At 42.6% G+C, this 288358-nt stretch overlaps 4 protein-coding genes and 1 pseudogene across 13 annotated transcripts; 2 read left to right on the top strand and 3 right to left on the bottom strand.

Moving 5' to 3' along the window:
• Positions 1-4474: 4474 nt before the first annotated feature.
• On the bottom strand, positions 4475-16248 carry LOC139226696 (histone-arginine methyltransferase METTL23-like). Of its 4 annotated transcripts, XM_070857645.1 has the most exons (6): positions 16153-16229; positions 15980-16063; positions 9091-9195; positions 8139-8376; positions 6925-7009; positions 4475-4819 (listed from the first exon to the last, which is right to left on the bottom strand). In XM_070857645.1, the coding sequence occupies exons 3-6, from the start codon at positions 9172-9174 to the stop codon at positions 4645-4647; spliced, it is 582 nt and encodes a 193-aa protein (XP_070713746.1). In that variant the 5' UTR covers positions 9175-9195; positions 15980-16063; positions 16153-16229; the 3' UTR covers positions 4475-4644. The 4 variants fall into 4 exon arrangements, with proteins under 4 accessions (XP_070713746.1, XP_070713744.1, XP_070713745.1 ...); XM_070857643.1 differs by lacking the exon at positions 15980-16063 and having other exon boundaries at positions 16153-16248; XM_070857644.1 differs by lacking the exon at positions 16153-16229 and having other exon boundaries at positions 15980-16140.
• Positions 16249-16530: 282 nt separating this feature from the next.
• On the top strand, positions 16531-47044 carry jmjd6 (jumonji domain containing 6, arginine demethylase and lysine hydroxylase). Of its 2 annotated transcripts, XM_070858198.1 has the most exons (7): positions 16531-16861; positions 26741-27129; positions 32311-32597; positions 33734-33869; positions 37279-37417; positions 39842-39925; positions 46393-47044. In XM_070858198.1, the coding sequence occupies exons 1-7, from the start codon at positions 16733-16735 to the stop codon at positions 46522-46524; spliced, it is 1296 nt and encodes a 431-aa protein (XP_070714299.1). In that variant the 5' UTR covers positions 16531-16732; the 3' UTR covers positions 46525-47044. The 2 variants fall into 2 exon arrangements, with proteins under 2 accessions (XP_070714299.1, XP_070714300.1); XM_070858199.1 differs by lacking the exon at positions 39842-39925 and having other exon boundaries at positions 16532-16861; positions 46393-47041.
• On the bottom strand, positions 19188-19306 carry LOC139227302 (5S ribosomal RNA; annotated as a pseudogene).
• Positions 47045-64553: 17509 nt separating the features above from the next.
• LOC139226697 (matrix-remodeling-associated protein 7-like) lies at positions 64554-202178 on the top strand. 6 transcript variants are annotated; one of them, XM_070857650.1, is made up of 5 exons: positions 64554-65094; positions 136862-136919; positions 170231-170318; positions 183502-183573; positions 197937-198454. In XM_070857650.1, exons 1-4 carry the CDS (start codon positions 64684-64686, stop codon positions 183533-183535), a joined length of 591 nt encoding a protein of 196 aa, XP_070713751.1. In that variant the 5' UTR covers positions 64554-64683; the 3' UTR covers positions 183536-183573; positions 197937-198454. The 6 variants fall into 6 exon arrangements, with proteins under 6 accessions (XP_070713751.1, XP_070713753.1, XP_070713749.1 ...); XM_070857648.1 differs by lacking the exon at positions 197937-198454 and adding an exon at positions 201804-201890 and having other exon boundaries at positions 64556-65094; positions 170228-170318; XM_070857649.1 differs by lacking the exon at positions 197937-198454 and adding an exon at positions 185454-185472 and having other exon boundaries at positions 64556-65094; positions 170228-170318.
• A 9357-nt stretch (positions 202179-211535) lies between these two features.
• LOC139226216 (ectonucleotide pyrophosphatase/phosphodiesterase family member 7-like) lies at positions 211536-241023 on the bottom strand. Its single transcript, XM_070856841.1, is given in 6 exon segments — positions 211536-211631; positions 213046-213245; positions 214241-214475; positions 235392-236021; positions 237304-237449; positions 240780-241023. Coding segments are annotated over 6 exon segments (1551 nt in total).
• Positions 241024-288358: the final 47335 nt, after the last annotated feature.

The following is a 288358-nucleotide window of genomic DNA, read 5'->3' on the forward strand; positions in this document are numbered from 1 at the left end:
ATCTTAACATTGTAAAAGCTGAAACTAAAATCTTCTGGCTCTGCATCTTAACTGAATAGAAAAAAATGTTTGTTCCACCTCAACTTCCTATTATGGTTATTAACGCACAAGTCCTGATTTTAATTGGGGGGGGGGGGGGGCTGCTGGCGAGGCGGCACCAAACCCGAGGTCTGGGGAATTTTATCTCCAGTCTCATCTGCATGATGCCGGTGAACTGCCTGTTAACACATGTATGTTGTGGTGAGTGGGTTTCAGGAGGGAATGGGGAGCCTTGAGCAGGGAAAGCTTGTGAGGCCCAGAGAACACTGTTGGTCCACAAGGAAAATACAAAAAAACCACATCTGTTTGGCCCTCTTCTGGCTCCGGGTATTTTGGCTTCCTTGTGCAGGCCAGTTAAAATTGTAGTTCGGGCCCGATGATATCGGGCGTTTTTAAAGGCGGGCCTCAGAAGAGCAGGTTAAAATAGAAGATGGCAGGATCAGTGCAGGATGGTGGCGGTAAGTCAACGAGTCAATTTTAACTGCCCACCCATCCGCTTTCCATCAGACAGGCAGAGTTAAAATTGTGTCTTAAGATTCTAGGCTGGAAGAACAATTGAAGCATGAGGCACTGCATATGTTATCAATTAGCCTGAGCCTCCCATTTGATTCAACCCTGCAACATTACAGCTGAACTTAACTTCAAATGTCATGCTAACAATACGCAATTCAATACGGGTTTGCATTGGGGATAGGGCATGAAAGTGGAGATGAGATCGAAGGTCAGTCATGATCTTATGGAATGGTAGAGCAGTCTTGAGGGGGCTGTATGTCCTGCTATTTGTTGCACATCTTAAAAGAGGAAGGTAAATACTTGGAACAGTAGCCATTTGTCTTTGGCCTTGAGTACAGTTAAATCCAATGTGTTGTACATGTAACTTATGTTGGGTGACTTGCTAGTATGCAGTAGCAGTCAGCAGATTTGCAGGACTTAAAACCTGCATGGGGTTACACATTTTGGTCTAGACTTTGTGCCAAGTTTATTGTGTAATTGATGAAGAAGAGCTCCATAGAGCAGAGGCATCTTAGTGAATTCACACAGGGTCCACACTTTACACAGCTAGAGGATTATCTCCATAAATTGTTGTGCAAACCACTTAAACCTGGCAGGAGAACAATGTTCCAGCCAAATTATTGCTCAGCAGACTGAAACTGCATCTTAACTATACTCTAGAAATTCCTTTTTAGCTGATGTCACTGAATCACAACCTCAATGAATTGAGTGTCTTTTAGTCTGTGTGGAGGAATCAACTGAAATATCCATTCTATTGAGAAGTATAAACTTTCTGCATGGAATATTGAAACTAGTTTGCATTCAAAACACTTAACGTGTACAGTTGCTATGCCTTTTCAATATTGTGAAACAAATTGTGTTAACACTTCAGGTTAGATTCAGTACTATAGAGAAGGGGGAAAAATCACTTGCTCCAGGTTGTATATGCCTTTTTCTGGGGTTATAAATATTGTGTAACTGGTCAATCTGTACCAGCAGTTTTGTGGAAGTGCAAAATCAATGTATTGATGCAAAGTTAATGTGAGATTCGGTTACTGTGAAATGAACAATTAGAAATTACCATTTAAGTGTACTGTGAATATTTCCATTTTGCTCAGGGAATGACAGTTGAGTTAATTATTAGATATTGGGTTACTAAGTCACTTATATGTGCATCACAGGTTTTAGGTATTGTACACTAGTCTATTAATGAAATTAACATTTGTAAAAGTTTGCTTTTTTATAGTCACAATATTAGACCATATACATTTGAGCTAAGTGTATGTTTGAGTTAATTTAAACATAGTTTGTGAAATGGGGAGTAGTTTGCCTTGTCAGCAAGAAGCCCTTTTTAATTATTGCTCAGCATGCAAAAATTCAAGCAGTAAGTTTTATACTGGTTTTACTTCATGCATTATAAAAGTTTGCAGGTATTTCCAAAGTACAGACTATTCAAATAGAACTGAATAACTGGAAAGCTTTAATTGAAATTACAACTTGGAATACTTACTGAATATCAAACTAGGCATTGTACTTTAATATAAAAAAAAATAGCTGCTGCAACAATTAATGACTTGCAGTTGGTCTCTGGTGATCTGTTGCAGAAGGCCTTAATTTTTAGTCTGGCGATAATATAAATTGGCTTGTACTATCAAATAGTACTATAAAATGCTGAAAGTGCTATAAAAAGTTCTAGGTGTGGTATAAATTTGGATCAGAGAAGGTTAACAAAAAACATAAGTTTAAAAAAGGTGCAGAAAAGATTTGAGTGTGATTCGATTCTGGGGATGAGGGATTTCAGTTACATGGATAGATTAGAGAAGCTGGAGTTGTCTGCCTTAGAACAGAGAAGGTAGAGAAGAGATTTGATAGAGGTATTCAAAATCATGCTGACAGGATCGAGAACGAGAGGACACCGATTTAAGGTGACTGGCAAAAGAACCAAAGACGACGTGAGAAACTTTTGCAGCAAGCATACATTTGAGCTAAGAGTGTGTTTTTGAGGTAACTTCAGCATAGTTTGTGGAGGCAGACTCAATCGTGGCTTTCAAAAGGAAATTGGATGAGTAAAAAGACTTGCATTTATGTAGCCTTTTACGACTACCAGACATCTCAGTACTGTACAGTCAATTAAGTACTTAGTCACTGCTGTAATGTGGGATACGCGGCAGCCAATTTGCACATTAAGCTCCCATAAACAGCAATGTGATAAGATCATTTGTTTTTGTTATGTTGATTGAGGGATAGATATTGGCCAGGACACGGGCCAACTCCCCTGCTCTTTGGAATAGTGCCATGGGATCTTTTACATCCACCTGAGAGAGCATACGGGACACACTCTTAGCTCAAATGTATATGGTCACTGCAGAAAAGTTTAACATCTCATCTGAAAAACAGCATCTCAGACAGTGCAGCACTCCCTCGGTACTGGGAGTGTTAGTCTAGATTTTTTGTTCCCAACTCCCTCGAGTGGAACTTGAACCGACAACCTTCTGACTGAGGCGAATGTGCTACCCACTGAGCCACAGCTGTACCTGAAGGAAAACAATTGCTGGGCTACCAGGAAAGGGCAGAGGAGTGGGACTAGTTCAAGTGCTCTTAGAGAGCTGGTATAGGCCAAATGGCCTCCTGTGCTGTAACCATTCTATGAAAACAATTTGCTAGGTTTTCTAAATTTACACAAGATTTTTTAAAATTACAATCAAATGCAGGATCAGACCACTTGAGCTTCTCCCAATGTGGGGTTTGTTAAATGTCTGAACTTTAATATAATGCAGATCTAGCTACTTCAAATGAAAACAAAATACAATGTTCGAATACATTGTATGTATTTTTACCTGGCGACCTGTACCGCAGGGGTTAGCACTACCTGCGTGCTGTGGAATTTTAACTGAGGTGTGCGTATGATGTCACTGACATTCCCTGCCCAGAAGTCAGCCTCGCAGGGGAGGAATGCTGGACAAGAGGCTGCAAGCCCTGACCATTGGCCAGAAATGTAAAATTATGGTGAAGGGTTACATACGTATTAACCCAATGTGCATAATATGTTTGTCTCGGTGTTACCTGCTCGACTGATTCCTGGACATTTAGCTTGAGAATGGCATTTAGAACTGTCAAATCCCACAAGTTGGTCCCAACTTGCTCAGGACTGTTTAGAATGGAGCAAATTGCAACTAAACCAAAATGTGAGGACCTGCTTGGATAGTTTCAACATTTAGGGAAGCAAGTTGAATGTATTGATTTAGACATGGAGTTGGATGACATTTTACTATTTAGCACCCTGCGTGTTTTTTTTTTCCTCAAGCTGCAGGATGGGTGGGAAATATTGTTTGTTTGAAGATAACAAACATAGTGCAAGTAGAAACCTTCATTATTTCTCATTTGCAACTGCAATAAAGTGCCTTACAAATGAAATGCATATTAAGTAGGCATACTTTTAAATCAATCTAAAACAATCCCTTGGAAAAGGAGACCTTTTCTTACAGCTGAACATTAGCATTACTAGTTTGCCCTCCAGCTATTCGCTAGAACAAGATCCTTTGCTTTATGGAAAAAGAACACTTGAATCTACACGAAGTGAGAGGGGAGATAGAAGCCACTGCTGGGCGTTATAAAGACATTTGGGATACTCTATTTCAAACACGAAGAAAAAGGGATTATTGGTTTTTAAGCTTAATGTACGAATCAAAGGATTTTAAGCCCACAATTCCACACTTTTATTCCTATGACAGACAAATTCTTTTAACATAACATTTCATTGAAGCGTATAGTTCTAGTCATAAATAAGTGAAAAATGTACATCTGTCACACACTGAAATATTTAAAACATAACTATAAATAAAATAAAACCCAGCATCATCCTCTGCTTAAAAAATGTAGTTAGCAATATCTAAATTTTGATTTGAAGCTAGCTTGGTAGATAATAAGCACAAGAAATTTGAAATACACCCTATCAAGTTTTTATTTTGATAAATACAGAACCAAAGTCTTACTTAAAAAAATGACCCCATGAAAGTAAGTGATTTTGGATGGAAAACATGATGGTAGTGGCAGTCTTTCTAAAATGCAGTTCACTGCAAAGAAAGCATAGCTATCTTTGCCACTAGACCAGCTTTAGGTTACTGAGGTAATGTTAGTCCTTAAGGTGATAATCATCATGTGAACAGTGTGACTTCCAGGCAGACTTGATCCAGCAAGCTGTTCTTCATCTGCATTAAATGTTTCCAGTTGTATGTGAACACACTTCAAATTCCACTTGTATAGTAATGCTTCAATTGACCAATCCGCACTGGAAGAGATAATAAATTATTCAGCAACTACAGTAAAAGAATATTCTTACAGTGAGACTAAACAGATTTCTTACCTTATCCAAACCTGGGTGGGTCACTCCATCTCATTTGTTTGAATAAATATATAGTGATAATAGGCATAATAAGGATGTAAACGTAATGTCATGCGGGGTAAAATTTGCCGGCATAGTAAGGCTGTAATTGTAATGTCATGCTGGGTAGAATTTGGCACCAGAATAATGAAGATCAGGCCTCAATGTACTAAAGTGTGTTCGGACAGGAATAGTGGAAATTGATCCTGTTAAAGAAGTAGGGTATGGTCCTTGGAAGATAAACAAAAATTGAGGCAACTAGACAAGATGAAAACTGGCAAGAGGCAGTAGAGATGTAACAAGAAGTGAATGACAGTTTAAAATTATAATAGTCCAGTTCAAATGATTTGAGTTGCTCAGAAAATTTCCACTTTGGGCGCAATCAGGAAAATACACTTGAAATTGCTCTGGTTAGGTTCGGCTACAAGTTTGGGTTAAAATAAATTTGCATAATCACAAATCTTTCATCAACCTGGGCAATTGGGCAGCGTATTTGAAAGTAATCATTTTTTTATTTCCATTAAAACTTATCCCTTGATGTATTTAAGAGTGGTAACATGGTGCAGTTTTATTAATACAGCTGAAAATTGTTTTCAGCAAAAATAAGCATCTTTAATAAGGATGTCCATTTTTCCCACTTGTAATTGATTTACAATCACTGAAAATTGCTGAAAACAAAACTATACTGAACCACTGAACAGTTTCATTGGTATACACTAGTCAGTTTTAGAGAAATACAATATTTTAAAATAAAAAACTTAATGTGCCTACTGGGGGATTCACCCTATCCCTGCATTTTAACCCTGCTTAAGCTGAATACTGTACCTTGTCTTGACTGCCAATGTGAAGCACCATGGGAGATCAACTCATGTTAAAATAGAAAGACAATTGACTTCATATACTGGGTCTCTTACAACATTTATGGTATCATGCAGCAGATGATTAATCTGCATTTCACACAAATAGACCTATCACTGAGGTTCACGTGGAGAAATATTTTTTTTTAATTATGAATGGGACTAAAGGGGAATTATATCACAATTACCATCATCATCATTGGCAGTTCCTCGAAATCGAGGAAGACTTGTTTCCACTCTAGAAGTGAGTTCTTAAGTGACTGAACAATCCAATACGGGAATTACAGTCTCTGTCATAGGTGGGACAGACAGTAATTGAAGGAAAGGGTGGGTGGGACTGGTTTGCCGCCCGCTCCTTGCGCTTGTTTTCTGCATGCTCCCGGCGACGAGACTCAGTGCTCAGCGCCCTCCCGGATGCATTTCCTCCACTTAAGGCGGTCTTTGGCTAGGGACTCCCAGGTGTCAGTGGAGATGTTGCATTTTAGCAAGGAGGCTTTGAGGGTGTCCTTAAAATGTTTCCTCTGCCCACCTTAGGCTCACTTGCCATGTCGGAGTTCAGAGTAGAGCCCTTGCTTTGGGAGTCTTGTATCAGGCATGTGAATAATGTGACCCGCCCAACGGAACAATTACAGTATTGTTTAAGTACGGTCACTGATCTGTACTAAAAACACTTTGTACAAATTAGCTATCGTGTTTGCCTACCTTATAAAAGCAAGTTTAGGACACTTCAAAAGTACTTGATTGGTTAAATGTTTTGGGGTGAGGACATGGAAAACGCTCTATAAATGTAAGTTCTTACTTCTTGGGTGATAGATCTCCAACATACAGTTGATGAATTTCAGCTATAGTGGGGTAGAAAGCCAATTCCTCCCTTCTCCCCTCTTTTCATCTAACATGACCTGATAATGAGTGACGGAAATATCACAATAAGGGAAGAATGAATGCAAATGCCAGCCGAGACTAGCAAGCATGAATTTCATAAATCTGAAATGGCTTTACTACTATAATTAAGTGACTATTCCAGCCTATCAGTTAAAAATTCTCATTAGATATAGAAATAATTGTGTTTTAGTCAAACATATGCAAATAGTATAATTAAAAATATCACAAATAAAATACTGTTCAGACACAATCAAACAGTTATGAAAAGCTCACCAACGTTCCTGATAAGTGGTCCAGAACAGCGCATGTGGATTTTTTTGCATGAGGTAGAAAATAGTTGTTAATATATCCTCAAAGTCTAGAAAAATCAATTAGAGAAAATTTTAAATGTTGCATGTATTTTCCAATTTATTCACATTCAGCAATAAGAATTATAAACAAAGTATAAAACCTTAACAATGAGATTTAGCACAAAAATTGGGTGTTAGTCATCTTAAAAGTTCCAACTGCAGACAATGTTTCTTATGTTATAACAAGGTGCTACACATTGGATTTTGTGGTAAGTTTAAGCAGCACATTTCAGTAAGAATAAGATGCAAGCAAAAGCAAAAATATTACAGGTGATAAAATGCCTAACATCACTCAAATCTACTCCAATCATTCAGCTTGTTGACGCAGGTAGCTGTGCCATAGAGGCCAAGAATATCCCAGGTTCAATCCCCAGTTTATGCTGAGTGAGCTGATCCCAAGCCCCATATCTATGAGACAAAAAATTGATACTGTACGTATTTTGTTTCAAGGTTTATTACTACACTAGCAACAGCATCAAGATGTCACACAATTACCAGCATTGCTGAAGCAAAACTTATCACTATTACACTATTTTGTGGCAGCTATTCTTTGGTGAGGGATAAGGAGTCATCGTCTAGAAGGCATGTTTCACTCATGGCTAGGATGTCAATAGATTCATCATGATGAGGTCGTGGAAGGGGAAGGTGTTGTTCTTGAGGGCAATGCAGAGCTTGGCAAATGGTTCCTCATTGCCAGACTCAGGAACAATGGAAGAGACAAGGGATGAGATGGAGGTTAGAAAAGCTAACTCCTCTTCAAAATCCCATTATCTTCAAATCACTTTAGCCTATTTCTTCGGGACCTTCTTCAAATACATCACTTTCAGTCACCTCTCCCACCATAGTTTGGCATCAGTTCCTTTTCAGTTTCCCCTTTGGAAAGTACCAGGGAATGTTGAAGTCAATGCAGTTAACTACGAAGCAGCTTAACTTCCTACTAAAATTAACACTCAACCATGTTATGAAAACACACAAGTTATGTTATAGGCAGTGGAATTCTGTTTGATTTCCTCTCAGGACAAATATATCATTAGTTGCAAAAAAAAAAGGCAGTCGAGAATAAAAGAAACAATACAATATTCCTTTCTATCCTAGCACAGCAGCATAGAATAGGTTTTGTAAACTTTAAATCTTTACCTTCAGGCTCATAAAACACATCAGATCCCAGAATGACGTCTATCTGTGGCAACAGCAGTAGGTCAGGAGATATTTTCCCCCAGGTTAGACCAATGACAGGCACATCTTCAAGGTTATTAATCTGGCAACTTCGACGACAGTTATCCAAGCAATTCTGAAGCTCTGCATCATCCGATAAAATTACTTTGGCACCACATTTTGCCGCCACTATACCAGGTAAGCTTGCACCAGCTCCAATCTGATTGAAAATGCAAACAATTAATACCTGCACCATTGCCTAATGATATAAAATAATTTATGTTTATTGATACAATAAAGAATATCCAATTTACTGTGATTTAAAAGTATTACTGCTTTTTATTTGCAAATTGAATCATAAATCTTTTAGAAATGTCAATTAACTTAGCAGGCTGAGCAACAGGTAACAAAAAATGCCGGAGTAATAATCTTTTTTGGGGGGGAAAACACTTGCATTAGAAAAGCACTAATCTACACCCATTATTTTTTTTTACATAAACATTCAACACTTTAATAATAAAAAGTTAAAATGTACTTTCAATTTTAAGAATTCCAGTGCAATCTTCCTTGAGCATTGGACAAAGAAATGACAAATTAATGCAACTGGTTTACTTTTAAAAAAATATCAACTGGCCATACTTAGTTTGATTTTTTTTGAGAGAATTTGCCAGTTTTGCTGACGTTTTAGTCGAAACTTAGTAAATAAATTTCTCATTCGTAACTATTTGTATTCTGTAGCATTAGTCTTTAAGACACTTCGGTCTTGACCAGCAGAGGGCACTTTCTTTTCACAACTATTATGTAGCAAAACGCAAAAGGAATAGTCCAACAAATGAGCCTGATAGGTTAATGGGCATTATCTCAGAAGTTTCCACCTATTCCACCTGTGCATGAAATACTATTGTATAATCAAAATAAAGTTAATTTATTTTACCTCTAAAATGGTCTTTCCTCTTACTGAACTTCTGTAAAACCACGTGTATTGTGCCAGAACCACAGCACTTGGCCATATGTACATACCATATTGGGGATCCAGTACCTGAAGAAGCAACAATAATTTGCAGTTATATAGCACCTTTAACGTGGTAAAACATCCCAAGACACTTCACAGGAGCGTAATCAGGCAGAAATTGACAACGAGTCAAAGAGGGAGACCAAACACTTGGTCAAAGAGATAGGTTTTAAGCAGCCTCTTAGAGGAGAGGTGGTGAGACAAAGTGGTTTGTGGAGGGAATTCCAGAGTTTAGGGACTAGATGGCTGTAGGGAACGGCTGCCAATGATGGGGAGAAGAAGTGGGGGATGCACAAGAGGCCAGATGTGGAGGAACACGAGGGTTCTTGTTAGATTGGAGGGTTGGAGGAGGTTACAGAGATAGGGATGGAATCAGTGGCTAGGGAAGAGCCAGAAGACTGCAGAGATAACTGCGAGGGTGGAAAGAGAAGCGATTGCAGGAGATTCTCTAGCTACGACTGGATAGGCAAGAGTGGAATGAGGCGAGAGCAATTGCACTTTCCTGGACAGTAGAGGGAGGCGTTGAAGGAGGATGGTGTAGTCAACCGTGTCAAAAGTTGCAGGCAGGTTGAGAAGGATGAGCAGGAATATACACAAGTCACAGAGAATGTCATTTGAGACTTTGATTAGCGGTGTTTCAGCGCTATGGCAGGCCCAGAAACTAGATTGGAGAGGTTCGAACATGGCATTGCGGGAAAGATAGGTGACAACACGTTCAACCTCCCCATCCTCGCCAAAGTCCTTGAAGATGGGGCGGTAGTTTGCAAGGACAGAAGGATCATTGTTCTCACTGCTGTTTATGAGATCTTATGTGCAAACTGTCTTTTTGTGATTACACTTCAAAACAAATGAATTGGCTCGGTCAGCCTTGGTTCAGTGTTAGCACTCTCACCTACGAGTCAGAAAGTCATTGGATTGAAGCCCACGCGAGACACTCGAGAATATTGACACTTTGGTGCAGTACTGAGGATGTGCTGCACTGTCAGAAACGCCATCTTTCAGATGAAACGTTGAACCGAGGCCCCATCTGCCCTCTCAGGTAGATGTAAAAGATCCCAGAGCACTCTTTAAAGAAGTGCGGTGGAGAGGCTAGAATATTAGGTCCAATCAAACACGATTGCTTCAGAAAACCACATTGCTGTATCCTTTACTTGTGTTTCTTCATTGAGCCATCTTTCACAAGTAGCAACAAGTTTTACAGTACATCCATCAATGAATGGCACAACTCAATTATTCCAAATGATTTACTCCCTAGTTCTGGCTTATATAATCAGATTGTTTAACGTTTGTATAATATGGAATTGTTCAAACACAGCTTTACAATCACAAATAAACAAGTGTAGTTGATGTCTAGTTAGCATTGTATTACCTTTTTGAATATATATGTAGCCGTCTAAATTAAGAACTAACCACACCAAGTATTAATAAAGGGAATGCTGAATGCTTCATTAGGTAATACAGTACAATTCTTTTTTCATTTGTGAAGCTGACTAGAACTTACTTGAAATAAAAATCAGATTACACCGCAAGGCATTTGGTTTCCTCCATGTTTTGCTGAAAGGAAATGCCGTGAGAATTGCCTTATGATTTGGTTTGTCGCAGGAATATGTTATTCAGTAATGTTAGAACATTCAATCTTTCAAGAAATAGATGTTTCAGGAATTTACTAGCTGTTGGTAAAATTAAATTATTTTATTTACCCTACTTGCCAACAATGTTCTTTCTCAATCGCCAATTTTGATGTTGCATTCCACATAAGTCAATAAACTAAATGAACAGCATTCACTCAGAAAAAAAATGATGTACAATGATTCTAAAATAGAAAAGCAATGTAACGGAGGCTCCTCCGATGGATCAGTGGGCAAGGGCATCCTATAGTATGATCCAAAACCAGCACTCATACCATCAACACAAGTAACAACATGAGGAGGGGAGAAAATTGAGGAAATTGATCATCAGAGAGATTTGTGCAAGGTAGGTCATGTCTGACAAGCCCAAATAGATTTTTTGAAGAGGTGACGAAAGTAGTGGACAGGGGAATGCCTATGGATGTAATTTATATGGACTTCCAGAAGGCATTTGATACAAGTCTCACATAAGAAACTAATAACTAAGCTAGAAACCCAGAGTTGAGGGCAAATTATTGACCTGGTTAGGAAATTGGCTGAGCGGCAGGAGACAGAGAGTAGGGATAATGGGCAGGTACTCAAGTTGGCAGGATGTGGCTTGTGGTGTCCCCCAGGGATCTGTGTTGGGGCCTCAACTATTTACAGTATTTATTAACGACTTAGATGATGGCATAGAAAATCATATTCAAATTTGCAGATAACACAAGGTTAAGCAACATCGTAGATGAAAGCATAAAATTACATCGGGATATTGATACATTAAGTGAATGGGCAAAAGTATGGCAAATGGATTTCTTGTAAGCAAATGTGAGGTCATCAACTTTGGACCTAAAAAGCATAGAATAGGGTACTTTCTAAATGGTGAAAAGCTAAAAACAGTGGCGGGCCAGAGAGACTTGGGGGTTCAGGTACGTAGATCATTAAAATGTCACGAACAGGTACAGAAAATAATCAAAAAAGCTAATGGAATGCTGGCCTTTATATCTAGAGGACTTGAGTACAAGGGGGTCGCGGTTATTCTGCAGCAATACAAAACCCTGGTTAGACACACTTGGAGTCCTGTGAGCAGATCTGGGCACCACATCTTTGGAAGGATATAGTGGCCTTGGAGGGTGTGCAGCGTAGGTTTACCAGAATGATACCCAGACTTCAACGGTTAAGTTACAAGGCGAAACTACACAAATTAGAATTGTATTCCCTAGAATTTAGAAGGTGATCTGATCAAAGTTTTCAGGATGCTAGATCAATTGTTGGAGATGGATAACTTTTTGTTAACCAAAGGTATTAAGGGATATGGGCCAAAAGGCAGATATATGAAGTTAGATCATAGATCAGCAATGATTGAATGGGAGAACAGGCTCGAGGGGCTGAATGGCCTCCTCTTGATCTTATGTTCCTAAATGGTTTTCAATTCAAAAAGTCACCATAAAATCATCCCTCAGGAATTTCCTCTCTCCTCCCCAGCACATAATGTCCAGAACATAGTGGATTTCTTTGGCTTTTTTTTCTGTAGCAAACCACAAACCAGTTCTTGCACAAGAAAGTGAACATGTCCAGTTCCCAAACAACCAATCATTTGCTACAACCTCCCTCACTGTGGAAAAACTGAGAACAAAATTAGCAAAATAAATCATGGGCACAAACCCACATCCAGTTACTTTATGCCACAGCGTGTTTGAGCATCATCTTGTCAACTCTCAAAGGTAGGACTGCCACCTTTTGCAAACTCCAAAACTGGAGAATCCCCAATTGCACCAGTTTCAATGATATACTTCATTCAGGAGCCAGATGAGAATACGTTGAAATGCAGAAAGCCAACAAATTACAGTTCTGTGATGGCCAGTCACATGTTTCATCAGAATTCAGCTCTAATATTTTGAAGATGTTGGCACCGGGGACACAGATGCTTTAATTCCACTAAATATAATTGACTTAAAAAGAAAAAAAATGAAAAAACTTCAATCAAACACAAATGCTTTAAGTGTTAGCACAGAAAAAGGTGGTATATGAATCTTATTTTTTTTAAAGAGACAGCATTAAACTGATAGATATGGGTAGGAAAAGTTATTGACTAAGGTAAAATGCTCTAAATTCCTACATACTGGTATGGTGTTGAAGCTGCCTCAGTGTAAGCCTTATGTGACACTTCAAATCAACAATGCTTGATAGGGATCGAAATCAGGGCAGTCAGGGCCACTGGAAATTACAAATGATGGCAAAAAGCGATTTTTTTCTAATTTCTTAGAGAAATTGCAGATCATTGAGAATATGTATTAGTAATCTTCAATGCTAAAATTGATTGTTTTAAATTGTTAACAATCCATCTCTTGCCAATTCACACTCGCATTCTTCTCCTTCAACCTCCTTAGCTAACACGGACACCTTTTTTCTCTCCCCTTCCCCTACAGTTCTTGGCAATCTTCAACCACCTTCCACCACTTTTCCCCCCTCCCCCACCACCTCAAGTTCACATATCCAGTCTTCCTCAATTTGTCCGTCACAGCAACTAGCCAGTGCTGCTCTGTTGCCAAACTACTGAGATAAAGATTTCCCACTCACAGCATAGCTAGGGCGATAGCTGTCTCATGGCAGCAAGTGCATGGGAACACAGTCACCTCCAAGTTCCCATCCAAGTCACACACAATCCCAATTTAGACATATATCATGGTTCCTTCATCACGCTGGGCCAAAATCCTGGCACTCCCTACCTAATACCATTGTGGGAGCACTTCCACCACAGACTACAGCGTTCAAGGTGGTGGCTCACCTTCTCTAGAGCAATTAGGTATGGGCAGTACATGCCAGCCTTGTCAGATCCAAAGAATTAATAAAAAGAAAATAGTAGCAGCCAGAAGCAGCAGCAATGGACAAGTCCAAAAGCAGAGGACAACTTTCAGATCTCGCAATAAGAACTCAATCGCATTTTTTCCGCAGCTCTGCATATTTGTTATAGGTATAAATTTTAAAATAATTTGAAATAAGCTTTAATTTATAAGAAAGAAAAAAAACTTGCATTTATATAGCACCTTCACAACTTCAGGATGTCCCAAAGTGCTTCACAGCCAAAGAAGTACTTGTGAAGTGTAATCACTGTTACAACGTAGAATAACATGGTAGCCAACATTCACGCAGCAGGTCCCACAAACAGCAATGAAATAAATGGCCAGATGATCTATTTCACTGAGTTGGTTAATGAATAAACATTGGCCAGAACACCAGAAGAGCTCCCTAGCTCTTCAAATAGTGCCATGGGACCTTTTACGTCCACCTTAGGGGGCAAATAAGCCCTCGATTTATCATCTCATACCAAAAATCGCACCTCCGACAATGCAGCCTTCCCTCAATACTGAAATGCAGCCTAGATTATGTGCTCAAGTCTGGATTGGGACTTGAATCCATTCCGACTCAAGAGGGAAAAGTATTACCACTGAGCTATGATCAATACATAGAAACATAGAAAATAGGTGCAGGAGTAAACCATTCAATATGATCATGGCTGATCATGCAACTTCAGTACCCTATTCCTGCTTTTTCTCTATACTCCTTGATCCCTTTAACCGTAAGGGCCACATCTAACTCTCTTTTGAATATATCTAACAAACTAGCCTCAACAATTTTCTGTGGTAGAGAATTCCACAGGTTCACAATTCTCTGAGTGAAGAAGTTTCTCCTCATCTCAATTTAGATACCTGGTCACATCTAAAAATATTGTAACATTTAACACAACAAATGACTTGTATGGCAGTGACTATTAAAGAGAGGAGAAAAAAATCCACTTTTATATAGGATCTTTAACAGGAAATTCCAAAGTATTTCACATCCAACAAATTACTTTTTTTGAAGAAGAATCACGGTTGTTTTTGTCGGCAAATGTCGCCGCCAAATTGCAGAGCAAAGCCGCATAAACAGCATATGAGATAAATGACCAATTGAACAGTTTTTGGGGTGTTCTGCGAAGGAGGAACATAAACGAGGAGACCACGTAATTTCCTGCCCGTCTTCAAGATTATGATTGGGTCATTTTACACCCACTAGAACAGGAGGGTGCAGCCTTGATTTAATTTCTCATCTAAAAAATACTTTCAAGAATGCAGCACTTCCCCGGGACTACACACTCAAGAGTCGGCCTAGTGACTTCTTTGCAGCCCGCAGAGAAAAGAAATTCATCCCCTCATCCTGGGCTGGATCTGCATTGTGAAAGTACATGGTCTAACCCACTACACCGCTCTAGTCTTTGCTCAACACTCTAACTGCCAAATAAAAGTTACTTAGAACATTTCCCAGTTCAACAGCAAGTCGAGTGCGATGCCCAGTTCCACTGGCGGGGGTAGAGTGGCACATTTACAGTGGCTGCTTGAAATGGCGTTCACTCCGTCTTTCAGATGAGATGTTAAACCGAGGCCCCATCTGCTCTCAGGTGGACGTAAAGAGCCCACTGCACTATTTCGAAGAGCAGGGGAGTTATCCTGGTGTCCTGGCCAATATTTAGCTCTCAATCAACATCACTAAAAAAAAGATTCTCTGGTGAAAACAAAACCAAAACACTGCAGATGCTGGAAATCTGAAATAAAAACAGAAACTGCTGGATATACTCAGCCAGTCAGGCAACATCTGTGGAAAGAGAAACTGAGTTAACGTTTCAGGTCGATGACCTTTCGTCAGAACTCCAGAGATTATCTGATCATTATCACATTGCTGTTTGTGACAGCCTGCTGCCGTATTTCCTCTTCTTCTTCTTAGGCGGTCCCTCGTGTCGAGGATGACTTGCTTCCATGCCAAAAAGGGATGAGTTCACAGGTGTTTCAGTGAATTCCAGGTCCCGAGCTACATGTTGAAGGGTGGTAGATGCCTGTGCGTGGATTTTTTTTTAAGGTGTGGTAGCTGTTGCACATCAGCCACCACACGGACTTGACAGAGCTAGGTCTTGGTCCAATGGCAAGGATTAACCAAGACAACTGGAGACCAGCTCTGCTGCACGGACCAAGTGCACACACATACCGCAGTGTGGGCTGGCCCGTGCTGGCCCTGGGCCCTCGCCCCTTTCTTGGGCCCCGATCACATCCCTCTACGAACGTTTCCTACATTACAAGTGACTACACTTCAAAAAAAAGTACTTCATTGTCTGTAAAAAGCTTTGGGACGTCCATTGGTCGTGAAAGGCGCTGTGAAAATGCAAGTCTTACTTTTCACTGCAAGCGGGAGACTTCCATTGGTTTATTCTTCAGAGGCTGGGCCGCGGCCTCCAATGAGGGAGAAGGCGCTAAGATCTATGGAGGAAAATGCGATTTGAACTCATCTTTTCCCCATCTAAAGAACCAACAGCAGCTTTATATATATATTAAAAACAGCCATCCACCTCGGGCACGGACACCTCCAGCCGCTCCGGGCCAACACTCGGCGGCTCCGCCACAAACACGAACCGCTTGGCGCTGGAAGGCGGCCGGGCGGTCATGACGTCACGGACTTCAACTCTGACCTCGCAGGCATCGACGTGATCGGGGGGGGGGGGGGGAGGTTCTCTTTACGTCACAAGAGTGGCACACGCGCACCCGACCACCTCACGTTGCGGACCGGCCAATTAGACGCGCCCAACGTCGCGGACCGGCCAATTAGACGCGCCCAACGTCGCGGACCGGCCAATTAGACGCGCCCAACGTCGCGGACCGGCCAATCAGCGCTGGGCCTGTGGGCCGGACTTCCTTTGCGGGCTCTGATTGACAGGCCACTGCGGGCGGGCGAGCGAGCGCGGCGTGAAAATTCTGGAAAGCGGCTCTTTTGCTGCTCGAGTCTCGTGCCCGCTGAGCGTGTGGGCCAAGCCGGCGGTGTGAGCCGGCAGCCGCGTGTGTGTGTGTGTGTCTTTTTCCTCCTTCCTTTCTTTCACCCCGCCCCCCCTCTTCCCCTGCTCCACAGGGCCCGCGGCTTTAAAAGATTAGGAAATGAATCATAAAACTAAAAAACGAATAAAAGAAGCCAAGCGCAGTGCTCGGCCCGAGTTAAGGGACTCTTACGACTGGACAAAGCACAACTACCATGAAACTTTCTCTCTGTCCTTTAGCACGGTCAAGGTAAGGAGACAGGCGGGGGGAGCCGCCTTCACAGCCCGGGGTTGGGGGGAGGGGTGCCCGGGTCTGTTGCTGAGGAGAAAGAGCGAGCAACAGGCCCGGTAACTAGGCAGCACGTCCCGCACGTACACACACTCCCTCCCGGCCAACAATGCGCCTCCCAGTGGGTGCCCGTCCTGTGCTACGGTGCCACCGGGGGAGCTCAGGCGGCACAAGGTGGCCGTGCTTTGGATAGGATGGGATGAGGGAAACAGCTTCCCCACCGATCACCCGGGCCACGGATCGCCACTCCTCTGAGGGAAAGCGGGAGGAAGGCAGTCCAAATTAAAAAAAAAACATGACTTTTTTTTGGCTTCTACTGGAGAAGTGGCCAGGCTGGGGTTGGAGGAGGAGGCGTCGTAATGGTTTCCTTTGCGCAGTCTCGAAGGGTCACTGCAGCAACGGCACAAGATGAAATGGGGCAGCACGACGGCCTGTCCCGACCCACCAGCAGCTCCACGCTGTGGTCACCAAGGAGGTGGCGGCACTGCCTGCCGCAGGGAGTGGTTCTCATTGCAGCCACCTCCGGCCAAGAGTGTTGAGATGCAGGGAAGGGGCCAGTGATTTTTTTTTTGGGGGGCGGGCGGGGGAACGTGAAGGAAAAGCTGGGTTTGCTGTTCGCCGGGAAATAGTGTGTTATACAGAAGGAAGTTTTAAAGGAACTAGGGTTGGGGGTGGGTTGTGGCCTCACCATCTGGGGGTGGGTTGTGGCCTCACCATCGAATCTCGAGTTGCAAACTTCAGTGTTCAATTACAACCCGATTGCTTTTGCAAGTGCGATTGTGATACAGTACCATTTACATAACTTTACCGAACACTTGGGGTAACCCTCCCTTTTCAAGGTCAGTGGTTTCTCTATCGCATTCTACCTTTATAATTTGCTACATAGATGTGGGTATTTACTGTGAAGAGTACTGTTTGGACTTGGGTTTGTACTGCAAATCAAGTCAACACACCAATATCCTCAGTGTGTGTAATGTGACAGTGACAATAACCTGAGGTGCACGAGTCTATTTTGATGCTTATTTCAATCCATCCAGATAAAGCTGACTTCATTGGCCAGTGTCATTTTACATCAAAGTGTCCTTTCAGCCATGCTTAAAAATAGTTATGACTTACGCAAGATCCTTGGCTGCATGGAATTGAATCAGTACCACATAACCATGCTTACTCAATTGTAAGCTTATCCAGTTGTACATTAAATCTTTGAGCTGGTGAGTGAATTTGGCAATTACTGTAAAATAAAGCTCTACAATCTGTTCAGTTCAAATTTCATTATAAGACTCGGAAGTCCATTAAATTCGATCTTGCGCTGGTGCTGAATGTTGCCATCCACCTTCGTGCCCTGCTCATCCTTCTCACCGCTGATCACTTCGACTCTGCCAATCATCACCTCTCCAAACAAGGCCCTTATCAGCCATGACCCTATTGTGCATAATGGCCATGATGGAAATTTGGCTCTTGGGTGACCTTGTCCCTCACTGAAATCTTTCTAGTTGGCTATGCCTTCCACCACCACCTTCCCTGCACAAACTGCTAGGGTGGCATTGTGGCCCTTATCACCAAATCCCTCCTTGGTGTGTCCCATTACTCCTCTGGTCTCCTTTGAGCACCTCGCCATGCTCCATCCATCTTGTCGGTCCTTTAAAATTCTCATTCTCTACCACCCATCTAAGCCCCATCCTGTGTTTCACTCCAAGCTAGCTTCACTCCTTTCCTCACTGATCCTCTGCACTGAGCAACTCCTCAACCTCAGTGATTTCAATGCGCCTTGCCCTCTCTTCGCTCATATTAATGCCACCCTGTCCTCCCTTAACCACTCCCTCCATATAAACTATCCTATCCATATTGATGGCTACCCCCTCATACTTGTCATCTTGCAGAGCCACTCTTATTTCCATCGTCTCAGTTCCCATCTCTGAACTCTTCCTTGTATCCTGCACCACTCACAACCCCCTTGCAAACCCACTTTCTAATGCATTTGTCCCTGGTAAGATCGCTTCCTCCTAGTCATTCGCAACAGAACTTTCAAACTCCCAGCTCTTTGGTCCCTCCATTTGCCACAACTCTTTTGGGGAGTACAAAATTAACATTAGATCGAGTGCCCCCCGATCTGGGGGACACTCCAGACACTTATAACTGCCCTCTTGGTTTTTTTTGTGTTTTTTTTTCATTTTGTGATTTTTTTTTGGGGGGGCATTAAAATCATATAATTTACAAGTGCCCCCTATAAAAGGGGAGGGGGACACTAAAGCCTGGCAATTAAAACAAATTAAACTTTAAAACATAAAGTCGACTGCACCTGGTATTCCCAGGCGGTCTCCCATCCAAGTACTAACCAGGCCTGATTCTGCTTAGTTTCCAAGATCAGATGAGAACTGGCGTTTTCAGACGAGTGTCGCTGTTGGCCCTCCATTTGCCACAATAATTCTGCAGCTGTTGGTGTGCACAATCACACTCTCACCTCTGCCTTTGATGCCCTTTTCTTCAGTAGAAACCCTTACTCTCTCCCACCCTGGTCGTTCCAACTGGTACATCTCCCATCTTTGCTCCAAGAGGCGAAGACTTGAACGTATGTAGTGCACAACAGGTTTACCCATTTATTGCCAGACCTGGTTGGACCACATCAAGCACCATCAAGCCCTGCTTTTGTCAGATACCAAGAGCTCAATACTGCAAAAAGCCTAGGGAAGTATGGAAAGTGCAGGGGTGAAATTAAGAAAGCAAAGATACAGCAAGGAAAACAAAAATATGTTTTATAAACACATAAAGAGCAAGAAGATAACTAAAGAAAGAGTAAGGGCCTATTAGAGACCAAAAATGTAACCTGTGTGTGGTGGCGGAAGACACAGGTATGGTTCTTAATTAATATTCTGCGTCTTGTCTTCACAGAAGGGAGGGACAATACAGACATTGTAGTTGAGGACTGTGAAATATTAGATGAGATAAACATAGTGTGTGAGGAAATATTAAGGAGTTTAGCATCTGTGAAAGTAGATAAGTTGCCAGGCCCGGATCAAATGTATCCCAGCTGTTAAGAGAAGCAAGGGAGAACCATTATTTTCCAATCATCTCTGGCGACAGATGTGGTGCTAATGTTGCACCTTTGCCTGAAAGGGTGGTAGATGCAGAAACTTTCATCACATTTTAAAAGTACTTGGATAGGCACTTGATGTGGTGTAACCTACAAGGCTACAGACCAAGACCTGGAAAGTGGGATTAGGCTGGATAGCTATTTTTTGGCCGGGTCGGACATGATGGGCCGAATGGCCGCCTTCTGTGCAGTATACGTTTATGATTCTATGCTCTCCTTTGCCAAAATTGCTCTTCACTGCAGGATCATCGTAGAATGCAACGGTAACCCCTGATCAACCATCTCCTTAAACCACTTGCATCTACGTGCACTTTCCGTTGTGTCTACATTTATAATGGAACCTGCCTATGTAAACTTGCCACATTGTAATAACATGCTATCCATCCTATTGGAAGTGCTGCAGCACCACTACTACCAAGAGGGTGTAATTAAGCCCTGAACTCTGAACTTTCTCGAGTTTCTGTCCCATCTCCCTTCAGGTGCTCTGCGAGCTCCACTAGCCAGTCAACCCAACTCCTGCTCTCTTGACCCTATTTCCACTAACTGCTGACCATCCAACTTCCCTTCCTGACCCCTGTGCTAGCTGATACTGTAAATGGTTCCCTTTCCTATGGTACTGTTCGTTTCCTATTCAAAGCTTCCGTCATCAAACTCCCACCTTCATGTCGTTTTCCAAATCTGTGCCTATCTCTCACAAATCCTCGTTTGAACCATGCCACCCGACTACAATGCCTCTCCTCTGTTGTCCAGATAATTGGGACTTCCCTCGCCTGATTCTGCACTTAAACGATCAATTCGCAGCCAGAGAATCTCCTGCAATGGCTTCTCTTCCCACACCGTTACTTCTGGAGTCTCCCAGGGATCTATTCTTGGCCCCCTCCTATTTCTCCTCCACATACTTCCCCTCAAGGACAACATCCAAAGACTAAACGTCCAGCTCCACATGTATGCCGACGACACCCAGCTCGACCTCACCGACACCCAGCTCGACCTCACCACCACCCCACTCGACCCGTCCACTGCCTCTGTGTTGCCAGCTTACTTGTCTGACATCCAGTCCTGGAAGAGGCAAAATTTCATATCACAATCTATGTTCATTCGTCATTGATTCCATTCCCTTCCACAGTCACTCTCTTAGGTTGAACCAGACTGTTCACAACCTTGATGTTCTATTTGTCCCTAAGCTGAGCTTTCAGACCCATATATTCTGCATCACAAGGACTGTCTCCTTCCACCTCTGCAATGTTGCCTGTCTCCACCCGCCTCAGCCCATCTGCTGCTGAAAACCTCATCCATGCTTTTGTCACCTCCAGACTTCATTATTCCAGTGCTCTCCTGACCGGCCTCCCATCTTCCACCCTCCAAAACTCTGCTGGCTGTATCCTAACCAGCACCAAATCCCAGGCACCCATTACCCCTGTGCTTGCTGACCCACATGGTTTCCGCTCCACCAACACCTCCAATTTAAAATGATCATCCTCGTGTTCATATCCTTCCATGACCTCACCCTCCCTCTCTCTAACCTCGTCCAACACTCCGAGAACTGTGCATTCCTCCAACTCTGTTCTATTATGCATCCCCCCCTGCTTTCGCTCCACCATTGGGAGCCTTCAGCTGTCTTGGCCCTAAACTCTGAAATTCCTCTGTAAACATCTCTCTCCTTTAAGATCCTCCTTAAACCGATCTCTTTGTCCAAGCCTATAATCACCGTTCCTAATATCTCCAATTTTGCTGTGTCGATTTTGACTCCTTTGAAGCACCTTGGGGCATTTTCCTACATTAAAGCCACTTATATACATGCAAGTTGTTGTTCAGTGTGGGTGATGGATGAAATGAGTTCTTGCGGCTGCAGTCTGGTTTGGACAAACTAACATTTTATGTCTTGCCCCACCCTGTCATCCCTCCCCTTTCTTGGTTCAGTGGCATGAGTTGATAAGCTTGCTCGAACAGTGAATTCCCGTGAGAATCTGGTATATTTGTAGCTGTCTGGGAGATGCATCTTCAGTTTCCTCTGTTGCGGTGATCTGTAAAATCGGGCCACTGGGTGTGTTCAACTGCTGTCTGTTTTTGAAGTTTATAAATTTAAAATTTTATAAATTTTCTTAGTGGTAGAATCATTATATAACAATTATACTACCAGCGTTGCCATTCTATAGTTATCATTTTTAGGCATCTCTTGTATTAGAAAATATCTAAATAGTTGTATTTATCGATTTCATTCCATTCTTTCCATTCCTGAAGGGTTTCACTACTTACTAGGGTACAGCTTGCTGAGTATTAATTGCCCGATAACATTTTACAGCACAGAAACAGGCCATTTGGCCGAACAGGTCTATGCCGGTGTTTATGCTGCATACAAGTCTCTCAGGATGCTAAGGCTTATTGTCGCGCCCCTGCCCCAGCGAAGAATGGCTAACCCAGCAGACTGGGCTTGATCTTCCTAATCTGTGTAGCTCGTTGACTCACTGCCTTAACAAGCTGAGCCATTTTGATGCCTATTTTAATCCATCCAGATAAATGAGGTGACTTATTGACCAGTGTCATTTTCTACCAGTGTGGCTTTATCGACAATACTTAAAAATAGATATGACTTACACAAGATACTCAGGATTCATGGAATTGGTTCTTTTTGATGCTGCATAACACTAACGGTCTTGGTCTCCACAAGGACTGTGCGGCGATCACTTCTCCAAAGCTGACATGGAATAGATAGATTGGTACGGGAGAGGTCAAGTAGGATATTCCCCCATATTGGTTCTCTCACCACGTGTCACATACCGAGTCTGGAAGTTATGACTTCAGGACTTAGTCAGCCCGGTCAGTGATGATATTATGGAGCCGCTCTTGTTGATAGACATTGAATTCCACCACCAAGAGTATAATCTGTGCTCTTGCCAACTCCTGTGTTCAACATGGAGGAGTCCTGATTCATCAGCTGAGGAAGGGCGGAGCTGGTAATTTCACAAGTGTTTTTTTTTACCCATGTTTGACCTGAAGCTATGATGGCCAGAGACAATGTTGAGGACTCCCAGGGTCACTCCCCCTGACTGCATATCACTGTGCCACCATTTCCTGTGGGTCTGTCCTACAGGGGGGCGGGGGGGGTGGGGAATGACATATTTCTAGATTTTGTTATCTGAATTAAAATTCTCAAACTTCTATGATGTGATTTGAACTCTCAATCTCTGGATTATTCGTCCAGGCCCCTGGATTACTAGTTCAGTAACATAACCACTGCACTAAGGTACCCAACTGATTAAACAGTTTTCAAAAATTAACTGGCAATTTTTCAAAAAGGCCATCTGTTTGATGTGTAAAAGATTAAGTGCAGTAAACCAAAGTATAGTAATTTTTATTCTCTGCCTTCATTTTCTAGTAACTCAGCAGACCAGGGAATAAACCTGGATCTTCCTGGACTGTGTGACTCACCACACCTGCTGGTGTACTTACCTGCCAGGCCATTGAAGAAGACAAATTTTAATGTTCTTTTTACATTACCTATTGTGCGCAGTGTCATGAAATATGAGAACAATTAGCACAAACTAAAGAAATCAACTTGTATTCTATGGCTGAGGGTGGGTTTCATCGATTGGGAGGCCAGACTTGTACATTAATAAAGGGAATTCTTAGAAATAAGTAATTTTAATATATTGGCAACAATCTGTACTGGTGATTATTGTAAACAATATTTCTGTGTAGTATCTATACTTTTCATTAAACGCTATAGCTTTCACACAATTTGAAAATTAAATTAATAAACTAGTCTTCTTTCGTATGGTAGCAGCAAAGCAAATCCGATGTCAGTACCTGTATCTAAGTTGGATATCCAGGCCAAAGCTCCCGGTGTAACAGCGTGAATATCTTGTAGGCTGCCGACAAATTTCCTCTGAGGGCAGTGCAAACTAATGATTTATAATGTGGCCATTTAAGAACATAACATAAGAATTAGGAACAGGAGTAGGCCATCTAGCCCCTCGAGCCTGCTCCGCCATTCAACAAGATCATGGCTGATCTGGCCGTGGACTCAGCGCCACTTACCCGCCCGCTCCCCGTAACCCTTAATTCCCTTATTGGTTAAAAATCTATCTATATCTGTGATTTGAATACATTCAATGAGCTAGCCTCAACTGCTTCCTTGGGCAGAGAATTCCACAGATTCACAACCCTCTGGGAGAAGAAATTCCTTCTCAACTCGGTTTTAAATTGGCTCCCTCGTATTTTGAGGCTGATCCCCCTAGTTCTAGTCTCCCCGACCGGTGGAAACAACCTCTCTGCCTCTATCTTGTCTATCCCTTTCATTATTTTAAATGTTTCTATAAGATCACCCCTCATCCTTCTGAACTCCCAACGAATAAAGACCCGGTCTACTCAATCTGTCATCATAAGGTAACCCCCTCATCTCCAGAATCAGCCGAGTGAATCGTCTCTGCACCCCCTCCAAAGCTAGTATATCCTTCCTTAAGTAAGGTGACCAAAACTGCACGCAGTACTCCAGGTGCGGCCTCATCAATACCCTGTACAGTTGCAGCAGGACCTCCCTGCTTTTGTACTCCATCCCTCTCGCAATGAAGGCCAACATTCCATTCGCCTTCCTGATTACCTGCAAACTAACCCTTTGGGATTCATGCCCAAGGATCCCCAGGTCCCTCTGCACCGCAGCATGTTGTAATTTCTCCCCATTCAAATAATATTCCCTTTTACTGTTTTTTTTTCCCAAGGTGGATGACCTCACATTTTCCGACATTGTCTTTCATCTGCCAAACCTTAGCCCATTCGCTTAACCTATCTAAATCTCGTTGCAGCCTCTCTGTGTCCGCTACACAACCCGCTTCCCCACTAATCTTTGTGTCATCTGCAAATTTTGTTACACTACACTCCGTCCCCTCTTCCAGGTCATCCATGTATATTGTAAACAGTTGTGGTCCCAGCACCGATCCCTGTGGCACACTACTAGCCACCGATTTCCAACCCGAAAAGGACCCATTTATCCCGACTCTGCTTTCTGTTAGCCAGCCAATTCTCTATCCATGCTAATACATTTCCTCTGACTCCGCGTACCTTTATCTTCTGCAGTAACCTTTTGTGTGGCACCTTATCGAATGCCTTTTGGAAATCTAAATACACCACATCCATCGGTACACCTCTATCCACCATGCTCATTATATCCTCAAAGAATTCCAGTAAATTAGTTGCACATGATTTCCCCTTCATGAATCCATGTTGCGTCTGCTTGATTGTACTATTCCTATCTAGATGTCCCGCTATTTCTTCCTTAATGATAGCTTCAAGCATTTTCCCCACTATAGATGTTAAACTAACCGACCTATAGTTACCTGCCTTTTGTCTGCCCCCTTTTTTAAACAGGGGCGTTACATTAGCTGCTTTCCAATCCGCTGGTACCTCCCCAGAGTCCAGAGAATTTTGGTAGATTATGACGAATGCATCTGCTATAACTTCCGCCATCTCTTTTAATACCCTGGGATGCATTTCATCAGGACCAGGGGACTTGTCTACCTTGAGTCCCATTAGCCTGTCCAGTACTACCCCCCTAGTGATAGTGATTATCTCAAGGTCCTCCCTTCCTACATTCCCGTGACCAGCAATTTTTGGCATGGTTTTTGTGTCTTCCACTGTGAAGACTGAAGCAAAATAATTGTTTAAGGTCTCAGCCATTTCCACATTTCCCATTATTAAATCCCCCTTCTCATCTTCTAAGGGACCAACATTTACTTTAGTCACTCTTTTCCGTTTTATATATCGGTAAAAGCTTTTACTATCTGTTTTTATGTTTTGCGCAAGTTTACTTTCGTAATCTATCTTTCCTTTCTTTATTGCTTTCTGAGTCATTCTTTGCTGTCGTTTAAAATTTTCCCAATCTTCTAGTTTCCTACTAACCTCGGCCACCTTATACGCATTGGTTTTTAATTTGATACTCTCCTTTATTTCCTTGGTTATCCACGGCTTGTTATTCCTTCTCTTACCGCCCTTCTTTTTCACTGGAATATATTTTTGTTGAGCACTATGAAAGAGCTCCTTAAAAGTCCTCCACTGTTCCTCAATTGTGCCACCGTTTAGTCTGTGTTCCCAGTCATCATGCAGAAGGGATTTTAAAAATTAATAAAACAGTTGGTTTGAAAGAGGACACTGCAATTGTGTGTTTCTGTGTAATTGCACACACTTTATGTAGAAAAAGGTTGACAGAGGCTGTGGCGATGTGCTCAGTAATTCGCCAGGAGTCTGTGGTTCCTGGTCCGAGAAGATATCAAATGGCAAAATTATGTATCTTAAAAAAATAAGCTGAGTTGCAAGGTAATTTGGTAACAATAGCCAAAATGCATATTAGACCTGTGAGCTGCAATGAACTGAGCACAAACACTGCAATCCAATGTGACGAGCTGAATGAAATAATAAATTGCAGCAGTCAGGAGGAAAAATATATGCATTTAAAAATTGCATAGCATTGCTGGAAACAATATAACAAAAAATGTTTTTTCTTATCCTTGGAGGATGAATGATAACTTCAAAGGTCCCTGTTATTTTTATTGGGAGCTGCTGATATCTATTAAAAGCAAAAGAAATCCATTATTTCTAACCAGAAGTTAATTGATCAGTATTGCGTTTTTAACCAGTACACCTGTTGCCTGAGTTACAGCTACCTAACTGCAGTGGCGCAATCTGCATTTCCTAATTGCTGAAGTTGCAAAAGTCAACCCGTTTTATGTTTGATATATTTTTTCCTTTTGTTGCAGGACAATGTAGAACGGGCAGATGCCCTCCAGACGTCTGTTGAAGAATTCATTGAGAAGTATGAGAAGCCATACAAGCCTGTGGTGCTGATCAATGCTGAGCATGGGTGGGCAGCACACGAAAAGTGGACACTAGAGCGCTTAAAGCGCAAGTACAGAAATCAGAAATTTAAATGCGGGGAGGACAACGATGGCTACTCTGTTAAAATGAAGATGAAGTATTATGCTGACTACATGGAAACTACGAAAGATGATAGTCCTCTTTACATTTTTGATAGCAGCTATGGGGAGCACCCAAAAAGGAGGAAACTGTTAGAGGATTATGAAGTGCCAAAGTATTTCACAGATGATTTATTCCAGTTTGCAGGGGAAAAGCGGAGACCTCCTTACAGGTAGCACTGAAACAACTAACCTTCGTGATTAATTGTTGGAAAGCAGTAATGTAGGTCAGTGTGTACAGAGTACCTCCTCCTGTATTCCACAGCTTTCATGTTGGATTTCTAGTGTGACCATTAGAGAGCTCTTTTCAAGCCCTAGAGACCGGCATTCCATTGAAATGATGAGCTCTGTTCATGTAAGGCAGAAGATGCTTGTGTAGCACGTCAGCCGCCCAACTGAGCAGTTAGAAAATGTTAGTCTCTTTTATCAGACAAATCAGAAAACTGTCTTTGTCTTGTTAATCCTTCGTGAGTTCTGAAACATGCACAGGAAAATTTGTGGATTGTGTCTGAAATTTTCTTAAAGTTGGTAACAATGACAGAACTATTCAACATGATACCCTTCCAATGTCTTGCTGATCAATGTAGTGAATAAATATGACACATTTAGAAAACATAGAAATGATCAAATTTATTTTAAGAAATTTAAGATTTTAAGGAGCTAGGAGCTAAATTAAAAAGTAGGACCTCAAAAGTAGTAATCTCGGGATTGCTACCAGTGCCACGTGCTAGTCAGAGTAGGAATCGCAGGATAGCACAGATGAATACATGGCTTGAGCAGTGGTGCAGCAGGGAGGGATTCAAATTCCTGGGGCATTGGAACCGGTTCTGGGGGAGGTGGGACCAGTACAAACCGGACGGTCTGCACCTGGGCAGGACCGGAACCAATGTCCTAGGGGGAATGTTTGCTAGTGCTGTTGGGGAGGAGTTAAACTAATATGGCAGGGGGATGGGAATCAATGCAGGGAGACAGAGGGAAACAAAAAGGGGACAAAATCAAAAGTCAGAAAGGAGATGAGGAAAAGTGGAGGGCAGAGAAACCCAAGACAAAAAACAAAAAGGGCCACTGTACAGCAAAATTCTAAAGGAAAAAGGGTGTTGAAAAAATAAGCCTGAAGGCTTTGTGTCTTAATGCAAAAACGTTAGTGGGAGTTGTGTACAGACCTCCAAACAGTAGTAGGGATGGTGGGGAGGGCATCAAACAGGAAATTAGGGATGCGTGCAATAAAGGTGCAGCAGTTATAATGGGTGACTTTAATATGCACATAGATTGGGCTAACCAAACTGGAAGCAACACGGTGGAGGAGGATTTCCTGGAGTGCATAAGGGATGGTTTTTTAGACCAATATGTCGAGGAACCAACTAGGGGGGAGGCCATCTTAGACTGGATGTTATGTAATGAGAGAGGATTAATTAGCAATCTCGTTGTGCGAGGCCCCTTGGGGAAGAGTGACCATAATATGGTGGAATTCTGCATTGGGATGGGGAATGAAACAGTTAATTCAGAGACCATGGTCCAGAACTTAAAGAAGGCTAACTTTGAAGGTATGAGGCGTGAATTGGCTGGGATGGATTGGCGAATGATACTTAAGGGGTTGACTGTGGATGGGCAATGGCAGACATTTAGAAACCGCATGGATGAACTACAACAATTGTACATTCCTGTCTGGCATAAAAATAAAAAAGGGAAGGTGGCTCAACCGTGGCTATCAAGGGAAATCAGGGATAGTATTAAAGCCAAGGAAGTGGTATACAAATTGGCCAGAAATAGCAGCAAACCCGGGGACTGGGAGAAATTTAGAACTCAGCAGAGGAGGACAAAGGGTTTGATTAGGGCAGGGAAAATGGAGTATGAGAAGAAGCTTGCAGGGAACATTAAGACGGATTGCAAAAGTTTCTATAGATATGTAAAGAGAAAAAGGTTAGTAAAGACAAACTTGGGTCCCCTGCAGTCAGAATCAGGGGAAGTCATAACGGGGAACAAGGAAATGGCGGACCAATTGAACAAGTACTTTGGTTCGGTATTCACGAAGGAGGACACAAACAACCTTCCGGTTATAAAAGGGGTCGGGGGGTCTAGTAAGGAGGAGGAACTGAGGGAAATCCTTATTAGCCGGGAAATTGTGTTGGGGAAATTGATGGGATTGAAGGCCGATAAATCCCCAGGGCCTGATGGACTGCATCCCAGAGTACTTAAGGAGGTGGCCTTGGAAATAGCGGATGCATTGACAGTCATTTTCCAACATTCCATTGACTCTGGATCAGTTCCTATGGAGTGGAGGGTAGCCAATGTAACCCCACTTTTTAAAAAAGATGGGAGAGAGAAAACAGGGAATTATAGACCGGTCAGCCTGACATCGGTCGTGGGTAAAATGATGGAATCAATTATTGAGGATGTCATAGCAGTGCATTTGGAAAGAGGTGACATGATAGGTCCAAGTCAGCATGGATTTGTGAAAGGGAAATCATGCTTGACAAATCTTCTGGAATTTTTTGAGGATGTTTCCAGTCGAGTGGACAAGGGAGAACCAGTTGATGTGGTATATTTGGACTTTCAGAAGGCGTTCGACAAGGTCCCACACAAGAGATTAATGTGCAAAGTTAAAGCACATGGGATTGGGGGTAGTGTGCTGACGTGAATTGAGAACTGGTTGTCAGACAGGAAGCAAAGAGTAGGAGTAAATGGGGACTTTTCAGAATGGCAGGCAGTGACTAGTGGGGTACCGCAAGGTTCTGTGCTGGGGCCCCAGCTGTTTACATTGTACATTAATGATTTAGACGAGGGGATTAAATGTAGTATCTCCAAATTTGCGGATGACACTAAGTTGGGTGGCAGTGTGAGCTGCGAGGAGGATGCTATGAAGCTGCAGAGTGACTTGGATAGGTTAGGTGAGTGGGCAAATGCATGGCAGATGAAGTATAATGTGGATAAATGTGAGGTTATCCACTTTGGTGGTAAAAACAGAGAGACAGACTATTATCTGAATGGTGACAGATTAGGAAAAGGGGAGGTGCAACGAGACCTGGGTGTTCATGGTACATCAGTCATTGAAGGTTGGCATGCAGGTACAGCAGGCGGTTAAGAAAGCAAATGGCATGTTGGCCTTCATAGCAAGGGGATTTGAGTACAGGGGCAGGGAGGTGTTGCTACAGTTGTACAGGGCATTGGTGAGGCCACACCTGGAGTATTGTGTACAGTTTTGGTCTCCTAACCTGAGGAAGGACATTCTTGCTATTGAGGGAGTGCAGCGAAGGTTCACCAGACTGATTCCCGGGATGGCGGGACTGACCTATCAAGAAAGACTGGATCGACTGGGCTTGTATTCATTGGAGTTCAGAAGAATGAGAGGGAACCTCACAGAAACGTTTAAAATTCTGATGGGTTTAGACAGGTTAGATGCAGGAAGAATGTTCACAATGTTGGGGAAGTCCAGAACCAGGGGTCACAGTCTAAGGATAAGGGATAAGCCATTTAGGACCGAGATGAGGAGGAACTTCTTCACCCAGAGAGTGGTGAACCTGTGGAATTCTCTACCACAGAAAGTTGTTGAGGCCAATTCACTAAATATATTCAAAAAAGAGTTCGATGTAGTCCTTACTACTAAGGGGATCAAGGGGTATGGTGAGAAAGCAGGAATGGGATACTGAAGTTGCATGTTCAGCCATGAACTCATTGAATGGCGGTGCAGGCTAGAAGGGCCGAATGGCCTACTTCTGCACCTATTTTCTATGTTTCTATGAAAAGGGCCAAGTATATGTAGATTATAGACAAGTAGTGTTTTCATGTGTGTGGGATTAAAGCACGAATGGAAATGAGTGCACTGTCCTGCAAATCTATTTTTTTTCCAAGTGTCACATTATATTTCTGTTGACCCTGATTATGACCATTCACAAACACTAGAAAACTTTATTCAGGGAAAGCTTTCCTACATGCTGGAATAGAATTAAGAACCTCAAGCCCGTTAAAGCACCCCACTCAAATCAGTTCAGCTGTCCTGATACTATATAAAACACATTGGATTGTTTATTGTGATCATATAAACTAGTTTGTCTGAACAAAAGCCTTCTTGCTGGAGTTACTATATTTTTGTACATTTTGTGCTCATCGAGCTGAGAGATGCTGGAGAAAGGAATGCTTCAATTTCGTACATACAGCATCAGCATCAAGAATTCCGAGGTCAGGTATAGTGCGGTTAAATGCAGAAGAAACCTTCCTCTGCACTGTCCCAAAAATATACTTGAAATCTCAACCTCAGAAGGTCATGTCTAACTGCAGCTGTGTGGTAACTTCTTTTCTCACACCAGCTATTCTGTTGAACTTTGACCTCATGCCTTGGGATTAGATCAAGAGAATGACCCAACCCATTTCACACAGGACCCTTACAGAAATTAATAAGTCTAGCCTCTATCTGAACCCAGGTTGCAGCAGTGTAAGGTTAGCGTCTAACCCACTGTGCCAGCCAGTCCCAGATAACTCATAAGTGTACGCGATTGCACTGTAAATACTTTATAACGCATTATATGTGTACGCGATTGCACTGTAAATACTTTATGGGACAGTTCAGAATTATATTCATCAGAACAGAAAACAACTTGGGTTTATAGAGCCCCGTTAATGTAATGAGAAATCTCGGGGTGTTTCATTTAAGAGTGCTAGCAATGAACACGAGGAGATGAGTTAAGAGAGATTTGAATGAATGGTTAAGAAGATAAGTGTTGAGGAAGCTTTTAAAGAAAGAGGAAACAGGTTTAAAGAGTGAGTTCCAGAGAGGACAATGGTGAAGGTTGAAGGCTCTGGCACTGAAAGCAGAATGGCAGGAGGATGTGGAGGGAATGAGTCGGACCATTGTAGGACAAGGGAGTGGAGGAAGGTGCAGAGGTAGCAAAGGCCAGTGAGAGATTTGTTAGCAGGACATGGAATTTGAGCTTAATGCATCGGGACAGGGAGTAAGTGGAAGTCGATAGGGGTGATGGGCAAGTGGGACCTAGTACAGGATGGGTTGGAAGCAGTGAAGGTTCAAATCGTTAGATACTCTGGGTAAGATGAGTTAATGTTCTATGTACATTTTTATATGATTTTCTAATTATCAGCGATTTTCTAATTATCAGCAATTTTCACAGTATGCATGCATTTATGACTGGGTGCAGAGAGTAAGAGGATTGAAAAGTTACTTTCTAAATCGTTTAATTTTTTTTTAAAGGAAAAAAGAAGGATATTGTGCCTTACAGGAAGAATATTTCTAGCAACGGTTCTGTATACAGCACATCAATATCAGGATCAGCATTGACAAAAGCTTTGTGTTACAGTGTAGAAAGATAAGTGTGAAAAATAATCCCTATGTTTTATCTTTTTAGATGGTTTGTCATGGGCCCTCCTAGGTCTGGAACTGGTGTCCATATTGATCCTTTAGGAACAAGTGCTTGGAATGCTCTAGTTCACGGTCACAAGCGTTGGTGTTTGTTCCCGACAAATACACCGCGTGAACTTATCAAGATGACCAGGGAAGAAGGTGGAAATCAACAGGATGAGGCTATCACGTGGTTCTTCATTGTCTACCCTCGAACACAGCATCCGACCTGGCCGCAGGAGTTTAAACCCTTGGAAATCCTTCAGAAGCCCGGGGAGACTGTCTTCGTTCCAGGTGACTTTTTTTAAACCGAAAAGTTTACTTACACAGGGCTTTGTTGAAGGGGATCATTGCGGTTGGAAAGTCATTGAGATTGGTGCTCAACATATGACACAATGGCATTGTTTCTGTTTGAAAACTGATTTTGTTGCTTGTGGGTGACATAAAATGACAAAACACTTGTCCAATCCAACCAACAGTGCCAATTTCCTTACTATTAAAACATTTTCAGAGTTTTACATTGATTAAATCATTTTGGTCATGTGTTTCTAGCTGTATATGCTGGTACTCCAAATTTGCATGGCACTCCCTATTGAAGGATTTAGGACAACTTGTTTGTAGTGGGTCTGGGGAGGACAGTCAAGAACCTCTAATATTGCCCAGTGATGGGTTGTCAGTGGTCATCTGCTGCCCGTTAATAGGGGACACAGGAACCCTTCATTTTTCTTTTCGTAAAGGCCTCAACACTCATTCATCACATTTTTTTCCTTGCATTCTCTCCATTCCATAGGGCCCAGTTGCCTTCTGGTACCCCGCTCAAATGATTATTGATTAAGTGTGAGCTTCGACAGTGAGCGCTGGAGCAGACACGTCTCATCCAATCTGTGCCTGATATCCAAATACAGCCAATTTTTCTCAAGTATTCTGGGGCATTGGTATCCCTATCCTGGTTGAGGGCTGTTGTCTCTGCACTGACAATAGATTGAACCTATGTTTTTCCTGTTCTGTGTAGCTCATCTGTGGTAACTTTACCATTGAGCCATTGTGATGTGCGCATTCACACTAGTTTTCACCGGCATATATATATATATATATATATATCTCACGTTTGTTGCCGTCAGTCATGAGAATTATGCTATCCTGCCATGGAGACTTCTCTTCTATGGGTAGAACTGATGTGCTACTAAAATAGGTTATTCATGGCTGAATGACCTGTCTGTGCTGTAACATTTTTTGATTCTGTGAATCGTAGAAAGGATGAAATTATTTTCGCCTAGTTTCACTTGCATTTGGGGGCATGGGTCAGAATGCGTTCTGGACTTCGCCAATTCAATTCTCAGTCTGTCAGTAATTAAACTTGTTTAAATGCATGTTCTATTGTTTGAGATTTAGAGATGGGGTCCTTACATCGAACTTTTCTTGTCTTTCAGGTGGATGGTGGCATGTTGTACTCAATATGGATCACACTATTGCTGTTACTCAGAACTTTGCCAGTGCAACCAATTTTCCTGTGGTATGGCATAAAACAGTTAGGGGACGTCCTAAACTATCCAGGAAGTGGTACAGGTAATCTCAGCTAGAGATTATTATCTGGATTGAAGAAGGCTATTGGTATTCAGGAGATGTTGTTTATGGTGGGTCAGTAATGGTGCATAATGTAAATGAGTTAAGAAATGGTATTGAAGGGAAAAAGAGCCTTTTCTTAGTTTGTACTTCTTCGTCTATGTGAAGCACATTGCCTGAAGCCTATTAAAACAGTAAATAGTTGAGCCATACAGGACAGGAAATTCCAGTTTTGATTCAGCGCTGAGTTACTTGACTTCAGCAAGGGCGTTAGTTAGTCTCACTACCTTTGATTCAGGGGTTACTGTCCATTGCCCCATGCAGAAACCATGCATGCACGGACACTGGGTGAGGACAGGATAAGACGTGGTTCTGATCCCCCATGGCGATATTCTCTGTCAATCCTTACATAAGATGAATGACCACTTGGGCGAAGTACCAGAAGAATTATTCTCCAGGAAAGAAACAGGGGAGAGAGGCAGCAGAGAGAATGAGCAAAAAAAGAGGGGGAAATGAGAATTTTTAGGGACAGGAAATCATCCTTGTACCAACAAGCTCAATCCTTATTCAGACCAATACCACCTGTCCACTTTCTTATATCTCTTCTCTCAAGAAACTTATCTAATTGTCTCTTCCACCCACTTGACCTGTCTACTTCAATGGCCTTTCATGGTACCTTATTCCACAATTCTGTTACCCTTTCGTTGCAAAATTCTGCCAAACTTCCCTTCTTACTCCTAACTTTCCCTCCCTCCTGAAATGCTACACCTACAGTGTACTTTTAAGGCACATTGTAAGGGCAATTTGGGGAAGCTTTGCAATCCTTTTGGCATGTGTCATATCTCATGGAAGTGCTTTTGACACTGGCACTAAGTGCAGAGTGAAAACATGATTCCTCAGTCAGTTTATGGGAAGTTTACAAGGTTAGTATTTATGCTGCGTTGTACCTCTCCTTGCTGGATACAGTTTCAAGTGTGCACTATGCTCTGCCATACTTTGCTGAAGCGGCCATCCAACCAACATGTGTGAACCTAGACAGTGAGTAGTGGCAGACTGCTCCAGCATAGGGGTAGGGGGAGAATTATGTTCAGTGATTTTCTCACACACACACACAGTTCTAGCAGAGCTTACTGGAAAATGATCGGAGTCCTGGCCAATTTTACCCTTCCCAATCTTGGGACTCCGAGATTTAATAGTGCTTTTGCTGTTGCCAAGCTAAAATTGTCTTAACTCAATCCAGACTGGGATTTAACCTGCAATGTTTCTGTTCTGTATGGCTCAGTTACTCACTGCCTTAATATGCTGAGCCATTGGAAGAGCCTAATTGTTAATGTGTCCCCTGATATTTGAACCCCTTCACCATGGTAAACAATTTGCACGGATCAATTTGTCAATTCTTCTCATAAACTAGAAACTTTAATTGAATATCTTGAAGTTTTTTCAAAAAGTAAACTAGTCCAACTTCATTAACCTTTCCTCTTAAGTTCAATTCCAGCTATGTAGAATTAGTATTTTTTTGCTTATCCCTACCTTCTCAAGAGCAACACTATTCTTCCGACATACACAGATGGGTCTGGCAAACCCCTTACACAATAACAATGTAATATCTTTTGATTTGTACTCTGTACCTCTGATAATGCAACCAAATACCTTAATTGCCTTTTTTTATTGCAGCTGAGCCTGAGATATCTTCCTTGATCATCGCAGTTGAGTCACTATCATTTGGTGCATACACCCGATTTTAGTTCTTTGTTCTCACACTAATTATTTTATTTGCCCACATTGATTTGAATCTACCACTCTTTGGCCCTGTTATCTAAAAGATCTTGATCCTTTGGAATCTGGTTACATTTTTCCTCCTTTTTCTATCATCTGCAATCTTGCTTAATAAATCATTAAGATATATTTTTTTAAAGTAAAGCCCTTAAGCAGACCTCTGATGTAACCCACTTCAAATATTTTCAGTCTCAAAACTTCCTTTTTATAGCGACACTCTGTTGTCTGCTTTCAGGACTTTTTTAGAACCAGCACTACACTTTATCTCCATGATCATAAATGTGGAACTTTTATCAATACTTTTCTGAAATTATAATTTATTTTCTCCCTCTTGGACCAAGAAACAGAAATAAGATAGTTATACAGCAGTGCTGCATGAGGCCTGCGATCAAACTGTTTACCTATCATCTCAGTTGGGGAACCCACGTAGTTCATGCTATTGTTACCCTTTGCATGACGCGTAGTCGTGACTTGGCTCGAGTACATTGTGTAATCTTTTTGCTGAATTTTGTGGCCAGACCCTCCAAATTGAAGACCACCAAGAGTCAATGGCTCTAAGTCATAGCATGCATTGTGGCTTTGTTCATGGTATATCAGACGCAAATTGCTTCTCTTCTTAATACTTCATCAGCTTATACAAGTGTAATGTACTTGCACATGGGATAATTTTGATATTCAACATTTGAATAATCTGCTTGCAGAGCAAAGAAAAGGCCATTTTTTAAATAAAGATTTTTATACAGTATATGAAATTCTAAGGAGTACTGATATGGAAATTGAAATGTACCTTAATGTCCCTTGGTACTTTGCATGTGGTTTCCTGTACACTCAGAGAGCTTGTCTAGTTCAGATAATTTAGAAATTGATAAATATAGTTCTCAATCTGCTATATTTTAAAATAATAACTTCTACATTGTTCCATTTAAAGATCTTTACTGGTGCTGTTGTTAAACCTCCTGCTTTAAAATATAAGAGCGGTCCTGGGGTGCCTCATACCTCCAATATTTTGTCCCTTTGGTACTTTTTTTTTCCTGATAGTATAGCTGACATTTGGGATATTGTAGTGAGAACCATTTCAGTGAACCCCAAACATTAAGTTTTAAGGAGTAATGTAATTCAACAGATAAATACCACCTCTGGTAAGTACTTACCTTAGAGTTTGAACCGGAGCTGTGCTTTTATAAAAAAAGCTTTTGGTTTTTAATCACAGAGTGCCTCTCCACTGATTCCTGCAGTAGGGAGCCATATGGAATAAATATGCTGCAGATAATATTAGTCACGGACACAGAGAAGTAGTCCATGACCATGTCCTCAGATTCTGCGAATGAGTACCTTAATTTATCGCACCTTCTATAGTGACTCTTGGTTGAACTGGAGTGTGGGCTGAATTCACATCAGAATTAATCTTCAGTTTAAATGGTGATAAATGAGACTAAACCACAAACAAGTACACTGCAGTAATGCTAAATTAGTTTGAGCTGTGAAGTACAGCGTATGCAGTTTTAAATAAAAAATAATTGTGTAAGTGAAGGTGTATGTTACTTGCATATAATTTTTATATTGTGTTGAGTTTTGGCAAGTTTACTTATGCATCATCGAGAAGAATCTAACATTTTCTGCTTCTGCATTCTGGCAGGATTTTAAAGCAAGAACGGCCAGAACTTGCTGTAGCAGCAGATTTGGTTGACCTGCAGGAGTCCACGGGTATTGCATCAGACAGCTCAAGCGATTCCTCCAGTTCATCTAGTTCTAGTTCCTCAGACTCTGACTCAGAGGTGAGAACTTGTTTTCCTTTCCTCCAAATAATGGGATTAAATGTCACTTGTTTATTTTCATTTATGGTGTGATCAGTAGAAATTGGTAAAAGCTGCAATATATGTTCAGTAAATCTATCTGAAATCATGAATTCCCATTCCTACAGTTGGAAATGGAAAAGCCAAAAGCAAAAGTTATGAGATAAAGAAATGTTTGGTTTTGATAACTTAAAGAATTACAACATTATGTAAGGATGTAATACAGTGTATGATCCTGTATATATCACTTGACAATTTAATCATATATCCTTGTTCCAATCCTATGATTGAAGATTGTACTTGCCTACATTAATAAGTAGTAATATGCACCTGTTCATCAAAATAATCATTCTTCAGTGGAGTGAAGCTGATATTTTCAAGCAATTGAGTACTTTTTAAATGATTTCTTTTTCAAATGCAGAGTGCGTTTTTCTACTGTAATCCAAACTAAACAGTAATATCGCCATGAACTGTGCTTGGTCTTGGTCTCGCCTGGGGAATGATCCCTGAAGTGAAAACAAATTGTCTCTATCTAGAGGTGTGGGGAATTCTAGAAAAGTAGTGCACCCAAGAGTAGAGAAAGGGAAAGAAATGCTGACAAAGCAAACTGAAATGGTTAAGAATGGCAAGATAGATTAAACTAAATTTACAGAGCAAGTCAGAAAGCAAAGCCTTTTGAATAATGGTAAAATTCATACAAGGGAGTTTGGAGGTTATAGAACAAAGTTATGTTATTAAAGCTGCAGGAAGTGAAGGCCTACCTGATGGAGCAAGGATAAAGTAGAAACCTAACTGGCCTCAATTAGAGTTTTATCAACAGTATTTTGGTCTTTGATATTACAGGATAGCTCAGAAATGAGACTGCTGCTTTTTTTTTGTTTTAAAATGTTGGAGTAGGACAGGAATATAGCCTTTTTATTCATTCATGGGATGTGGGCATCATGGGCAAGACCAACATTTATTCCCCATTCTTAATTGCCTTCGAGGTAGTCGTGAACCATCTTCTTGAATATGTGGATTGCTAGGCCATTTCAGAGGGCAATTCAGAGTCAACCACATTGCTGTGGGTCTGGAGTCACATGTAGGCCAGACCAGGTAAGGATAGAAGATTTCTTTCCCTAAAAGACATTAGTGAATCAGATGGGTTTTAACATTAGTTTCACATTGAAGGGCCTAGTGATTTTTTAAAATTCAAGACGAGGAAAAAACTGTTTACAGCCGCTAGAGAGTAAGGTTGTTTTGGCTGACATGATTGCTGCAGCTTCATAGTGTTAAGTATGGCTTAAACAGGCTAAACAAATGGGAGGATTTGAATGAAACAAAAACTGTGGGAGATTATACATTATGCTTTACCAACAATCTCGGATCCCTGCACAAACATTTGGGAGACCTGCTACTGGCACTGAAATATGTCCAAAAATTCTTATAATAAATTAGCCATATACAGGCAGAGTTGTGGGAAGTAGATTAAGGAACCTTCCCAAAATGGCAGTAATTAAGAGTAAGAAAGGAATGGAAGACTAAAAAATAAAATATTATGAACAGACTAGGAAAACCAACATCTTAGAGGAGCTTGAACTGGAGATGGTGGAGAATGATTGCAGACAGATTTGGAAAATCTACAATAATGCAAAAAAAAAAATCACTCACTAATATTTCAGTGTTTATGGATTTTAACACATTGAATCTAGTGGGAGTGGGTCACACAATAGATTAGGAAAAAACTTTATTTTCTTTCATTACTTTCCTCTGGCCTAAGGGCTAATTTAGCCCTAATTATTGGAATGGCTGAGAGTCATGTCTCAACCAGAATTTGGTACTATTGCCTTCCCACTCAGGCTTTAGGGTGGCTGGTGTGAGAAATAGCAGTCACAGTGAAGCTGCAGTGATCCTCTTTTGATGAAGGCCTTTATTTTGCATCTGGTAGACACTATACCTGCTCTTGAAGTGCTTGACACTGAGCACAAACCGTTGACATCCTTTACCTTGATCGACTCTAAAGGTCACCTTCCCCAAAAGATATTAACAATTACCACTTGGCGCACTGGAAATGGTTACCCAGTTCTTGTATTGTGCAGTGACAGATGGGAAATAGATAGCCTTGTTTGCAATTATATTTATGTAAGGGAAGGTGATAAATGAATGTGGGAAGTCAGTTTTATTTTGCATAACGAGATGAAAGCAAAATAATAAGGCAACAGTATAAAAGCAAGGACTCCAATCTGGAATAGGACCTAGGAAGGCAAATCATATTATTGCCTATGGTGAGCAAGTGATTTCAGTTCATTCAAATTGCAGTTAGTCATTGCAATCAGAAGGGCATTTCTCTTGTGTTTTATTCTGATTTAGACTTTTCCACTTTTTTTTCTTTTACTTCCTTTTCTTCAATTTCATTGTGGACGACAGAGAAAGGGAGAGAAGAGAACAGAAACAATGGACAAAGACATGGAGAGATTTCTGGAAAGAATAGGACTAAGCACAGAGGAAAATGTAAATGAAGCAAAAGTATATTCTGGGGCGGGAGCAGGGAAGGTGACAAAAATGGCTACAGCAAATGCAAACTCATCTACAAGGCAAACAGCTTGAGATCATAAGACACACTTTAAGACTGATAAATAGTTGCTTGCTATCTTGTTTATTTCACATCTAAGAAAAACAGCCGCGGCTAATTTTGAAGCAATAAAGCTTCACATAAAATAGCAGCTGAAATGCCACAAAAAGAAGTCTTTTTTTGAAAGCTGCAGTTTAGCAACAGTGGTTATATATAATTTCTTTGGATATAAACATTTTTAAATAGACCTGTAACTGCATCTCTCAGAAACCACCTCAATTTGTTTTCTGCCTTAAGTATGTGCACAAGCAAAAGTGAGAGAAAATAAAACCTCATTGGTTTTGGCAGCCTTCAGTACCATTTACTAACTTGTGGTTTCGAAAACAAATTATTGATTTGATTGGTTCATACCATCAACCTCTAATTCCAGTGAAACAAATGATTTTTGTTTTCTGAAATGCTAATAGGCTGCCACATGGGTTGGAATGCTGACTGTGAGCTTAACGCATGACAGTTGTATAGGGCCTTGGTGAGGCCACACCTGGAGTATTGTGTACAGTTTTGGTCTCCTAACCTGAGGAAGGACATTGTTGCTATTGAGGGAGTGCAGCGAAGGTTCACCAGACTGATTCCCGGGATGGCGGGACTGACCTATCAAGAAAGACTGGATCAACTGAGCTTGTATTCACTGGAGTTCAGAAGAATGAGAGGGGACCTCATAGAAACGTTTAAAATTCTGACGGGGTTAGACAGGTTAGATGCAGGAAGAATGTTCCCAATGTTGGGGAAGTCCAGAACCAGGGGACACAGTCTAAGGATAAGGGGTAAGCCACTTGGGACCGAGATGAGGAGAAACTTCTTCACCCAGAGAGTGGTGAACCTGTGGAATTCTCTACCACAGAAAGTTGTTGAGGCCAATTCACTAAATATATTCACAAAGGAGTTAGATGAAGTCCTTACTACCAGGGGGATCAAGGGGTATGGCGAGAAAGCAGGAATGGGGTACTGAAGTTGCATGTTCAGCCATGAACTCATTGAATGGCGGTGCAGGCTAAAAGGGCCGAATGGCCTACTCCACCTATTTTCTATGTTTCTATGAGCAGTTGCCGTGAATGTGTCTTCAACTTCAATTCATTCTTTCCCAGAACCTCTCAATTGTGGGGCTCTTTATCTCTCTCTTATAGGGCTAGAGGAGGTTACAGAGCTAGGGAAGAGTAAGGCCACAAAGGGCTTTAAACACAAGGATGAGAATTTTAAATTGAAAGCGTAGGACTGGGAACAATTATAGGAGTGATGGGTGATAGCAACTTGGTGCGGAATAGGGATAAATGGCAGCAGAGTTTTGGAGGGTGTGAAGCTGGCTGGGGGAGAGAGGCTGTCTAGGAGAGCCGTGGAATTGTAAAGTCCAGAGGTGAGAAAGACATGGTTGAGGGTTTCAATGGCAGATGAGCTGAGGCGGAGGCGAGCAATTTTTACCGAGTTAGAAGTGGGAGATCTTTATACTGGAGAGTATGTGGGGTCAAAAGCTGAGCTTGCGGATGAATAGGATGCAGAGATTGCAAACTGTCTGGTTCAGCCTGAGACAATGGCTGTGAGGGTACGGAGTTTATGGCTGGGGCAGAAGACGTTCACTAGAGGAAATTGCTCCTCATCCAAGACTGGAAATCGGACGAGGAGTCTTACAACACTGAGGCAGTGGAAGGGGAAAGTGAGAAATGCAGGCGATTTAGAGCTGAGTAACTGACTTATCTCATCTTCCCTCCTACCCTTTCCAATCTTGGTGATGTTCTGCACTATGCTCCTTGGCCCATCAGCAATTTTATCATCTGTTAAGAAAAAACTATTGTGAATAATAAACTGCTATGTTCAAGGTACTAATCCACAGGACACAAGATCCTCATAAAATTGTTTTGTTTCCTGCGCTTTGGCTTTTATTAAATATTGCTCTCAGCTAAGTGCTTTCAAATTAAATAAATGCCAACTTTTTAATGTTGCCACAATTAAGAATTTATAAAGAAAGAGCAAGCAGCATATTTGCAAAAACCCACCCAAATGACATGGAAAAGAGATGACGAGGCATCAATTGTGTATTGTTCCCAGTCCTCTTCAGAAAAATATGGGGTGGTTATTTTAATGCATAGGACCTGAGTCCTGGTGGTAAAAGTTATGATGGCTGTTGTAGAAAGGAGATTTAACTAGTGAGGGAAGGGTTCATGTACATAGAAACATTCACTCCACCATCTTAGTCTTAATGTATAAATACTTTATATTGTCTCAATCCAAAAATTGATAAACTGGTCAATACTACAGCTCCACAATTAACAATGACAAATTCACTGAAGTATATGTACTTCACAGTTTTAGACCTGATAGATTTATGACAAAATCTGCACCACTTTCCATTCAAAACACACACAAATCCAACTGTGGGATACATTTATTCTTCAAACCCACATTCCACATAAAAAATGTTACACTCTAAAAATGGATCTATATTTCTATCAAACCGTGCCACAGTCACTCTTGAGTGCATACACCACCTTACACAGATATTAAAAAATTGGGGGCGAAACAGCTTGCTCTTACGAAGCCTAAATTTCTTCCATTTTTCTGGATGTATCTGACCCCATTCTGAGACGCCAGTATATCCTTTAAGGTTTCATTAATTCTGTGTGGTAAAGTACCAAGGCAGTTTGCTTGGGGTGAAAATGGAAGCAAACGTCAGTTGAAATAGCAAAGTGAAAAATCTCAAGCTTCAGCAGCAGCATAAAACCACACACAATCAGACTGTTCATAAAGATTAAATGATTCAATTAAAATGTATGGGGATTAAAAGAATTGTTATACCCCAACGTTAGTTAGTTTGAGGGCACGTATTTTAATATCGTCATCATCATAGGCGGTTCCTCGTGTCAAGGATGACTTGCTTCCACACCAAAAAGGGATGAGCGGCAGGTGTTTCAAAGAAGGTCCTGAATTACAAGTTGAAGGGTGGAAGATGTCTGCGTGGATTTTTTTAACGTGTGGTGGCCGTTGCGCACCAGCCACCACACGGGCTACCCAAGACGACTGGAGACCAGCTCTGCTGCACAGACCTAGTGCGTACACATATTGCAGTGTGGGCTGGCCCATACTGCCCCTGGGCCCTCGCCTCTCCTGGGCCCCGATCACGTCGCTCTATAATCTCTCGCCGCTCCTTCGCCCCGACCTCGCACCAATCAGCAATCTGGACCTTGGTGATGTCCAATCCGGTCGCCCCCCTGAACCAACTCACGCTGTACCTTGAAGTGGTATGCTCCACGCTGCTCCTTTGAAGGCTCCGATGTACATGTCCGGCACAGCGGCCCCGACTTGCAGGTGGTCCTTGCAGGTCGGGGCCACCGCGCCAGACCTGTACGTCGGGGCCTTCAGAGGAGCAGCGTGGAGCCCGACCCGGCATCGGCACAGCAGCCCCAATTTTGAGATACCCTTCATTTGTCGTACTGAGGTATATTGCTTTCCATTTCTGAACATTAAATAACATTTGCATCTAATCTGCCCATTTGTTAGATCTCTGCAGATTTCTCTGAATTTCATTTTTTGCTGCAAGCATCCTGCTTGGTTATCTAATCGGATTGGCTGATATTTCCCCTTTCTAACCCAGAGATCCTGAGGCCAGTTGTAATGTCCTGCTGCAACTCCAGCTGAGATTAGGAGTTGAACCTCTGGAACCTTTCAGCCTGTATGGCCTGGTACATAAGTTTCCAAACAGGGGTCCATTAGTTAACCTGGGAGTCTCTGAGATCATCTGATCTTTGTCTCTCAGGAGATTTCTGTATTTGTCTGTTTTGTTGAATTTCTAGCATTGTACTATTGCTGTATATTGCTGCATACGAGAAAGTTTCCTTCTGTGTCGGCACTGTTTTTGCTTTGGGTTGCTAACGCCGTCTTTTGAAAATTAGGACTGGAAGTCGCTGGGAGTGTGTAAACATTTACAGCAAAAAAATGAAAAATCATGGTTTGTTGCTATTGGTGCTGCCTCGACCCACAGACCATGGAGGAGCCAATCCAAAATGTTTCTACAAATATTGTAAACAGCTTAAATCTTCAGGCTGATCTCTGTGTATCAGCTGTCGAGCTGGAGCTACAATCTATTACAGACTAATCAGTGCATTACTGTTTTGTCTATTTAACAATTGCCATTGTGTTCAAATGGAGAGATTGGGGCGCTCAGCTGTGGAGTCCGGGGGCCAAAAGCCAAGGAGAGTAATAGTCATATATTGAGAATATTGATGCGTATTTTGTTGCCATTTTTTCACAAAATAACATTACTTTTTCAGTGCATTGGATTCAGGCAGACACGGTTTATCTCCATGATTGCCTATTTGCAACAACAGCTTATATTTATATAGTTAAATCAGATCGTCCATGAGTGCAATGGAGCCCAGTCTATTATCCTCTCTTGTGTAGACCATTTATAATTCAAATGACCACATTCTGCTTTATCTCATGAACATTCAATTTAGCCGCAGATCTTATTAGGCATCTCAACAAGTGACTTCTGAAATTCTGAAATAATACTCATTTAACAATTGTTTTGCATATTTACAGTGTTCTGCTACATTTGTTTTATAAACTTTCATAAACCCATATTGCATGTAAATTACTGCCTTTATTTTGGGAAGTGTTTTCCAAGAACACTGCCTATTTTTAAACCTAATTTCCTTAAATACTTGGATGAATCCTGGACCTGTTGCCTTTTGAATAATTATGTGTGCCAGCTTTTGTTTCCATTTTACAACTTTTACAAAATGTTATGAATTTGGATGCATCGCTTACTCCTGGAAAAATGATACAAAATATGCTAACAGATATAGTGAGAAAATATTGCCCATATTTTCTTTCCAATATCTCATTTCTCATTTGGAAACCCACTTTTATCTCCATTCCATGCCTATTGTGAAACTATCTTCAAAACAGTCCTTACAATATTCCTTGCCAGTTCCTCTTTCCAATTTTCTTTTTTAGCAATTTGCATATTTTTAAAATCTCCCTTCTTTCTAGAATTCTTAATTTTTTTTAAACATCTGTTTATTTTTATACTATTACCATTCCTACTTCATCACTTCAGACTGAATTTAATATTAACCATCTACTTTATATGGCGTAATTTCTAGTATGCCCTTAAGCTTTACATTTTTTCTCCCAGTTTTTCCTCTCCATTTCAATCTTCCTGAATTTAAATTCGTTTCCTGAAGTTTTTTTTACGGGTTACTGTCTTCTGGCAATACTCTAGGAATGCATTTCAGATTTTAGAGCAGTCCTTAAAACAGCACTCCCTCCCTCCCCCCCCCCTCCTCCCCTCCCCCCTCCCCTCCCCTCCCCTCCCCTCCTCCCCCTCCCTCCCCCCCCTCCCTCCCCCCCCTTCCTCCCCCCCCCCTCCTCCCTCCCCCCCCTCCTCCCTTCCCCCCCTCCTCCCTCTCCCTCCTCCCTCCCCTCCCCCTCCTCCCTCCCCTCCCTCCCCTCCCCCAAGATTGACTTGACATGACTGCAAGGCTTTGTTTAACAGGCCTAAAGTACCACTGCACTAGCCCACCTGTTAATTATAATAATAGACGTAGTTATGTTACTTATGCACATATACATTTATCCAATGCAGCTGCATTAATATTTGAATTATAGGAGCCCAGCTTATAACACTGAGAGCTCCTACTAATTCTTACATACAAATAAGTTACATTGGCCCAGAATCTGCTGGAGCGGGGCATTTTGCAGCATGTCCCGATTGTTAGATATTTTTTTTTCCTCGCCCTTCAGCTCGAAAAACGTTTGCGCTACAAATTGTTGGAAGTGCGAGTTGATAACGGTCAACAGGGCATTGCTGGGTTTTTTACACACTAATAATGGTGTTATTTTAACTCACTGTTATTTTCCCAGCAAATTCTGGGCTATTGTAACCTAACATCAAATAAAAAAAGTGCCTGCATAAAAACATTTATTTTCAAATGCCTAAGAAGCTTGTGCAACATTGTTGTATAACTAAATTGCAACTCACTCCTATTATAGAAGATGTCTAAAAATGTTTCCAGAAATAAGTGGAAATATATTGAAATAGAATTAAGATTTATTCAACAAATCTGACAGCAGGTATTCTGTCCACTTTGACAACATTCAGTAATGGATAATATGACGAATTGGAAAGAGCTCAAATAAGATAGTTTATGCATTTTGCAAATTTCATGGATATTGCCATCAGTTCCTATCAGTATATCATGTTGACAAGAAATGTGCGTGTAGGATATATAAATATATATATAATATATAAATGTAATTGCAAATGTTGTTTCATAGGAAATATTTGTTCATTTCCCTTTTATGATGCCTTTATTTAATTTACTTAAATTCACTTTGCTTGTTTGAACACTAGTGTGACTCTGGTGCTGAAGGGGATGGAATGACCCACCGAAGGAAGAAAAGAAGAACCTGCAGTATGATGGAAGATGGCAGTTCTCAGTCTCGTGATGACTGTGTGAGCAAAGAACGCAGCTCCTCCAGGTGACAAGAAGCACTGGAAGATACCAACTTTGCATTCTAAAATAAATTAAGAATAAAACTGCAGTGAAAGATAGAAAATAATTGCCAGTTTAAGACTTGATTTTAAATTCTGAAATATTTCATTTTTCTGTTGCCAGCAGATAACTTTTATTTACCTCCTTTGTGGTAATTATAAATCCAGACAGAAATCTGTCTCGGATAGCCATTTAAGAAATACAATGTTAAATAAATGATTTTTTTTAGTTAAAATTATCTGGTGGTGCAAAGATATTTTTGTAAACTCTTCCCTAAATTAACAGTAATACTGAGCTAAACACAGTTATTATTCAGTATTGATGGCCCAGATTTCTTAGATACTCTTTATTACCGTTGATTAACATTTCTGTTCAAGTTCTGCTTGAACTAAATAAAGTTAAACACTGAATAAATGTTTTTATCTTGAAACTCTCAATTTAGAAAACAGCATTGCTACATTTTGCACATGACTTGATTCAAAGGCAGATTTACATAAAATTGCTATCTTTATTACAACTGCTCTAAATTCCAGATTAAAACTTAGTTTGTTTTGGTCCATGTTTATTCTTTCAACTAATATTATTCCAATTATATGTATTCTAGTATTTTTTGTAGATATTGTTTTGTAACCAGAAGATAGAGATATGTATGTTATATACAGAGGACGTGATTTGTTGCCACGGAGAACTTAGTTATCTTTTTCTATCTCCTTACAGTTTTCGATGACATTGTCTTTTAGCACTTTAAAAAAAGAATAACTCATATGAATGGAAATGTGCCATATCAAGTTCAGTTAGCAATTATATTTAAATGCTACCATTTTTGGAACAGTGTAGGAGGCAAGAGTGGGGCAGAGAATTAAAATGACAGGCGAACGGAAGCTTGGGGTCACGCTTGCGGACTGAACGGAGGTGTTCTGCAAAGCGGTCACCCAATCTGCGTTTGGTCTCCCTAATGTAGAGGAAACAGAATCACGAGCAGCGAATACAATGTACTAAATTGAAAGTAGTATAAGTAAATCGACCGGAAACGTTAACTGTTTCTCCACAGAGGCTGCCTGACATGAGTATTTCCAGCATTTTCTGTTTTTATGTCAGATTTCCAGCATCCACAGTATTTTGCTTTAGTCTTGATGAGCTGCTCTTGTTTCTCTTTGGAGGTGATTAGCTGGTACTTGAAAGTTCCAAAGCAAAAAAATTAAGCGTTAAATTTACATCACTCTAGATTTCCCAATGTGCACTTGAAACAGTACTGCTCAGTATAGAATGAGATTGGTTATAACACAGAAGGAGGCCTGTCAAGCCTGTGCTGGCTCTCTGCAAGAACACTTTAGCTAGTCCCACTCCCCTGCCCTTTCCACATTGCCCTGCCAATTTTTTTCCTTCTGGGAATTATCCAGTTCCCTTTTGAAAGCCACAATTGAATCTGTCTCCACCATCCTATCAGGCAGTGAATTCCAGATCCTAACCACTCGCTGCATTTAAAAAAAAAGTTTTTCCTCATGTCGCCTTTGGTTCTTTTGCCAATCACCTTAAATCTGTGTCCTCTGGTCCTCGGCCATTCTGCCAATAGGAACAGTTTCTCACTGTCTGGACCCCTCATGATTTTGAACTCTTATCAAATCTCCTCTCAACCTTCTCTGTTTTAAGGAGAACAATCCCAGCTTATCCAGTCTATCCATGTAGCTGAAGTCCCTCATCCCTGGACCCATTCTTGTAAATCTTTTCTGCACCCTCTCTAAGGCCTTCCCATCCTTCCTAAAGTGTGGTGCCCAGTATTGGACATAATACTCAGTTGAGGCCGAACCAGTGTTTTATAAAGGTGGTTCATAACTTCTTTGCTTTTGTACTCGATGCCTCGATTTATGAAGCCCAGGATCCTGCATATGTTTTAACTGCTTTCTCAACCTGCCCTGCCACTTTAAACGATTTGTGCACATATACCCCCAGGTCACTGTGTTCTTGCACCCCCTTTAGAATTGTACCCTTTAGTTTACATTGCCTCTCCTCGTTCTTCCTACCAAAATGTATCACTTTGCGCTTTTTTGCATGAAATTTCATCTGCCATGTGTCCACCCATTCCACCAGCCTGTCTGTCTTCTTGAAGTTATCACTATCCTCCTCACTGTTCACTATACTTCCAAGTTTTGTGTCATCTATAGCATTAAGGCATGCAGACCAGAAGGCCTCAGGTTTGATCGTTAGCCTGTGTTATTACCTACTCAGCTGGGGCAGCAATCAGGGCTATTCTTTGACCTCTGCTGAAAGAAAAGTGTGTGCTATCAGGCTTGGCCACGTTCCCCTCCATATCGGGACAGATTGCCAACACTTGACATCACGACTTGCACACAAAGAGTGGTTATTTGGGTGAGATACAAGAGGGCTGCTGATAGCAGCATGAGTTCAGCACCTTTAAGAGAAATGAAGGGGAATTTAACTCTTAATCCCAACTAACAACTACATTTTGCAGTGAATCACAAAACTAGTATCAATTCGTGCTCAGTGAACACTATGCACCAAAACTGAAAATGCATGTTCAGTGGTGAACTGTGTTTAATAGCCAGAAATTCACATTTAAATTGCAAGATTTGTTTCTCTGCAGAAGCTATACTAAATTTGAACATGTATTTAATATTTTTCTCTAGCTTTAAGACGGCTCCAGGAAAGGAGGTGAAGAGTTTGGACTTTAATTGTGGGGACTAGTAGGGAAGTAATTCCATTATATATATTTGAATAATTATTGAGGCAATATGAAAAATATGTCCACAATTCTTTGGTCTACACATATGGTACTTTAAAGCTTTAATAAATGAGGATGCGCTTTGGTAATGAACCTATTGTCATGATGTGCACCAACTACTAGTTAAGGTGATTATGCAACTTGTGACCTTTGTCCCAAATTTCTTGGCTGAGCATTCTCTAGTTTCCTGATCTCTGCTCATACCAGAAGTAGTGATTAGTATTGCATTGCAGCCTTTTCCCCAATTTATTCGTTTTTATACTTTACCGAAACAGAATTTCACTTCATATACAGACAAACCAAAACCTGTGGAAAAGTACTACAACTAATATTTTCTTGTGCATTTTAAACATCCAGAATACAATCTACTAATATTGAAAGTGATTTTTGCATTGAAACAATTTGAATTATCGAACCATTTCATTTAAGCAGAAAAATAGGAACTTAGTGCTCAAATATTTTAATTATCAGATAATTTGAATTAAATAACTTTGAATTAAGAATAGTCTAGTTCATTTTCCACAACTTTATTACATGCATTATTCTCTAAGAAGATCAACCAATGCTGGCCCTCTGATAGAGCTAACTTATTAGCATTTCCAATACCCTTTCCTTATGCCATTTTAAATGTATTTTTCAATTATTTATCCTCTTCCCTTTCAAAAGGTATGTATTATGCTTCCACCTCTGTTTCTGGTATATTGTCCAAACAAATGTTTGTATGAAAATATTTCTTCTAACCTCTTCATTCTTTTGGTGATAATTTTAAATTATGTCCTCTAGTTCCTGAGTCACTGACCACTGGAAATAATTTTTTCCTAATTACTTATCAAAATACATCATAATTTTGAACACTTATATTAGTGTTCCTCTTAACCATTGTTCGAAGGAAGAGTCCTATTTATTTCTGTTCCTCATAATTAAATGTTGAAGTCTCTGCTTTCATTTTAGTGAAGCTCTTCTGTCTTAGAAAGAAAGACTTGCATTTAATAGTGCTTTTCGGACGCCCCAAAGTGTTTTACAGCCAATTAGGTACTTCTGAAGTGTGGTCACTGTTGTAATGTAGGAAACACGGCAGCCAATTTGCCCACAAACAGCAATGTGTTAATGACCAGCTGATCTGTTTTAGTGATGTTGATTGAGGAATAAATATTGGGCAGGACACCGGGGATAACTCCCGCGCTCTTCTTTGACGTCGTGTCATGGGATCTGTGACGTCTACCTGAGAAAGCAGACGGGTTTAACGACTCATCCGAAAGTCTTAGTAAGAAAGGCGAAGGAAGCATTGGAGTATTTTGTAGCACACATAACCTCAATCTCTAGCTGTAGGCCTTTCTTTAGCAATTGCTCTGGTATCAGAGCTTAAGTCACCTACGTATGTAAAACTTGACCTTGTCAAAGCTTCCTACCTCAGGAATGTCAAATGATGCTACACTGAGATCAACCTTGATGATTGTGCTATCTTCGACTGATGCTACAGCAGGCACCAGACAATGTGTAGCCATCAGCTATACATGATGCTGAATATTTGATTTTCATGTCTCTCTCCTTGAGGCTAGAACTGTTTAACATTCATACAATCGTTATTCCTGTAAATCTTGGCAACAGAGCCAGCCTACTAAAAACATAAGAAATAGGAGCAAGAATAGGCCATTCAGCCCCTCGAGCCTGCGTCACCATTCAATAAGATCATGGCTGATCTGATCTTGGCCTCAACTCCCCTTTCCTGCATGTTCCCCATAACCCTTGACTCCCCTGTGGTTCAAAATCTGTCTTTCTACACCTTGAATATATTCTCTCTGCGGTAGAGAATTTCAAAGTTTCACGACCCTCAGAGAAGCAATTCCTCCTCATCTCCATTTAAAATGGGTGACCCTTTATTCTAAAACTATGCCCCTTAGTTCTAGATACCCCCACGAGGGGATTATAGATAGGTTAAGTGAGTGGGCAAAAATTTGCAGAGCCCCCTCAAAATCTTACGTTTCAATAAGATCACCTCTCATTTTTCGAAACTCCTTTAAGTATAGGTCTAACCTGCTCAACCTTTCCTCATAAGACAACCCCTTCATCTCAGGAATCAATCGAGTGAACCTTCTCAACTGCCTCCAATACAAGTATATCCCTCTTAAATAAGGAGACCAAAACTGTACGCAGTATTCTAGGTGTGGTCTCGCCAATGCCCTGTACCGATGTAGCAAGACTTCCCTACTTTTATACTCTATCCCCCTTGCAATAAAGGCCAACATTCCATTTGCCTTCCTAATTACTTGCTCTACCTGCATGCTAACCTTTTGTGTTTCATGTACGAGGACCCCCAGATCCATCCCTCTCTACCGCAGCATTCTGTAGTCTCTTCATTTAAATAATTTGCTTTTTGATTCTTCCTACCAAAGTGGATAACCTCACATTTTCCCACATCATCATCCATCTGCCAAATTTTTGCCCACTCACTTAACCTATCTATAATCCCGTTGCCAACTCTTTGTATCCTTCTCACAACTCCCTTTCGCACCTATCTTTGTATCGTCAGGTAATTTGGCTACAGCACACTCGGTCCCTTCATCCAAATGACTAATATAGATTGTAAATAGTTGAGGCCCCAGCACTGATCCCTGTGGCACCCCACTAGTTACAGTTTGTGAACCTGAAAATGACCCATTTATCCTGACTCTGTTTTCTGTTAGTTAGCTAATCCTCGATCCATGCTAATATTTTACCCCCAACACTATGAGCTCTTGTGCAATAACCTTTTTATGTGTCACCTTATCGAATGCCTTTTGGAAATCCAAATGCACTACATCTACTGGTTCCCCTTGATCCACCTGCTCATTACATCCACTAAAAAGAACTCAAATAAATTTATCAAACATGATTTCCTTTTCATAAAACCATGTTGACTCTGCTCTATTGAATTATGATTTTCTAAATGTCCTGCTACTACTCCCTCAATAATGGACTCCAGCATTTTCCCAATTACATGTTAGGCTAACAGGCCTATAGTTTCTTGCTTTCTGTCTCCCTACATTCTTGAATAGGGGCATTACATTTGCGGTTTTCCAATCCGCTGGGACCTTTACAGAATCTAGGGAATTTTGGTAGATTGCAACCAATGTATCCACTATCTCTGCAGCCACTTCCTTTAAGACCCTAGGATGCAGGCCATCAAGTCCAGGGGACTTATCAGCCTTGAGTCCCATTAATTTGTTGTTTGCAGTTCCTCCTTTTTGCCTCTTGATTATCTACTAGTTAGATGCTTCCAGTGTCTGCTACCATGAAGACAGATATAAAAATTTGTTGAAAGTCTATGCCATGTCCTTGTTTCCCATTATTAATTCCCCAGTCTCACCCTCGAAGGGACCAATGTTTACTTTAGTTACTCTCTTCCTTTTTATATACTTGTAGAAGCTCTTACTGTCTTTTTATATTTCTTGCTAATTTACTCTCAATCTATTTTCTCCTTTTTTTTAAGTCATCCTTTGCTAGTTTCTAAAAATGTTCCCAATCTTCTGGCCTACCACCAATCTTCACAACATTGTATGCCTTCTCTTTCAATTTGATAACATCCTGAACTTCCTTAGCTAGCCACGGATGGTTCATCCTTCTCGTAGAGTCTTACTCACTGGAATATATCTTTGTTGAGTGTGATGAAATATCTGCTTATCTACCATCTTACCTTTTAATCTATTTTCCCAGTCCACTTTAGCCAACTCTCTCTTCATACCTTTGTAATAGCCTTTAAGTAAGTTTAAGATACTAGTTTCAGAGCCAAGTTTCTTACCCTCAAACTGAATGTGAAATTCTATCATGTTATGATCACTCTTCCCTCGAGGATCCTTTACTATGAGATATTTAATTAATCCTGTCTCATTACGCATTACCAGATCTAAAATAGATCCCTGGTTGGTTCCACAACGTATTGTTCTAAAACTGAGAATAAACTTTGATTCCATCTTTACAGCCATGTAAGAGCTCACCTCACATGTTGCAGATCTGTTTTGGGACTCTGTAGTAGCTAGAGGGACACATCCACTCCATTGTGCCTCCTCAATTTAGGCAATAGAGCAGCTTTATCGAGCGAGCCCATGCATTTGAGAGTTGGTTGAATTGGATGGCTATTGTGAATCTAAAGTAATTGATGAATACCAAGAATTTTCAGGAGGTAAATGAGAAAGGTGAAGGTCACAATCATGATTAATAATACCTGCATTGCTTGTTATCTAGGCTTTTATCTTTCAGAGAACTATCAAGTGGTCTTGTCACATTGGTGTATGAATAGCTGTTCTTCTGAGACTGGTGTGAAGTTTGACTGTTGGAGCAAGTGAAAATGTTCCCCTTTCCCTAGCACCAAAATACCCCATTGAAGAATATTAAAATGGAATTTTACAAATATGGTTTGAATTCTGTTGAATCTCTCTAGCAATGGAGGTAGTCCTCTATTCCACCTACAAAGTATGGTAAATCACTTATTATAGATCTGACATATGAAGTGCACAAAAAATTGTTCGATGAGTAATCAGCTGCAATACTGTCTGGTGATGAACAGAATGCTAGAATACATGATGAAAGCTGAAGCAATAATTGCTCAAAAAACTTTAATTTGTCTGAGCTAGTGATTAGTTGTAATTATCTATGAGCCATTGAAAACATTATCATGTTTCAAGAAGGATTATCGGTACCTAATACATGTGTTTTCAAACTGTAAGTCTCCCAGTTAACATCGTAAATAGAATGCAATTTATTAGTACTTAGAATATACTTAAATTTTAAAAATTACCCTTTTCTTTTTTTGCTTTTGAGATGTTTTTTTTAAAAGAACCTTAGAAATGCATGATGTACATTTTGTTGTAAATAATCCCATAATCACAGTTTATAAGAATTAGGAGCTGGAGTAGGCCATATGGCCCCGCCAGCCTGCTCTACCATTCAATATTGTCACTGACAGTTACGTCTGAATACATTTGCAGTCATGCACATTAGTTTTAAGGTTTTTTTTTGTATGTGTGAGAATACCAAATGAAATGTATATAATCATTAGCATGTATCTGGTGAAGTAGCTATGAATGCTGAACATAATCGGTCAGCTCCACAATTCAGGAAACTAGCCACATTTGTGATATCAGCTAGCTTTGTTTCCATTAAGGGAGCTATATAATTCTTGAAATAAAATTGCAGACAACTTTGCATAATAAAAATTGATACATATATCAGTTATTTAAAAGAAACACAATTAAATGACTGGTATGGCCTTGAGTGTCGTCTTGGTTCCAATTCTAATAGTGTGAGGTCTGAAACACAAAATTGTTCATCATGGTCATTTTAGTCAGCACTGCCACAAAGGTGGGCTTGTGTGGGTTGTGAAAAATGTCTCACTCGGTGCGGCACATCTCGAAACAGTAAATTTAATTCCTGAATCGTGTGAAAATGTTACCCATTCACGAGCACTGACACCTTTCACCTTGAAGAATACTAAAATGAATAACCCTGAAATGGCACCACATAATAGTAGTGTACAAATGCTTTGTTTTCATCTGAAATTCCTTTTTCCAACATTATAGTGAATGCATTAAACCATTTCAAATAAATGAAGATAACACTCCCACTAATGTAGTGGAGGGAGAAATTTCAGATGAACACATGAAATCTTTTATATGTTAGGAGCACGTGATGCAGTTTCATTACCAATCATTTTTAATGCGCCCATGGACAAGATGATCTCTCGAGCATTCAGAGGCAACCAACTTGATTGCTGTTTGTGAAACTCTATAAATTGCTTTAAAAAAAATTCTTGCTTTACCATAAATATTGAAGGATACTAAACGGAAGTAATGCCGAATTTGCATTACATTAAATACATCTATCTTTAGTTCTTTGTTCCTTTAAAACATGACGCAGAATTTCTACATTTATCATACCATTGTACTTAAAGGTTGCCACTGATCATTTAATCGAAGAATGGTCTGAGCCACTGTCTTCTCTATACTGTTCTATGATTGTCCAGTCGGAGTTTTCTCTCTCTCCCTAAAGAAATTGAGTACTCCACTACCTGAAGATTCATACGCACTCATCTGCCTGAAAGACAGGTTGCAAAGTGTGTATTAGAATATACGCTCTATTCTTTTGGTTGGAAGAGCAATGGTGTACCAGTGCTCATGGGCTGTCTCACGCTGTGATTTATTTAAAGTGTTGGTTATTGTATTTCACTGGTTGACTGACTGCATTAAGTCACATACATTTTGCTTTCTGGCCACACAAGATTCAAACTACTGTAAAATATTTTAACCTATTTTCTACTTGTATTGGAATTCCCAGTTCTTGAGCCGTTACTCCGCAGAATGTATCTATTGAACTTAAAATGATTTTTGTACTTTAGTGATTTGTACAGGAACATCCTGTATAACACCGGCTAAATATAAAACAAAAAAATAAACCGCATAAAAATGTCACAACGTGTTTGTTTCCACCATTTTATCAGTTGACTCCGACAAAATTATTTTACCTATTACTGTAAAAGATAGTTGTTTTGTCTTGGCATCTTGCCTTAAGCAATGTAATAAACAATATAATATAATCTTGTTCATATTTAGGCAAATACAATATAATTCCATCTGTTGCATCAAAGTTTTTTTCCTCAATTTTGGGATATCCCATATTTATCACTCGGTGCACTGCCGGTAAAACTGACAATGTGCCGTTGTATAATGGTTTTGAATACAGTGCAGTAACTCAGCATTGGCACCTGGTCATCACGTTAAATGGCAACTAGTCAAAGGCAGCGCTGTCACCCTTAAATAGTATTTAACATGTTCTTTCCTAGATTTTCAAAATCCAGCCTAACAGTTGCAAATCAAGCGATCTGTCAAACATAGAAGCCTATTTCTCTAGTGATTTGGATTTGTGAGATTTCCATGTATGAATTATTTATTGGTGTAAAAATCCAGTGTATAGATGTCTGGCACAAAGATTGCATCCATATTGCTAAATATTGCACATATTTTGAAGAACACATTCCCTATGTCACAACAGTAATTGCACTTTAAGGTAGTTCATTGTATGTGGAGTGCTTTACAATGTTTGAAAGATGTGATCAGGTGTATAAATGTAAGCTTTTTTTTTAAAACATGAGAAATGTTTCATTTTGAAAGCAGCTAATATTTACCCTATTCGTCTAGATTTTCCACCTATGAATGAGTGAAAATTCTAGCCCTGATAATCATCTTCGGAATGAGAGAAATGCAATTGTCAATTCAACAAAGTATACATCTAACTTTAGAATGCTCCTGAAACTTAAGATTCAGCGGACTGTTCATGTTTGTGTGTTCTTAATTACTTTGCCAGCAGCAGCAGTAACACCAATTAAGCTGAAAAAGGAGTGTTTTTTCCAAGTTGTTTTGGTTAACTGCACGTCACACATAGTAAAAAAACAACAAAGAATGGAGAAAATACTTCAAAAATCTCAGGTAAATATGAGAAGAAAAGTTTTAACTGTGTGAGCTGTAAACGTTCTATTCCAGAAATGGACAGTAAAACCCAATGCCCAATTGTCAACATCTGTAACAGTGAAGGAAATGCATATGTTATATATTACAAAAAAGAACCAGAAACTTGGAAACAAATACTATAAAAAGATGGCGATGTCAGTGTCTATAGCTAGCATTCTGCCATTCGTAAAAGGACCCAAGGATTCTTTAGGAATTTTGTTTGTAGTCAATACTGATGTCCTTAAACCTGTCGTAAGTAAATTCACTCCATTGCTGTAATTATGGAAAAGAACACTCATTGTATTCCTTATTCAAAACGTGTTCACAGTGAAGAAAAATAATTTAAAGTTAACCTTCCAAATAAAATCAAGTTGATAACAGTGAAGTTCTAGGCCATGGAAGGTGACACAGAAGCCACAAGTCATATCAGTGCTAGCTGAAACCAAAATGAAGCATTTATATCGATAATTGATGGTGGTATTGACTTATTCCTTTCTTTCACAGTACATGAGGTTAAAAGTCAGGTTCATTCACAGAAAATAATCCAGCTTGGGTGCCCAGGTACCTGAAGAAGAGGCCAAGTCATTCATTCAAATACAAGCTTCTTTGTTTGATATTGAATTGAGACTATTTATATTTTCTTTGTCATAATCATCGATTGAAAAACATCTCTTAGCCGGTCTTGTCAAAATGGGCTAATATTTACAAGCAATCAGAGAAAGAGACAATTAAGTCAGAGAGACTCAATAATCTGCCACATAAAAGGTGAACGTTCGGGGACCTCGTATCCATTGCAGTTTAGCACAGCAGATTCCTAACCTATTTTCCGGGGGGTGGGGTATATAAACCTGCTGCTGTTGTAAATCTAGTGCATCACATTCACTGTGGCCTGGTGCAAGAATTGAGATATTTTTCAACGCCTAATATATCGTCCGGCTGTCTTCCCAGTTGTGCTGTAGACCCTCTTAAAGACCAACAGTTGTTAGCCATGTGACCTATTTACTCATACTTAAACCATCTAATCCCCATGGAACTGCTCCTCTGTGTTTTGTTCAGTTAGATTGACCCTGCATAGACTGATTTGGAGGCAGCTCACCACATAGATGTTGTGAGGCTTTTGACTTCTCACTTGTGTGACCATTTCCTGCGCGATTGAGGCTAATTGCGTGTACTCTGGTTTCACACCAATCTCGTCAAAACATCTGGAACCACTTCCAGAAACCAATTCCTTAATATTAATTGACTTGCCCCTTATCAACTCTCATACTCTTCCTATCGAGCTATAATTTCCAAATTACATTAAGCTTTCGGATTAGTTATATTTACATCCCATATGAGGTGTGCCGTAACTTAAACATTTGCATCTATACTTCAAGTGCGAAATCATATTAGCACGCTTCACAGAGTCCTAGTCTGCACTGTCAATTCGATTCACGTGAAAATAGTGAGCGTTTTATCACGGAATGCTGATGTGAGCAATTTGGCTCGAAGTTTCTCGTTCCACTTAAGAAGAGCATTAAAAATAAATAGTAGGTTTACAATTATGGAGAGCTTTACTCTTACCCATGGAATATCGAAAACGACATTCAACATAAAACTGCCTGTTTTAATTTGGTCGCATTTGCCTGTTCTCTGCCATATCGCTGCTGACATAAACGTTGAGGAGCTCCATTGCCAGTGGCAGTACTATCCCCTTGGTCTCCTGCAGCAGATGGCACGGCTCGCTAACTGCTTCCCTGCTGAACCGCTGCCAGGTCGCTATGCCCGAGTCTGGAGGGACGATTGCGAGAACAAGGGCAGATGCAGTCGTCTGCCTCTTGTGCCATCTGATGTTCCTGGCATAGCTTTGTTCTTCATCTTCTTGAAATCCTGTGATGGAGGAGCATTCGAAGCAATCCCCGTAGCTTTCAAAGGACAGCTACAGAATAGCACTCTACCTTTAAGGGAACATTTTACTGAAAATCTGAAACAGAAACACAAAAAGTTGGAAACATACAGCAGACAATATAATAAAGAAAAAAATGCATTTATATATCGCCTCTCACGACAACCGGACGTCCCAAAGCGCTTTACAGCCAATGCCGTACTTTTGAAGTGTAGTCACTGTTTTGTAGGAAACACAAGCAATTTGAGCACAGCAAGCACCCACAAACAGCAATGTGCTAATGGCCAGATAATCTGTTTTATTGATATTGATGGAGGGATAAATATTGGCCAGGACACCGTGGATAACTCCTCTGCCCCTCCTCGAAAAAGTGCCTCGATATTGTACGATCCGCCTGAGAGGGCAGTCTGGGCCTCGGTTTAACATCGCATCTGAAAGACAGCACCTCTGACAGTGTAGCACTCCCTCAGCACTGCACTGGAGTGTCAGACTAGATTTTTGTGCTCAAGTGGGACCTGAACCCACAACCTTCTTGTCATGTATCTCACATTATTGTATATAACTGTATCTTACCATGCTATACATGACTGTAACCGGATATGACCTGTAACAATAAGCATACCTTACCACCAGGGGTGCACTTGCAGGAGACACTCCATACCTGTCCCACTGAGGTATATAAAGGGAGGTCTCAGGCAAGTGCAGCACTGGAGAGCTGGAATTAAAGGTGCAGGTCCTGAGTGACCTTGACTTGAGAATGAGTTTCGTGTAAGTCAGTACATTAAAGTCAGGACTTAATAGTGGCAACGAGTTACGGGATCACAGAATCCACAGAATGGCTACCAACAGCTCAGATGAGAAATACAATGCTGGAGACAATTGGGATGACTTTATAGAGAGGCTCCAGCAAAGCTTTGTGACCAAAGACTGGCTGGGCGATGATAAGGCAGACAAGAGAAGAGCCCATCTCTTGACCAGCTGTGGCTCGAAAACATACGCTTTAATGAAAGACCTGCTGGCACCCGAGAAACCAGCAAGCAAGTCATTTGAGGGGTTGAGCACACTGGTGAGAGACCACCTGAAGCCAGCAAGCAGCTTACACATGGCCAGACACAGTTCTACAATGATAGACGCTGTGTGGGTCAAAGCATACCCGACTTCGTGGCGGAACTTTGGAGGCTGGCTAGCTCATGTGAGTTCCCCAATGAACTAAGGACAGAAGTACTGAGAGACGTTTTTATTGAAGGAATAGGCCACGCAGGCATATTCCGAAAGCTTATAGGGGCTAAGAACTTGACTCTAGAGGCAGCAGCACTGGTCGCACAGATGTTCTTGGCAGGCGAAGAAGAAACGAGGCTGATCTATACTTCGGGTATGACAACCAACGAGGCACCGGAACAATGGGTTCACATTGTGAAACAAACCGCTACCCCCACACACAGACAAAGGCAGGAGAGAAGGCCTTCAACAGCAGACAGTGGCGCCAGAAGCAATCAAAATCAAGGGCCACATGAACAGCCGATCACACCTCATCAACCCACAATGCGAGCAATCAAAAACAGATTGAGAGAAGCTCAAGGGAGATCAGCCAGATGCAACTCATCCTTCGGAAACAATGGAAACGGTCTGTGTTAGAGATGTGGGGGAAGGCACTCAACCAGGGTGTGTCGATTTCAGCATGCTGTTTGCAGAAACTGCAACGACACAGGGCATCTGGCTCGCATGTGCAGAAAAACAGCAGCTCAGCTGGTATACGAATCGGAAGGGTCGGAAAGCGGACCAGAAGACAGTTGGAACAGTGCACAGGACGCCGACGTACAGCGGGTTAACATGATCAATATCCACTGTTCTTACACCAAGACGCCTCCAATTATGATGAGGGTTCTACTCAACAGGATACCCGTCAACATGGAACTGGACACGGGGGCCAGTCAATCCCTCATGAGCGTTCAACAATTTGAACAGCTGTGGCCGCACAAAAGCAACAGACCAAAACTCACAAAGATCGACATCAAACTAAGGACCTATACTAAAGAAATCGTCACAGTCCTTGGCAGCGCCATGCTCTCAGTCACACACAAAGGGACGGTGCACCGACTTTCCCTATGGATTGTCCTCGGGGATCTCCCAGCCCTGTTGGAGAGAAGTTGGCTAGCAGAACTTAATTGGAAATGGGATGATGTTCACACCATGTCGTCAGAGGAATGGACCTCCTGCTCAACAGTTCTAAGCCGTTTTGAACATCTCTTTCAGCCAGGTGTGGGCACCTTCAAAAGGGGCTAAAGTTAGAATCTACATCACACAGAAAGCCAGTCCGGTCCATCACAAGGCTAGAGCTGTGCCTTATGTGATGAGGGAAAAGATTGAAAACGAACTGGACCGGCTTCTGCGGGAAGGCATAATTTCTCCCATGGAATTCAGCGACTGGGCAAGCCCCATCATCCCCGTCATGAAGCCTGATGGATCCGTGCGAATCTGTGGGGATTACAAGTCTACCATAAACAGAGTCTCCCTACAGGACCAATACCCGCTGCCCAGAGCGGAGGACCGATTTGCCACGTTGGCTGGAGGAAAACTTTTCTTGAAACTTGACCTCACATCTGCGTATATGACGCAAGAACTGACGGAAGAGTCTAAGCTACTCACCACCATCAACACACATCAAGGCCTTTTTGTGTACAATCGATGCCCATTTGTACACAGCTGCTATATTCCAGCGCAACATGGAGCGTCTGCTCAAGTCCATCCCGGGGATGATTGTGTTTCAAGATGACATACTCATCACGGGCAGGGACACTGACTCTCATCTCCGCAATCTTGAGGAAGTACTAAGTCGATTGGATCAGGTAGGCCGAAGAGTTAAGAAATCCAAGTGTCTGTTTCTCACGCCTGAGGTTGAATTTTTGGGCAGATGGATTGCCGCTGATGGAATCCGCCCAACCGAATCCAAAATCGAAGCGATTCACCTGGCACCCAGGCCCCGGAATGTCTCGGAACTGCGCGCCTTTCTCGGGCTACTCAATTACTTTGGGAACTTTATGCAGAACTTGAGCACGCTGCTGGAGCCTCTCCACGTGCTACTCAGAAAGGGGTGTGATTGGTTTTGGGGGGATGCCCAAGAACGCGCCTTCAATAAGGCATGCAACCTTCTATGTTCCAAGAGTGTTTTAGCCTTTTTTGACCCAAGTAAAAAGTTAGTCCTTACGTGTGATGCGTCAGCGTACGGGGTCGGGTGCATTTTACAGCACATCAATGATGCGGGTAAATTGCAGCCCGTTGCTTATGCCTCCAGGTCACTTTCGCGGGCGGAGCGCGGGTACGGTATGGTTGAGAAGGAGGCGCTCGCTTGCGTGTACAGTGTCAAAAAGATGCACCAATACCTTTTCGGAGCCAAGTTTGCGTTAGAAACCGACCACAAAACCCTCATGTCCCTGCTATCCGAGTGCAAGGCAATCAACGCCAACGCCTCGGCGCGCATTCAGCAGTGGGCACTCATGCTGGCGGCTTACGACTACACGATAAGGCACAGACCAGGCACTGACAACTGTGCAGACGCGCTTAGCAGGCTACCCCTGGCGACCACAGAAGGGTCCGACGAACAGGACTGTGAGATGGTCATGGCAATCAATGCCTTTGAATCCACAGGTTCGTCCATGACAGCTCGCCAAATCAGAGCCTGGACGACCAGCGACCCCACGTTATCTCCAGTTAAAAGATACGTTTTAACCGGTGACTGGGCAGAGGCTCGCGATGCCTGCCCCGAGGAGGTCAAACCCTTCCATAGGCGCATGCATGAACTCTCACTACAGGCAGACTGCCTGATGTGGGGCAGCCGAGTAGTTATGCCCTTATGAGGCAGGGAGGCGTTTGTCTGGGAGCTCCATCGCGAGCACCCGGGGATCGTCCTTATGAAGGCCATAGCCAGATCTCATGTCTGGTGGCCTGGCATTGACGCGGATTTTAAGCTCTGCGTCCATCGGTGCATCATTTGTGCCCAACTCAGTAATGCCTCCAGGCAGGCCCCCCTAAGCCCCTGGCCTTGGCCCACCAAACCGTAGTCGTGGGTGCATGTAGACTATGCGGGCCCATTCATGGGCAAAATGTTTCTTGTAGTCACTGATGCATTTTCAAAATGGATCGAGTGCACCATTTTAAACTCGAGCACCACCTCCACCACTGTGGAAAGCCTGAGAACCACATTTGCAATGCACGGCATTCCTGACATATTGGTCAGTGAAAATGGTCCGTGCTTCACCAGCGCAGAATGTCACGATTTTATAGTTGACCACGGTATGAATCACGTTAAGACGGCACCTTTCAAGCCGGCCTCCAATGGCCAGGCGGAGCGAGCAGTGCAGATCATTAAACAAGGCATGCTCAGAATCCAAGGTCCCATGCTGCAGAGCCGCCTGTCGCGACTGCTGCTGGCATACAGATCTCGTCCACATTCGTTGACTGGGGTTCTCCCCACGCAACTATTGATGAAACGAACCTTAAAGACCAGGCTCTCATTAATCCTCCCAGACATGCATGAAATTGTTGAGGCTAAGCATCAAAAGCTAACTGAGTACCATGACCGAAATTCGAGGCGGAGGTGGAATGAGATCGGGGACAAAGTGTTTGTGCTAAACTATGCCCGCGGTCCCAAATGGCTTGCAGGGACAGTAACAGACAAAGAGGGAAACAGGCTACTGGTTGTACAAATGGATAATGGCCAAACCTGCCGGAGGCATGGAGGCCAAGTAAAAACTAGATTCACTGATAACACTGAAGAACCAGAGGCAGACTACAATGTGGAACTCACACCACACCTGGTGGACAGACAGGTGGAACAACCTGAGGAAAGGGCAGTCTCAGCAGACAGCTTAGGCGAGATACCAGCAATCACACCGAATGAAACAGACCCAGGCAAGATACCAGCAATCACACCGAATGAAAAACAGGCACCAAGGCAAACAACTGAACCACAACTAAGACGCTGCACGCGCGAGCGCAGACCACCTGAGAGACTGAATCTATAAAGGCAATAAGACCTTGGGGGAGGGTGATGTCATGTGTCTCACATTACTGTATATAACTATCTTACTATGCTATACATGACTGTAAGTGGATATGACCTGTAACAATAAGCATACCTTACCACCAGGGGTGCACTTGCAGGAGACACTCCATACCTGTCCCACTGAGGTATATAAAGGGAGGTCTCAGGCAAGTGCAGCACTGCAGAGCTGGAATTAAAGGTGCAGGTCCTGAGTGACCGTCAGCATGTGTCTCGTGTAAGTCAGTACATTCGAGTCAGGACTTAACACTTCTAACTCTGAGACCAGGGTGCTACCATCTGAGCCACAGTTGACACACTTTCTTCATAACTGAACAAGCACATTAATAAAAGAGGAAAGGAGGAGAAAACATTCGTGGAAACATCGTTAACAGATCATTTCCATCAAGTAATAGAAAGAAGCATTAAAACATTAAATAAAAGTGCACTGTCTGGCCTACTTAATATGATGTCCAGTTTGACTGAACCAGCTGCCAAGATTCAATCGCACCGACAATGCCTCCCTATCAACCAAAAACAAAGTAGCAAACAAGCTTGTTAATTGAGATTAATGTTTGTCCATCTCTTCCTGCTCCATGAAGGTGCCAGAAACCGTTAGGGAGTTATAGTCCGAGCAGACCATTCTCTGTAACGGAACATAGGATACCATGTTTTGGATGTAAAATGTGCAAATGTTGAAAAATCAGGAAAGACCTTAATTGTATCCATGAAGGAACCCCAGACAAAGACACACTTTCGGCGTGAGAACAATGGAGTCAACGAGAGGGGCGGGCAGGCGGATGGCCAATGATGTTTGAGGCAGCGGTGCATTTAAATACCAGTGTGGAGGGCGGGCTGAAGGAAATGACGATCAGTTTCCAAATCCGATTCATCTTGACATGTCATCTGTGATTTAGACCAGCAGCTTTAGCCGTCGGCAGAGCTACTTAAACGCAGTTGCGGGCGAAATACGTTCACTTTGGTGCTCAGCTATTTCAGAAAAAAAAGATGGAGGTGGCTGTGGATGCTTACTTGGTCGTGCCGCTGCTCTTCACTGTGCTGGCTGTTCTTATCGCCTCTCTGTATTTGAAATTCCGACCTTCCGACGCCAGCGCTAAGGACGAGGCGCCCAGTTGTAAAGTTGCCGAGAGCAGTGCGGCAGAGGAGCCGGCCGGCGATGCCGGGGAAGAAGCCAAGCATCCCGAGGATGGGAGCGAGGAGAGGGCGGAGAAGAGCGTCGACGAGCCGGGGAAAGCTAAAGGCAAGGTGACGGTGGAGGAGCTGGGGGCTGAAGAGAGCAAACTCCAGAGCGAAGACCCCAACCAGAAGTCCGAGAAGGAGCTCGCATCGCCAGAGAAGAGCCCCCAAACTAGCGAGGCGAAGCAGGAGCCCAGTCACCCCGAGGAGAAGCTTAAAAAGGTAAAAGAATCCGATCACTTGTGTTGCAAATGGTCTTCGGGCTGCAGCACGGAATATTACGGACTGTGTGTCTGTGTCATTCTGCAGTTATTTAGCAAGGTGACGTGGAGCAGGAATCCAGATGTGGCCAAGTCTCCAGTACCGGTTCAAGATTTTGTTTAATAAATGTAACGCTGCGGTTTCAGGCAGGCTGAGCAACAACTGGTGTTGGGAAGGTGCGGGCTGGGTGTCACTGGGGCGGAGAGGCTGGGCTGCGCCACTGCTGCATTGGAGACCTGCCTGGCACCACATCCAACTCCCGATCAATAGATCTTCTGCCGCACTCTCCCACGCCTCGGCACATTCCCCACTACACGCCCTCCGCCACTTTCTAAGCTCTCAAGAACTGTTTCTCTTTCTTCCCCCCGCCGCCGCCGCAGAGAGATGGTCAATATTCAACCTGCGAGCATTGTCTCAATCACTGATATTTACATTTTTAATCGACAGCACTTTAATATATAAAACTTCTGCAGGAGACTTGACTGCAAGCGATTACTTTTTTTTGGGGGGATGGGGGAGTTAACTACACCAGTCTGTATTCTGGCTGCAAATGCCTCGTTTGCCAAATTGCACCGAGACAAAAATGGTCCGAGCGGTGGAGTGGCTGTGAGCTCGCAGTCTGGTCTGCCACACCCGGCTGCTCCGAATCTCAGTGCTGTCCTGGCCATGCAGCAGGTGGAACGGGACCAAGATCCTCTTTCCCCCTCCCCCCATCTCCGGGAACTGGGGACAGTTCACTTACTGGTTCCGCACGTCTCGGAGCGTTGGTGCAAATCGTGATTGTTGGTTTCTGGTTATCATTAACCCGATCTAAACGAAACCCGTAAGTTTGCTTATCCAGCTGCAGAACAAGAACTGGCCCTTTGTTTATACCGCAACTCGTAATTCTTAATTTTGTTTGATGTGACGCGTGAGATCCCCAAGGAGGTGACTAGTTCAACATCACATGGAGTAGAACTCTGCTGTAGTATAATGTGTGGTTTCAAAGGTGCTCGAGGGCCCAGTTGACCTTGTAAGAACATAAGAAATAGGAGGCCATTTGGCCCCTCGAGCCTGCTCTACCATTCAATAAGGTCATGGCAGATCTGATCATGGACTCTGCTCCACTTCCCTGCCTGCTCCCCATAATGCTTTACACCCTTATTGCTCAAAAATCTGTATCTCCATCTTAAATATATTCAATGATTTGGCTTCCACAGCTTGGGCAGAGAATTCCATAGATTTACAACCCTCTGAAAAGAAATTCCCCATGGTTTTAAATGGGTGGCTCCTTATGCTGAGACTATGTCCTGTAGTTTTGGTTTCCCCCTAGGAGTGTAAATATTCTCTCTGCATCCACCTTGTCAAGCCCCCTCATTATCTTATGTTTCAATAAGATCACTGCTCATTCTTCTGAATGCCAATGAGTAGAGGCTCAACCTATCTTCATGTCAACCTAGTGAACTCTCTCTGAACAGCCTCCAATGCAAGTATAATCCTTCCTTGTGAGCCCTTGTTCTAAATGTTTAGGAGTCTCGACACTCCTGCCTGTGCTTTCCACATTTACATTAACAGTTGCAACAGAGCTTTGTGCATCCAGGTCTTCATCTGAAGAGCTCTCTCCTGGGCAGAAGGATTCTGGTTGGAGCCACACACAGCAAACTAGATAGGCAGCTCCTGTACATTTGTACCCGAAGTCTTGGGCCAATATTCACACAAGTGGTGTGCATCTTATCCAGGCTATAGATCAGTATTCAAAAGAACCTCCTGCTTTTGGATACAAATAGTTTGAATCCATTTATTTACACTTTTTTTTAAACACCTATATTGTGAAAATAGTGGCATTCCTTTCAGCATATTGAACATAATCACCCTAATGTTCTATTTGAATCAACTGAGTTGGAGAGTGGAAGTGATGGCTTTTTGCACAGGAATACTTGGGGCGGGTTCATCTATCTGGTTTATTTAATCTTGTGACATTGTATATTTTTTTTTGAAGGAAATTCAAGTTCAAGAAAGGAACTGGCTTGGTTTTTCTTGTGGTGGGGCAGGGCATTCATTTGCTGTATTCTTTTGCTGGTGTGGTCTACTAATTTATGCAGTTTACTTCACAATTTGCAAATTAATTCCAGAAGTGCATTTCAATTTGCAGTGCTTTGAGAAAAGTGAATAGGGGAGAAAAGATTATGGTTAATCAACCCCTGCAAGGATTCTAGTTGTCTGGTATTAAAACATATATTGGTGTACTGTCACTGAGTAAAACTTTGCCTCTACAATTGGTGCATCTGGCTATCTTTCTAGTGATTTTACATGTGCTGGTTCTGCTTCTAAATTAAGTGGATAGGATGGACTCAACAACATTTTGGAAATGGATGCTCCCAAGATGATACACTGTTATCTAGTGAAGAACTGAACAGATCAAGATGGTCTCTTGCATGATCCATGATTTGTGCTGAGTTAGTTCTCAACCAGGAGAACAGTAAAGCTTTACACATTTGACTGCTGCTGTGCCAATTAAGGGGAACTTGACTAGAGTTTCTAATCACCATCCATTGATCACAGCTGAGTGTGCATGTTAGAATTTTGGCTGAGGACAGGATTTGGTTTTTGGATGAAAGGATTAGGTATGAATGCCCTGCCCCCTTTTATGGTGAACACCAGAAATGTGAGCAGGCCATTTAGTCCCTCTAGCATGCTCTGCCATTCAACAATAAGATAATGGTTGATCTGATCTTAGCCTCAACTCTTCTTTCCTGCTCATTCCCATAACCCTTGACTCCATTATCATTCTAAAATCTATCTCCATCTTTTTAATATATTAAATGACCCAGCTTTCTGGGGTTGAGAATTCCAAAGACTCACAACCCTCAGAGGAAATTCCTCCTCCCCCTCCATTTTTAAATGAGTTGCCCTTATTCTGAAACTATGCCCCTGAGTTCTTGAATCACTCGAGGGGAACCATCCTCTCTGCATCTACCCTGTCAAGCCCCCTCAGAATTTTGTTTCAATAAGGTCTCCATTCTTCTGAACTCAAATGAGCATAGGTCCAACCTGCTCAACCGCTTCATCTCTGGAATCAACCTAGTGAACCTCTTCCAATGCAAGTATACCCCTTTTTTTTAAATGACCAAAACTGTACGCAGTACTCCAGGTGTGGTCTCACAAATGCCATGTACAGTTGTTGCAAGACTTTCCTGCTTTTATACTCTAGCCCCCTTGGAATAAAGGTCAACATTCTATTTGCCTTCTGAATTACTTGCTGTGCCTGCATGCTAACTTTGTTTCATGTACAAGAACCCCCAGATTCTTCTGTACCCTTCATTTATTTAAAAAAAATTGCCTTTTCTTTGTACCAAGTAGGTAAACTCACATTTTCCCACATTATACTCCATCTGCCAAATATTTGTCCATTCAACCTATTTACAATTCTTTGCAGATTCTTTGTCCTCCACTTGCTTTCCCACCTATCTTTATCAGCAAATTTGGCTACAGTACACTCAGTCCCTTCATCCAAGTCATTACTAAAGATTGTAAATAATTGAGACCCCAGCATTGATTCCTGTGGCACCCCATTAGTTAGAAATAGCTGATTGTCATGTAAATTGTGTAGTGGGCATGAGTGAGATACTGCAGGACACCAGAGACCAATGGAGATATACCCAAAGAAGGAGTTGATGCCATGAGCAAAAGAGGGAAGGAAATTGGCACTTGGAAGTGAAGAATTATGTCTTTGTTAGATGCTTGATCTATTGGAGTGAATATGAAGTATTTTTGGCTCCACTCCTGAGGAAAGTCAATGAATATGGCAAATTCTAGAGTTGGAATGAATAAAACATTTGCAAACCAATGCTATTGGTGAGAATCTAGGGGTTTAAAGCTACACAATTAAAGTGTTTGATATTTGAAGATGTAGCTGTCCACCCATATGCTGACTACAAATATGCCATGCATTGACATACAAGGAGTTAATCGAGTGGTGCAGTTTTTGATCGATTTTTTTTTTTTGTCCTGGATTTGTCTCCATTGATTTTCATAAGATTATAGGTCAGCTAAATGTTGAACTATAACATACTAAGACCTAATTAGATTTCCTATATGCTGGTTTGGTAACTGTCTCTCAGGAACTTAAACTTACTGAATTCAGTTCAGGAATGTCTAGTATATTTTAAATGAGGTTATACATATAACTGCCAGTTGCCACTTAATGGAAAATCCAAATAGGATAGTTCAACTGGAAAACACCATGTAAATCATTGTTGAATCTCTGTTCTAAGCTTTGTTTGAAACATTTTATAAATCTTGCAAGTTGGCACAATTTCTACAAATCTTGCCTGTGACATGAAGAGAAAAACACAATTGAGAATTTTTGAATTTGTATAAGGAAGACACGCTCGTGATTTTTAGTTCAAATGAAGCTGAATGAAAATACAATGCAATGTTTTAAAGATCACTTACAAAAGTGAAACTTAATTTTTTTTAATGAAATAATAAAACATCTGGCTTAAATTCCAAAGCCCAAGTGTAGGATGTCCCCAAAATATTGGAAGAGTTTAGGATGATTTACTGCAGCACATTTGCCATGTCTTGCTGTCATTTTCTTGCTTGCATTTATTGCTGCTGTTTTTTTAGCTTGCATTTATTGCTGCAGGAGGAGTTGCCAGTAATATTACAGCACTGAAGAGAATGAAGCAAGAAAGTTTTTAAATCAATTACTTGCAACTTTAGGTGTCTTCAATTTTGTAAAGCAAGGGTTTGTCATTGCACTGATTCCATTCAGCTCCTGTACCACTAAACAGTACATCCCCAACCCCCATTATTTCAGCTTTTACTCATGTAACCTTCCATTCCTGCTATCATGCCAGTGACTTTAATATATCCCTTTCCCTGGCTGTAATAGGGTGCCCAGAACTGCAGCCTGACTAGCTACACATCAATATTTATATTCAGTGTCCCTGTTTCACATGACCTACCATTTACAAATCTTTGCTGACTTTCTGATTGATTTTTGTCCTTGCTATTCAATTGTTCACTAATTTTAAACTGAATTGTAGATTCCAAGGCAAATTTCAGTTGTGTGCTTTTGGTGTGGAGTCTTGCCTGCTGGGAGCGCACATTGTGAACTCTGCACAGCCCATGATGTGCATTTATCAAAATCTGCCGTAAACATTTACCCACACTTGGGATGACTAAATTGTGAAAATGCTTAATTTTAGTACTGTAATCTTAATGAACATGGTCACTCAGTAAAATTTGATGTAACAGTTGATATGCACTACGCTGTCATTCTTTGATTGAATGTGATTTGCTATTTTACTTACCCAAAATAAGAGAACTTGCATTTATATAGTGCCTTTCATGACCTCTGAACATCCCAAAGCACTTTACAGCCAATGAACTACTTTTTGAAGTGTAGTCACTGTTGTAATGTAGGAAATGCAGCAGCCAATTTGTGCACTGCAAGATTCTACAGACAGCGATGTGTTTAGGTATTGGTTGAGGGATAGATATTGACTAGAACTCTGCTGCTTGAGGATTGCCTGCCCCCCCCGCCCCCCCAAAGCCAATGTCCAATGGACTTGGTGAAAGTATTTAACCAGGACAGCAGCACTGAAGAGGTCTTCAGTGATGGAAAGCTTTTGAAACATTGTCACCAATTATATTTATTTTGGGTCATTTTGGCAGGAAGCTATCTTTTTGTGGGAATGTCTTGTCTGTACTTGGCCCATTCCAAACCATAGACAACTATTTTTGTAGAAAGTAATAAATAGATCAAGTACCCAAACCATTTGCAGACCTGTAAAGCCTTGATCATGTGAAGCTAATTGCTTGTTTTTATTTTTAAAAATCGAAAGTAATGTGGGGTATGTCACTCTCTGGGGGGAAAAACATTGCTTGAAATATTGATTAGGATTTGGAATTTGTCCCTTTTTTAAAAAAAAAACAGAAAAAAAAAATTAAAAATCTAACCAATCTCTCTCTCTCTCTCTCAGCATTTCTCCAGTGCTGATGGCTCTACAGTGAGGGACAGCTAGGGTTGCTGGATCTGGATGTATTCCTGGAGGTTTCATCTCACCACCCCTACCCCATGCCATTTTAAAATGTCACTGATATTTCTGCTAGGTTACTTGGAGCAGAGTCCTGGCAGTTAATCTTGAATTCCTGGGGCTCGGTCAGCAAACCTATAGACTACTAGGAATCTCAAACCTCAAAATACAGTTGAGGTTTGTTTTGTTTCCAAGATAATCTGTGTGGAGAAGATCTAATAGTCATTCAAAAGGCTTGATGCTGTTTCAGATTGAAAAGCCAAGTAACTGATTGATTCTTGCTCATTGTGCACCTTAGCTTGTTTTAGCTTTATTTGGTATCTAATGACACAATCCAGCCGGATGGTGAGAAACAATATTGGTGCTTGCACAATGAGGAATATTCATTTACATGAAGTGCATTTTAAGTGATGAGTTATAAATCTTCAAGTAAAAGTCATGGTTTGTGCAGCAATGTTTTGAAATTATAAATGTGCAGGTGTAAAAGTTTTAGAACTGTCATGTATTCAATGGCAAGCTCCCTTTTTCAAGTGTCCTACATTAGCCATTGAAACATCATAAACCCTAAATAATTCTCCTCTGGCCCAGGTAACAATTCCCTTATCCAGTCCATTAATCTTAATTTTTTTTTTTTTTTGCAGGTCCAAATACTATTCCTATTGGTTTTTCTGTTTCTTTTGGAAACCACAACATTTTTGCAAATTTTTCTCAAGTTTTTAAACAGTCCAGTTAGTATAACATTATGCTTGAAGACATGTGGATATCATGCTGGCCATTGATAGCTTTTGCATGCTTGAATGGCATGAAATAGTCCAGGTTTTTCCTAACCATTACCTATTGATTCCAGTCGTGTTGCACTGGCATGAGGTGCCATGTTTACAAACTCCAAAATACTGAGCACTTTGTCTTAAAGACACACAATTTCTGCCTGTTATGCTGTAAAGCAGGGCTCCACTGAATCACAATCCTGCTGCTCTCTGGTTCCAGTTTGAGCCAAGAGAAGTTTGATTTCTCTGATTAACTTTGTTTATTTTTAAAGTGAACTGATGACTCGGTGTGAATAATCTTCTATTTTGATTCTGTTGGTCACCGTGAATGTGTTCAGTGTCCACTTCACACTCCCATGTCACCACTTGTCAATCTCTCAAAACTGAAGGGAACTTTTAATGTGCTGTTTAAAAATAAAAAGGTTGTAACCTCACTGGCATTGAATTCGATGAAGGGGTCTGCCATTTTGAGAAGGGAGAAAATTGAGTTTTTTTGTAACTTGAAATTACAAGTCCGCATGTCATGTGTTTATAAACTGTAGGAGGAAGCTTACCCATAATTTTTTTTCTTCCCTCCCCTATGAACTTTGGTGGTTTGGAGATCTGGAATAGTTAACATACAACAAATGTCAGCTCGTTGTCAGAATGTTGCCTGTTATCACATGACAGCCATATTTGTCTTGGGCCCAATTGAAAGCCAGTGGTAGTTGTGTGTTTACACACGTAAGTCTCTGGCTGGACATCCTACATTTTAAATGAGGCTGGGCAGTATGAACCCAATTCATACTGGGAATGTGTTCAGTACAAAGCTGCACTTATTAATATTCTCAGTGCAAAAAAAATAGAGTTGCAAGTGCAGGAAAATATGCTGCTCCACTTGGGGTTTGGGTACATTGGGTTGAACAGAAGGGACTTTATTTTCTATCTGCCCAGGCTATAACAGATGAGAGTATTTGCCAAGTATCTAAAATTGCAGTGTTCCATTCCCCAGCATTGACCATTCTTGCCTCAAGCAGTGTAATAGTTAGTCACGGCAGAGTATTGCTGGATATATGGTTTTATTGGGTGGGGGAGGGTCAAAAAATCTGGATTTGGAGCCACATCTGATCCTATTAGGCAGTTTTGTGAGATTTCTTTGGCTATACTCCAATTCAAGGCAGCCCCCCTTCAGGAATCAATATATAGTTAACCACTGAAGGTTTGGAGTTCCACCTCTTGCTTTCCCTCTCTTGCTTTCCACCGTACCTTTCTTCCCCCCCCCCCCCCCCCCCGCCCCCGCCCCCCGACTCTACTACCAGGAATGTGATTTTTATTACCTGATTGAAAGGGGGAGGAACAACTTCTGTTACTGTGCTCATGTGGCAGCTGCTGATCCACCTTTTTATCATGAAACACTGAGATGGTAGGTGCCTGAGTTGGACAGCCTGTTTTGTTTATGCAACATAGTTTTTTTTTATTAAATGGACTATCTTAATGGGGCAATTAATGTGTCCAAGTTAACTTGATGTCCCAATTTAGACTCTGCCTTTGCATCACTTATTAGCATGGAAATCCAAAGATCAGAATAGAGTTTGGTAATCCAAAGCAAATGCAGTAATAGAGCAATTGCTCTAAGTGGACTCTTTGTTGCCATTTGTGGATATTTGCTCATTTTGTGGGGCAAGTTTATTAATGATGGCTATCTTGATTGAACCTCTCCCCAGTCTCCACCCTCTCCTCCAAGAAGTGTGAGGAGCTCATGGACTTTGTCTCTAAGATTGAGACCATCCATTTGGGTGCCTCTGCCTCTCCCCTTCCTTCCCCAGTCCACCAGGCCAAACTTCCTCTAGGGAAGCCCCCTGCCCCAGCCTTTACCTCGCACACCAGTTTCTCTCCAATCTCCCCTCATGACCTTTTACAAACTCATCCTGTCCGAGACCCATTTCCTGTTCCCTTGACCCGATTCCCACCAAACTATTCACCACCCAATGTCCTTTTCTGGTTCCCATGTTAGCTGACATTGTTAATGTTTCTCTTTCCTTGGGTACTGTCCTGTCTCCCTCACATCTGCCATCACTCCTCAAAAAAAAATCCTTGACCCCTCCCTCCTTGCAAACTACTGCCACATCTCTAACCTCTCCTCCAGTTCTTGAATGTGTTTCCTCCCAAATCCATGCCCATATTTCCCATAATTCCATGTTTGAATCCCTCCAATTTTGTTTCCATACCTGCCACAGTACTGAAATGGCTTTCATAAGTCACATGACCTCCTTTGTGACTGACACAGGCAAACTATCCCTCATCATTCTTGACCTTGTTTGCAGCCTTTGACACAGTTGACCACTCTATCCTTCTCCAACACCTCTCCACCATTGTCCAGCTGGATGAGACTGCACTTGATTGGTTCCATTCTTGTCTATCTAATAGCCAGAGAATCACATGGAATGGCCTCATTACCTCTGGTATCCCACAAGGATCTATCCTAAGTCCTCTTCTACATGTTGCCCCTTGGCAACATAATCTGAAAATGCAGTGTCTATTTCCACATGTATGCTGATGACACCAGCTCTATCTCACTACCACTTCTCGCGATCCCCCTCCACCGTTTCTAAATTCAGACCGCTTGTCTGACATCCAGTTCTAGATGAGCAGAAATTTTCTCCAATTGAAGGTTGGAAAGACCGAAGGTATTGTTTTCGGTCCTGGCCACAAACTCTTCCCTAGCCACTGACTCCATCCCTTGCCCTAACTTCTGTCTGAGGCTGAACCACACTGTTCACAACCTTCATGTCATATTTGACCGAGTTGAACTTTTGACCACATCTGCAGCATAACTAAGACCACCTATTTCCACCTCCATAACATCGCCCATCTCTGCCCTTGCCTCAGCTCATCCGCTGCTGAAACCCTCCTCCATGCCTTTGTTACCTCTAGACTATGCCAACGCACTCTTGGCTGTCCTCCCACATTCTACCCTAAATACCAAAACTCAGCAGCCCATGTCTAACTCATAACCAGTCCTGCTTGCCCATCACCCCTGTGCTTGCTGATCTACATTGGCTTCTGGTTAAGCAATGCCTCAATTTCAAAATTCTCATGTTTTCAAGTCCTTCCATGCCCTCACCCCTCATCTCTAAACTTCCCTCCTTCTGCTGCCCCCCCCCCCCCTCTCCACCGAGATGTCTGTGCTCCTCTAATTCTGCCCTCTAGCATTCTTGATTGATTTATAATCATTCAAGCCTTCGTTGCCTTGGCCCCAAGCTCTGGAATTCCCTGCCTCAACCTTTCTTCCCTCAAGATGCTCCTTCCTTGTGTGGCTTGGTGTCAATTTTTTATCTTGTAATACTCCTGTGAAGTGCCTTTGGATGCTTCACTATGTTAAAAGTGCTATAATAAATACAAGTTGTTGAACCTAGATAATTCTTGACTTTGGAGGATGATATTAAATGGGACAAATTTAATGTTTGCTGTTTGTAATCATTGAAATGGTATCAAGAGTTTATCTGTGGCAGAAATTTCATTTCATGACATTAAGCTGGGTGGCAGTGTGAGCTGTGAGAAGGATGCTAAGAGGCTGCAGGGTGACATGGGCAAATGTATGGCATATGCAGTATAATGTAGATAAATGTGAAGTTATCCACTTTGGTGGCAAAAACAGGAAGGCAAAATATTATCTGAATGGTGACATTAGGAAAAGGGGAGGTGCAATGACACCTGGGTGTCATGGTACATCAGTCATTGAAAGTTGGCATGCAGGTGGTGAAGGCAAATGGCATGTTGACCTTCATAGCGAGAAGATTTGATCTTGGGAGCAGGGAGGTCTTACTGCAGTTGTACAGGGCCTTTGTGAGGCCACACCTTGAATATTGTGTACAGTTTTGGTCTCCAAATCTGAGGAAGGATATTCTTGCTGTTGAGAAAGCAGTGAAGGTTCACCAGACTGATTCCTGGGATGGCAGGACTGACATATGGAGAGACTGGATCAACTAGGCTTGTATTCACTGGAATTTAGAAGAATGAGGGGATCTCATAGAAACATATAACATTCTGATAGGATTGGACAGGTTAGATGCAGGAAGAATGTTCTTGATGTTGGTAGTCCAGAACCAGGGGACACCGTCTAAGGCTAAGGGGTAAACCATTTAGGACCAAGATGAGGAGAAACTTCTTCACTGAGTTGTGAACCTGTGGAATTCTCTGCCGCAGAGAGTTGTTGATTCCAGTTCGTTGGATATATTCAAAAGGGAGTTAGATGTTACCCTTCCGGCTAAAGGATCAAGCGGTATGGAGAGAAAACAGGAATGGGGTACTGAAGTTGCATGATCAGCCATGATCATATTGAATGGTGGTGCAAGCTTGAAGGACCGAATGGCCTGCTCCTGCACCTATACTATATTTATGTTTCCAATTATTGACTAAATCCATCGTGGGGATTGAAGACTATTGTACAGTTATAACGATGGTAAAAATCCTCCACATTTGAACTAATGTTAAAAGCTAATGTTTTTTGAAAATTAGCCTTTCCTAAACTACTTTGTTCATATTGCATGTCAATGTAATTGTTTTGAGATGACCTGTACAGCACTAACTGATTAGGAAATGCATTGGAATGACTAATGTCTGACTTGATGCAGAAGGGTCAGTCACATGCTAATGACTTCATAGTCTTCAGATATGATTATTTGGATATGACTGAATAGGAGTTACTCGGCATTTTGTTTCCTTTCTGGAGATTTTCACTAAGTTTACTTTAATTCATACAAGCTTGCCACCTGAAAGAGGATAATGCTTCATGACCTGATTTGTTACACATTATATTTTTCCCTCTTGGTTGGCTGCCAGCCCCAACATATTTTGAATTGTTTGCATTTCAAATTTTGATTTGAGAAAAGCCAAACTGTTCTGGTCACTAATAATGGAAGAAAATTCTATATACAACATTCAAAGTTGGAGAGAATGTGGGCTGCAGAATTCTGGATTAGCTGAAGCTGTGGAGGTAATGAAACCAGTGAGGAAAGTATTGGGCGGGTCAATCCCTTGGTGATAGTGTGGGAGAGAATAGCGATGTGCATGGGAGAGATCATCATAGGCGGTCCCTCGATCGAGGAAGGCTTGCTTCCACAGAGTTCTTGGGTGACTGAACAGTCCAATATGGGAATTAGTCTGTCACAGGTGGGACAGACAGTTGTTTAAGAAGTGGGGAGTTTGCTTTGCCGCATACTCCTTCCGCTGCCTGCGCTTGCTTTCTGCATGCTCTTGGTGATGTGACTTGGTGCTCAGTGCCCTCCTGGATGCTCTTCCTCCACTTGGTTGTCTTTGGCCAGGGACACTTGGGTGTCAGTGGGCATGTTGCATTTTATCAAGGAGGCTTTGAGGGTGTCCTTGAAACATTTCCCCTGCCCATCTGGGGCTCGCTTGCTGTGTCGGTGTTGAGTGGAGCGCTTATTTTGGGAGTCTTGTGTTTGGCATGTGGACAATGTGACCCACCCAATGGAGCTGGTCAAGTGTCAGTGCTTCGATGTTGGCCTGGTCAAGGATGCTAATGTTGGTGCATCTGTCCTCCCAGGGGATTTGCAGGATCTTGTGGAGACAGCGTTGGTGGTATTTCTCCAGTGATTTAAGGTCTACTGTGTCGTCCACGTCTGAGCCATACAGAAGGGTGGTGGGTATCACTGCAGCCCTGTAGACCATGAGCTTGGTGCCAGATTTGAGACCCTGATCTTAAAAACTCCCTCAGGCAGCCAAAGGCTGTGCTGGCACACGAGGTGGTGTTGAACCTTGTCTGTCAGCCCTTGCTGATAGGCTTCCAAGGTATGGAAAGTGATCCATGTTTTCCAGGGCTGTGCTTGGGAGGGGGTGGGGGGTGCCAGGGATGTTGGTGGAGGACCTTTTGTCTTAGACGTTTAGTGTAGGGCTTATGGTTTTGTCCGCCTCTGAAGATGTTGACTGACTGACTTAGAATTCAGTCTCTGTGCGCAGACGCATGTGTCGTCCGCGTACTGTAACTCGACGACAGAGGATGGGATGGTCTTGCATCTGGCCTGGAGATGACTAAGTTTGAACAGGTTCCCATTGGTTCTATAGTTTAGTTCCACTCAAGCGAGGAGCTTGTTGAGGTGGAGCATTGCAGTGAGGAAGATAGAGAAGAGGGTTGGCGAAATGACACCGCCCTGCTTGACCCCGGTCTGGATGTGGATTGGGTCTGGTGGATCTGTTGGTCAGGATCATGACTTGCATGTTGTCGTGGAGGATGGTGACAAACATTTGGGCAGCCAAAACTGAGCAATGCTCCATAGTCCCTTGCAGTTAAGTGTCTAAGGCCTTTGTAAGGTCAAAGGCAGCCATGTGCATGGGAGAGAATAGGGATGTACATGGGTAATGTTCCAGCAATGGAAGATTGCTGTCCTGGTGAGCGACTAGATATGTGAGGAGCTCAGTATCTGGGCACTGTTGAATTTAGCTTGAGGGGGCAGTTTGGAAGGTAGCTTTGAATCTAGGCCGGAGGCATATAGGAGACTTTCATTTCAGACTCGTCCATGACTTGACCGTTGAGTTTAAAAAGAGCAGCAGTATAGTTGTGTGTAATTGGCAGATTTGTGGAAACCTACCCCTGAAATGAGATGGCAGCTCATCATATAATGGACCTTTTTGTTAACACGTTTCCTGTTAAGTTTTAAAATAAACAGGCACAATGATTGGAATGAAAGTTTTAAGTCAGTAAATATTTTAATACATTTTTTTAAGACACAAATGTACCAAGCCAAATAAATTTGGAAATGAGCAACTGGCTGAAAACTCAATTCTTCAAAGATATATTCATTGAAGTAACTGCCACAGAGGCTCAAAGATTTGAATTGTAACCCAAGCAACTGACCAGCAGATGATTTTAAAAATTGGGCGATGAATTGTATCACCTATCTTGATACAAAATTTCCAACTTCTGGTATTTCTGCAGGATAGATAATCGTGAACATTTCTGCTTGAAATGTGAGGTTGGTTGGGTCTCTAGTAAATTTGAACAACTGAAATATTGGAATGAAGTGTTTCTAAATCGTGTTCTCCAGAATGTGATCAGAGCTAGTAGTAAGTTCAGCACACTGGGCTAGTGTAGGAGAGTGGCTGACCATCTGTGGGAGCTGGAGAGGGAGACCAGAGTCATGGGTGTAGAGAACGACTGAGTTGCTGGAACTGTAGAGTATAGTTGAGTGCCAGATCTCGGTCGTTGGTGTGGAGCAGGTACTGATCTGGTGGGTAGAGGTGAAAGGAGTGGCATTATAGTGGCGAGATTCTATAATTGGGGAATGAATCTTTTTTTGTTGCAGTTGTGATATTCTCAATGGCATTGTTTCCCTGGTGACAGTGAATGACATTACAGAACCAGGGACAAACTTTTGGGAAGACAGCAGCCAAAGTTCATGGGAGTGTAGAGTTGCCCCTTTAGGCACAGTTGGTAATCCAGGTATAAATTGCACAAGCATTCTGAACTTTATTGATCAGTTTTGTCATGTATTCAACTATCCTTGTAACCCATGTATAAGCTGACCAAAGTTGCACACCTTGAACATTGACCACAAGGGGGTGAACTTGTGGGAGACACTCCTCACCTGGACTTTCGGGTATAAAAGGGGAAGCTCCACCCACCTTCATCACTTGAGGTCTTGGTAATAAAGGTAACTGGTCACAGAGTGACCTTCTCTCCAGTATGGGCCTTGTGTGCATTTATACTGTATGGTAAGGACATATCATTGATGAGAAACTGGGATTTAAACCATGTGAGCATGGCCACTAGCAGCAGAGGTACTGTGTTGATTGGGACAACTTTATTGAGACTACAGCAAAGTTTTGTCACTAAGGAATGGTTGGGACAGGATTCGGCTGACAAATGCAGGGCTCATCTCCTGACTGTGGATCCAGAACTTACTCCCTGATGAAGGACCTTTTAGCGCCAGAGAAGCCGGCAGACAAGACATTTGAAGAACTCAGTAAGTTGATAGCGGAACACATTAAACCGGCAAGCAGCATGCACATGGCGAGACACCGGTTTTACACAACGGTGGCGAGGGGCAAAGCGTTCCTGACTTCATGGCAGATCTCTGGTGACTGGCAAACTTATGTAAGTTCCCAGATGCATGCAGAGCTGCGATGCTGCGAGACTTTTTTGTTGAGGGCATCGGGCACGCTGGGGTTTTCAGGAAACTGATACCAAAGACTTGACGCTGGAAAAGGCGGCTTTGATGGCCCAGACATTTATCTCAGGAGGAAGAGACCAGAATGATGTATGACAAAACTCTTGGCTCAAATGTGGCAAACAACAGGGAGTCAACATTGTTAACACAGCACACAGTTCTCTAGGCAGACAGACAATCGGACATGCCCCAGCATGTAGTCGAAACCAAAGGGGAATTCAATAGACAATGGCTAGCTGAACGGCGATTCATGCCATCGCAATGGACAATGCGGCCAGTAATGGTGCCATCAACATCTATTAATGGTGAGCTTAAGGACAGTTAGACAGTCAGACGATCGACTGGTAATGGACCTTTTTTGTTTCCAACAACGGGGCCTCAGAACAGGTTTCCACTCTGGATTGTCCCGGGGCACAGTCCTGCACTAGGAAGGACTTGGCTTGCTGTCATGAACTGGAAATGGGGCGATGTCAAAGCAATTTCTTCTGTGGAGCGAGTATGATGCTCACAGGTCCTAGATAAATTTGATTCATTATTTCAACTGGGCATCGGCACTTGGGGGCCAAGGTAGTGATTCTCTCAAACCCGAACGCCAGGCCAGTACACCACAAGGCCAGAGCAGTGCCGTACGTGATGCAGGAAAAGAGAATTGTGAACTGGACCACCTGCTGAAGGAAGGTAGCATCTTGCCAGTCGAATTCAGTGACTGGGCGAGCCCAATCGGTGCTCAATGCAGATGGGTCGGTCAGGATATGTGGCGATTACAAGGCCACCATCAATCGGGTGTCACTCCAAGACCAGTACCTGCTACAGAGTGGAGGACCTCTTTGTGACGCTATCCAGTGGCGAACTTTTTTCAAAATTGGACCTGACCTCAGCTTACATGACCCAGGAGCTGGCAAGTGAGTCGAAGCTGACCACCATCACAACACAAGGGGTTGAGTATAACAGATGTCCGTTCGGGATTTGTTCAGCCACCGCAATCTTTCAGCGAAATATGGAAAGCCTCCTCGTAGATTCCAAGGACGGTGGATTTTCAAGACATCCTCATCTGGTCACGATACTGAACACCTCCACAACCTGGAGGAGGTGCTATGCAGACTGGACCAGCTAGGGCTGCGACTGAAAAAGGCGAAGTGCGGCATCTTGGCTCCAGAGGTAGAATTCCTGGGGAGGAGGGTAGCAGCAGACTGGATCAGACCCACTGCGTCCAAAACCGAAGCGATCCAGAGAGCACCCAGACCTGTAACACACAATGGAGCTGAATTCGTTCCTGGGGCTCCTGAACTATTTTGGTAACTTTCTTCCCAAATTGAGCATGCTGTTAGAGCCGCTACACGTGCTCCTACGCAAAGGTCACGATTGGGTCTGCGGGGACAGCCAGGGAAGGGCTTTTGATAGAACACGCAACTTGTTATGCTCCAACAAACAAGTTTCTTACACAGATCATATAACATTAACGTGCGATGTGTCGTCCTATGGGGTTGGGTGTGTTGCAGCATGTGAATGCCAATGGTCAGTTACAGCCAGTAGCTTATGCCTCCAGAAGTCTGTCCCAGGCAGAAAGAGGCTACGGGATGGTAGAAAAGGAAGTGCTGGTATGTGTATATGCAGTATAAAAAAAAAAAAAATGCATCAGTACCTGTTTGGCAGGAAATTTGAGATGGAGACAGATCACACAACCCTAACGTCCCTTTTGGCCAACCAAGGCCACAAATGCGAATGCATCGGCCCGCATAGAGGTGGGCACTTACATTAGCTGCCTATGACTACACAATTTGGCACAGACTGGGCACTGAAAACTGCCGATGCACTCAGCAGGCTTCCACTAGCTGCCACTGAGGGGGCAACTGAGCATGATGCTGAGATGGTCATGGCTGTTGAAGCTTTTGAAAGTGAAGGCTCCCCTGTGACAGCCCGTCAGATTAAAGTCTGGACAAAAAGACCTGCTACTGTCTTAAGTTAAGAAATATGTCAATGGGGACTGGGCAGCCCGCACAGGGCATGCCCTGAGGAATTTAAACCGTTTCATCGGCACAAGGATGAACTCTCAATTCGGGCCAATTGCCTACTGGGGGGAAACGGGTCATGCCCCAGATGGGCAGAAGTGTTTATCAGAGAACTTCACAATGAGCCAGGGATGGATGCAGACCTGGAACTTTGTGTTCGCAGGTGCAACACTTGCTCAGCTGGGCAACGCACCCAGGGAAGCCCCCCACTTAGCTCCTGGCCCGCCAAGCCATGGTCACACATCCATGTGGACCATGCAGGTCGTTTCATGGGAAAAATGTTTTTGGTTATGGTAAACGCCTACTCCAGATGGATTGAGTGCCATTTTAAATTCAAGCACATCCTCTGCCACGGTAGAAAGTCGACAGGCAATGTTTGCCACCCATGGTCTACCGGACGTCTTGGTCAGCGACAATGGCCCGTGCTTCACAAGCATTGAATTCCAGGACTTCATGGCCACCAATGGAATCAACCATGTCAGAATGACACCGTTCAAGCTGGCCTCAAGTGGCCAGGTGGAACGAGCAGTGCAGATAATCAAATGGGATGCTCAGAATCCAAGGGGTTCCCTACAAAGCCGCTTATCATGCCTCCTGTTGGCCAATAGATACTGACCACACTCGCTCACAGGTTCCACCTGCAGAGCTGCTAATGAAAAGAATGCTCAACCAGGTTATCCCTTACACACCCTATGAAAGAAATTGTTGAGAGCAGGCGTCCGTCACAATGTGACTACCATGACAGGAATGCGAGGGCGCGATGTATTGATGTCAATGACCCTGTTTTTGTCCTTAATTACACTGCAGGGCCCAAATGGCTTGCAGGCACTGTGATTACCAAAGAGGGGAATGGGGTTTTGGTAGTTAAACTTACCAATGGACAAATCTGCTGCAAACACGTGGATCAAACTAAAAGGAGGTTCAGCAACCCCGTAGAAGAAGCTGAGGAAGAACACAACGTAGAGTTCACTCCTCCACAGGTGACCCAACACCGGAACCAAGTGGAGGAGAGCCCAGTCACTGGGCAGTCCGGACAGGCCTGAGGCACCGCAGACACGCAGGCCAGCGCCCAACAACCGGAGCCCCAACTTGGGTGCTCTTCAAGGGAGCGTAAACCACCAGAGACTTAACCTGTAATCCCAATAAGACTTTGCGGGGGGAGGTGATGTCATGTATTCAACTATCATTGTAACCCATGTATCAGCTGACCTAAGTTGTACACCTTGAGAACATTGACCACAAGGGGTGAACTTGTGGGAGAGACTCCTAACCTGGACTTTCCAGTATAAAACTGGAAGCTCCACCTACCTTCATCACTTGAGGTCTTGGTAATAAAGGTAACTGGTCAGTGACCTCTCGAGTATGGACCTCGTGTGCATTTATACTGGTATATTAAAGACATAACAAGTTTTGCTTGTCATTTGCATATCACTGAACACAATCTTGCATGAACCAGCAAAATTTGGCAGCATTTTACAAAATTGTTTATCTTGCATTAAAAATATACTTTAATAGGAGTGGTAACCCGATGCAGCTTTGTTAATACAACAGAAATGTCCAGTCCACCTGGGAGTAACCTGACTTTAAATAACTGAAATGACTTTACTGTACACTTCTGCACTTTTTTTAGTCAGCTTTAGTAAATTCAATAATTTCAATAAAAGGTAGCTTGGTACCCTTGCACCAAAAAGAAATCAGCCTAATTTTAAGGGCATGTGGGTGCAATTAGTGAATTTGCCATGGTTTTGTGGGTGGGACCAGCTTGTGGCGCAAGTTTTTAAAAAAAACTAGCGCAAAAGATCACAAACTCAATTTGCATTTGAAATTTATATCTTGTGTGGCTGATTTTGGACAAATTAGATTTGGAAAAACCAGCACAATCTAGTGGATCTTTACCCACTGGGTCTTTTTGTTTTGAGCCAATTAACCTGAAGCATACTTAAACTTGCTATACAAACCTAGAAGTTAATAATTGAAATACAAAACCTCTACGGTAATCTCCAGATTGCTTCCAATACCATGCATTGGACAGATTGGGAGGGAGATTTTGGCAGGTCAGTTTGTGACTGCAATGCTGGTGCACAAGGGAACAAATCACTTTCTTGGTGCATTGCAGCAAGTTCTGAAATGAGTGAAGATGAGTGAATGAGCATGACATCACCAAATTGGCACTAATCATTTCAGAGAAGATAGTGTGACAGGGGTAGGGAAAGTTTAGTGAGCAGGATTAATAGAACTTGTCGAATAGAGACAAAACCATATCGGCAAGGAAGAAGTAGAAAGGGCAAGGGGCAATAAATTCAAAAGAAAACTAGGAAAGTATTAAAGGTCAAAATGCAGAAAATTGGAATCTGGGTTGAATGATACAGGAATATACATAAATTTGCAGCATTAATAATGGAGGAATATGATCTAGTTGCTGTACTGGAAATGTGGGTTATTGGACATAACTAAGAACTTGATATTCCTGGTATTTTCAGGAGCGATGGTGACAACTGTTACATTATAAGATTGTTCTAGGGGTTGTGTAAGACACAATCCATATGCATGGAGGAAGGGAAATTATACAATTCTAGATGTGCAATAGAGACTATCCCAAGATTAACCACATGCATTGTTTATTCTGGTCTATGTGGAGAATGCTTTTTGAAGTGTGTTCCAGGCAACTTCCCATTTGCTAAGCAAGGATAACCAGTAGGGCTTTTCTAAAGCCAACTTGTATTAAATTTTAGTCTTGTGATTTATAAATCCATGGGCATGCATTGATGTCATACATATGGATATTCAGAGGTGTCACAGGGCATATTGCAAACTTTCAGATACGGTCTAAGGAAATGTAGCTAAATTGTCAAGAAACAACAGGTGAAAATAGCTACTTCTCAGACTGCAAAATGTTTGGTATTGATGTCTACAGGGATCTGTGCTTGATCCAATTTTGTCCTGCATTGTTATGCATTTCGAGTCTGCCTTGAATATTCTCTTAGTGATCCAAGTCACTGAGTGGTCGGATGGTCTTGCATTCAGAAGTGTGCTTACACTGCCTATAACCCAGACCACCGAGTTCCCCTTGTGATTGGAACTGGATATCCTGTCTTTCACAAATGTGGTCATGTGTAATTGCATTTCTGAAGGTGGACTGCAATATTAGAGATGAGGCCAGATACAAATCTCTAAACTGCTTTATTTGATGGAGAGCAAATGAACAGACAATAAGAGATGTAACCAAATCTCACCTTGTTTGAAATAGCCACACAACCTTTCAATGATTAGATGCCACTTTGTCCCTGTTGGCAGGCTTGTGTAACTTTTCCTGGTCCGCCTTTGATTCTAACAATCTAGGCTGGAGATGGGCAAGCATCCCATTGCCGGGCAAGCATCCCATTGCCAGGCAGGGCTTCCTCCCCAGACCTAGTTGGTTGGCTGTGTCTTTGTCTTTGTTTTCCTTGTGTACCTAGCCAATGGAGGACTGTCATCTTTTCTTTGCTGCCTATTGGGAATAATCTCCTTTTCTCCTTCCTTCCCCACCCCACCCAAGTTAGCTTGGATACAGATTGAAAGAAAACATTGTGCTATTCTACATGAGGACAAGACATCCTGTAACTGGCTTGGGTTGAGACTATTTATTTATATGAAGCCTTTCACAACCTCAGGATGTCCCAAAGTGCTTTATTTATCCTCCTTGTATCTGAGATGACATTTCACAAACTGGATTGCCGAGCTGTAGTACATATTTTTAATGCCTATGGCTTTTGTTTTTTTTTAAAATATCTTTTTTTTTAAAAACCCAGCACTTCAACTTATCAATATGCCTTTTCTTGAAGACAATATCTTGGTGTGACAAGCACAATATCCTACTTTGCTGCTAACTCAGGACTGCAGAAGACTTTAGGGGGTTAGTGAAATAGTAGACATGTGACCTATGCAACTTTAATGAGAAGTGAGCATGCATTTTGAAGCTTGGTTAGACCACATAGTACTGTGTACACTTCTGGTCGCTTTTTTTAAAAAAAGGACACGCAAGCACTGGAGTGCAGAGGGTTTACAAGGATGATTCCAGAAATGCAAGGGTATACATAACAGGAAAAGATGAGGCTTTTTCTCGCAGGCTGAGGGGTGACTTAAGAGGTCTTTAAAATGATGGGTTTTGATAGAGGGGATAGAGAATGTTTCCACTTGTGGGCAAGAGCATAACTAGAGGCTGTCAATATAAAATGGTCACCAACAAATCCAATAGGGAATTCAGAAGAAACTTCTTTACCCAAAGAGCGGTGAGAATGTGGAACTTGCTACCATGGTGTGGTTGAAGTGAATAGTAGATGCATTTAAGGGGAGGCTAGACAAGCATATGAGGGAGAAGGGAACAGAAGGTTATGTTGATCGTTGGATGAGGAAAGACTGGCAGCGGCTCGAGTGGAGCATAAACACCCGCATGGCTGGTTGAGCCCAATGGCCTGTTTCTGTGCCTATGTAAAACTTTGTTTATCTTGCCCAGAAAAAAATACCGATCTGACTCCCAACTACTTCAGGTACCTCTTAAAATATGTTGGCTGTCAAAACAAAAGGTGAAATTGACATCTGTGCAACAGGATGACTATCTGACTCCCTAAATGAAATCAAAGGCAACATAAGGGTGATATTTCCTCCAACCCTTCTAATCCTAGATGCCTGCATCTACTTGAGCTTCTGCCCTAGGTTCTAAAGTGTGGATCACTTGGGAACCATTGAGTAGTTAAGGTTTGCACTGACTGGATGAACTGTTCTACAGTTGAAGATTAATCTTCCTGTGCCCTATTTTAAAATGTTGACAGACTGGAGGTGGATCCCCTTTCTCTCCTCCTTTGTCTGCAGCCTCAAAATACTAATTTTGAGGTAGTGGGGATTCCTGTAAAACAAATTTACAATATGCCCCCCTGATATGAATCTAAAATCTTCTGTTTAATTTTTTATCTCTCTCTAACTTGTTACATGGAGCCTGCCAATCTCTCTAACAAGTTTGAGATGACTCTGATTTGGGCCAATTAGCATAGTTGCCTGAAATCTTCAATTACTCCCAGCATAAAATAATGTATTATCAGGGAAGTAATAAGAAATCTTGGCTTTTTTTAGAAAGAAATCCTGTTTCTATGCCTGCCTTATTCCCCTCCTACTTCTCTAAGACTTTCTCGTGCAGTCCTTGTCTGATTGTTTCCTTATAAGTTGAAGTGTTTCTAAGGTGAATCATTCATTTTTTTCATAAATTAATGACTTGCTCTCATAATGAAGCATGCTTAAAGTATTCAGAATAGTTGCATTCCAAATCCATTAGCATGAAACCAAATGTTCTGTTTTATAACATTTCAGCATGTGGATGGATATGCCATTTTTAATGGCACAATTCAAAGGTATGCGCAAGCTCAATGATTTTCCCAGTAAAGTCAGGAAAAAAGCATTGTTTCAAATCAACAGCCACTGTCTCCAGGCCACATGTTTAGTTACTCTGTTCCTGCACTCTGCTGTTTTTTTTAATAACCTTAATTCTTTTGACTTCTTTCCCCATGCTATTGCAAATTGCTTGCCATTGTTAATGCAGATATATTTCAGATTTATATTTTTACAGCTGAGATTGCTAAATGTAGTTTACTTAATAATGTACTCTTGTAGATAGCTTTTTTAATGCTGGCATAAAAATACATTAATAAGATTCTTTAAAAGCAGAGAACATTGTCAGGAAAAATAGTGTTAAATGATATTCAGTTTTTTTAAATGTTTACCATACGGGTATTACAAATACGGGTAAGTTCCAATGTTAGGCTTCAGTAGAAGTTTATTAAGTTTGGTGGCTATCTGTGCCAAGAATGAAAGCAAAGTTGATGGTAAAATATTCAAACTGTTTGCACTGCAGTGTTTTAAAGCTTGTAGGCAGTGAGGATTTTCACCCAGTAACATACTGTGTGTTGCCTTTCAAAATCTCAAACCAATATAAACCTATCCTTGCATTGATTATGCAACTGATTTTTGAAATGCCACCTAATGGGCCCAAGTTTCCACATGATTCGCACCTGATTTTTAGGAGCAACTGGTGAACTGACTATTTTAGAAATTGCAATTCTCCTCTTTTCTACAGTTCTAGTTTAGAACAGAATTTTTTCTTCAAAACGGGGCGTGTCCAGCCACTGATGCCTGATTTGAAAGTTTCCACAGTGAAAATGTACTCCAAACTAAAGTAGAATGGAGCCAGTGAAGATTGTTGTAGAACTGAAAAAACCTGTTCTACACAAAAAAAAATCAGGCGCAGGTTACAAATTAGGGGGGGGGGGGTGGGGAGAGAGCGTCGGGTTGGGGAACAGGAGCGCGGGTCGGGTCAGGGGAAGCGGGTGTCAGGAAGAAGAGAGCGGGTCTCGAGGGGGAGGAGGAGGAGAAGAGAGCGGGTCTCGGGGCGGTGCGGCGGGGGGGGGGGTGGGGAGCGGGTCTCTGGTCTGGTCAGGCGGGGAGCAGGAGCTGGCCGTGGGAGGAGCCCCATTGGGCCAGGGCTAGGGACTGCGTGCTTCGGGCCCCTCCCACACAGTTCGGCGCCTGGAGCTACTGCACTTGCGTGCCGGCTGTAGCGCGCATGTGCAGAGGTCCCGGCACTGTTTTCAGCGCCAGGACCTGGCTCCGCCCCCCCCCCCACAGCTCGTGCTGACTGCGGCAAGGGCTAGAGGACCTGTAAGTAGGTGCAGACTACCGAGGATTTTTTAGGCGTGAAAAACAGGCGCCCAGCTCGGAGGGGCGCCCGTTTTTTTTCTTGTGGAAACTTGGGCCCTATAGTTCCACACTTAACTTTTTTTTTTAAATTACCTTGTTTTGTCCCAGCCTTGAGTCTCCTGATACTCCTCACTGACCAGAGATTGGCACACCTTCCTCTCCTGGGCCTCTGCAGCTCTTGAACTGGCTGCTGGAAAATGCAATAAATTTAATATTTTTTCTTGGTGGGGAGGGAGATATGGTTCCAACAAAGTGGAAATTACAGGTTCCATATCCTGGTCAGTCCACCATTCTGTCTTGTAGCACACTTTATACATCACCAACCTGTTAATTTCTAAAAGGGCCGCTTACTTATTGAAGCAAAATGCCATACAGGTTTTATGGAGAAGTTGCCCTATGGTTCATTGTCACTACCATGTTGTGGTGCATCCTGGGCATGATATATGTCGGTGGCTTGTGTTTGGTTGCTATGCCTGAAATGATTGGTTTTTGGTTCTTTAATGGATTTTTTTGGTTTCTGTTTTTCCCTAAACTTGCCAAGCCATGTGGTTTTCTGAAATTGTACTTGGGTTCTCCGTGTCCCTTCCAAAACTACATAACCTACCCTGTCCAATCTTTTTTTCACCCACACACTGCTAACCAGTTCACAAACCAAAAAGTAAAACACTGTTTTTATCAAGTTTTAAAAAATTTTCACCAAATTCTACCCCCCCCCCCCCCCCCCCCCAGCCCCAACTGAGTTTAATTTAGAAATGAAAACTGAGCACACAAAATTGGGATTTGGCATATCATTAACATTGAATAAAGTGTTTGTGGACCACTAAAAATCAAAGATAGTGGTAGAAAAAGGCATTTAACTAAATTTTTAGTTTACTGCTTGACTGCATATGTCAATTTTCTGGCTTTTATTTAAAGCTGATGTTTTAACGGTGGAGATGGTCAGCGTGTTTGACTGTATTAGCAATGTGGCTGGGACCCTAGCTGAGTAAGAATGGAACACGGAGTTCCAGGCACAGCATCACACTTGGAAAGTACAGCACTCTAATCACGACCTGACAGTGAGCAGGAGTCAAACTGCAGCTGAGAAATCAAATTCACCATATTGCTAAGCTTTTCTTGCTAGTTTTCCCCCCTGCAAAATTTTTTTTTACTCCAGTAAATATCTTCCTCTTTCTCCACACCCACCACCACCAAACTATCATAAGTTACTTGCATTGAGTTTATACAGTAACTGTCGTGATTTGATGAGGTATATCAGATTAAGAATTGTCTCTCGGAGGTGGTCCTTTTTCTGACTATGGTGATCAATGTCCATAAATGGCTCCATGAAGTCAGTCTGTCTTTCATTGCCTTCTGAACAAAGGGACTGAAACAGTCAAGGTTGAAACTGCTTATTTATAACACTGATCTATGTGCATTTGACAGACAAGTGTATGGTGGTGGTCTCCTTGAACGTCAAGCCGTTAAGACTGATCCATGGAGGATGTGAACATCTAAATGTTAGCACTTGCCTTGCTCTAGTTTGTTTATTTCTGGTAGGAGTTCCAAATCTCATGGGTGAATTAAGATTTGCATCATCAATGTACAATGTTTCTGGAAGATGTAGTAGCAGACAAGCCTGACTCTTCATCCAAAAGTCTTGTGCTTATTGGACTTCCCTTTTGAAATATGTTCTAAAAGGAGCATTAACCTTTTAATGTCATGTTTTTAAAAAAAAAAAGTCTTTCAGTTAAATGTCCTGATATCCTTTTGGTTTCTGTGTATTAATTAGCCTGTCAGTAAATCACCAAGTAGTTTAGCCTTTTGGCTTGGTATGTTTCTCTTTTCAGAAGAGACAGGGAATATGGTAAACATCTCGTGATCGCCAGTGAACAATGTTTGAGGGTTAATTGTTAAATCTGGGCCCTTGGACTCGACATATGGACATCACATTTTTGGCCTGAATATACTGGCTGAGCAAATTCTCCTTGGCACAATTCTACAGAATTTTATTTGTAACTCCCCTAAATATATTATTCAGTACACTTTTTAGATTGATTGGGTCAGATTTTCATGTTGCCTGCAGTAGACCATACACGAGATTCAAACAAGGTTTGACAAATGTCATTTTTCTGTAGTAAAACCAATCTGGATACTACCAACAACTTGCATTTATATCGCACCTTTAATGTAGTTAAATCATTATATATAAATAATTTGTATATTAGCACAGGGATATCAGAAGGTTGTAGGAGATTAGCAGGGTGAGGTCATGGAGGGATTTGAAGACTAGTGAGACTTTTAAAATTGAATCATTTCCTGAGCAGGAGCCAATGTAGGTCAGCAAGCAAAGGGATGATTGGTAAATGGGATGTGGTGCAAGTTAGGATATGGGCAGCAGTTTTGGATGAACCAGTTTATGGAGGGTGAAAGATTGGAGGCCAGCCAGGAGAGTGTTGGAATGACCAAGTCTAGAGGTATAAAGACATGGATGAGGGTTTCCTTTTTTAATAGTGATTCAAAACCCAGTGAGACACTGCCTTTTTAATACATTGTTCCATCCCCTTTTTTTTCAAATCGGATTTTATTTTAACTGTTTAATCTTTCTGCCATTAACTGTCGCTTAGTCTAGCTTATGTGGATAGTATCTGAAAGGGGGCCCTCACTCCCACAGCTCTGTTCTCTCAACTTATAATTTGAGATTGGAATTTATTAATGCCAATCACTATTGAAGCAGCTTTAGGTAATCGTACATAGAATGGATTGATGTACACAGTCTTCTCTGGTTTTGATGGCTCTTGGAGAAACTACATTTGTAGCAAAAACAAGCCAGTAGGAAGGTATGAAATGACCTTCAGCTGAACTCCAGTCTTTTTTACTGGGGGCCTGTGCTGTGCAACTAATGTGCAGTCCATCCACAGTTTATCTAAGTTGGTTTCTGAACCACATTCTCGGGTAGAGTTTCTGCTTTGGGCACGCATTATGCTAGTTTTCCAAAGTGAATTTGTTTTGGTTTTCTGTTCAAATTCATTTGCATATTGGCAAACCTAAAGGCTTCCATGCAGCGCATTTGTGCAGTGTTTCCAGAACATTTTTTTTCCCTTTTGCACCAGGTATATCAATATAGTTGAAAATGCTTCCTTTTTTTAAAAAAAAAACACCCAGCTCAACCTAGTTGGAACTCCTCTTTAGAGACTCAAAATAGATTAAATAGACTGTTGGCTTTAGCTCAATGGATAGCACACTCACCTGAGTCAGAAGGCTGTGGGTTCAAGTCCCACTCCAGGAATTTAAGCACATTATCTAGGTTGACAATTGTGCAGTACTGAGGGAGCACTGCACTGTACTATCGGAGGTGCTGTCTTTCAGATAGATGTAAAACCAAGGCCCCATTTTCCCTCTGGTGGATATAAGATTCCATGGCATTAAGTATCCATGGTGTCCTGGCCAATATTAATCCTTCAATCAACATAACACACAGATTATATCTGGTCATTATCACATTGCTGTTTGTGGGAACTTGCTGTGTACAAATTGGCTACCGTGATGCCCACATTACAACAGTGACTACACTCCCAAAAGTACTTCATTGACTAAAGTGCCTTGACCCATCCAGTAGTCATGAAAGGCACTACAGAACTGCAAGTATGTATTTTTTTTAAAATATGTTGCGGGTGGGAGAAGCAAAGGGAGAAGGAGGAGGGACAATGTTAAAATCTGTTTTGTGCCAACATCAATTTAACTTTCTGTTCATTACCTTGACATGAATCAGGAAGGGTATACTTGCCATTTCTTTGGGGGCTTGGGCAGCATGTAGTTGAAGGTGAACTTGGGTACAATGAGAACCCACTTGGTTTTTGTAGGTGTTAAGTGTGCATGAGAATTGCACTGTTTCTGTTTAGTTCTGTGTATAAAAGCATGACGCTGCTTAACATGTGCCAGCAGCAATCAATAAAGCTCATAGAATGAGGAGTTATGTTAAATCTGTGCTCGATTCAGACTGCAACTTGAGCTGTTGAGCTTAGTCACTGACACAGGAAATATTCAGGCCTTGGAGGCAGTGCAGAGAAGAGCCATGTGTCTGATCACCACTGGCAGAGGATTTTAAAATTTTGACATGGTATTAAATGATATAGAAAAGATCACTTATGGAGGGCCACTTCAAGGTCTGGCATGATGGGACAAATTCAAATGGGTGAATAATTTTAGGTTCTTTGGTGGTTTAATATTTGGAATGAGCATCTAGGCAAAGAAGCAGCATACAAAGTCTTAGTCATTTGGTGGTTATAATTGGATAAACTGTAGATTAAATGGATGAACTAAGATGATCCAAGTGGCCTTTGTCATCTGTATTTGGCCAGGAAGTGGTTTGTGCGCACAATCTGAAATTACTATGATTCAGCAAAATCCTGATGATGGGAGATGTTCTTGAGGTCTCATCAATATCCACTTAAAAGGGCACAGTGATCACATCCAACACCACTAAACTGATTTATCTGATCATTTTATCTCATTGCTGTTTGTGGCTATTGGCTGTCATGTTTTCTCATATTACAAAAGTAATTAAACTTCAAGTACTGCATTGGCTGTGAAGCAGTTTAGAAGGTGTGAAAATGTGCATCTCCTTTTCTGTCCCTCACTAGAGTTGAGATGTATTTGTGTGCATTCCAGTATATTTTCTGCCCTCTGCATTACATTAAACCAAATCCATATTTTCTTCCCACAAGTTTGAGCGTATGCCCTCTTGTACAAGTATTCATGATCATAAACATTGACTTTCTTCTTTTTAACAGTTAGACGCTAAGATTACAACAAGCTTTTGTTTCTCCAATATAAATGTTCCAGCTCTTTTTTTTTAAATTAACAATGTGGGTGGCATTGGCAAGACTGCATTTAGCACCTGTCCTGAAGGTTGTGGTGAGTTGATTCTTTGAACCAACTTCATGTGGTGGTGATGATGATATCTGAGAAAATTATACATTTTTGATGCAGTTGTATATGTGCAAGTCCTGATGTGGAACTTAGAGGGAATCTTCAAGGTGATGGTCCCTTTATTGCTGCTCTTGTTCTTCACTGTGGCAGAGGTCATGGAGCTGGGAATTGCTGGCTAAACAAGTTTGATGAATTGTCTTGTCGTCTTGTAGATAGTATAGACTGCAGCCACAGTGCACTGATGGTGGCGGGGTGGTTACTGAGTTCAATAATGTGGATTGGTTTGTCTTGGATGGTTGGTCGTCTTGTGTTGCAGTTACATCCACTCAGGCAAGTGAGTATTCCATCACTCTCCTGACTTGAGCTTCCCTGCTTAACTTTGGTGCCTAATTCCTGTTTGCACCTTCTCCAATGCCTTGCTTGCAATAATTGTGCATTGTACTCTAGGTAATGTTGATCCAGTTCCCTGTACAAACATTGCCTGAGATTTGTGCTCAATTCCTGTGGATATACAGCCCAGTTTCTAATTGATTTTATTTAGTACTGCAGTAATCATTGCTTATGCTTCTGTATTCTCCTGTTGTCTGTCATTTTTCACAATCTGCATAGATGTGAATTGCCCCACTTTGAATTGTGGAGCTATTTAGAAGTGTATCCATGACAGTATTTTTCTCTAAACTGACGAAATCTGAAAAATACCATTGTACAAGGATCACTAATTTTAAAAGCCTCCAACTCAAACAATGGACTTGTGTGTGAGCCTATTATCTGATCCATGATGAGAATACATCTCATTTTCTGCACAATCACCATTCTAAAAATAAGTATCTCAAATCCTCTGCCATTACAGCCTACAAGCATTTTGATTCAATAGCAACTTCCTCACATCCCAGTAGATTTAGTCTTCTGCAAATTGACGGTGAAATGTTGAGTTGAAGGCTGTTTACTTCAGTGGGTTTGCGAGATAAATCTGATGGTTGCAGAAAGTGGTAAAGGTTCTGTCAAGTTACATAGGATTATCAAGCATCTGAGTTAACCAAGTTTAGTTATATTAGAATCAGGGAAAATGTACAATGCAGTATGATTGTAACAGCATACAACTGTTCAAAGTTGAACCGTTCCAAGTCTGAAGAAAGCCAGACGAGCCTATTACGATGCCTTTTAAAACTGACCTGATTCTTGTTCAGTGCTGCTTCTGATTTCTCCATTGCTGTATTAGAGCAGGATCAATTGCAGCCAGGTATTTTTAGGCAAACGAGGGTTGATTGCTGCAACATTCAGCGGACTGGCTGATTCCTCTCTCTCGAGGAATGCTGGTTATGTTGGCAATGTGACCACTGCCCAATCCCAGTTATGAGTGAAAGATAATTTTGTCTGGGGATGTTGGAAGCAACAGACTAACTGGGATGTCTGAAATTTGATTGTTGTTTGTAGTTTGATGTTTCAAGAGATGAAATGTTAAATGAATCCAAAGATAGCATCCTTCAGATCAGTGTTTCGTGGGTCCATGCTGAGATTTGGATTCAATACAGGAAAATCACTGTTCATTTTGGGTAGGTATTGACTCTTAAGATTAGAAGACATGCAAGTGGTCAATACTACTATTCAGCAGTATGTAACTTTTTTTTTGTGGGCGTGGGGGAATATTGAAGGGCTTAGCCAGGAATTGGAATTCTATATCTTAAATCTGAGTTTTGAGTACTGTTGGTGCCTTAGGCTGAGGAACAGGTTTTGTTCTGCAACAATTTAAGTTTCTTGATCAGCCTGTCTAATTGACCATACAAACCATGGTCGTGTTGGCAGATACATGGAACTGATTGGGTTAAGAGAACTGGGAGTAGTTTATGATGAATGTGGATTAATGTTGTCAGACTGTCTGCCAGACAGCTCACTGGGTCTGTGACAACCCACCCCCCACCTCTTATAAATAGTTCATTCTGAGCCTCCTAGCAAATGGTTTTTCTCTTGCCATGAATAATGTTAGTCAAAATTATACTTTTGCCATGCAGCAAGAAACTTGGGATTGTACTCTTCCTGTGAGTCCCCAGACATGTGCAATGTTGCTGACCCAGCTGCTGTCAGTGTTCTAGATCGCTTACTCTATTGCAGGCTGTTCCAAACATTAATTATCAAAGCTGTCAATAGATGACTCCTTCCTTTCTAATCTGACACTATTTAAAATGTTGTAGAAATTTAAGTGAAATGCTTTTCTTGTGTTGCACACTTAGTTTTATCCAAGCTCCAATACATGCCACCCTAATGGATCTTTTGGGGTGGGGGGGGGGGGGGGGGGTGGTGGTGTGAGGAGCAAGTGTAGCACGTGATTGAGTGAACAATGTAAATAAAATTCGATCTTATTTCACTGACTGACTGGGAAAGGAGACATACATATTTTTTTAGACCTGAATTACATTGAGGCTGAATGTTTGAAGTCCAGGGATTGGAAGTCACACTTGGTTAATGAAATAGTTGAAAACTGTGCATTGAATGACTTCTATAAAAGCTGCAAATAATAAATGAGCTCGACTCTGGCCCAGTAGCCTTTAAGTACATTAAAGCTTCTCACAGATGCGGTTTCCATGAATTGGCTGTTTTGAGCCAGTTTATTTTTTTCTATCAAACATCTGGTGTGCATTGTGTAATGTCAAACATATATATTTGTCCTCCGGTATAATACAATTAGATCAAAACTTATGAAACAAATATATTTGGGGTAAACATTAAGCTGCTTTCTGTAGATGTCTGGCTTGGGCAAAGTGCTTTTTAAAGTAAGTAAATCTGTTTTGGAAGGTGTGAAGGTTGTATTATAAAAGTGGCTGTTTCAGCAATTTGCTTTGAATCTTTATACCTTGGGCAAAACAGTAGATGGCTAGAAACCAGATGTTCATTGTGAACTATTTCAACAATCGTTTCTATTTTGCTAGTTGCACCACATGGTTTTGATCAAACCTTTCTTCCAACCGGTTGTGGAAAATGATGTTAGTAATGGTGTAATATGTACTCCAGGTGTCTGTGCTGGTTCTATGGGAATTGTATTCATCTATGGTGTGACCAGTTGTATGTGTTAAGTATGACTGAGGATTTGCTTTCACTCATGATGATTTGCAAACTGCTGAAAAATACATTTTTAAAATGAGGATTGTGCAATTTGTTTAGAATAACCTACATTTCTCATGTCCAAGGTGTTCAGTTGTGACATGGTTATAACTAATTGCAGAATGTTGCACTGTAATACATGGAGTTTTGCCCTGAAAGGGGGAGGAAGCTGGAAATTGCAGCAGTTATAGGTCACTTCAGCAGTTAAAAGTTTTACTTTTCCTGAACATTAGGAAAGCTATATAAAGTAGTAGGGGGAAGACTTTGTTAAATTAACTTATAAATTTTTTTTTCAAAAGTTTGTTTTTCTGCTCTGGTGCCACTCCTGTGGCTCCAGCCAGTGCATAAGAAATAAGAGTTGGCCATATGGCCCCTTGAACCTGCTGCGTCATTTAATATGATGGCTGATCTGATCATGGAGCCAGATCTGCTCCCCATAACCCCTTTAATCATTTGTTGTTTAAGAAACTTTCTTTCTGTCTTAAATTTATTCAATGTCCCAGCTTCCACAGCTGAGGCAGCAAATTCCATTTTCCATAACCCTCAAGAAATTTCTCCATTTTTAAATGGGTGTCCCCTTATTCTAAGATCATGCTGTCTAGTTCTAGTCTCATTCTCCCCCCCCATCAGTGGAAACATCCTCTGCAGCCACCCAGTCAAGCCCCCTCAATGTTTCGATAAGATCCCCTCATTCATCTGAATTCCAATGAGTCGAGGCCCAACCTGCTTAACCTTTCCTCCGTTCAACCCCCTCATCTTTGGAATCAACCTTGTGAACCTTCTCTGAACTGCCTCCAAAGCAAATGTATCCTTTTTGTAAAGATAGAAACCAAAACTGCATGCAATATTCCAGGTGTGACCTCATCAGTACCCTGTGCAACTGTAGTGAGACTTCCCTGCTTTAATACTCCATCCCCTTTGCAATAAAGGCCAAGATTCCATTGGCCTTCCTGATCACTTGCTATACCTGCATACTAACTTTTTGTTTCATGCACAAGTACCCCCAGGTCCTGCTGTACTGCAGCACTTTGCAATCTTTCTCCATTTAAATAACTTGCACTGTTTTTTTTCTGTCAGAGCATGACCTCACACGTTCCAACATTATACTCCTTCTGCCAAATTTTTGCCCACTATGCCCTTTCGCAGATTTCTTGTGTCCTCCTCACACGTTGCCTTTCCTCCCATCTTTGTATCATTGGCAACCTTGGCTGCGTTACACTCTGTCCCTTCCTCCCTCCAAGTCATTAATATAAATTGTCAATAGTTGGGGTCCTAGCACTGATCCCTGCGGCACCCCACTGGTTACTGATTGCCAACCTGAAAATGAACCATTGATCCTGACTCTTCTGTTAGCTAATCCCCTCGCCATGCTAATATATTGCCCCCAACTCTGAACTTTCATCTTCTGCAGTAACCTTTTTATGTGGCACCTTGTCAAATGCCTTCTGGAAATCCAAATACTACATCCACTGTTTCCCCTTTTATCCACCCTGTATGTTGTACATTTTTTTTTTTGTACCCTGTAATGCTTTTAAATTCTGGAAAGAGGGGAAAAATGCATTTTTGAATTCCCTTAGCTGATGTAGAAATTACCAACTTGGGCTGCAAATACTGTGATTGGCAAATCAAATGCCTGAGAAATTGGCAAGCTCCAGTTAGAGGAGATAGTGGTAAGTGGTTAAACTAACTGGAAAAGTGATGAAAATAACTGCCCTTCTTGGTAGAACTGGGTCCAGCTTGTCCTTCCATCGGTTGTATGGTATGTTGTCTCTGTGCTCTACCACTATAAACCAAGTATAAATCTTGTCTGATCCATCAATAGAACTACTTGTTCAAATTTCATCCTTCCGATCATCAATGTGTACCTCTAATCTCATCCTGGTTGGTTTTTGCTATTTTATTTCTAGTATTCCCAATCTATATTAACATCTCTAGAAATTTGGTAGTGTTAACCTTTACCCTATGATCGATCTCCTCCTCTTGCCATTCAAAACATTGTCTTTGTATCAGTACTTATGAAAGCTGCTGTTGACTCTCAAATTATCCAACTTCAGAATACTGGTGCAATGCACTTGAACAGGCAACTGACATGGCCTCACACCAAAGCTATGTTCATGGCAATTGTGGTAGCCTCTGATTTCAAATAGAAATACCTTGTGTTCCCCCCCCCCCTCCCCTTGCCAAAGTTACCTCAAAGTTCTATTTCCTCCTGATCTTCCAACACTGAGATTCCAGCATCTGCTCTTTGCTTTGCCTACAAAACCCAAACCCTTGGATTCAGTGTTGCTATCCTCTGGTGAGGCCCTTCACTTTTTGGTTTGTCAATTCTTTTTTTAATAGTTGATCAGTTCAAAATAAAGGTTAGAATGATGATGAATGGACAATCTCTTCCTTTCACAGCATGTGCATAATTTTCCCTATCCTGATCATCTCCACCCAAGTTCCTATGTTGAGAATTGTTTTGAGCTCTGTTCCTGTGCAATTAAACTGACTCCATATAGGTGAAAGCTAAATATACTAACCTCAACATTGTTCCCTATCCACTGACTTCAGTCATTGCAGCTGAGATGCCTTTAGCAATCTGATATTTGCATCAAGCCAGTGGGCACACTACACAAGGATGAAGAGCAGATGTTGGCAATCTGAGCTTGGTGAGTACAGAGAAAGATCATCCCCCGTATAGGGAAACGGCTTGCGTCTGGTATCTTTGACTGGATGCCAGGACATGCACTTCACTGTTCTGTTTACTCTTTCCTTTTTCTCATCCACCACCTCCTTGAGGATATTCCTCCTTTTGATGACCTAGCCAAGATCGGGAATTGGCAGTGTTAGTTTGACAATATGCTGCACTACTTGTGCAGTATCTTAAATGAAATCTTTTTTTCTGTACACTTCTGCTGCCTGATGTGTCTAACCAGAATAATGCTCAATACTGCAATGTCGTTGGAATGTATAACTATTCCAAGTTTACTGTAGCCTCGGATATCCTACTTCACAGGGTTGGGTTTACTTTTTGTTTGACATGGGGAATGGTTTATAGGTAGTTAGTGGTTCCTCACCATTTGACAGAAGTAATTTGTTCGTAGGGATGACTAGCATCTGTTGTAAAACTGAAGCATGGCCATAAATGGAAATGTGCTTTGAGTAACACCAGTTGCTCTCTGAATCATAACTGAACAATATTCGTTTACTGTGATTTCACTTATTTTCTCGTGTGCCAGAAGTGCCTTTTTGAGGTTGGCACTTAAAGGCAGAATCCTTGAGTTTATCCAAAATAACTTCTGTTTTTTTTTCTAGGGGTTAGGCAAAGTCTAATAGAAAAGCCTCCTTATTGGTAAGCTGTGCAAATATGGTGACCACATCAAAGGGCTTTATTTCTGTTAAGCTATTAAGAGCTTTAAACAAAAATCAAGCTGCTGGATAATAATGTCTGGTTTACACCGTCTACATTTTGCTTTTCATTTTTGTAGGGGCATGGTCATCTCCTGAATGATGCATTGAAACACATTAAAGCCGATATATGCAATTTTTTGGGCTTTTTAATTTTACAAGTTGAATATAATTAGTATTTCAGATTATAACACAAGTCAAAAGGTTGTGGGTTCAAGCCCCATTCTGAGACTTGAGCACAAAATCAAAGCTGACATTCCAGTGCAGTGAGGGAGTGCTGCACTGTTGAAGGTGCTATCTTTCTGATGAGTTAAACCAAGCCCCTCTCGTGACATAAGGGATCCCATAGCACTATTTGGAAGAGCTGGGAGTCTTTCCTGGTATCCTGGCCAATATTTATCCCTGTCAACATCGCTAAAGCTGGTGATTATCGCAGTGCTATTTATAGGATTTTGCTGTGTACAAATTGGTTTCCTACATTACAACTGTGACTACACTTCATTGGCTGTAAAGCACTTTGGGACATCCTGGTGTTGTGAAAGATGCTACATTTATTTTTCTGTTCTGTGGAACAGGACACCAAGATTGAACTACACCACTCCCAATCAGATGTGGGCTGGTTGAGGGCTAGTCAGTGGCCATGAGTGGGGCCCGAGATGATGGCTTTAGTATTCCCAATGATCAGTTGTCAAAAGACAATGGCAGACAAGCACGTGCATTGGAGCGGTCAAGGAGGTACGGAATGGTTAAACTTGGTGTCATCAATGTACATTTGTTTAGATGAACACATATTTTGTTTAGATGAGAGGAGGGGGCCAAGGAAGAATGCTGGGGTGGGGCAGATATGCCATTGCTGGGATGTTTTGACTACAATTGGGTAGATGTGAGTAGAAATGAAGTGCAGGCAATCTCTGAGCTGGTCAATGGGGATGATGGTTCAGTAAACCTTGTTGAAAGCTAGAGGTCAAGAATATTGTTTTTGACTTTGGTTGGGAAGAAATCGGAGGGTAAAGGGGCAGTAGTTGGTTAGAAACATAGAAAATAGGTGCAGGAGTAGGCCATTCAGCCCTTTGAGCCTGCACCACCATTCAATATGATTTTGCATTTCAGTACCCCATTCCTGCTTTCTCTCCATACCACTTGATTCCTTTAGCTGTGAGGGCTACATCTAACTCCCTTTTGAATGTCTAATGAACTGGCCCCAACAACTTTCTCTGGTAGAGAATTCCACAGGTTCACAATTCTGAGTGAAGAAGTTTCTCCTCATTTCAGTTCTAAATGGCTTAGCCCTTAGCCTTAGACTGTGATCCCTGGTTCTGGACTTCCCCCAACACCGTGAACATTCTTCCTGAATCTAACCTGTCCGGTCCCATCAGAATTTTATGTTTGAGATGTCCTCATTCTTCTAAATTCCAGTGAATATCAGCATAGTAGATCCAGTTGTTCATATGTCAGTCCTGCCATCCTAGGAATCAGTCTGGTGAACCTTCGCTGCACTCCCTCAATAGCAAGAATGTCCTTCCTCCAATTAGGAGACCAAAACTGTACACAAAATATTCAAGATGTGGCCTTACCAAGGCCTCCCTGCTACTATACTCCAATCCCCTTGCTATGAAGGCCAACATGCCATTTGCTATCTTCACTGCCTGCTGCACCTGTATGCCAACCTTCAATGACTGATGTACCATGACATCCAGGTCTCATTGCACCTCCCCCTTTACCAATCTGTCACCATTCAGATAATAATCAGCCCTCCTGTTTTTACCACCAAGTGGATAACTTCACATTTATCCACTATACCGCATCTGCCATGTATTTGCCTATTCACCCAACCTGTTCAATTCACCCTGCATCCTTCTCACAGCTCACACTGCCACCCAGCTTAGTGAGGATAGTTGTGTAGGTTTGAGGGAAGTGATGACTGGTTTTGTAAGGATGACAGTACTGAGAAGGGGAATGCTTTACTATTGATACGCATGAGGCCAGGAAGAAGTTTGGTGACCAGGAGTGTAATGGAATTAGTTTGTGAGTAGGCACTTGCTCGCCTGGGTGAGGTGAGCATTGTGGAGAAACTAGAGATTCACTTGAGCGGAAAGGAGATTGGGGTGATCTGGTTTAGTGGGCAAGAGAGTAAAAGCCGACTGGGTGGTTTTGATCACTGATAAAGCTGAGTCCTTCACACTTGGAGAGGCAAAGATGGAGGAGAGATGGGCATAAGAAGGTGGTCTGTGTTTGGGTGGGAGGGATGAGGAGGAAGGAAAGCATGTGAGTCTGCCCTCCAGGATGAAGCAATGGATGTTTTTATTGGACAGCAAGTCTCCAAGCTAACTTGACCTCACACCAGATCTGGTGATGGATGACTAAGTGACCCTTCTCTTGGCCTTGATTGGGGCTGCTGCTGTTAGTGAGATCCAAAGTTTTTTGCTTGTCCTCCCCCTCAATGGCAAAACAAGCTATATAAATTATTTAAAATCTGAATGAATTAATAAAGACGGGGCCATGGGTGGGCAGTGTAGTTTTCTGTGAAAAATGAGACTTTCTTGAAGGAACTGTTTGGGGTGGGAGGGGAACCTTTTTTAAAAAAAAAAGCTGAATTATTTTCATTGCAGTGATGTCATACACAAGTGATGCAATTTGTCATCAGCAAAAAAAATTTGCAAGCACCATGCTCTTTAAAAATGTCAGTGCTCAGCCAGGAATTCCAACATACTTTACATGAGGTTCTGAGCAGGAATTTGCATTGTTCTAATTAGATTGTGAATCAGTAGAGAACTAAACAAAGCCTGATTTTGTTGTATTGTATTTGAGGGTAGTTATGAATATATAATTTGGAATCCTACATGTTGAATGTTTTCTAGCACACTTGCAGCATTCAGAATGTAAGTCAGCTGTGAGGATGGATAACAGAACCTGCCATTAATCCCAGTATCAATGCATTTTTACCAAGTGTGGTTTCATAAGCCAAACTGAGATTCTGTTGGGAATTACTTGGCCTTGGAGTACTACAGTAGTGTGTTTTGTGTTGGCTTAATTCTTTGACTGCAGTAACATTTCTGTATCCAGCATAATTTTGTTCACGGTATTTGAATAGATATTAAAATCCTCCTATGCTGTTTGGTTTTTGCACATTTTTAGTGAATAGCAGGTTTTTTGGGACAGGATATGAAATTTGAAATATCTACATTCCTGTCCAGCTGCTTCTGATCCTGTGATCCATATCTTCAACAATAATTAAATGTTCGTGTAGGACACAGAATTTTGCTCTGATCAAGTATTATCAGCTCGTCCAGGAGTTTCTGGTCAATGGTGACTCACTGGATGCTGGTGGTGGTAATGCCAAAGAGGTGGTTAGATGGTCATTGCTTGACACTTATCAGCCCAGGCCTCAATTATTGTCCAGCAATTGCTGCATGTGGACATTGAGGGAAAAAATCCCAATTGCAGCCATGTTAATGTTTATGATTTTAGGGGCTGCTGTGGGCCATGCTCGCTTGGAAATTGAGTTCCCCAAGTTCTGTAATGGAAGAAAATTCATCAGCTGAGCAACTGGTGAAAGACTTTGATTTATATAGTGCCTTTCACAACCACTGAACATCTCCAAGTGCTTTACAGCCAGTGAAGTACTTGAGTGCAATCACTTTGTTGTAATGTGACTGAATTCATTCCCTGGAAATTCTTGCACTGCTGTGAAGCGCCTTAGGACGTTTTACTACATTAAAGGTGCTTTACAAAATTGTTGTTGGAAATGGTATAAGGGAGCCATGTTTTTTTAACGACACTAACATAGAAACATAGAAAATAGGTTTAGGCGTAGGCCATTCAACCCTTCGAGCCTGCACCACCATTCAAACTGATCATGCAACTTCAGTACCCCATTCCTGCTTTCTCTCCATACCCCTTGATCCCTTTAGCTGTAAGGGCCACATGTAATTTCCTTTTGAATATATCTAACTGGCCTCTACAACTTTGTTGTAAAATTACACAGGTTCACAATTCTGAGTGAAATTTCTCCTCATCTTGGTCCTAAATGGCTTACCCCTTATCCTTAAACTGTGACCTCTGATTCTGGACTTCCCCAACATCACACTTTCTTCCTGCATCTAACCTGTCCAAGCCTGTCAGAATTTTATGCTTGAGATCTCCTCATTCTTCTAAATTCCAGTGAATAAAAGCCTAGTCGATCCAGTCTCATGTCAGTCCTGGGAATCAGTCTGGTGAACCTTCACTGCACTCCCTCAATAGCAAGAATGTCTCCTTCAGATTAGGAGACCCAAAACTGTACACAATATTCAAGGTGTGGCTTCACCAAGGCCCTGTACAACTGCAGTAACACCTCCCCCCTCCGATACTCAAATCCTCTTGCCATTTGCCACCTTCACCACCTGCAGGCAAACTTTCACTGACAACATACCATGGCACCCAGGTCTAGTTGCACCTCCCCTTTTCCTAATCTGTCACCATTCAGATAATCTGCCTTCCTTTTTGCCACCAAAGTGAATAACCACATTATACTGCATCTGACATGCATTTGCCCACTCACCTAACCTGTCCAAGTCACCCTGCAGCCTCTTGGCATCCTCCCCGCAGTTCACACTGCTACCCAGCTTAGTGTTATCTTGGAGATATTACATTCAATTCCTTTGTCCAAATCATTAATGTATATTGTAAATAGCTGGGGACCCAGCACAAACTCATGGAACCCCACTAGTCACTTCCTGCCATTCTGAAAAGGACCTGTTTATTCCTACTCTTTGCTTTGTCTGCCAACCAGTTCTCCATCCACGTTAATGCATGACCCCCAATACCATGTGTTTTAATTTTGAACATTAATCTCATGTGGAACCTTGTCAAAAGTCTTTTTGAAAGTCCAAATACACCACATCCACTGGTTCTCCTTGCCTAGTTATATCCTCAAAAATTGAAGATTTGTCGAGCATGATTTCCCTTTCATAAATCCATGCTGACTTGGACCGATCCTGTCACTGCTTCCAAATGTGCTGCCATTACATCTTTAATTGATTCCAACATTTTCCCCACTACCGATGTCAGGCTAACAGGTCGATAATTCCCTGTTTTTTTTTCTCCCTCCCTCATTTTAAAAAAAAAAAATGGCGTTACATTAGCTACCCTCCAATCCATAGGAACTAATCCATAGAACTGGTCATGTTGGAAAATGATCACCAATGCATCCACTATTTCTAGGGCCACTTCCTTAAGTAGTCTGGGATGCAGACTATCGGGCCCTGGGGATTTATCGGCCTTCAATCCCATCAATTTCCTGACTGATTTCCTTCAGTTCCTCCTTGCTAGACCCTTGATCCCCTAATATTTCTGGAAGGTTATTTGTGCCTTCGTGAAGACAACCAAAGTTTAGCTGGATATTTAGGAATTTGTGTAATGTTAAAAGCTCTTGTGGATAATTTGACTTACAGGTGGCACTTTGAGGTTCACTATCTGATTCCTGACGAGAAGAAATTTGTGTTGCAGTTGATCGATTGACCCTTTTTTGTATTGTGCAAAAATGTGCTTTTGTGCATTTATAGAAGTCAAAACATACATGCTGCTCATTCTAGTGTGCATGTGCAGTGTCGAATCCTGAGGTACTGAAGGTATTTTTCAATAAACTAGTGATTTTGGTGGTTGTATAATTTGCAAGTTGATGGGAGGTAAGCTATCTGTACTTGGAATTTAAAAACAATAGTTTAACTGTCCTAATTGTGAAAAAATTCAATTGTGCAATTAATGGGTCTCCTGCAAACACTTTGCAGAATAACATGGTTAGACATTTTATTAAGGTGACTGACAAGTGTGGTATTTATTTCATTAGAAGTATATTGTCAGTTCTTGATCTTGTCGACATTGGCAAGTGCCCAACAAATAACTGTTAATGCTGCATTTGCAGGAGTCCATTACTGGGCTTTAGTTGCATTCTGCATTTATTAATTGAGTTGTAATTCTTTTCCATTTAAATATTAACATGTTCATGATGTCTCTGCAATAAAAGGGCCCTTTTTAGATTGGCTCAAAATCCCCCTCTATAGAATGTGGAATGTAGTGGACTTCTGATACCATAATAAACCATGGAATCACTCCAACCAAAGACAGAGCAAGCTCCCATTTGGTTCAAAACAAGATTGGCAGTTTTTGGATCCAAAATTGGCAGAGGCAGGAAGCAAAGGGTAATGGTTGACAGGTGTTTGTGACTGGAAGGTGGTTCCCAGTGGGGTTCTGCGAGGCTCAATACTAGGTCTCTTGCTTTTTGTGGTGTACATATATCAATGATTTAGATAATGTAGGGGGTATGATTTAATAAGTTTGCAGATGATACAGAAAATTGGCCGTGTGGTTGAAGAAAGCTGGACTGCAGGAAGATCTCAATGGACTGGGTAGAACAGTGGTAAAGGGAATTCAATCTGGAGAAGTGAGGTAATGCATTTGCTAATGGAGCAAGGAATACACAAGAAATAGTTGAACACTGAAATGTAGGGGAACAAAGGAATCCGGAGGTTATGTCCACAAATCCCTGAAGGTAGATAAGGTGGTTAAGGCGGCATGTCGGATACTTGTCTTTTAGCTGAGGCATTGCATATAAGAGCAGGGAGATTAAGCTTGAATTGTAAAACACTAGTTAAGCCACAGCTAGAGTACTGTGCAATTCTGGTCACTGCATTACAGGGAGGATGGGCGGATAGAGAGGAGATTAACAAGGATGTTGCCTAGACTGGAGAATTTTAGCTGAGGAAAGACTGGATAGGCTGGGGTTGTTTTCTTTGGAACAGAAGAGGCTGATGGGGAACCTAATTGAGGGGCTTGGAGTGGATAGGAAGGATCTATTTCTCTTTGCAGAGGGGTCAATAATCAGGGGGCATAAATTGGAAGTAATTGGCAAGAGGTTTCTAGGATTTGGGGAGAAACTTTTTCATTCACGTGGGTGTGGAACACACTGCCTGAGAGGGTGGTAGAGGCAGAAGCCCTCGTAGCACTTAAAGTACTTGTAGATTATGGCACTTCCAAGTACCTATTCAAGGCTGCAGATCAAGAGCTGGATAGCTTGTTGGTTGGCAAGGACTCGATGGGCCAAATGGCCTCCTGTGCTGTAAAGTCACATAATCAGAAATTAACATCCGCAGCATAATTTGAAGCTCCAACTTTGAGGGCCGATAACTTCCAGGTACAGTTTGATTTTAAGTAATTGAGTAATGCTATAACTCCACTTAGTGTCTATATTTAAATGCACTGGAAGATGTGTCTTCCTGTAGTGAACTGGACAATGGCAGGCAAATTATTCAGTGTGCTCTTAAAGCTGCATTTCTGGGTGTTGTTTGGCAGTGTCTGGTGTTTATTGAGCAGTATGTTCCTTTTTGTCTGGCAGGATCTCTTGTTCAGTATCGCACTGTTTTTGTATCAGGTTAGTTTTAGGGTGCTGCTGTAGTATCTTTTGCTGCAAAGCAGTTTTCCCAACTGTCAGCAGTGTAAAAGAGACTCTCTCTCTTCCAGAGCTAGCTCTAGCTCCTGCTCCAACTCCACATCAGTTCTGTTGGCTTTTTCTTTCTCTGCTCTTGTTAGCTCGTGCTGTCCTCTTCACTTGTACGTGCTTGCTCTCTCCTCACTTCATTATGCAACAGAACTCCAGTGGGATCCCAACAACTACTTGTGGTCTATTGGCACTTTGTAATGTGAAGCTGAGATTTATTATTTTAAATCTTGTGTAGCTACTTCTGCCTATACCCAAAGCATTTATATTTATTTAAAAAAAAAATACCATTGCACAGGTAGCATCTTATGAATATCTGCTTTGAATAATGAACAAATTGTAAATGATTGTGTAATCACCTGGGGGAAGGGGTGCAGTATAGAGGGAACAACCAACTATAAATAAACAATGGAATGATTGATTGGGAGAAGAATTTTAAGAGCAGATTGAATTAGACCTATCAAATGAGCCATAGGTATACCTTGAGTAGACTGGTCTGCTTTTAATTAGAAACTCAAGTACTCTCTTTTTAAATATTGCATGATCATGTACAGGTAGATACCAGAAAGCGCTTAGACTTTAATTGATTTTAACAAGTAACCTTTCTTTATCCTTGGATTGTCACACTAGCCTTTATTCTGATTTTGTGACTAAAGGCATTTGTAAAGGTTGGGAGCTTGGAGATGGAGTAGAGGTGAAGGAAATGTACTCTGATAGTTGAATGTGACGAGACAGTTTCCAGAGATCTGTACTGGGGCCTTTGCTTTTCATTGTGGGTATCAGTGACCTTGGAGGAATGTATCCAAGTTTGCAAATGACCAGCTGGAAGACACTACATTGTGTAGATGCGAGCAGTTACAAAGGGACAGATTAAGTGGGCAAAAGTATGGCCGATCCAGTTCACACATGGGAAAGTGTGAGGTCACCAACTTGGGATCAAAGACAAATGTGGAATTTAATTTAAAAAAATTAAAAAATTGTGACTATGATCTGTGGAGGAGCACAGGGATTTGGGTGTCCAGGTGCACATCACTCCAAGTTAATGAACTAGTGCAATGTTGATTGTTATGTCATGCAGGAATACAATGGGGAGGAAGTGATGCTTCACAATCCCTCAGGAAGGTTCTATTGACCTTGCATTTCAAATAAGAAATTGTAGTCTTTATGGTTGATTTTCTAAGATATTGGAGGATGGTTATTATCAGAGATTCTGTCTTCAACAGATAATTCAGTCATGTGTTGATTGAGCATACAGTACTGAAACATTCACATACAACCACACCTGACGGTTGGAACTCGTGCATGAGTTTAAAAGTGTAAGCGAATCAACCCCTTGCAAATCCAAGCACTCAGTCACTTATCCTGCATTTCTTATCCTGACAATTTGTACATTTCTGCATTACATGATGCCAAGTTAAAGTACAAGGAGAAACTAATTGGACAAGAACCTTTGATAATTGGTGTCCTTGATTCTGGACCAGCCATCATTGATTGCCCATCAAACATTAAAAAGGATGATTCCCAGATGTTTTTCCTTTTGCAAGACTAACTTTTGTCCTTTGCTCATTATCTGTGATCCCTGTGGCCTAGGAACTGGTGTGTAATGGTACATCTTTATGTTCCCACATTAAGTAGGTGATTCCTTCACTAACTGGCCATTGCTGGAATGTTGCTCCTTGTACAAATGTTAATTGGTCATTTTAAATTGGATCATATATTTTAATGTTAGGTGTTTAAAGAAATAACAGAAAATCAATAGTAGTCTTGGGTGAGTGTGTTGTCATTCTGATTAACCCTTTCTTTACAGGAGGGATAATAAAATATTGTAACATTTAGCATGTTATAAAGTGTAAATACAGAACTTCAGTAAACCAAAACATTTCCCCCCCCCCCCCCCAACGTGTCGAATTGATTTTCATTTGATATATATTTAAAAACCAACCATTACTTAAGATTAAATCTTTTCTTTGTCTTAGTAATTCATGGTATTGCTGTAGCCAAGGACAATGGCCAGTATACTTCTGAGGTAATGGAGATAAATAGCAGGAAAAGATTGAGTTGAAATGGGTGCACAAATGTTCCACCAAGCAGATACAGAAAAATCTAATTTATTGACGCCCTTCCTCCTGGAAGACCAGAGTCCCTGATTTCTCCACACTTGGATTTCAAAGTTGCTGGATAAAATCCCATCTACAGGACAGCCGCAAACTGATTTTGTCCTCAGTAAATTAAGTACCAGTGGAACACCATCCTCCGCTATGTCAAACTTCCTTTCTTTCTTTCAAAAAAAAAGCCTAGTTATTGCATCGTCCTGGAAATCCTGTGCGGCCTGAGGCAAAACTTCAAGTTTCAAAGCTGTCAATTTTTGTAATTTTTCAAAGCTCAATTCTCTCAGCTGGTTTCCATGTCACTGTAGGACAGCCGTCTGTTCTGAGGTAATGCTTCATAATGAGTTTAAAGCATTTTGACAGTTAAAACAAGGGTCTGATGCACTAATTGAGGGTCACTTGCTGCCACAACCAAAATATTGAATAATAGGCATTCAAAGCTTTGTTATAAAGGCCGGAGCCAGCATTGAATGAAGAATGGATTGAGTTCAGTTGAAGTTCACGGCACCTGGGCATTGCTTGAGGCAATTCAACCAATTTAAGGACTTGCTTCTACATTGAACTCTGCACAAATTATAACTTTTTCCCTTCTACAAACTTATTCGAGCATATGTATTGAATTTTGGTGGTTATGCCAGATATTTTTAAGGAAGCATTAGATTGTTTTGAGTTCCTGGACATTGAGGGGCTTTAGTTTGGAATGGCTAGATGAACTCAAGATTTGTTTTCAGTCCTGTGTTCATTTTGACTTATGAAATGTTCTTTTGAGATGGTGGAAAATGCCTTCCCACAGCTCACTCCAATAATCTGTTATGATGGATGGGGAGGGAAGAAAATTGGAACCGAACAACAATTGGGGAAACTGACCAGATTGAGTGCAATGTCAGTTTTGCACCTGCCCAATTTTAATCCTATATTGACTTCAATGGAGAATAAGATGGGATGGGGTGTAAATCCAGCCTTGAACCCAATCCTGGCAGTTTCCTGTCAGGTGAGTTTGGTTAAAATTGCCTGCATTGTGTTTGCTTGTTTCTTGAATTAATAAATCCATTACATCTACTGCTAAACCTTGCCTGGTGATAGCTACATACTTCATAAAACTAAACACAAGCTGACTTTCTCAGTATGCCAGAGGCTGGGTTTGTTGCTGGCAAAATTGCAATACTAAGTCTGCAAATTTTTGCTGATTTTTCTCAAGTAAAACTGCTCTTGCATCTTGAGCATGATTGTAGCGATTAAAACTGAACCTATTTTTACTCCAGTCTGAAATTCACATCCTTTGTACCGCAGTGTGTTGATATGATGATCTGCTCCACGTGTTGCCAATGGAAATTAAGCCATTAGTTTGAGGAGTTTACTACATCTGCTTGCATTTATTTAACGCACCTCCTGTAAAAGAATTCCTTGGAGTGCTTCCCTTGTCAGTTTTTCAGCACAGTACTGTTGGAAACTTGAAACCAAATGCTACACTTGAGTGTCAAAGGAAAGTTGGAGAAAATCTTCTGTCTAATCACAGCAGAGTCGAACGGGCCAAGGTTTATGACAAAGATCACCTTCTATTTAAGGCAACACATTCTTTCCATTCATACCTTTCTTATCCATTAGTAATGATTCCTCGAGAAGGAAGTGGAAAAAGATGAATGGAAAAAGTTGGTGCTGCTTTCCAATTTTGGTGCTGTGTAACTTTTTGGGGCAGGAGGAGGGAGCACTTCTGTCCCAGCAGACTGTCCACAAACAATGGTAACTATGCTTGTGTGCTGGTTGCATCTAATTTAAACCTTGCATCTGTCTCTCTCCCTTGAGGTAATCTTTAATGAATGCGTGTTACTTGTAGCCCCAAGTATTTTCTTTAGTGCAGCAACAGTACTTGGTTGGGGGATGGGCAGTGGGCTCGGGTAGCTGCCCTTGCAGCACAGGTTTTAGGGGTAAGGGAAATGCACCCACTATTAGGCTTGAACAGTGGGGAGGGGAGAGGAGTAAAGGATGGCAGCAGATAGCCAGAGGGAAATTTTTTTCACGGAGAGCTCCCTAGGGAGCTGCCATGTTCATGCAAGCAGTGATCCTGACCACCAGATCCACCACTGACCCAATCCACAGCTGGACCAGAGTCCAGCAGGGCAGCGCCAATGCTCCTCTCTCTCTCTCTCTCGCTGCAATGCTCCACCACGTGCTCCAAGCTCCACTGGAGTGAAACAAAACTATTGAACCAATAGCAACCTGTTCAATGTTTGTCACCTCCAGACTAGAAATATAGAAACTAGGAGTAGGCCATTCTGCCCTTTGAGCCTGCACCGCCATTCAATGAGTTCATGGCTGAACATGCAACTTCAGTACCCCATTCCTGCTTTCTTGCCATACCCCTTGATCCCCCGAGTAGTAAGGACTACATCTAACTCCTTTTTGAATATATTTAGTGAATTGGCCTCAACAACTTTCTGTGGTAGAGAATTCCACAGGTTCACCACTCTCTGGGTGAAGTTTCTCCTCATCTCGGTCCTAAATGGCTTACCCCTTATCCTTGGACTGTGACCCCTGGTTCTGGACTCTCCCAATATTGGGAACATTCTTCCTGCATCTAACCTGTCTAAACCTGTCAGAATTTTAAACGTTTCTGAGATCCCCTCATTCTTAACTCCAGTGAATACAAGCCCAGTTGATACAATCCTTCTTGATATGTCAGTCCCGCCATCCTGAGAATCAGTCTGGTGAACCTTTGCTGCACTCCCTCAATAGCAAGAATGTCCAAGTTCGAAGAACAAAACTGTACACAATATTCCAGGTGTAGTAACACCTCCCTGCCCCTGTACTCAAATCACCTCTCTATGAAGGCCAACATGCCATTTGCTTTCTTAACCGCCTGCTGTACCTGCATGCCAACCTTCAATGACTGATGTACCATGACACTTGGGTCTCGTTGCACCTCCCCTTTTCCTAATCTGTCACCATTCAGATAATAATCTGTGTCTCTGTTTTTACCACCAAAGTGGATAACCTCACATTTATCCACATTATATGTCATCTGCCATGCATTTGCCCACTCACCTAACCTATCCAAGTCACTCTGCAGTCTCATAGCATCCTCCTCACGGCTCACACTGCCACCCAACCTAGTGTCATCCATAAACTTGGCGATCCTACATTTAATCCCTCGACTAAATCATTAATGTACAATGTAAACAGCTGGGGCCCCAGCACAGAACCTTGCGGTACCCCACTAGTCACTGCCTGCCATTCTGAAAAGTACCCATTTACTCCTACTCTTTGCTTCCTGTCTGCCAACCAGTTTTCAATTCACTTCAGCACATTACCCCCCAATCCCATGTGCTTTAACTTTGCACAATAATCTCTTGTGTGGGACCTTGTCGAAAGCCTTCTGAAAGTACAAATACACCACATCAACTGGTTCTCTTTTGTCTACTCGACTGGAAACATCCTCTCAAAATTCCAGAAGATTTGTCAAGCATGATTTCCCTTTCACAAATCCATGCTGACTTGGACCTATCATGTCACCTCTTTCCAAATGTTCCTTAATTGATTCCATCATTTTACCCACTACCGACGTCAGGCTGACCGGTCTATAATTCCCTATTTTCTCTCTCCCTCTTTAAAGTGGAGTTACATTGGCTATCCTCCACTCCATAGGAACTGATCCAGAGTCTATGGAATGTTGGAAAATGACTGTCAATGCATCTGCTATTTCGAAAGCCACCTCAAGTACTCTGGGATGCAGTCCATCAGACCCTGGGGATTTATTGGCCTTCAATCCCATCAATTTCCCCAACACTATTTCCCTCAGTTCCTCCTTCTTACTAGACCCTCTGACCCCTTTTATATCCAGAAGGTTGTTTGTGTCCTTCTTAGTGAATACTGAACCAAAGTACTTGTTCAATTGATCTGCCATTTCTTTGTTCCCAGTTATGACTTCCCCTGATTCTGACTGCAGGGGACCTATGTTTGTCTTTACTAACCTTTTTCACTTTACATATCTACAGAAGCTTTTGCAGTCCATTTTAATGTTTCCTGCAAGCTTCCTCTTGTACTCTATTTTCCCTGCCCTAATCAAACCCTTTGTCGTCCTCTGCTGAATACTAAATTTCTCCCAGTCCCTGGGTTCGCTGCTATTTCTGGCCAATTTGTATGCCACTTCCTTGGCTTTAATACTATCCCTGATTTCCCTTGATAGCCATGGTTGAGCCATCTTCCCTTTTTTTTAATTTTTACGCCACAGGGATGTACAATTGTTGTAGTTCATCCATGCGGTCTCAATGTCTGCCATTGCCCATCCACTGTCAACCCTTTAAGTATCATTTGCCAATCTATCCAAGCCAATTCACACCTCATACCTTTTAAAGTTACCCTTTAAGTTCTGGACCATGGTCTCTGAATTAACTTTTTTTCATTCTCCATCCAAATGTAGATTTCCACCACATGGTCACCCTTCCCCAAGTGGCCTTGCACAATGAGATTGCTAATTAATTCTCTCATTACACAACACCCAGTCTAAGATGGCCTCCCCCCGAGTTGCTTCCTTGACATATTGGTCTGGAAAACCATCCCTTATGCACTCCAGGAAATCCACCTCCACTATTGCTTCCAGTTTGGTTAGCCCAATCTATATGCATATTAGTGTCACCCATGATAACTGCTGCACCTTTATTGCATGCACCCCTAATTTCCTGTTTGATGCCCTCCCCAACATTACTACTGTTTGGAGGTCTGTACACAACTCCCACTAATGTTTTTTGCCCTTTGGTGTTCTGCAGTGCTCCCATATAGATTCCACATCATCCAAGCTAATGTCCTTCCTAACTATTGCATTAATCTCCTCTTTAACCAGCAATGCTACCCCACCTCCTTTTCCTTTTATTCTATCCTTCCTGAATGTTGAATACCCATGGATGTCGAGTTCCCAGCCCTGATCATCCTGGAGCCACGTCTCTGTAATCCCAATCACACATCTGTTAACATCTATTTGCAGTTAATTCATCCACCTTATTATGGATACTCCTTGCATTAAGACACAAAGCCTTCAGGCTTGTTTTTAACATCCTTTGTTCTCTTAGAATTATGGTGGAGTGTGGCCCTTTTTTGTTTCTTGCCTTTGTTCACTCGGCCTTCCACTATTGCTTTTTACCTTTCTATCATCTGTTTCTGACTCCATATTACTTTGCCCTGTCTCGCTGCATAGGTTCCCATCCCCTTGCCATATTAGTTTAAACACTCCTGAACTGCATTAGCAAATGTTACCCCCAAGTGCAAACTGTCCCTTTTTTGTACAGGTCACACTCCTCCTTCCCTAACTGGTTCCAATGTCCCAGGAATTTGAATCCCTCCCTCTTGCACCACTGCTCAAGCCACATATTTATTCTAACTATCCTGCTCCCTCTACTGATTAGCACATGGCACTGGTAGCAATCCAGAGATTCCTACTTTTTAATTTAACTCTTAGCTCCCTAAATGTTGGCTTGGAGGACCTCTTCCCGCTTCTTACCTTTATTGTTGGTACCTACATGTACCATGACAACTGGCTGTTCACCCACCCTCTCCAGAATGCTCTGCAGCCGCTCCGAGACATCCTTGCACCAGGGACGCAACATACCATCCTGGAGTCTCGGTTGTGGCCGCAGAAACTCCTATCTTCCCCTTACAATAGAGTCTCCTATCACTTGCTCCCACTCTTTTTCCTGCCCTTCTGTGCAGCAGAGCCACCCATGGTGCCATGAACCTGGCTGCTGGTGCTTTCCCCTGGTAAGTCATCTCCTCCAACAGTATCAAACGGTATATCTGTTTTGGAGGGAGATGACCGCAGGGGACTCGTGCACTACCTTCCTGCTCTTGCCTTGTCTCAGTCACCCATTCACTATCTGTCCTAACCCTTACCTGCGGTGTGACCCACTCACTAAATGTGCTATCCACAACATTCTCAGCATTGTGCATGCTCCAGAGTGAATCCATCCGCAGCTCCAGTGCCGTCATGCAGTCTGTCAGGAGCTGCAGCTGGACACACTTCCCACACAGTGTCCCTGATTTCCCACATAGCACAGGAGGTGCATGACACAGGTCAGAGCTCTTCTGCCATGACTTAATCCCTAAATTAATTTACTTAAACACCAAACAGCTAATTAGTAGTTCGCTGCCAATTAAACCAGTCTAAAAGAATTATACTTACCAGCTTGGCTGTGACATCAATTTGATTTCGCACCCCTCTATCTTTGTCTGCAGCTAGTTGGGCTGGTCTCTGGGCCTCCATCTCCTACTCTTGCACTCTTTATCAGCTGCTCTAGTGTCAGCACTGATTGGAAAAACAAGACAAAACCAAACAGCACTTGTCGCCTCCACTTGCCTGAACTCACCCACTTAAAAACTCACGAATGCCACTCTATGCTGCTGCTTTCCGTGCTCTGCACGAGCTGCCTCTTTTTTTTTTTAAACTGTATCTAGGTCAGATGACTCACTACTGGTCAGTTGTTTACAGAACTGGTTTTAACTAGCTGCTAATTGCCTCCTGGAGAGTTACCTTGTTTGTCTGCCTAAATCTGAAAGATTCCCAACTGGTTAACTTTTCCCCTTTAAATTAAACTGCTACTTACTTAGAAGCTACTGGCAATTGCAACTAACCATTTACTCCAGCCTCAATGGTTTAAAGAAAATAACCCTTAAAACTCACCCACTTGCCAAACTCATGAATGCCACTCTATGCTGCTGCTCGATCCATGTTCGTCCCATCCTCTTGAACTTCAGAGGCCGAACGGCAAGCTGTCGTCTGCATCTTCACCGAGGCATACGGAAGCAGAGGCGTTACACTAAACATCCACAAGACAAAGGTCCTCCACCGCACAGCCCACCCCGGGGTCATCAAAATCCATGGCATGCCTTGGACAACGTGGACTACTTTCCATGCCTCTGGCACCTACTATCTGCAAGGGCAGACATAGGCACAGAGGTCCAACATCACCTCCAGTGTCAGTGCAGCCTTTGGTCACCTGAGGAGTGTTTGAAGATCAGGACCTCAAATCTGACACCAAGCTTATGATCTACAGGGCAGTAGTGATACCCACCCTCCTACATGGCTCAGTTGTGGACCATATACAGTAGACACCTCGCATCGCTGGAGAAATACCACCAGCTCTGCCTCCAATATCCTGCAAATCCACTGGAAGGATAGACTTGCCAATGTCTGTTCTCGATCAGGCCAGCATCGAAGCACTGACCACACACGACCAGTTCCGTTGGGCGGGACATGTCGTCGTCTGCATGCCTGACACGACTCCCAAAGCAAGCGCTCTACTCTGAACTCTGACACAGCAAGCGAGTCCCAGGAGGACAAAGGAAATGTTTCAAGGACTCCCTCAAAGCCTGATAAAGTGCAATGTCCCCACCAGTACTTGGGAATCCCTGGCCCAAGACTACCTTAAAGTGGAGGAAGAGCATCCAGGAGGGGGCTGAGCACCTAGAGTCTTGTCGCCGAGAGCATGCAGAAACCAAGCGCAGACAGCGGAAGGAGTGTGGCAAACCAGACTGCCCACCCACCCTTTTCTTCAATGACTGTTTGTTTTACCTGTGACTGACCAGTCCAATACAGGAATTAGTCACTTGAGAACTAAGTGGAAGCAAGTCTTCAATTTGAGGGGCTGCCGATTTTTGTAATGGAAGTAAAAACACACTTGTAGATTCCTAATGTTCGATCCTAATATTTGATCCAAACCTGTGCATATAGCTGTTGCTATTCAGTGCTCTGTGAATGTGAAAAGCACTGTAGAATTGACTAAGCTTTTGGTCCACCGTCTGAATCTCGTGTGGCGTTGTCAAATTTTGGTTTGTCATTCCTGTGAAGTGCCTTGATTTACTATAAAGGCACTTTGTAAATGCAAATTGTCCTCACACACACATTTGGCAAAACTCAAGGTTTCAACAGCTTGACAACCATAATGTGCTTAAAATGAAAAATGACACGCCTTCTCCATTGAAAGTTTTCAATTATGGCTCAGTAATGCTCAATTGTACAAGATTTTAAATTTTTATTTAAAAGCTTGATTCATCAAGTAAAATGAGAAGTCTGAACTGCTAATAGGAAGAATGTTCTCAGGATGCCAGTGCTCCAGTTTAAATAAATATTTGCAGTATTTGTCCACATTTTGATAGTGGTGGTTTTTAAATTGCAACTTGCAGTTGTTTCTGGGTTGAGTTTACCACAATGCACCACTTTCTTTGGATTCAGCCTGCTGCTTATGTCTTGCCAAAAGAGCCTTTCACAGCACTGTCAAATGCAATAAATAGGGTCGGTGCTTCTAATTAGTGCTGAACATATTATGCTGTCAGCATTTATGGTATGGAGGGTTAAGTTAAAACTTGCATCAGTTTTAACATGTAGTTTTCAAATCGACCAAAATGGTGGTAGACACAAAGCCAGTTGTCACTGGCCTACTTTGCTTAGTAAGACCATCCTTTCAGTTTTTCCATATCACATGACTTGATGTGAAAGTCAGAAGGTTAATGCTGCAATGCTTGGAGCTTTACAAACTGTTGGCATATAAAGATCACTGCCACTTCCAACTGTCCCAAAAGGCTGTTTCTTTGATCTCTTTTTAATAGAGATCCTTGTCATTAACAGCTGTCTTATTTTCCCAGCCTTCCTACTATTCTTTAATCGGTTGTCTGAGGAGGGCTGCCACTGAAGTGTTCATTTGAATTTTCATCATCCTGCTGTTCGATCTAAGATAGGCACACCATTTGTGATGGGATCCCCAACCGCACAAACTCCTGCAGGTGTTGCAACTGATGTTCTGCAGGGTTCATTAAAGCCCTGGTGGATCTTTTTTTGATGGTTCCCTATTTAACATTACCCATTTGTTGTCTTCTAGGCACCAAACAGGAAAGCTCTAATACTTAATCCATCTGTTGTGGTGCATGTTTCTTAAATAATTCTGCCAATTTCTGCAGTTCCAGAGCCTGGCCAGTAAACTTGCAAAGTCTGATTTTGTAGGCTGTAGTTATGAATGTTTCAATCACCATACTATTGAGCCAATATAGTGTATAGAGCACTTGTGCATGATTTAGGCAGCTTCATGATTCTGGATCGGAACCCCAGTCAGGCTCCACTACAGTGTAATTGTGGGATGTTTCACATTTGGTCAGGGGTGATCCATGTGCATGTGCCTCCAGATATATTTTTCAAACTTATCTGGATCTGGGTGTCACTTCCAAGGCCAGCGTTTATTGCCCATCCCTAGTTGCCCTTGATTTGAACTATTGCAGTCAGTGTGCTGAAGCTACTTGCACAGTGCTGCTTGGTAGGGGGTTCTAGGATTTTGACCCATGGACAATGAAGGAATGGCAATCTATGTCCAAGTCAGGATGTCATGTATGTAGACCATGTATATGAACTGTAGTCACAAGGTGTGCCACCAGAAGGCACTGCAGTGGGAGACCTGAGGGTCACCTTCATAGGTGTGCAGGGCCCAGTATAAAAGGCTGCCCACCATGCGTGTTCCTTACTTTAGAGTTACCATAAATGGGACTACGGTCACAATAGCTCAAGTACAATACTAGACCTCCATGGAGTCAGTCATAACAGTATTAATGATAGGATGGTGTGTGACTAAAGGGGAACTTGGATGCAATGTTCACATACATCTGTTGCTCTTGTCCCTTCTAGGTCCTGGAAGTCGCGGGTTTGGGAGGTGTTGCCAAATAAGCCTTGATGAGTTGCTACAGTGCCTTCTGTATGCATATGCTGCCTTCCTAATGTCTTTGAAAGTGGATACAAAAGTATTAAATCAGCGAGATATTTTATCATTCATTTGAGGGATGTCAGCTGATAAAACAGGCATTTATTGCCCATCCTTTGTCTCCAAGAGAAGGTGCTGATGTACTGTGTGTTCATGAACTGTTATAGTGGTTTAATACAACTGAGTTGCTGGCTAGAAATAACTTTTTTAATGGTTATCTCTGGTCACTTTAAATCAGGTTAGAGTGCACACCACTATGATTAGATTGTTCAGAGTTTAAGATGGGGGAAAAAAAACACTAGTTATACAGCAAAAACATATGACTGACGAGTAGCTGAGAGCTATCCAATCAGACAGACGGTTGGCACATGTGAGCAGCTTCTCTCCCTTTTTTGTATAGAGATGATATAACTCCCTCATCATCCTCATCTAGCAAATTACTCCATTCTGAGATTGTTTACATTGACTTCCCCCACTTCCTTCCATTGGAAGTCTTTCTATAGCACTAACTTTTACTTATTTTTGCAAGCACTTCTGTTAAGCTAACTTCAATTCTTACCAAAGCATTATAACTGGATTGTTGTTAATAGAGCTTAGTTGGTTAAATTAAAGATATATAAAGTTGAAGTTTTATTTTGAAAACAACATTGTATATGGCTCATAGTGCAGAATGGTATATCAGGGAACCAAAACATTAGCACTTCTAAGCATCTATATATACTGAAGACTTGTCTCCAGCTCTAACACCATGTAGACACAGCCTTCTTTGTGTCCATTTTAGTCACTGTTTTTAGGTATCCCTAGTTTCTAACATGTCTTGCTAGGCCACATCAGAGAAGTTAAGGCGATCAAGAGCTGTTTGGTTTTAATGGGAATAAAATGCTGGTTGTTGTACTAAGTGCTTCATTCTAAATTGCAGTCCTGATGGATTCCTAAATGGGATGTTTTGAATTTGAGCAGTTTATGTTCACTTTTTTTTTTGAAATTTGTAGCCAATCGTTCCAATTCTTTGTCAAATCACAAACGCCAGAGGTCACCTTGCACACGCCAAGGATCACTCTGCGCCAATGCTCTTAGCCAAAAGGCCTAGAGCCACTGCACCGTTCCTGGAAGTACTGCAATACCAGGTTCGTGCCATGGAGGTGGATGGGTCAAACCACCCCACCCACCTCCTTGTGTTCACATTGCACAGTAGAACTTCATCACTGATTTTTGTTAATCAGAAGAATGCTAGAAACATTGACCTGTCTATTCTCAAAGGTCCTGATTGTGTGTGTGTGTTTTATTAGCAGTTTTTTCTTTTGACCGTATGATCAAATTGGGGATGGAACAAAGACAAATGCAGTATTATACTTCAATTGTAATACATAAAAACCTTTCATTTATACAGCACCTTCTATGACCTCCAGACTTCCCAAAGTGCATTGCAGCATCGTCACTGATGTAATGTAGGAATTGCAGCCACTTTGTGCCCACAGTTCCCACAAACAGCAATGTGATGACCAAATTTGTTTGTGGAAGGATGAATATTGACCAAGACACTGGGGAGACCTCCCTCACTGCTCTTAAATAATGTAATCGGATCTTTTGCGTCCATCTGAGTGCAGAGATTTACAACAGCAGCTCCAATAGTGCAGCACTACGTTGGTACTGCACTGGAGTGTCCGCCCATATTTTTGTGCTTCGTCTCGTGGGACTTGAACGCACCACCTTTTTGATTCTAGCAAGTGCTTCCAAGTGAGCCACAACCAACACAATGTCCTAGGTTCCTTTTTTATTTCCAGATTTGTCGAGTCCACTGCTTACCGTTTGCACAAATTTAATAAACTGGCAAGTTGCCTGAAATTATTTCTTATCTCCTTGGGTGCAGGGAGAAGAGAAAGATGCTCCTTTCAAAAGTGAGCACATTTAAGTATAGCTTGTCCATCAGACAATACCTGCAAACACGTTCTGCTTGAATCTGATTTTATGCCTTGAATAAGATTTGTGTTTTCAACCAGTTATTTTACTTTCATGGGTGAGCTGAGCAATCGTGCCTGTGATTTGGAGAGTTTTCAGTAAGTTTCCCTTCATTAAACTCTAAAGCTACAAGGTCACTTCTTTAACTGGATTGATTTTCAAAATGAAGGTACTTGAGCTGTGGCCTTGCTATAAGCACATGTGCTACCAGCTGAACTTGTCAAATGTTTAACCAAGGTGCAGATCAAGCACAAACTGTACTTAACACAAGTGCAAGAGTACCTTTTTTAAAAAAATGGCATAAATATTAATTACTTTGTCTGCTAATCCTTTTTAAGTGATCTTTGCACAACTGACTTTGCTTTCTGCCATACAACTTAAATGTTAACTGCAACTGTGTATGGAGAAGTAGAAACACAAAACTTTGGAAGAAATGGGGAGGCCTGAACTGGGCCAACTCAGATTTTTAGCTTAAAAAGGATTAAGTATTGGGGAAATTACAGCAAGGGGGCCCCATCACCCATCTCCCTGCTCCAGTTTTAATTTCCTGGTCTCATCAGTCATCTGAATCAAGTGGATAAGTCAACCTGGTCTGTTCAGATTTCAGAGCTCACATTGGCGGGTATCTGGGTTCTTGCCGAAGATATGGCATTGTGCAAGATGCAGAGGGCGTGATTAGCAAAACCTAGACTGATTGTGCCTGTCTCAATCATTGAGTACTTTTCCAAAGGCAAGGCAGCAAAAGTATCTGGTCACAACTGACTTGCACATTTAATGTTTAAACATGTATAATAGGTGGAATTGTTCCTGTGCTTGTATTGTAGGTTGATTTTTAGGTTGACATATTTTTTTCCATGCTGTACACAGATAGCTTTACCTTTTTTGTAACCAACAGGATGAGAATTCAAATTGCAATGCTGTTTACACAATCATTGGTGACATTAACGGCAGTGCTAATTTTTTCCTTGTGCTTCATTTTGATATTAAACTTTTCTAAGGAGCTGCTTTCTCGTTGCATACTGTCTGGAACTGATTCTTGTTTGCATAATTCCTACAGAAAGCTATTAACAAAGCATGTTATTCACAGCAATCTGCTTCATTGCTTTTCTGTACCAACATGACATCCATTTCCTTTGTACTGTAATTCATTTGGCAGGTTTGTACTAGCTGTATAAAATGATGGGATGCTTGAGGAGCAGCTGTCAAACTGATTTGAGGTAGTGGGATGAATAGGGTTCTGGATATGGAGAACTAAATAATTGTTTGTAAAATGTAGGCCTTTTCAGCTGTGGTGTTCTGACGTTGTTATGGTAGATGTTCTCAATTATTTCCCCCATGGGAGAGATGCTGTTTGTGCCAGTGCTGCTGTTAATGGGGTTAGAGCAATGGAGTGAGTATGTTCCTGCAGGTTTCACTCTGGCTGCAGTGAAGAGCAGAATATACACCCAGCATCACTGTTTATACTGTGCTGTGTGTCCTTGATCAAACCTAAAGAGCTAAGCATGCACATCAAAGAGAAGCTGTTTGTAATCTTGTAAGAGTTCTGATTATAATGTTTAGTGGTGAATGAGTTGTTGAGCCTTGTAATGCATTCTGCTGCTAGCTGGAATTTATATAGCACTTTTCATGACCTCTAATGTCCCTTTTTAAGACAGTGAGTCTAAATGTTAAATAGTAGTGGTGCTGGAGGATTACAAATGTTAGACCCCTGTTTTTTTTTTTAAAAAAAAGCAGAGGGATAAACCCAGCAATTACAGGCGAGTCAGTCCAATGTAGCTGGTGGGGAAACTTTTTAAATACAATAATCCTAGATGAAATCAAATCATTTGGAAAAAAATGGGTTAATCTATGTCAGCATGGGTTTATTAAAGGCAAAATTGTGTTTGACTGACTTGATTGCATTCATTGATGTAACCAAGAGGGTTGAAGGTAGTGATGTGTATATTGGCTTTCAAAAGTAGTTATAAAGTACTGCATAATGTACAGAACAAAATTCAAGCTCTTGGATTAAAGGGGCACTGATGCCATGGATTTTGCGGAGGGACTGGTGAACGGTTGTTTCTCCGACTGAAGTATACAGTGGTGTCCCCAGGGGTCCGTATTGGGACCACTGCTCTTTTTTTGATAGTCATTGTTATATATGTAAACCTGTAAATGCCTTGTTTAACCACCAGAGGGCTCATCCCCCTGGAGTCCTAATGGATCCCATAATCCCTTGGGAGTACCTGTAGTTAAGGAGGCCTCACTGGCTTGAGGCACTCTGGAGACCTGCAATAAAAGACTACAGTCACACTATACTTTGACCTCACAGTATCTGGTCAGACTATTTGTCATACACTACATTAATGACCTGACATCACTGCAGGTAATGCAGAACTGGGAAATGTAGTAAATAGTGACCAGGATTGAGACAGGCTGGTGACAGATGCTAGATGGAATTTAATGCAGTGAAGTGATGCATTTTGGCAGGAAGATTGAGAGGCAATGCAAACTAAATGGTACAATTTAAAGGGGTGCAGGGACTGCCTTTTCCAATGTTAAACTGTGAATGGGCTGTGTACCCCCAGAAATTAGGGGGAACATTGCTCGATACCGTATAATTTTGTAATTGAGAGCTGCTTATGTAAGTGACGTAACTCAATTTGTCATCTGCCTCATTTCTGAAACCTGCTGAAAGGGCGGGCAGGGATCTGGTCTCTATAGTGAGCTTTGAGGAGTAATGGTTGAGGTACAGACTCATTGAGGCTGATTTTCATTTGTTTTATGCCTTTAATGGATAATTACTTGGATATAGTGAGAGAATGGCATGAAGTAGGGATGTATTGATCAGCGTCCAGGAGAAATGTGGGCAGGCCAGTGTGATTTGTGAAGCACTGGAATGCACTTTGTCAGAATGAGATCTCCAGAATTTCTATTAAATTTCAATATTGGACAAATGAGTTTGTTCATGGGGCATGCTTGTACTGCAAATGGGACATTTTTTGCATTTTTTTTTGTTGCAATCATGTACCATGGTCCTGGTGGAAATCAAACTTCTCCCACTCTTGAGTGCCCTCCCATTGCAGCAGTGTGCCACTTCCAATTTACAGCACTGTCATGATCAATGCTCACTGCATCTGAAAACTTGACGACGTCTGTCCTTTTCTCTTGTGCCCCTGTGCAAGCGCAAGACACTAGATCAGCGGACTGCACCAGGGCTTAGTTGATGTAATTGAGATACATGTGGTGGGAAAGAGATGATTTTAAAATGAACGCCATGAATTGGCAATAACTTAAAGCAGTGAATGAGTAACATGTTGGCAACTCAGTCAAGTGTTTTGAAAATCTGTTGGTAAAATGTCTAGTCTGTAGCACTATTGTGTCCCAACCAGGCAAATCCGTGCCACTGTTTGCAACATCCATTAGTTCATGCATCAACTTTTAAGTTTGTCCTCTTTGAATTCTTGGGGAAAATAGGATTGACAGGAATTTAAATTTTCAATTTTTTTTGGTGCCTTCTCTGGACCCATCTTGTCTCCTAACCCCACTTTTTTTTTTTGTGTTGCACCATATCATTTAATCAGTCCTGCCTCCTCTATCACCTTTTTTCTTTTTTTTAATCCTTTTCCTGCACTTGCTTTAAAAGCTGTTCATCTCCATAGTCCAGTTCTGATGACAGGTGATTGACCTGAAATGTTATCAAGTTTTCTCAGTGCTACCTGACTTGCTGAGTGTTTCTACCATTTTCTGTTTTACTTTTCCCCTTAATTGAAGTCTGTTATTACAGTGCTGGTTTGAAGGATAGAGCATTTTGGAAAATCCACCTTGTAAATTATTCTATGCTCTACTGTTCCCATCCCCCACTTAAATCATTTCATGTGGAAACTTACACAGCATCATTCCCAGTTCTTGCTAGCACTGATAAGAGTGACATGGCTTGAAATGTACTACATCTCTGGCTGATGGCCCAGCACAGATCAGGAATGTGTTATGTTGGGAATTGCAAGAACCCACATCCTGTAACCATAGGCAACTTTGGATTTATTAACAATGGAGATTACCTTATTTCAACAAGATCCAAACAAAATTCAAATCATTTAGCAATTCTTCTGTAGATGACTAAAGCTGTATTTGCTTTAAAATTGCAGTTAAGACTTCCCAAGCCCACTTTCAAAGTTTCTTAAATCTCTCTCCCCTCTTCCTTGGGTCACAACACTATATAATAAATTGTAAGCCAAACCAGGCCAATCGGTTGGATTTTTGGCTGGGTCGCTCTCTGCCAAATGGATAAGATGAATGTAGCAGTTGACAAGTCAAAGGTCTGAAAGGGTAATGCAGATAGACTATTCCACCAATTTATAGCTAGACTTTACTGTCACTGCCAGCCTGTTGGCAAGTACATAATGAAGGATGCATTTTATTTTTCAGGCCACTGCACTGTAGCTAGTGTTCTATTGATCTGGTAGCTAATTACTAGAGCCAAAACCGAGTTTTATGTATGCTTACTCAAATTAAGATGTTACAAAGTCTTGTCATTGGTCTTAATTTTCACACTCTACTTACTTGTCCTCCTGCTCTTCCTCTCCCTTCCCCTTGAAGGGGTTAAGTTTTTAGAATACCATTCCAATGGCCCCAGTTGCCTTCCTATTTACCTTGGTTAGGTGGTCTTGTGTTCATCAGCCTTGATGACTGTTGCCCTGCAATTGCCTGTCATCTGTTGAGTCTGATCCTGCCATTACTGACATGCACATCTATACTCATCCAGCAGGGTGCCATGGATAGTAATCAGAATGGGAAATTTGGCTGATCTCTCCTCTCCATATCCTGGGGTGCTAATGCCAATACTTCTATTCCTACAGTTGCCATGACAGACCTGTTAAATCTGCCTAGACTGATAATTGAATCTGGGACTTTGAAGTCTGCATGAGTCACTCTGCCTTAAACTGGTAAACCACCTAGTGGAGAGATGTGAAGTGGTGGTCAGTTAATGTAATGCATTTCTATAGCTGAGCACAGTTTGCCTTTCCAGTCAGCAACTTCACCAACTGAGCTTGAATAATGCTAACTAGCATTTAAAAATGTGTCCTGGGTATATTGCAAGGAACAGACTTGTGTGATCGAATGAGGGATGTCTTTTCTTCGTACAGGTATGACCGTGTCAAATGCCAACTGTTTTTGTATAGAAAACATTAACATTGCAATCCAGCAATTATTAAATCTCAACCTACCTTGTTATAGCATCTCTATCCTAAGATTACTGAAGCTTATTGTTCAGTACTTTTTACTGACCCTGTATGCATTTTGGGATGCTCAGTAAATTGCCATCTCATAATGGATACAATGGATGGCTCCTGCAGACTTTTGGGGACAGATTGTTTTCAATTATTTAATGCCTCCTTATGCCATGCAAGATGAGAGATACTAAAGAGCTGGATGGGTAAAAGTGGTCCAGCCAGTAGATCAATTTAATGTCCTGAAATTGATGGGTCAGCTTTTTGACTCCCTTGAAATTGCTTTTCATATTGTGGGGAAAGAAAACTGAATAGGGAATCAAAAGATATGGCAGCAAACCATGACTGAATTTTCCTCTTTGCTTCCTCCACTATGTAAGGGGCTCAAGTTTCGGACTCACGCTAGAACGGCGCATGTCGGAGAGGCCCGCCTATTTTGTAGAATAAAAATTGCGCCGAATACTTACCTCGTGATTCTCCAATAGCTGTAGGCCCATTTCTAGCTCGGCGCTGCACAGCAGGAGCTGCTGGGGGTGGAGCTACAGTGCCAGCAGGTGCACAGTAGCTCCCAGCACATCCCGTCTCCGGGCAATGACCCTATCTCAGGCCGAGTAGCCTGACACATTTTGCCTCGTGGGCAGGGCCCGAAGACGACGCCGGCATCTGCATGCGGCCCCACCCGAAGTCTGTCGTCTGTCTGTCTCTCCCCCGGTGCTGCAGTAGGAGAGTAGAAATAATTTTGAGTGATTTAAAACATTTTTTGATTTCATTTATTATTTAAAAAAGTGAAATGTTTGTTTTAAACCCCCCCCAGCCCCATCTCAATCCCTACGCCTGATTTCTAAGTGTAGGTAAAGTTTTTGAATACAAAAATCTACACTTACTCCAAACGAACTTCGAATTGAGTAAGTTTTCGCTGCCTAAACTTGCAAAACAGGTGTAAGTGGCTGGACATGCCCCCTTTGAGAAAAAAAATCTGTTCTAAAATGAAACTATTCTAACTCTCGAGAGCTGGAGCAAACTCAATGCCAAAAATTACAATTTCTAAGATGCTCCATTCTAAACTAGTTGCTCCCAAAAAATAGGAGCAACTCAGGCTGAAACTTGAGCCCAATGTGTGGTGACCATCCAGCACTGTCTGCTCCACAGTACAGGGAGGTATGCACATAGGAGGTCCAGTGCAAATGGATGAGTGTCTGGCCTTCACTCAACTCTCATCAGCATAGTTGAGATCCAGAATGTGGGAAGTCTGAGTGGTTCCTTGCCAGATCACCGTGCGAAGTATTCCTGGGATGGGGATAAAGTGTGGCTACTGTTCAAGGGACTGTATATATAAAAGTTGAAAATTGATTAGGTGTGGACATGGCTAAAAGGGTGGAGAAGAATTTGGTTTGTGCTTATTGACTTTGCCCTGACAGTGCAGTTCAGGCTGAGCTCAGTGCATGGGGAAATGTAAAGTTGCATCCTATCTCTCTCCATGCAGCAACAGAGCTTTTTGAGAAACTAATGCATGTATTTTTAATGAAGTCATGGTTCAGTCCATCCCAACTCCAGTTTGTTGCTTTCTAGCCCTCAATAAATATTGCCATAAAAATGACATTGGAGATGATGGCCAGTATTTGCCCTATGCTATTTACTGTTTAGCACATTACAATATTGTCCCCTGCCTGAGGTGACTGTCACTCCACCTTTAATGCTGTGCCAAGGGCAGCACATTCCTCAGTCAAAGTTGTGGCTTCAAGTCCCGCTCCAGGGACTTGAGCACACAAATCCAGGTTGACAATCCAGTGCGATACTGAGGGTGTGCTGCATCTTTCGGATGAGGCGTTAAACACCAGGTGGACTGAAAAGATCCCATGGCACTATTTTGAAGGAGTTATCCCTGGTGCCCTGGCCAGTATTTATCCCTCCAACAAAAAATTGTTTGTGGGAGCCTGCCTTGCGCAAATTGACTGCCGCGATTCCTATATTACAACAGTGGCTGCATTTCAAAAATACTTAATTGGCTGCAAAGTGCTTTGGGATATTCAGTCGGTCTGTCTTGCAGTTCATCTGACCAGAAGTGACTGAGTTTTCTTCAAAGACATTGATCTAACATGTCATTAGTGGCAGTATTACTAGTATTTATTAGGGAAGTGGTATTTTGTGGCATTTTTCACTCGCATGGTTGTCTTTTCAGTGGCCATGTACTGCTGCTGGTGTACGTGCTGTCTGGCAAAACTCTGGAACCTGGATTTAAGAGTTGATGGAGCACCATTGATTGCTGTGGTCACAGGTTTCTTTAATTACAAATTCATCTATTTAGATTGGATGGCTGTGATTTGTACCTGTGTTCTGTTCAGCTGAAAGCACTTGCTAGAAAATCTGGTTACTTTGGGAGGGAGTCAGTAGTTCTTGCTGCTCCAGCTGAATGTTAATGTTGACTTGACATTTGAACCCCCTCAACCTCCTGGAGATTGAAGTGTTCTGATTGAACTAATGTTTTGCAGAGCCATTTGTTGTGTGAAATCGTGGATCCGTGATCCTAATGTCCTGCCTCCCCATCTTCAATCAGAAGTGTGATGTGCACACTGAGACCTAAAGGGGCAAAAATCTAAGCTTAAGGATTCTAAAGTCACTTCTGAATAACAGCACTTAAATTAGTGTTTCCAGAGACATGAGAATTTGCTGCAGTATTTAAATCCAAGAACAGTTCATTGGATACAGGCCAGGGGGCCAGATGGTGCCCTGTCAAGGTTTGGGATATTGATTCCAGTCAGTAACAAGGTGGAGGTCTCCTCTCCTCTCAACTGTAGTTGTCCTACATAAAAGGCATTTGGGCAACGTCCATCCATTTCTTGGTGGATGAATCTACACGACTGATCTGTGCAAATTTGTTTGTTGCATAATTGCTGTGGCAAATGGAAATAACATACTGGTGTAAAGGAGCTTATTTAAAACTAGGGCAATGTGGATGGTATGTACCCAACTCTGAATCTTTGTGCCTACACTGATTACTTGGTGACACTAAATGCAATAGATGGAGGTTGGTGGAGTTCATGTCGTTCTGACCGCCCTCTCCTTTCTGAACATAATGTTACCATAAATTTTAACAGGAAATAAAATATGCTTTGCCATTGCTGAGTAGACAAGTGACAAACCAATCTTGAGCTTCACCAATGCAGTTCTGTAATGCAACATCAAAAGCAGAAAAGCACTCCAGATTTACGATCCTTTGACATTCTCCTCCTCCCCTCCCTCCCTGAAGGAAGCTCTTCCTCCATCAGGAATTTGCCATGAATGATTCCAATCTACATTTTATTGTATGGCACCACTAAGCTGCCCACTTCATTACAAGAATTTTAGATTCACTTTCCGATTGGAGTACATTTTCTCCATCTATTTGCAAAGCCAGATGTGGGGCTGTGAAGGATGTTTATGATGCTGCTGCACTTTCTAGACTAGTAATTGTTCCAATTTTTAAAGCAAACTTAAAATGAACCCAGATGTACAGCAATGATCAGTAACTATGCTGTGACTGCATATGTACATTTCTATGAAATTTGCCTGATTACCTTTAATCTTTTATGACACTAAAACCCTATAAATGGATGATTATTCTTCAAGCCTCTTTGCTGGAAGCCAGAAAGTGTGCTTGCTGATTTTCAAGGCTTGGGAAGGGAAAGACATTTCTATCTCAAATTGGCTGCAGACTTTGACGGGCAAAACTTGCAGTCCTTGAATGGACACTTGTAAATCAACATTGTTTGGTTAGTCTCTGGCCAAGGCACCTGACTATGAAAATGTGTTTCTCCAACAAATTCATAATTTCCATGTAGCTCCAATGCCATTTCTGATTGGATATAGCATTGCAATTTGTAACATGAGCATAAAAGTACCTTGAGGGCAGATAATTCTAATTTAGTATCCTAGGGCCCAAATTTGCCCAAGAGTTGCTCTTATTTATTTATTTTTTTTTTTGGAGCAACTTGGTTTTTCTGGAGTGTCTTAAAAATCCCCATTCTGCACATTCAATTTGCACCAGTGTAAGTGAGTTAGGGTTTAGTTTTTTCAAGAGGGCATTACCAGCCACCTATGCTCATTTTGGCCATTTTTAAGCCACTTTGCATAGCTAATAGTTGCTCCAAACTAACTTAGGCCAGCGTATGTGGCCGCACAGAAAACCCTTGCGGAGAGTTAAGAAAACCGTGCAGGTAGGTACTTAATGACAAATGTGAATAGAATCAAATGGCTATACAAGACATGACAAACTTCACAGTTAATTTGCTATACAACAGAAGCATTCATGGAAGCTTAAATGACAATATATTTACAATTTTTTCAAAATATCCAAATAAAAAGTATCCCCCCCCCCCCCCCCCCCCCAAAATCAAAACTCTCCTCGCTAAACAAAGCACAACCATAAATAAATAAAACTCAAGTCTTACCTCAGCCTGGGAAGTCAGCGGGCCGGTGCGGGAGGCCACTCTGCCGGGATTAGGTGTGAGACCCCATGACTTGCAGCAGCCCAGCGAGTGTCGTGAGGCCACTCTGCTTGGGATAGGGCCAGGACATTGGATCTCGTGCTGCAGAGGAGCTACTGCACATGTGTGAAACCTCCAGTGTGCATGTGTTGAGCTGCAGGCACTCAAGTGCAGGGCCCTAGCTCTGCCCCCTAATTGAATTGCCAAGCAATGGGAGGCCAGAATGTGGGAACAACTTTTGGCACTGTTTTTAATCCTAGGAAGCCTAGCATCTCAGTAGTGCGCCAAAAAAACCGGGTGGGCCCAATTTGGGCCCCTACAGTGTAGAAATTGTCTTGACTCCAACATTTACAAATGTGTTTTAAAGGCAGAGGATTGTACACTAGTTCTCTAAGATCACTAATCTCATGCAAACAAAATCAAAAATTAGATGGTCCTAATCAGCCCATAGTGCATCTGCCCTTTGTCTCCAATTTTGCTTCCTGCACCAAATTCTGTTTTTAGTTTGGCTTTGGCAGCACACAATCACCAGTCATGGACTTGAGCATTACACTCCGATTTGAACACAATCTCAACAATTCTGTTTAGTGCTGAAATGGCTGCATTGTCTGAGGATAAGGGGTAGGCCATTTAGGACTGATGAGAAACTTCACTGTTAACCTGTGGAATTCCCTACTGCAGAGAGTTGTTGATGCCAGTTCATTGGATATATTCAAGAGGGAATTAGATATGGCCCTCACAGCTAAAGGGATCTAGGGGTATGGAGAGAAAACAGGAAAGGGGTACTGAGGGAATGATCAGCCATGATCTTGGTGCAGGCTTGAAGGGCTGAATGGCCTACTCCTGCACCTATTTCCTATGTTTCTGTTTGTCAAAGTTGCAATGTTTTAGATGAGACATTAAACCTACTTTTGTCTGCTCGGGTGTATGCAAAGGATCCCATGGCATGATTTGGAGAGGGTAGTTCCTCTGGTGTCTGGTCAACAACTATCTGTCAAATAATACTGCCAAAATAGATTGGGGTAGAAATTGGACCTCATTGTCAATCTTGGAAAATATTTCCAAATCTTTGCATTTCTAACGGACACTAGAAATCAAAACGGAATAGCCACTTTACTACAAAGATTTTAGTCTGTTCTAATGAACGGTCTCCTGTGAAACAAGAACCATAGGGCCCAAGTTTCGAGCTGCGCCTAGAACGGCGCAGTCCCGACCTGGACGCCTGTTTTTCACGCCACAAAGTGCGCCTAAAAAAAACTTCCAGATTCTCCAGCTCCCCGCAGGTCCTCTGGCCCTCGGCGTTGCGCAGCACGAGCAGTAGGGGGCGGAGCCGGATTCCTGCGATGAAAACAGTGCCGGGACCTCTGCACATGCGCGCTACAGTGGGCGTGCATGTGCAGTAGCTCCAGGCGCCCAAAACTGTGGGAGGGGCCAAAGCACGCAGCCCCTAGCCCTGGCGGAATGGCCTCACTGGGGCTGCGTGAATAAGGCTCCTCCCACTGCCAGCTCCTGCTTCCACCCGACTCGACTTTCTTCCCCCGCTCCCGCTCCCCCCCCCCCTCCAATTCCGACACCGACCCAACTCCCGCTTTCTCCCCCCCCCCCCCCCCCCCCCCCCCCCCCCCAGGACTGGACCTGACCCGACTCCCGCTGCCTGGACCTGACCCGACCCCAACACTGACACCAACCCAACTCCCGCTCCCCCCCCCCCCCCCCCCCCCCCCCCCCCCGGACTGGATCCGACCTGACCTCCCTCCCCCCGAACCGACCTCCCTCCCACCGCTCCCCCGACCTGACCCAACGCCACCCACCTGTAAATCTGGTACTGGGGACAGGCCCTGCCTGAAGTCTTGGGGCCTGGCCCGTTCAGCCTCCCTCCCCTTCTCCTTTCTTCCCCCCCCCCCCCCCCCCCCCCAGATAGACACAGATAGTGACACTGACAGAATCACGTGGGGGGGGAGGGGGCATCCCAGCTCACTGTTGGAGGGCTCCCGGTGCTGCAGTCGGTAAGTAGAAAATGTTTTGTTTTATTGATAAAAATTATTTATTTTTTTGATTTATTGATGTATTTATTATTTATTATTGATGATGGCTCTTTATTTGTAAAACTGAAGTGTTTAATGTTTGTAAACTTCCCTTTTAAACCCCCCCCATTCCCTACGCCTGATTTGTAACCTACGCCTGATTGTCTAAAGTGTAGACAAGGTTTTTTTGAGCGTACAAAAATCTTCACTTACTCCATTCTAAGTTAGTTTGGAGTAAGTTTTCACTGACGAAACTTTGAAATCAGGCGTAAGTGGCCGGACACGCCCCCTTTTGAAAAAAAAATTCTGACCCAAAGTGAAACTGTTCTAACTGACTAGAACTGGAGCAAACTAAACGGCGAGAATTCCGATTTCTAAGATACTCCGTTCTACACAGTTGCTCCGAAAAATCAGGAGCAAATCATGTCGAAACTTGGGGCCATTGTTTCTCTCTCCAGATGCTAATTCACTCGGTTTCCATTTTTGGCTTTTATTTGAACTTTAAATGCTTTGAGGGGAAAAAATGTAAAATATTTATGTTTACTTAAAATAGATTGTGTATACTACCAAGGAAAAACTCTTGTACTTGGCTAATAAACACATCCTAAAACAGTAACTATAATTAGAGCATTCCCTATTGCACTAACCAGTTCTGTTACACAATTAAAATTGCTGTTCACTGATGCCAATTTTAAGCTTTTGCAAGACAACTGATCTAAGTTAATGGTGCAAAGGAATGTGATTGGATCATTGTGTGCTGTAAGTTTGGATTTTTTTAATGCATGTAAAGTTTTTTTTTGTGCTGTTGCTTATTTTAATTGACCATTAAACTATGAAGAGCAAACTAAATCTGCAAGTACCCTCTGAGGAGGCACAACTAATCTATAAAACACGAGTCTAATCTAAGAAAAGGGAAATTTATAAACCTAAATCATAACCTCCATTGTCCTCCTCTACCAGACACACTTCCTTGTGCTGGTTGTGCAATGACCCAAGTGACCTGTGGACATTGCATGCTTCATCTCCAGGGCCATCCAGGCAGGGGGAAAAAAAAACAGGCAGCTAGTCACCCTTCCCATGGACCCATGAATAGTTGTCTCTGCCAGGCCCGGGAGCAGACTACAGAAGCCCTCGGCACCAGGTGGCCAAAGATCAGGAGTGTAAAAGTTGAACTGCTGCTGCAACCACTGAACTACATAAATATGAAGTGTAATTTCAACCACACGGATGTACCATCTGAAGCAGTGGTTAATGGCTTGCATTTATATAGCATCTTTAATATAGTATTACATCCAGAGGCACTTCACAGGATAGTTGTCAAACAAATTTGACACCAAGCCACAAGGAGCAATTAGGACAGGTGGCCAAAAGCTTGGTCAGAAGTAGGTTTGGCAGGTGAAGTTCAGGGAGGGAATTAGAGTTTGGGGTTTAGACAACTGAAGACACTGCCATCAATGGTGGAGCAATGAAAATCTGATGTGCAAGAGTATAAAGATCATGGTGGGTATATGGTTGGAGGAGGTTAGAGATGGGGAGGGGTGAGGTCATGGAGTGATTCAGATTGAGGCGTTGGACCAGGAGTTAATGTAGGTCAGTGAACACAGGTGATGGGTGAACAGGACTTTGCAAGTTGGAGTATGGGCAAGAGTTTTGGATAAGCTCAAGTTTACGGAGTGATACGTATGCTTATCACTATAAATGAATATCACATGGCCCATTGCTGGAGCTGATCACCTTGTGACCTTTAGGTTTAATGTAAACTCCAAAAGTGAAACCTGCAGGAAGAGCCTGCTTTTATATAGGGAGGCAGCACAAGGTGCAGTAATGTGTGCCTCCTGGGCTTTCCTCTGTTGGCTGTTACATGTAATTGCATGGTACAGAGCATGGCTGCAAATATGATGCAATGTGATAGGCCGGCTAGATCATTTGAAATAGTTAACTTTCATTCAAGGTCACTGGGGAAAAATCTGTCTCTGGTGCTGGCTGATCTGGCAGAATCTTGTGAAGATTTGCCTTTCCAGCAACCGCATTCTCGTAATCAGTTATACTTTCAGCTGATGCCCTTGGTTTGCATCTGTTAATAGGGTTGAAGTTGCAGCCTTAGCCTTTATTGAATAATATAACTTGATTCCTTTTTCATTCAATGTGATTAAATATTTTAAAAGCTATTGGATATTTTTAGTTTACATTTTAGAAAGCAATCCTCCAATTTAAAGCGTAGTTTGGTTTCTAACATAGTGCCGTTTCAAGTGTCTGGTATTTTAAAGTGAAACTGTTCCGAGAAGGTTGCAGTAATAGAATACCAATTTTGGAGTGGAGGTTTGTTGAACATTTTAAACGGGCTGTGGATGAAATTTTGAAATCTTAGGCACTGGATTCCTAGGAATGCTGGAATACACTAGTGTTTCTGTGTCCAAAGGTCTACATGCAGCTAACTGAGGTGCTTTGGGTATTTCCTGTTGTTGAAGCTAATGCTGTTATAAGCTATGGCCTATTTTCCTGGATGTGGAGGGTTATCCTAAGCTGCACAGGTCACTAGAGCATAAGGTTTAGGTTTGAGATGCCTTTTTTGTTTTAGTTAATCCTTTCTCTAGTTTAAATGAGTGAGTCTCTCCATCTTGGGGTTTGAAGTCTGTGTCTTGGTCTTTCCTGAACCTTCCCAAAGCATCAATATTAAATGATTTTTAATGCAATGCTGTATTGAGAAAATATTATAAACTTGGATTTACCTATGGGTGGGAAGTCAAATAGTTCCTTTCTACTTGTCAAATGATAGAGTAATATTGCTGTAAATTAGTAGCAGCTTTTAATTAATTATTTCAGTGGTCTTTATTTAACCCATGTACTGAATTTTCTTGGTTACACAATCTCCCCAACATTGGTTGCTTGGCCTCGTAATATGGGATTAGAAGCCCTCTCCTGTTGCTCAGCGATAAGTGACCAGAACAGATGACTGGAAAATTCCACTAGTCACTGCCCTTGGAGTTTTATCTGAGGCTGGATTTTCAAAAACAGCTCGAGATAAAACAAATTCTGTACAATGCTTTGGGCTACAGTGTACAAGTGAGCTAAGTCCCAAACCAAAAATGTATTACATGGAAGAGATTTATGTTCTCCGGTGGTGTAAAACTATCGGGTAGATTTTTTTAAAGTTTAGATAACATTTGGTTTCAAACAACTCATTCATTTTGAGTAAACTTGAATTATGCTGTTTTTAAATGGCGTTTTGAATGTGCATCATGGAGTTGTTAATGCATGTTCAGTCCCATCATGAATTTAAATAGCTGACGACTCTTTCTGTACCCCTGTTTTGATGTATTTATAAAATGGTTGCATTTCATTCAGTCTTAATTAGGGGGGAAACAAGTCTAGAAAATGAGTGACATTTCATTTTGGTTCTGCGAAGATAACAAATGCCAATGCTTGTGTTTTGAGTGGACAAAATGCTGGCATCGGTAAATACTGAACTTTTGGAATACTGTAATATTTTGCATTTCCCTGCTCGTCGTCAATGGCACTTTCTAAGCCACTTGGATTACATTACTTTCATTTAAAATCTTGGTTATTCCTGGCAAGTGAACATGCAGCAAGTATTTTTTTCTAAATATTGTCACTTGATATTGGCCTGGTTTGGAGCTTACTGTTTTAACCTTAAATTTGTGTCTTTTTTTTGGTCAGGAAGAAGATGAAGCAGAGGTTGCCAGCACTAAAAAATCCCTTCCTGATGAAGACAATGGTAAGATCATGTGGCAACATAATTGGTTTTCTTTTATCCTACAGCTTTTAATGTATCGTGTCTAATGAGTGGTTCACATTGAGAAATATAGGCAATGCAGAGTTAAAAGGCCACATTCTTTACTGACTCGTGGTTGATGTTTTCTAAACGCAGTGAGATGTAGCATGTAAAACTTTGACATGGTACTGCCTTCCAAGAGACCACTAGTGTGTTCTTTTTTTAAAAAAAAACCTGGCAATCCATGTTGAAATGCAGGTCACCTTGAATATTATGGAGAATGAAATTGTCAGCTTTAGCTTAATTCAATATCCTTGTTGTTTGAAATGATCTGGTACTCATCAAAATATACAAGCCCTTCCTTGGATGCAAATACACAAGATTACAGTATTTGGTACATAATGAGATCATATTGAAGTGGCTATCTTTTATTCATTCTTGGGATGTGGGCATTGCTAGCAAGGCCAGCATTTATCACCCATCATTGAATTCAGCCAAGGTTTTTGCTGCTGATTGTCACGTGGTCATTCCCTGTAAGCAGGAGCACGAGTAAAAGCACAGTTGTTCTGGACATGCTCTTGTGATTTGTAATGTCTTTTGAGTGACTTTTATTGGGGAGAGCTTGTGGAATCACCCTTTTACGGCAAGTATTAATGTAGATTGCAATTTGTGATTACATGTTTTTAATTTAAAAAAAAAAAAAAAAATCTTTTGTACAACTCCGAAGCCTTGATTGCAGTCAATTTCTTTTAACCAAATTCTAAGGTGATTTCTCCTGGGAGCTTGCCTGTTCTGTAGTGCTGGCATCAATGGGACCTGTCTGTTTGGAGACTGATTACAATCTACTTGCAAATTACTTTTTAAAAAAAAAAACAGCAATCTGTTTTCCCTGACTGATTCCACTTATCATATTTATTAGTGGACACATTTCCAGGTAAATCTTTTTCAGTTGTCTTCATTCCAAAGAACAGGTGATGTGGATGGCCTGAACAACCCTGCTTTACCTATTCATAGATGTAATTTATGTTTAAAATTTGTTTGCTTCCACAACAGCTTCGTGGTTGGAATAATTTCTAAATTAACCTCGGGAGGGAGGGATTGTCTGTGTCTGTCGAGGAAGCAGCATGGTAGACTGCCTTTTATACCTGCTTGTCTGGGGTGGGCAGATGACCCTTGCATCTCCCACAGGTGCATCCCCTGGTGGCAAGTTTGACACTAGTAGTTTACATACATAACATCTCTCTTCCCCCTCCCCCAAAGTCTTAGATAAAGTTGAGGCAATCCAGGGCTCTACGTTCCTGGGTTGATGGCCTGAGTTGAAGTCCTGGCACGGGTGAGTCGGTCAGATCATTGCTGTGCTGCAGTGTGACTGGTCTGATCGGAATGGTGGGTTCATCCTCGTGTTTGACCACGAGGTCGATTGCTGGTTGGGTGTCTGTTGGTGGATCAATGATGTCCTCTTCAAACTGTTCTTGGTTGTCAGTGAATCACAGTTTGGTCTGATCCAAATGCTTTCTGCACATTTGTCCATTCAATAGTTTGACTATAAACACACTTTCCCTCCTTGGCTAAAACCATGCCAGCAACCCATTTGGGACCATGACCATAATTAAGAACAAACACTGTCATTAACCTCAATGTCACGTGATACAGCCATGCGATCGTGGTACAAGTTATGCCGGTGAAGCCGGGTTTCTACATTATCATTGAGATCTGGGTGGACTAAGGAGAGCCTGGTTTTGAGTGCTCTCCATTAACTCTTCTGCAGGGGGAACACCAGTAAGCGAGTGGGGTCGTGTCCGATAGCTGAAATAACCGGTCTGCAGGGAACCGTCCATCACGCGTTTCAAGCTCTGCTTGATAGTTTGGACTGCCTGTTCCGCTTGACCATTGGATGTGGGCTGAAATGGGGCAGACCTGACCTGCTTGATGCCATTGCGGGTCATGAACTCATTGAATTCCGAGCTGGTGAAACATGGTCCGTTGTCACTAACAATGACATCTGACAAACCATGGGTGACAAACATAGCCTGGAGGCTTTCAATGCTGACAGTGGAGGTACATGTTATACACTCGATCCATTTAGATTAAGTATCCACTGCTACTAAGAACATCTTTCCTAGAAATCTGTGTGGACCCTGGACCATGGTTTGGAGGGCCATGACCATAGACTCTGGGGCCTCCCTTGGTGCATTGCTCAACTGTGAGCAAGTGTAATATTGGTGCACACATGACTCTGATGCCGGGCCACCAAACGTGCGACTTGGCGATGGCCGCCATGACTGGCTGGGTGGGTACTGTGTAGGTCGCGTATAAACGTTTCCGTGTTTTTTTGACAAAACTACACGATTCCCCATAATCAATGCATGGACATTTCAGCCTTGTCAGTAAAACTGCTTAATTTTGTCTTGCATTTCCCTGGGAACCACTGACGACTCCCATTTACGAGTGATAGCACAGGGTCTTGGCTCATCCAGGTCCTGATCTGGCAAGCCGTGACTGGTGACCCCTCGCTCTCAAAAGCATCCATTACAAGAAGCAAGTCTGTGGGTTGTGCCTTTTCTACCCCGGTGGTGGGCAATGGTAGTTGACCGAGGGCAACAGCACAGTTCTCTGTGCCTGGTCTGTGGTGGATTACATAGTCATATGCAGATAATGTTTGTCCCACATCCAAAGATGGGCACTAAGTTTGCTTTGAGAACAGCAAAATTAACAGTTTGTGGTCAGTTTTGAGCTTGAACTTGAGTCCAAATAGGTATTGGTGCATTTTCTTAACCCTGTATACACACGCTCATGCTGCTTTCTTAACCATACTGTAGGCTCTTTCAGCCTTGGTTAAACTTCTGGATGCATATGCAACTGGTTGCAATTTGCCTGACACATTGGCTTGCTGTAACACACAACCGACCCTTACAAAGATGCATCACAAGCTAGTACTAAACGGTTACACCAGTTATACAATATAAGTAACTTGTTGGGACATAGCAGGTTTCTGGCCTTGTTAAAGGCTGTTGAGATTTACCCCAAACCCAGTCATCACCCTTGCGTAGCAATAAATGCAATGGTTCCAGCAAAGTGCTCAACCCCAGTAGAAAGTGACCCAAATAGTTGAGTGCCAAGAACAAATGCAGCTGTCACATTCTGTGGTCTGGGTGCCGCCTTGATGGCCTCCACCTTGGAGTCAGTGGGTCTGACTCCATCCGCCGCAATCTTTCTCTCAAAATTCGACCTGGCGTGAGGAAAACAAACTTGGAGCATTTCAGCCCGAGTACCACTCTGTCCAGTCGCTTTAGTATCTCTTCCAGGTTGTGCAAGTGTTCGGTGGTGTTGCGACCAGTGATCAGGATGTCATCTTGAAACATTGGTGTGTGGAACTGATTTCAGCAGACTCTCCATGTTCCTCTGGAAGATGGCAGCAGCGGAACAAATCCCTAAAGGGCATCAGTGGTATATGAACACTCCTTTGTGCATGTTGATGCACGTCAATTTTATTTTTAAGGTTCAGCCAGCTCCTGTCTCATGCAAGCAGAGGTTACATCCAGCTTGGTGAACGAGTCTCTTCCCCCCCCCCCCCCCCCCCCCCCCCCCCCAGGCAGTGTTGCAAACCAGTCATCCACTTTGGGTAGTGGGTGATGGTCCTTTAACGAGACTCAGTTGATCGTTACTTTGTAGTCTCTGCAGATTCTGACTGTTCCATCGCTCTTCAACACCGGGACAATTGGACTGGCCCACTCATTGAACTGGACTGGTGATATGATCCCCCTCTCTGAAGTCTGTCCAGCTCCATCTCGACCTCAACTTCCCCCTCATCATATGGAACTGCTCGGGTTGTGCATTAGGGACTAGATGGATCTGCACTTTGGAGCCTGTGAAGTTGCTGATGCCTGGCTCAAATAACAACGGGAATTTGTTTAGCACTTGGGCGCACAAGGCGTCATCCACTGAAGACAGTGCTTTTGATGCTGTCCCAGATCCATCGGATCTTTCCCAGCCAGCTTCTGCCAAACAGCGTTGGGCCATCGCATGGTACAATCCAGTGATAAATCATGGATAGTTCCATCGTACGATACCTTCACTGTCACACTGCCAATGACTGGTATGAGCTCTTTGGTGCAAGTGCGCAGTTTCGTGTGAATCTGGCTTAGTTTTGGCCTTTGTGCCTTGTTGCCCCACAGTTTCTCAAGCCTTCTGGCTCATAATTAACTGACATGCCCCAGTGTCCAATTCCATGGAAACTGGAATGCTGTTGAATTTGACTCCATTATCGGAAGACTTTTGGTGGTGAATGTGTGTACCCCAAACACTTCCTTTTCAGCCTCTGAGTTGCCTCTTACTCGTTCAGTGTGATCCGTGCCAGATTGGTCATCTGCTGACTCTGCCATGTGGTGAGTCGCAACATGTTTGCACATTCACTGGAGGTGCCCCATTGTTCCACAGCCTTTGCACACATATTGCTTGAATCGACATTGATGGGCTCAATGATTATCCCCACAGCACCAACATGGTGTTAATGGATTTGCATTCATGCCCCACAGTGGATGGAGTCATCCTAGGTCTGGCCTTGGCATGTGTAGGCTGTGCCATGTACAGTTCTGCCTGCTGAAGGTGGTGGTTTATGCACAGTAATTGCTGGTGAGTTTTGATGCTGCAGTGATATGTTTAGTGTTATCATTCGTGGACATGAAAGCCTGGGCAATCATGATGGCCTTGCTCAGATCTAGGATTTGGCAGACGGCAGTTTGCGAAGAATGACCTCATGGCCGATTCCAAGCGCGAAAAAGTCCTGCAACATTTCCCCCAAAAATCCAGCAAATACACATGGTCCCACAAGGCGTCTTAGGTCAGCGACATAGCTCGCCTCGTTTTGGCCATCAGAGCAATGGTGCGTATAAAAGCGATACCTGGCCATCAAGATGCTCTCCTTCGGCTTGAGGTGTCCCCAAACCAGCATGCACAACTCTTCACATGTCTTCTCCATTGGTTTTGTCGGTGCAGCAGATTTTTGATGAGGCCATATATCATGGACCCTCTAACGGTGAGGAGACTCACCCTGTGCTTGACCATTCTCTTCCGTATCCAACTCGTTGGCCACGAAGTACTGGTCAAGATGCTTAAAGGCTTCCCAATCAGCACCTTCAAAAAAAAAAACAAGAATACCCATGACTGCCATAACTGAAAATTTTATGTTGCTCATCACCAATTATGTTCAGAATAACTCACTGTACTGTAAGCTCAAACTGTTGTGATCTTTGTCTCCAATGTAACTCTAGTGATGAAGCAGCATGGTAGACTGTCATTTACACCTGTTTGCCTGGGGTATGCAGGTGACCCTTGGGTCTCACAGGTGCACCCCCTGGTGGCAAGTCTTGCACACTAGTAAAGTTTACATACAAGTCTCGGTCTCTGTCACGTGCTCTCGGGGGATTACACAACGGAGTGGAATCTAAGTACTGTACATAGCTGCCTCACGTCTGAATTGTGTGGAACAAACATCGGCATGGATCACTTGGGCTGAATGGCCTGTTTCTGTGCTGTAGATGCTAACATCTGGATGGAGCAACCATAGTAGACCAGATGGTCTTTTATTATTCTGTTTGTACAACAACGTGCATTTATATAGCGCCTTTAATGTAGTGAAGCATCACTGGAGTTGTCTGGCAAAATTTGAGACTAAGCCACGAGACATTAGGGCAGGTAACCAAAGCCTGGTGAAAGTAGGTTTTGAGGATTCTCTCTTTGAGGAGTTAGTGGCAGATGTTACATAAGAACATAAATAGGAACAGGAGTAGGCCATATGGCTCCTTGACCCTGCTCTGCCATTCAAAAGATCATGGCTGATCTGATCATGGACTCAGCTCCACTTCCCTGTCTGCTCCCCATAACTCCGTATCCCCTTTATCGTTTAAGAAACTGTCTCTTTCTGTCTTAAATTTATTCAATGTCCCAGCTTCCACAACTGAGGCAGCGAATTCCACAAATGTACAACCCTCAAGAAATTTCTCATCTGTTTTAAATGGGCGGCCCCTTATTCTAAGATCATGCCCTCTAGTTCTCGTCTCCCCATCAGTGAAAACATCCTGTCAAGCCCCCTCATAATATACATTTTGATAAGATCACCTCTCATTCATCTGAATTCCAATGAGTAGAGGCTCAACCTTTCCTCAAGTCATCCCTGGAATCAACCTAGTGCACCTTCTCTGAATTGCCTCCAAAGCAAGTATATCCTTTTGTAAATATGGAAACCAAAACTGCATGCAGTATTCCAGGTGTGGCTTCACCAATACCCTGTACAACTGTAGCAAGACTTCCCTGCTTTTATACTCTATCCCCTTTGCAATAAAGGCCAAGATATCATTGGCCTTCCTGATAACTTGCTGTACCTGCATACTATCCTTTTGTGTTTCATGCACAAGTACCCCCAGGTCCCACTGTACTGCGGCACTTTGCAATCTTTCTCCATTTTAAATAATAACTTGCTCTGATTTTTTTTTTTCTGCCCAAGTGCATGACCTCACTTTCTGACATACTCCATCTGTCATTTTTGTCCACTCATTTAGCCTGCCTATGTCCTTTTGCAGATTGTGTTCAGGGAGGGAATTCCAGAGCTTGGCCGAGACAGCTGAAGGCATGGCCACTAATTGTGGTGCAAGCATAGGGCTTGTGCGAGTTAGGATATGGACAGCAGGGTGAGCATAGTCTAGAGGTAACTGAGGCATAGTGCTTTAGCAACAGCTAGGCAGGAGTGGAGATGGGCATGATTACAGGTGGAATAAAGCTGTCTTGCTGATGGAGAGGATTTAGGGTTGGAAGCTGAGCTTGGGATTAAATGGGACGTCACAGTTGCAAACAGTCCAATACTGGATGTCGGACAAGCCATATGACCAATCAGTGGAGGGGTCGAGAGAGACGGTGTAGTAGTGAGGTAGAGCTGGATGTTGTCGGCATACATGTGGAATTTGACAACCTCCAGGGTTATGTCACTTGGGCAGCATCCTTGAGGGACTCCAGATAATGAAATGGGAGCAGGAATGAGACTCCATTACAGGATGTTCTCTGGCTACCACTGGATGGGTAAGAATGGAAGCAGGTGAGGACAGTTGCACTTGGCTAGATGTTGGAGGTTGGTGTGGCCAACTATATGAAGACTGCAGACTGGTAGAAGGATGAGGAGGGAAAGTATACCATGGTCACCATCGGATTCTCATTTTCTCTCTCTACCAGGATAGAGCTGCTCAGATTAAACCCCTTCTACACTCTTTGCAGATGTTAGAAACATGCAATGAGTTTGTTTGGAATAAACCTTCTGTAACTTTAATCCAACTGCCCAGCTACTCTTCAAACAAATCATGTGATGGGAATCATTTCCATTTGCCCTTAGTACTGATGTGACTGAGCAGTCATGCATAATAAATATAATGCACCAACTTTTGCTTCCTTCCATCCTCTCAATCCTCCCACAATGTACTAATAATAAATGTGAATTTATGTTGCAAGATTGGGAGGCCAGTTAGATTTTTTTTTAATCTGTACAATCTTGATAGATGCTGTCTTGACTGACTTCATTCTTCTCTTCTCATTATACATTTATTTCCCCTCAATACATGGCAGCTTCCAGCCTTCAAGATTAAATAACACTGCTCTGTACTGGTCCCTTGGGTGGCTGTCTGTAAAACTTGCCTTGTCTGCAGTGTCTCTTTAATTATTTCCTAACAGACTACTAACTTAATGCTTTTCTAGCTCAGTGTACTGAAATTGTCTCTTCCTTGTCGATTGCTATGTAATTATTGCATTACCTCCTTGACTTGCATAATCTATTACTTTCATTTGTGGATATGCAAACCATGTTCTGAGATTTCTAGAATAAATTGCCATGACTTGTACATTTCAGTTTAATGTGTTGGAAAGAAGAATTGCTCAAGAATGTGACCTTACACCAACATAAGGAAGATTCATTGTTTTTTTTAATACTTTCTTGCAGAATCATTTATTAAAATCTGTCCAGACTAGAACATTAGAAACGAGTGGAGTGTATCCTGGCTTTAATATCTTGAAAGATTTATTTTATTTCTGTATCTGATTTCTTGGGGTTTAAAGGTCCAAAATTTACTTGCAAAGATGAATCTAAATCTGATTATTCTAATTAAAACCTGAGTGTTAGTTCTTTGATCCTCTCAGTTGAGGGAGGGTGTGAATGAACATTGTGGGTAAGAATGCTGCTGTTTACAGTTGGATTCTTGAATCTGACGAGTGCCCCAATCATCTGACAGATTTCCGACTGGAATGCTGGGTCTTGCATCCATACCTTGTCCAGAATGTTGTGTTCCCCACCCACTTTCCTCCAACCATATCTGGGTTTCATTGTTAACTAGCTGGTGTGTTCTACAGTACTTCAGTCAAGTATTGCAGTATGTGAGGGGTGGGGGGAGAAATTATGTAATTTCCCCTTGCCATTTACTTTAAATCTACTACCTCTAGTTAGCACTGACAGAGAACTTTCTCCTGACTTGCTCTATTAAAACCCCTCAATCTCCAATTCTCCTTTGCTGCTCTAAGGAGCACAATCTCTCCACACAAAACAACTCCCTCTTTCTGGTATACCTCCCCTGTGTACTCTTGGTTTGGTATCCAAAATTGTACACTACTCCAGTGAGGTGTGACTGGCTTGTTAAATGCCCCTATGTATAAAGCCAAGTATCTCCTATGCTTGTGTGTTTAAAAAGACAAGCCTGAAGGCGCTCTGCCTCCAATGCGAGGAGTATTTGTAATAAGGTGGATGAATTAACTGTGCAGGCAGTTATTAACGAATGATATAATTGGGATTAGAGACATGGCTCCAGGGTGACCAAGGCTGGGAACTCAATATTCAGGGGTATTCAACATTCAGGAAGGACAGACAGAAATGAAAAGGAGGTGGGGTAGCATTGCTGGTTACCGAAGAAATTAATGCAATAGTAAGGAAGGACATTAGCTTGGACGATATGGAATCTGTATGGGTAGAGCTGCAGAACACACAGGCAGAAAATGCTAGTGGCAGTTGTGTACAGACCACCAAACAGTAGTACTGAGGTTGGGGACAGCGTCAAACAAGAAATTGGGGATACTTGCAATAAAAGTACAGCAGTTATGGGTGACTTTAATCTACATATAGATTGGGCTAACCAAACTGGTAGTATGGTGGAGGATTTCCTGGAGTGTATTAGGGATGGTTTTCTAGACCAATTATGTCAAGGAACCAACTAGAGAGCTGGCCATCTTGGACTGGGTGATGTGTAATGAGAAAGCACTAATGTGTGAAGCCCCTTGGAAGAGTGACCATAATATGGTAGAATTCTTTATTATTAAAAGGGAGTGACATAGTTAATTCAGAGATTAGGGTCCTGAACTTGAGGAAAGGTAACTTTGAAGGTATGAGATGTGAATTGGATAGAATAGACTGGCAAATGATACTTAAAGGGTTGACAGTGGATAGGCAATGGCAAACATCACATGGATGAACTTCAACAATTGTACATCCCTGTCTGGAGTAAAAATAAAACTGGGAAGTTGGCTCAACCATGGACTAATGAGGGAAATTAGGGATAGTGTTCAATCCAAGGAAGAGGCATATAAATTGGCCAGAAATGCAGCAAACCTGAGGACTAGGAGAAATTTAGAATGCAGCAGAGGAGGACAAAGGGTTTAATTAGTCTGAGGAAGCTTGCTGGGAACATAAAAACTGACTGCAAAAGCTTCTAATATGTGAAGACAAAATGTATGTCCCTTGCAGTCTGAATCAGGTGAATTTACAATGGCGAACAAAGAAAAGGCAGACCATTGAAGAAATACTTTGGTTCTGTCTTCACAAAGGAAGACACACAAAGTTCTGGAAATACTAGGACCGAGGGTCTAGTGAGAAGGAGGAACTGAAGGGAATCAGTCAGGAAATTGTGTTGGGGAAACTGATGGGATTGAAGGCTGATAAATCCCCAGGGCCTGATAGTCTGCATCCCAGAGTACTTAAGGCAGTGGCCCTAGAAATAGTGGATGCATTGGTGATCATTTTCCAATAGTCTATAGACTCTGGATCAGTTCCTATGGATTGGAGGGTAGCTAATGTAACGCCACTCTTTTTTTGTTTTCTCTCTTCCTTTCCCCCCCCCCTTTTTTTAAAAAAAAGAGAATTATAGACCAGTTAGCTTGATATCAGTAGTGGGGGAAAATATTGGAATAAATTAAAGATGAAATAGTGCATTTAGAAAGTAGTGATGGGATTGGTCCTAGTCAGTATGGATTTATGAAAGGAAAATCATGCTTGACAAATTGAGGATGTAACTAGTAGAGGATAAGGGAGAACCAGTGGATGTGGTGTATTTGGACTTTCAAAAGGCTTTTGACAAGGTCCCGCACAAGATTGGTGTGCAAAATTAAAGCGGATAGTATTGGGGGTGATGTATTGACGTGGATAAAGAACTGGTTGGCAGACAGGAAGCAGAGTCTGGATAAACGGGTCCTTTTCAGAATGGCAGGCAGTGACTAGTGGGGTGCTGCAGGGCTCAGTGCTGGGACCCCAGCTATTTACAATATACATCAATGATTTAGATGAAGGAATTGAGTGTAATATCTCCCAGTTTGCAGATGACACTAAGCTGGGTGGCGGTGTGAGGAGGATGCTAAGAGGCTGCAGGGTGAGTTGGACAGGTTTGGTGAGTGGGCAAATACATGGCAGATGCAGTATAATGTGGATAAATGTGAGGTTATCCACTTTGATGGCAAAAACACCAAAGGCAGAATATTATCTGAATGCTGGCAGATTAGGAAAAGGGGACGTGCAACGAGGTACATCAGTCATTGAAGGTTGGCATGCAGGTGCAGCAAGCGGTGAAGGCAAATGGCATGTTGGCCTTCATAGCTCGGGGATTTGAGTATAGGAGCAGGGAGGTCTTTCTGCAGCTGTACAGGGCCTTGGTGAGGTTTCACCTGGAATATTGTGTTCAATTTTAGTCTCCGAATGAAGAACATTCTTGCTATTGAGGGAGTGCAGTGAAGTTTCATCAGACTGATTCCTGGGATGGCAGGACTGACATGAGACTGAATTGACTGGGCCTGTATTCACTGGAGTTTAGAAGAATGAGGGTATCTCTTGGAAACATATAAAATTCTGATGGGACTGGACAGGTTAGATGCAGGAAGAATGTTCCTGATGTTGGAGTCTAGAACCAGGATCACAGTCTAAGGATAAGGGGTAAGCCATTTAGGACAGAGATGAGGAACTTCACTAAGTTGTTAACCTGTGGAATTCTCTTCCAGAGTTGTTGCCAGTTTGTTACATATAGTCAAGGAGTTGGATATGGCCCCTATAGCTAAAAGGATCAAGGGGTATGGAGAGAAAGCAGGAAAGGGGTACTGTGGTGAATGATCAGCCATGATCATCTTGAATGGTGGTGCAGGCTTGAAGGGCTGAATGGCCTACTCCTGCACCTATTTTCTGTTAACCACTATCAACTTTCCCTGTCACTAAGATATTTGTGAATATGCACCCCAGGTCTGTCTGCTCTTGTGCATCTCCTCTTCCACCCCCCCCTCCCCCTCACAATGCCATTTAAATTATACTGCTTCTCCATGTCCCTCCCAAAGTGCATTCCTTCACACTTTTTTTTTTTTCTGTTGAAATGGGCAGGTGCACATTAATGCAATGTCTCACTTCCTGAAGTCTTCTACTATTCTGCTCACTATTTACAACTTTACCAAGTTTTGTATCATTCACAAACTTTTAAATTGTATTCCCTATATCCAAGTGCAGGAAAAGCAACGGTCTGAATACCTTCCCCCTGGGGGACCCCATTGCAATCTTCTCTCCGGTCAGGAAAAAAACATGTTCACTCCTGTGCTTTCTGTCCCTTGGCCAATGTGTTTTGCAAGTCCATATATATGACATCCACAGCACCACCTTCATCAATCTTCTGTTCATCAAAGTGCACAAATCAGACACAATTTGCATTTAACACATCCATGCTGCCTGTCCCTTATTAATCATGCCTCTCCAAGTGAGAATGATGCAATCCTTGACACTGGTCTCCGTAGTTTTCTCTCCATTAATGTTAGACTGGCCTGCAGTTACTAGGTTTATCCTTTTTTTTGAACATTTGCGATTCTTCCAGTCCTCTGGCACTGCTCCCATATCCAAGGAAGATTGAAGGATTGTGGTCAGAGCTTCTGCTGTCTCCACCCTAGCTTCTCTCAGCAACCCAGGATTCATCTCTCAACTGGGTGACCTGTGAGTTATGCCAGCCTCTTCAGCACCACCTTCCTATCTCATCCTATCCAATATCTCTAGTTCTCACCTCCTCTACTGCCACATTAATGTCCTTGTTTACAGATGCAAAGTACTCATTCAGTGCCTCAGTTTTCCTTTCGTCTCTAAACAGCCCTACCATTCCTTTAACTATCCTTTCATGTTTTATATAAACAATTTTGTTCCCTTTATATTGCCTGCTAATCTTTTTTTCGTGCACTTTGCCCCTGGTGGTATTTTTTCAATTTCTCCTCTACTCTCTGTATTCGGCATGGTTTAAAACTGCATTATGTACCTGACATTTGCCATGAACCTAATTTGTTCTGTTTTTTTAACCTATTTCCTTTGTCACCCAGGCAGCTCTATGGATACCCCATTGTTCCTCCCTATGGGAATATGCTTAGAAGACCTGCCTTTGCTTATTGGCCAAGAAAACAATTTTTGCCTCCAGTCCACCTGTGCTAGATCTCTTCTCAAATCCCTGATTTTTCTTTGTCCCTTGCCATAACTAGCTTGCAACAAATTGTTATGGTCCCCTTTTACCCAAATGTCCTCTGAGACACCTTCTACTTGCCCTCAAAATTAGATCCAGGAATGCTTCCTTTCTCAGGCTAGAAACCTCCTAATTTAACAATTCTCTCCTGAACACATTTTAGGAATTCTTCACCCTCCTTGCCCTTTACTTTCCCCCCAGTCTGTGGGCTCAATTTTGGCTCTGACTTGTTATATATGTAAACTTGTATTTACCTTGTACAGCCACCAGAGGGCTCATCCCCTGGAGTTCCAAGGATCCCATAATCTCTTGGGAGCACAGGTACTTAAGGAGGCCTCACACTAGAGAGGCACTCTGGAGACCTGAAAAAAAAGACTGTCACACTTCACTTTGAGCACTCTGTATCCAGTTAGACTCTTTCTTCATACATAATAACTTGCTCCAATTTTTTGGGCAAGTTGGTTTTTCTGGTAAGTGGGGAAAATGTCTTTTTTTTTAAAAATCAATTTGCTCCAGAGTAACTCTGGTACGATTTTTATTTTTAGTTCAGGTTTTTTTTTTAAAGGGGGTGTTCCTAGCCACTTATGCCAGTTTTGGCCTTTTTAGGCAATTCTGGCCAGCTAAAAGTTACTCCAAATCCACTTCTGTCAGCGTATGTGGCCAGCTCTGGAAAACCCTGTGAGCAGGTAAGTAAGGACCTGCATCCAAGCACCAAACATTGCAAATAAAAGTTGAAATAACTCTTTAAAAATAACGAACTCTGGTAAACAATTGAATAACAAATAATTGTAGCAATTCCTACCTTGAATTAAACTCAGCCGGGGAAGGCAGTGGGCCGGCCTGGACGGGAGGCCATTCGGCATGGGAATGAGGTGGCCGGCAAAGACTCATCAGGAGGCTGGAGGGGAGGGGCTGGGCTTGGCAGAAATGGGGCAAAGTATCAGGAGGCTGAAGGGGGACGACGACTCAACTCTCTAATACAAAACCAAAGACCTGCTGGATCTGAAACAAGCTGCAATGTTGCTTTTGATTCTGTGGGGGGGGGGGGGGGGGCGCGGAAGGGAGGGAGAGGTTCGGCAGCGATTGTTCTTATTGAATTTCCTAACTTCACTAACGGCAGCCCGATTCGACTGTGCGTGCGTGGTCAGTCGAAACTGCAGCTCACTCACCCACTGACCCGATTCTACTGCGCATGCGCGATCAGAACGATCGCGATCCTACTGTGCATGCTTTGCCCACAGAACCAGTCGCCATGCCATGCCAGCAGTTAGAAGACCCGCGACAGTGGCCAAAATCGACCCGAAGATTTTTGCTGCACTTCCATGTGTGGAAAACTGACGCACCTCTAAGTACGCCAGAAATCTCGTGGCCAAAATTGAGCCCCATATTGGGATAATTAGTTATTGTAGTGGTTGATACTTGCCAATTAATGTAATGTTGCTGAGTATTGTCTCCTTATTACTGCAGTCATAGGAAATGATACGATCATTCTGAATGTTGCAGCAGTTTGTTTCCTGAGCTCTGCAAACTTTGCTTCAAATACACATCCAGAGTCAAGCTAATTTGCCTTTCCTGCAGTTCCTGTAATTGAAATGAGCCTTTACGCAGTAATTCTGACATGCACTTCCTTGCACTTCTGCCTATGTGGGTATGCAAGAAGTAAAGTCTAGTTGAAATTCCACCGACGATAGAAAATGCACACAACACTCTGGTTGAATAATGCAAAATATGCTAACCATGAATCGAGCCAATTTGGTTGGGAGGAGGGGTGGGTGTAATTTGTATGCAGTGTGTATCTTGGTGCTGGCTAGTCAATAGTCCACCAGGCTTGTGGGTGATTTTTTTTTAATTTCAGGAAAGTGTGAATAAATATGTTCAGTAATTTTATTGGTTATCATGTGATGCTTTCTCCCTTTCTTCTGAAGGTGAAGATTTCAGCTCCTGTGTGGATTCCTAGGTAGTGACAGCCATTCAATGTTGTCCCATAAGTCTATTCAGTTGTGAGTTTGAACAGTGAGTTTTGGTAGTTGAATGTGGCTGAGACCCATCCAGAGTGAGAACTTTGATCTTCCCTCCTTGCACTAAATGTACACATGGCAGTTAAATCAAAAGCTGGGGCTGAGGCCTTTATCCTGTCCTTCACTCCCTTCACTTGAGTTTTGGGCAGTAAGGCCAATTGTAGCACTCCTGATCTTCTGACTAAGATTAGCTCGAGGCCAAGCATGTCACCATATACTGAGTAGCAATTAGAGCTGAGCCATTGGGGCATCCTAGGCCCAGTAAGTTTGGACATGTGTCTTTCGATCTTTACAATCAGAGGCACCTTCTTCCCAGAATTGTTACTTGCCTTGCTGATCAATTTAAAAAGGCCTCCTATTCTCTAGCAAATTAGGACAATAAACTGAATTGAAAGACTAGGTGTCTACCATAATGTTGGTTGTACATGCAAATTGTGCCTACTTTAGTAAATAATTTGAACAAATAAATAACTTGAAAATCAAACCCAGTTAAAGAATTTTTCTAGGACACTGTTTTCAGCTGGTGATGCTAACTCTAATTTGACTCAATACTTTTGAACTTTTTAAATGCATTTTGAGTACAGTAGTTAAAACCACCTGTTCTCCAATCCCATCTTCCATTTTCCACCTCCCATACTGGCCATCCTGTGTTCTTTTGAGTGATTGTCTTTGATTAGATACTAATTTGGAGGTTTACTGACGGCTGCACAATAGGAATTGGAATGACACGAACAACATTGTCACACAAACTGCAGTCATCAGATTTCATATCAGTCTTGGCCTAATGTGAATTCTGGCTTGAGGTGAAAGCTAGTATCAGCTCAGTCCCCCAAGACAACATATCTTTGTGAAATGTTTGCATTCTCTGCATTTCATTTGCTTAGAATTGTGATTGTGACGTGCATGCAATTTTATTCTGTGGAATGTTAAACATACTTGTATAATATTCTGCAGAGAAATTTGTGGTTTTCTGTTCTGCCCAAGCATTTAACTAAATGGTGTTTAACAATGCAAATTAAAAAAAATTACATTTTGAATAAATTATAGAATTTCCTCCCCCAATTTAAAACCTTTAATTGCCACACTAGGGCCCAAGTTTCCACACGATAAACTGGTGCCCCTCCAAGCTGGGCGCTCGTCTTTCGTGCCACAAAGTGCGCCTAAAAAAAACCCTCGGTATTCTCCACCTCCCTGCAGATCCTCTGGCCCGCGGCGCAGGAGCTGTAGGGGGCGGAGCCAGGTCCCTGCGCCAAAAACAGTGCCGGGAGCTCTGCACATGCGCGCTACAGTGGGCACGCGTGCAGTAGCTCCAGGCGCCCAAAACTCTGGGAGGGGCCCGAAGCACGCAGCCCCCTAGCCCTGGCTGAATAGCCTCACTGGGGCTGCGTGAATAAGGCTCCTCTCTCGGCCAGCTCCTGCTTCCTGCCGACTCCCGCTCCTGCTTCCCCTCCCCCCCCCCCCCCCCCCCCCCCCGGACCCGACCCGACCTAGAACTCTGTACTGTTTCTTTTTAAGTTGCCACTTCATGGTGGGAGACACTTCAGTCACATAGACCTCGTCAAAATGGGGGCTGATGGTTTTAGTAACCTCTACGTCTCCAGCTCTGAGATCAAGCACCCTGCCCGTCCTCCAGTGCGTCCCCACCCTGAGCAGCTGAAGGAACTGCTCCTCAGAAGACAAGCTGTCGCTCCTGCTCTTCCCCCCCCCCCCCCCCCCCCCCCCCCCCTCGACCCGCCTGTCGCTGCCGCTTCCGCCCCCCCCCACCCGACTCGACCCGTCTGCCGCTGCCGCTCCCGCTCCCACTCGACTCTACTCTCTCCCCCGGACTGGATCCGACCTGACCTCCCTCCCCGACCTGACCTCCCTCTCCAGAACCGACCTCTCTCCCCGACCCGGCCCAACGTGCCTTCGGTCCCGACGGCAAACCGCTTCCTAAAGGCCTGCCTGAAGAACTTTCACACCGGTAGGAAGATGGTTTATTTAATCTTTTCTTTGCTTATAAATGTTTATTCAGGTTGGATTTATTTGTCTAAGTATAAATAAGGATTTATTGTAGAATTTAATGACTCCCCTTCCCCCCCCCCCCCCCCCATCCCCCTCCTCGTTCTGGACGCCTAATTTGTAACCTGCGCCTGATTTTTAATGTGTAGAACAGGTTTTTTCAGTTCTACAAAAATCTTCACTTGCTCCATTCTAAGTTAGTTTGGAGTACGTTTTCACTGGAAACTTTGAAATCAGGTCAGTGGCCGGACATGCCCCCTTTTTGAAGAAAAAATTATGTTCCAAAGTAGAACTGTTCTACCTGACTAGAACTGCAGAAAAAAAAATGTGGAGAATTGCGATTTCTAAGATAGTACGTTCTCCACCAGTTGCTCCAAAAAAAAAAAATCATGTGGAAACTTGGGCCCTATGTAAACACAGGAAGCTCTTGATGTAATTAAACAGATTGTGTTTTTTGGCTAGATAAACTCTCTCCTCACACCAACCCCTTTTTTTATTTGTGTTATCGAGTTAATCAACCAAAGGTGTGTAACATCATTCTGGTAATCTTGTTATCCCATTGTGTCGTGCATGCCAACCTCCTAACTGGCGCAAGCAACATGATTGTTTCTCATCCCAGCGTATAACCAATTGGATTTTGTTCATACTGAGCCTTCAATTCAGTGTAGATCCTGTTGGTTTTTTGCGTTATTAAAAAGCTGATGTGTTAAAGGATTTGGCACAATGCACTTATGAAAGCATTTGACTGCTCATCTAAGCAATATTTATGGTTACATTTCTCTCATCCCCAGTGTCTCTACATTTACTTGGGTCAGGAAGGGTCAGAGAAACACTCCTTTTCACTGTTCTTGAGATCTAAATCTCCATCTCCCATCTAGCTTGTAGACTCTTGAACAGTGATAAGGAATGTAATCAGATTGCAGTTACACACTAATATATATATGCAAACTCTTGTTTTTCCATCGTGCCATGACTGAATTTTCAAAAGGCATCAGTTTCTTGTTTGCTAGTCTAAGCAATGCCTATACCACTTAACTTTTGGTTGTACCTTTGTCACCTTCAGTTCTGTTTCCTATCTCCTAACCTCAAATGAAACTGCAACTTGTGCTCCATTGATTGGTATGCAAAGCTTTATGCTCTACTTTTGACTTGTATAAAGCTCTTTCAAGGTTTCCATATTTGAACAGGATGCTCTTGACCTATCTTGCGCATCAGATAACATACAAGAAAAAGTTGGTCTAAACTACAATTTCCTCTTCCCTTAAGTCGCTAAACATGTCTCCCATGCACTTATGATCTCTTTCTGTAGCATCCTTGTTTGTCTCTGTCATTGCTACTATCCTGAACTTTCCCCTCCACTGTTGTTCCTTCAAAGCTGCAGATATGTTATCTGCACATTCTTCCGCTCCCTGTGTCCATACTGCATTGTCATTGACTCATTGTACAAACATTGCTGCTTTCCCCAGGCTTCAGAACTTCAATTCTTTCAACTTCTTTGACAAATGTTAGGTTTTTTAAACTAAGCTTACTATTGCTAGATTTATCTTTTTTTATTATCCCACATTGCACCATGGTTTTGCAATTTAAGAGAAAAGCCTGATGCATGTCTCCTGTTGGACAGCCTCTTCATGGTGGCTTTATTTCACTTGCAAATTGGCAGTTCCTATAAACAGACTTAACCCCTTGGGGACCAAAACCTGTACCCTTGTGTTCTATGGAACTAATTTACCATCAAAACTACAGTGCATCAAACAATAGACCATTTGGACATAACCACAAAATCAGGCTAAAAGACACTTTTCTAGAACTTTTGTTCCATTCATTACTTGATCAGGTTTTTAGATTTTGTAGACCTTGACATCTTTATGGTGTGCTTGGGTTACATGACTCCATCTGCTTGTGGAGTCCAAATGCTGATTCCAGAAGATCACTGGGGGAAAAACTGTCCTTGATTTAGAAAGATAGAAAATAGCTGCAGGAGTAGGCCATTTGAGCCTGCACCACCATTCAATAAGATAATGGCTGATCATTCACCTCAGTACCCCTTTCCTGCTTTCTCTCCATTCCCCTTGATCCCTTTAGCTGTAAAGGCCATATCTAACTCCCTTTTGAATATATTTAATGAACTGGCATCAACAGCTCTCCACAGGTTAACAATTCTGAGTGAAGAAGTTTCTCCTCATCTCTGTCCTAAATGGCTTGCCCCTTATCCTTAGACTGTGACCCCTGGCTCTGGACTTCTCCAACATCAGGAACATTCTTCCTGCATCTAACCTGTCCAGTCCTATCAGAATTTTATGTTTTGAGATCCCCCTCATAACTCCAGTGAATACAGGCCCAGTTGATCCAGTCTCTCATCAGTCCAGCCATCCCAGGAATTGGTCTGGTGAACCTTCGCTGCACTCCCTCAATAGCAAGAATGTCCTTCCTCAGATTAGGAGACCAAAACTGAACACAATATTCCAGGTGAGGCCTTGCCAAGGCCCTGTACAACTGCACTAAGACCTCCCTGCTTCTATACTCAAATTCCTGAGCTCTGAAGGCCAACATGCCATTTGCCTTCACTGCCTGCTGTACCTGCATGCCAACTTTTAATGACTGATGTACCATGACACCAGGTCTCATTGCACATCCCTTTTTCCTAATCTACCACCATTCAGATCTGCCTTCAAGTTTTTGCCACCAAAGTGGATAACCTTTATCCACATTATACTGCATCTGCCCACTTGCCTAACCTGTCCAAGTCACCTTGCCGTCTCTTAGCATCCTCCTCACAGCTCACGCTGCCACCCAGCTTAGTGTCATCTGCAAACTTGGAGATATTACACTCAATTCCTTCATCTAAATCATTGATGTATACTGTAAATAGCTGGGGTCCCAGCACTGAGCTCTGCAGCACCCCACTAGTCACTGCCTGCTATTCTGAAAAGGACCTGTTTATCCTGACTCTCTGCTCCTGTCTGCCAACCAGTCCACGTCAATACATTACCCCCAATGCCATGTGTTTTAATTTTGCACACTAATCTCTTGTGTGGGGACCTTGTCAAAAGCCTTTTGAAAGTCCAAATACACCACATCCACTGGTTCTCCCTTGTCCACTCTACTAGGTACATCCTCAAAATTCTAGAAGACTTGTCAAGCATGATTTCCCTTTCAAATCCATGCTGACTTGGACCGATCCTGTTCCTGCTTCCCAAATGTGCTGCTATTACATCTTTAATAATTGATTACAACATTTTCCCCACTAATGTCAGGCTAACCGGTCTATAATTCCCTGTTTTCTCTCCCTCCTTTTTTTAAAAAGTGATGTTACACTAGCTACCCTCCAGTCCATAGGAACTGATCCAGAGTCGATAGTTGGAAAATGATCACCAATGCATCCACTATTTCTAGGGCCCCTTAAGTACTCTGGGATGCAGACGATGGGCCCTGGGGATTTATCGGCCTTCAATCCCATCAATTTCCCTAACACAATTTCCTGACTAAAGGATTTCCTTCCGTTCCTCCTTCTCGCTAAACCTTCAGTCCCCTAGTATTTCCGGAAGTTTATTTTGTCTTCCTTTGTGAAGACCGAAGCAAAGTATTTCTTCAATGGTTTGCCATTTTTGTTCCCAATTATAAATTCACCTGATTCTGACTGCACGGGACCTACATTTGTCTTCACTAATCTTTCTCTTCACATCTATAGAAGCTTTTGCAGTCAGTTTTTATGTTCCCAGCAAGCTTCCTCTGATACACTCTTTTCCCCCTCCTAATTAAACCCTTTGTCCTCCTCTGCTGAATTCTAAATTTCTCCCAGTCCTCAAGTTTGCTGTGTTTTCTGTCCAATTTATATGCCTCTTCCTTGGATTTAACACTCCCTAATTTCCCTTGGTCATGGTTAAGCCACTTTCCCTGTTTTAGTTTTACTCCAGACAGGGATGTACAATTGCTGAAGTTCATCCATGTGATCTTTAAATGTTTGCAATTGCCTATCCACCATCATCCCTTCAAGTATCATTTGCCAGTCTACTCTAGCCAATTCATGTCCCATACCATCGAAGTTAGCTTTTCTTAATTGAGACTAGGGTCCTGAACTTAACTGTCACACTCCATCTTAGAATTCTACCATATTATGGTCACTCTTCCCCCAAGGGGCTTGGCACAACAAGATTGCTAATTAGTCCTTTCTCATTACACATCACCCAGTCTAGGACAGCCTGCCCTCTAGTTGGTTCCTTGACATATTGGTTTGAAAAACCATCCCTAATACACTCCAGGAAATCCTTCTCCACTGTGTTGCTACCAGTTTGGTTAGTCCAATCTATATGTACATTAAAGTCACCCATGATAACTGCTGTACCTTTATTGCACACATCCCTTATTTCTTGTTTGATGCTGTCCCCAACCCCTCTGCTACGGTTTAGTCTGTACACATTTCCTACTAGCGTTTTCTGCCCTTTGGTGTTCTGCAGCTCTACCCATACAGATTGCACATCATCCAAGCTAATGTCCTTCCTTACTATTGTTAATCTCTTCTTTAACCAGCAACGCCACCCTGCCTCCTTTTCCTTTGTCTATCCTTCCTGAATGTTGAATACTCCTGGATGTTGAATTCCCAACCTTGGTCACCCTGGAGCCATGTCTCCATAATGTCAATTACATCACGTTCGTTAATAGCTGCCTGCACAGTTAATTCATCCACCTTTTTTTTTTTTACAAATACTCCTCGCATTGAGGCACCAAGCCTTCAGGCTTGTCTTTTTAATACTTTGTCCCTTTTTAGAATTTTGCTGTAATGTGGCCCTTTTTTTGATTTTTGCTTTGGGTTTCTCTGCCCTCCACTTTTACTTTTCTTTCTATCTTTTGCTTCTGCTCCTGTTTCACTTCCCTCTGTCTCCCTGCATAGGTTCCCATTCCCCTGCCATATTAGTTGAACCCCTCCCCATTTTCAAAGAAGTTCTATCACCCAAAGACTCTTGGAAGGATTGTTTGCATATTGTACAGTTTGATGTACATTTTCTGTATCTCTACTGCCAAACCTTAATCCATGGACATTTTGAACCTCCTGGGGGGGAGGGGGGGAAAGGCCTATTTACCAAATCTGGCTGACTTTCCTTTTAGGTAGCCTGGCTCCAGTCTTCATTTAAACTCATAAAATCCAATTGTTTTTCCCCTATTTGATGCAGTATAGATGGCTTGTGTTGCTTTCATCATGAACTGAGCATGGAAGGACAGAGGTATGCAGGTCCAAGGAAAGAACAAATCTCAAGTAGGAAACTATATTTAGCTTTCATTTTAACCATGACACTTATGTAGGGCCGTTCACTTTACAGCTTGGAGCAAGTAGGGATAATTCAGATGAACACTGACCAGAGCAGACAATATTAGATGGAGCGACTGACCAAGGGGTTGGAGATTAGAGGTGGGAAAATAGATTTCTATTTGGCAACAAGAGGTGTTGGAATTGAATTATTTTTGTGAGGGGCTGGTGAAAGTTGTTTGGTTAGAAAGTGACCCAAAGCCATGGTTTTTGGAGGGAGCTTTATCAACCAATTGAGTTATGGGAGTTTGATTTTTGGATCACTCGGGCAGAAAGTTTAACACTTTTAGCTTTGATGTGGGACCTTGTCCCTAACCACTCTCTCCAATGCTTTCTCCTTTTGCTGATGCATTTGAAATAATTTGGCCTTCCATGGCCACAGTGTGGATATATTCCTTGATGTTTATGGTGAGATTATACAAGATGCTCCAGACCACACATTTTCTGTACTCTCTGGCTGGCTCATTATAAAACACCCAGATTTAATCTCTGTACTAAATTGCTATTTCAAGACCACAAATATTTGTTGTATTTTGTAGAGTGCCAGGTTGTAGCTATGTTCAGGCATTTGTCGGCCATGAACTGCGGTTTCATGTTGTTGCCTAAATGATGATCAATAAACATTGAATTGTCAGTTTAAATGCTGATGCCAAATGTTTGAGGCTCAAATAGTATTGATCCAAAATAGTGAGCTTGTGCACAAACAAGATCTTTTGCATTGTAGCCTGCCTATACATAGACTGAATGGAGATCTGTGTGGTTGATGTACACTTTTTTGGATTGTCTGAATGGGCTTTATCTCAGTGTGTGGCCAGTCTGATGCAAAAACTTCAGCGAAGGCAGCACTGACCTAAAATTATTTTCCTTTTAACAGCATTGGAGTCCCATTGTCCATGCTTTAACCTGTCCAGCAATGGGAACATCTCCACTCCAAATGTTTTTGTGGTTCATTATACTGCTGGTTTCAACAAAAGTACCAGCTGTTGGCAATGTGGTTCAGAATTTGCATCTTCATCCTGAATATGGTACAGTGGGGTACTACTGCGGTTCTCAAAGGGTTAATTAGTGCACAGGAGTAACCGAGATTTGGGTTGACCTGATGTAATTGGTTTTATTAACAGTTGAACCCAAGCATTGAATGCAGTAGAATTGCAGATTTAGTGTAATTATGGGAGTATACTTCTAATACTTAAACAAAATCAGCATTGGTTAAAAAATAATGTATTTTTTCAAATACTATAGTGATGTGAGATGAGCATTTATCTGTCTGAGCTGGGCTTACTGATATGATTATGCTTGTCCCAGATCACTCTGGTTGCTGCTGCAGATGGATTTTGCTCTGCATCATCTAATTGTGATGCAGTGCATCATCTACTGGACATCTTCCAGACCTTGACGAAAAGCTTTCTGGCTTGTGAGCAGAGCCAACAGGTTCACTGATGTGGAGTTTAAGACATGGCTAGACAGCGTGGAGGACAGCAGAAGAATATGGTTTCCTGATAGAAGATCTGGCAGACTGCCAGTTGATAATGCATGGAGGGAGATTGCAGGGGAGGTGTTTGGCACGTCCATATGTGAGGGGACACCCTCCTCGGAGGGTGCTGGCCAGTTTGCACCCGGCCCTTCCAGGGTGGCAATGGATTGATGACATCTAGCTCGAGGGTGACGGGATCTCCCTCCTCCTCAGGTGGTACTGCTGGCTCAACCTCCAGCGGCTGTCCCCTCATGATGGCCAGGTTGTGCAGCATGCAAGACTGCAATGATTATGGAGACCTGTTGAGTACTGCAAGGTGCCACCAGAGCAGTCCAGGCACCAGAACCTCTGCCTAAGGATGCCTATGCACTGCTCAGTGATGCACCAGGTGCATCAATGAGTGTCATTGTATGCATGCTCTGGTGGTGTCCTGGGGTTCTGCAGATGAGTGAGCAGCTAAGTGGACGGGGTATCCCTTGCCCCCAAGCAGCCAACCGCAATCCTGATGTGGGCTGGTTAAGACAGCTGGCACACTGGTCTGGCACTGAATGAACAAATCTTGGCTGTAGCCTCCCTTGTCTGCTGATTCTGCTGACTGTGATGCCTTCTCCTGCGTGCTGTCCTGCTGATTAAATAAACTATATTATGGCGGTGAGGAGGGATGATATGTTAAAGGATCATCAGAGGCCATATGGGTCGAATTGAAAAGTAAAAAAGGATCGATCTCACTGGTGTGTATTATGGAGCCCCAAACAGTGGGAGGGAGATAGAGGAGCAAATATGTAGGCAAATTGCTGTGAAGTCCAAAAACCATAGGGTAGTAATAGGGGATTTTAACGATCCAAATATTGATTGGGACAAATTTAGTATGAAGGGTAGAGAGGGTGCGTAATTCTTGAACTGCATTTAAGAGAACTTTTTGAGTCAGTATGTAGCAAGCCCAATGTGAGAGGGGGTGGTCTTGGATTTAGTTTTGGGGAATGAAGCTGGCCAGGTTGAAGGGGTATTAGTGGGAGAGCACTTGGGTGCCAGTGACCATAATTCAGTCAGATTCAAGTTGGTTATGGATAAGGACAAGGATAGGCCTGGAATACAAGTTCCAAATTGGGGGAAAAAAAACTAATTTTGCTAAGTTAAGGAGTGATTTGGCCATAGTGGACTGGAAACAGCTACTTGTGGGTAAATCAGTGTCGGAACAGTGGGAGGCATTTAAGAAGGAGGCTCAGGCCAAATATGTGCCCTTAAAGAAAAAGGCTGGGAAAAATAATGCTAGAGCCCCCTGAATGTCGAGGGACTTACAGGAGAGCATTAAGAAAAAAAGGGACGCTTATGTCATATACCAACGGCTAAATACTATAGAATCTTTAGAGGAATATAGAAAGTGAAGAGACAAGATTAAAAAGGATATTAGGAATGCTAAGAGAGAGCACGAGAAATTCTTGGCCAGTAAAAGTAAGGCAAACCCAAAGATATTCTATAAATATAAGAGTACGAGGGTAACTAAAGAAAGGATAGGGCCTATTGGAGACCATGAGGGTAATCTTTGTGTGGAGGCGGAAGATATTGGCAAGATTCTTAATGAATACTTTGCATCTGTTTTCACAAAGGAAAGGGGCAATGTAGATTATGCTATCGAGGAGTGTGATATTCTGGATGAAATAAACATAGTGAGAGTGGAAGTATTAAGGGGCTTAGCAGCTTTGAAAGTAAATAAGTCCCCAGGCCTGGATGAAATGCATCCCAGGCTGTTGAGCGAAGTAAAAGAGGAAATAGCAGAGGCCTTGACCATCATTTTCCAGTCCTCTTTGGATCTGGGCATGGTGCTGAGGATTGGAGGACTGCTAATGTAGTACCCTTGTTTAAGAAGGAATGGGCCAAGTAATTACAGGCCTGCCAGCCTAACCTCAGTGGTGGGAAAATTATTGGAAAAAAAAAAAAATTCTGAAAGACAAGATAAATCTACATTTGGAAAGGCAAAGATTAATTGGGGACAGTCAGCACAGATTTATTAAGGGACAATTGTATTTGACTAACCTGATTGAATTTGAGGTGGTAACCAAGAGGGTCAATGAGGGTAGTGTGTATGATATGGTATATGTGGACTTTAGCAAGGCTTTTGATAAAGTCCCACATGGTAGACTGGCCATGAAGGTTTAGCCCATGTGATCCAGGGCAAAGTGGCAAGTTGGATCTAAAATTGGCTCAGGTAGAAAGTAAAGGGTAATGTTTTTGTGACCGGAAGGATGTTTCCAGTGGGATTCTGCAGGGCTCAGTACTGGGTCCCTTGCTTTTTGTGGTATATATCAATGATTTCGATTCGATTTTAAGAAGTTTGCAGATGACACTAAAATTGGCTGTGGTTGATAATGAAGAGGAAAGTCATGGGCTGTAGGAGGATATCAATCTACTGGTCAGGTCGGCAGAGGAGTGTCAAATTGAATTTAATTCAAAGAAGTGTGAGGTGATGCACTTTGGGAGAGCTAATAAGGAAAGGGTATACACATAGCGGTAGGCCATTTAATAGTGTAGATGAACAAAGGGACCTTGGAGAGCGTGTCCACAGATCCCTGAAAGTAGCAAGCCAGATGGATAAGAAGGCATATGGAATGCTTGCCTTTATTGGTCAAGGCAGAATACAAGAGCAGGGAGATTATGTTTATGTTTAAATTGTATAATACTTTGGTTAGACCACAGCTGGAGTAGTGCGTGCAGTTCTAGCCGCTGTATTATAGGAAGGACGTGATTGCACTGGAGAGGGTACAGAGGAGATTTACTTAGATGCTGCCTGGAATGGAGAATCTTCATTGAGGACAGATTGGATAGGCTGGGTTTGTTTTCATTGGAACTGAAGAGGTTGATAGGAGAGCTCCATTGAGCTGTACAAAATATTGAGGGGACTGGACATAGTGGATAGTAAGGGTCTATTTCCATTGGTGGAGTGGTCTATTATGAGGGGGCATGATTTGAGGGGGGGCTTCTTTATGCAAATGGTTGTGGGGATCTGGAATTTGCTGCCTGGAAGAATGGTGGATGCAGAAACCCTCACCACTTTTGATGGTTGGATGGGCACTTAAAGTGCAGTAACCTGCAGGGTTATGGACCTAGAGCTGTTAATTGGGATTAGACTGGATGACCTTTTGTTGGATGGCCCAGATATAATAATTACTGCAGGGAATCGAATACAGGCAAGGTGATCTGGACGAGTTTCGATCACCTGGATGGGTCGGAGAGGAATTTTCCCAGATTTTTTTTCTCCTATTTAGCTCTCCCAGGAGATCACATGGCTCTGGTTGGGGTGGAGTGTAGAATGTTTCCGTATTAAGGGTGTCGCAGTTGTGATGTGGACTGGTTGGGCGTAGTGCTCTTTGCCTTTCTGTAATTGTTCATCGGTTTATATGTAACCTTTAGGGCTGCTGACCAAGGACTGTGCAGCTCTTTGTTGGCCGGCGTGGACACGATAGGCCAAAATGGCCACCTTCTGCGCAGTAAATTTCTGTTTCTGACCAGATGTCTCCCTCCCATCCTCGGTGAACCCTGCCAAGCTGGTCTCTGCAGCCCACAGGCTTTCACTAAAGCGTCAGACCTGAAAGTTGTCTAAGTATGTGCAAACCTCTGAGCAGCACTCAGCAGGTTGAATGGAGCCAAAAACAATTCATAAAACTATGAAAAAAATACAGTGGATGATGTCATCTCTCAAACACTAATAATGGGCCCAAGTTTGTCCCCACACTTGGATCGGCGCAGATCCGGGAGCTGCGCTGACTTTTTCGAACAAAAACTGCGCCTAAAAGTTACCTTGCTATTCTCCCTGCAGCTGGAATGATGAAGGCCCTCTGCGTAGTGCAGCACGAGGGGCGGAGCAAGGTCCTGGTGCTGAAAACCGTGCCAGGACCTCTGCACATGGGCAGTAGCTCCTCGCCCCCGAATCTCTGCAGGCTGTGTGGGAGGGGCCCAAAGCACACCGACCCTAGCCCTGACCGAATGGGCTCCCCGCCACGACTGCGGGAACAATGCCTGCCGCGTTCAGCCGAGAGTACTATAAAGAACACAGTCTGGAATGAGGGAGGGCCATTTGAATAATCAAGCCTGCACCATCCTGAATCCATGCCTTATTATTATATCATGGAACAAGAAGGGAAGTCGGTGAACATTTATTTAGAGTAATGACATTGTGGAAGAAGTTGCTCGAGAGAGAGAGCAATGAGTTTAAGGTAAGTTGCTGGAGAGAAAATGATTGAAGATTATGGGGAAAAGCTGGGCTTCTGGGGTTGAGATTATTTAAAAAGGATGGGCTTATTCCTAAACGTGTGTCTGTTCTCCCATACCTCATGGAGTTGTTGCATTAATTTCTGAAGCAATTACAATGAGCTTTGAGTGGCTCAGCCACTTGGGGTTTACAATGACACAGCTAAAAATGTATTGTGCAGACAGCTTCCAATAATTTGATAAACAATACAAAAATCACTTGTGGGTGTAAAGGTCCTGTTACTGGATGTTTTAAAGTACTTTATGCAGCTTTTATTTCCACCTACCTGTTGCGTGTAGATTAGTTAGTTTACCTCGGATTTTGTAAAAGCAATCAATATGGTAAAGGAGGGGCAGTTCTGAAGCACGTCTGATTTGGCAATGAATGAAGCAGTAAGCTTGTAATCCAAGATGTACGTTTGGAGGAACTGACTGAGATAGTGGGTTGTGATTAGGCATGTCAACAGTTAATTAGCAAATTTACTACATCAAATAGTTAGTGTAATCATTTCAAAACATTAGTGATTTTATTTATCATTTATTATTCATGGCTCTTTTTGTAAAAGTGAAGTGTTTAATGCTTGTAAACTTCTCCCCCCCCCCCCCCCCCCCCCCCTCCTTTCCCTCCCCCCACAAAAATCTACACTTCATTCTAAGTTACTTTGGAGTAAGTTTTCGCTGCCTAAACTTGCAAAACAGATGTAAGTGGCTGGACACGCTCCCTTTTGGAAAAAAAAATATTCTAACTCACTCGAACTGGAGCAAACTAAATGCCGAGAATTGCAATTTCTAAGATGCTCCATTCTAAACTAGGAGCAACTCGGGCTGAAACTTGAGCCCAATAAAACTATGAAAAGATAAATAGTGGATGCTGGAATCTGAAATAAACACTAAAATTATTTCCCTACCGATCGTGGCAACACTCCAGTGGTGTCACGGGCAAGCACTGCATTGAATACTGGGTGATGTGTAATGAGAAAGGACTAATTAGCAATCTTGTGCGAGGCCCCTTGGGGAAGAGTGACCATAACATGGTAGAATTCTTGAGATGGAGAGTGAAAGTTAATTCAGAAACTAGGGTCTGAACTTAAGGAAAGGTAACTTTGATATGAGATGTGAATTGACTTGCATAAACTGGCAAATGATACTTAAAGGGTTGACGGTGGATAGGGAATGGCAAACATTTCAAGATCGCATGAATGAACTTCAACAATTGTACATCCCTGTCTGAAGTAAAAATAAAATGGGGAAAGTGGCTCAACAGTCTTCACGAAGGAACACACAAATAACCACCTGGAAATATCAGGGGACCGAGGGTCTAGTGAGGAGGAACTGAAGTAAATCCTTATTAGGTGGGAAATTGATGGGATTGAAGGCCAATAAATCCCTAGGGCCTGATGGTCTGCATCCCAGAGTACTTAAGGAAGTGGCCCTAGAAATAGTGGATGCATTGATCATTTCCCAACAGTCCATCGACTCTAAATCAGTTCCTATGGGCTGGAGGGTAGCTAATGTAACAGCACTTTTTTTAGGAGGGAGAGAGAAAATGGGTAATTATAGACTGGTTAGCCTAACATCAGTAGTGGGGAAAATGTTGGAATCACTTAAAGATGAAATAGCAGCACATTTGGAAAACAGTGATGGGATCGGTTCAAGTCAGCATGGATTTATGAAAGGGAAATCATGCTTGACAAATCTTCTAGAATTTTTTGAGGATGTAACTGGTAGTGGACAAGGGAGAACCAGTGGATGTGGTGTATTTGGACTTTCAAAAAGCTTTTGACAAGGTCCCACACGAGATTGGTGTACAAAATTAAAGCACAAGGCATTGGGGGAAATGTATTGACGTGGATAGAGAACTGGTTGGCAGACAGGAAGCAGTGTCAGGCTAAACTGGTCCTTTTCAGAATGGCAGGCAGTGATGAGTGGGGTGCTGCAGGCCTCAGTGCTGGGACCCAGCTATTTACAATATACATTAATGATTTGGACAAAGGAATTGAATGTAATATATCCAAGTTTGCAGATGACACTAAGCTGGATGGCAGTGTGAGCTGTGAGAAGGCTGCAGGGTGACTTGGACAGGGTAGGTGAGTGGGCAAATGCATGACAGATGCTGTATAATGTGGATAAATGTGAGGTTATCCACTTTGGTGGCAAAAACATGAAGGCTGAATATTATTTGGAATGGTGGCAGGTTAGGAAAATGGGAGGTGCGACGAGACCTGGGTGTCATGGTACATCAGTCATTCAAGATTGGCATGCAGGTACAGGCGGTGAAGGCAAATGGCATGTTGGCCTTCATAGCTAGGGGATTTGAGTATAGGAGCAGGAAGGTCTTGTTGCAGCTGTACAGGGCCTTGGTGAAGAGAGACTCGATCGACTAGGCCTGTATTCCCTGGAGTTTAGAAGAATGAGGGGATCTCAAACATATAAAATTCTGAGTCGACTGGACAGGTTAGATGCAGGAAGAATGATGGAAGTCCAGAACCAGGGGTCACAATCTAAGGATAAGGGGTAAGCCATTTAGGACCGAGATGAGAAACTTCTTCACTCAATTGTTAACCTGCGGAATTCTCTTCTGCAGAGAGTTGATGCCAGTTCGTTAGATATATTCAAGAGGGAGTTGGATATGGCCCTTGCGGCTTAAGGGATCAAGGTTATGGAGAGAAAGCAGGAAAGGGGTACTGAGGTGAATGATCAGCCATGATCTTTTTGAATGGTGGTGCAGGCTTGAATGGCCCCATCCTGCACCTATTTTATGTTTCTGTTACCTTGCAGGAGCACTGCTGGGAAAAATCTTGCTGTTTTTGCAGCTGAAAATCCTGGTCCTTGCCACTTTTCAGCAGCCTGCAGTAGAGCTCACTGCTGGAAAGTTTACCTTGACAGCAGCTTCACCGCACTGTTTCTAGCGGAAGTGAACACTGCACAAATCCCTCCCCCGCCACCCCCCGAGCTGAATGTGGCTGAGGGAAAAACATCCGCCTGCGACGGCCAATTGATTTTTTTTTTCCGATCGGCCGCGCAAACCTTGCGGTAGTCGTCCCTTCAGGGATATCAGCCCCAAATAGCTCTTGCTAACAGTACAGACTTGCCCCAGCTTCTAATGTGTAGTGCAATGTTCATGATTTCTGTAGTTGAGGAAGTCATGCAAAATGCCCTCATCTCCATACCTTCCTGGTTGTGATTTTTGTACAATTCCAAAACGGCACAGGATCAAGTGTCTCCTTCTCCCATGCCTTGCCCCCACCTCTGGTACTTGTTACATTTTGGTGTCTTTTCTACCCTTACTTTGGACATTTGGCTCTTGTATCTTTGATCATGCTCGTAGATGAGCCCCAATTTCCTCAGCTTTGCATATTTTCATTTATCAAAATCATAGTACAGGGTAATGAATGGAACAAGCTTTCTGTTTGCTTTTAGCTGCTGGAGTTAGGATGAGCCTCCAGGGATCTCTTCAGCCAAGGAGGTATTTAGTAAAATATTTAATTATACAAAGTATTTCTTGTATTTTTTGCCACTGAGCTTAATACAGGCTGACCAACTCTCAAAACTAAATGAACTTCACCTAGTCCAGTTCCTCATTTCAGCTCTGATCTTTTAACACTGAAAACTATTGCTGAGGCCTCCTGGAATTTGAACAAGGAGGTTCAGAAATAATTTGCTTATACATAAAACTGAACCAGTCATGAAAACCAGTTTGAAATTCTCAGTTGTCAAATTTGGGTGGAATGTGGGTCGTCTTCCTTTTCCTGCCTGCACCCACTCCACCACCCCCCCCCCCCCCCCCAAAAAAAAAACTGCCGGCAGTTGAACAGAAACTTTGTCAAGCTGCCTACTTGAAATGGCTGTGTGAGATTATCTTTAGTCCTCTGGTATAAATGTGGGTAGGAGGAAGAAGGGGAAATAATAGATTTTTCGATGCAATGTTTTTGGAATGCTGTTTGGTATTGTATTTTTATTCAGGTAAGATTCTTGTGTACAGTATGTTTTCATGCCAGAGTAAGCAAAACCGTTTGACTAATTGTCTATTTTTTTAGAAAAAAATATCAATGCGAAGAATAGGTTCGTAAAACTCAGCTGGAAAAATGAAATGACCGTTTTGACTTTCAACAAGTCTCCAAGTTTAATTAAATCTCAAGCCCATAACCAACAAATTTTGTGCATTGTCTCCGACCTCATTCAACTTAAAGAAAAGTAACACTAAATAGGTTGTGAATACCATTTCGGTCTTGAAATTTGCAGGATTGCCTCAGTTTTCACCAAGGGTTTGTAGTTCTTGTTGAAAGCCAATCCACTCCGGAGTAATTCTTTCAAGGAGGGTAAAGAAGCCAGGTCCCCCTAATGGGCCTGTGCTGCCATTTGCCATGTCTTTCAAGTAGATATAGTTGATGTTGGGGGGGGGGGGGTGGGAAATGGACAATTTAAACTAAAAGGCTATCCACCAGCATTAGTCATTATCAAAAACTTAGGCCCAAATTTTCAGAACAAATGGCATTGCAATGAGATATTGTGCTAAGTGCAATATTGACACCAATAATCCACGAGTTGCTAATGCTTGTACACATTCTATGAAGTGCTGAGGTTAAAATATCGCCAAACATACTGATTGATTTTTAAATCCTGCATCATGATACTTTTGTACATCAGAAGTTTGAGTTAAATAAATCTTTGTGCGAATTATATGATGCACTTAATAGAGGATAGTTTGGCAAAAGCATGTATTTCTATGAATTGAGTGGAGTCCCAAGCAGTATTACCTGTAATTCCTTTGTGCATGGCCCCTTTAAGGGATTGCACAGCCCAATTAAAATAACGCACATGCACGGTTTTCCAATTTAAAAGTCCGAGTTGGCTGAGTGCTGTGCAGCTTAAAGGGAACACTGGTCCCAGGTATTGAAGGTATCTTCACTGGTAAGAAAAATGAAGTGTCTTAACTTGCGTATTTGGGAAGTTATATTTTGCATGCTGTCACTCATTCCTTTACCTTAATTTTCTTTACTGTTAGTACAGTACTGTGCTATATTGTCCGCATGCCCGACAAGACTCCCAAAGCAAGCGCTCTACTCGGAACTCCTACATGGCAGGCGATCCCCAGGTGGGCAGAAGAAATGTTTCAAGGACAGTCTCTTTGATATAGTGCAATATCCCCACTGATACCTGGGAGTCCCTGGCCAAAGACCACCCTAAGTGGAGGTAGAGCATCCGGGAGGGCGTTGAGCAACTCTTGTCTCATCACTGAGAGCATGCGACAAACCAGGCTCCCCACCCACCCTTTCCTTCAATGACAGTCTGTCACAGGTGGGCCAGACTACAGTCCAATATGGGAATGACAGTCACCTGAACTATTTTTAGAGTGGAAGCAAGTCTTCCTCGATTTTGAGGGACTGCTGATATGCAGTAACATTAATTTGCTGGAAAAGTCCAAAGGCCTGCATTGATTTAGTTTTGATTTTCAGTGCATGTAACCCTTGAATACAGTTTTGTTTTAATGTACATTTTTCTTTCAGAAGATCTAGTTGATGAGTACCGTCCAGGCAAGATTCGAGGCAGCAGCTATGAAAAAACACTGACTAGAGAAGAGCTGGAGGAGGAACAACGGTATGTTGACTACACCCAGTTACACCTTGAGTTCAATTGCAATGTTAAAGTTGCACCTGTTTATTGTCCACCCACCACCTTGGTTACAATACTGAGTGTTGCATTTGTATAATGCAACATTCTTTTTAGCAAAACTTTAACGGTATAGAGTATTTGAAGTTGACTAAGTGTGCAAGTATATTGAGCTGGTCCACAATAGACCAAGTCTTGCTGCAATGCTTTGCAACAGGGTGACTCCTGCCAGACTCAAAGTTGTGAGGTGGATACTTTGGGAACAGCAACTACATTTTGTCAAGTACCCATAGACCTTAAATATAATGTGAAGCCCAAACCAGGGTTACATGTAAAGACCACAGTGCTGAATAATCTCCATGATGCAGACAAAGTTGGTGTTTGAGCACTACACAAGGACTATTGGTGGGTAAGCCTGTACAGCAAGAGAGCTCCTGGGACAAGTATGGAAAATCTTGAGCAAATATGAAGCTTGACTATTCAATGACTCTCCATTTCAGTTAACATTTATGCCAATCTTTGTGTACTTCATCATAGTAGTAATGCAAGTTGGGAGATGGCCAGAAAGTGGGAAAGAAGTTAAATTGATGTAAGTTATATTCTTTATTGCAGCATAATAATTGTCTAATGTCTGTCTTGTCTTCTGATTTACTGCCAGCCTTTCTAGTACCTCCTATCTTAAGTTTCCAATTTGAAATTGAGTTGCAGAAATAAAAATATAAAAACTGTTTTAAGCACCTGAACTCAATAGACCTTTAACTATAAAGACCACTAAACAAGTTTGTAAAGTTCAAGAACTAAACTGCCTGAAGTACAACATTGACTCTTTAAAAAAAAAAATGCTGGAAATACTCCACCTGCCTGACTTGAGTATTTCCAGCATTTTCTGCTTTTATTTCATTGCAGCATCTGCAGTATTTTGCTTTAGTATTGATTTAAAAAAAAAAGTAATAGTGGCTCGAGCAATAGTTGACGACCAGATTTGCTAGTTGTGCATGCAATGCTTCTAGTGTTGAGATAATAGATGAGGGAAACAGTGAGGGAATATTAAAGGGCCTAGCATCTTTGAAAGTGGATCGCCAGGCCCACATGAAATGTATCCTGGGCTGTTGAGAAGCAAGGGACAAAACAGAAGCTCTGACCATTTTCCAATCCTCTCTGGCTACAGGTGTGGTGCTGAAGGATTACTAACATTTTACTGATGTTTAGAAAGGGATAGACCGAGTAATTTCAGGTCTGTTGGCCTAACCTAGATGGTGGGCAAATTATTGGAAAAAATTCTGAGGGACTGTATTAATCTTTTTAGAAAGGCCCTGATAAGGGTAGTTGCCATGGATTTGTTAAAGGAAAGTTGTATATAACTAATTTGATATTTTTTGAGGTAATGAGTCAATAAGGGTGTCTCATTTGATGGTGGTCTACATGGATTTTAGCAAGGCTTTTGATCAGGTCCCACATGGCAAGTGAAAGCTCATGGGATCCGAAGGGGGAAAGGGCAAGTTGGATCCAAAATTAGCTCAGTGGCAGGAAGCAAAGGGTGATGGTCGATGGGTGTTTTTGTGACGAAGGCTGTTTCCAATGGGGTTCCGCAGGGCTCCCTTGCTTTTCGTGGTGTATAATCAATTATTTGCATTTCAATGAAGGGGGCATGATAAGAAGTTTGCAGATAATACAAGAATTGATGGTGAGGAAGAAAGTTAGTCTGCAGGAAGATATTAATGGACTGGTCAGGTGGGCAGAAAAGTGGCAAATGGGATTCAATCCGGACAAGAGTGAAGTAATGCATTTGGGGAGGGTGAACTTGGCAAGGAATACCCAATAAATGGTAGGATACTCAAGTGTAGGGGGAACCTTGGAGGATGTGATTGCACTAGAGAGGGTGCAGAGGAGATTTAAGAGGATATTGCCAGGACTGGAATTTTAGCTGCAAGGAAAGATTGGATAGGCAGGGCTTGTTTTCTTTGGAACAGAGGGACTGAAGGGGATTTAATTGAAGGGCCTAGATAGAGTAGATATGAAGGACCTATTGCCTGTGGCAGAGGTCAATAACTCTGAGAATAGGTTTAAAGTAATTGGTAGAAAGATTAGAGGGAAGTTGAGGAAATATTTTCATTTTGAGGGTGGTGGGGGTCTGGAACTTGCTATCAGAGGGTGGTAGAGGCAGTAACCCTCCTTTTTTTTTTTTTAATTCTTCGATATAAACTTAAGTTCCATAACTTACAAGGCGCTGGACCAAGAACTGGAAAGTAGAATTAGGCTGCATAGCTTTTTTGGCCAGCATGGACACTATGGGCTGAATGGCCCTCTTGAGCAGTACACGTTTCTGATTCCAGTAGTATGGCTTCAAGTGGGAAACAGAAGGACACCAAATATATCTCTAGGGTGAGGAGGAAAAGTGGCCTTGCCCATCACTTCCCATGTTTACAATGAGTTTCAGGTTGGTGTTATGGTTGATGGAACTTTTTACAGTTTAAACCTCCCTTATCCAGAACCATTCCCAACCACTCCATGAACAAATTGAAGTCTTTCCTCTCTGCCAACTCCTGCAATCGCTGGGCTGACCCTGTGATCCACTGCACCCCCCCTGCCCCAATGATCTCTCTGCTGCACTCCCAGCCCCAAACTAGCCAATCCTGATATCTCCTTGCTCAATACCTGTACCATCCAATTTAACATGACCACCTCTCGTCTGGAAAAATCCCTTATCAGAGCAGGCCAGGACTGAGGGTTCTGGATAAGGGAGGTTCAATCTGTATTAACTTAGAAGGGAAAGTTAAAATGACAAGATGAAGTTAATTGAGTCTAGAAATACTATTCTCCTCGCTTTCTTTCTCTTGCCCTCCCTACCACTCACTCCTATGCTCTTTTGCTTTTTCACTTTTTTTCCTTGTTTGTTCTTTCTCAAATTCCAAACAACCAATAAAATGGAATCATTGTCATTTCAACAAATGTTTCTAATTCTGTTCCCAATGCATATTTGTTTGGTGTACATGCTGAATTAAGAATTTTTTTTACATCTTCTGTTTTGCAGTTCAATCAATGTGCTGGAAGATTAAATTGAATATCTAATGCAAATCTGATTACACAGCATAATGTAGAAAGTGCTTTTTTTCAACAGATCCATCTACTGCCTATATAAATCATGCCAGATATGGTCATTCCATATGCCCATAGGTTAAGAGTGCTGAATAAGCAGTAGATGTATGGTGGAGCCTCAGGTGATGTAGTTGTTAAAGGCAGTAGTTTTTCTTGCTCTCAAAGACCATCATGGCTGAGGAAGACCATTTAGCCCATCTTTCTTCCATGTAGGAAGATCCTAAAGTCAAGATTTTTGCATTCAATTAAATTTATTCTAGGATTTTCACCTTCACTACTCTTATCTGGAAAATTGTGTCTTGGTGATCAGAAGACATAAAAACATAGAAAATAGGTGCAGGAGCAGGCCATTCGGCCCTTTGAACCTGCACCACCATTCAATAAGATCATTGCTTATCATTCACCTCAGTAACCCTTTCCTGCTTTCTCTCCATACCCCTCGATCCCTTTAGCGCTGTAAGGGCCATATCTAACTCCCTCTTGAATTATATCTAACGAACTGGCATCAACAACTCTGCGGTAGGGAATCCCACAGGTTAACAACTGAGTGAAGTTTCTCCTCATCTCAGATCTAAATGACTTACCCCTTATTGTTGGACTGTGTCCCCTGGTTCTGGACTTCCCCCCAACATCGAACATTCTTCCTGCATCTAACCTGTCCAGTCCCATCAGAATTTTATGTTTCTATGAGATCCCCTCTCATCCTTCTAAACTCCAGTGAATACAGGCCCAGTTGATCCAGTCTCCTCATATGTCAGTCTTGCCATCCTGGGAATCAGTCTGGTGAACCTTTGCTGCACTCCCTCAATAGCAAGAATGTCCTTCCTCAGATTAGGAGACCAAAACTGAACACCATATTCCAGGTGAGTCCTCACCAAGGCCCTGTACAACTGCAGTAAGACCTCCCTGCTCCTATACTCAAATCCCCTGGCTATGAAGACCAACATACCATTTGCCTTTTGCACTGCCTGCTGTACCTGCATGCCAACTTTCAATGACTGATGTACCATGACACCCAGGTCTCATTGCACCTCCCCTTTTCCTAATCTGCTGCCATTCAGATAATATTCTGCCTTTGTGTTTCTGCCCCCAAAGTAGACAACCCTAAGACAAAGTACAAAAGGTTTAACCTCACCAGAATTTTAACACCACTTCCTCTGACTTGTACACCCTTGTTCTAACATTGTATTTGCTTTATTGATTGCTGTTGCACAATGGTTAAGCTGTAAATCTTTCAACTTCACACCTGTTGTTTCAACACCAATAATGGAGTATATGTCTGCTATGTATTTCTTAGCTTATGTGCACAACTTTAAACTTTTTATATTTGCTTCAATCTGCTGTTGCTCTGCCCACGTTTTGTAGTTCCCGAGCTGGCAGTTCAGAGCTAACTGCTCTTCCTAATTTAATAGTGGCTGCAGATTTGACCAATTTGGGTGGCTAACACCAATCCTTGAGACATCCCTCATCACCTACCATCTCACCCTGACAAAACATCCCAATCAAATATGTGAATGTCTGCCATTCCAACCCTTCCTGATGCTTTCCACCCTTAAACCATTCTCCAGTGTTGTCCTCAAACCCCACCACTTACCAGCTTTAATAGCTTTCCACATGGAACTACGTCAAGTGCTCTTTTGAAAGTCTAGGTAAATAACATGAAGACTTTCCACAATATATTTGTAATGACCCCCTCCCCCCAAAAAACCTGTCTGGGCAAGATCTTCCCCTTTGGAATCTATGTTGACTCTCTGCTGAACTGTCACAAGTAATAGTCCTGATTAATCCCAGAATTGAAGTAAGGTGAAGAGGCCCATAGTTGCTTGTATCTTGAAAATGTGTGACACATTAGCCTTTTGGCAATCCACTGATGTTTCCCTGGTATTTGATTCCCTCAATATGCATAGATCTTCTCCCTTGTCAACCAGCTGTTTTAATGTTGACTCTAGTGAGGCACAAGAGCTGCACAGCCTGAAGACATATTCTCAACAAATTTGGGGCAGAGTTTGAGAAACTCCAGAATCTGGACTTTTTCCCTAGTTGCCAATTTTTCTTTTAGAAACCCCACAGCTTTACTATGTCCAGGAACTGAAGCTAATTTGACAATTGAAGTTATTCACCAGGGAATACTTGGCTTTATTTGCATCCACAAAGCTACAATTTGTTGTTCAGAAATTTTGAAGACTGATGGTACACTGTCTCAAGCATTAATGTTTTCCTGTTCTGATATATTTTGCACTGAATACTGACTGGACTTGGGTGCCAGCACAATACCCCATTTATTGTTGGCATCAGATGTAAAGTAAGATTTTAACCTACACCACTGATAAGGCTTTGCAAACAGCAGTACAAGCTCGGCCTGCCATGATCTTCCATTGATGGGAGAATGGTTTTTTTGGTCCAAAACACAGGAGGATGCCACTGGAAAAATCAAAACTGGAACCTTTTCTTTTCTGTTGAGAAAATATGTGGTAACATTTACTGAGCTTACTTATTCCTGTCCTCAACTTGCGTTTCCATTACCTATTTAGTTTGGCAAATAGATTAGTTGTGTTAAATGAATACTGTTTTACAGCTTTCCTTTCTGCCAGTGTCCTGACACGGACAGTGCAGCAATTGTGCAATGAAAGAACGATGACTGGAATGAGCTTCAAGTCAAACAATGAGATTTGCCTGTTCATTAAGAACTATGCAGTCCTTTTGATTTCTTTTTTGAAAGATTACCAGACCTCTGTTGGTACCTAAAGGCAATGAAGTGCATTCAAAATGGTCGAGTTGGCACATGGCTAAAGAATTTTCATAAGTTAAAACTGAGAACCTGCTGATTGAGTTCACTTTGTTTGAACAGTTCACTTTAAACAGCAGCATCAGACATAATTATTGAATCCAATAAACACTTTAATGCTGTACTGCAGATTTAAAACTATCTTCATGACAACACTCCCATGATTCCAGCAAAATGCTTTATTTTGGATGTTTAATAATGTGGACAAACAAATGGCTTGAATGCATCTGGCTGTCCAATTGTAAAACTTTGAACAGTGAACTGACCAAGAATTATGAAATGAAGTTCGAGCAAGGTCCAGAAATTGCAGCAGTGGAACTTCTACCTGTCAATCTGGCCTCACCACGATCCCATCTGGAGAAAGGGATCATTTAAGTATTGGGGTGGTGGCTGTGTAAGTGCTGTTGCTGTGCCCACCCATCAAGTGCACAGGATTTTGGAGTGGCCACAGATCTGTTGACGTTTTAGATGCTCGTATTCGATCTCTCTGGAAACAACTGTCATTTCAATAAGGAATTGTAGGGATAGTATATGACCACCTTATGGCATACTTGCTGGTCATACAGGAGACGACCTGTCCCAGGGAGCCCAGGATCTCTCTGGACAGGTTCCCAAAAGTGACATCTGGATGATTGTGGATGAGCACAAGAAGCACTGAACCCTGTCTGAATTTCTCAAAGCCATTATCCCAGCTCTAATAATCTCTTGAAAGGAAATCCTAATGTCAAACTTTTATGTATTTAACCCTTGGCAACCTGTATCACACCACCACCAGGGGGCCTACCTGTTGGAGTCCCATTGGGATCCCAGCATCCCTTGGGAGCACTGTATATAAGCAGGCCCCCCCCCCCCCCAACGTGGTACCAGCACTCGAGTCTAATTAAAGGAGCTAAGGTCACACTTGCTCATTGCTTACAGCACTCTGTTTCATCCTTTGAGCGTAACACAAACCTTGAGCTCAAACATACTTTCCTGAATGTCACATCTTTCATGAATTTCCTCCTTGCCCTGTCCAATGAAAGCTGCATCCAACAAATTGGACATCCAACAAAATTTGACGGTCACTGCTTTGTTTGTTGTTCTGAAATGTTAATGTTGCCAGATTTCTCTCCCATTTGCTTTTGGGACCAGCCAGTATAAATCTAATGACCTTGATCTATTCATAAATCGGTTCAAATACAGTTGGCTCACTTCAGATGACTAATTTGGCTTTATGCAGATCTTTGTATTGACTGGTTTCAGAATCTGAACAATTGAAATTTTTTTTCCCCCCCAAGTTGAAAATGGTTTGTTCTCAAACCATGGGCTATTTAGCCTGAATGTTTTGCATGTGACCTAGCTTCCCACATCAGTCTGTTCTAATGCCAGCAAAGTCAATTATCATGCTGCCTCGTCAGCTGCTTACAGATTTTCTTTAATGATTTTGTGGGTTTACAGAACGTTAAATACTTTGCAGTCCAAAGACCAGGATTTTAAAATGCATAGAAGCGACATTCAAAGCAAACTAATGTTGAATAACTTCACACACGAGCAGCTTGAAACAAACTTTCAAAATTTAATTACAAGTCAAATGAGGACTCTGCTTCAAATTTAAAAAAGAAATGGTCTGTTTAGGGAATGTGCTGTTTATTCCTTAAGATCTGAAGGAAGTTTTTAGTATTATTCATGACTTGGGTGGCTCCAATTGCTAATTATAGGAAAGGATCACTTTAAAACTACTGACTTGTTTGAGCATTTTACCAGTTGGCTTAGACTGATATTTCTTTGTAGATTAGGTGTGTTTAAAAGCCCTGATGTTTTTGAATAAGTGGTATTTGTTGAAGTAACAACAAAGCTTGTTCAACTTGACCGCAGCAGTGCTCATTTAAAATGAAGACTTTCCAAAGAGAATTAGTTTATATTTGGGAGTCTCGGTCAGGCCCTGTTGGAATTTCAAATTGTAACTTTGCATCTGGAATCATATGTCGTCATTCCAACCCATAAAACAATTCGCTTCAGTCAACTTGGGATTTACAGATTTTAATGTTTCACTTTTTTTTTTTTGCATTTCTGGGTATAAGAAACTGACGAGTGAAACATGATTGAAATCTCAGCGGGTCAGGCAGCGTCTGTGGAGAGGGAGCAGAGTTTCGGGTTGTTAGAACAGGAGTGTTCAGAAAGAACAGACTCTTAAGCACTGAAAGGGGAGGGGAAGAAAGAACAAAAGGGAAGGCCTGGGACTGATTGGAAGACTGGAGAGATTGGAGACACAAGGTTGATGGCTCTAATTCAAATGGTAATGTCAGGAGTTAGAAAAACATTGGTCAAGATAGGGTGTGAACGGAGACGGTGCATCCGGGAGGGTGCTGATCTCTTCGAATCTCAACGCTGCGAGCGTGGAGAGATCAGCGGAAGGAGCATGTGGTAAATCAGTGCCACCCCTCTCTCACCCTCTTCCCCCTTCCCCCAACGAATATCTGTCCCACCACTGACTGGGTTTGTGGCTCTCTCGTTGGACTGTTCAGCCACCAAAGAACTCGCTTTAGGAGTGGAAGCAAGTCTTCCTCGATTCCGAGGGACTGCCGATGATGATGATGGGATAATGACCAACTGCCATTGGAGACCAGGAGGAAAAAAAGAAACTGGGGAAGAATTTTGAACTCTGTTGCGTCCGTAAGGTTGTAAATTGTCTAACCGAAAGATGAGGTGCTGTTCCTTTTTATTCCAGATTCCAGCATCTGCAGTATTTTGCTTTTGTATTGGAGTAAAAAATAATGTTTGATAAAATTAAAATATAACTCTCTGCTTATACTTCCTCACCCAGATTATTAATGGACATCCTGACATTCATGGCACCATACTGCTTAAATTGACTGGTTTATGGTTTATTAAAAGCATTTATCTATTTCAGTGTGTTGCATGTTTTCCAAACCCCTCGTATCTTTGTATGCAATAACTTTCGACTGAATACTGTAAACTCCGAATAGATACAAACCTGGTTCAACTTTATTGGGGCCCAAACTGATTACATTACAAGATGGCTGGCCTTTTATATCTGGCCCACATGCACACAGTCCAATGACCTCAGACAGTGGTGCCACCTGGTGGCTAGTAAACCCAAGCATACATACATGACCATTGTGATCATTACTATTTCTGCAGCACAAAGATTTCTCTGTTGCTTGCCATAGATATTGTGCATTTTCCTCATTTGTATTTTCTCCCTCCCTTTTTGGTGTCTCCTTTTTGTCATGCACTATTTCCCACTCTGCCTGCTTCCAAGCATTTGCTTATGCTGATCTCTTGGCAGCTGCTAGCAAGTAAGCTAGACTGCTCCCATCACATTTTGCATTTCACTGGTGCATCGTAAGATTGCCCACTTTACATATAAACCAAGCTGCAATACTAATGTAGGTGGTAACTCTAGTGGTTGGTAGTTGGACTTGAGAAGGATGATGCACAAATCCTAGCCCCACTTAAATTTGTACTCTACCTCCCTCAGGAGGTGACTTTACCATTTCTGGGCGAGGCTGTGTTTTAATATCTGACTGGATAAACTGGCAGGGCAAATTGTATTTTTTGGCAAGTGGGCACAAGCTCTAGAGAAAGCTGACCCAGACTAATGGGATTCTCACTAAAACCAGGTTTGTGAAGATGGGAATAGGGAGAGAAATATTTGGAGGAATACAATAGGTAAGTATGTGGAAGTATGAATGTTGAAAAGTGGCTTCATTATTGTGATACTGGCATTTGTGGCTTGGGTTTGATGACTTCACCGAGCAATAGGGTTGGCAAATTATTGTGCATGCACCAGTCCAGTTAACCTGGTACCTGCTAATGCAGTATGCTTGACTGGCTTGCTCATTGATGCCATCGCTGAATATATTTGATCTCTGGTGTCTCCCTTGATGTCTTAGCCAAAAATCTGTCCTTTTTTTATTAGTTCATGGAATGGGGCGGCCTCTGGCAAGGCCAGCATTTATTGCCCATCCCCAATTACCCTCTAAGATGGTGAGCCGCCACCTTGAACTGCTGCAGTCAGTGTGGTGAAGGAGCGCTGACTTTGTCGTAATAGTTTGGTACAACCGAGTGGATTACTTGGCCATTTCAGAGGGCAGTGAAGAGCCAAACACATTGCTGTGGGTTTGGAGTCACATTTAGGCCAGACCGGTTAAGGATGGCAGATTGCCTTCCCAAAAGGACATTAGTGAACCAGATGGGTTTTTCTGACGATCCGGTAGTTTCATGGTCACCATTACTGATGCTGGCTTTTTAATTCCAGATTTATTTAATTAACTGAATTTAAATCCTCCTCCAACCGTTGAGATTTGAACTCTCGTCTCTGGATTATTAGTCTAGGCCTCTGGATTATGAGTCCAGTAATATAACCATTATGCTACCGTACTTCCCACCACTGCAATGTTAATTCTCAACATTTTTGAATTGTAGGATAGTTTGGCATTGACTGGGTTAAGGATTAAACTCCACAATCAAGGTGTTTGAGCCAGAATCTTTTGTTTGTTTTTCTATGGAGCCAAGATTCTTAAGACATGGAAGCAATGAAGTAAGCCAGAATTGGCTCAGTTTAAAAGTTTAAGCACTCTTAAATGTTGCTGACCGATCCAGATGTCCAGTAATGTAGTTGATATGCACTCTGTGATGAGTGGCATTTTGCCTAGTTTAAGGCTGTTGTCTTGGGCAGTCCCTTGGAGTCCAGGATGACCTTATTTCCACACTAACAGTTCTCAGGTGACTGAGTCCAGTGCGGGACCTACAGTCCCTGTCACAGGTGGTTGAAAGAATGATGGGTGGGGTGCTTGGGTTGTAGTGCGCTCTTTCCGCTGTTCAGCTCACTCCTGGCCAAGAGACTCAGCGGGCAGAGGAAACGCTTCAAGGACACCCTCAAAGTCTCTTGGTGTGGGGGGGGGAGGGGAAGAGAAAAAAGTGCAACATTCCCACTGACACTTGGGAATCCCTGGCCCAAGACCGCCCAAAGTGAAGAGAAGCATCCGGGAAGGTGCTGGACATCTTGAGTCTCTACAGCTGTATCTCAGGTACCTAACCATTTAACGTGTGATAAGAGTTCCCAGTTATAATTTTTAGTTTTGGTCAATTTCATGTGGCTCACTAGGTTATGATTTGGACAGAAATTGAATTCCCATGCTGACTGAGTCAGAGGACAATATGATGACGCTTCTATTTGGGTGGCTGTTATCCTGACCATGAAAAATGTTACGTATGTAAACATTGTAACTAAGACTTGCCACCAGAGGGCGCAACTGTTAAGAGGCCCAAGGGTCACCTGCACACCTCGTGCAAGGGAGTATAAAAGGTTGTCTGCCATGCTGCTTAGTCTCTCATACAATTCAAGTGCCTAAGGTCACATCAGTTTTAGCTCAGTCTTGTAAAGTTCTTCCATACTTAATAAAAACCATTTGTCATCGGAATGAACAGCTATTTGGTTGTGTTAGGTCCTGATTTTTGACTCTGGGCAGGTTTTGGCCAAGGTGAGTTGGAAACTTGCCCATGACTGCAGTAATTGGGCCTGAGCTATTTTAACACACGTGAAAAGTGGGCGGGGTGAAGCTTATGGATGCTGGAAAATCAGGTACACCAAGGTTGCCCATTGACACATGGAAGTATGGGAAAGGGGAGTCCTAAATTTTCCTTGTGGGGTAGAAAGAGCTAGTTTGGCTCTTCATCATCATCCCACTAGGTCCTGACTCTCTCTACCTGACATGAAAGCCACAGCAGCTTCCCTGCTCGGGCTCAAGTTAAAATTGGCTGATGGTATAATCAGACTCTGAACTGCATATTTAGAGAAGGCACCTGCTAACATTAAACATATGTGGCTTAGCCACCTGTCCAGAAGACTGTAAAATTGCTGTCACTATTCCTACCATCCTCTTCCCCCTTGGCTCAATGTTACTTCTGACTCCAGGTCATGGGTTCAGGCCCCACTTTGGAACTTGAGGACAAACTAGGCTGACACTCCAGGCAGTAGTGGGGGAGTGCTGCACTGTCAAAGATGTTAAACTGTGGGCCACCCCCAGCTACCACCCCAGGTGGACATAAGTTATTGTGGCTGTTGTATATGTAAACCTGTATATACCTTGTGTAGCCACCAGAGGGCTCATCCCCCTAGAGTCCCAAGGGATCCCAGAATCCCTTGGGAGCACCTGTACTTAAGGCCTCAAAGGCTGGAGAGGCACTCTGGAGATGTGCAATAAAAGACTAAGGTCACAACTTTGAGCTCACAGTATCCAGGCAGACTCTTTATTCATGTATAACAGTGACACTATTCAAAGAAGAAATGGGGAACTTCTCCCAGTGCTCTGGCTAACGTCTCCCTCAATTAACACCAGCAAAAACAGGTTAGCTGGTCATCTAATTGCTGTTTGTGGTTCCTTGCTGTGGGCACATTGGCTCAATTGCCTACAGAAGAGCGACTACTCCTAACGAGTAATTAAATGGCTGTAAAGTACCTTGATGTCCTGAAGATGTGAAAAGCACTCTATATATAAATAGTGCAGTTATTCTTGATTCCAGAAGAACAATATTGGCTTCTAATTCTGAGGGCTAGTTTGAGCCAGTCACTGCTGAGTTTTGGTATCTAAATGTGTTCTTGGGCTGCCAAGAAGCACCATCATATCTATCACATGTACCCATCCTTCTGCCAACTGGTGCCATCAGTAGCACTCCAGAAATGTTCTACCCTCTGAGCTCATGGCATGGGCATCGTACACTTTGTGCTGTAATTGGTGATTGGTTGATAGAGATGGCTTTTTTTTTAAAAGTTAAAAAAAATCTGTAATCCATGACTTGTGTGCACCCTTGTTTTGGTGGGGTTCAATATAGCCTAGACATTAATGTTGCTCATAGCAGCAGACAAGCACTTGGCATCTTTATAGAACGTGCTTCTGCACTGATTTTTACTTTCCACTGAAATCTCAGGTATTGGAATGTGACAAGTATTCAACATCTGCCTGCTGAAATCGTCAACAGTAATTTTAGCATTTCTTGATCAAAACAGTATAACAGCAATTAAAATGTTGATCTGATCATAAAAGGCTCCCATGTTAATGTGAACGCATTGCAGTCTTGCCATTTATTTGCCAGGCTCATCTTTTATTTTTGTACACTTTTTCATAATGACTTCACAGATTTTTAATATGTATTGCATGTGTATTTTTGTTTGAACGCGAGTAAAATGCCAATCAGTTTTTTTTAAACAATATTTAACATTGCTGTGCTGCTTTTTTTTTGGTTGAGCTTTGCAAACTTTTTTTTTTCCTGACCTTTTCATTGCAGGGTTGAGTTAACCCCTGACTTCACCTCCGTGTAGGTTCTAGGCCTGATGACTATTTCTGTAACAATGTATTGGTAAGGTTCTTCTTTATTTTCAGTATGCCCCATGCATGTCAGTCTGTTACATCATAACACTCCCTGCGTCTGTTCTTGGAAGTATTGCCTGCCTAATCAATTAACCATTTTTTGCCGGAACCTGCTGCAAACCTGTATTAATTGGTCACTTCTAAACTGGGCAATCTGGGGTGAAGCTTCAGTGGAAATTTTGTAAAATGGAACTGATTATTTAAACCAGGATTCTATTAATACACTTGACCACTAATACAGGCTTCATAAGGTCACATCCCCTGTGATAGTACATGTTCAATGAAGTAAATCCCACTTTTCTGGACAACTTGTCTAAGTGAAGTATAATTGACAAACACAGGGCTTTGTACTAATGGTGGTAGTGATGATCTCTCTCTCTCTCTCTCTCTCTCTCTCTCTCTCTCTCTCTCTCTCTCTCTCTCTCCTCTGATCCAATATAGCAGTGACCCATTGTCCTAAGACCCAGCCATGGTATTTTCCTGGAAACAGCATAATTTATTAATATATAATCGGCTTTTTTTTTAACTAGTATGTGTATCTGTATCCTTCCTCGGTTTGCTTCCCCCCCCCCACAGACTGTTTGACCAAGCATGTACCCATTCACAAATGAGGTTAGAAATTGACCTGCTCTCTCTCCTGCCACCAATCTCCTTTTTGGTTACAGTTGCATGAGTGTCACTGGATTTGCTGATATGTTTGTAGTCTTAATTTTGACATTGCAGCCTGCAAATTGAGCTGGTAATGAAAGTGCTTCAGGGGTGCATGGAAATGACTTGGAATTTTGTTTGTGCTGCCTTTGGCTCTTTTTTGTGGTGCCATAAATGAAGGCGAAGGTAAATCTGAATATCCCCCCCCACTCTTTGGCCAAATCACCAGGAGTCAGAATTTATAATGGGATATTTTGTACTGCACAAGCTGGGTTCATTATTACAAGTGCAATCTGTGTCTTCAGACTGCTGCTGGAATGATTGAAAATGTCCAAATTGGAGGTTGAGTAGTAGTGAGGAACATTGGTATAAATGAAGTGGATGTCAAGTTAATGGTATTTCCTTTTTAAATGGAGGGCAAGAAAGCACCTATAACAGCTTGTCTGTAGAGATGGGGAGGGGCCAGGCCATGGAGTGATTTGAAAATGAGGATGGGAATTGTTAATTTGGGGCAAGAATAACTGGTAATATTTCAGAGTTTAACTTGGCTTCAAATCAATTTTGTTGGACAATATACCTGCTGGTTGAAGCTACCAAAGGAGACTCCAAGCTGCACGGAGTGTTATGTGCCACTTGTCCAGAAGTTATTTTATGTGCCTATGGGACTACCTTGCAATAGATAAGCAATCTAAAATGTATCTCTTTTTGCCACATGGTGTTGGGATTTCACTGGCAATAATGCACAGCTGCTTACAGCCATTAAAGTTGGTTGCCACTCAACATGATGAGCAATAGCATTTACTGAAACACAAGATGGGGCATTCAGCAGCATGTGAACTCTGACTACCGAATGGGGTTGCAACCAGTTGGGATGCACTCACTTTGGGACATTCTTCATCTTTTTGCACAAGAATATAATTGTCTTCCTGTCGTTGTATTTCAAAGCAGATTTAAAATCTTTTTCAGTGTCCAATGCCCTCTAACACAGATTGCGTCTATAGTATGGTTTGCTGTCTAGGTCCTGCTGCTGTTTACAATATTTTTTTTGGATAAGATCTAGCTTTTCAGTAAGGGACTTCATCCTCTTGGAAAAAGCATTAATTCTCAAGCACATTGATCTGTGAAAAAATTTTGTTTAATTTACTATAGATCAGATGGGAGAAATGAACATTAATCTCCTATTCATTGACCATTTGTAATGCATTTTCCATTTTGACACAGAAATGTGACTGCAGCCTGACAGTAAGTTTGACATGTTTGTAAATGAGCCTGTGTTTCCTTTTGCTCTAAAATTGCAGTGAGTTTGTTTCTCTTACACAATGCATCATGTGATGGTGTCAAATATTCCCAGGTGCATGTTCTGTATGAGCAAGCCCCTTTGGGATTGGCTGTAAGCACTTGCAATGTAAGATGCACTGCATGACTGAGGCCATGCAAGGAAACATTGCTGAAGTATGCAGAATCAAATGATGTGTATGCTTCTAACTGCGTGATATGTGCTTAAAAGTAGAGGTTGAAGTGGACAATTGAGGCTGGTAATATAGTCTTTCTCTTGGGTTTTCATAAATGCAGAAGAATGCTGGGAGATTTATTTAAATGGAGTGACTCCTGCCAATCAACCAGAAGCTGCACAAAAGTATTCTGTGCATAACTGTCAGGTCAAAATGTTAAAAATAACCTTCACAACAGACGGAGGTCTGTGTAAATGCCAACTCTAGCAGTTCGTTTCCTTGTTGGAAATTTTATTATAAAGAAATGTAAATAAAATTAATGTGCATTTTCCCATTAGCAATTTGGTTTATCAACACACAACCAGCAGAATAATGTTCACAGCCTTTTCTGCTGACTGCCTTTTTGAATTCAAAAAAGCTCCATTAAAAATAGCCAAGATTCCTCATCCCAAAACTCCAGGCTCAACTTCAGCTCAAGTTTTATGTTTCACTTTTTCTGGTGCATTTTCAAAGTTGCCATTAAATCTACAAAGTCTTCCCATCCAAATATTTACATCGAATCGTGGTCATTGGCATTTTACACGCATTAGGATTTTATGAAGTTACTGCCCTTTCCTAAACCTTGGTAAATGTGGCCACATTTGAGAAGCAGGGAATTATTCCAGTAACCAGCAAAACTAACAAATTCCATTCCATCCAAATGACTGCTGACGACAAACTACCAAGAACTGTGCATGCACAATGACTGTCGTTGGCAGCAGTTGCGTCCTTATTTAAATCGAGCCTCTCCAGGACCTTGGTCACATTATTTAAAAACCTTTAGGGTTACAAATTCAGTTGGTTGGCACCTGGGGTGCTTCAACTCCTGCCTGAGTGCCACATTCAATGCCTGCTGCAATCTTCAGTGAAGGTTTAGTGCTGGTGCTGACGGCTTGCGCTGTGCTCTCCAGCATCGCCCACTCGGTGACATCGGTGTGCAATGTCAGGCCCCCATAGCGCCACGTTTGCAAAATTCAGTCTTTCGCCTGCTGTCTCTCCTGCCGCTGAGACCAGTGAGGAAAGGCAGTCGGTCCAGCAACTATCTCAGAGCAATATCGTCCGGAGTTCCAGGTAAGTGCTGAAATTTCACTGAACTTTATTTATTGCAGTCATGAAGTGTGGGTGAAGTTTATTGAATTTTTCAGAAGGATTTTGTTTTTGATCTTTAGCCGCTAGGATGCCAGCAGTCTGGTGCCAAAACTGGAGTAGGCCTCCTGCGATTTCGCTCAGTTAGCCCCCACGGAGTGTGGAAAGCTTCCCTCAGTGCTCCACGCTCCGCTTTGGGCAATACAACTGAATATCCCACTTTTGAGGCGGTAGGCATTGCCTGGTGCTGAAAGCGTGCCGGTGCCATTGCAGCTTCAGTGGGCGATACCAAATTTCTAGCCCCTAGTCTCTATCAGCAGACCACACACTGAAGTGGACCAGGGTTTCAGACCTAGGCTGTCAGATGACAAGTAATGGGAAGAATTTGGATCTACACTCTTGCGACTGGACCCTGTACAAATAAGAGCTCAATAATACACCACACACCTTGGATACAAAGTTTTACCCCTCTGAGGATGACTGCATGTCTCTGGTTTTACAACCACTCTATTTCCAGTCTTGATTCTGCATTGAGGCCTTTGGGCAGGCACATTCAATAAACTCCTGATGCCCCACCAAAGCCTGTGGTGCATTTGAGTTCATTCATATTTGTCCTTTTTTTTTTCTCCCTTTCCCCTCCCACAACTTATTTGCTCACCTTGTTTACTCACCGCCGTGCCTGCTCTTCCAGAATTCATAGCAACAGCAGATGATGTCCCGCCATCACTGAGTAGAATATAGTGTGATTTGTCATTTTAATACAGTAATGGTGCATTTGGCAATAGTTGTCTTGCTGGATGGACAATTTCTCAATTTTATATAAACATTTTCAAAACTTCTACAAAGCTGGTTCTCTGTCCAATCCCAAAACTTTTGTGCGCGCACTTAACTACTCAGGAATTTGAAGTGTGAAAATCCCACTACAGGAGATTCCTGCCTGTCCGAATACTTTATCAATTTCTTTCCACTTGAGGGCACTAATTAGTTGCATGGATTCACTTTGAAAAGTAGCACACTAGGAAAACACTAGAGGGCACCCAACACCCGTACTGCAATGGCTCTGAATTAATAAGCTTAAATATGCAAAAGAAATTTTCCCCCTATAAATTACTTGAGTTTAAACCAATTAAAATTCTCCAATTGTTTTAAATATTGGACTGGATTTTCTAGGACCTAGAACGGCATACATGGCCCTAAGTGCCCTGCAAGTTCCAGTTTTCTGCATGCCTGAAAACCCAGAACTTGATATTGTCAAGTTTCAGCTTGATCGATCCAATGCATCCCCAGGAAATGGACCTTCGCTGGCAGAGAGTTGGGCTACCATCCAGTGAGTGCCCGTGAAATCTGCCTGGTAAAGGCAGGTGTAAGGCTGCCTTTTTCCAGCCCAAGAGTTTAAATATTTTAAATTAAACAAAACTTTAATTCTTTTTAGCCCCTTTAAAACATTTACATTTTTCAAATTGTTTTAAAAGTTCAATTTAATTGTATTTTAATGAATTTTGAACATTTATTTTTATTTAACTTTTTTTTTAAGGAGATTCCTATTCATTCTTGGGATTCGGTGTGTAAATGGAATCCCCATAAGCATAATGGATCCCCTTTTTGGCCCACGTGATCCCAGAGTACTTGCGAACCGTGTGCGTCCCTGGGATATGTGGGCCTTTACACGTGTACACGGAGTGGCCCAGGTGCGCGAGTCTAACCTTCGCCCCCTAACCCCTGGGACCATCAGGTCGGTTTGTACTTTTCTTGTGGTTCAGAGGCATTCACCCGCAGGAAGCCTCCGACTGCAAATTCAGGCCCAAATATGTTCCTTTCAGAAGAGGTTTTTTTTATTGGACCTGATCAAAATCAGGAAACAGTGTCTCCTTTTGATCATCACAGGAAAAAAAATGACTTACTCTGGAGAAGTTCTAAGTGCTTTGTTTTTTATAATTGGAATGCCACCAAGTATGTAACAGTTAATTGCTTTTGGAGTAGTGACTAATGTAGGCAACAATTCATGTATAGTCACACTTTTTTTTTAAAGCAAAAATTGGTATCTTGTATTAAATCCTAGCGTGCTCGCTCGCTCCCTTTCTGTTTAGTGCACTCTCTCATTCTTCACCTTGTGTGGTTATTTGATTTCAGCAGAAGGCCCAAATGTTAATCAGACTGTCACTGCCTTTCCATATTTTCTGATATAAAACAGGAGCTGATTTTTAGTTGTACAGATACAATGTTGAAAATTGTATTTCCCAATTTAATCCCTAGACTGCCAGGTTCAGTGAAATTTCAGTCTCCTGGGCTGCCTATTAAATTTTCAGCTCCTGCATGGAGATTCTGCAACAAACCATATTGCAGCTACTTAAATGTGAAATAGCTTTACTGTATAAAATTAAACCTCAGCTGCAAAAATAAACATTTGTTCTGTTGCATTTTATAAAATTAGCTTGTTCATCTATCTTCCCCACCCCCCCTCCCAAATATGATTAGTAAAATTAAATGCATCCTGACTATTGAAATGACACATCAAAATTGCAGTCTGGGTCCTCTGTAGATTAATGGCACGCAAAGGACCAAAGGCCATTTTCATGCCATTATCACCATTTTCTGATCAGAATTGCAAGTTAGTTGTGGTGGAATATTCATTGTGGATATTGATTATACATTAAGGAGCAACAGTCAGTTTTATCTACAGCAGTTTAAGAACTGTAGTCAAGATTTAAAAAGTAACTAAATATTGCTGTTGGAGAAGTTTGCTGAAGCAATGCAGTATATGCAACAATTGCACAATTTAAGGCGGTACCAATTTTAGAATTCACCAACATACAATAGAAATTTAGACTACACTAGAGTGCAAGAATCTGTACACTGGGTATTTTAAACCTATAAATAGTGGTGGTTTTCAATGGGGTTGAATTTCTTACAAGGATCTTTAGTATTTATCTCAGCTGTTTGAATGGAAGGGGATCTTGCAGCGCACCAACGTGGAATGCACAAAGTGTGACTGTTTCCAGAAATGATGTTTTAAGCTGTGTGGTTTTGCTTGGTGAGGTGATGGGGCATGTGACGATTGTGCAGCACTGCTTTTTACAAGTCGGCCATTATTAGTTACCGTGACTTGCATGTGATTAGCCGGAGGGTGCTGACCAGTTGATATTTGGAATGAGACTGAATTATCGACTAAAGCATCTGTGAACAAGAAACACATGTCTAGAAGTGGAAGGAGCTAGTGTGACGAGGGGGAGGGGAGAGAAGGCAGAGGGAGAAAGGGCAAGGGAGGGAGAGGAGGAAAGAGGGGGGGTGGGGGGGAAGAGAAGAATATCCATTTTCTTCCTCCTTCACACCATCTTAAGGTGGCTGCTCATTCTGGGATACAGTTCCATGGTTGACTACCTCATTCCAGTACACTTCCAGTAAGATCATGAATTTGAGACCCCATTGATCTGAAACCCATTGTGTTAGAGATGTTTCTATTCCACACTGGTTAATTTATTAACTGATTTTCAATGCTGGTGAGGGTGGCCTGTGTTTAGAAAATCATTGCTCAAACAATGAGTTATAGAACAGTGCTTTCTGATTCACAGCACCTTTTTTACAACCTGTGTGTTTGGCTGCACTGCCAAGGCAAGGTGACAAGTGGAAACCAAGCACTTTGTCATTTGTGGTGTGGGGAGGGGGTGGTGATTACAGGAAATAGTTGCAGAGTAGAGAAAAAGGACGAGAGCATGGGTTGAGTTGTCCAGAGACATACCGGCAGACCCTCTGGTAGCAGAAGCATTCCTTGGCTCTTAACTAGGATGCTTTGTGACCTGGTAATCCTATGCCATTAATTGCCACGTGTTTTCATAATCTCCATTTTCTTCCTCCTTCACTGCATCTTAAGGTGGCTGCTCTTTCCGGGGTACAATTCCATAGGTAATAGCCATTCTGGAGAGCTCCTGTGGAAGTTCTACCTCTGATTGATTGTTTGTTGTATATTTGTGCATTGACTGGGAGGAACTGCTGAGTCAGTCAGTGTGAGATGCTCCAACATCAGAAATGCAATCATGCATCGAGATGCTTCTAATTTGATTGCATGTTAATTCAGTTCCCATGTACTGTCGGCCCAGCCAATGTTGCAGTGTCATCTGCATTCTCTCAATATTTAAAAAAAAATACATGAACCCTTTCAGTTGAGTTGACTCTTCCCATATAAGTGTTGATGTGAGGGTCTGGGTAGTGCAAAATCTACAGCTGTTCAATTTCTTTTAAATGCAGTTAAACGTGACTGGTTTGTTTGAAGAATTGTTGACCTGTGCTTCATTTTCTAACTCAAGATTTAGAAAAAATTCAGCCAGTCATCCATACCAAAGTTGAATAACTTCTGTGTTTCTCTTTTTTCCCCTTTTTTTCTTTGGTCCCCCCCTCCCGGGCCACAAAACTGTAGGTTAACTTGAAGATATGATTGCAGGTCCCAAATAAAAGTTCCTTGATTTGAACACCTATATTAAACTAAAGTCAAAATTAAAGTGCTGCTGCATGTGTGCAGTGCCAAGCGTGTCTTGAACTGTCTCTGGGGCTAGCTGAAGGTTTGCAATTACACGTCGACTTGTTTCCTCGGTAGCACGATGTGTGAAGTGTGGGGCCTGTGCGTGTCTTAATATCCCCAAGTGCTGAGTTTGAGCTTGGCTGCTAAAATGTGGAGAGATTAGGACCATCACACAGGAAGCGAAAATTTAAAGGGAGGACTATATTGCTTTGGATATTTTGCACATGGAGTTGAAAGAAATAATTGTTACAACTACAAAGAAAAGCATGTGCATGGAACAAGAGCAAAAATTCTTTGTTGTCAGAAATCCTGGCTCTAATGTGAACATTTTGTGAAAATGGTTTTTATATTGGTGAGGCAAGAGCTGTAAAAACTTTGCACACATGGAATTTGACAAGCGTTCATGGTTCAAAAGTCTTTATTAAAAAAAAGACTTGCAGCTGCAGTTATCTTATCTAATTTCAAAAGGCACAATGTCTGTTGGATTTGCATAATTTCCCTCTGTCAGCCATGTACATGCCCTGAGGATCCAGAGGTGTTAATATTTATGAAGAAAAAGCTTTGTTGGTATGACGACCGCTGAGATTATAGCTGCGCAGACAGATCGACACAACTGTTCACAATTCCACATTTTAACATCTTTAAAAAGTGAGGTGCACATTTTAAATTTGTTCAATAAATTAAAGATGTTGCTGTGGTAAATGCTAGTCTTCAGATTGGTATCTGAAGAATGACACTCCTTAAATCTGTGTCTATTCAGAGCAAAGCAAAATCTGCAAATGAAAAGGGTCAGTGGGATTAAAAAATGGTTCATTTGTATGTTTGTTTTCTCCATTCTTAGTCATATATATTTGGGGGGAAAAATATCCACCTCAAACCCATGACTAATAGACTTGCAAGCTAGCCAGTTGCATCTGAAAAGATGCTGCTCCTGGCCACCTGTTTGGATTTCTCCTTGACCAGAGGAAGGCTGACTCTCCAGGATGAGGTTTCCTGGCCATCTTTAATTACTGCAATATGGACAGTAAACTTGAATTGAGAATGTTGGTCCAGTTATATAATCCCACATTTTATCAACAATTCCTGGAATAGCTCAGTTTGTATTGTAAATTTGAGAGCAGTATGATGAGCGCAAGTTTAAAAAAAATATATATATCATATGCACTTTGTAAACAAAAAATGAAATTGTTCAGTACTGTAACAAACGAGCTAAGCTGGCACTCCATTCCTTCAGAATCACATGTCTGGCTAATGCTCTGCCTCCTGGCTTTCCTTCAGAGATGGGAGTGGGTGGGCAGGAATTTCTCCTTTGAGTGAACTTTGACTGCTGTGGCTGAACATCTTCCCTCCCCTTGGCCCCACGGTAACAGCTCGAAAGGTGGCCTCTCTGAATGCTGGGATGGAAGTTGGTTTTTTTTTTAAACCAAGGGACAGCTCAAAAACATGGCTGGGGAGTGAGCAATGGTTTGTTATAAACCATTTTATTTATTTTTTGATCCTTAAAACAACACCCATCCAGTTTGTTCATTGAAACAACCAAAACTGAGGTGGCTCCTGGTAAGTTTCTGAAATGACCATCCACTTGATGGCACATAAATGAGAATCATGATGGGTGAAACTACTTGTAATAAAAGAACAAGACTTGCACTTCTAGCACCTTCCATGACCTCAGGATATTACAGCGCTTTATAGCCGATGAAGTATTGTCACTGTTGTGCTGCGAGTATTGACCTCGTTCAACTTTAGGAGCCCCTGCAATGTACTGGTGTATAAACATATATTCACATTTCTCATTTAAAGCTTGACTGACTAGGTTTGTGAAAGTTTTTGTATTGGCTGCTGACTGCCATTTGACTACTGGGACACAGTTGACTCGAAGATCATGCTCCACATTCTTGCTTCTTTCTCTTGTCCCTATTGCACTCTGCCAACATCTTCCTGCATGTGTTCGTCTACATTGCTTTACTGCACTCACCTTTCCCCAGCATGGTGGTGCATACTCTCTAGGATGCCAAGAATCTCTGGTAAGTCCAGGTTTTACTTTATAATATCCAGTCTACGCACTATTTGAGTTTCCTTTCTTATCAGCATGTAGAACACTCTCTCTGTACAGAAATCTCAACCCAGTGCTTGAAAAGGGAGAGTAACTAGAAATTATTTCATTGCAAAATATTTTTTCTCATTTAAAAAAAAAAAAAAATCTAGAGTAATCCATCATTGAAGAACTTCTCGAAAGCCTGGAAAATGAATCTTCTGTCAAAGTGGAAGAGCGCTCCATATTGAGAAGCTTGTTTGTTGGACAGTTTGAAAACCAAGCAGAATAGGGATGGTCACTTTCCGTAATGCAGTTAGTACTGGGGCTTTGCTGTGTTTGAGAGTACTCTGGGGACTATTGAAATGATAAAGGGCACTTGTTTAGTCTTGAAATGGTTATGCATGAGGGAGTTAATTTCAGTTAGCAGTCTTGATTTAGATTCTGTGACTGATATATTAGACTCGGCCTGCTTTTCTTCCACTGAGAAATTCCTGCTTCCTCAGAGCTCCCAGGAGCTAGTGATATGATATTTATCATGGGTTGGAAGCTCTATTGAAAATAGGGTTGGAGATGTGTGATTGGTTGGGATGCTGTCCTTTCACCCCTGTGATGTAGGTTTGAATCCAGCCAATAAAGCCTTTAATTCTGAGGTAACCACAGGGATAGTTGGTGAGAAATGGAAATTTTGCATTACAGCTGGTGTACTCTCCCTGAAGGCCAGTTTTACTGTTTAGCTAACCCATGGTAAGAACACAAGAAATAGGATCAGCAATAGGTTATTCAGCCTCTCGAGCCTGTTCCACTATTCAGTAAGATCATGGCGGATCATCGACCTCCACTCCACTCTTTTTCCTACACTATCCCATATCCCTTGATTCCCTTAAATCTATCATCCCCACTGACATCTTGGAGTCCCTGGCCAAAGACAGCCCTAAGTGGAGGGTGCTGAGCACCTTGAGTCTCATCGCCAAGCGCAGGCAGCGAATGTAGCGTGTGGCAAACCACCCACCCTTTCCTTCAACCACTGTCTGTCCCACCTGTGACCGAGACTGTAGATCCTGCATTGGACTGTAGTCACCCGAACTCATTTTTAGTGGAAGCAAGTCTTCCTCGATTCCGAGGGACTGCCTATGATGAATATACTTGCGACTGAGCCTCCAATTGCAAAGACTTGCCATCCTGAGTGAAGAAATTTCTCCATCTCAGCCCTAAATGGCTGAACCCTTATTCTGAGACACTGGCCCTTGGTTCTCGACTCCCCAGCAAGGGAAAATATCCTCCTTGCATCTATCCTGTCATGCCCTGTAAGAATTTTGTATTTCAATGAGATCACCTCTCATTCATCTAAACACTCTTTTTAATATAGGACTAGTCTACACAATCTTTCCTCGTAGTACAATTTCCTCCACCCCACCCCCAATAATCCCAGCAGTTTGGTCTGGAGAACCTTCATAGCACTCGTGTATATCCTTGGGTAAGGAGATCAAAACTATGCGCACTACCAGTCTCATCAGGGCCCTATATAATTGGAGTCTTTTCTGGGAGTGCTTGGTGTTGACTGAGTATGATAGGACTAGGGAATGGGAACTAACATCCCTTATCATGTATACATATATTTTGGTTTGCAGTAGAATACCTCACCAGTTAATGCTCTCCATTTAGCAGGTTGATAACATTTTATACAATAGTGTTGCTGCTTGAGTGTTAATGCATTGAAGAGGAATATTTTCTGTACAAAGCAGTTCCTCTTTTTTTAACAGTTATACCTTTTTGATTTAATTGCATTTTCCCTTCCTACCTGGAGTTCCTATAATAGTGAGATTAATGGGGTAGTCCAGTTGTCCTGGAGCAGTTCAATTTGTTTGTGGCACTTTTAACATTGAAAGTCAATCCAGTATTTCCAAAAATCTGCATATATTAAAGCCCTAATTTTTGGCTCATGTGTGGGACACTTTAACTGCTGTCCAACATTCTTACTGTGAAGATACTTGTGAAAGTTCCCATGACTAGTCGATTATAAGGCTAATGTCACATTACTAATGTAATAAAGACTTGCATTTATATAGCACCTTTCACAACCAGCAGACATCAATGCTTTACAGCCAATGAAAAACTTTTGTATTGCTGTTGTAATGAGGGAAATGCAGCAGCCAATTTGTGCACAGCAAGCTCCCACAAACAGCAATGTGATAATGACCAGATAATCTGTTTGTAATGTTGATTTTAAGGGATAAATATTGGCCAGGACACCGGGGATAACTCCCCTGCTCTTTGAAATAGTGCCATGGGATCTTTTATGTCCACCTGAGAGCAGACATCTCAGTTTAACGTCTCATCCAAAAGATGGCTCTTAGTGCAGCACTATGGTGTGTCAGCCTAGATTTGTGCTCAAGTCCCTGGAGTGGGACTTGAACTCTCAACCTTCCGACCCCCAGTGAGTGTGCTACCCACTGAGCTGACACTTAATGAACTTTATGAATATTTTGCTGTTATTGGGTATCAAAACTTTTGTATTTAATTGTTTTGCCAGGTCACAGTAATGTATTGCTAAGGATGCCAATTATACATTAAAAGTCTCTTCACCCTATATTTTGGCACTTTTCTTACGATTACTGCAATATCAAACCCTCCAACAATTTCTGATCTTAAACTGCTAATGAAACTGCTGAGGGCCTTTCAAACCAATGCATCATTTCTGATGGGTGTCATTTGTATCAGGAGCAGCTCACTGCACACCAGCAACTAACTTGTTAGGATAGTGAAAATTTAAGGTTCTACTGCTTTTTTCCCTGTCAAAAGATAATACCTCCATTTAATTTAGAGAATACTCACTATAGAACCAACCCATTTCTAGTTGGTACTTTCAAATGTGGTTTACCCAGTCTGCATGGATAAATCATTGGCACAATGTAGTTGGTGTAAAATATCTCGTTTACCATTTTAAACCCAATTTGTGCAATGAAATAGATGGTATACCTGTGTGTGGAGAAATTCAGCAGCCCTTCATTTTGAAGATAATTAGCCTGTGACATAATTTGTTGTCTGATTATCTAAAATTGCATTGGCAAATCTTATTTATTGAAGCGGAAAACATGTCATTGCAGAAAAGCGTGAGAAAATGAACATCTAATGATGGCTGTCTACAGGAAGCGCATAACTGGAAAATGTCTAGTGTTTGTGGCATTTCCTGTCATTTCTTGCAGAAATTTGAAAGGCCCAATACTCTTTTGGAGACTACCCATTTTTAAAAAAAAAAAGTACAACTGCATCAAACATTCCATTTACTTCCAACTATTTATGCATTTAATTAAAATGGCAACATGAGTTTTGCAGCATTACTCCCTCAGAGCTTGAGATCTGGCAGGCTTAGTGAATTTTATATTTTAATTGTCCTCCTTCTGTTGCAAACAAATAGTAGTTGACTTGAATGAATTGGGCAGCCTATTCTGACTGCATTAGTCTGGGCAAAATGTTTAAATATTATGGTTTAGCCCTGCATCTTTTAAAACCTAAACACTAACTACTTTGAGGGGGGTAAGGGAGAGATCTAAATGTTTGAATTTCAGCAGTGGTCTTTGCTGTTGCAATCTGGTATTTTTGTGTGGCAAATCTGAGTTTGTGGCTTGGTCAGGTAGAAAATAACCTTTATCGGTTGTACAGTAATAGAATTTGGGAGGTTATATAATGGCCTAAACATACATCAGAATTCATGGTCCTCTAAACCGAGATCATAGAAACATAGAAAATAGGTAGGCCATTCATGGTCCTCTAAACCGAGATCATAGAAACATAGAAAATAGGTGGGCCATTTGAGCCTGCACCACCATTCAATATGATCATGGCTTATCATGCAATGTCAGTACCCCATTCCTGCTTTCTCTCCATTCTCCTTGATCTCTTTAGGTATAAGGGGCATATCTAACTCTCTTTTGAATATATCTAATGAACTGGCCTCAACAACTTTGTGGTAGAGAATTCCACAGCTTCACAATTCTGAAGTTTCTCCTCATCTCGGTCCTAAATGGCTTAACCCCTTATCCTTAGACTGTGACCCCTGGTTCTGGGCTTCCCCAACATAAGATGGTCTGGAACTACTCTCGCTGATCACTTGATGGGTAAAGCACAGTGACGTTGCAGTTGTGTTCAATGGCTGCAGGTTAGAGGGGGAAAAATAACTCCAGATTCCCATTCCTACTCTGCGCGTTCACGGTATATGCATGGACATTGGCCAAGGATAGGATTGTTTTTCACCTTGATGACCTTTGTATTCTAGTGCCTTGGCAACATTAACTATCCAGCCTTGTGCATAAACTGCTGATGCCTGTGGAACCATGTGCCTGAATGAGTCACTGCTTTCAGAAAATGTGTAAAGGGAGGAAAAAGCCCTGTGGTACCTGTTCATGCAATGAGCAGTTTATTGTATGTGGAGCCTTCAGATTTTGGGCTCCACCTATTCAGCGTTGGATTAACACCTGGCTGAAAATTCAACAGGAAATAATTTTGCTGTGTATCTTGCTGTCTGTCCTCTGCAATGTAGATTTTGCCTTTTTTAATAAAGGAACTTTGTTTTTTTTTTACAGAGCGGAAGAGTAAAACCGATTGGGAGTCTTTACTTACACATGGAGAAATTGTCTGAGTGGCTGGGGGCTTGAATTTTGCCAGACATCAAGCCAAAAAAAAACCCATAAGCTTATCCTCAGTAGGGAGGTGCTGTTAAAGATTCTGTAATAGATGTTGCAGTAGAGTCTAATCCAATAGAATGCATTTACTTTATAGTCATTTATAATTCACTGCTTTCAGTTATGAACAATATAATGCAGTTTATCATCAAATACAGTGTTAAAGATTATGCACAGCAAGCCTTATATCTTTTGTAACTAATGCAAAACAGCCATTTTGTTTCTCACATGCAAAAACCTTTGGTTTGTTTAAGCCTCAATGGAGAATTTGTTACAGGGTTGTAGTACGTGAACTATTTTGGGATGTTTTGGTTTGTAAACATGGATTTGTAATTCTGAAAGGGCAACATTTGCTTGAAATCTATTACATGTGTCACTACCTTTGACGATGTTTAATAAAGTCTCAAGAGGTTACTATAGCGCTGTGGTGGTTCATTATTTCTCTTTTTTTTTTATACTGTGGGAGGCTATCTCTGTCCAATAGGACATAATAATAATTTGCATATCATATCCTGTAACTGAAGTGCTTCAGCAATGATTATATTCTATCCATGATGGGGGGACTTGGAGGTGCTGATGGTATTCCCACTTTTGTCCTTGGTGGTAGGGGAGAGAAGTGCTTTCAAAGTAACCTTGGTGAATTGATGCAGTGTATCTTGTAGATCATATATACTGCAGCCACTGTGCATCAGTGGTGCAGAGTGGATGTTCAGTCCAGTGACTGGCACTAATCAAGTGAACTACTCTGTTGTAGATGGTGTTGAGCTTGGCTCGGGACAGAGAATTGGGCTCAACTCTGTTAGCTCAAGGCAGACTCATTATCCTGGTTCTCACACACAATTGTTGGGCCGTGTACTGGAGGCCACCTGTGGAATCTATTCCAACATGGAGTCAATATCTATGGGAAAGAGGGACAAACATTGACACACGGTCAAATTAACCTGTTTAATCAACATTACTGCAACACATGGCACCGAGCCGCATTCAACTGGTTTTTGCCTTGTTTTAACTTGAACTGCAGTCCAATTATTCAACCAGGAACCAATAAAAGCTGTTGTGCCTGTAATCCTATTACAAAACCAAATGCACATATTTAAATTTGACTCTTATAATTAGTGACTAGTCTAAAAGTCAATTCTATATTTTAGATAGTTGTGCATCAGAATTCATCTTTGATCACAATGTAGAGAATTGCTATTGGTTTACACCCATGGAGACCAAATTGAAGCCAATACTAAAGGTGATCATTGAGGGCCATAGAATCCTAAAATGTTAAGCACAAGAACCAACAATGCAGCCTGTAAAGTCTGCGCCTGTGTCATACTCCCTCATCTTGCCCTACTTGCGTGCCTATTCCTCGTTCAGCAAAATATGTAACCCCTTTCAAAATAATCTTTGCAATCTGCTTCAACAATGGCTTGTGCCTGACCATTCCACATTCACTGGTATAATTCCACACTCTAACCAGAGTGATTCTGAGATTCTTTTCTCGTGTGACCTTTGCAGGAGCCTTTTCCCTGTCTGGCCCCTTCCCATCAAGTTAGAATTCAAAGGACTAAAATGGATCTGCTACTGTACTACAATGAGGAGCTTGGTACATTGAGAATAGCTTTTTTTAAAAAAGGATATTGGCCTTAATCTTGCACTTGGGTGATATTTTCCACATTTTGCCCTGTGTTTGATAAATGTTTGCAACTTAATTTAGACACTGTTATTATCCAAGGGAAAATTCATCTTGTTTGATGACTGCACGATTTCTTCAGGTAGAATTGAACAGTTTAATATATTTGGCTACAGCAACAATCGGGAGTCTAGATTAAACTCTTCAAATTATGGGAAGAACCAATGCAGAAAAAAGGGAAGGAAACAGACCTTTAAGATTTTTCCCAAAAGGAAGGTTTGTTCTAAATGTTGATGGGTGGTAACTCCCACTGAAGCCTTAACATTGAGAAACATGGCATAAATTACAGCTCCACACTAGGGGCTGGACTTTCCACTTGGTTTGCTAAGGCCCAAAAAGTGGGTGGTGTTCCAACCTTAGCAATGTTTCAGCTTTCATGATCCTAACTTCAAACTCCAGCATGTGACCATTTACAAGTAATGGTGAAATTAGATCCCATCACTATTGCTATAAATGTCCTTTGATCTGCTCATATTTTAGTACAATCAGTAACTATAAGACCCTTAAATAACACACAAATTATGAGCCCCTTTTAAGCAGCCTTTCATTTCCTCTGACATTCAAAATGGCATCCGTAGTAGAGTTTTGTAAGGAATGCTGGGTAAGAGCAGCTTTTCTCCAGCGATATCCAATGATCTTCTCACCGAGTGATCAGCCCGGTGATGTGTGGGCGATCACCTCTGATGTGACACAAAAGTTGGGCCGGCAATTTTTTGGCGATGTTCTGGCCCAAGCAAAATGGGTGACAGCCTGCCTTTTGGACGATAAATGGCTGATAGCCCAGCGATTTCCAGTGGAAAGTCCAGCCCCTAGTGATGGCATTCACCATTCAAATATTTAAGTAGACCATTGAATCTTGATGGCTGCTTCCATCATGATTTTGCACCGTTGGCTGCAAGTATGATGGAGACTAATCCAAATCCCAAAGGTTAAATCTTGAGTTGTTTCTTGATCAATATATTAATGAATGCTGTGGAGCAGGTAATCTCCTAATTCAGTCACTGCCATTGCCTCAGGCAGAACAAGAAAGGTGGAGCTTCAATAAATCCTTTCCATGAAATGCATAACCAGTGAACCCATGCAATAATATCACTTTATTAATGCACTTGGATGCCTCATGAAGGATGCAACAATTTTGACTTTCTAAATCCATTATGCACCATCAACTGGGTATATGTCACATTCTATATATCTTGTCTCTGAAAAGTTGTGGGTGGTGCAAGTCCCACTAGGGAGTTGAGCACAAAATCTAAGCTACCACTTCAGTGCAGCACTGCGGAAGTTTGTGGGACCATGCTGTGCACAAATTGGCTTCTGCATTTCCTATATTGCAACGGTGACTACACTTCAGAAGTACTTCATTGGCTGTAAAGCGCTTTGGGATGTCCTGATACTGCTGTGTAAATGCAAGTTCATAGTGAGATCATTGTTGAAAATAGCTAAACTGCTCAAACAGCATCTGGTTTTCTCAAAATAAATCCGGTACAAATTCAGGATTAGAGAACGGGTGAACTGCACAATTGGTTTTACATATAGATGTAAAATGCTAGTTGGGGTGCAACACTTGAGCACTATGCTGGTAAAGTGAAAAAATATAATCAGCTTCTATTGCAATATGATGTTGAATCAGTTGAGCCCGTGTTTAAATATCTCCTTTTCACCTTCACTACAGATACTGCAATGTAGTTTATTTAACACCCCTCTGTTGTCAGCAATTTTTTTGCTGTAAAGCAAAGATTCCTGCTGGTAAACAAAGTGACCAATATGTCAGTACTGTAAGAACACAGCAATCTTTACAATAACATTTGGCAGCGTTTTTAAAGAGCGAGTTTCATATAAAGGATTTGCAAAGATTTGGGAATACTCTATTATAAGCCTATGTTGTGCTGCTAAGCAGTTAGAGCAGATGAGGTAGTAACTTTAAGAACCATACACTCAGTACTTTTAGGCAAATATAAAACATTTCATAAAGTTGCTATCTGAGAACCAAAGACTTCATGACCAAGCACAAGCTAGATAATTTCTGTTAGTTAGCATCATTCTTCGCAAATATCACACTTAATTGTGCATTTTGCTTTCTATTCTAGGATCCAGCGAGAACAACTGGCTGCCATCTTCCAGTTAATGAAAGAAAAGAAAGAAACCTTTGGTGAAATGTCAGAAGGAGATATGGAAGAACAGCTTAGACTTTATTCTCTTTAGTTTGCAACTATTTACTCTTAACGGTTATTTAATAATCTAATGTAGGGCTACCATTGCCAAGGCAAGACAATGCTCATGTTACTTCAATTTAATTGATATAGTGTTTTAGATATATTAACCATTGCAAAAATCCTTTTTTTAAAAAAAAATTATTTTCCATTTAACCAAAGACATTGTAAAGATACGTGTTAAAAGTTAGTCCATTTATTGTCTATAGCATATGTGGATGCCTGCACGAGATAAAGTGAAATCGTTGTGTTCCCTGCAGTCATATTTTTATTTCCATAATGTATAGGTTATAACCGTTTTATAAAAATAATTTTCACAACCTAGGCATCTCTATGGTGCAAGTGTACAGTAGTACACTTGTCTTTTTTTTTAACAGTTCCCAGTCAATATCTTGGGGCAGATCTATTGTGTGGTTACAGAGTTATGAAAGAAAAGCCTTGGTCAATCTCCATCCTTCATTTACTCGATTGCATTTATTGAAGTATCCCTCATTTATGGAACTTTATTCAGACTGAGCTAATAGGTCACCATCACACTGCTCACAGTCTGGGATTGAAGTGTGTTTCCTGATTCAGTCCCAATGCATCAACAGTTCTTCCATGTTTAGTGAATGACTGACACAAGGTGACATTTTACAAACCTTACTAACATTGAAAGATACAGGCCTCATAATGGAATGTTTGTAATACTATTTCCCTACCACGTTAGAAAACTTACTTAAGATGTAGTCATAATTGTTCTTTTCTCCTCAAAACATTATTCCCAGTTCCTTATGAAATATTTCATAGAATAGAGAATCATAGAAATTTACAGGATGGAAGGAGGTCATTTTGGCCCATCATGTCTGCGCCGGCTGGCCAAGAGCTATCCAGCCTAATTCCACTTTCCAGCTCTTGGTCCATAACCCTGTAGGTTACGGCATTTCAAGTGCACATCCAAGTATTTTTTAAATGTGGTGAGGTTTTCTGCCTCTACCACCCTTCCAGGCAGTGAGTTCCAAACCCCCACCACCCTCTGGGTGAAAAAAATGTCCCCAATTACTTTAAATCTATGCCCCCTGGTTGTTGACCCCTCTGCCAAGGGAAACCGGTCCTTCCTATCCACTGTATCTAGGCCCCTCATAATTTTATTCACCTCAATCTAGTCTCCCCTCAGCCTCCTCTGTTCCAAAGGAAACAGACCCAGCATCTCTAAAACTTTCCTCATCGGCAAAATTCTCCAGCCTAGCCAACATTCTTGTAAATCTCCTCTGCACCCTCTCTAGTACAGTCACATCTTTCCTGTAATGTGATGACCAGAACTGCACGCAATACTCCAGCTGCGGCCTAACTAGTGTTTTATACAGTTTAAGCATAACCTCCTTGCTCTTGCATTCCATGCCTTGACTAATAAAGGCAAGTATTCCACATGCCGCCTTAACCACCTTATCTACCTGGCCTGCTACCTTCAGGGATCTGTGGACCTGCACCCCAAGGTCCCTTTGTTCCTCTCCACCTTTCAGTATCGTACCATTTTAATGTGCATTCCCCTGCCTTGTTAGACCTCCCCAAAAGCATTACCTCACACCTTGTCCGGATTGAATTCCATTTGCCACTGTTCTGACCAGTACATTGATATCTTCCTGCGGTTCACAGCTTTCTTCTTCATTATCAACCACACAGCCTATTTTAGTGTCATTTGCAAACTTCTTAATCATACCCGCAACATTCAAGTTCAGGTCATTGATATATACCACAAAAAGCAAGGGACCCAGCATTGAGCCCTGCGGAACCCCCCTGGATACCTTCCAGTCACAAAAACACCCATCAACCATTGCCCTTTGTTTCCTGCCTCTGAGCCAATTTTGGATCCAACTTGCCACTTTGTCCTGGATCTTATTGGCTTTTACTTTCGGAATCAGTCTGCTATGTGGGACCTTATCAAAAGCTATGCTAAAATCCATATACACTACATCAAACACACTGCCCTCATCGACCCTCCTGGTTACCTCCTCGAAAAATTCAATCAAGTTAGTCAGACATAAGCTTCCTTTAACAAATCCATGCTGACTGTCCTTGATTAATCTGTGTCTTTCCAAATGAAGATTTATCCTGTCCCTCAGGATTTTTTCCAATAATTTTCCCACCACTGAGGTTAGGCTGACTGGCCTGTAATTACTCGGTCTATCCGTTTCTCCCTTTTGTTAACAAAGGTACAACATTAGCAGTCCTCCGGTTCTCTGGCATCACACCTGGAGCCAGAGAGGATTGGAAAATGATAGTCAGAGCCTCTGCTATTTTCTCTTTTGCTTCTCTTAACAGCATGGGATACATTTCATTCGGCCTGGGGATTTATCCACTTTTGAAGCTGCTAAGCCCTTTAATACTTCCTCTCTCACTATGTTTATCTCATTTAATATTTCACACTCCTCCCTCATTGCAAAGTATGCATTGCCCCTCTCTTTTGTGAAAACAGATGCAGAGTATTCATTAAGAATCATACCCATGTCTTCTGCCTCCACACACACAGTTCCTTTATGGTCTCACTTGCTCTGTACCCTCAGGATCTCCTTGAATGCCTCCCACTGCTCTGACACTGGTTTACCATTAAGTAGCCATTTCTAGTCCACTTTGGCCAAATCCCATCTCAGCTCAGCAAAATTTGCTTTACTCCAATTGAGAATTTTTATTCCTAGTCCACCTTTGTCCTTTTCCATAACTACTCTAAATCTTATTGAATTATGATCATGAGCACCAAAATGCTCTCCCACTGATACCCCTTCCACCTGCCCCCAAACCAAGTCCAGAACCAGCCCCTCCATTGTTGGGCTTGTTACATACTGGCTAAAGAAGTTCTCCTGAATGCATTTTAGGAATTCCGCTCCCTCTGTACCATTTATATTACTTTTTCCCCAATTAATATTAGGGTAGTTGAAATCTCCACTATTACAGCTCTCTAGTTTTTGCACTTCGCAGCAATTTGCCCACATTTTGTTCTTCTATCTCTGACTGACGATCGCCCCTTTGTTCTTCAATTCAACCTATATGGTCTCGTTTGATGACCCCTCTAACATGTCATTCCCTTCTCACAGCTGTAATTGTTTATTTAATCAATACTGCAAGCCCCCCCCCCTTTTACCCCCCTCTCTATCCCATCTGAAAACCCTGTAACCAGGAATGTTGAGCTGCCATACCTGCCCTTCTTTCAGCCATGCCTCAGTCATTGTTATAATAACATACTGCCAAGTGTCTATCTGTGCCCTCTTAACAATTCCATGATCTATTTAAAACACTTGGGTTATGTCTCCCTTCAATTATGTCTCAGTTTTGACCGCATAGCAATCAGTAAAGATCCAACTTTCTCCTGTGAAGTAGAAATCGCATCACATTTGCCATTGTCTCTTGTGGTCTCGGGGACAGGGGTCGCTGGCATGCTTTAAAAAAACATTCAAAGAACTTTGAAGCATCAAATGAGCATTGTGCCATTGTAGTGGATGTAATATTTTCACTGTAATGAAAACTGCTTTTTAGAATCCAATCTGAAGACCCAAATTCTGAGTGAGATTTTGTTTCTTGTTATTTTTTAAAGGCCTGGAATGCTTTGAAATTTTTCTGCGGTAATAATAATAAAAAATAAAATGTACTGTCCAATTTAATTACCTTCACGTAGTCCAGTGCTGAAGTCCAGGGACAAACCTGAGCTTGGAGACTTTATAGTTTGTTGTGCCTCCTTTCTAATTTTCTTTAAGGTGGAACTGGTAGAATAGGTAAAGAAGTTTTCTTATCTGAAAATATGTAACCTATAATATTTTATTTCAAACTACTGCAAAACAATACTTATTTTTACGTATCTGATCTACCTCAAATATTTTCACATTTAAAGGTGTCTTAAAAAAGGCTTGTAATCCATTTTGGAGTCTGACAGAAATAGATGAGAAACAAAATATTTGGCAGTAAGAATAAAGAAACTATCCTGTTTAATTTCTTTTTCTTAAAAATACAGGCTTTATTTGTAGATTTTGTTACAATTTGTGGTATTACATTGACAGATGTAAGAAATGTTCACATGTTCTGTAAGAAATACAATTAAACAGTATGGTAGTTTGAAAGATGAAATGTGTACATAGATGAACCTTGTTACGCTTGTGCAGCTTAATTCTGATGGTTATATTCCCGTGAGAGGTAAGTGAATAACCAATGTTTATTGAAAATAGGGTTTGACGTATGAGTTTTAAAAAAATTGCTTGGTCTAACTTGAGTAATATGCATACTTTAACAGTGGTCTATTAAAGGGAAGAAATTCTGATTTCTGTGTTACAGCTACTTTCCAAATTACTTTTGGCGGACTTCTCTCGATCTCATCTTCAACAGATGGGGAGGTGAATGGTGTACACCACACGTTCTTCAGGGTAAACGGCTCAAGCTGTGTCCTTTCATAGGTATAGGGATAACCAGGGTGAGATTGGAGGCTTGGCTGAGAGCTGGCAGAAATCAAATACGGAGTTGAGACTGAAATTTGGTTCCAAATAGAATGACAATATTTTACTGCTGGAGATCCAAGCCTCTCTTTCTTTGCACCTTTTGAACTCACACTGTGAAGGTGAAAGATAAAGATGGTCAATTTAAATGACCGATGATAATCACAGGTAATATTTAGTGGGGTAGAGTTTCTGCTTTGGGCACAATCCAGCGCAAATTGTGCCCGTTTTGAAGTGATCCCCCCCCAGTTTCCACTGAAACTAATTTACATCTTATTGAACACAACATCTGCCACGAAACAGTGCAATCAGGCAGCGTTTTAAAATGTAATCTTTTTTTCCAAAAATTGCTGTTAAAAAAAAACCTTGATATATTTAAGAATGGTAACTTGGTGAGGTTTGAGCAACTGAAAATGGGTTCATCACAAAAAATAACCATTTTAAATTACAGTATCAATCCCGCACCTGTGAGTAACCTGATTTTAAATGACTGAAAATTACTTTAGAAAATAGATTGGTGTATTTTTTTTAACTTAAATTGGGGTGCAGAAGTGAGTTCATTAGTAAATTTTTTAAACAGTTATCTTAAATTGTGCCTACTGGTGTCCTTGCACTCAAAATTCCAGCTTAATCTTTGGAGCCACCTCGAAGGCCTGAGAAGACGTGCAATTAGCGGAAACTCCCAATGTTGATTTAATGCACCCGGGAGGTGGGGGGAGGGGCAGTTTTGTGGGCGGGGCCAGCTTCTAGCAAGATGTTTTTAAGACTGGTGCAAAAGATTGTGGAAACTAGAGTTGTGCTGAACTTAATTTGAGTTTAAAATTCTGTGATCTTTTGTGCCAGTTACACTGATTTCAGGCGAATTGTGCTGAAAAAAAACAACACAATCGGATAGAAACTCCAGGCCAGTGTCTTTCGAGGTTTGTATAGACATTAACAAGCATAACGTGATGGAAAAAGTGAAAAATGGATCTGGAAATAAGTATTTGTAAACAGCCTGTGCAAATGCTAAACAGAGTAATTTGAAGTGTTACCATTATTCCAATCAAATTACTGTGTAGTCTATATCCATGACTCAACAATACGTTTATGGAAAGAACATCTGCCTATAAATTGAACTTAATTTCTGGATTTAATTTGCAAATGTAATAAATGGTATAAAGCAGCCATTATCCTTTATCATAACATTGAAGAGCAACAAAATGTTAAGGCAAACGTATTATGCACCCTCAGCACAGGCAGCGAGTTATCTGTTGGACTTCGCAAGTTAAAGGCGGAATGAAGATACTGTCTGCCCATCTTGTGCTCTGAAAAGAGAAAAGGACATTTCTGTATTATAAAACTCTTATAATTTATTTCCCAACTAATGGAATTATTTGAGGATGTAACGAACAGGTTGGATAAAGGGGAACCAGTGGATGTCGTGTATTTGGGCTTCCACAAGGCACTTGACAAGGTGCCACATAAAAGGTTACTGCACAAGATAAAAGTTCACAGGGTTGGGGATAATATATTAGCATGGATGGCGGATTGGCTAACGAACAAAAAACAGAGAGCCGGGATAAATGGTTCATTCTCTGGTTGGCAATCAGTAACTAGTGGGGTGCCGCAGGGATCAGTGCTGGGACCCCAACTATTTACAATCTATATTAACGACTTGGAAGAAGGGACTGCATGTAACGTAGCCAAGTTTGCTGACGATACAAAAATGGGAGGAAAAGCAATGTGTGAGGAGGACACAGAAATTCTGCAAAAGGACATAGACAGGCTAAGTAAGTGGGCAAAAATTTGGCAGATATAGTATAATGTTGGAAAGTGTGAGGTCATGCACTTTGGCAGAAAAAAGTCAAAGTTAAATGGAGAAAGATTGCAAAGTGCTGCAGTACAGCAGGACCTGGGGGTACTTGTGCATGAAACATAAAAGGATAGTATGCAGGTACAGCAAGTGATTAGGAAGACCAATGGGAATCTTGGCCTTTGTTGCAAAGGGGATGGAGTATAAAAGCAGGGGAGTCTTGCTACACTTATACAGGGTATTGGTGAGGCCACACCTGGAATACTGCGTGCAATTTTGGTTTTCATATTTAAGAAAGGATATACTTGCTTTGGAGGCAGTTCAGAGAAGGTTCACAAGGTGGATTCCGGAGATCAGGGGGTTGACCTATGAGGAAAGGTTGATTAGGTTGGGCCTCTACTCACTGGAATTCAGAAGATTGAGAGGTGATCTTATCGAAACGTATAAGATTATGAGGGGGCTTGACAAGGTGGGTGCAGAGAGGATGTTTACACTGATGGGAGAGACTAGAACTAGAGGGCATAATCTTAGGATAAGGGGCTGCCCATTTAAAACAGAGATGAGGAGAAATCTGTGGAATTCGCTGCGTCAGGGAGCTGTAGAAGCTGGGACATTGAATAAATTTAAGACAGAAATAGACAGTTTTTTAACTGATAAGGGGTTATGGGGAGCGGGCAGGGAAGTGGACCTGAGTCCATGATCGGATCAGCCAAGCTCGTATTAAATAGCAGAGCAGGCTTGAGGGGCCGTATGGCCTACTCCTCCTATTTCTTATGTTCTTATGTTCTTAATGTTTTTTATAGCCCCTTATTGCTCCGTAATCCTGCTTCAACTTAAAGGTTGGGTAACCCATGATGTGGATTTCTCTGCAATTCCTAATAGTTTCCTGCCATGATTATTGACTTCCATGCAAAGCACTGACATACACATTGTGGCAGATTCTCCTCTTCCATAAGGAACTGCTTAGCTAGCTTGAGATATTCCATGAGCTGTGATTATACTGCAGCCAGCACAGCACTACTACCGTGCTGAACCACTGTTGCAGTGGGATCTGAGGGTAGTTCAGCAGAGGTAGAGCAGCCATGTCAGAATGTAATTGATGCATGGCCCTGGTACCTGAGAACTGATCGAAGGGCAGCAAATTGGACTGGCAGAGAGACTATTGCCAGTAAACATCTAGGTGTTGGACCTCTGAGTCATTTTTTTTTAAAGAATCAATGTGGGAGAACTGAATAAATCTTTGTGTTGGTCTACGATTTTTACACTGAATTTATACCCGTTGTGGCTTTCATTTAAAGCAAAATGTTGGGGCTAGAAATTCGGTTCTCAGCAATAACGGTATTTTTTTGTCAAAATTACCGTTATCACATTGCTATTGCTATCAGGCTGTAAATTCAGGCCTTAATTTGCACAGCGGTAAAAAATCGTGGCGCAAACCGCGATCCTCGCCAACTTTAGTCCGAGGCTGATACCGCTGCGAGTTGGGCCTAGGGAGGGCGGAAAAACACCCAAAAATTAATTGGAAAAAGAAAATTCACGAAACAGTTACAAGACACTTATCTATCTAATCGCTGCAAAACAATTAAAAAATAAAAACTTTAACTTACCTTTTTGCAGGTCTTGCTACAACAGGTTTTTCCCTGTCGGTATTCTGAGCGCAGAATCTGGGTGCGTACAGAGCCAAATTTTTGGCAAAAGTGATATTTCGAGTCTTGCATGGCGGCGGTCTTCTCTCTAGCGGTATTTGAAACCCGCCACCGCAAAACATCACCGAATTTTCCGCTGACCGGGTTTTCAGGGTGAAATAGCACCAAAATCTCGGCCGCAAAATTGGCAAATTTCTAGCCCTTCATCTATAGTAACTGAATAGCACTTGATCAGGCTGCTCTGATCTACGGAAACAAAGCCAAGTATTACCTCCCTATCTCTGTAATCTCTTCCAGCCCCACAACCCTCTGAGATGTCTCCGCTCCTCTAATTCTGCCCTCTTGAGCATCCCCGATTATAATCGCTCAACCATTGGTGGCCGTGCCTTCAGCTGCCTGGGCCCTAAGCTCTGGAACTCCCTAAATCTCTCCGCCTCTCTATCGCTCCTCCTTGTAGGCGCTCATTAAAACCTACCTCTTTGACCAAGCTTTTGGTCATTTGCCCTAATTTCTCCTTATGTGGTTTGGTGTCAAGTTTTTTTTATCTTATAATACTCCTGTATAGCACCTTGGGACATTATACTACATTAAAGGCATTGTATAAATACAAGTTGTTGTTGTTATAACAGTAAGAGCTGATGGAGTGTTCTGGAAAGAAATGACATTAAAACTGCTCTATATACATCTACAACTGTACCTGTATCCTTTCCCTGCAGAGTGGCTCATACTTAGTAAGTAGACTCTACATCATAGTAAGTAGATTCAATATTCATTTGGCGGGTGAATAGGGCTGATGCACACTAATTGTTCCAGTTTCCTCCGAAACATGGCCTGTTGCTGTGCATCTACCGATAGTGTACGTGCTCCTGCACACATGACGTGCTTATCAGCTAAATGATGCTGGAGGCTAGCGTGACCTGGTTAGGCTGAGTGATGGCAGAACATCAGTAACTATGCAATCATTAGTCTCGGTTATGTATTATTATTCTAACTCTCACTCAGAGTCCTACTTCAACTCAATTCCTGCATGTGACATTCACACCAAGCAAAAATATCCATTAAAAAAAAACACTCAGTAAAAAGCAAGGGATTGGTAATCATGAGTATTTCATTCTACTATTTAGTGCAAGTAATCTTCACACAATTTGGTCAAAGTGTGCATATCACTATTAGTGTTTTGTCAGTTCTCAAGTCAAAACTGTGCAATTCAAACCTACTATTTTATGTCTTTGTCTCCTCCATCTATAGGATTTTTTTTTTGATTGGCATGAAATGTGAAGCAGCCATTAACCACTTTACTGAAACACAATTTAAGTTCAAAGATCTGATTATCACGACAGAAAAAGCTCAAACATCAAAGGAAATTTCAATTGCCCTATGAGAGGAGAAACTGTAGCAGGCAGTACAAAGAGGCATTCTCTTCACATGAAAATGTGTGGCAAATCTATTTTATTCGCGGAAATAGAAAAATCTGTCATTTTCATCCTCATAATGTAACTTGCAAAGGACATAGTGCATTTAAATGCCATCTACCTCATTATGCTGTGTGTTTTCAACCAGAAAAAATTTAGCAAACACTTTTTCATGGAAAAGGTGCCTTTTAATCTTAGAACAGAAGATCACAGTCTGAGCTAATGAATCAAATATTCTGAAGTAATTACTGCGTGGTACTGAAGATGAAAACAGGTTATACTCAGCGTGAGGACTGTTTTCACCACAATTGTTTGGAAATTATCTGAATATGCTGATTGACACCACTTGGGATCTGTGAACCCACAAATGAAGCTGTCACTCTGGCAGATGAGTTCTGAAAACAAAAGATCTGTTCCATTGAGCAAATGGAAATGAAGTAAATGGGATACACAGCATCGGAGAATTTAACTTGATCTCTCGGCTGGTAAGTTACTAAGTTGTGAGTCACACAGAACTTTCGTGTGAGGGAATCAACTGCTCTCTTTTGTCATGGTGCTTTTGGAGAGATGCAGCAATCTGGAGGAGGGATCGGTGAAAGACAAGCGGTGTTGTGGGGACAACAGTTAAGAGCTGTTTGGGCCCAATGTTGTCATGAAAGTATATTTTTAAAATTCATTTATGGGATGTGGGCATCGCGGGCAAGGCTGGCATTTATTGCCCGTCCCTAAATGCCCTCGAGCAGGTGGTGGTGAGAAGCCTTCTGGAACCGCTGCAGTCCCTGTGGTGAAGGTGCTCCCACAGTGCTGACTGACTTTGTTGTGGCGATTTGTTACAACTGAGTGGCTTGTTAGGCCATTTCAGAGGGGACAGTTAAGAGTCAACCACTTATAGGCTAGACCAGATAAGGACAGGTGATGAACGAGATGGGTTTTCCGACAATCTTTTTAATTCCAAATTTATTTTAAAAAAAACATATATTTAAATTCCACAGTTGCTATGGTGGGATTTGAACTCATGTCTCTGACTTACCAGTCTAGTAACATAACCACTATGCTACCTTACCATAAGGCCTCAGAGAAGGGCTAAAACTACTAACTATATTGTTTGTGGCTTTCTGATTTAAAAATGTAGGGGGAGAAGTTGGGGTAATTTGCGCCTCCCATTAGCGGCCAAAATGACTTTGCGAGCGGACACGGTGCCGCTAACAACTCCTGCTGAATTCGGCAGGAGTTTATCAACGGTGTTATGACATTGCGCACCAATCTCCCGCACCCGGAGATCGTGACGTCATCACCATGTGCAGTGCTCTGTTAGCGACCCGGACTCTAAATTGGGCATCAGCCCCGGAAGCTGCACCAGCCAATAACAGTTTCAGGGGATGGTGGGAGGGCGAAATTTAAAGGAGAGGTAGCGCCGGCTGCTCCTCAAAAAAAATCTCCACTTTTCTTTTCCGCAGCAGTGCTGATTGGGACGTGGGGTCCATGCCGCGATCGATCAGCCTGGTACTCTGCATGACTCTGCACCCCCACTCCCTTATGGTCCAGCTAGGACCCTTATTATGCGGAGTAGGCAGCTTGAGGCCTTAAATTCAGGGAAGAGCCCCTCGTACGCGGCAGCGCTACACGGCCCAGTGTATAGCCCTGATGAGCCGTGCACCCCGCTCCTGAGCCGTGCACTCCGCTACCACTCCCGAAAGGTCCACTTCCTCTCGGGGGCGGTTAACCCAATTTATCACCAGAGACGAGATATCTGTGCCTGGCGCAAAGTCCCGTGCTTCGCGAGTGGTACCGCCCCCAAATGGGGCGCACCCGAATTTCTAGGCCGTATTCTCTATCCCTGGTTTTTCTTTTGCAAGCACATTGAGATACTTACGATCGGGCGCTCTTTCTTCGTTCGTATAAGGAATGAGTTGCAACAATAAGAGCAACCAGGACCAGAAAACCAACAACTGCTGCTAAACCCACAAGCACCTGAAATAATGTTGATTTAGTGCTTGTATCCTCGGAGGCTGAAAAGAGAAAACAGGATATTAAAAAGAACTGAAGTTCTTGAATATGCATAAGGCATCAAGAGCACATTGGAATACTGGTACAAGCATTGAATTAAATAAGTCTAGAAGTAGCATGATTGTGGCACGAATTTTGTGCACCTCATTGAACACAAGTATGTGGCAAAAGAATAAAAAACACGTTCTAATTTAATAGCTTGTTCGTTTGATATCCATAGAAGAAATATATAAAGGAAGAATGTAAAAGGCATTTAACAGGAATAAATGCAATATTTCAAAGTCACTGCGGATTTATGAAAGGCAGGTCATGCTAAACAAATTTATTATAATTCTCTGATGTGACATAATGGAATTAATGCATGATGCCAGTGCTTCAGATCCATAGATATACTGTTCATACATGTTTGTGCATAATGAATATCTTTCAGAAAACATTTGATAAAGTTACAAGAAACTTGAACTGGTGAAATCTTTTTGCGGGGTAGGGGACGAAGGGATTAGTAAATTGAATAATAAATTGGTTAAATAATAAGAAACAAAAGAAGTGATTGCTCAAAGTTGTTATAACTGTACATGTGATCAGCAAAGTATCCTCAAGATCTATCAGGATGCTACCTTTTGACACTGTTTAAAATGATCTTCATTTGAGTGAATTAAAAGTGGAATATCTGAATTTGCAGAAAGCGACTTGTGCGAAGGTGAGATTTTAGGAAGGGCTAAATAAACAAAATCAATAAAATCAGATAAGATTTAATATTTAGGGCAAAATGTGATGCAAATTGCTAGTAGAGGTAAGAAATACAACACAATGAGGGGTGTATTAAACAAGTTGAGTCACAAAACAAATGTGTGTTTTAAATTCATCCACAGAATGCAATAGTGCCCCACACTGACATCATCCTAATATTTATGTTTTCTGCCCTTATTTTATTGTTCTGTAATGTTCATTATCAAAAGAGTAATGCTGAACTTGTTGTTTTGGAGTTGTCCCTTACCATCGTTGCTGCCCTGATAGATCAACATTCCTTGGGTATATTCCAATGTTCCATTGTTTGGCTCGGGCCGGATGCTCAGAAGTTCACACATTAGTGGATAAATGTTCACACTTTCGAATGCCTCAGCCAAATAATTCTTCTTGAAATCTGGGCCAAATGCACGAAAAATCATTTTCATGTCCATATGCTCATTATCAAACCCATGCTCACCTTTGTTAAACTGGACTTTGATTCTCTGACGGAAGAAAAAGAGAACAAAAATGTCAACATGTCACCTCAGGTAGAGTGTAGGAGAGGACGTTGAGAGAATGTCATTCGCCATGGAGTTCAGATACCATAAACTGCAACCATGACGCTCACGTGGTTTATCAGTGTCTCTTAAATCCCAGATAGGTTTCAAGAAGTAATACGGTACAATCTCATTTATTTTGTAATTAGATTATAAAATCAATATTCCAGAGAAAGAAGTTTAGCAGCACAGAAGGGAAATGTGTTGACTTTTAAGCTAAATGGAATCACAGCAGGTGACTCAGACTAAAACTATATGAAGTTTTATGAGTTGGAAGGAACATCATGGCTTATATAAAAAAATTACAATATTGAAAAATGCAAATGAGTCTAAAATTTGCAGAATAATTACTGTGCTTTTTAGTGTTTCTGTTCTCTATGTAAAATAACTAAAATGCTTAACTATGAAAGAATTAACCTTAAAGAGTTATTGGAAGCAGGCCCTATATTCCTGCAGCACCAACCTGAAGGATCAAACCTTCCTCACAAACAGTGGACAACCATTAACTGCCTCCGAACCAGTCATAAGAACATAAGAAGAACATCATAAGAACATAAGATAAGAACATAAGAACAGGAGTAGGCCATCTAGCCCCTCGAGCCTGCTCCGCCATTCAACAAGATCATGGCTGATCTGGCCGTGGACTCAGCTCCACTTACCCACCTGCTCCCTGTAACCCTTAATTCCCTTATTGGTTAAAAATCTATATATCTGTGACTTGAATACATTCAATGAGCTAGCCTCAATTGCTTCCTTGGGCAGAGAATTCCACAGATTCACAACCCTCTGGGAGAAGAAATTCCTTCTCAACTCGGTTTTAAATTGGCTCCCCCGTATTTTGAGGCTGTGCCCCCTCGTTCTAGTCTCCCCGACCAGTGGAAATAACCTCTCTGCCTCTATCTTGTCTATCCCTTTCATTATTTTAAATGTTTCTATAAGATCACCCCTCATCCTTCTGAACTCCAACGAGTAAAGACCCAGTCTACTCAATCTATCATCATAAGGTAACCCCCTCATCTCCGGAATCAGCCTAGTGAATCGTCTCTGCACCCCCTCCAAAGCTAGTATATCCTTCCTTAAGTAAGGTGACCAAAACTGCACGCAGTACTCCAGGTGCGACCTCACCAATACCCTATTGGTGGATGCTGCCACCTTCTCCATAGGTGGAAGATTAAAGCATCCCCATCATACGACTGTGGAGCTTCTCATCAGTCCCAGGAGCACATCATTGAGCACTGCCCTCAGAGGAGATTCGCAGGCAGCCTACACTATACCCACTCTGTTACACCAGAAGCTTTGGCCTGGAGTTCTGACTTGGATATTGATATTGAATTTGTTTTTAAAGGAGAAGTTTCATTCAAATATGGGGTTGAAACCTTTGGCACAATTGTTAGGGGCAGGAGAAAAAAACAATTGTTTTCAGGAGGCAAGAGTAAGGATCCCTTGTGGTTTCAATGCAGCTTTGTCCTGCCCCTGCTCACTCGCAGGAGGAAAGACTACAGTTCCAGCCGAGTGTTTTTCTGATCATGTTGTAGATTCTAATGACAAGGGGAATTATGCAACAGACCTCCGGAACCATTTTAATTCCTTTTTGATTTGATGATGGACACAATTGAAGTCAAAACTAATGGGCAAATTTTAGATCATATAAGTGAGCACAATGTGGTTTAGTTTGATGTGTAAAACATTTTGTTGGCAATAGTTTCTGTTTTTAACCAATGTAATATATTGCGCACAGGAGAGCTTGATATTGATTAAACATAGAATTACAGAGAATTTACCGCACATGTACAGGCCATTCAGCAGAACTAGTCTATGCTCCACACGCACCTCCTCCCACCCTACTTCATCTCACCATATCTGCTTATCCTTCTAGTCCTTTCTCCCTCATGTACTTATCCAGTATGGCCTTAAAAACGTCTATGCTATTCACCTCAAATAGTCCATGTGGTAGCGAGTTGCACATTCTCACCACTCTAACAGGTGTCAGTGTTACTGGATTGCTGCCCTTGAATTTTGTGGATCAACACAGCAGATAAGGCAACACAAGTGCTATTGTGTAATTACAATACAATCTCACGAACATACAATCTGCAAACAGGATATCAGGGCTGCTTTAATATGATTGATTGCATGTGGCAAACCATTTCAGGAGTACAAGTCGGCGATGAGCAAGAAGCTCACACATGGCATACAGTAACAGGTTAAGGGCTCTCTGCTGCGCTACTCCACAAACATGGCCATAAATTGCCTGTGTCTTTGCACGTGTACAGGATCTAAAAGTGGAAGAGTATTAGATGGAACAGATGGCACACAACCTCAAATGAGGCCTCAAGAATTCCATTTTCTAAAGTTTCTTAATGATCATTTTCTCATTTTTATACAAACATCAGGATTTCAAAAAGCAATGGCTCACTTGTGTATGATTGAAGTGCAAGTAACCAGCTTACTGTCATGCAGTTGGTGAATTGTAACCACGTAGCAAAATGCAGTGGAGTGTCTAAACACAGAATTATAGTATAATAAAATCTTTCACCTGCACACGCTTCCTGTCATCTTTTTCCACTATAAATTACTATGTTCATATTTATAGTAGAAATTGCCTCTGTAAATTGTAACACACTCACTCTTCAGTGCTGCAGCACCACCACTGGTAGGAGGGAGTAATTACAGTCCGACAAGTTTGCATCTGCAATTTCCATTGCCAGTGTGGGGACCATAGAAATTTATCAAATAAGGACAGAAGCTATGGCTTTACAAAGAGGACAGAATTACTCCTGTGTGCCTTGGTGCAAATATTGCCTGGCCTTTAACCCCTTTCCACCTGAAGATTACACTAGGGCTTGTGTTGCAATGACAGATCGACTAATGACTAGATGAAAATTTCATGGATCAAAAATTATGTTATTTCATCACTTCTTTGGCGAGGGTCTGTTCTGGATTTGTATAACCAGTTATCTCACTACTCGTACATCGGAAAATTAGTGAAAGTCATTTCACCAATTTTATTTCCACCAGTTCCTCTCCTGCCCTGAAAGCACTGACTCATGCTGAGTTATATTTCCATGGACATCTGCAGGCCTCTGGTGCCTTGGCCAAGTTGTGGTAGACAATGAGTTTTGGCAGGCTATTTTATCATGGGGTAGTATGGCACTGCAGCAAAACCCTATCCTGTCGCCCCTCCCCTCCGGGACACTGAGCCTATGGCCTGGAAATCTCATGTTATTATAGAATCTGCATTGTACTTGTATTCTGAACAAGGAAACAGAATTACTCCATGGAGCTGCCTTTCTGAGCATGCACTGGGGGCAGGAAACCATGCCTGCCAGAAACTCATATTGGAGAATTGTGTACATCGCAAACTTGGAAAACTGCTCCCTATGTGAAATATTGGCAGAATCTGATTTATGTTTCACTAATGTTCAATTCGGGTGTTGCTTATTACTGGGGAGTTACACTTGAAGTTACACATTTATTACCAGTTTGTGGACATTTCTAAGGTCTGTAACTTTCACACTTTGAGTATGAAGGATCGGTCGGTCAAACATGTATGGATCATCTCCACTTGGACAAATGGGATTGAATGTGGAAATTAGGCATGTAATGATGAGTGGCAATTACCTCACAAATTATGGAGTTTAAATCCTATGGCTCATTAATGAAAATAGATAGATTTGAATCCAGTTTTATATTCTGAACGGAAGGCATTTTACACCTAGAATCATAGAATCATAGAATGGTTACAGCACAGAAGGAGGCCATTCGGCCCATCGAGCCTGTGTCGGCTCTCTGCAAGAGCACTTCAGCTAGTCCCACCACCCATCCCTCCTCCGACTGCCCTTTCCACATAGCCCTGCAATTATTTTCCTTCAGGTACATTTCCAATTTCCTTTTGAAAGCCACGATTGAATCTGCCTCCACCACCTTTTCAGGCAGTGAATTCCAGATCCTAACCACTCACTGTGTAAAAAAGTTTTTCCTCATGTCGCCTTTGGTTCTTCTGTCAATCATCTTAAATCTGTGTCCTCTGGTTCTTGTCCCTTCGGTCAATTGGAGAAGTATCTACTCCACCTAGATGCCTCATGGTTTTGAATACCTCTATAAAATCTCTCAGCCTTCTCTGCTCTAAGGAGAACAACCCCAGCTTCTCCAGTCTATCCACGTAACTGAGGTCCCTCATCCCTGGAACCATTCTTGTAAATCTTTTCTGCACCCTCTCTAAGGCCTTCACATCCTTCCAAAAGTGCAGTGCCCAGAATTGGATTCAATACTCCAGTTGAGGCCGAACCAGTGTTTTATAAAGGTTCATCATAACTGCCTTGATTTTGTTCTCTATGCATCTACTTATAAAGCCCAGGATCTTGTCTGTTTTTTAGCTGCTTTCTCAACCTGCCCTGTCACCTTCAACGATTTGTGCACATATACCCCCAGGCCTCCCTGTTCATGCATCCCCTTTAGAATTGTACCCTTTAATTTATATTGCCTCTCCTTGTTCTTCCTACCAAAATGTGTCACTTTGCACTTTCCTGTGTTAAATTTAATCTGCCACGTGTCTGCCCATTCCACCAGCCTGTCTATGTCTTTGTGAAGTCTATCACTATCCTCCTCACTTTTCACTATACTTCCAAGTTTTGTGTCATCTACAAATTTTGAAATTGTGCCCTGTACACCCAAGTCTAAGTTATTAATATATACCGTATATACTCGCGTATCATACGATCTCACGTATCATGCGACCCCTAAATTTTCGTCCCCAAAACATGATTTTATCATATATCTCGTGTATCATGCGAGTCACTTTTTTGAGATACCAGATGACACTAGGCTAGGCTTTCAAACAAGTTTAACAAGTACCCAACACGTAACAAGTACCCTAACACATAACAACGATCGAATACAGACCTTAACAACCGAATCATGAAACGACTCTTCCGCCGTAAACAACCGAATGAGAAACAGCTGTTTTGCTGTTTCTCATTACGATAATAAACAGTTACCGTATTTCGTTCCAAATCTCATCTAAGGTAGTAAACTATGACAAATATATTTTTACATTCTACCCTTAGCTACTATGGAGAAAAGATCTGCGAAGAAATATACTGCCAAATTTAAGCTGCAAGTTGTTGCCGAAGCGGAACAAAGCAACAACGTTAAAGCTGCAAAGCCGTTTGGTGTCGGAGAAAGCTGTGTCCGAAACTGGAGAAAACAAAAAGAAAAATTGAAGGAAACTCCTTCCTATAAATGCGCAAATCGCGGGTCGAAATGTCATTGGCCGCATTTAGAAGATAAAGTATCAAAGTGGGTGTCCGAAAATCAAGAAAATGGTTATATTATAACACGATCTAAAATAAGACTTTATGCTTTACGAGAAGCAAGAAAAATGGGCATTCGTGTGTTTACTGCCTAACAGCCTAATCTTGGCCAGCACTTCACACCCGCAAATTTTGTATCTCGCGTATCATGCTACCCCCCCAAATTTAGGTTACAATTTAGGTCTTCAAAAGTCGCATGATACGCGAGTATATACGGTATCAAGAAAAGCAGTGGTCCTAGTACCGACTCCTGGGGAACACCACTGTATATCTTCCTCCAGTCCGAAAAACAACCGTTCACCACTACTCTCTGTTTCCTGTCACTTAGTCAATTTCGTATCAATGCTGCCACTGTCCCTTTTATTCCCTGGGCTTCAACTTTGCTGGCAAGCCTATTATATAGCACTTGATCAAATGTGTTTTGGAAATCCACATCAACCGCTTTGTCCTCATCAACCCTCTCTGTTACCTCATCAAAAAGCTCAATCAAGTTAGTTAAACACAAATACAAAAGCAAAATACTGCGGATTCTGAAACCTGAAATAAAAACAGAAAACACTGGAAATCTCAGCGGGTCAGGCAGCATCTGTGGAGAGAAAAACAGAGTTAACATTTCGGGTCGTTGACCCTTCGTCAGAACTGGTGAATGTTCAAAAAGGACAGATTCTTAAGGAGCACTGAAAGGGGGAGGGGAAGAAAGAACAAAAGGGAAGGTCTGTGATAGGGTGGAAGAGAGGAGAGATTAGAGAGACAAAAGGGACGATGGGCCGAATTGAAGTGGTAATGGCAGAAGTTAGGAAAGGGTTAGTCTCGATAGGATGTGAATGGCTGAATAATGACCAGCTGCCATTGGAAATTAGTTAAACACAATTTGCTTTCAACAAATCCATGCTGGCTTTCCTTAATTAACCCATACTTGTCTTGGTGACTGTTAATTTTGTCCCAGATTATCGCTTCCATAAGCTTCCCCACTATCGAGGTTAAACTGACTGGCCTGTAGTTGCTGCGTTTTTCCTTACACCCTTTTTTGAACAAGGATGTAATATTTGCAATTCCCCAGTCCTCTGGCACCAGCCCCGTATCCAAGGAGGATTAGAAGATGATGGTTAGTACCTTTGCAATTTCCTTTACTTCCCTCAACATCCTCGGATGCATCCCATCCGGACCTGGTGACATATCTACTTTAAGTATAGACAGTCTTTCTAGTACCTCCTCCTTCTCAATTTTTATCCTATCCAGTATCGCAACTACCTCCTTTTTCACTATGACTTTGGTAGCATCTTCTTCCTTGGTAAAGACAGATGCAAAGTACTCATTTAATACCTCAGTCATGCCCTCTGCCTCCATGTGTAGGTTCCCATTTTGGTCCCTAATTGGCCCCATTTACTATTTATATACCGATAGAAGACTTTTGGATTCCCTATTATGTTAGCTGACAATCTAATCTCATAATGTCTCTTTGCCCCTCTTATTTCCCTTTTCACTTCCCCTCTGAGCTTTCTATATTCAGCCTGGTTCTCACTTATATTCTCAACCTGATATCTGTCATATGTACTCTTTTTCTGCTACATCTTAAACACTATCAGAACAAGGTGTTAGGAGAATAGAGAGTGAGAAATCATCATCTCACTCATTTCATTGCAATCCACATCTTATGAAATATGCATTTCCTCAAGATACTTTCACAACAATAATAACTCTGAGCATCCTGTCTGAAGTATCACTGTTGTCCTGATAATGAAGAAACATAGTGTAAAGTCCTGACCCTGCAGTACAGACTTACACGAGGCACATGCTGAAGTCAAGGTCACTCTGGACCTGCAGCTTTATTTCACAGCTCTCGAGTGCCACACTTGCCTGAGACCTGCCTTTATATACCTGTGTGGGACAGGTATGCAGTGTCTCCTGCAAGTGCACCCCTGGTGGTAAAGTATGCTTATTGTTACAGGTCATATCCACTTACAGTCATGTATAGCATAGTAAGATACAGTTATATACAGTAATGTGAGATACATGACATCACCCTCCCCCAAGGCCTTATTGTCTTTATAGATTCAGTCTCTCAGGTGGTCTACGCTCTTGCGTGGAGTGTCTTAGTTGTGGTTCAGTTGTTTGCCTTGGTGCCTGTTTTTCTTTCGGTGTGATTGCTGGTATCTCGCCTGGGCTGTCTGTTTCGTTCAGTATGATTGCTGGTATCTTACCTGGGCTGTCTGTTGAGACTGCCCTTTCCTCAGGTTGTTCCCTCTGTCTGTCCACCAGGTGTGGTGTGAGTGCCACATTGTAGTCTGCCTCTGGTTCTGCAGTGTTGTTGGTAAATCTACTTTTGACTTGGTCTACATGCCTCCGGCAGGTTTGGCCATTGTCCATTTGTACAACCAGTAGCCTGTTTCCTTCCTTGCCTGTTACTGTCCCTGCAAGCCATTTGGGACCCCTGCCATAGTTTAGCACAAACACTTTGTCCCCTATCTCATTCCACCTCCCCTCGAATTTCGGTCATGGTACTCAGTTAGCGTCCGGCGCTTTGCCTCAACAATTTCATGCATGTCTGGGAGGATTAACGAGAGCCTAGTCTTTATGGTTACGTGGGGGGAACCCCAGTCAACAAATGCGGATGAGATCTGTATGCCAGCAGCAGTCGCGACAGGTGGCTCTGCAGCGTGCGACCTTGGATTTTTAGCATGCCTTGTTTAACGATTTGCACTGCTCGCTCTGCCTGGCCATTGGAAGCCGGCTTGAACGGTGCCGTCTTAACGTGATTTATGCCGTGGTCAACTATGAAATCTTGAAATTCTGCGCTGGTGAAGCACGGACCTTTATCACTGACCAATATGTCAGGAATTCTGTGCGTTGCAAACATGGTTCTGAGGCTCCCCACAGTGGTGGAGGTGGTGCCCGAGTTTAAAATGGTGCACTCGATCCACTTTGAAAATGAATCGACGACTACGAGGAACATTTTGCCCATGAATGGGCCCGCATAGTCTACATGCACCCGCGACCACGGTTTGGTGGGCCAGGACCAGGGGCTTAGGGGGGCCTCCCTGGGGGCATTACTGAGTTGGGCACAAATGGTGCACCGACGGACGCAGAGCTCCAAGTCCGCGTCAATGTCAGACCACCAGACGTGGGATCTGGCTATGGCCTCCATAAGAACGATCCCCGGGTGCTCGCGGTAGAGCTCCCGGACAAACGCCTCTCTGCCTCGCAAGGGCATAACGACTCGATTGCCCCACATCAGGCAGTCTGCCTGTAGTGATAGTTCATGCATGCGCCTATGGAAAGGTTTGATCTCCTCGGGGCAGGCATTGCGAGCCTCTGCCCAGTTAAAACACATCTTTTGACGTAGGATAACGTGGGGTCGCTGGTCGTCCAGGCTCTGATTTGGCGAGCCGTCATGGGTGAACCTGTGGATTCAAAGGCATTGATTGCCATGACCATCTCACAGTTCTGTTCATCGGACCCTTCCGTGGTCGCCAGGGGTAGCCTGCTAAGCGCGTCGGCACAGTTGTCTGTGCCTTATTGTGTAGTCGTAAGACGCCAGCATGAGTGCCCACCGCTGAATGCGCGCCGAGGCATTGGCATTTATTGCCTTGCTCTCGGATAGTAGGAACGTGAGGGGTTTGTGGTCGGTTTCTAACGCGAACTTGGCCCGAAAAGATATTGGTGCATCTTTTTGACACTGTACAGCACGCGAGCGCCTCCTTCTCAACCATAACGTACCCGCGCTCCGCCCGCGAAAATGACCTGGAGGCATAAGCAATGGGTTGTAATTTACCCGCATCATTGACATGCTGTAAAACGCACCCGACCCCGTACGCTGACGCATCACATGTAAGAACTAGCTTTTTACCTGGATCAAAAAAGGCTAAAACACTCTTGGAACATAGAAGGTTGCGTGCCTTATTGAAGGCGCGTTCTTGGGCGTCCCCCCAAAACCAATTGCACCTCTTTCTGAGTAGCACGTGGAGAGGCTCCAGCAGCGTGCTCAAGTTCTGCATAAAGTTCCCAAAGTAATTGAGTAGTCCGAGAAAGGCGCGCAGTTCCGAAACATTCTGGGGCCTGGGTGTCAGACGAATTGCTTCGGTTTTGGATTCTGTTGGGCGGATTCCATCAGCGGCAATCCTTCTGCCCAAAAATTCAACCTCGGGCGCGAGAAACAGACACTTGGATTTCTTAACTCTTAGGCCTACCCGATCCAATCGACTTAGTACTTCCTCCAAATTGCGGAGATGGGAGTCGGTGTCCCTGCCCATGATGAGTATGTCATCTTGAAACACAACCGTCCCGGGGATGGACTTGAGCAGACTCTCCATGTTGCGCTGGAATATAGCAGCTGCCGACCTGATGCCGAATAAGCATCGATTGTACATAAAAAGGCCTCAATGTGTGTTGATGGTGGTGAGTAGTTTAGACTCTTCGGTCAGTTCTTGCGTCATATACGCAGATGTGAGATCTAATTTCGAGAAAAGTTTTCCTCCAGCCAATGTGGCAAATATGTCCTCCGCTCTGGGCAGTGGGTATTGGTCCTGTAGGGAGACTCTATTTATGGTAGACTTGTAATCCCCACAGATTCATACGGATCCATCAGGCTTCATGACGGGGACGATGGGACTAGCCCAGTCGCTAAATTCCACGGGTGAAATAATGCCTTCCCGCAGAAGCCGGTACAGTTCGTGTTCAATCTTTTCCCTCATCACATAAGGCACAGCTCTAGCCTTGTGATGGACCGGTCTGGCATCCTCTGTGATGTAGATTTTAACTTTAGCCCCTATGAAGGTGCTCACACCTGGCTGAAAGAGATGTTCAAAACGACTTAGAACTGTTGAGCAGGAGGTCCGTTCCTCTGACGACATGGCGTGAACATCATCCCATTTCCAATTTAGTTTTGCCAGCCAGCTTCTCCCCAGCAGTGCTGGGAGATCTCTGGGGACAATCCACAGGGGAAGTTGGTTCACCGTCCCTTTGTGTGTGACTGAGAACATGGCGCTGCCAAGGACTGGGACGATTTCTTTGGTATAGGTCCTTAGTTTGGTGTCGATCCTTGTGAGTTTTCGTCTGTTGCTTTTGTGCGGCCACAGCTGTTCAAATTATTGGACGCTCATGAGACATTGACTAGCTCCCGTGTCCAGTTCCATGTTGACGGGTATCCCGTTGAGTAGGACCCTCGTCATTATTGGAGGCATCTTGTTGTAAGAACAGTGGACATTGATCGTGTTGACCCGCTGTACCTCGGTGTCCCGGGCACTGTCCCCGCCATCTTCTGGTCCGCTTTCTGACCCTTCCGATTCGTATACCAGCCGAGCTGCTGTTTTTCTGCACATGTGAGTCAGATGCTCTATATAGTGCAGTTTCTGCAAACATCACGCTGAAATCGACACCCCCTTGTTGAGTGCCTTCCCCCACATCTCCAGCACAGACCGCTTCCATTGTTTCCGAAGGATGAGCTGCGTCTGGCTGATCTCTCTTGAGCTTCTCTCAGTCTGTAGTTGATTGCTTGCATTGTGGGTTGATGAGGTGTGAACGGCCGTTCATGTGGCCCTTGATGGCTTCTGGCACCACTGCCTGCTGTTGAAGGCCTGCTCTCCTGCCTTTGTCTGTGTGTGGGGGTAGCGGCTTGTTTCACGCTGTGAACCCCTTGTTCTGATGTTTCGTTAGTTGTCGTATCCGCAGTATAGATCAACCTCGTTTCTTCTTCTCCTGCCAAAAATGTCTGTGCGACCAGTGCTGCTGCCTCTAGGATCAAATTCTTGGTCTCTATAAGCTTTCGGAATATGCCTGCGTGGCCTATTCCTTCAATAAAAAAGTCTCTCAGTACTTCTCTCCTTAGTTCATCGGAGAACTCACATAAACTAGCCAGCCTCCGAAGTTCCGCCACAAAGTCGGGTATGCTCTGGCCCACACAGCGTCTGTAGTTGTAGAACCTGTGTCTGGCCATGTGTAGGCTGCTCGCTGGCTTTAGGTGGTCTCTCACCAGTGTGCTCAACTCCTCAAACGACTTGCTTGCTGGTTTCTCGGGTGCCAGCATGTCCTTCATTATGGCGTATATTTTCGAGCCACAGCTAGTCAAGAGATGGGCTCTTCTCTTGTCTGCCTTATCGTCGCCCAACCTGTCTTTAGTTACAAAGCTTTGCTGGAGCCTTTCTATAAAGTCCTCCCAATTGTCTCCAGCATTGTATTTCTCATCTGAGCTATTGGTAGCCATTCTGTGATCCCGTAACTCGTCGCCACTGTAAAGTCCTGACCCTGCAGTACAGACTTACACGAGGCACATGCTGAAGTCAAGGTCACTCTGGACCTGCACCTTTATTTTTCACAGCTCTCGAGTGCCACACTTGCCTGAGACCTGCCTTTATATATCTGTGTGGAACAGGTATGCAGTGTCTCCTGCAAGTGCACCCCTGGTGGTAAAGTATGCTTGTGGTTACAGGTCATATCTAGTTACAGTCATGTATAGCATGGTAAGATACAGTTCTGTACAGAAGTGTGAGATACATGACACATAGAAACATAGAAAATAGATGCAGGGGTAGGCCATTCGGCCCTTCGAGCCTGCACCACCATGCAATATGATCATGGCTGATCATGCAACTTCATTATCCCATTTCTGCTTTCTCTCCATACCCCTTGATCCCTTTAGCCGTAAGGGTCACATCTAACTAGAACTGGATGCAATATTTGGAGTATAGTGCTGAATTTTTACTTTTGGATTCCTTCCCTCCTATGCTATTGACTTTTTCACAACTTGGAAAGTTAGCAACTGACCAGAGGCTTCTTGGCCAAATTTTAGGAGATGCACATGAGTGACATGAGACTCCCTCTTTGTCCTCAGGGGACAAGACAAACTTTGTCTCCTCAAACAATGTCACTGAGATAAGGACATTGCAGAAATGCTTTGCAGAATAACTTTGTAATCTTTGGCTTGGTGGAATTGTTAGGGCTGAGTATTCAGGTCTTGGTCTGCAACCTGTAGAATCTGTGAGACCAAAGACTGATGTGTGAGCACTGTAGACAATCACAGAACTCAAATTCCCCCCATTAGATCATTGATAATTCACCTTTACATTACCAGCAGTTGGATTCAGATTCCTCTCCCCAGGCCTGTCAGTCCAACTCCCCCACCACCAAGATAAACAGATGCGGCCTGTTATCAGACTAGTAGGAAATTGTTATCCATCTGCTTCCCTGGAACTCCAAGAATTCTTCCCAACCTCAGCTACAATCCCCTCCCCTGATAAAATGCCATGAATGAAAATAAATGGCTTCAGTGGCTTCATTGCAAACATAAGCAGCTGGAGGCAAAGAACAAATGCACAAATGGCAGTGAGAATGCTCAGAGAGGTGCGCAATGTGGTTCAGATAACCCCAATGAATTTCACAATGTCAGTATTACTCTATAAGAGTAATGCATTATACCTCTGCCCCTATCCCTTAAGTTACATCCCTCATCGAGTGTTTTCACATTGTGGGAGCTGTTTTAATGAGTGATTCCATTCAGTTCCCAAACCATTTTCAGTCCATCTTACTGTAAGGTTTTGCATTTCACTGCTTAACTGTCCTAATAGTGTTGTACTAATATCTATTACCATACATGTATCAATATTTGCCAATAACTTACAAACTATTTCTGTGAGGGGTTTTACCTAAGACTTTCTCATTTTTAAGAAATGTGTTTAAATGCCTATAATATAACAATTTTCTTCAGTGCTCTTAAAGGGGCACTGTCTCACAAAAGGTGTTTGGCAAATATCTTTCCATGTTTGGGAGAAGAGCTACATCTTATTTTTGTGAAGCGATGTGACTTGCATCAGCACATTTCTGTCTGTAAACAAATGATGAAAAGTTTGGCAAACGCTCTTTGTGAAGATAGTGCCCCTTTAAATCGAATAACATATCAAACTTTTGTGCTGAGTACTGACACTAATGTTTAAGTTTAATTATGAGTTAGAATACTAAGTTCATTAATAATGCTGCCCTTCATAGCAAGAGGATTTGTGTATAGGAGCAGGGAGGTCTTACTGCAGTTGTGCAGAGCCTTGGTGAGGCCACACCTTGAATATTGTGTACAGTTTTGTTCCCCGAATCTGAGGAAGGACATTCTTGCTATTGAGGGAGTGCAACGAAGGTTCACCAGACTGATTCCCAGGATGGCAGGACTGACATATGAAGAAAGACTGGATCGACTAGGCTTATATTCACTGGAATTTAGAAGAATGAGAGGGGATCTCATAGAAACATATAAAATTCTGACGGGATTGGACAGGTTAGATGCAGGAAGAATGTCCTGTTGGTGGGGAGGCCCAGAACCAGGGGGTCACAGTCTAAAGATAAGGGGTAAGCCATTTAGGACCGAGATGAGGAGAAACTTTTCACTCAGATAATTGTGAACTTGTGGAATTCGCTACCACAGAAAGTTGTTGAGACCAGTTCATTAGATATATTCAAAAAGGAGTTAGATGTGGCCCTTAAGGCTAAAGGGGTCCAACGGTATGGAGAGAAAGCAGGAATGGGGTACTGAAGTTACATGATCAGCCATGAACATATTGAATGGTGATGCAGGCTCGAAGGGCCGAATGGCCTACTCCTGCACCTATTTTCTATGTTTCTATGTTAATTCTCTGGTTGATGGCTTTCAGGGGTCAGTCAATCAGTCACTTCCCAGCATGAGACAACTCTTTAGCAGCTGAACTAAATTGAGTTTCAGCAGAATTATATGAACGTGCATAGAGGAGCCATTTTAACTGAAGAGAACAGCTGAGAAAGGAACCAAACCTGGATGAGTTGTGCCATGAAAACTTTCTAGCCTGCTTGTTACTCATGATGCAGGTAGAATGTGGCCTCATTTAAGTGTTTAACACAATCATATTAAGTGATCTAATTCACCATCAAACCACAAACACTGTCAGTGATTATTGCCTTTTTCCCCACCGAATTGTCTGATTCAGCTTTGAAATGTAAAATTACCTGCGATGATATTGCTGATTTGAAAAATAGTCTTTTCTTTTTGAATATCTGCCTTTCTGTTCTGGTGTTGTATTCAAACTTAATACACCCTTGCAATGCTAACCCTGCCATATTCCCCTCCACATTTTCTTCCTGATTCTGTCTTCCTCTCTAGAAGATGGTGACTTGTACAAATAATGGAATGAGTGGCCATTCCTCATATGTAGGCCGTGGTGCAGGATATTGGAGGGTATCATTAGCTTGGGCCCAAGCCTGCCCTCTTTGACAATGTTTTCCAGTCGGAAGTCACTGGATATTGATAAGGACAGAAGGTGACTTGATTTGCCCCTCCTCCCAGTCTGAGTATGGTGTTGCCAGTTGTCGCACTCTACTCGATAGTAATCAGCGAACTCAGCACGGACCAGGGATTCAACCTGGGCCATTTCTGATCTCCCTAGTTTTAATGACACCAGTTAGTGCATTTACCCACTGATCTATTGGAGAAACCCCATCGTTGTTCATTTTTGTTTTTGGTAGTATTAACGCATGTGGTGCTTAACTCATTAGCTTATGTTTAGGGGCTACTGGTTTATAGTGACTGATTGTGAAATGCAGTTTTTATTGCAAGGGATTCTGGCAATTTTAGCATTGTTTTGAGAGTTGCATTAGCTGCTTCTATTAATTTTTCTGTGAAAACTCCACAGCAGTGGCCTTGGGCTTCACTTACAGCTGGGCACAAACTGAAGAGGCGTGGAGAGGCGTGAGTCCGGGGTCGGCGAGAGGCCTATAAAGGCCGCGAGTTCAGCAGTCGGGAGGTGCGTCGCTGAGGCATGAGTCCGGGGTTGGCGAGAGGCCTATAAAGGCCGCAAGTTCAGCAGTCGGGAGGTGCGTCGCTGAGGCATGAGTCCGGGGTCGGCGAGAGGTCAGCTTGTGCAGCTACAGGGAGAAGGCAAAAAAGAAGTAGAAAGAAATAGAAAGGTGACCTCACAGCCAAGGGGGTAAGTGATTGGCTGGTGATTGGTAAGTAGTTTTTCTTTTTTCTCTTCTGTATCAGTGAGTAACTTTTAGCATTGTTGTTGCCAATTTAAGTTAATCTAAGGGTTAAGTCATGGTAGGAGAGCTCGGACACGTGTTATGCTCCTCCTGTACTATGTGGGAAATCAGGGACGCCTCTGGTGTCCCTGTCGACTACGTGTGCGGGAAGTGTATCTGCCTCCAGCTCCTGACTGGCCGCGTTGCGGAATTGGAGCTGAAGGTGGATTCACTCTGGAGCATCCACGATGCTGAGAATGATGTGAATAGCACGTTTAGTGAGTTGGTCTTACCGCAGGTAAAGGGTCCACAGCCAGATAGGGAATGGAAGACCAACAGGAAGAGCACTGCAAGGAAGGTAGTGCAGGGATCCCCTGCGGTCATCACCCTGCAAAACAGATACACCACTTTGAGTACTGTTGAGGGGGATGACTCATCAGGGGGGAGCAGCAGCAGCCAAGTTCATGGCACCATGGCTGGCTCTGCTGTACAGGAGGGCAGGAAAAAGAGTGGGAGAGCGATAGTGATAGGGGATTCAATTGTAAGGGGAATAGATAGGCGTTTCTGCAGCCGCAACAGAGACTCCAGGATGGTATGTTGCCTCCCTGGTGCAAGGGTCAAGGATGTCTCGGAGCGGGTGCAGGACATTCTGAAAAGGGAGGGTGAACAGCCCGTTGTCATGGTGCACATTGGTACCAACGTTATAGGTAAAAAACGGAATGAGGTCCTACGAGACGAATTTAAGGAGCTAGGAGCTAAATTAAAAAGTAGTACCTCAAAAGTAGTCATCTCGGGATTGTTACCAGTGCCACATGCTAGTCAGAGTAGGAATAGCAGGATAGCTCAGATGAATACTTGGCTTGAGCAGTGGTGCAGCAGGGAGGGATTCAAATTCCTGGGGCATTGGAACCGGTTCTGGGGGAGGTGGGACCAGTACAAACTGGACGGTCTGCACCTAGGCAGGATGGGAACCAATGTCCTAGGGGGAGTGTTTGCTAGTGCTGTTGGGGAGGAGTTAAACTAATATGGCAGGGGGATGGGAACCAATGCAGGGAGACAGAGATAAACTAAATGGAGACAGAAGTAAAAGACAGAAAGGAGATGAGTAAAAGTGGAGGGCAGAGAAACCCAAGGCAAAAAACAAAAAGGGCCACTTTGTAGCAAAATTCTAAAGGGACAAAGTGTGTTCAAAAGGCTAGCCTGAAGGCTCTGTGCCTCAATGCGAGGAGTATTCGGAATAAGGTGGACAAATTAACTGTGCAGATAGCAGTTAACGGATACGATGTGGTTAGCATCACAGAGACATGGCTCCAGGGTGACCAAGGCTGGGAACTCAACATCCAAGGGTATTCAACATTTAGGAAGGATAGACAGAAAGGAAAAGGAGGCGGGGTGGCGTTGCAGGTTAAAGAGGAAATTAATGCAATTGTAAGGAAAGACATTAGCTTAGATGATGTGGAATCGGTATGGGTGGAGCTACGGAATACCAAAGGGCAGAAAACGCTAGTGGGAGTTGTGTACAGACCTCCAAACAGTAGTAGTGATGTTGCGGAAGGCATCAAACAGGAAATTAGGGGTGCATGCAATATAGGTGCAGCAGCTTTAATGGGTGACTTTAATATGCATATAGATTGGGCTAACCAAACTGGAAACAATACGGTGGAGGAGGATTTCCTGGAGTGCATAAGGGATGGTTTTCTGGACCAATATGTTGAGGAACTAACCAGACTGGGTGTTGTGTAATGAGAGAGGATTAATTAGCAATCTCATTGTGTGAGGCCCCTTGGGGAAGAGTGACCATAATATGGTGGAATTATACATTAGGATGGAGAATGAAACAATTAATTCAGAGACCATGGTCCAGAACTTAAAGAAGGGTAACTTTGAAGGTATGAGGCATGAATTGGCTAGGATAGATTGGCGAATGATACTTAAGGGGTTGACAGTGGATAGGCAATGGCAGACATTTAGAGACTGCATGGATGAACTACAACAATTGTACATCCCTGTCTGGCATAAAAATAAAAAAGGGAAGGTGGCTCAACCGTGGCTATCAAGGGAAATCAGGGATAGTATTAAAGCCAAGAAAGTGGCATACAAATTGGCCAGGAATAGCAGCGAACCCGGGGACTGGGAGAAATTTAGAACTCAGCAGAAGAGGACAAAGGGTTTGATCAGGGCACGGAAAATAGAGTACGAGAGGAAGCTTGCAGGGAACATTAAAATGGACTGCAAAAGCTCCCATAGATATGTAAAGAGAAAAAGGTTAGTAAAGACAAACGTAGGTCCCCCTGCAGTCAGAATCAGAGGAAGTCATAACTGGGAACAAAGAAATGGCAGACCAATTGAACAAGCGCTTTGGTTCGGTATTCACTAAGGGGGACACAAACAACCTTCCGAATATAAAAGGGGTCAGAGGGTCTGGTAAGAAGGAGGAACTGAGTGAAATCCTTATTAGTCAGGAAATTGTGTTGGGGAAATTGATGGGATTGAAAGCCGATAAATCCCCAGGGCCTGATGGACTGCATCCCAGAGTACTTAAGGAGGTGGCCTTGGAAATAGCGGATGCATTGACAGTCATTTTCCAACATTCCATAGACTCTGGATCAGCTCCTATGGAGTGGAGGGTAGCCAATGTAACCCCGCTTTTAAAAATGGAGGGAGAGAGAAAACACGGAATTATAGACCGGTCAGCCTGACATTGGTAATGGGTAAAATGATGGAATCAATTATTAAGGATGTCAAAGCAGCGCATTTGGAAAGAGGTGACATGATAGGTCCAAGTCAGCATGGATTTGTGAAAGGGAAATCATACTTGACAAATCTTCTGGAATTTTTTGAGGATGTTTCCAGTAGAGTGGACAAGGGAGAACCAGTTGATGTGGTGTATTTGGACTTTCAGAAGGCTTTCGACAAGGTCCCACACAAGAGATTAATGTGCAAAATAAAGCACATGGGATTGGGGATAGTGTGCTGACATAGATTGAGAACTGGTTGTCAGACAGGAAGCAAAGAGTAGGAGTAAATGGGTACTTTTCAGAATGGCAGGCAGTGCCTAGTGGGGTACCGCAAGGTTCTGTGCTGGGGCCCCAGCTGTTTACATTGTACATTAATAATTTAGACGAGGGGATTAAATGTAGTATCTCCAAATTTGCGGATGACACTAAGTTGGGTGGCAGTGTGAGCTGCGAGGAGGATGCTATGAGGCTGCAGAGTGACTTGGATAGGTTAGGTGAGTGTGAAAATGCATGGCAGATGAAGTATAATGTGGATAAATGTGAGGTTATCCACTTTGGTGGTAAAAACAGAGAGACAGACTATTATCTGAATGGTGACAGATTAGGAAAAGGGGAGGTGCGACGAGACCTGGGGGTCATGGTACATCAGTCATTGAAGGTTGGCATGCAGGTACAGCAGGCGGTTAAGAAAGCAAATGGCATGTTGACCTTCATAGCGAGGGGATTTGAGTACAGGGGCAGGGAGGTGTTATTACAGTTGTACAGGGCCTTGGTGAGGCCACATCTGGAGTATTGTTTACAGTTTTGGTCTCCTAACTTGAGGAAGGACATTCTTGCTATTGAGGGAGTGCAGCGAAGGTTCACCAGACTGATTCCAGGGATGGTTGGACTGACATATCAAGAAAGACTGGATCAACTGGGCTTGTATTCACTGGAGTTCAGAAGAATGAGAGGGGATCTCATAGAAACATTCAAAGTTCTGACTGGTTTAGACAGGTTAGATGCAGGAAGAATGTTCCCAATGTTGGGGAAGTCCAGAACCAGGGGTAACAGTCTAAGGATAAGGGGTAAGCCATTTAGGACCGAGATGAGGAGAAACTTCTTCACCAGAGAGTGGTGAACCTGTGGAATTCTCTACCACAGAAAGATGTTGAGGCCAATTGACTAAATATATTCAAAAAGGAGTTAGATGTAGTCCTTACTACTCGGGGGATCAAGGGGTATGGCGAGAAAGCAGGAATGGGGTACTGAAGTTCAGCCATGAACTCATTGAATGGCGGTGCAGGCTCGAAGGGCCGAATGGCCTACTCCTGCACCTATTTTCTATGTTTCTATGAACCCAATCTCAGGATTTGAAGTTGGTACCCATTGTTTGAACTGGCCTGTTTTAGCCAACTATCATGGGGGAAAGAAATCTGTGCATGTTTTTACCCACCTGTCTGCTGGTTCCCCCCCGACTTCAGCCATTGCCCTAGTCCTCATCCATTGCCATAGTCCTAACTTGTTAAAATAAGGTTAGTAATTAATAAAACATATTATGAAGGTTTGGGATGAGTGAGGAACAAGTGGATGAGAATTCAGAAAACATGTCTATTGGTAGTTTGCCTGGGCAGATGTCTGAATCGGCCTTAATTGAGATTCGCCTCTTCTTCCCGCGTCTCTTTCCTCCCACCCCGCCTCACCTAAGTACCTCATAGGCCTAGGACCTATTTTGGAGGGAAAGAGAGTGTTCAATCGATTTATAGTGAGGAATGGCCTGGATTTTAGAACAAACCCAGCCTCCTTTTGTCACATAAGATAGATATTAGTGATTGTTGCCAAATCTGCCCTGTTTGTAGTTGCTTCCTCCATCTTTGGTACTTTCGAGCATCTCCACCTTTTGTTGTATTAATCCTTTACACCCAATTAACAGGTTATATAAACATCTGCAAAATCCATAACTATTCAGTAATGTTATCGCTGTCTGTTGGGAAGGCCTGTCTGTGAGCTTCATTCGAGCACTCGCTTTATACTCCCCCAAAATACTGCACTGTCTACACTAGTAATGGTACTATGTTCAGATGCACTTTGGATGGGTTTAGTATAGAAATTGGTATAAGAAAACTACTTTTTCTGCCTAAGTTGGTTTGTAATTGACATTAATGAGATCTGATTTGACCCTATTTTGATTTAAAAAGTCTTAACTTTATCGAATTTGCAGAGTTGATTGCTTGTGAAGTACAGAAAATTGTCTTAATTTGCAAAGGTATTATAAAAATGAATTATATTTTACTGGAGGTACAGGTTGACCCTCCCTCCCTTATCCGGAAACCACCCCTCGTCTACTTGGTTTGCACAACAATAACCTCCATTTATATAGTAGCTTTAACATAAAAATTGTCCCACGTTGCTTCACAGAAGCATATCGGAAACAGACACCAATCCAGGAAACGAGAGTATAGGGGGGTGAGCAAAAACGTGATCAAAGGAGGATTTTAAAGGAGGAGAGGTGGGTGGCAAGACGGAGGTGATCAGAGAAGGAACAAGCATATTAATAAAAATAGGGATTGCCATGAAAGGCTACTTTATCAGATTTACCTGAATGTGTCACCTTTCGGACTAATCTAATCACTAACTTGTTTTGATGTTTTATTTGTTGAATGATGCATATCAAACATATGGCTTGCCAGGATGTGTGCTGTTGAAAAACACTCCAGTGTTGTATTGTAAATTCTAATATTTTTCTCTGCAGTCCCCTTTTCCATGACTCATTACCATCATAGTCATATAAACTATCGAATATCTAGCTCCCTCCCAATCCTGAATCATCATTTTATACCAGTTTTGTTTGTTTTTGTACTCACCCCATGAATAACATAACCGAGATCACCGTACAGGATAATAGGGAGAATTCTTTCATTATTGGAATATCGAAGTCGTTTCGGAAAATCTTCTTTCTTATAAACATTTAGATGAGGATGGGCACCTTTCAGAGCCCGGTACACTTTTTCTATCATTCCTTCTTTAGGGAGCAGCATGCCCGTGGGTCCATAATCAAGTAATTCAAAAGTATTATCTTTGAATGAAAAATTGGAAAATCTTGACAGCACGATTTCTTCCACTGCTGGCTCTTTCAGCACTGTCGTCATTCCATGATCCGAAGTGATGATAACATTGAGTTTGGATTTCAAGCCCGACCTTTCAATGCGCTGCAGTAAATAACCGACTGTTCTGTCCACTTGACGGATCATGATTTTTCGCTTTTCCGATTCAGGTCCATGTCTGTGGCCAGCTCCATCTGGTTCGCCAAAGTAGAGTGTGATGAAATCCAGATCCTCCACAGCGAACCAACGCATCACCAAGTTGATGTTTTCTCTCCACGCTGTTTCATTGTTGTACTTGTAGTTTGCAGGCTCTACGACTTTCAGCAAAACGTTCTCTCCATCATAGCTGGGTTTGGTCCCAGGGAAGTGAACAGAACCTGTCCTTAAACCCTTTAAATAGAATAGGGGTAAAATATTCTGTGAATATTGTCTCATTTGTACATCAGGGCAGTTTCTCCGAACATACTCATCTGCTGATTTTACAGTGCAAAGTTGGACTCAGGACCTGACCTAACTCTAAGGAAACAAGCGATGTGGGACTCCTTGGAGAAGGTAGCCTCACTGTGTTTTGGTTTGATGTTACCAGGTGTGTAACTCCATTGTGTTGTCAAACTTGGTTTACAAAGTGCTCATAGGATCTATTAGACATTTTTTTTAACATACATGACCTTAATTTAAATGTTCAGAGAGCTGGGTTTCTCCCCTCCCCAAAGCTCTCTAAACAGTTAAACATTATCTTCTGGGAGAAGAGTTCTGCACAGATCTGGTTATTCTTGGTTACATTCTTCTGGACATGACATTCAGGAGCCGGGCAGTGCAAACTGGGAATGCTTTGCCAGGGCCTATATTGGAGCTTCTGGTCGGTCACCATTAGTATAAGAGCAGCCTCATTCATAGGAAGTTAAAAGAAACCTGACAGAAATGCCCACTTTCATTATGAAAAGGTTATTTTCATTCTACACATATTACTGCTATTACAACTCTGGCCTTGAGAGAATTTTGGTTTCTATTTTCAAAAAAATGTTGTTTGTGTATCTTTCGAGATGTATTGAAGATGCACAATTTATGTAGACAGAACCTGAGGCAGATTTTTTTCAGCTCTAGAGTGGCCATTTCCCTTTAAGAAATTCTCCACAGAAACAGACAATGAAAACTTTTGTTTTGATCAAGTTTAATTCTGCTGTGTCTATGCAAGCTTGCTTCATGAAACAATGTGATGCCATAGAAATTGGATGGTGCCTCACCTGTTGTACGGCATAAAACAGGTAACTAAGGGACCAATATGGCAGGTGGCATAGCGGATAGCCGCTGGCCACAATAATGGTAAAGGCTTCTGCATAGGCATCCAGGGCTGTGCCTGAAAGAAGGGTTCGGCCCCCTAGCAAATGTTTGCATATGCTAGCTTGAGGCCCCCTTTGAAAAATTCATTTGTGACTGACACAGCATGCGGCGTGCATGCTGCAATCAGTATTTTCAGGAGTTTGACAGCCAAAAGGACCGCTGGAAATTGCCACTGGGAAGGTACGTTTTATTTGTTTTTACTGACCTTATTGTGGAGTCGGGAGGAATAGCAGTGCCCTTCCTGGCTCCATATTAAAGTCTTTGCTGGCTATCTCTCGTACCCCTCCTGCTCACATAGATTTGGTTGAAATATTCCAATGTTATGTTTTACCTGTCGCTGGGCGGTGATCCAGATAGGAAGACTTCCGTTGTCCCAATACTCATTGACGCTCTGTGTCTGGTGATAGGGTTTTTTCTGTCCACTTGTTGTATTGAACCACATATTGTGGATCACCCCATGTGTCTCTATATATCTTCCTTTAGAGAAAATTAAATGATTATTTTTTTATTTTGCAATGCTGACAGATGTGCTAATCAAGATTCACCACCATTGAATCAACATCATGAGTAATATCTGTTGGAATTGCAGCAGTGTCCTGATACTTACACAGTGACTATAAACTTTTACCTTATTTATTCAATAGTAACCATATCTACTTTACTCAGATTTTATACAGGAGATGTGTGGGTGAAGCGCCTTGGGATGTTTCACTACGTTAAAGGCGCTATATAAATATAAATTGTTGCTGTTGTTGTTAATTTAAGTCATTACACCTGCCTTGTTTCTGTTCAAAGAGAAGCAGCCATTAATGAATTGACATATTGCTGAATATTATAAAGGGAAATACATGAACAGTGTGGATTATACTTTCAACTGCTGGCCAGAATCAGTGTGCAACGGACATTTTGTGTTGCAGCTCCTGACTAGTAATATATTGAATCAGGAGATACAGTTATCAGTACATGCGATTCAGCAGATCACGAAAGAAAGGGTTTTGCACAAAATATCTGATCCAATGTTGCCACAGACCAATGGTTTGAAAGACAAGGGAGGATTGGGTAACAACAGAATATTTAAGATGATGTGGAAATTCATCAGAAATCCCTTCCCTTTAAATTGCATTGCTGGTATGGTTTGTGACGGTCTGGTGATTAAAAAAAAAAGGTTATGAATAATCTCCAATGAACAACAACTTATTTTTACGCAGCACCTTTAATGTAGTAAAATGTCCCAAGGCATTTCACAGCAGTGTTCTAAAACAAAATTTGACATCGAGCCACATAAGGAGATATTAGGGCAGATGACCAAAAGCTTGTTCAAAGAGGTAAATTTTAAGGAGGGTCTTAAAGAAGGAGAGGTAGAGAGGTGGAGAGGTTTAATTAAAACCTAACAGATAACAGTGTCCTAGAAACTATGGGCTCAATTTTGCCCAAGCCCGTTTTCTGGCGTATTGCCAGAGTTACGCCGGGTTTTTAGGTCCAGAAATGCGCCATAAATAATTGTCCAAACTTTCCCCGATCTGTAACTGGAATCCGGAGCCGCGCAGCATGTCCAGTCGCCTCGGCTGGTGGAGCCTGCTGTCTGCGCTGAAAAACGAAGCATGACCTTCTGCGCATGTGCAGGAAAAAAACTTACGTTTTTGACGTCGCTGCAATGGACGCGCATGCTCAGTACAGCTGGGATTTGGCAATCAGCCATTTTCAAAGATTGTTCTGACAACAGTGAGAGGGATCAGCGAGGCTACTGCTGGCCAACGCATTGAAGGTTTTTTTATTGGTGCCACAAGCTCTGGAGATCTCTGCCTAGTTACTCGCAAAGTGGCATCAATCTCAGCAGTTAGCACAGTTTCCCCTGGCAGGAAAACAGAGCCAATCGTGCAACGAACGTATATTGTGTTGACGAGGCACCACTGTAAACGCAATTTATTCCGAAGCACAAAGATCAAGAAACTATGTTACGACTTCATGTTCAATCTAAATAAATAGTTATCACCATTCATTTTCATTGCATTCGGATCAATTTGTACTGTTTGGTAAAGCTAATTCTTCTTGCTATGTGCTGGGGGCCTGATGTCCAGCAGAGCAACAAAATTGTTTGGCTTGCTTGTTAAGCAATAAAGAAGCAATAGTTGCCAACTCAAAGGGCTTACCGATCCGATCCGCTCCCTTCATCGCCGACCCTGGCCCCGAGTGCCCTCTCGGTCCGCTGCCCGCCTCTAACTCAGGGCGGAGGGCTTGCCGGTCCGCTCTCCGCCCCTAGCCCAGGCCGAATGGCCTCCTCTGATTTACTTATCTGTGCCGATTTCTTTAACTCTCTGCAAGGGTTTTCTGGGGAGGCCACATACGTTGGCCGAAGCAGAAATGGAGTAACTATCAGCTGGCCAAAGTTCCCTAAATGGCCAGCATTGGCATAGGTAGCTGGTTACGCCCCCTTTGGCTGAAAAAAAAATTTACCTGAAAAAAATCGTGACTAACTGAGTTACGCTGGTGCAAATTTATTGGGCAAACAGTGGATTTTTAACAGGCCAAAAAAAGCAGCCTGACCCCAAAAAATGGCGCAAATCACTGGGGAAAAGTGATTCCCCATGAGCCCTATAAGCTGTTTGTTTTTTCAAAACAGGAAAGGATTTTGCAGTGAAATGCTAAATAAAGTTTGCCAAAGGGGATTTTAAGTTAACGTATTCAAATAGATTACGAAAATTCAATTAGCCTATACCGATATTCTTCTGGATGGGATTAATGTTAATAAAATAGTACATTGTATCTATCTTTCCAGCTCCTTCTGCCCCTAATACACGCATCCTCACCCTGGAAGACGCAGGCTTGACGGAAGAAGAAAGACTTTCTCTGCCTTTTGTAGTGAACTTGTAAAAACTATTTTTTATATTCACAGTTGCAAAGGAAATCTTTCCCAAGGTGTCAAAACCATGTGGAGCTTTTAATAAGTCAGCGGGAGTGATAAACATAGAAAATTGATCCTAAGTAATTCTAAGGCTGAAATTATGTGTTACAAATATGCATTTTGATCCTTTATAATTGGTAATACAGAAAATGAGTTAAATTACAGTGAATGGGAATGACTTTACAGATGGGTGGTGTTGAGACAGTTACTCTTAACTAAGAATCTCTTTTATCCAAGTTGATTTTAAATGTTTCCCTACCTGATTTAAAATGAACCAAGATTATCTGTATTACCACAGCAGTCAGCTGTTTGATTTTTGATCTGGTGATAAAAGTGACATTGGGGGAGGAGATCGTAAGAAAACTATCTCGTAATATTAAGTGGTGAGTTAAGGTAAGGCCTGTGGAGGAGTTGCATTTACAGATTTGATGCATAAGTAGGTGAGTGCCAATTGGAGACCCTTATTGCTAATGAAAGGCAATATATGCAGGCATTAAAAATACTATGGTTACACCGTGAGAAGACTGTAGAGTTGGAGTTGGGTGTTACTTGCCCAGTCGTAGAAAATCAATCCACAAATTGAAAGCATAATTGCCAAGGGAAACAGAATTGGATGTTACATTTTCCATATGGATCCAGAGAATTGTTGTAATTGGAGTAATAACTAACAAAAGTTTAAGCAGAAGCTACTCTTAACATTTTTCTAACCACAGAAAGTATTCCATGAGATCTATAATTAAACGGTATATCAAAATATGCAATTATACACAGATCACACATTAATTTCAATAGCTGGTGCTTTTGCTGCATAACATTCAGATAATATTTTCATTACTTGTATCAATCTAGTTATTCATTTAATAGGCATAGATGTAGTGAAAGGAAACTGATTCAAGAGGACTTACCTGTTATCAGTGTGAAATGAGATGGGGAGGTTATTGTATTGAAGGCGGGTGTAATATATTTTGCCTTTACACCTTCTTTGACTAAATTTTGAAAATTTGGAGTTTCAACATCTTGGTCATAATCCCAACGAAAGCCGTCAAAGGAAATGAGCAGCAGTTTGTTAGGATGTCTCCCTTCACCTCCCGACAGCGGAAGGCTGAGTGTCAGTGTTAGAGAAAGACCCAAGCATAGGATAGAATACATTCCCATGGCTTCTGTCAGTTACTTATGCAACCAGGAACAAAACAATGAGATGTTCACTTATCGGTCAGTAGAGCTTATATAGCTTTATCTTATCCTCAAAATAAATCTTTATAGTAGGTTTCAAAACAAGCTAACATTACAGTTTTCACTTTGGAATAGCTCTATTGGAGATTAGAGCTGTGTAATCATTGCTACATGATATTTGTCCACAGGAGATTTTGATAGCTTATCCTTTCGTGACAGGAAAATTAATATCTGCCAAATAATAAAGGATAGAGCTACTTGAGCAGATTTGCAAGCTGTTTTGTAATATTCTAAAGCAAGGTTTAAATATTATGATATAAGTATATTTATATAAGCCAAGTTGGACAGGTACGAAACAAACCAGAATGTGAGCATTTGATAGGATTCTCACCCCCTCCCCAGGTGCAATTCGCTTTAGGTCTGTTCTCATAACGAACGATTAAGGAATGAGTCAGTTCTGAGGACACTGGTAGGCACAACAGTTGCGTTTCTATGTTGCCATATAAATGAATGAGAAACATAAACATAAGAATCAGGAGCAGGAACAGGCCATTCGGCCCTTCGAGCCTGCTCCACCATTCAATAAGGATCATGGCTGATCTTCTACCTCAACTCCACCCTCCCGCCCTATTCCCATATCCCTTGATTCCCTGAGTATCCAAAAAATTATCGATCTCTGTCTTGAATATGCTCAACGACTAAGCATCCACAGCTCTCTGGAGTAGAGAATTCCAAAGATTCACAACACTTTGAGTGCAAGAAGAGGAAGATGGGATAGAAAATCAGCCACGATCTTATTGAATGTTGGAGCAGGCTCGAAGGGTCGAGTGGCCTAACTCCTGCTCCTATTTCTTATGTTCTTATTAAGAATATATATAGAGGTAACCTTGGAAAATAAATGCATATTCCTACAGAAATGGACTACTAAGCAGCAAGCAACTGGATCAAGGGATACGTACATCAGAAGACCTATTTATCCTACTCTCCCGATCTCCTGACCCCTCTTCCACCACCCCGCCGCCCAACTCCCCCCTCACCCCACTGAGTCCTGATCTCCCTACTCCTCCCTCGTGAGTCCTGGTTCCTACTGTCAGTGACGCTGGGCATCTTTAACCTCCACTGACAGGGCTTCGTTTAATTGTCTCTACTAAAATGTCCTGGCAGTTCTCTTTCAGGACTGAACTGAGCTGGGACACTAAAGGCATTCATAAAATCAATGGCCCAGAATTTGAGGTGGGTGATAAAAGCGAACGGACAGCATTCACTGCTATTGCATCATTGAAACTGACCGCAACTTCAGGATGTAGCGCAAGCACATCCGAACGCAGAAATCTTGAGGTTGCGGTCTGCCATTCACTGCTGTGACACTAGCTGCGGAGCCCAGCCCGCCCCCAAAGCCGGCAGTCAATGTAATCAGGAACAATCCATGAAACTGACAAAAACTTTGGCCCTTCTGCGGTTAAGGAGAGGAATTTTCCCAGATTTGTTCTCCCTAAATTGGCCTGGGTTTTTATCTGTTTTTTGCCTCTCCCAGGAGATCACATGACTCCGGTTGGGGTGGAGTGTAGAATGTTTCAGTACAAGGGATGTCCCAGTTGTGTGGGGCGGACTGGCTGGGCTGGGTGCTCCTTGCCTTTCCGCCATTGTTCATAGGTTTACATGTAACCTTCAGGGCTGCTGACCAAGGGCCGCGCGGCTGTTTGTCGGCCGGCGCGGACACGATGGGCCGAAATGGCCTCCTTCTGCACTGTAAATTTCTATGGGCTAGACTTTCCACTAGGTGGCCAAGGCCCCAAAAAATGGGCCTTGATGTGGGACGTATCGCCCGTGCTGATTGCCGGCACAAGGCCCATTTTTTTTTTGTAATTTTACACTCGGCCTTACCCCGGCGATGTCAAATGGGCGATCTGATTTTTCGGCGATCTCACGATCGCCCAAAGAAAACGGAAGTCAATGAAGAAAAAAAAGCTTCCCTAACAATGCAATACTGTGCATGTGTAGCTTGAGTTTTTTTTAGGTTGATTTTCTTTGCCGCATTTTGAGAAGTCAGGGGTCATCACACATGATCAGAAGCTCTGTGAGAGTCAGGGAGAGAGAGAGAGGAGAAAGGAGAAAGGATTTTCTGGGTTGTTTGAATTTGTCTGATATTATTACACAAATTTTGAATTATTTTCGCATTTTAACAAATTTTAAATAAGTTAAGTACAGTGATAATACCACTTAGAATTTAATTAAAAAATTTATCATCAGCATTTTATTCTTTGAAAATGGAGGGATCAATTGACAGGCAAAGGGCCAAGCCCTTCAGCGAGGAGGCCAATGAGGCCTTCGTGAATATAGTCAGCACGAGATGGGAGGATCTGACACGAGGTGGCCATGGGAAACCTCCATCCTGTGCATATAGGAGGATTTAGGCAGAGATTGCCGACGTGGTCACAGCATCAAAAGAAGCGCGGACACTGGACCAGTGCCACAAAAGACTGAATAGCCTACTGGCGGCTGCCAGAGTAAGTTGAAATTTATATTTGAAATCATCCATATATATTATTTAATGATTTATGGAAATTGTCACTAGAATCTGAATCTGCAATATTATTTCGTTATTTTTAAACATAACTAAATAAATTATGAATAAATTTATGCACCCCAGCATAAAGTTGAATGTTATAATATGAAATATTTTATTCCTATGCAATGTAATGCAAATTTTTAATTGAACATTAAAATCTGTCAGTCTTAAATGTTTATTGCCAAATCCATTTGCTTATGCTGTGCAATGTTATCTTAATATTTACAGAAGAAGATATCTATCAACCACCGCGAGCCACGCAGGATGGGCGGGGGCTCTGCCATGATCCAGTCTTTAAGTGCTTACGAGGAGCTTGCGGTGGCCTTGGTGGGGCTAGAAAGCCGTTCGGTCACAACCCGTGGTGTAGCTGAACCCACCCTTGAGTCATGTGAGTAATGAGAACTGTACATTGTGCAATGTGTGAATCAATAGTAAATACTACATATATCTTAGTTACGCATGTAATGTTATGCAATTATAATGTAATTTGATATATAATTGTGATGTACTATTGATCTTTGAATGAGGTCATGTTAGGCCTGGTGATCCCTTGTGCATATGGGGTAATGGAAAGCATTGTAATGTTTGAAGTTCTTGAAAAATTAAGATGTATTGATTTGAATTGTTAAACGTTGTTTATAAATTTCATTTTGTCTTTCAAAGGTCAACAATTGTCCGTGGAGTCCTTCAGGAACTTCGCAGGAGGAAGAGGCAGAGGAGGAGCCGCTGCAGACTCCTGCTGTGCATGAACAGGAGGAGGAGGAGGAGAAGGAAGAAGAAGAGATTTTTTTGTGGGGGGGAACAACCTGCGGCCATCTCTTTTGAGACAGATGAGGCACCGGGACCAAGCGGTGTGCAGGTGGTGATGTCAAGGCGCGTGACATTGCATAGGCCGACCCCACGGAGGTCCGGTCAGCGTGCTATGCACTCGCTTACCACGGAGGACCAGACGGAGAGCTTACTATCCCTGTGCAGGGAGACGGTCACGATCGGTCGCGACCTTATCCAGGGGTTCGCGGGTTTCTCATCAAATTGGAGCCAGTTCTCCCCAACCTGGAGCGAGTTCTGCTCGCGCTTCTCCAGCTGGTCTTCTGAGCAGTCACAGACTGCTCAGGAGACGTTGGAGGCGATTAGGGAGCAGACAGCCGCAACAAATGCCCTACGGCATGCGTTGCTGGCTGGACACGGCGTTGCACCCCAAGGTGCCGCGTCCACTCGCAGCGAGACCCCAAGCACGCAAGCGAGTACGGAGGAGGCAGCTCCTCCTGACTCGGAAGTGGAGCCTGAGGCTTCTGCTTCCGCTCCGTCACCTCCACCACGGCAGGAAGTCTTGCCGTTACAAATTGCACAATGCGTTCGTGTCGGTCTGCGTAGACCAAATCGGGCGGGGGGTTGGGTGCGAACACGGTGTGAGACAGGATCTGGAGGGAAACGTGGCCGCAGGTATGGAGGGGGGAGTGTTTTTCAATAGTTATATAAATGTTATTGTTACTTAAATTATTACTTAAATGTTCATTTGTTATTATTACTTAAATGTTCAGTTTCTTCATGTTATAATGTTTTGGGGATTTGAGGGAAGGGTGGGTTCATGCGGGGGGTGGAGGGGGGGGGGGGGATGTTGGAGGGAGGGTGCTGTTCATTAGTTTATTAAAAAAAATTCTAGCTTTGTTAATAAAAAAACATTTATTCAACATCTTTTGTGCCTTCTCTCTTAGTTACATTAGTTTTCTAACGTACAGTTTTTAATGCATATTTGTTTGTTTATTCTGTTATTATACCAGTACTTTTACTTTGCCAGTACTTTAAACTTTACTTAAACTAATTCAGATGATAGGCCATTGCAGGAAAGACAACAAGGAAACCCCACGCAAATGAAACTTTTGATTAACCCTAACTGTAATTGAACATTTGAATATCCACAAATAATAGTTTGTGCAAAGCGTTCATTAATGACGCAAAAGCTTAGCGGCTATGTAACTGCCACTGGGTACTGGTCTTCGGGAGGGGGGTGGTGGTACCAGGGCTAGATCGCCATGCTGATTAAGCTCCCCTATGTCCTCGCCCGCGTCCTCTCCCGCCTGTTCCTCCTCTTCATCCTCGCCGGCTGCCTCTTCTGTCTCATCTCCTTCTGGAGGTGGACCTGCAGCATGCTCTGGCAATATTTGTCCTCTCTTTATAGCTAGGTTATGTAGCATGCAACACACCACCATAAACTCTGCTACCTGATCAGGGTGGTACTGAGGCTGCCTCCGGAATGATCCAGGCATCTGAAGCGCTGCTTTAGGACTCCAATTGTCTTTTTAACGATGTTGCGTGTCGCTATGTGACTTTCATTATACCGCTTCTGTGCTTCAGTGACAGGATTACGCAGAGGGGTCATCAGCCAACTGGCAAAGCCATATCCTTTATCCCCCAGCATCCAACTGTGACCTTCGAGCTGATTGACAAACAGGTCAGGGATAGCGCTTTCACTTAAGATGTGCGCATCATGGATGCTGCCAGGAAATGTAGCATTCACTGTCATAATTGTTTGATTGTGGTTGACAACAATTTGCACATTTAGTGAATGGAACCCCTTTCTGTTATGAAAGACCTCCACGTTCTTTAAGGGTGCTTTCAGGGCAATGTGCGTGCAGTCTATTGCTCTCTGCACCTTGGGGAAGTCTGCTATTCTCGAGAAACCCAAAGCCCTCTCGGTCTGTGCCTCCCTGGTCATTGGGAAGCTTATGAAGTCCATCCTTGAGCGTAAAGGGCTTCAGTCACCTGTCGAATGCAGCAGTGTGTAACGTGCTGAGAGATATGGCAGATGTCGCCAGCTGAAGCCTGAAAAGATCCCGATGCATGGAAGGCTAGGGCAGCAGTAACCTTCACCTCAACGGACAGTGAGGTTCTGATGGTGCTGGAAGGCGGCAGATCACCCTTGATGAGTTGACATATCTTATCGATGACCTCCTTCCGGAATCGCAGCCTCCTAAGACAAGCATTTTCAGACAAGTTCAGGTAAGATTGCTTTTCCAAGTACCTTTGTTGGCTGTACGGTCTCCTCCTCTGTCTTCGTCTCCATCTATGCATTACTCTGCCACCTCTTCGATTGATCCTTTCAGTAACCAGTGTGTGAGCAGTTGCAATCAATGGCAGGGAAAGCATAGGCCCCATATCATTATTAATAATTATTTTCACTGATTTTAATAATCTCTCTATTCTGTACTTTCTAATCTCTGTACTCTGTACTCTCTACGCTGTGTACTAGTCAGTTTGATAGACCCCAACAATATCAGTAAATAACTTCACTATGTAAAAGCTATTTACAAAATAATTTCAATATATAAAAGGTATTTACCAAAATTAACTTGATAATACCTAATTATATTCCCTGTCCCAATATTCTGAGTACAATTATCTTGAAATTAACTCTCTAAATAACTCACAACTAATCCTCCACCCTTCCTCTGAAGTTCAAAATGGTGTCCGTAGTGCCCATTTCCTTCTCTTAGGCCCATTAAAAGCAACTATTTTTCAGCACTCTTTTGGGCCTTGCGTCGGCCCAGCGAAGTGCATGCTAGGAGCCGAAACTTGGGATGGGCCTTGTGTGGGCGATCTTTTGGGTGATCATCTCGGCGATCAAAGTGGAAACTTAGGCACCTGTTTTTCCGGCGATGTTTTGGGCCTAGTTTCCACTTTTTGCACAAAATGGGTGATAGAGGTCTGTTTTGGGCGATAGATGGGCCTTAGATGGGCGATGTGAAGTGGAAAGTCTAGTCCTATATTTCTATGTTTTTATGTTAAATACCCCATTAAATAATCCTTTTGGATTAGGTGTAACTTTGGTTTTAATCGTGTATTGACCGCTAAACAAAGGATATGGCCCTGAAAACTCTCTTTCATTTTGTGGAGTGTCAAATTTATCCATTCTAATAAAAAATTAAAAATGTTAAGATTTGTTCACCTTTAGTTCAGGTTTGCCTTTTCTCTCTGAGAGCCCCGATCTTTATTTTGTTCTCCCTAACATTTTTAAAAAGTTAGAATTAAAGGAGCTTATCCAATTCCTAGATGGCAGCCTGTGAGAAGTCTGCATTTTGATTGGCTGCTTAGAAAGCTGGTTGCCATTGTTGTGTTTGTATAATATTAGTATACTCCCTGTACACTCAATGTACTGTTACATAAGACTACTGAATGTATCTTTACACTGTATACGCTATGCTTGTACCACCAGAGGGTGCAACTGGTGGAGACCTTGAAGTTACCTGTACATGACAGGTAACCAGGTATAAAAGGAAGCCCACCATGCTGTACCCTCACTCAGGAGCTGTAATAAATGGACTAAGGTCACCACAGTTCAAGTACAATACCTTGCCTCGTGAAGTCATTACTAGAGTGCTTACAGACACAACAACTGGCGACGAGATTACGAATTTCCACGCGAAAATGGCTAACCTTGGCACCTTGCAACAATTCGCCGATGGGAAAGATTGGGAGGCCTTTGTGGAAAGGCTCGAACACTTCTTTATTGCGAACGACCTGGCGGGAGACACCCCAACCTCGCTGGCTGATAAGCGCAGAGTTATCCTGCTCAGCAGTTGTGGGCCCACCGTCTATGGCCTCGTCAGGGACCTGCTAGCCCCAGAGAAGACAACAACCAAAACATATGCGGAGCTCGTATCGATGATACAGGAACAGCTCAAACCTAAAGAGAGCATCCTCACAGCCAGACACCGGTTCTACACCCACCGGCAGCCCGAAGGCCATGAAATCGTAAAATATGCTGCAGACCTCAGACGATTGGCTGCACCATGTGATTTTGGTGACCACCTCACCAAAGCGCTGCAGGACATCTTCCTTATTGGAATCGGCCACGAAGGCCTTCTCCACAAGCTGCACTCTGCGGATACCACGGTCACCCTGCAGAAGGCAATCAAAGTGAGCCAGGCGTTCATGATCTCGGCCTGCGATTCCAAGCGGATGACTCACCCCCAGGACTCTAACCCGGCAAGTACTGTGAACCGACTAGTGCCTTTTAGCTGCTAGCCGTCTCTCTCAGGGTAGAGAGAACAGAACCCTGAGTCCCGCAACCCCGAGTCCGCCACATGGGGCCAACCAGCCAACCCCGTGCTGGCGCTGTGGAGGAAATCACAGGGCCCACCAGTGCCGCTACAAAGACTATACAGCAAAGGCTGTAACACGAAGAGCCACCTCCAGCGAATGTGCAAGAGAAATTGTACTCAACAAGTCGATGAAGAGTTGGCCGATCATTCGGACTCCAGCGACGATGAAGAGAGAGTCCATGAAGCAGCTCAGCCCCACGAAGAGGTGTACGGAGTGTTTACCTGCTCCACCGAGAGTTCTCCATTGAAAGTGAAAGTTGAAATCAACGGTGTTCCAGTCACGATGGAGGTGGACACAGGGGCGAGCCAGTCACTGATGAATCAGGCGGCCTTTGAGAAACTTTGGGACAATCCAGTCGAACGACCTAAAATGATCCCGATCCAAGTGAAGCTGCTCACCGACACAAACGACACTATCCCAGTCGTTGGCAGCGTGGATGTCCAGGCGTCCCATGATGGCGTGATGCACAGGTTACCTTTGAGGATCGTTGCTGGTGATGGTCCAATGCTGCTAGGAAGATGATGGATGAAACAGATCCATTGGAGCTGGGAAAACCTCCAACCTCTGGCGATCGACCTGCTATGCGGCCCCGAATTTGGATCCAGCACAACACCTGAGAAACCAGCTGCTCAACTCGACTGTATGGAGATGACCCAGACCGCTCAACCTAACGGCGAGATGATCCAGCCGAAATGACACGACCTCATCTTCCAGGCTCCAGTGGCAGGACTCCGGGGGAAGAAAATTGGCGCAGAAAGCAACTTCCCTGCTTCCTCGGCAGAACCTGGGAAAAAAAGGATCACCGCAGCCTACCTTGTGGAGAGAAAGAAGATGGCGCCCACACGATGAGGTGAAGCGCCTGAAGTAAAGAGGGCAGCGACCAGACCACGAGGGGCAGCCTTGATGGAGCAACAAGTGATGCCGACCAGCAAATCGGATTGGGGTAAATATTGCAAGGCTCTCTTAAAGGAGACTGGCAACCCATCACAATTAAAGGGACAGTTCCACTCTTTGTACAGCGATGCCGGTGATACACATGTAAGCGATGTAATCGACAAATACAAGTATGTAAATGTAACTAACCATGTTGAGTCAGGCGATTGCAGTCGGACCCAATATATTATGACAGTAAATGAAGCAATGATGTGCCATGCCGGGTTCTACGTGTATGCCGACAAAACCAAGGGCAACCTCCCATCGGAAACCCAGGTCCAGCGGGCTACCCGATCATGTAGCCTGCGTCTCCGGGACCAATGGGATGCCCCAGGGAGCATGGCCACACTCAGAGGGAGCATAGCAGCTGCAGGGCCAGCGATCAGCGGACGGCAAAGGCACCACTACTGGTACCCTGCCCCAGTTTGGCTCTACCTCCCTGGCCACCAGGGCCAGTACCGGGAGCAAGAAGCTAGCAGTCTCCAGCTCTCCCAACGGGACCTGCGATGACTAGGCTCCCACTGCCACGGAAGGGCAGCAGGGAGACACCGCAGCCCTCAAAGGAGGACAGGAAGGCCACACACTCCTGTGGCTCTGCCCATTACTAGACAACGACAATGCCTCTGAGACTCAGCCAGGTGAGCGATCCGAGCCCAACCAGCTGGCAGGGGGTGCAGCGCCACCATCAGACAACCTGGACACAGTCCAGTCACTCTGGAACTAGCGTCCTCACCCACCTGCACCTACACAACCCAGGGGCAAGACAGTGATACCACATATGTACCTTACCTGTAAAATGTACTTGTTCCACTACTGCAGAACCCAAACAGTGATGTAATTAATCCTATGTTCCTTTTTTTGTTCTTTCTTTCTGAACATGTATGCACATGCAGGTGTTGAGCCACACACATGGTCTATGTATGGGAGGAGGGGGAATGGATGTATGTAGCCATGGACACATATGGATCACATCCAGAACCCACTCAACTCCCACTGCAACCTCTAACCGTCCATTGCTGACCACTTCCCAATGTTGTGGCAATAAGGACTTGGGGGTCAACAGGGAGAGAGCCAAGCCAAAGCATAGACAAGGTGCAAGGGCGTTGGGCGCTCAAGTCTAGGGCCAGAGCACACAGTGCAAAGGCCAGTGCCACAAGACTTAGGGGAGAGTGATGTTGTGCATGTATAATATAAGTATACTCCCTGTACACTTAATGTACAGTTACATAAGACTACTGAATGTATCTTCACACTGTGTGCACTATGCTTGTACCACCAAAGGGTGCAACTGGTGGAGACCTAGGGGTCACCTGTACACGACAGGTAACCAGGTATAAAAGGGAGCTCACCATGCTGTACCCTCACTCAGGAGCTGCAATAAATGGACTAAGGTCACCACAGTTCAAGTACAATACCTTGCCTCGTGGAGTCATTACTAGAGTGCTTACAAACACAACAGACATTTCAGCAGCTTGCGGTAGGGATTCCCCATTAACTTGTGTTGATTTCAATTACTCGCTGGAAAAAATGAACTTCTCACCACAGAGATCATGAGATCTTTGTGGGAAGCTTACTTTGGGGCCAACCTACATAGCTCTCTGGGATAGATAATTCCAAAGATTCACAACCCTCTGAGAGAAAAAATTGCTCCTCATTTCTGTTTTAAATGGGCAACCCCTTATTCTGAAACTATGCTCCCTAGTTCTAGATTCCCCCATGAAGGGAAACATCCTCTTTGCATCTACCCTGTCAAGCCCCCTCAAAATTTTATATGTTAATAAGATCACCAACCTCATGAACCTTCTCTGAACTGCCTCCAATGCAAGTATATCCTTCCTTAACTAAGGAGACAAAAACTGTACGCAGTACTTCAGGTGTGGTCTCACCAATGCCCTGTACAGTTGTAGCAAGACTTCCTTACTTTTATACTCCATCCCCTTTGCAATAAAGGCCAACATTCCATTTGCCTTCCTAGTTACTTGCTGTACCTACATGCTAACTTTGTGTTTCATGTACAAGGATCCCCAGATCCCTCTGTACCTCAGCATTTTGTAATCTCTTCCCATTTAAGTAATAATTTGATTATTTTATTTTTCCGACCAAAGTGGATAACCTCACATTTTCCCACACTATACTCCATTTGACAATGTTCTGCCCACTCACTTAACCTATCTGTATCCCTTTGCAGATTCTTTACATCCTCCTCATAACTTGCTTTCCCACCTATCTTTGTATCATCAGCAAATTTGGCTACATTACACTCGATCCCTTCATCTAAGTCATTAATATAGATTGTAAATAGTTGAGGACCCAGCACTGATCCCTTTGGCACCCCACTAGTTACAGATAAGGTACCAGATAATAGACTGATGAATAAGGTCAGAGAATACAGAGTCAGGGAACAAGTAGCAGAATGGATAGTGAGCTGGCTTCAAGATAGAAAGCAGAGAGTAGGGGTAAAGGGTAGTTATTCACAGTGGCAGCCGGTAGGTATTGATGTTCCACAGGGATCAGTGCTGGGACCACTGTTATTCACAATTTATATTAATGATTTAGACTTTGGAAGCAAAAACACAATTTCTGAATTTGCAGATGACATCAAATTGGATGGGGGAGATAGCCAATACTGAGCAGGACTGCAACAAATTACAAGAAGACATTAATAAACTTGCAGAATGGGCATATAATTAGCAAATGAAATTCAACAGAGATTAGGTGTTACATTTTGGTAAGAAAAATAGGGAGGTCACATATTACTTGGAAAATAAGAATCTAAATGGGGTAGAGGAGCAAAGGGATCTCAGAGTACAAATACACAAATCACTATAAGTATCGACACAGGTTAACAAGGCCATAAAAAAGCAAGTAGAAGGTGACCCTGACTCATTTCATAGTGCATACATAACTGACCAACAACTTGCATTTGTACACAGCACCTTTTAATATAAAGGAAGAGGCTGGCGGTAAAGGATCAGGATCCATTTCAGATTCTAGTGTTTCTGACCAAACTTTGTACTGTCTCCAAGTCTAGTGCTTGGCTATTGATGCAATCAAAAGTTACATGTACAGGAGAAAACATCTCAAGCTGCCTTAAAGCTAACAAAGTTTGAGTTAAGAGATGGCTATCACAGACCTAGCAAAAATAAAATGTCTTGAACATCAATTTGTTATCTTGCTGATTTAAAATAAGATTATCATAAAGGTGTATCAGATGACCAGATCCGATAGGAGGTTTGAGCAATTCTTCTATTCAAGATAATTATAATATCGTCATTCATGTTACAAGGTACTATGTTACATCAATTTAACAGCAGGGAGGATCCCAGGGATGCAGATATGTATCTTGACTGTAAATAACCTGGACTGACAAAAAAGCTTTAAAATAATAGACCAAATTTAAGATTGTTGTCGTCTTAGGGTGCTGCACCAATGAGCTAGAAGGAACTGGAGAAACTATTATGCGTGAAGTATGTTGTACACACAGAGGAATGTTGACCACCTGAAACATGGTTTTGCTTCACCTGAAGATACATTGCACTGTCATGTTTGTTATGAGAGAAATAATGCATTATTAGCCTTGCGGTATCTTGCACCAGATAAGAAAATTCTGATAAAGATAAATTGCAGCTGAACAAACCTTGGACCTCTCATAAACTAATTGACAGATAGATGTGAGATTTACTGTTCAAAATGATAATGTCAGCCACATTGATTTTGAGAAACTAATTCCTGGGAAAGGTGCAATACTAAGGATATATTCTTAAGCTGACCAATATAATTCTTAGAACTGAGACAACAAATGTGGACATGTCATGGAGCTTTGAGAGTTTAAAATTAACACCTTGAAAAGGAAGCCTTCTTTAGACTATTCAGTTCAGAGAGTGATTCTGTATTTGGATGTGAATATGACCATTCTAGACCTGTAATGGAGGGTTACTCACTCAACATTTTGTTGAATGTTGCAATCACACCAATAGAGGCCAATGTTAGCCCACCTCATGGCAGGAAGCCTTTAAAATGGAGCATTCTGCCTTACCGCCCCATTCCCGTTGGAATCCTGCTAGCCACCGTTTTAACTGCTCACTGCAGTTAGGTGGCTGAGCTGCTCACTGGATGCAGGTGGGAGCTTCATGAATTAATTTGAATCCAGGTCCTATTACGTCAATGGACAAGAGTGAAATTTCGGGAGGTCAGAGGTTGTCGGCTGGCACCAATGGAAGGCTCGCTAGCACGCAGGTCGTGGTGGGGAGGGAAGGGGCCAAACCTCATTTACTTCACAGAATTGCTGCTAAAATGCAACACAAAGATGTTTTTATTCTCGACAGATACTTTCTAAAAGTCCATTGCCATGGTTATGGGATGGAGAGCTCAGGAATAAAATTGGATGCCATGACAACAACAACAACAACAACAACTTTGATTTATATAGCACCTTTAACATAGTGAAATGTCCCAAGGCGCTTCACAGAAGTATTATGAGATTTAAAAAAATTGACACTGAGCCACGCAAGTAGAAATTAGCGCCGTTGACCAAAAGCTTGGTCAAAGAAGTATGTTTTAAGGGGCGTCTTGAAGGAGGAAAGAGAGGTTCAGGCAAGGAGTTCCAGAGCTTAGGGACTAGGCAACAGAAGGCACGGCCATCAATGGTTGAGCGATTATAATCAGGGATTCTCCAGAGGGAAGAATTAGAGGAGTGCAGATATCTCGGGGGATTGTGGGGCTGGAGGATATTACAGAGATAGGAAGGGGTAAGGCCATGGAGGGATTTGAAAATAAGGATGAGAATTTTGAAATCGAGGCGTTGCTTAACTGGAAGCCAATGTAGGTCAGCGAGCACAGGGGTGATGGGTGAGCGGGACTTGGTGCGAGTTAGGGCACAGGCAGCCGAGTTTTGGATCACCTCTAGTTTACGTAGGGTGGAATAAGGGTGGCCAGCCAGGTGTGCGTTGGAATAGCCAAGGCTAGAGGTAACAAAGGCATGGGTGAGGGCTTCAGCAGCAGGTGAGTTGAGGCAAGGGCGGAGACGAGCGATGTTACAGATGTGGAAATAGGCGGTCTTAGTTATGCTGCAGATATGTGGTCATCATCTTATTTCAGTGTCAAATGTGACACCAAGATTGCGAACAGTGTGGTTCAGCCTCAGACAGAAGTTGAGGAGAGGGATGGAGTCAGTGGCTAGGGAACCGAGTTTGTGGCAGGGACCAAAAACAATGGCTTCGGTCTTCCCAATATTCAATTGGGGAAAATTTCTGCTCATCCAGAACTGGATGTCGGACAAGCAGTCTGATAATTTAGAGACCGTGGAGAGGTCGAGAGAAGTGGTCATGAGGTAGAGCTGGGTATTTTAATAGAGCTCTCCCTAGTGGACTACTCCTCCACCCAGTGGACGACTGTGGTACTGCAACTACTGATGTAAATAATAAAAGGGCCATGTGGCAAAATCACATGATAACAGGTTTCTGTGCAAAAGCCATCTTGTAGAGTGTGTTTGTTAGTGATGTCATAAGGAAGATATCACATTGGCGATGAGAATAGGATTTTGGATTCCCTTACTGAAATGTTTGTTGGTAGATGCCAAACAACAGAGAGACTTTGAGAGGTTCTTTGTTTTGCAGAACAGCTAAAAATCCAATGTAAATTTCAAGCATACTTGGCTGAACTGTCGACGAGATGGTTGTGCCTATGGGAATAATAGGGCGCTTGGGTGAATTCCATCATGACCGAGAGACTTTCGGAGCATATATGGAGTGGCTAGAAATGTTTTTCACTGCGAGTAGTATTGTCGAAGTCCCTGATGATGAAAACCATAACTTTGTAGTTTTAGAAAGGAAACGGGCTATTTTCCTGAATGAAGCAGGCCCAGAGGTGTATGAAACCCTGAAAAATTTGCTTGTTCCCGTCAAGCCAAAGGTCGCCCCAATGACGGAGATTCAAGTTAGAATAGCACCACAGACCTCAACCCTGGAAATTGCTGAAAGGTATTGTTTTGGAATACAAGATCAATTAATTGACAAGGGTATCAGTGAGTACATTGTAGCTTTAAAAAAGCGATCCATTCACTGCCATTTTGGAAACTTTCAGGACCAAGCATTGTGTGACTGCTTTGTTTGTGGGATGAAAAGTGAAGAAATCAGAAGAAAATTGTTGACAACCCCGAACTTGACTTTTGATTTAGCTTGTCAGACAGCTATGTCGATGGATATGGCTGACCAATACTCCCGAGAATTTCGCGGCATTTCCAGTCATCAGACAACCGAGGTGAATCGCCTGCAGGTTAAAAGTAAAAGGCAGTTGGGCCCCAAGGGTTCAGCCACTAGCCAAGGTAACAATACACTGACGTCATGCTAACGGTGTCTGGGACAACACCTCGCTCAAAGTTATCCATATGTGAATGCAGAGTGTTTCTTCTGCAAGAAAACTGTGCCTCTTGTGAAGGCATGCCAACTGAAGAATAAACCGATGTTCAATGCTAGAAGTAGAAATCACCAGACACTGCATAGTATTGAAGAGAAGCAACAGGAGAGGAGGTTCTGGAGATACATGTCATCAGGATCACAAAGGTATCTTACAGCGATTTGCGGAGTATCGTCTTCCAAGCAGATGTTGCAGGAACCAGGATACCCATGGAAATCGACATTGGTGCATCAACGAGCATAATACTGGAATCACTATATCTCGACAAGTTGCGTGATTTTCTACTGAAGACATCAAAAATATAGCTGCAATGCTACTCAGGAGAGCAAATCCCTGTTGTAGGATGTGTCCCTGTACCAGTGAAATACAAGGATCAGTTTCAGAACTTGCCTCTCATAGTAGTGCAGGAGACACGCCTGCCTTGATAGGTAGAAATTGGTTGGGATCACTGAAGTTGGATTGGAATGAGATTTTTTTGTGTGGAAATGAAATTTGCATCGAAAGATGATGTCATCAAGCAGTATCTGAAGGTGTTCCACAAAACAGGCAATCTGATCCAAGACATCAAGGTGCGTGTCAGAGTGCATAAAGACTCTTGACCAATTTACTGCAAGCCACATCCAGTACCATAATCACTCAATGAGAAAGTTGAGCAAGAACTTAAAAGACTAGAAACTGAGGACATTATCTCCAAGATAGAAGAAGTGTTCTATTTTTCATACATTGATGAACTGCCAGTCACAGCTGAAGAGATTGGTGGATCAACCAAATGTGACCCAGTTATGTCAAAGGTGCATGATTACATAGCAAATGGCTAGCCAAACCAGGTATCAGAGAAATATATTCTTCCATACTTCATTCGAAGGAATGAATTATCAGTGGACAAAGATTGTATCATATGGGTGCAAGAGTAGTTATTCCAAATCAAATTACGTCCAAATTGTTTGGAGATCTTCATGATCAGCACCTGGGAATGTGTTTGACCAAGAGTTTTGCACGCAATTAATTATGGTGGCCAGGTTTAGATAAAGATATAGAGTACATCATTAGTCAGTGTACGACATGTCAATCAGTAAGCAAGAAACCACCATCAGTACCATTACATGGAAATGGCCTCCCAGGGTGTGGCTAAGGTTACATGTAGATTTTGATGAGCTAGAAGGACAGCAATTGTTCATTGTTATTGATAGTCATCCGATGCAGAAAATAACAACAAGTAACACAATAGACAATTTGCGAAGATTCTTTTCTTCATTTGGCCTCCCAGAAGAAATTGTGGCTGATAATGGGCCGCAATTTTATTCAGAAGAATTTGCACAGTTCGTGAGCAAAAATGGTGTAAAACATACCAAAGTTCCACCATACCACCCTGCTCCAAATGGTGCAGGAGAGCGCACAGTACAAATTGTAAAACGTCAAGCAAATGTTTGGATCCAAATCCAAAGAAATGGCAGTTCATGTTGGACCACAAACTAGCAAATTTTCTAATTACTTATCGTAATACGCCTCATACAACTACCGGTAGAACACCAGCAGAGTTGTTTCTCAAACAACAGCCACAAACCAGGTTCTCGTTGTTAAACCCAAACTTGGCATAGTCAGTAAAAGAGAAACAGTTATGACAGAAAGAGAATCATAATAGAGGTAGAGTAAGAGAGAGAAGTGTGAAATTGAATCAGAAGGTTAGAGTGAAGAACCAGCACCATAAATGGTTAAAGTGGTTACTATAGAAACATAGAAAATAGATGCAGGAGTAGGCCATTCGGCCCTTCGAGCTTGCACCGCCATTCAATGAGTTCATGGCTGAACATGCAACTTCAGTACCCCATTCCTGCTTTCTCGCCATACCCCTTGATCCCCCTAGTAATAAGGACTACATCTAACTCCTTTTTGAATATATTTAGTCAATTGGCCTCAACAACTTTCTGTGGTAGAGAATTCCACAGGTTCACCACTCTCTGGGTGAAGAAGTTTCTCCTCACCTCGGTCCTAAATGGCTTACCCCTTATCCTTACCCTGTGACCCCTGGTTCTGGACTTCCCCAACATTGAGAACATTCTTCCTGCAGCTAACCTGTCTAAACCCATCAGAGTTTTAAACGTTTCTATGAGATCCCCTCTCATTCTTCTAAACTCCAGTGAATACAAGCCCAGTTGATCCAGTCTTTCTTGATATGTCAGTCCCGCCATCCCGGGAATCAGTCTGGTGAACCTTCGCTGCACTCCCTGCAAGAATGTCCTTCCTCAAATTAGGAGACCAAAACTGTACACAATACTCCAGGTGTGGCCTCACCAAGGCCCTGTGCAACTGTAGTAACACCTCCCTGCCCCTGTACTCAAATCCCCTCGCTATGAAGGCCAACATGCCATTTGCTTTCTTAACCGCCTGCTGTACCTGCATGCCAACCTTCAATGACTGATGTACCATGACACCCAGGTCTCGTTGCACCTCCCCTTTTCCTAATCTGTCACCATTCAGATAATAGTCTGTCTCTTTGTTTTTACCACCAAAGTGGATAACCTCACATTTATCCACATTATACTTCATCTGCCATACATTTGCCCACTCACCTAACCTATCCAAGTCACTCTGCAGCCTCATAGCATCCTCCTCGCAGCTCACACTGCCACCCAACTTAGTGTCATCCGCAATTTTGGAGATACTACATTTAATCCCCTCGTCTAAATCATTAATGTACAATGTAACAGCTGGGGTCCCAGCACAGAACCTTGCGGTACCCCACTAGTCACTGCCTGCCATTCTGAAAATTACCCATTTACTCCTATGCTTTGCTTCCTGTCTGCCAACCAGTTCTCAATCCATGTCAGCACACTACCCCCAATCCCATGTGCTTTAACTTTGCACATTAATCTCTTGTGTGGGACCTTGTCGAAAGCCTTCTGAAAGTCCAAATACACCACATCAACTGGTTCTCCCTTGTCCACTCTACTGGAAACATCCTCAAAAAATTCCAGAAGATTTGTCAAGTATGATTTCCCTTTCACAAATCCATGCTGACTTGGACCTATCATGTCACCTCTTTCCAAATGCGCTGCTATGACATCCTTAATAATTGATTCCATCATTTTACCCACTACCGACGTCAGGCTGACCGGTCTATAATTCCTAGTTTTCTCTCTCCCTCCTTTTTTAAAAAGTGGGGTTACATTGGTTACCTTCCACTCCATAGGAACTGATCCAGAGTCTATGGAATGTTGGAAAATGACTGTCAATGCATCCGCTATTTCCAAGGCCACCTCCTTAAGTACTCTGGGATGCAGTCCATCAGGTCCTGGGGATTTATCGGCCTTCAATCCCATCAATTTCCCCAACACAATTTCCCGACTAATAAGGATTTCCCTCAGTTCCTCCTTACTAGACCCTCTGACCCCTTTTATATCCGGAAGGTTGTTTGTGTCCTCCTTAGTGAATACTGAACCAAAGTACTTGTTCAATTGGTCTGCCATTTCTTTGTTCCCCGTTATGACTTCCCCTGATTCTAACTGCAGGGGACCTACGTTTGTCTTTACTAACCTTTTTCTCTTTACATATGTATAGAAGCTTTTGCAGTCCGTCTTAATGTTCCCTGCAAGCTTCCTCTTGTACTCTATTTTCCCTGTCCTAATCAAACCCTTTGTCCTCCTCTGCTGAGTTCTAAATTTCTCCCAGTCCCCGGGTTCGCTGCTATTTCTGGCCAATTTGTATGCCTCTTCCTTGGCTTTAATACTATCCCTGATTTCCCTTGATAGCCACGGTTGAGCCACCTTCCCTTTTTTATTTTTACGCCAGACAGGGATGTACAATTATTGTAGTTCATTCATGCAGTCTCTAAATGTTTGCCATTGCCCATCCACAGTCAACCCCTTAAGTATCATTCGCCAATCTATCCTAGCCAATTCACGCCTCATACCTTCAAAGTTACCAGGAAGAATACTGAAGATATGTGGCCCTTGCACATATTTGGTCAAGATGTTTGAGCATGGAAAGGTTTTGTTTGTTCACATTGATCATATTTTACCTACAGATGTGGAAAGAGTTGAAAGTTGGAATGATTCGATTATTTCTGATGAGTCAGATAGTCTTGTTACAAGTAAAGAACCAGTAGCAAATCCTACATCAGATGTACTAGAAACAAATCCACGAGAAAGTCGGAATTTAAGTTGGGGTCCGAGTCAGGCAAACAAACAGTCTGAAGTTGTAGAGAGTCCAAATGTAGATCAATGGTTGCCCTTGGAGAAAAACTCAGCCTACAATGAATCTAAGTACGACACCAAGATTGGAAATTTATGTTCAAGAGCGAAGGTATCCTCTTCGAAACTGAAATCCAGTTGTTAAATTTGAATTGTAAATATGGCAAAGTAAGTCCTAGGGTTAGAACCACCACTTTTCGATATTTCTGGTGTCGGCATGAAAAAAGGGTTTTCAGATTGTCGGTTTCTCGCCCATTCTCAAACCATCTAGTCTCTACTTTTGAAAATGGGCATTACCACGAGCGATATAAAATGGGCGGTAGCATTAAATTTTTTTGACCTTCTGACGTAAAGTATGGCCGTTCTTAGCAACGGCATGGCAACGCCTGATTCCCGCGATTCTGGAGGTCAAGGGTCATCATAACATGCGCAGAAGAGGAGACAGAGAGAGAGGGAGCTCAGAGGGACTGAAGGCGTGGCTGGGTGCGATGTGGCTGCTTTGGGAGGAAGGAGGGAAACTTTAGAGCTTCACAGCAAGTAGGCAAATAAAAAGTAGCTGTTACCAGACACACATTTGATCGAATTTGACCGATAATGGAAAGAGAGGAGGAAGCATCACAGCGCGCTGTGGAGACTGACGCTGGAGAGAGCAGTGAGGTGGGAGAGCAACACATTGGAGGGCGCAAAAGAGCCAGGAGGTTCTCAAACGAGGCAAATGCCTCTCTCCTGCAGGAGGTCAAGTTACGCTGGGGTGATTTGATCCAGGGAGGGCGTGGGAAGTCCACCCCAAAGGCATACCAGAAGATATGGACCGAGATAGCAGAGGTGGTCTCGTCGTCAACCAACGAGGTGCGTGAGGGCAACCAATGCCACAAACGATGGAACGATCTTGTGGGATCCGCAAGAGTAAGTATTAAATTGATTTCCATGTACTTATGTATTTATATAATTTGATTTGTAACAGTCATGAGTGACTATCAGCAGATGTGAGATCTTTCTCTTTCTCCAGGAATGTTTTACACAAAACCTGCGGTCACGGTGTACGTCTTTAGGTAAAGAATGATCATTATCATAATAATCATGATTAGATCTGTCGGTTATGTGTTGTATCAGTGTCTGTGACAGTACCTAGCAATGATATCATGCAATGATCTCATGCCGTGTTGTCCTGTCACCTTTTACAGAAGAAGCTATCGACAATGAGGTCCGTGCAGAGGCGAACGTGCGCCATGGAGCGAGGAGGGGAAGGGGTAGAGGTGGGGAGAAGAAGGGGCGGGGGGAAGGAAATGAGGTGCATGTCCACAGGTGCTGTGTTATATCTCCATCTGGGTGTATGCAATTTGTTGCAATGTATGGGGGCTGGGGAACCACGCTTCTGCTTTGCCTTTGTATTCTGTGTTGCTGGACATGTTGAACAGGGGATTTATGTCAATGGTGGAAAAAGGGGCGTGTGGGCGGGGGTTGGGTGGTATTGGCTGTGATACTTATGATTTCAGACCAATGATGGTATTACATTTTTGTTATTGAACATAACCTTGTTGCGCATTGTCTCAGATAGCTGGACCATTACACACTGGTGATTCCTTAACATGAAAGGATTAAATACAACTTAACATCAATCAATGTAAACTTTAGCTGGCACCAAGTTTATGGGCGCCATTGATTTCTGAGCTGCACACACACAGCAGTGTGTCAGCGTTGTCACTCACATCAACACTCTTTCTGGCAAATCGTTTAGATATCAGCTCCTCACGTAAGAGTGGGATTTTACAAATGCCAGCCACAACGCTGGCGTTCGTTCAGAACAGTTCTGTTTTTTTGGGCGAGCAATATTGTGGGCGATATGTGTGTGAGGTGGTGAAATTGACGCAGGGCAATCTCATGGCCGCTGGTTTCGGTAAATATGCTCTTTACGACAAAAAAGTGGGCGGGGTTAATATTGAATCTCGGCGTTAAATCAGGGCGGAAATTAACGCTGGGCGATATTATGGGCGTTGATGTTGCCCATTCTGCTGATTCCGCTCCAAAAATGTGGGTGGGCGGTAATATTTTTTCCCGTCGCTAAGCACATGTGGAAAGTAATGCTTGGTGATAAGTTTCTTAAAAATGCCCGCCAAAATGGGCGATATATGGGCGATATACGTCATTTTAGCGGTAAAATGGGCGTTAAGCATGCAAAAAAAGCGGAGGTTCTCGCACCATATCTTTTGTTGTCTATACCATGCAAGTTATGTATGATGATTATTTTATTATGATTACTTCTTCAACAAAGAGGCAGAAGTTTAATAGAGCTCCCCTTGTGGACTATTGCTCCACCCAGTGCACTACTGTGGTAATGCAACTACTGATGTAAATAATAAAAAGGTCATGTGGCAAAGTCACATGATGACAGGTTTCTGTGTACGAGCCATCTTGTAGAGTGTGTTTGTTAGTGATATTGTAAGGATATATTCCAGTTGTTATCAGCGCACATGTGGAAACTGATGCTGTGTTTTCGGATGATGTCGCCAAGGGGCAACATAGGACAATGACAATCTCATTAAATGATAATGAGAACAGGACATTTGACTTATTTCTTTGTCCTTAAATTGCCTCTATACTCCTCTCCAGATAGCGTTTCATATATGTGACGTATAATATATTGTATAGTTTAATACTATTTGGCACTTGATTCTGTGGCTTTACTTCTGAGGTCAGTGGAAGAATATTCACATTTTAAGTTTCACTGTTTTCAAAAATATTTTCAGCTTCTAGCTTCTACAAGGGTTACAACTGCTGTTATCTCCATGTTCAGTTGTCTGCCAAACTATAGTTGTAAAAATTTATAACATTGATTAACTTACTTAGCTGTATTTCTTCCCTGATGTGATTACTCCTTGTATTTATTCAGTGTCAGCATATATAAAGATAACATTAGGATGGTTTCAAAGTCTGTAACGTTGTTTATGTATAAAGCCAGCAGGTCAGTCTTTATATCCTTGCCATTCAATTGTTGGAAGATGGTCCGTTAAATTTACTACATAGCAAAATATCTTACTCTTGCGTCCCTCTTGGTGCACTTTCACTCTTATATACAAGTGCTGGAAAACAGTGAAGGAAATAAGGACAGAAAATGCTTAATTTACAGTTAAAATCTGGTTCAAATCTCTAGAATGGATGGATTTTTGTTGTTGCATAGTTTCCCATGTTCTTTACCAGTGTTACAACAACTTTGCTTGTCTCTAGTCATGCTCACCTATGAAAATAAAAACTATTATAATTCAATGGTGGTATTTAGTATTCTCTGTCCATTGCTGAGAGCCTAGCTATTCAGTGCACATACAGTAAATTGTCTCTTCAGGTTTAGTGTTAATAGCAAAATCCATGGATTATAATCAATACAGTGCAGCTTCCAGCAGCCATCGCTTAGGTGAGACCAATGTGACTGTCATTTTAATCTGATTTCAGAATATGAATCATTAATATTAAATAGACAGCCTGACGGGATTCAACACTATTAACAAGAGTGAATGTTTAGTACTTAGTCTGACACTTGTGTCAACTGCATTCATTAATTGAGATTTTAATCTCCTGATCTCTGTCAGAAAATGGAAATGTTTTGATTTAGACCAAGCTGGTGAAGCACCACAGAATAACGTTATCTTGTACGACAGCCTTCACTTCCAATTATAAAGAAACCACATCAGACAGCAAGGACAAGATTTATTGATTCTTAAACTGAAAGACCAGAGCTGGAAGTACAGTGGTGTTGACAGACATTTTGCGTAAATATGAACAATAAAAAATATCATACCTGATATAAAATACAAACCATAGCAAGGGTCCATTCACGCAAAAGAGCAGATTTATGCACAGAGTTTGCGTTCTGTTGCGATGCAGCCAACATTAACTTCATCTTTTAAAGATAAAAAGCTATGACTTTATCACAAAATGAGAGCATCCGTGATCTAAATAATTGAAAATACCATTTAAAAATATATTGGACCTGCAGAATATTATCTTCAGAACTATTGTCCTTGGGCTTGAACCCCATCAGTAGAGGTCCCTGATACCCTTTCCTACAACCACTGTCTGTCCCACCTGTGACAGAGACTGTAATTCCTGTACTGGACTGTTCAGTCACCTGAGAACTCACTTTTAGAGTGGAAGCAAGTCTTCCTTGATTTCGAGGGACTGCCTGTGATGATGATGACCAGGAGGCCTGATGGAGTGTTGGCCGCAGTTCAGTGTCAATGTGATTGATTGATTATTTTTCCTTGTATTATGTTTCTGATTTATAGGAATGACATTTATTTTTGCGTAACTGTTTTATTTTTTCCTTTCTCTCCTCTCTGCCTCAAGAAGCACACACATTGAAACAATAATGCAAAATCAATAAATCGTCAACAAAATTATGCTCTTCATGTTAACATTTTTCTCTTGATCTGTATAATCTCTGTCATCTGCTTGCAGAAAATGCCATTTATTTCCACTGCCAAAGTGGAACCCAAGTGCATAACGACAATAATGTGTTCTGCTCTGAACAGGATAAAGAAGGCTCATATTCAGCTTGCATGTGACTTACCATACCACTCGTGAGTGTTAACCTCACGGATATGCTCCTTACAATGTGAAAGGTATCCCTTATACAGTTAAGAATGATAGAAAGCAAGACTTTAATTTATGTAGCGCCTTACATGATCTCGGGACATCTCAAAGTGTTTTACAGCCAGTGAAATATTTTTTCAACTGTGGTCACTGTTGTAATATAGAAAACATGGCAGCTAATTGGTGCACAGCAAATTCCCATAAACAGCATTGTGATAATGAGCAGATAATTATTTGAGCATCGCTGATTATAACCGCTCAACCATTGGTGGCTGTGCCTTCTGTTGCCTAGGCCCCGAGCTCTGGAACTCCCTGCCTAAACCTCTCTGCCTCTCTACCCTCCTTCAAGATGCTCCTTAGAACATATCTCTTTGATCAAGCTTTAGGTCACCTAAGCAGCTCGGTGTCAATTTTTATCTCATAATACTCCTGTGAAGCGCCCTGGAACATGTCACTATGTTAAAGGTGCTATATAAATACAAGTTGTTGTTGTTTAATGATGTTGATTGAGGGAAAGATATTAGCCAGGACACCTGGGATAACTCCCCTGCTCTTATTTGAAATAATGTCATGGGATCTTTTACAACCACCTTAGAGAGCAGACGTGGCCTCAGTTTAACATCTCATCTGAAAGACGGCATCTCCGACAGTGCAGCAATCCCTCAGCACTGCACTGGAGTGTCAGCTTAGATTTTTCTCAAGTCTCTGGATCGGGACTCGAACCCACAACCTTCTGACTCAGAGGTGGGACTGCTACCAACTGAGCCACGGCTGACATGCCAGACGTGACACTGGTAGTGTATTCAGCTGTCTGAAGTGGCACATGCAGAACCAAAAAATTGTGAATAGCATCCACATGGCGATGCCAAGATGGCCCTTTTATTTTCAGTTGGCTTAAATTTGTTAACTTTTTGATGCAAACTTCGTTTAAAAAAATATATAAATGTTTTCTATTCTTCCATGGACTCCTTGTCCCTGTAGGAGCCATACCTTTAATTCCATAAAATGAACATAATCCACTTTTTAAAAACTATTCTTGTATCATCAAGCTCCCATGTTGAAGCTACTGGTCCTGTTGGATTAAAAGATGAACTATTTCACTGCTGTAATCCTTTATTTACATCTGAGTAAGCTGGTGTCAGATGCTATTAACATGTCATTCTGTCTATTTTAACCAGAACTGTAACATTGTCATTGCCAATAGACCAGGCTAGTATGCACCAACATTTTATGGTTTCTTACTTCATAACATCTTTTCTATAATTTTTGGAACATTGTTTATATAATCTTTGATATAAAGATGATGAAAGAGATTCTTATTCTTTGGGGATTGGACTTTCAAATGCAGCTGCAATGAGAGTGTATTTCCATGGTTAGGTAGCGACACAGGTTGACCATTGAGGTTCAGTATTTCTGCAGACAGCTTCTAATGTGATGAATGCTTTCACACTTTGCTGAATAAATTGTTGCCTGTGGGTATCTATCTTCTTTTGCAGACTGCCAGTGGCTGTGCCTTGAGTCAAACAATTACTAATCAAACAAGAGGCATATTATGCTCTTTACAGGACAATGGGCAACAAGACTACATATTTCAAAAGTGAAAACAATGCGTTTAATTTCTCGTTATCTTTACAGTTCTAGCAAAACAACCCTGCTTACCATTTCTTTGAAAATATTTAATCTACTTTTTCTGAAATCTATTTCCATCAATCACAATATGTAATGAGATTTCTAGAGCATCAAATGAGCTTGGAGCTGGCAGCATCATATCGGATTTATCCACTCTGATCACTTCATGTAATTGTTTTCATTACTAAATGGTTTTAATTATTAAAATTTGGATTCAATAGAAAACAATTTTGATTATTATCTCTTAATCACTCATTTTTTGATGGTATTTATATAGTGAATAAGGTTTGATCTCAAATGGACTGAACAATTGTTGGAATCGGGCAAAGCAGTATTCAGTGTATCACATTCATTCTGTAACCGCAGGATTGCAGCAAGTGTCCAACAACATTTGTAATCATCTATAAGATATAAACATTGTTATGTCTACAGTATAACTGCAGCCTAAATGTCACAGCCATCCTGAGGAAAGACACCGGGCCTTCAAAAGATAATAACTCATTAAATACGCCCTTTAACACTGTGGCCCAGATTTTCCTGGGGATTTACGCCATTGTAATGGCACATCCACTGTGTGGGGGACTTTTGAATGGCACAAGAAAAAGAAGAAATTATGGAGTGACTTGCATAGTAATTATGCCACTCCATATTTCCCTGGAACTTTTGTATCGCTATTACCCTCACCGAAAACAGTTAGAAGGTAATTACCACAGCCCCACTCCCATTAAAATCAATAGTGATGGCCATTTTTCTGCATTTAAGCCAGTTTTCATGCCGCTGCCACTTGGACTGATCATTTGTGCTGTTGATCCGGCAGTTTGTGGTTTACTATCTTTAAATGTACTCTCTGATTGCATTTAAATGATGCGCTAAATTTTATACCGGTAAATACTAAGGGCCCAAGTTTCGGGCCGCGCCGACTCCCGTTTTTCGCGCCAGAAAGTGCGCCTAAAAAAAACTTACCTATTCTCCGGATTCCTGCAGGTCCTCTGGAGCCGGGTGCGGTGCAGCACAAGCTGTTGGGGGCGGAGCCAGGTCCCTACGCTGAAAAAAGTGCCGGGACCTCTGCACATGCGCGCTACAGTGGGCGCGCATGTGCAGTAGCTCCAGGCGCCCAAAGCTGTGGGAGGGGCCCGAAGCATGCAACCCCTAGGCTTGGCCGAATGGCCTCACTGGGGCTGCGTGAATAAGGCTCCTCCCACCCGAGCCGACCCCCGCTCTCCCCCGCCCCCCGGCGCCCCGACCTCCGCTCCCACCCTCGGACCTCCGCGACTCTCTCTCTCCCCCCCCCCCCCCCGGATCTCCGTGACTCTCTCCTCCCACCCCCCGGACCTCCATGACTCTCTCTTCCCCCCCCCCAACCTCCGCGACTCTTCCCCCCCACCCCCCCGGACCTCCGCGACCCCCCCGAAACCCGACGCCACCTACCTGTAAATCCAGCCCAAGGTCTTGTGCCCAGCCGTTCAGCCTCCTTCTCTCCCTCCCCCCCCTCCCTTCCCCCACTCTTCTCTTCTCTCCTTCCTTCCTTCCTTCCTTCCTTCCTTCCTCCCTCTCTCTTTCCCTCCCTCCCTCTCTCCCTCCCTCCCTCTCTCTTTCCCTCCCTCCCTCTCTCTTTCCCTCCCTCCCTCTCTCCCTCCCTCCCTCCCTCTCTCCTTCCCTCCCTCCTCGCTCCCTCCCCTCTCCTCTCCTTCCCTCCTCTCTCCTTTCCTCCCTCCCTCTTCTCTCCTTCCCTCCCTCCTTCCTCTCTCCTTACCTCCCTCCCTCCTTTCTCCTTCCCTCCTCTCTCCTTCCCTCCCTCCTCTCTCCTTCCTTCCCTCCCTCCTCCCTCCCTCCTCTCTCCTTCCCTCCCTCCCTCCTCTCTCCTTGCCGCACTCCCTCCCTCCTCTCTCCTTCCCTCCCTCACTCCCCTCTCCTTCTTTCCTTCCCTCCTCTCTCCTTCCCTCCCTCCCTCCTCTCTCCTTCCCTCCCTCCCTCCCTCCTCTCTCCTTCCCTCCCTCCCTCCTCTCTCCTTCCCTCCTCTCTCCTTCCCTCCCTCCTCTCTCCTTCCTTCCCTCCCTCCCTCCTCTATCCTTCCCTCCCTCCCTCCCCTCTCCTTGCCTCCCTCTCTCCCTCCCTCCTCTCCTTCCCTCCCTCCCTCCCTCCTCTCTCCTCTCTCCTTCCCTCCCTCCTCTCTCCTTCCCTCCCTCCTCTCTCCTTCCCTCCCTCTCTTCCTCCCTCCTTCCTCCTTCCTTCCCTCCCTCCCTCCTCTCTCCTTCCCTCCCTCCCTCCTCTCTCCTTCCCTCCCTCCCTCCTCTATCCTTCCCTCCCTCCCTCCTCTCTCAGTCCCTCCCTTCCTCCTCTCTCCTTCCCTTCCTCCTCTCTCCTTCCCTCCCTCCTCTCTCCTTCCCTCCCTCCTCTCTCCTTCCCTCCCTCCCTCTCTCCCTCCTCTCTTCTTCCCTCCCTACATCCTCTCTCCTTCCCCCTCTCCTTCCCTCCCTACATCCTCTCTCCTTCCCTCCCTACATCCTCGCTCCCTTCCCCTCGTCCCCCTTCCCCCCCTCTTCCACCCCCTTCTCCCCCTCTCCAACCCCCTTCTTCCACCCCCTTCTCCCCCTCCTCCCCCCCTTTTCCCCTTCCGCCTTCTCCACCTCTTTCCCCCTTCTCCCCTCCCCCTTCTCCTCCTCGCCCCCCCTTCTCCTCGCCCACCTCCCCTCCTCCCACCCCCCCACCCCTCCTCCTCCCCTCCAACCCCCCACCCCCCCACCCCTCCTCCCCCTCTCCCCCCCCTCCCACCACCCTTCTCCCCCCCTTTTCCCCCTCCCTCCCTTCTCCCCCTCTCTCACCCCCTTCTCCCCCTCTCCTTCCTCTTCTCCCCCTCTCCAACCCACCCCCTTCTCCCCCTCTCCCTCCCCTTCTCCCCCTCTCCAACCCCCTTCTCCCACCTCCCTTCTCCCCCCTTTCCTCCCTCCTCCCACCCCCCTTCTCCCCCTCCCACCCCCCTTCTCCCCTTCCCACCCCCCTTCTCCCCTTCCCCCCTCCCACCCCCTTCTCCCCTTCCCCCCTCCTACCCCCTTCTCCCCTTCTCCCCCTCACCCCCTTCTCCCCCTCCCTTCTCCCCCTCCCCCCCTCCCTTCTCCCCCACCCCCTCGCCCCCATCCCCTCGCTGTTAGAAACACAGACACTGACAGACAGAGAGTGAGACACACACACAGACAGACAGAGAGATAGAGACACTGACAGAGACACACTGGGGGGACTGTCCCAGCACGCTGTTGGAGGACTCCCGGTGCTGCAGTCGGTAAGTAGAAAATGTTTTATTTATTGATTTAAATTTTTTTTTAAATTTTTATTATTTTTTTTGGATTGATTTATTGGTTGATTTATTTATGTATTTATCATTTATTATTGATGATGGCTCTTTATTTGTAAAACTGAAGTGTTTAATGTTTGTAAACTTCCCTTTAAACCATCCCCCCCCCACCCCCCATTCCCTACGCCTAATTTGTAACTTATGCCTGATTTTCTAAAGTGTAGACAAGGTTTTTTCGAATGTACAAAAATCTTCACTTACTCCATTCTCAGTTACTTTGGAGTAAGTTTTCACTGCCTAAACTTTGAAAACAGGCGTAAGTGGACGGACACGCCCCCTTTTGAAAAAAAAATTCTGTTCCAAAGTGAAACTGTTCTAACTGACTAGAACTGGAGCAAAGTAAATGCCGGGAATTCAAATTTCTAAGATACTCCATTCTAAACCAATTGCTCCAAAAAAAACAGGAGCAACTCAGGCCGAAACTTGGCCACTATGAGCCAGAATTTGCGGTGAGTAATGACGCTGATGTAATAGCGTTCGCTGTGAGGTCCGAGGCCCAAAATCCTGGGCTCCTCGAACCTCCCCATTTGAACACGGGCTGCCAGCATTCTGCGGGCAAGGCGCCCAAAAATGGACCCTACCGAATTTCTAGGCCATTATCTTCACAAAAAAAAATGAAATAAAAAACAAAGAGGACCTGAAGGGATAGATCAGTACCTTACACAAGCTCTTCAGAATTATCTACCTTTACCATTTCACTAAAGCAAAAGCAAAATATTGCAGAAAATCTGACATAAAAAGAGAGTGCTGGAAATACTCAGCAGGTGAGGCAACATTTATGGACAGGGAAACAGAGTAAATGTAACCAAGGTCGATGACCTTTCATCAGTACTTCTGCCTGACCTTCCTATTGCATTGCCATGTTAATCATTGTAACTTGCTTGTCAATGTTTAAGTGTGCCAAAATGGTTCCAAAATAACACTTAATTCAATGGCCATTGGCTGCGCAGCTTCTAATTCAACACTAGCTAATTAGAAAAGCAACAAAATAAGGAGGAAATTAGATGGCAAAATCTGTGGTGTGTGTCGTGATCTCGCCGTTGTAGGAAGATCTGAGACTTTGGTTTGTGCCCAGGAGCAGCAAACACCGCCCTGTTCAAGGAGATTTATGTGCACCAACTTATTAAAGGTGCTGCATTATCTCAGGAGCTACAGCTTAAAATTTAGTGACCCGGATTTTGCAGTCAGCGGCCAAGGGACAGCTCTCGCTGCTGACCTGGAAAGCAGCTGCCCATGACGATTTAGCGGGCTCGGAGTTCCACTTGGTGCCATCTATAGGGGATCCCTGGCGTCCAGAAACAGTCATCAAGCCGGCTGAGCAGCCAATCAGATTGAAGAATGCTCACTGACAGCAAACCAGAAAATAAAAGGCGCTGATTATCCTTTACTTTTTAATCAATTTTACAGAAAGCAAAATAAAGATTGGGTCATACACATGACAGAAGCTGAAATATCACAAACATTATTTTTTTTAATAATTTTAAAAATCTATGGAATTTGTTATCGTAGAATGGAAGGAATGACACTCCGCACTAAGATTAGTTTTTCGGGGCCAGAGAGGTTATTCACCAGTAATTATGACTTAGTACGCCGTTAAATACTCAGTTACACCTCATTCAACAAGGCTTAACTTTTTCAATATTTATTATAACAAGACTAGAGCGCAAAAAGTTGAAGTTCATGTCAAAACACCGATTCTGTGCTGATTGCATCTGTGAAGACTGCAACAGCACACCCTGTGGAGGAGCAACTTCTGGGTTTTACTGCACATGTACGGATGGAAGAAGTTGCTGGCAACTTTACACAGTCATGTCGATGAATGCTGACAGTTTCTGTGTCATTACAACCACAAATTCTGGTTTTTAATGATGTTAATAAACACCCCGGATCCTGTGGTTTTCTTGTTCAGACCATTGATTGGGGTGGAAAGATGAACAAAATAATCAATAATTTAATTCGCTTTCCTATTCATCGATTTTACTCTCTTTACTGTCGAAACATCTTTATAACTGGATGTACATACTGGGGCAACACTTAACTTTATGTGATGTCACATGTTTTGAATCAGCTTCCTTCTAAATTAATGTCTGATCTATTTTAAGCTTGGGATTTGACCTGAGATAGATTAAAATAAACAGGTTTAGCTGTAGATTCCTAACTGATGTTGAAGAGTGTGCAGGCTGAGAGCCCGAGTGAAGAGACTCCACTCATTGGGTTACTGTTACACTCTGCCTGTAGTTTTGTGTAAGCTGTTGAACTGTCTAATATGAAAATGCCACCTAGTGGATAATGGCTGAAAATCTCTGTGCCAAATATTTCTGCAGACTACAGTCTGCCCGTAAAATGACACTGCCATCCAGTGGATAGTTATTGAAACAGTCTGCTGTAAAATCTGCCTGAGAAAGGAGACAATTTAGTTACTTCTATAAAGTGCCTCCTAGTGGTCTGTAAGGAGTGGCACTCATGATGCCTGCATCAATACATGTAAGTTCCATTTACTTGCGGAGAGTAGCGGATTAACATTTAGTATTTTTTTTATTGATGTCTCCAAACATCTGTGAAAGAAAGAAAAACTTGGATTTATATAGCGCCTTTTATGACCACCAGATGTCTCAAAGTGCTTTACAGCCAATGAAGTACTTTTGGAGTGGTACCACTGTTGTAAGGGGTTGACTTATGAAGAAAGGTCGAGCAGGTTGGGTCTATACTTATTGGAATTTAGAAGAATGAGAGATGATCTTATTGAAACATATAAGATACTGAGGGGGCTGGACACGGTAGATGCAGAGAGGATATTTTCACTTGTCGGGGAATCTAGAACTAGGGGGCATAGTTTAAGAATAAGAGGTCGCCCATTTAGAACTGAGATGAGGAGGAATTTTTTCTCTGAGGGTTGTAAATCTGTGGAATTCTCTGCCCCAGAAAGCTGTGGAGGTTGGGTCATTGAATATATTTAAGGCGGAGATAGACAGATCTTTGAATGATAAGGGTTAAGGGGAGCGGGCAGGGAAGTGGAACTGAGTCCATGATCAGATCAGCCATGATCTTATTGAATGGCGGAGCAGGCTCGAGGGAAATGAGTGTTGTTATGGAGATGGAAGTAAGTGGACTTTCTGATGTTGGAGGCTGTGAGTCAGAAGCTCTGCTTGGGGTCAACTAAGATGCTCCATTAGTGACTCCTGCTCCTATTTCTTATGTTCTTATGTAAGGTAGGAAACGCGGCATTCAATTTGCGCACAACAAGCTCCCACAAACAGCAATGTGATAATGACCAGAAGACTGTTTTTGTTATGTTGATTGTGGGATAAATATTGTCCAGGACACCAGGGATAACTCCCCTGCTCTTCTTCGAAATAATGCCAAATGCCCCGGTTTAACATCTCATCTGAAAGACGGTACCTTTGACAGTGCAACACTCCCTCAGTACTGCACTGAAGTATCGGCCGAGATTTTTGTGCTCAAGTCCCTGGAGTGGGACTTGTTAAATGCCAGATCCAATCTGCTCTTTGGTGGGAACAGAAGTTAGGCCAGAAGATGGTTAAATAGTTAAATACTTATTGGAGTTTAGAAACATAGAAAATAGATGCAGGAGTAGGCCATTCGGCTCTTCGAGCCTGCACCACCGTTCAATAAGATTATGGCTGATCATTCCTTCAATACCCCTTTCCTGCTTTCTCTCCATACCTCTTGATCCCTTTAGCTGTAAGGCCATATCTAACTCCCTCTTGAATATATCCAATGAACTGGCATCAACAACTCTCTGTGGCAGGGAATTCCACAGGTTAACAACTCACTGAGTGAAGAAGTTTCGCCTCATCTCAGTCCTAAACGGCCTGCCCCTTATCCTAAGACTGTGTCCCCTGGTTCTGGACTTCCCCAACATCGGGAACATTCTTCCCACATCTAGCCTGTCCAATCCAGTCAGAATCTTATATGTTTCTATGAGATCCCCTCTCATCCTTCTAAACTCCAGTGTATAAAGGCCCAGTTGATCCAGTCTCTCCTCATGTCAGTCCAGCCATCCCTGGAATCAGTCTAGTGAACCTTCGCTGCACTCCCTCAATAGCAAGAACGTCCTTCCTCAGATTAGGAGACCAAAACTGTACACAATATTCCAGGTGGGGCCTCACCGAGGCCCTGTACAACTGCAGCAAGACTTCCCTGCTCCTATACTCAAATCCCCTTGCTATACCATTTGCTTTCTTCACTACCTGCTGTACCTGCATGCCAACTTTCAATGACTGATGAACCGTGACACCCAGGTTTCGCTGCACCTCCCCTTTTCCTAATCTCCCGCCATTGAGATAATATTCTGCCTTCGTGTTTTTGCCCTCAAAGTGGATAACCTCACATTTATCCACATTATACTGCATCTGCCATGCATTTGCCCACTCGCCTAATCTGTCCAAGTCACTCTGCAACCTCTTGGCGTTCTCCTCACAGCTCATACTGCCACCCAGTTTAGTGTCATCTGCATACTTGGAGATATTACACTCAATTCCATCATCTAAATTATTTATATATATTGTAAAGAGCTGGGGTCCCAGCACTGAGTCCTGCGGCATTCCACTAGTCACTGCCTGCCATTCTGAAAAGGACCCGTTAATCCCGACTCTCTGCTTCCTGTCTACCAACCAGTTCTCTATCTACGTCAGTACATTACCCCTAATACCATGTGCTTTGATTTTGCACACCAATCTCCTGTGTGGGTCCTTGTCAAAAGCCTTTTGAAAGTCCAAATACACCACATCCACTGGTTCTCCCTTGTCCATTCTACTAGTTATATCCTCAAAAAATTCCAGAAGATTTGTCAAGCATGATTTCCCTTTCATAAATCCATGCTGACTTGGACCGATCCTCTCACTGCTCTCCAAATGCGTTGCTATTTCATCCTTAATGATTGATTCCAACATTTTCCCCACCACCGATATCAGGCTAACCCGTCTATAATTACATGTTTTCTCTCTCCCTCCTTTTTTAGTTTCATTATCTTTCCTGTGCTCTGTTTACAATCTTTTTTTCTTTCCACCTTTTTTAATAACAGTAACCACTGGCATTTATATAGCACCTTAAATGTAGAAGAACATCCCAAGGCACTTCACAAAATTGGATCCCAAGCCAAAGAAGGAGATATAGGGAGGGGTGACCAATACCTTGGTCAAAGAGATAGATTTAAAGGAGTAGAGGGAAATGGAGAGGCAGAGGGGTTTAGAAAGGGAATTCCCGAGCGCGGGGCCTCGGGGCTGAAGTCACGGCCGACACTGGTGGGGTACAGTGAGGGGATGCACAAGAGGTCACAGTCAGAGGAACAGAGTTCAGAGGGGGTTGTGGGAGGTTACAGAGATTTTTTTTTTAAAATTCGTTGCCAATCTTTCCAATTCTTTGTCAAATCACAAACGCCAGAGGTCACCCTGCACCTGTCAAGGATCACTCTGCACCAATGCTCTTAGCCAAAAGGCCTAGAGTCACTGCACCATTCCTGGAAGTATTGCAATACCAGGTTCGTGCCATGGAGGTGGGTGTGTGCCCCCCACCCACCTCCATGGAGGTGGATGGGTCAAGCCACCCCACCCACCTCCTATTTCGGAGGTTACAGAGATTTTTTTTTTTTGAAATTCGTAGCCAATCGTTCCAATTCTTTGTCAAATCACAAACGCCAGAGGTCACCTTGGGCCCATTCAAGGATCACTCTGCGCCAATGCTCTTAGCCAAAAGGCCTAGAGCCACTGCACCGTTCCTGGAAGTACTGCAATACCAGGTTCGTGCCATGGAGGTGGATGGGTCAGGCCCCCCACACACCTCCGTGGAGGTGGATGGGTTAAGCCACCCCACCCACCTTACAGAGATAGGGAGGGGCAAGGCCATGAAGGGATTGAAACATGAGGATGAGAATTTTCAATTTGAGGCAATAGGGGACTGGGAGCTAGCTCATGTAGGTGAGTAAGGTCAGAGGTGATTGGTGAGCAGGATAGGATATGGGCAGCAGAGCTTTGGATGAACTGAAGTTTATGGAGAGTGGAGGATGGGAAGCCAGCCAGGAAAGCATTAGAATAGTTGAGCCTGCGAGTGATAAAGCCATGGATAAGGTTGTCCATGGCAGATATGCTGAGGTAGGGCTGTTATGGAGATGGAAGTTGATACGTCCTTACTACACAGTATAAATGCACACGAGGCCCATGCTTGAGAGAAGGTCAGTCTGTGACCTGTCCTTTATTCCTTAGCACTCAAGTGATGAAGGTGGGTGGAGCTTCCCCTTTTATACCTGAAGGTCCAGGTTAGGAGTGTCTCCCACCTAGTGGTCAGTGTTCTCACGGTGTACAACTTAGGTCAGTTTATACATGGGTTACAATGCTGGTTGAATACATGACAGAAGTAAGTGGATTTTCTGATGTTGGAGGCTGTGGGTCAGAAGCTCTGCTTAGGGTCACCTAAGATGCTCCATTAGTGAGCTGTCTTACTCAGTTTGAGGCAGTGGCCGGGAAGGTGGAACGGAGTTGTTGCCAAGTATATGGAGTTTGTGGTGGCAGTCGAAGATGCTGGCTTTGGTTTGCCCAATGTTCAGCTGAAGGAAATTGTGGCTCATCCAAGAGTGGATATTGGACAAACGGCTTAATAACACAGAGACAGTGGAGGGATCGAGAGAAGTGACGGAGAGATAGAGTTGCGTGCTGGCGATGTACATTTGGAGGCCGATCCTATGTCTGTCTTTTTAATTCCATCTAATGGTCTTTTCATTCATTAATATTGCCAGAGAGAACAGCTGGAGATGTAGTTGGTACAGCCATTAGTTGCTAGTCTAGGATGCTGCTCCTCCCCGCTACGCTCTTCCGCGCCCCCCCCCCACCCCGCCCGCAACCCTTCCAAAAAAAGTTTTGTTTTTAACAAAGTGAAGGAATTGAGAGCTACAGAATAAGAATATAAGAGATCACGAAAGAAGAAAAGTCCATTCATTTTACGGTCTAGCTGATAATGGATTCACCCATTTTATGTCTTCTGGGAAAATTCTGCAGAAACAGTCCCCCATTTCCAGAAGTAATCCAGCAAAAGGCCAGAATATTTATCAATCCCACGTCTACACTGTTCAACCCAGGCTTGCTGCTCCCAACTGGCATTAAGGCGCTAGGACCAAAGTAGCATTGTGTTACACGCAGCGTTTGATTATTTTAGTGTGTGTCTATTATTTCATATTTTGTATAAACACATTTTTCCAGCTTATGCATTAGGTGTCAGTATGAAACATTTAAATCAGTTATTACAGGCCAAATGTAGAGAAAAGTGCTTTCTACTCTGTTCTGACTGTGCCTTGACCCAAATCTTCAAAAAACACCCTCAATGCATGAGTATGACATTTCAATTATCCCCACCAGCTATTGTGTGACCTTTTCAGGTGAGATTGACACTTAATGGCTAATCACTGGATTAGGCTGGACTTTGCAGTGCACACCAATGTGTATTCTTCTTTTTCCATTGACGTGACAACAACATCAACTTGCATTTGTATAGCCCCTTTGACATAATAAAATATCCCAAGGGAGAGAATAGGCCTAGAGATGGAGGAAGAATTTTCAGGGATGACGAGAGCATGGGTGAAAAGTTAAGTTTTGAGATAACCTTTAAATGTAGGGAGGAAAATAACAAGATGAATAGATTTAGTGAGCGAGCTCCAAAACCTAGACAGCTGAAAGCTTTTTCGCCAAGAGAAGAAGGACAGGAGGGAACGATGCAGATGAGGACAGTGTTGGAAGACAGTAGTGCTCAGTCTGGAACATGGTTTGTATAGGTAGGGTGGGATAAGGTTGTGGAGGGATTTGTGGTCATGTTATCTGTTAAACTCATAATAAAGTAATGCAACTGAGTACTGTAGACAATGAGTAAGTGTGACCTTAGCTCCTTTATTCAAACTCCAGAGTGCTGGTACAGCATGGGAGGCCTGTTTATATACCATGCTCCCAAAGGATGCTGGGATCCCTTGGCATTCCAACAGGTGAGCCCACTAGTGGCAGTATGATACAGGTTGCCTAGGGTTGCATCCATAACATCACTCCCTGCCAATGTCAATAGTTCACTTATTTACAGGGTGAGACGATCTGGGGCTTTTTGCTCCCTTGTCGATCATCTCGGTACAAATGCAGGTGTGGGTGAGTTGGTTGGTTCTTCGCTGGGCTGCTGGGTAGCCGGCCTTGCCGGGCTGCTGGGGATGGTGAGTTCAGCTTTGTGGTCAACCGTGATGTCGGTTGCCACTTGTGTGTGTGTTGGCGGGTCGAAGTTGGTGGTGTCCTCTTCGGGTTGCTCGTGGCTGTTTGTGAATCGCAGTTTGGTTTGGTCAAAATGCTTTCTGCAAGTTAGTCCGTTGGCAAGTTTGACCTGAAACACCCTACTCCCTTGTTTGGCTATGACAGTGCCAGCAAGCCATTTGGGACCATGTCCATAGTTGAGTATAAACACAGGGTCATTGACTTCAATATCACGTGACATGTTTGTGTGCTCATGGTACATGCTTTGTTGATGCCGCCTGCCCTCAACGTGATCATGGAGATCCGGGTGGACAAAAGAGAGCCTTGTTTTGAGCGCCCTTTTCATGACTAGCTTGGCTGGGGGAACCCCGGTGAGTGAGTGGGGTCTGGTGCGGTAGCTGAGCAGGATTCGGGACAGTCGGGTCTGCAGGGAGCCTTCCGACACACGTTTCAAGCTTTGCTTGATGGTTTGGACTGCCTGTTCTGCCTGGCCGTTGGATTTGGGCTTGAACGGGGCAGATGTGACGTGCTTGATCCCATTGCAGGTCATGAATTCCTTGAATTCAGCACTGGTGAAGCACGGCCCATTGTCGCTGACAAGGAGATCAGGCAGGCTGCGCATGGCGAACATGGCTCGTAGGCTTTCGATGATGGCAGTGGACGGCTTACAATCATTATTACACATTCAATCTATTTTGAATAAGCATCCACAACAACCAAAACATTTTGCCAAGAAATGGGCCAGCAAAGTCAACGTGGACCCTAGACCACGGTTTGGAGGGCCTAGACCACAAACTTAGCGGTGCCTCTCTGGGTGCATTGACACACACATGACTCTAAATCTGAGTCGATGCCGGGCCACCACACATGGGATCTGGCTATAGCTTTCATCATTACTATGCCTGAGTAGGTACTGCGTAGGTCGCGTATGAACGTTTCCCTGCCTTTCTTGGGCAAAGCGACGCGATTACCCCACAAAAGACAGTCCGCCTGTATGGACATTTCGTCTTTGCGCCGCTGGAACAGCTTGATCTCTTCATGCATCTCCACTGGGACGCTGGACCAGCTCCCATGGAGGACACAGTTTTTTACAAGGGACAGTAAATGATCCTGGCTGGTCCAGGTCCTGATCTGGCGGGTTGTAACGGGTGACTTTTCGTTTTCGAATGCATCCATCATCAAGAGCAAGTCTGCAGGCTGTGCCATTTCCACCCCGGTGGTGGGCAATGGTAGCCGACTGAGAGCATCAGCGCAGTTCTCTGTACCTGGTCTGTGGCGGATTACATAATTGTGTGCAGACAGCGTGAGCACCCATCTTTGGATGTGGGCAGAGGCATTGGTGTTAATCCCTTTGCTCTCTGAGATATGAGCAGCTTATGGTCAGTTTCTAACTCAAACTTGAGACCAAACAGATACTGGTGCATTTTTTTCACCCCGTAAACGCATGCCAGAGCTTCTTTTTCAATCATGCTATAGGCCCTTTCGGTCTTGGACAAACTCCTGGACGCGTAGCCGACCGGTTGCAATGTTCCCGATTCGTTAGCTTGTTGTAACACACACCCGACCCCATGTGAAGATGCATCGAAAGATAGCACTAAACGTTTACATGGGTTATAGAGAACAAGCAGTTTGTTGGAACATAACAGATTTCTGCCTTTCTCAAAAGCAGCCTCGTGATTTCCCCCATACCCAGTCGTCTCTCTTGCGTAGTAGCACATGTAGGTGTTCTAGCAAGGTGCTTAACCCGGGTAGGAAATTACTGAAATAGTTGAGGAGTCCCATGAACGACCGCAGCTCCGTCACATTCTGTGGTCTTGGCGCATTCTTGATGGCCTCCGTCTTGGCGTCGGTGGGTCTGATGCCGTCTGTCGCGATTCTTCTCCCAAAGAATTTGACCTCTGGCGCCAGGAAAACACACTTCAAGCAATTCAACCTGAGTCCCACGCGATCTAGCTGACTTAGAACCTCTTCCAGGTTCTTCAAGTGTTCGATGGTGTCCCGATCTGTGACCAGTATGTTGTCCTGGAAAACCACGGTGCGCAGAACCAACTTTTTAGCAGGCTCTCCATGTTCCTTTGGAAAATTGCCACAGCCAATCGAATCCCAAACGGGCATCTATTGTAGATGAGCAGACCTTTGTGCGTGTTGATGCAGATGAGGCCTTTCGAAGATTCCGCCAGCTCCTGCGTCATGTAGGCCGAGGTCAGGTCCAACTTGGTGAAGGTCTTTCCTCCAGCCAGGGTTGCAAATAGATCGTCTGCCTTGGGTAGTGGGTACTGGTCCTGTCGCAAAAAACGGTTAATTGTTACTTTATAGTCCACACAAATTCTGACCGTGCCGTCGCCTTTGAGAACCGGCCTACTCGTTGAACTCCACCGGCGCGATGATGCCTTCTTGCTGCAGCCTGTCCAGCTCAATTTCTACTTTATCTCGCATCATATATTGCACCACCCATGCCTTGTGGTGGATGGGTCGTGTACCTGGAACCAAGTGGATCTGCACCTTCACTCCCGAGAAACTTCCGTGCCTGGCTCAAACAATGATAGGAACTTGCTCAGAACCTGGGCACATAAGGCGTCGTCGACGGACGAGAGCGCTCGGATGTCGTCCCAGTTCCAGCGGATTTTTCCCAGCCAGCTTCTGCCAAACAGTGTGGGGCCAACTCCTGGTACAATCCTTACTGGGAGTTCATGCACTGCTCCATCATAGGAGACTTTTACTGCTGCACTGCCAATAACCGGGACCAGCTCTTTAGTGTAAATTCTCAGCTTGATGTGAATGAGGCTAAGCTTGGGTCTGTGTGCCTTGTTGCACCATAGCCTGTCGAAAGCCTTTTTGCTCATGATAGACTGACTCGCACCCGTGTCCAGTTCCATGGATACTGGAATTCCATCCAGTTCGACTTTAGCATGATCAGTGGACATTTTGTGGTGAAGGTGTGTACCCCGTACACTTCTGCCTCCTCAGTTCGAGTCTCTAGCTCAGCCTGATCTGCCATGGATCGATCCTCCTCTGCAATGTGGTGGTTTGTAGGGTTTGCAGCTCGTCTGCACATTCGCTGGAGGTGTCCCATTGTTCCACAGTCTTTGCACACATAATGTTTGAAACGGCATTGATGGGCTCGATGATCACCTCCGCAGGGCCAACAAGGTGTTAACTGTCTCGCATTAATGATTGATGGCGGACTCTGTGTCATCTGAGGTTGTGCCACCATGTACATTCTGCCATATGCATTCCTGCCTGAAAACGATGTTACTTTGTGTACAGTTCTAGCCGAAACCTCTTTATGTTGCGAAATTTGTTTGGTGTTATCGCTGGTGGACATAAATGCCTGGGCTATCGTTATGGCTTTGGTCAGATTCGGTGTTTCAACAGTCAATAGTTTGCGAAGGATAACCTCATGACCAATGCCAAAGCATAAAAAAATCGCTTAGCATTTGCTCAAGGAATCCATCAAAGTCGCAATATCCTGCAAGGCGCCTTAGTTCGCCGACGTAGCTCACCACTTCCTGGCCTTCAGACCGTTGGCATGTGTAGAATCGATACCTTGCCATCAAAACGCTTTCCTTTGGATTTAGGTGCTCCCGGACCAGCGTACACAGTTCTTCATAGGATTTGGTTGTTGGTTTCACCGGAGCTAGAAGATTCTTCACGAGGCCATAGGTTGTTACCCCACAGACGGTAAGGAGGATCGCCCTTCATTTGGCAGCGTTCTCGTCCCCTTCCAGCTCGTTGGCCACGAAGTATTGGTAGAGTCGCTCCATGTAGGCCTCCCAATCGTCCCCTTCTGAGAATTTCTCCAGGATACCAACAGTTCTTTGCATTTTCGCGTGGTTGTTCGTTATCTCGTCACCAGTTGTTAAGCTCATAAAGTAATGCAACTGAGTACTGTAGACAATGAGTAAGTGTGACCTTAGCTCCTTTATTCAAACTCCAGAGTGCTGGTATAGCATGGGAGGCCTGCTTATATACAGTGCTCCCAAGGGATGCTGGGATCCCTTGGGACTCCAACAGGTGAGCCCTCTAGTGGCGGTATGATACAGGTTGCCTAGGGTTGCATACATAACACTATCTTGGTGGGCTCTTTCTTTATCTGTTTTCTCTTTCTCAGCTGGAGCTTTAACGGGGCTTAGTGGGGGTAAGTCACATTCTGTAGAACTGCAGCTTCCACTCCCTGATGTGCTCCTCACTACTGATCCTGGTTCTGACTCTATGTGTAGACTTCATGTTACATGCTGCAGATGAAAATTCCTGAGTTTGCATTTGCTGTAGAATTTGGCATTCCCTGAATGCATCATGTGGGAGAGTGTGCACTCCCAGACTAAAGCAGCGGTATTAGGTAGAAGCCAGGATTGACGTGCGGAATGCAACAGAGAGGAATTGACCCTCCATGGATATCGGGGAGGGCAAGAGAATGTCTCCATGAAGGGGTTTGAGGGATAAGAGTGCTCTGTGCTGCTAGGAACAAGAGTACCTCCGTGAACGGGTTTCGGGGGGCGGCGATGTGGAGAATGACCGAGGGGCAGGAGGAAAATGTATGCCTGAGTCGTGTGAATGAATTTGAAGAAATACCCCTTTCATTAATTTGTCTAAAAAAAAACAGTTTTTAGAGAAATGCAATTTAATAACTTTCTGATGTTTTGTCTTTTTTTGCCAACAAAAGAAATCTGCCTCTAAAGAATCAAAAGTTTACAACTGCTTTTGAGCCATTGCTACTGTCCACAAGTTATAAACCGTGTTCTACTTTGGGCTGAAGTGAAGTCCTGCATTTCTGGGAAACTTAAAGTAGAATAAATTACATCAAAATTGTTTTTTTTATTTTTCTTGCAAAGCATAAAGATTCATGCGATGGCAAAAAGTAAGTTTTATTTGGCGAGGCATTGTCATCTTTCCTACTTGTTTTGTTTTGTGACTGGACCAATGGAATTTATCAGTTGCACAGGTATTGCTTTTAAGGCATCTCCAGTACTTTCTACAAAATTAGTCTTGCAGGTATCAACGGGTTTGTTGGAGATGCTGAAAAGGGGAGGATTGACTGAAACTGGACACCTGAGAGGTGTTTATTCTATCCAACACTTCCTTTTTCTTTTGTAAAGCAGTTGGGGGTTGAGAGCTTTAAATGTGTGTGAATTATAGTATTGTGAGGATTGATCAGCATTGTTGCTCTGGATTGATCAGAGTCACATTCTCCTTCTAGGACTGACACCAATATTCCAATCCAAGTCAGTAGAGGGTTCCTCTCTTTCCAATCTGCAACTCCCGCCATCTCAAATTGCAGATTACAACTCCAAAATGAATCTGACACTTTATTAGACGCTGACGCTGTTTTAAGAAACCTTAGAAAAGAGTGTGTGATAAGAAATGTCATGCTTCCACGATAATTATGGCGAGGGAGACATTTTTGCATATTAAGCTTGAGGCCGTTGTAGGTGGGTTCCAGCACTGAAATGTCTGCGACATCTGACAAAGCAGGATTTTATGCTGTCAATGGAAAGAAGAATAATTTTCTAACAGCACCTCTCACCTTAATGTACAGCCCAGAATGAGGTGGTTCAGGAGGAAGGTCTGTGCATTGTTGGGCAGTTTGGGAAGCATGTCATGTGAAGGCAACATTCACAATTCCGAGCTATTTCTAACCGGTACAGGGTACTTGCATGTCTATAGCAATAGTCTGTAGGTGTTTGCTCTGAGGAAAAGAATGACTTAAAAAAAAATCTACATAAATCACTGTCATTCAATGATTTTGAGAAACGTTAATGCTGGTGCCTCTTCCATCTCACTTATGCAAATCAGGAAAAGTAATTAATTGCAGCTGTTGCGAGTCGCCATTTCCTGTTATACAGTGCAAGCTCTCGTCAAAGGATCATCTCCCACTTTTAGACTTTAATCAGCATTTGAAACATGCTGTTTTAGTGAATAATAGCCTCTTAATTAGGTAACCCACACCTAACACCTGGTAATGGGACTAGCTGTTGGGAATGCATTGCATTACAATACTGACCCAATCCTGTACCAACTTTCTCGAGAAAATATTAACTGTAATGTTGGATCATTATGGAGTCAAGAGCATTAGCTGTGGTTGGCCATTGCAGCATTGTAAAACCTTTGGCATATTCCCAATGTTGATTTTTCCAGGATTTTAATTGCTTACTTTGCACCTCTGCAAAAAGACTGCCAATTACCATTGCAATTCGTATTCTGAGTTTGAACTCTTTTTTTTATTGTTTTGAAAATTCATTATCAATGAAGCTCGAGGTTTATACAATTATTACATTTTTTAATTAACAATTTTTGTTTCCTTTTTGGAACCAAATAAATAGCAAAACAGATCTGATGAGGTAAAAATGGGAAGGGGGGGGGGAGGAATGGGGGAAAGCATATGAAGCACCAAAGCAATCACTGGCATAAGAACATAAGAAATGTTAGACAGGAGAAAGGACCATTCAGCCCATTGATGGTAAAATGTCTGACATCAGCCGTCTTTCCCATTCATTATTACCTAATTAGGTAAGCAGCAAGGAAGATTGCAACCTGCGTCGATCCACGGTAAAGCCCTGATATGTATTTAATGTAATCTTTTAAACTCCTTGCCCTACCTCAAAGCTAATTATGTAAAAGGAAGAGAATCACAGGAAGCAACTGAAAATAGATTCAGAGTTCTGTCTGAAATAACGTATCAATGATTTAATGATAAAACCCTGGTTTTAATTTCCATAGTTTAGGTTTTAGCAGGGAAAGGTTTCCTTTAACACTCTGTTTCACCTTGTACAAATATCTTTGTCTTCATCGCTGCCAACATGTTTCACTTTATTTTTTTCCCGAGGCTTACACATAGGCCACTCTGGGTGGACATGAACCTTCGAGAAGGAAAATTCTAACGCGAGGATGGAGCCCCAGTTTATTTATATTTCACACTCACTGGGGCCAATTTCATTCCCCATTTTCAAGCAGGAGTGGGGCAATTGCAGAATGAAATTGGGGATCCAGTACTTATCACCCTGTTCCTGATGCCTTTTCACCTGCCGCCGATTAATTGGAGCCTAGATATAGGGAGCCAAAGGAACAACCTGAAACAAGTGGGAGCATCAGTGAAATCTGCAAATTGAGATCCGATGATGTTAATTGGATCTCAACCAGATTCATTAACTTCAGTTGAAAATGTATTTTATTTTGTACTTCTTGGCATTTCAAATATTCTTTTAGCACAGAGGTGCTTGCTTTACTGGAGAATGGGAGTGATATTGGTCACTTGCTTCTAACTGCAGGAAGAGTAGGAACAGGAACAGCAGCAACAGATATGAGGAGGGGAGAGGAAGCGGTGGGGGGGTTGCTTTAGGGAGCAGCACTTGACCCTGCAAGGTCTTCAGGACAAAAGAGGGCCGCTCACAGGCAGCCTTACCATGTTCATAGGGTCTGCAGGTTTGCAGGAGGAAATTGTGCTCTTCACGAGAGGACGTGTCAGAAACCTGCATAATGCTGCGGCAGCAACTGGAGCCCACTGACACAGCCGGCACTACATTGCTTGTGGCAATTAAGTTGAGCGCAGTCCTGAATTCAGTGCATCAGGGCCATTCCAGGCTGCAGTTAGAGACATATGCAATATAAATATAAATTGGGTTGCAATGCATAATGCAGGCCACTGTTTGCCAAAGCTAATGAATGCAACTTATTCCCCATAGACCCCAAGAGATGGGAGGAAAGGGCTGTGGGTTTTGCAGCGCTTGCAGGACTCCCACAAGTATTAGGGCACCATCGACTCCACATGTGGCCAGGGCTGCTGCCAATGGGCCTGCACCTTAATAAACCACTTTCCTTAATGTCCAGCTGGTATATGACCATTGGCAGCGGTTCATGCATATGTGTGCCCGACTTCCAAATAGCTCTGCTGATGTCTACATCATGTGACAGTCTCGCATTCCACCTCTCTCTTTGATGAAGAGCAACACATCAGAGACTGGCTGAAAGAGACAAAGGTTATCCCCATCGAACCTGTCTGATGATGCAGCCTTGAAACCCATGGATGCCTGTGCACATCAGACACAACAGTCATGACTCAATCACCACAGATGTCAAGCAGTCCTTAAATAATGATTCCAGTCTGGGTGTTCCCTGAAAGATTGTTGAGAATACCTCAGTAACATGCCCATCTCTGCCCTTATCTCAGCTCATCTGCTGCTGAAGCCCATCTATGATGATGACCATACCTTTGTTACCTCTAGACTTGACTATTCTAATGCACTCCTGGCTGGCCTCCCACATTCTACCCTATGTAAACTGGAGGTGATCCAAAACTCGGCTGCCCATGTCTTAACTCGCACCAAGTCCCGCTCACCCATCAGCCCTGCGTTCGCTGACCTACATTGCCTTCCAGTTAGGCAGCACCTTGATTTCAAAATTCTCATCATGGCCTTTCCCCTTCCTATCTCTGTAATCTCCTCCAGCCCCACAACCCCCCGAGATGTCTGCACTCCTTTAATTCTGCCCTCTTGAGCATCCCTGATTGTAATTACTCAACCATTGATGGCCGTGCTTTCTGTTGCTTAGGTCCAAGCTCTGGAATTCCCTCCCTAAACCTCTCTACCTCTCTACCTCTATTTCCTCCTTCAAACCTATCTCTTTGATCAAACTTTTGGTCACCTGCCCTAATTTCTTCTTATGCGGCTCGGTGTCAAATTTGTTATCTCATAATACTCCTGTGCAGCACGTTGGAACGTTTCACTACGTTAAAGGCGCTATATAAATACAGGTTGTTGTTGTTGATAGTGGTGGTGTGCTGTCTCTTGCATAACTTTGCCATGCAACGAGAAGATCTATGAAGCCAACAGATGAAGAGGCCCACCAGCCACGTGATGAGGAAGATGGAGGATGCAGCTGGAGGGGAAGGTCTGCAACATCAGCCTACAGTCTGAGATGTACACCAGCAACTCACTAAACATAACTTCTCCTAAACCGCTCCTTCCCCCACTTGCCATTTCCCACCCAGCACATCATTGGAGATTACCTGAGATGGGAGAAGGACCAAGGCTGCACTGTAGGGGACTCCCAGACTGGAATCATTATTTAAAGTTTGATGACTGTGCTGGTTGAGTGATGACTGTTGTGTCTGATGTTCACAGGCATTCATGGATTTTGGAGCAACATTATCAGACAAACTCTCAGTCATAATGCAGGAGGAAACATTGGAGATGACTAGGGCTGTAGGATGGCACAGAGGAAAACTCTCAATGCATACATCTCACGCAGCAGCCATCAGAGAGGAGGCCAATTGCTAGGCTGTACTGTCACTTGTCTGCAGTCTTGTGTTTTCACCTACAGATCCCCTTCTCTTCACTCTGGCCTGCTTCTTAATCCTATGCTCTTTCAGCCGTGACAAAGATTGCTGATCAGTTTGAGATGCCTTTTTATTGCTCTCCAGAAGCTTTCTAATTGTTGCCATCCCTTTAAATTTGACAGACACACAATATCCACCTGTGGTGTCATCCCTAGAATCAGTGGAGTTTGCAACTGGAACTGTAACTCATTATGCAAATAAGGTATGATGCAAAAATTGCATGATATTAGCACTTGGGATTCTGGAGGTTCTTTAAGCAGTGTAAAGTAGGATTTGTGAAGGAAACAGTGCTTTATTTTAATTATGAATGATTAACATTGCAAGAAGAACCCACCAAAAGTTGGTGCAACATTTTCATCTGAAAAACGTCAGGTACAGTGTACAGATTACTGAAGCATTTCGTTTGACAATATTTTCAGCACGAAAACAAAATACTATGAATATAGCATTCGACCTGGCAGAGAATGTGGTTGGAAAGCAAGATCTATTTCTGGAGAAGAATTAACAGTGACTTTGGAGAACTCCATTGTCCAGACAATGCTAGATGAAAAAGGAAGATCGATAACTGGAGACAAAAGTAGCCCACCTTAATAGAGTATGATGTTATCCTGGGAAAAATGCTGGATCAAAATATTTAATTGTTTCTATATTGGTCTCATTCTCATTTATACACCGGAAAAATGCATAGTTTACAGGAGGTCAAGTCTGGGCTTAGGATGCTGTCTGACCTCTATTTGAGGTTAACTCCATAGATGGCGAGTTTCTGTATTGATCCAGAAACTCAGTTTGGTTTAATATTAATGATTCCGTACTAGTCATATCAATGGATGAAATGTAAGCTTCGTAATATCAGGGAGATACAGGCATTTAAAACTAAGAGCAAAAATGGAAACAGGCCAGTGAATCAATCCAATTGGTATTGCATGAGTGGGTAGTTTTGATATTAAGAATATTCTCCTGTATTGAAAAACC

This window comes from Pristiophorus japonicus, chromosome 16 (genome assembly GCF_044704955.1).
Source record: "Pristiophorus japonicus isolate sPriJap1 chromosome 16, sPriJap1.hap1, whole genome shotgun sequence".
NCBI lineage: Eukaryota > Metazoa > Chordata > Chondrichthyes > Pristiophoridae > Pristiophorus > Pristiophorus japonicus.

Excerpts from the sequence above, each read along its gene's own strand:
- jmjd6 (XM_070858198.1), top strand. The coding sequence starts at position 16,733 with ATGAATCATAAAACTAAAAAACGAATAAAAGAAGCCAAGCGCAGTGCT. Across the intron at positions 37,418-39,841 it reads CCTCAGACTCTGACTCAGAG|AGAAAGGGAGAGAAGAGAAC; the intron begins GTGAGAACTTGT and ends TGTGGACGACAG. Across the intron at positions 39,926-46,392 it reads GACTAAGCACAGAGGAAAAT|TGTGACTCTGGTGCTGAAGG; the intron begins GTAAATGAAGCA and ends TTTGAACACTAG.
- LOC139226697 (XM_070857652.1), top strand. The coding sequence starts at position 64,684 with ATGGAGGTGGCTGTGGATGCTTACTTGGTCGTGCCGCTGCTCTTCACT. Across the intron at positions 65,095-136,861 it reads CCGAGGAGAAGCTTAAAAAG|GAAGAAGATGAAGCAGAGGT; the intron begins GTAAAAGAATCC and ends TTTTTTGGTCAG. Across the intron at positions 136,920-170,227 it reads CCTTCCTGATGAAGACAATG|AAGATCTAGTTGATGAGTAC; the intron begins GTAAGATCATGT and ends TTTTTCTTTCAG.
- LOC139226696 (XM_070857643.1), bottom strand. The coding sequence starts at position 16,248 with ATGACCGCCCGGCCGCCTTCCAGCGCCAAGCGGTTCGTGTTTGTGGCG. Across the intron at positions 8,377-9,090 it reads GAGGAAAGACCATTTTAGAG|ATTGGAGCTGGTGCAAGCTT; the intron begins GTAAAATAAATT and ends ATTTTCAATCAG. Across the intron at positions 7,010-8,138 it reads TGTGTTTTATGAGCCTGAAG|ACTTTGAGGATATATTAACA; the intron begins GTAAAGATTTAA and ends TGATTTTTCTAG.